The 288358-nt window shown below is 39.2% G+C and overlaps 4 protein-coding genes and 3 long non-coding RNA genes across 15 annotated transcripts in view; 4 read left to right on the top strand and 3 right to left on the bottom strand.

Annotated features, from left to right (window-relative positions):
• Positions 1–7237, top strand: part of LOC130917150 (Na(+)/H(+) exchange regulatory cofactor NHE-RF4-like) — a 23684-nt gene extending 16447 nt beyond the window's left edge. The window contains exons 10-11 of the mRNA XM_057838254.1: positions 13–102; positions 7085–7237. Of these exons, the coding sequence (XP_057694237.1) occupies positions 13–102; positions 7085–7114 (120 nt within the window). The 3' untranslated portion in view covers positions 7115–7237. The remainder of the gene's footprint in view (positions 1–12; positions 103–7084) is intronic.
• A 15913-nt stretch (positions 7238–23150) lies between these two features.
• Positions 23151–76900, bottom strand: nlk2 (nemo-like kinase, type 2). The gene is made up of 11 exons (XM_057838253.1): positions 75292–76900; positions 53997–54126; positions 53654–53709; positions 51593–51699; positions 51362–51447; positions 48080–48289; positions 45924–46025; positions 33246–33332; positions 28145–28343; positions 26631–26724; positions 23151–24376 (listed from the first exon to the last, which is right to left on the bottom strand). The coding sequence occupies exons 1-11, from the start codon at positions 75747–75749 to the stop codon at positions 24322–24324; spliced, it is 1584 nt and encodes a 527-aa protein (XP_057694236.1). The 5' UTR covers positions 75750–76900; the 3' UTR covers positions 23151–24321.
• Positions 33509–34723, top strand: LOC130917153 (uncharacterized). Its single transcript, XR_009063423.1, has 3 exons — positions 33509–33707; positions 33813–33848; positions 34380–34723. It is a non-coding gene; the product is annotated as an uncharacterized LOC130917153 (long non-coding RNA).
• Positions 76901–81781: 4881 nt separating the features above from the next.
• LOC130917151 (uncharacterized) lies at positions 81782–85083 on the top strand. Of its 5 annotated transcripts, XR_009063420.1 has the most exons (9): positions 81782–81842; positions 82362–82460; positions 82526–82632; positions 83857–83917; positions 83990–84040; positions 84241–84309; positions 84424–84532; positions 84616–84685; positions 84820–85083. It is a non-coding gene; the product is annotated as an uncharacterized LOC130917151 (long non-coding RNA). The 5 variants fall into 5 exon arrangements; XR_009063421.1 differs by lacking the exon at positions 81782–81842 and having other exon boundaries at positions 81901–82460; positions 83990–84044; XR_009063422.1 differs by lacking the exon at positions 81782–81842 and having other exon boundaries at positions 81902–82460; positions 83990–84044; positions 84430–84532.
• A 28525-nt stretch (positions 85084–113608) lies between these two features.
• nf1a (neurofibromin 1a) lies at positions 113609–286447 on the top strand. 4 transcript variants are annotated; one of them, XM_057839706.1, is made up of 57 exons: positions 113609–113874; positions 120653–120796; positions 123689–123772; positions 130752–130942; positions 131836–131942; positions 132041–132108; positions 133309–133384; positions 136995–137152; positions 137244–137417; positions 141291–141419; positions 143869–143943; positions 144023–144148; positions 144345–144482; positions 144562–144675; positions 147310–147389; positions 149103–149226; positions 152041–152287; positions 152424–152497; positions 153046–153129; positions 164700–165083; positions 168473–168612; positions 168719–168841; positions 169043–169126; positions 169206–169322; positions 172612–172793; positions 176346–176557; positions 176849–177010; positions 177178–177275; positions 188510–188645; positions 194187–194249; positions 205807–205965; positions 206463–206560; positions 211882–212028; positions 214624–214773; positions 219902–220012; positions 240456–240888; positions 241009–241349; positions 245779–245981; positions 247738–247931; positions 248023–248163; positions 255624–255903; positions 256013–256227; positions 259167–259228; positions 259305–259446; positions 260746–260847; positions 260999–261139; positions 261309–261435; positions 263766–263897; positions 263974–264109; positions 267841–268001; positions 268900–269022; positions 269098–269216; positions 273270–273370; positions 273500–273642; positions 273744–273790; positions 275190–275406; positions 284732–286447. In XM_057839706.1, exons 1-57 carry the CDS (start codon positions 113815–113817, stop codon positions 284872–284874), a joined length of 8322 nt encoding a protein of 2773 aa, XP_057695689.1. In that variant the 5' UTR covers positions 113609–113814; the 3' UTR covers positions 284875–286447. The 4 variants fall into 4 exon arrangements, with proteins under 4 accessions (XP_057695689.1, XP_057695688.1, XP_057695690.1 ...); XM_057839705.1 differs by having other exon boundaries at positions 164697–165083; XM_057839707.1 differs by lacking the exon at positions 194187–194249 and having other exon boundaries at positions 164697–165083.
• Positions 224787–233844, bottom strand: LOC130917925 (uncharacterized). 2 transcript variants are annotated; one of them, XR_009063534.1, is made up of 2 exons: positions 233788–233844; positions 224787–226203 (listed from the first exon to the last, which is right to left on the bottom strand). XR_009063534.1 is itself a non-coding variant. In XM_057839709.1 (2 exons), the coding sequence occupies exons 1-2, from the start codon at positions 231989–231991 to the stop codon at positions 225294–225296; spliced, it is 954 nt and encodes a 317-aa protein (XP_057695692.1). In that variant the 5' UTR covers positions 231992–232901; the 3' UTR covers positions 224787–225293. The 2 variants fall into 2 exon arrangements, 1 of the variants encoding a protein (XP_057695692.1); XM_057839709.1 differs by lacking the exon at positions 233788–233844 and adding an exon at positions 231948–232901.
• On the bottom strand, positions 234097–249305 carry LOC130917926 (uncharacterized). The gene is made up of 3 exons (XR_009063535.1): positions 249159–249305; positions 240230–240306; positions 234097–237315 (listed from the first exon to the last, which is right to left on the bottom strand). It is a non-coding gene; the product is annotated as an uncharacterized LOC130917926 (long non-coding RNA).
• Positions 286448–288358: the final 1911 nt, after the last annotated feature.

Raw genomic sequence — 288358 nt, 5'->3', positions numbered from 1 at the left:
TTTTTCCTGCAGATCGGCGTTTCTCCGCTGTTCTTTCACGACAAATTCATACACCAGGATGACCTGGATGTACTAAATCAGACTGCCATTCATACAGCACAGGTATTACAGGTATCAATTCTACTCTCAACCATCTGCGCAGCTTAACAATACAAAAGTCCCTGGCGAGAACGCTAAAGACCAATTGTTCTAATGACCAAATCTTCAACGGATGCTTGAGATGCCAATACGGCACATGACCCTCATTGTTATATATTATAGTTATAGTAAAATGGAGAACAACAGGCTACAAAGGCATCTGGCAGTGTGACATAACCAGTCATTCAAATACCTGTTGCTGAAATAACGTTTTTACAAAACACTACTAAATCCATTAGGCTTACTTCAGATGACGACGTCTTGAAGCACAGCTCTTGCACAATTTAAATTTTTGCTGTCTTTAGGGTCCCGATGAGGATACAATGGAAGCTACTAATTAAGTGAACAGTTTGTACACATTTAGTGATATTAAATCCTTCTTAAAGTGAATCCGTGATCATGAGTGTCACAGAACCAGTTTGTGGTGACCAGAATTATTGCCGGTTAGAAGGGAACCAATGCTTATGTTATATGATTAAATTAAAATACAGTATAAAACTATTAATTAAGAATATGAGTCGTATCTCGGTAAAAAATGACCAATTAAGAGGAAAGAAAAAGTTTATTGCTGCCTTCATGTGGTGTTGTACTTATGGTAAATTCCACTTTTCGGTTCGAAAATTGCATGTGAACGCCCCCTCAAGTCTTATTTTCTATTGGATTTTATTGTGATTCCAGACTTTCAGAGATAGGACTACCTTTTACTTAGAACCAGATGTTGCGAATGGTAAGAAACACTTAAAAAAAAAAAAAAAAAAAAAAAAAAGCTTTGCTAGCATAATAGCTAACATGACTTCGGGTACTTGATGAGAAATCTATAGACAAGTTTCCTGAGCGAAATATGGGCGGCACCATCTTTAATCATTTCTGCTCCGAACTTCCGGTTTAGACAGAACAACATGAAGTGCGGTTGAGGTAAGCAGTGTGTTGACAAAGTTAAAACTGCAAAATCAAACCAGAGGAACCCACGGAATCTCTAAAAATGGATTCAGCACGACGTAGATGAGACTCCAAGACTTTCTGTGCTGTGCGTGAACTCCTGGAAGTGCCTATATAGATGGTTGGAAGTGGAATGTTTTGATCAGCGACCAGCTAGTAGCTACAATGCACCAGTGTGGCTTTACCTCGCCATACGCCTTAAATCGAAACCAGCTGCAGACAATAAGTTAAGGATGTGCTTTAAAACTAAAGATCGAAATATGAGTGTTTGTTCATATCACTTAGATGATCATTTGTGGACAAAATTATAACAACCTGTCAGTCTGTTGACGTGAGGTGTAGATTGATACGCCGGCCGCTTGAGTGACCAAAATGAGGTGAAATTACAAATAATATTACAGTTGCCGAATGCAGAAGGGCTGGCACAGATTTTGTTGTTACAAGGAAATACTACAAGGTATGTACATACAGTGTATCATTAAAGTGAGTACACCCCTCGCATTTCTACAGATATTTATATCTTTTCATGGGATAACACTGACAAATGACACTTTGACACAATAAAAAGTAGTCTGTGTGCAGCTTATATAAAAGTTAATTTATTTTCCTCTCAAAATAACTCAAAATATAGCCATTAATATCCATACCCCTGGCAACAAAAGTGAGTACACCCCTTAGAAACTACATACGTCCCTAAATGTCCAAATTGAGTACTGCTTGTCATTTTCCCTGCAAAATATAACGTGGTTTGTTACAGGAGTGCTGTCAGCATTGCTCCAAATTGGTGTGCATGGCTGTTACCCCAGGAGGAAGCCTCTTCTGAAGACATGAAAGCCTGCCGGTCTCATCAGACCATCGGACATGGTTCCAGTAATCCATGTGCTTTCTTGACATGTCTTCAGCAAACTGTTTGCGAGTCACATGACATTTTGGATGGAAAATGACAAGCAGTACTCAATTTAGACATTTAGGGATGTATGTAGTTTCTAAGGGGTGTACTCACTTTTGTTGCCGGGGGTTTAGATATTTATGGCTATATTTTGAGGGGAAAATAAATGAACTCTATTATATAAGCTGCACACAGACTACTTTTCATTGTCAAAGTGTCATTTTTTCAGTGTTGTCCATGAAAAGATATATTTAAATATCTGTAGAAATGAGAGGGGTGTACTCACTTTTGTGATACAATGTATAAACAAAAATATGTTTTTTTATTGCAGACATTAATCTGAACGATTTGGACAACATGATTCCATTTCTTGTTATATAAAACGATTGGTGCATATGCAAAACAGGTCAATAAATCACAATTTATAAAAATTATTAGAAAAATATTGACGAAGGTGGAGCATAAGCATTATTTTAATCAAGTACAACACACGTAGACTCGATATATGTCGATTGACATGCAGTTAGTGTTTTTGTGAGGCACATCCATCCTACACGTACTGATTACCAACAGGCTAGCAGCAGATAGCTTGTGTTACAGCCACAGCGTTACAGTAGTTGTAGTAGATTAAATGGTAACACTTTATAATAACTATCCGCTTTACTATTTAAAAGATCATTAGTAAACTGTTGATAAATGATTAATTTTTTATTTGTGAAGTATTTGTTAACAGTTTCTTAAGCATTTACAGGGTGTTTTTAACCTGAAACACAGTTTGTGTAGAAACGTTTCAAGTTTTTGTGTGTAACGTTTGGCATTTCTATCTTTTCAGGTTAAGAAATGCCGTTCACTTCAAAAGAAAAGGCATTTTGATAAGGCATTTTGCAGGCAGTTCTCATGTTGCACATTTATGAAAATCTGCCATAGAACCAAAAAATATTTGTACTTTTCTTTGTATATTTAACCAATAAAAATTATGATCTTCAACATAAAGTGTATAAAGTTTTATTAAGATCCATCAACTAGCATGGGCATGTAGAATGGGGTCAACCATATTGGAAAACCCTGTAAATGCTTAATAAACTGTTAAATACTTTACAAATCAACAATAAATCATTTATCAACAGTTCACTAATGCTCTATTAACTAGTAAAACGGATAGTTATTATAAAGTTTTACCGATTAAACATCATCATAATTACAATATCAAAGACAACAAGTTGTTTCATGCTAAGATTTTAGTTTTAGTATTTTTTGACCACCAGACACATGAAAATGCAGGGATAGGAACAACATACCTTCCATAACATCAGCGGCAACATGCCTCATAATCACTTTGTGGTGGTCCGGGCTTGGTTCCACACTGCCTTCGTGAACATGTTGTACTCCCATGTCGAGATGATGGCAGATGGATACAGTATTTCCAAATTGTCTTTTTTTGAGGGATTTTGATGAGTAATGTTACTCCAGTTCCACTGTTGTTTTGGATGGAGATAGTGTAAACCTGAAGTCGCGAGCAGAAATTCGGAAGTACCTCGAAATTTTTTGAAAGAATTCAATTCATTTCATTGATATATATGAATGACATCAAAGAATGGTGTCATTAACAGATGAGGAATTTTCTTAAAGGGACACTAACGCAACACAGTGGAAAGTGATAATCAGGGCAAATAGAAAATCTTATTTTTTACATTAATTTAAAAACAACACATAATCAAAGACTTTACTTTATCCACGACAATAAAATCATAACAATTATTGTGGATTTTTCATCTACTCATACAATTTATTTTATGGACTGAATTTGAATGAAACACACTGGGGACATAGTAAATTTCCATAAAACATTTACCAGAAGTAAAATAAATACAATATAGTACCCTTCAATTTTTGATAGACGGCAATTTTTAAAAAACTTTTTCCATATGTAAGGCGCACCGCATTATAAGGCGCATAGAATAAACGCTACAGTAGAGGCTGGGGTTATTTTATGCATCCATTAGACGGTGCTGCTCTAAAGGGAACGTCAACAAAACAACAAGGTAAAACATGTAGTGCAACATTTATATCACATAGTGTAGGGGAATTTTTTTTCTTTTCCACAGTCACCCTTTTTGTGTTAGATGGTTTATCATTTTTCCACTGTTTTGCGATGTATGCACTGTATTTGACCAGAGCATGTATAAAGGCCAAAAACGCCTATGACTATACCTGCTGCTTATGTTGAATTATCAAATATAAAACTATTTGTGGTTTTCTTATTGTAATGGTGCAATTTTGTAAGCCCGTTGTGGCTCAATATTGATTCATATATATGGCGCACCGGATTATAAGGCGCATTGTCTGCTTTTGGGAAAATTTAAGGCTTTTAGGTGCGCCTTATAGTGCGGAAAATACGGTAATCGATAGGCTAAATGATCAATGCAAAGTAAATCTATACTGACTTATACTTTCATATATATTGGTTCAGGTGATACACCGTTGGATTCAAACTTTTTTTTTTTTTTAACTACTGAAGAAACATTTTGAAAACTTCCAGAAGATGTCTGGATTTTATTGGTACATTTAAATTGCAATATTTGAATGATGATCACATTAACATACAGCAAAAAATACAAACTTGTCAATGATAATCTTGCCGTGGCACAGTTTGTAGCTCGAATTGTCCCGGGACTGAAGGGTCAGCGGTTCAATTCCTGGCTATGACTGCTCACTGTCAAAGTGCCCTTGGGCAAGGCACTGAACCCTAATTTGCCCTCAATGGGCTAGCAGCACCATTGGTGCGTGAAAGGGTAAATGTGTGCTGATGTAAAGCACTTTGGGCATGGTAACCATGTAGTTTTATGCGCTATATAAATACTCTCCATTTACCATTTAACTATCCAGGAATGCAAAAAATGAACATGCCTTACTGCCAGTCAACAAGAGAAGAAAGAAATTAAATATAACTGAAAAAAACTTCTTAATTAGGGAATAACACAAATAAAAATGGAGCCTTCCTTCAAGCAAAACACAATTGCTTTTGTCAACAAGCACAGCCAAACTCAACAAAAAAAATGAATGCTCCTTTGGGCTGCTTAAGACCACATTGAAAAAATGAAAATAAAAAGGAAAATTGGGGAGAAGGGGGTAAACCTCGGTTCACTACATTTCTCACAGTTGAAATAACGTTAACAGTAGAGAACACATACAGGTGGACATCACTCTCTAAGCAGCTTCCTACTCGAGTTTTGCAGATTAGTAAATTCACACAGTTTAATGTTATGCTAACTCTGATGCAGGTCAGACTTTCAGTAACAAAATTTGTGGTGTGTTCTCCACCTCCAAAACATTTTTACATTACTTACAGTGGCTGCTGCTGGCCAATATAATATCCCTCCTTTTTGAAGGGGGCGGCATGTTGTCGACAAGTTGTATTTCTGTCAGGGCTGTGAGTGTGTGTGGGGGGGGGGGGGGGGGGGGGGACAAGTCATCAGCCAATCAAACGTGTGTTTGAGGGGAGGGGAAAATGGACTGGTACACTCATCAAGTGAAAAGAGGTAAATGTAAATCTGAACATAATGAAAATAATTCACTGCATATTGGTAGGGTCAATTCTACAATGGGAAAACAATCTAAATTGCCTATCATTATTTAATGCAAATAAGGTTGCTTAAAAGTCGGTGGGGACAATTTGAGCATCCTGAAAAATAAAAAGTCCCTATTCAAACCTACGCCCTTGGCATGTGTAGAGCATCCTTCTTGCAACTCTCATTGTTGCAAAAACAAAACAAAACAAAAAACAAATCGCACCTGTGTACAAGTCACAGACATAGCCAACATACGTGGAGTTTTACTTTTGGGGCAGGGGGGGCAAGACATGTTGATGACCCCCAAACGCAGTGTCAGCAATAAAATTAACTTACAAGAATATTTATAATAATAAATTGAAAATGAGCGTTTTTTTCTTTCCCATCATTCTTGAGGGGAATTCTAAATCCGGCTGTTTAGGGCAGCAATATTTTTCGCCAAGATAGCGAATATGGTACGCCTGCCAGGTGTCGTGCCAATGTAGTTACCCCTGTCAAAAATTGTATTCCCTGGGAGGAGCCACTGCGCTGCACTGATTTGCTTAATTTCCGTGTTTTGGTGATGTAGTTATCTACGAGGTTTTAAAACATTGCCCATCCATCAATTAAAAAAAAAAAAAAAAAATCTGTTGTATGACGTAAGGTACGTACCTGAGCGTTTAAAAAAGACAACGTTTTATTGTTTTACCCGTAGGATGAACGATAACTGTTACTACTGTAATTCAAGTCCTGTATGGAGTTTCTCCAGTTTAATAAACGTCGATGTTCAAAATATATAAATGTGGTTCTTTTCTGGCTTCAATTAATTGTTTTAAGTCGACGTAACTCATAACTAATGTGTGTGTGTGTGTGTGTGCGCGCTTTTGCGTCCAGGGGATACAATTTTTGACGAGGGCAACTACATTGGCAAGACACCAGTGGTGGCTCTGTTGTACAATTAGAGTATTTAGTGGGGCAAATTGAAACTCCGCTCATCATTTTGGCAGTGCTCCCTGGCGTTTCATGGTCCACATTTTCAATCCTTGGTCTGACTCAGTAGTTGCTGTCGCTTTTGAAAGCTTAGATTTGAAAAAAATTACATATATCCATCTTCAGTCCTCGGGTGGTTTTGGCAAAGCAAAGCAAATGACAGTCTACAGTGCTAGTCACGTGATCTGTTTGAAAAATAAATTTGACCCATTATAAAAATATTTTTCTGTTAATTTTTGTTTTATTGCTTTAGAACTTTTATAGACAATATTTTAACGAAAAACTCATTTTAAAATCATATATAGGAAAGTCAATTACATGCAATGACAGTTTTCATTCACCAGGGGGGCCCCCCCCCCCTTAAACTCCGCGTATGACAGCCAAAATACAAAGTGATTTATGGTGCAGAAAATACGATAAATGTCTTCATCGATATGATTTCTGTTCATTCATGTCACTGACCTTAACAGACATGAAGTTTGGATAATAAACAAATGAAAGTTTACAATTAAAATGAACTCTAACTCAGCCGAAGGCTTTTCATGATCAAAACTAATCTTGCTTTTACTGTTTTGTGTAGCCGCAAAGATTCGGTGACGCTCTTTTGTGACAACAGTGGAAATGAGGTCGGCCAACCATCCAAAGCACAAGCCGAAGGTTCAAGATTTCGTCTCCATATCGTTATCAAGCTAATTTAAGATCAAAGTGTGTGTGTACATAATGTGAATATGAAGTTGTGGATGAAAACATTCAGATAAAAATGAACTGAATAAAAATAACTTTCAGACAAGTAAGGAATTTCTTCAAATGTCACATTTAATTTTGTCAACATTTTCCTGATGAACCTACAGGGTAGATTTCACATCTCCAAAATGAAAATCATCCAGTGGATACCTAATCATAAGCCTTGATTTACAGTACAAGAGGGAATCGTGTCATAAATATATAAATGGATACATCGTCTATGTGTAGATTTACTCATTGTTACAATGCATCTGATTAAAAAATCAAACATACAAATATTTTTAAGATGGCAAATGAAACAAATCCAGTGGTTGCAATTGTGGTTAGTTTCACACAAAAAGCTATTTTTGTCAGTAAATACTCAACAAATAATTCTAATGAGTATAATTTGATTCAAGTACTTAATTCCAACACAAAATAAAGCAAAAGGCATGGTAGACACAATGTTGGTGATGGCGAGGAAGAGTAACAACTTGATAGCGGTGTTCATTGAAGAGAAATTTCTGTTAAATTTTCGTTCATTTCGATGACCTTTGAACGAGTTTTATTCATTCGAGCTTGTGTGCTTATTCTAAGATGAACTACTGGATTGTTTAAATATATTTTGTTGTGAAATGAATACTGTTTAAGATATCAAATATCGAAAAAGTATCCAATAACACTGTAATTCCATAGCAGTATATATATAAATAGAACAGGGGTTGGCAACCTGTTTTGAACCCTCAATGCGGCTTTTTTTAACTTCCCTTTAGTATGCAGATAAAATTAAGACTGTTTTGCATGTTAGTTAATAGAACAGTCATGAATTCACTATGTAAAGTCACGGTTGCCACTCGGAAGGTGTACCCACAGGCAAAAACAGCCGAAAACGACTTATTCTTAACAGGTTCTTTTAATGGGCAAAAGATCACGACACACAATTCCGGAGTAATAAAAATAATAAAGGCTGCAACAATAATCGATTAATAAATTATTGCCATGAGCAGTCTCTTTTGGGTCTTTCTTTGTGCGTAATGTGAGAAGAGGCTACACGTACGCGCCAGTGATTAGGGCAAGAGAGAGTTCACTGCTACACTCAGGTTGGGTTGCTGAATCAATAATACTATGAAGTGTCAAGAGTTAGATTGTCTTTGTGTTGTTAAGATCCAGTGTGTGTCCGTCAGAGGTGAGTAAATGAAGCCAATTGTATTGTTTGTATTCTTTGTTGATGAGACGTTACTACTTAGCATGGAGCGCTACGCTAATTAGCAATGCTAAAGTGTCCGTTTGTATTCTTTTGGAGAAGCGTATTAGCATTTGAGTAGTTAGATAGCCGTCTCCTTTCTTTTTATAAAGAAACCACTACTGGTGCACGATAATTATTGGTCCAATAATTATCGGTCCGATAATAGGAATTATGACGTCATCCCGACAAATCCAATAACATTTATAATAGGACCGATAATATGTACTGTTCTGGCTTTGCAGTTTACACAATAGTGTGGGAAATCAGTTGACCATTTGCGGAGCATTGCTCCTACCTGCTGGTCAGAGTAATTCAATGCACCTATTTTTTGTTACAGTAGTTTGGTTCAATCACTTACACATTGCGGTGTCTAGCGGTAGCATTGACAGTCGTGAATGCTTTCTGTTACGTTTCCGCCTCGGAAATATATGTAAGTATTCTATGTTTACTACTACATATGGATGTGCAAAATATGTTTACTTCTGTGGTGAAGGGTCATATGTACAGAACTTCATAAGTTGTGTTATAGAAGCCAGCCAATGCTTTAGTAGCTCAAGCTAGTGTGCTATGCTATACATATAATAGTTGTATATAAGTGTATTGTGCAGTTTGTTGTATATTGAGTATTGAATGTTGTACTTTCACAATATTAAGACGAGTGTCTTCCCATAAAAGCAAGAAAAGACCAAGGCTTGTGGTTTGTGGAAGTGCATTCATTCTTAGCTGGCTGTCGGGCGTGCAGAAGTGAAACGCACTGTTTTGTTCATGTCATTATGAAAAAGCTGATGAGATCAAAGGCAAATCTATGTTGAATCCACCACTATTTTCTAGTCTTTATTTTTTTAAACCTCCAGGTGTTCAAAAACTCAGGTTAAAATTTTTCTTTAAATTATATATTTATTTTCGGTTATCGGTATCGGCTTTGCGGAGCGGGAAGTTATCGATATCGGTTTCAAAAAATTGATATCGTGCACCCCTAGAAACCACACACATAAACCTATTCATTTAACAGCTCAGAGTCTGCTTTCAACACGAACTCCCGTTTAAACTAAGTTGTGCTTTGAAATTGTATTTATGAACAACTGTTTGATAGAGAAAATTCATTCAATATAGTGTCCCTCCTCCTTATTCAATTCTGCTGTTTAGTTTGTTTAAAGAAAATAAATGAGTCATTGACACAATGTATCTCAGTGCCTTGCGCTCAAGAAATAAAATGTCAATCAGCAGCACTTTTTTTTTTACTTTAATTAACAGGACTTTTGTGTATTTCGAATAGTGAGAAATAATTTTTATGTTTTATACTCAGAACCTTCATTTAAAAAGTACAGTTGTAGCCTACAGTCAAGCCAGGAAGCTGCAATAAAATATTTTTTAAGTAAATAGTCATCCATTTTTCTCTGAAACTGGCATTTAAACTATCGTCCGATTAATCAATTATTAAAACAATCGTTAGTTGCAGCCCTAAGCCTAAGCAAATACATTTATTACGAAAAGAATTAAAATGCAGTTCTTTAGTGACCCATGGTGCCTTCGAGAAGATGCGGTCTCAATCTTTCCGAATCATACAGTTTTCATTATTCCATGTACAAAGCCAGGCTGATGCCAAACTGTGGAAATTCCCTATGCGCTTGCATCAGGAAAGCAATAACTATCTGCCAACTATAGCCTTGCAACGGGAAAGAAGATGAAAGCTCCCAATCATGTTATCCAAACGGATTCACAGGTTAGCCACTCAAGTGATTAAGACAAACCATATGGAAATGGATGTGCCAAGTAAAATGAACAAATATGTGGGAATAAATAAAGATACAGTGATCCCTAGTATTTTGCGGTTAATGGGGACCAGAACCCGCCGCGAATAGGGAAAAACTGTGAAGTAGCAAAAAAAAATTGTTTTCAAGGTATTCATTCAGATTTAGCATTGGAAAGACACAACGTTTTTTTCACTTAAAAAAAAAAAAAAAGTTTATGTATATATATATATATATTTTTAAAATAATTTTGTAGCACTTCAAACGTAATAATTATAAGTTTTAAACATTACTATCCCGCCGAATTATTTATTATTTATTTATTTATTTATTTAACTGGAATAAAGTATTAAAATGCTTGTCTTTATTAAATGCTTCATTGAGTCCACTCAAATCCGCTCAAGCTGCTTACTTACACACTAAGTTGCCACAGCAACTGTTTAACAAGTTAAACGATGATTGACACATGCGGTGCTTTGAGGTTGCGGGTTTCAGGCATCTGTGGCAAGATCAAACATTAAACGTCTGTCAATCGTCGTTATTGAACTTTAATAAGCAACTCCAGTGCACTGCCTGAGCAACAAAGAGCAGAGGGAGGGAGGGAGAGTGAGACTAAGCGATCTGCTCGGGACAGGTGATCTGTATTTTTTTTTTTTTTTAATTGAAAAAAAAAAAAAAAAATCGCAAAGCGCAAAGTAGCGGGGGATCACTGTATCTACAGGGTAGACCTTTCGAGTTGCAACCATGACTTTACATAGTTGGTAAATTATCACCTGCGTGATTTTTCTGTGAATAAATGTGTGTACTTAATCTGCTTACTAAAAGGAGGGCAAACACCTTTGTCAAGTCAAATATGCACTATATATATAATAAAATCATACAGGGGTTGGAAAAAATAATGGAAACACCTTAAAAATCAACAAAAACTAATTAAATATGGTGTAGGTCCGCCTTTTGCGGCAATTACAGCCACAATTCTCCAAGGAATTGATTCATACATCTTGCGAATTGTTTCCAAAGGATTTTTAATCTGTTCTTCAGTTAGGATACCCTCAAACTCTTTTTAATACGATGGCGGTGGATAGCGACGTTTTAATTGAATCTCTAAAACTGACCATAAATGCTCAATAATGTTGAGGTTTGGGGAATGTGTCGGCCATACGAGATGCTCAACTTCATTAGAATGCTCCTCGTGCCATTCTTTAACACTTATGTTCAATGATTATGATGTGTTTCCATTATTTTGTCCAACCCCTGTATATACACAGTGGTACTTTTACTTACGAACATCTCTACAAATGGAATTTTTTTAGGTTAGGACACACCTCAACGGTAAAACATTGGCTCTTGTTACACAAGAAATTTCAGGATACGACAGACTCGACGTTTTGCCAAAATAGCACAAGTCTCCTCGCGTTTTTGTCTCACGAAGTTTTTTTGATGACACTTCTATGGATTAAGGAAAAGGAAATCGCCAAGATGGTAGTCTGCCACAAAGCCAACGCCATTTTCGATCTTGTGAAAGAATATAATATTAATAATATATAAATAATTATAAATAGAATAAATCAATAATAATGCTAAATGAAATACATTGAAAGCAATTACAACTTCAAAAAATGAAATTACAACAAATAGAGATAAATAGAAGATAAAATTGGAAAGAAAAAAAATAAGGAATTTTATTCATTTTTGTTTTGTGAGCTCACGTAGCTTAACTCTTTGTCTGCCATTGAAGGCAATAAACGTCCAATCCATTTTAACCGGAAGGGCTGAAAGCAATCAATTGTACGTCTATTGCTGTCAATATGTGTATTTAATATCAATTTCTCACAACGCACACTCAAACCTGAGCTGGTAGTGAATAAGTTAAGCCATTGATAATGTTTGAATGGATGTCCACTGTTGTTCATTTCGAATGTCACGGTTATCTTACATATTCATTTGCGTCCTTAACACCGAGCTTAGAACACAGAGCCATTTTGCCGTTAAGAAGTAACTCGTCCCCGCCAAAAATGAATGTACATCATTACAGGTGTGGAAACGAACTAACAGTCAGTAATCCTTGGCTAATGATGGGAAATGGCAAAAAAAATGCACCAAACCTTATGAAAAGAATCAAATTTGAAGTTGAATGCTTATAGTAGAACATGGGGCCATAGATTTCCATAAAAAAGCTTGAATGGACATTCAAGTGTTTTTGATTCGTCTCCATGAACACACGGAGGTAAACAAAACCAAGTTAGAGAGCTCAAGAGGTAGAAACCAACACGGTGAATCCTTTCTGTACATATTCACGCGGTGTTGCTGCAATGACACGAGTGAACGTGGATAACAAAACAAGGCTTCTCCTTATATTTATCTACAAATCTGCTGTACGCACAACATACAGCTGACATGACTGAGTATTCCACTGTTTGTCCTCTAGATTTTACTAGTTGCAGGGTAAAAAGAAAGAAAATATATACATTTGTATGCAAGTTTGAAAAATAAAATGAACTTCACAGCCTTAGAAATGTGCAGGCTAATACAATTTCTATACAGTGGTACATTTTAGGTTGGTGTGTATATTAGCTTCTCTATTTCACATATATACATAACCAGAATTTTGAGGTGTGAATAGAATGCATGCCTTAGGACGAGAACAGCAAAGAAAATAATTCTAAAAATATATTAAATAATTTACTTCAAAGCTATTTTTCGGGATACAGTGTACAAGAATGAAGACCTCAGAATCATTTTACCATTTTAAAACAAACATGTAAATATGCTACTTATTTCCTGTCTATGCACTTTAAAGATAACCCATGAATAGAGTGCTAGTTGATAGTATATGCTGATATATTCAAGTACGCTAATTACAACCTTGAGAGAATGCTATTGCTGGTTCCACCGGTTTCTAGCTTGATGCCTTTTCTCCATTTATCTGTCTTAAAGAGAACTCCAAGTAAATTGACATGCTGGTTCCGTTTTATTTTAATGTTAGTAAGTCATCCATCACATACAACCTTTGAATATAATTTGCAGTTTAATATAATATTAGAAACAATTTTTACCCAAGTCGCTGTTGTTGTTTACGTCACAGTATTTACGGTTCAAGTCAATGCAAACAGAAAAATGAAGAGCTCAAGACAGAAATAAATATCAAACTCAAAATGTGGACCACATGCAAGGATAATCTTAAATTGGTCACGTGCGAAGGTGTGTCTGTGGGAAATGTTGATCTACGCCAACGTCAGTGTTGCTTTTGTCAACGTTGACGATAACGAAAATATTTCTTCAACAAACAATGTTTTCATGACGACGACAAGCTGAAAACGTGTCTTGGGAAACTAAAACATAACGAGAAACGGAAGCCAGTTTTGATGTGACGAGACGAGAACAAGATGAAAATTCGCCACATTTCCTTATTGTATGTATAGTTAGCACGCATCATAGCAGTTTTTAGTTGTGTCAATCTTATACACCCACTCCAGGTTCCTTTTGTGAAACGTGTCAGGTGCTGCTTGGTAAGTTTTGTTTTCTTATCTCGGCTAGGTATGCCATGTTGCCTTAGCCTTTAAAGTTCTGTGTTTTAGCATAGCGTTCCCGTTAGCATTAGCATTTAGCGTGGTGTCGTCTCAATCTCTTGGAGAACTTTTTACATACAGTTCGTAGCGTCCAGGTGAGTTTGATTAATTGAAAATAATGTACTGTTTTCCTGCTGAGTGTGTATTATCCCCACCCCACAAAGATGGTGATGTCCTTGTACACTCTAGAGTTATGTGTTTGTCTGTCAATGCTCATTCGAAATTGTTGTAATGTTTTATTTGTTTAATTATTCCTGGACTGAAACTTATAAAGATTCCAGATGAAAACATTTTGAGTAATTGTCCACTAAAACTAGAAGAATTTTTAGTGTTCCTTGACTAAAACAAGACAAAGACGAACACAATTTGAAATGACTAAAATAGGACTAAGACTACCGTAATTTTCTGACTATAAAAGCGCACCTGACTATAAGTCGCCACCCACAAATTTGATACGAAAACGGCATTTGTTAATTGATAAGACGCAGGAGTCATCACTGTGCTATGGGACACTTACACCAAAAAATATTAACCGATAACACTATTTGACAGCGGCATCATGAAGCTTTGAACCAATTGGCTGTAAAACTTCATTGCTTCAAGAAGCTTCATTTGGCCATAACTGCTCCCTTGGGGAAGACAGTCAACCTCTGCTGTCAACACTGTTGTCGTCCAACATGCCTCCTTGCATGCATTGCCGTGCTGCAGATGTAAATAACAATGAAAATTCATGTTCTGTGCTAATTATTTCTGCAGTACTCTTCCAGTTGTTTAATTGCTAGTTATGGTATTTGGTAACACTTTATTTGACAGTGGCGCCATAAGACTGTCATAAGACCATCATAATCATGACATGACACTGCCATAAGCATCAGCGAATGCTTATGACAGATGTCATTTTGTGTCATCCGACAAATTATCTAACTTTTGAATGGATGTAAAAGATCCGAGTTGGACTTAAATGGAGTTAATGACATAATTTGCCGGATGACAATGACATCTGTCATGCGTACTCATTAATGCCCACGCCAGTGTGTGAAAGCCAGGCCAATATTTTTTCTTGAGTATCCTGGGAGCCTCCCTTTTTTTCCCCCCTTCTCGGACAAAACTTGTCTCTTTTGTTGCTCTGCCATCTGTGCAGAATTTGCGCGAAAGCATTCGTATCGATTTCAGTTTTAATAATGAATGGGGAAAGAGGGAAGTGACATATGCCATAAAGCAGTTAGCGCATTTGTAGTTTTTTGTGTTTGGCAGGGTTCCTGCCACAGTCTTCAAAGTTAATTAGTGCTGGTGAAAGCGATAAAGAACCCCTCAAGATATAAAACAGGTGTCATTCAACTAGTTGTCAGTCGACATATCATCACAAATGTTATGAAAATATTTTATAAAGGTTGAACAGTTACCTTGTGTTGCTTTAAGGCGAAATAATATTTTTAACATTATATTAAGCTGCAAATTATTTTCAAAGCGCGTATTTTATAAATGAGTTACTAACGCTGAATAAAGCATACAGAACCAACATGTCATTTTAAGCAGGGCTCCCTTTGAGAAGAACAAGCATTTAAAGATTTGTTTCTAGGCAATTTCCAAAGGAAGACTGGATCTCACCTGCCTGTTCTTCTGCACGACCTTCGTCTCAGCAAAAATGGTCACCTTATTGTAAGGTATGGACTTGGGAGGACAGGAAGCTTGAAAAATGAGAATTCAAAAGCAGAAGGGACTCCCACCCTGTTGTAAAAGTGTAATACAGTACTATAAAAAGGGTCTGCAGCATACAAAATAACTTACTCCCGCACCTGAAAGCAGTTCTGCATGACTGATTTGTCGTTTATAAAATTTCAAAAGGGTTTCAATGAATTTGTTCAACAGAAAACCTGCTACATCTCTTTTTGTCATTTGACTTTAAGGGAAGAAGATTCCACTGGCCTTCACTTGTTTTGATACAACGGAACATACTGTATTTTCATTATTCTCTCATATTTACAAACCGACAGACAGCAATGAGATGGACTGATAAGCAGTGAATTGCGGAATGCTGATCCGACACCTTCAAGGAAAAGTTCAGAGGGAATGCTGTTCTTTCTTTGAGCGACATTTTGGTAAAAAACTTTCGATTTAGAGATCATTTCTTGTGACGACACCTAAAAAGAATTCAGGTTAAGCAAGGATCTCAACCCTCCTCTTAATTTAAAAACCAGGAGCCTCAAAAAAGTGTAGTAGATTTTGACAATTGAAAATGTTACTTCAAATCAGGGGTGTCCAACCTTTTTTCTTTCCACTTTCATATATTAAACAGAGGATTGGAATCGGGTAAAATAGTTTTTAAAATGTATTTTATTTTTTTATTGTGAGCTCATTGGCTGCTATTGACAGCAATAGATGTCCAATTCACTATGACTAGATTGCAGCGATGATTCAATGCTAGCCTTCCCAGTTGAAATAGATTTGACATCTATAAATGTCAATGGCAGCGAATGAATGAATGAATAAAATCCTGAATCTAGAACAGGGGTGTCCAAACTTTTTGCAAAGGGGGCCAGATTTGGTGTGGTAAAAATGCGGGGGGCCGACGTCGGCTGACGTCCTTTACGTAGAACAATATATTTAAGCAAATTTTAGCAAGCCATTCTGTGGGTCACAATGTCTTTACTATTTTTTTTAATTAATAATTTCAACAATCTCAAAACTAGCCTTTGTGGCGTTCTCTTTCGACTCTCGGGGTCTTGTGAAATACTGCTGCAATGAAATTAAACTATCTTCAAGTTGCTTCAATTTCTCGCTACGTAGCTTCCCTGTAATCTTGTCCTACATGTCAGCATGTCTTGTTTGCTAATATCGCCTCACATTGAACTCTTTAAAAACAGCGACTGTCTCTTTGCAAATAAGGCAGACACAGTTGTTGCGTATTTTAGTGAAGAAATAGTCCAATTTCCACCTATCCTTGAATCGTCGGCCGTCGCAGTCAACTTTTTTTTGTTGATTGTCGCCATTTTAGAAAATTGGGAGTAAAGGGTCACATGAGGTAATGTTGCTTAGAGTGCTGCTGCCTTTTAGTGGGTAAATGAGGAGCAGCATTTAGTGTGTGAGCTACTTCATATGCCAGTAGCAATAGTGCTGACCAATTTATTAAATCTGTGTGCGGGCCAGACGTTATGGATTTTATGACAGAGGCTGGGGGCCGGATGAAATTTGACCACGGGCCGCATTTGGCCCCCGGGCCGGACTTTGGACACGTCTGATCTAGAAGGTATAAGGATTAGGGGTCAGACCATATATCAAAATGGTGATCTAGCGATACTTTGTAACCACAAAGGTTATCCATATGCTCCCACCAAGAATCGATATCCATCCATCCATCATCTTCCGCTTATTCCGGGGTCGGGTCGCGGGGGCAGCAGCTTCAGCAGGGAAGCCCAGACTTCCCTCTCCCCAGCCACTTCACCCAGCTCCTCCGGCGGCATTCCAAGGCGTTCCCAGGCCAGCCGAGCTACATAGTCTCTCCAGCGTGTCCTGGGTCGACCCCGGGGCCTCCCGCCGGTGGGACATGCCCGGAACACCTCTCCAGGGAGGCGTCCAGGAGGCATCCGAACCAGATGCCCGAGCCACCTCAACTGGCTCCTCTCAACGCGGAGGAGTAGCGGCTCGACACCAAGCCCCTCCCGGATGACCGAGCTTCTCACCCGATCTCTAAGGGAGAGCCCGGACACCCTAAGGAGGAAACCCATTTCGGCCGCTTGTATCCGTGATCTTGTTCTTTCGGTCACGACCCACAGCTCGTGACCATAGGTGAGGGTAGGAACGTAGATCGACCGGTAAATCGAGAGCTTCGCCTTTTGGCTCAGCTCCTTCTTCACCACAACGGACCGGTGCAGAGTCCGCATCACTGCAGACGCTGCACCGATCCGCCTATCAATCTCCCGCTCCCTCCTACCCTCACTCGTGAACAAGACCCCAAGATACTTGAACTCCTCCACTTGGGGCAGGATCTCATCCCCGACCCGGAGAGGGCATGCCACCCTTTTCCGGCTGAGGACCATGGTCTCGGATTTGGAGGTGCTGATCTTCATCCCAACCGCTTCACACTCAGCTGCAAACCGCCCCAGTGAGAGTTGGAGGTCACGGCTTGATGAAGCCAACAGCACCACATCGTCTGCAAAAAGCAGAGATGCAATGCTGAGGCCACCAAACCGCACACCCTCAACGCTTCGGCTGCGCCTAGAAATTCTGTCCATAAAAATTATGAACAGAATCGGTGACAAAGGGCAGCCTTGGCGGAGTCCAATCCTCACTGGGAACGACTTCGACTTACTGCCGGCAATGCGGACCAGACTCTGACACCGGTCGTACAGGGACCGAACAGCCCTTACCAAGGGGCTCGGTACCCCGTACTCCCGGAGCACCCTCCACAGGACTCCCCTAGGCACACGGTCGAACGCCTTCTCCAAATCCACAAAACACATGTAGACTGGTTGGGCGAACTCCCATGCACCCTCGAGGACCCTGCCGAGGGTGTAGAGCTGGTCCACTGTTCCACGGTCGGGACGAAAACCACACTGCTCCTCCTGAATCAGAGATTCGACTTCCCGACGGACCCTCCTCTCCAGCACCCCTGAATAGACTTTACCGGGGAGGCTGAGGAGTGTGATCCCTCTATAATTGGAACACACCCTCCGGTCCCCCTTTTTAAAAAGGGGGACCACCACCCCGGTCTGCCAATCCAGAGGCACTGTCCCCGATGTCCACGCGATGTTATAGAGGCGTGTCAGCCATGACAGCCCTACAACATCCAGAGCCTTTAGGAACTCCGGGCGGATCTCATCTACCCCCGGGGCCTTGCCACCGAGGAGCTTACCAACCGCCTCAGTGACTTCAACCCCAGAGATTGAAGAGCCCACCTCAGAGTCCCCAGACTCTGCTTCCTCAAAGGAAGGCGTGTCGGTGGAATTGAGGAGGGCTTCGAAGTATTCTCCCCACCGACTCACGACGTCCCGAGTCGAGGTCAGCAGTACACCATCTTCACTATACACAGTGTTAATGGTGCACTGCTTTCCTCTCCTCAGACGCCGGATGGTGGACCAGAATTTCCTCGAAGCCGTCCGGAAGTCGTTTTCCATGGCCTCGCCGAAGTCTTCCCATGTCCGAGTTTTTGCCTCGGCGACCGCCGAAGCCGCAGTCCGCTTGGCCAGCCGGTACCTGTCAGCTGCCTCCGGAGTCCCACAGGCCAAAAAGGCCCGATAGGCCTCCTTCTTCAGCTTGACGGCATCCCTTACCACTGGTGTCCACCAGCGGGTTCGGGGATTGCCGCCACAACAGGCACCAACCACCTTACGGCCACAGCTCCGATCGGCCGCCTCAACAATGGAGGTGCGGAACATGGTCCACTCGAACTCAATGTCCCCCACCTCCCCCGGGACAAGGGACAAGTTCTGCCGGGGGTGGGTGTTCTGCCAGACGTTCCCAGCAGACCCTCACAATACGTTTGGGCCTGCCAGGTCTGACCAGCATCTTCCCCCACCATCGGAGCCAACACACCACCAGATGGTGATCAGTTGACAGCTCCGCCCCTCTCTTCACCCGAGTGTCCAAAACATGCGGCCGCAAGTCCGATGACACGATCACAAAGTCGATCATCGAACTGCGGCCTAGGGTGTCCTGGTGCCAAGTGCACATATGGACACCCTTATGTTTGAACATGGTGTTTGTTATGGACAATCCGTGACGAGCACAGAAGTCCAATAACAGAAACCGCTCGGGTTCTGATCGGGGGGGCCGTTCCTCCCAATCACGCCCCTCCAGGTCTCACTGTCATTGCCCACATGAGCGTTGAAGTCCCCCAGCAGAACGAGGGAGTCCCCAGAGGGGGCACTCTCCAGCACACCCTCCAAGGACTCCAAAAAGGGTGGGTACTCTGAACTGCTGTTTGGTGCATAGGCACAAACAACAGTCAGGACCCGTCCCCCCACCCGAAGGCGGAGGGAGGCTACCCTCTTGTCTACTGGGGTAAACCCCAGCGTACAGGCACCAAGCCTGGGGGCAATAAGTATGCCCACACCTGCTCGGCGCCTCTCACCGTGGGCAACTCCAGAGTGGAAGAGGGTCCAACCCCTCTCGAGAGGACTGGTATCAGAACCCAAACTGTGTGTGGAGGAGAGTCCAACTATATCTAGTTGGGACTTCTCTGCCTCACACACCAGCTCGGGCTCCTTCCCCGCCAGAGAGGTGACATTCCATGTCCCAAGAGTTAGCTTCTGTAGCCGGGGGTCGGACCGCCAAGGCCCCCGCCTTTGGCTGCCGCCCAAATTGCCACGCACCCGACCCCTTTGGCCCTTCCCACAGGTGGTGAGCCCATGGGAAGAGAATCGATATATGATTTTAAAAAGGAAAAAATGTTTAAAAAGGAACCTACAGGTTGCTAGAAACATTTTCCACCAAAATAGTGTCTATGATAACTCATTGGCAGCCATTGACGGCCATCGGTGTCCAATTAATTTTGACTGGGAGGGGAGTGAATGAAGATACAGTGGTATGAAAAAGTATCAATCTTTTGGAATTTCTCACATTTCTGCATAAAATCACCATCAAATGTGATCTGATCTTTGTCAAAATCACACAGATGTAAAAACAGTGTCTGCTTTAACTGAAACCACCCCAACATTTATAGGTTTTCACATTTTAATAAGGATAGCATGCAAACAATGGCAGGAGGGGGTATAATTAAGTGAACCCTCTGCCTAAGGAGACTTAAAGAGCAATTGAAACCAATTTTTACCAAACAATTTAAGTCAGGTGTGCGTGTGCCCAATCACTGATGAGTGGTTTAAAGCTACCCTGCCCACTATAAAACACACACCTGTTAAGAATTGTCTCGAACGTGCAGTGAGCATCATGGCTCAGTCAAAAGAGCTGTCTGAAGACCTGCGATCAAGGATTGTTGATTTGTATATAGCTGGGAAATAATACAAAACCATCTCATCAATCGACAGTCAGAGAAGTTATCTACAAAGGGAGAGAGTTTGGTACTGTTGCTTCTCTCCCAAGGAGTGGCCGTCCACCAAAGATGACACCAAGAGTTCAGCACAGAACACTCAGAGAGGTAAAAAAGAACCGTAGTGTGTCTAATAAAGACTTACAGAAATCACTGGCACATTCCACTATCTCTGTGCACACATCAACTACATGTAAAACTATGGCCAAGAATGGTGTTCATGGGAGGACTCCACAGAGGAAGCCACTGCTGTCTAAAAAAATATTGTTTGCTCGTTTAATGTTTGCAAAAAGGCACTTGGACACTCTACAGAAGTTTTGGCAAAATATTTTGTGGACTGATAAAACCAAAGTTGAATTGTTTGGGAGTAACACACAATGTCATGTGTGGAGGAAAAATGGAACAGCTCACCAACATCAACACCACCGTGAAGCATGGCGGAGGGAGCATCATGATTTGGGGCTGTTTTGCTACCTCAGGGCCTGGACAACTTGCAGTCATTAATGGAAAAATGAATTCAAAAGTTTATCCGGATGTTTCGCAGGAAAACCTGAGGCCGTCCATCAGACGGTTGAAGCCAAAAAGAGGATGGATGCTGGAATGATCCAAAACACAGAAGTAAATCAACTTCAGAATGGTTTCTAAAGAACAAAATACACGTTCTGGAGTGGCCAAGTTAAAGTCCAGACTTGAACCCCATTGAGATGCTGTGGCATGACCTAAAGACAGCGATTCATGCCAGACATCCCAGAATCTGACTGTACTACAGCAGTTTTGTGAGAAGAATGGGCCAAGATTAGTCCTGATCGTTGTGCCAGACTGATCTGCAGCTACAGGAAACGCCTGGTTGAATTTATTGCTGCCGGGGTGCCACAAAATATTAAATGTGATGTTTCATTTACTTATTTTCCCCTCTTCTGTCATCGTTGCATACTATCCCCATTAAAATATGAAAACCTATAAATGTTTGAGTGGTTTTAGTTAAAGCAGACAATGTATTTTCATATTGTGTGATTTTGACAAAGATCAGATCACATTTGATGGTGATTTTATGCAAAAATGTGAGAAATTCCAAAAGGTTCAGATACTTTTTCATACCACTGTAGGTGACTTCTTGTTCATTTAAGGGCATTTATAGGTCACCTGAAGTTCATTTTGGGACATTCTTAGACCATTTTCTGTTCAGTAACTCCAAATCAACAATTGGAGACCTATAAATACACCAAGATCAACGGGAAGTGACCAAAAATCAACAGGAAATGACCTGAAATTGGTGTATTTCAGGTCATTCATTCATTCACCCCCTCCCAGTCAACCTGTTGATTCTGAGTCACTTTCTATTTATTTTGGGACTTCCTGTTCAGTAACCCAAAATCAACAGAAAGTGACCCAGAAATGCCGCAAAATCAACAGGAAGTGACCGAACATCTACAGGAAATGACGAACCTGAAATGCCCTAAAAATCATCTAATTGGCTGCCATTGATGGCCATAGACGTCCAATTCGTTTCAAGTTATAACGGATTGGACGTGTACTAGTGATAAACTCATTTCAATTCACAACAGAAAGATGAAAAGAGCTAGTTTCTGTGTTTTAGTTGTATTGTAGAATATAAATCATGTCCTGACCCATTTAATGATAACTGTGGTACTGCCATATTGTAAGCCTTATACTGTAAATTATATCTACCCAGAGGTTCCACCCCTAATAAGGACATTACAAAAAATATATATATCTAAATACAGGTGGTCCCCGGGTTACGATGAACAATGTAACCCGAATTTCTGCAGAAATCGAAATTAACCCTTTAAGCACCCCTAAATAGCCGCTAAATCTCAAAATAACGATCCAAAACCATGTATTTTTACATCATTCTTTCCTCGCGAAGACGGTTGCGCTAAGTCCTAGCTCGACAGCAAGCTAAGCTTTAATCTTTCTCCTCCATCTCTCTCACTGTACTTCACGACTTCTTCATGGGCGCAAATATATTATTCTTTGTGTGTACATGCACTCTCACATGTGTGCGGTAGTACTACCTGATCTATGCTTCCTACGCCAAAATAAAAGCAAGCATATCAAAACAAAAGTCAACATTACAATCAAATGCACATTCAGCCAAACGCAGAAGTCATATTAATAAAATAAAGTAAAAAATTTGATATTTTGAGGTACAACAAGGTACTGTTTACGCGAGATTAAAAAAAAAAAGACAACTGGAGACAAAATGGCGGATGAGACTCCAGCGTCGTTAAGTTGAAATCACTTAATACAGGTACATCGTAACTTGGGGACCACCTGTGTGTGTGTATATATATATATATATATATATATATATATATATATATATATATATATATATATATATTTTTTTTTTTTTTTTTTTTTTTTTTTTAAGGCCCGTGGGCCGTAGTTTGGACACCCCCGTTTTAAATATTTTTCTCATAGCCAAATGTTTTGCGTTAGGCCTGCTCAACTAAACATTATGTATGTGTAATTCAGCATAGCGGCATGCTAATAATATCAGCAATGCGAGCTAGTAAAAATTATTTTAGCCATTGGAGAACTTGTGCTAATATTTTCTGGTGCAACTCAATTCACATGAGCAATTTAAAAGAAAATATTGGTAAGTGGCTCTCACATAAAATTTGCATAAATAATCTCTTCGATTGCATGCGTAACACCATGCATACTGTTTATTTTAAGTGTAAAACCTCATACATTTGAAAATGATTACCATTTCTGCAATCTAATTCACATCTGAAATGTGATATTTCCAAATATTTTCTCTGAAAACAGATACAAATACTGCGTTTTATGGGTACAGTGAAAGATTTAACCCCAAAAACATATTCACCTTTGTCAAAAATGTCCATTTTAACAATGCTTCCTTTAAAATTGGCCTGATATCCAACAACACACCCATTTTGCACGTCATATTGCTGCAAAAGGTGTTTTCAACTCTTTGGTAAATAATAGTCACTACCCCCAAAATAATGTGTAGAGGGATACAGGATTTAAGAAACTCCTACTCTAACTATCAGAATATTCATCACTGCATCTAGAACACAGAAGAACTAACTTTAAATCTTATGACGCAGCTACAATCGATTGTCTGAAATCAGTTGTGTTTCATGCCAATTTGTTAACAGTGCAGAAGGAAAGACAGCTGTACTAGTACATACAAGCCTTGTCATGGGGGAAAGGTCATATTAAAAGCACATTTTTCAAATACAAATTGGTTTTCAAATATATACAGTACATAAAAACAAATGTACTTCACGATGGAGCGGTGTGATGTTAAAAGGTTATCTTTGTGGATGATACATTTGGCCTACAGAGCATTTGCAACCTTCTAGTTCACCCGCATAAAGCAGTAGTTAGTGGAATTTTTTTTCCTTTTCTGATATTTTAGTATGTGACCAACAAAACTTTGGGTTCAACTATCTATCCAGTGAAATGCTACCCAGATGACATTGAGATGCTTTTATGATTCCATTTGAGCATCTTCACAGTTGGCAAAGATGACCACACTCACTACAGCAGCTATTCCCACACCAGTGGAGAAGGAGGCATTTCAGACGGCTGAGCCACTGTGGAACTGTGAGAGCAAGCGAGAAGTGGGTGAAGTTAATATTAGCAACGCACGGGTGTTTTGCTTGAAGACATGCTGCATCTTTGCTATGGTCGTGGGCCAGCGAGGTTGCTTCGATTCCACAAATATCACAAGGGACTATTTAGACTGAGTTTTAGCCACGCATTGCCAAGGTATCAGATCTTGCCTCGTTAACGGCAAATACTCAAATTCAAACTTAGCATACATTATTAGGGATGTCCCGATTCGATCAGGTGATGGGAAATCAGGCCAATCGCGCATTTTTCAGAGCATAGACTTCATCATGTATTGACGGGACATGGGGTGCGGGGCCGATAAAAAGGAGGTCTGCATTGTTGGCGAGACAGTCAAAGCTGACCGAGTGGAATCACAGACAAAGTTTTTTTTTTGTTGAAAATTCTTGTGAATAAATGCTTAAATCCCTGAATTTTTGGTTAAAAACAAAAAAAAAAAAACGTGCAGTGAGCATTTACTTTACGTAAATATGTCGAAGTACAATGCTAGTCTGTTAGTGAATGTAGCTAGCGGCCGCCTGATGTAAATAGAGCTTTTCCGGTGAAAATTCTTGTGAATAAATGCTTAAATCCCTGAATGCTTTAAAGATATGGATGTAAAACAGCCTCAATTTTTGGTTAAAAAAAAAAAACCAAAAAAAACGTGCAGTTAGCATTTATTTTACGTAAATATGTCGAAGTACAATGCTAGTCTGTTAGTGAATGTAGCTAGCGGCAGCCTGATGTAAACAGCTTTTTTGGTGAAAATTCTTGTAAATAAATGTCTAAATCCCCCAAATTCTTTATAGATATGGATGTAAAACTGTCTCCATTCTTGGTTAAAAGCCAAAAAAAATGTGCAGTTAGCATTTATTCATTCATTTTCCATGCCGCTTTTATTTTATGCAAATACGTGGAAGTACAGTGCTAGTCTGTTAGTGAATGTTGCTAGCGGCCGCCTGATGTAAATAGAGCTTTTCCGGTGAAAATTCTTGAATTCTTAATAGATATGGACGTAAAACAGTCTCGCTTTTTGGTTAAAAGCAAAAAAAAAAAAAAAAGTGCAGTTAGCGTTTATTTTACTTAAATATGTCGAAGTACAATGTTAGTCTGTTAGTGAATGTAGTTGGTGGCTGCCTGATGTAAACAGAGCTTTTCCGGAGAAAATTCTTGTGAATATATAAATGCTTAAATCCCCGAATACTTTAAAGATATGGACGTAAAACAGTCTCCATTCTTGGTTAAAAGCAAAAAAAAAAAACATTCAGTTAGCATTCATTTTAAGTAAATATGTCAAAGTACAATGTGAGTCTGTACAGCATACAGTATGGACGTAAAAGTCTCGATTCTTGGTTAAAAGCAAAAACAACAACAACAAAAAACATGCAGTTAGCAATCATTTTACTGCAACTTTTTATTTTTTAAAATTTTATTTTACATTTTTTTAATTGCAACTATGATGCCAATGCAGTAGTGGCTAATTTATCCCCTTGATATTTTTTTCACACCGTTTCAAAATGCATGTATGGAACGAAAAATATAATAATTACCTTGAATCCTCAAACAAAACACTCCTGAGACAATCCTTCCTGTTTGTATGCGGTAGAGCTTTCGTACTTTTTCAACAGAAACCCGGCCCTGCGTGCGTATGTATGTTAATAGCTTGATGTGGGCGGACCCCTACTTGTATGGGAGGCGCAGTGCATGACCAATCTGAACCGTCAGTACAATATGAAGTCTAGATCTCGACCACTCCTTGATGTCTGCGACTTCTGCATTGTGACCCTTGTTATTTTACCGTGTTTCACCCATAAAATCCCCCCAAAAAAGTCCAGCTGTGGCCATTCAGAACTGTGTCTTCACACTCGGTGATACATGCTACATGGAATTTTTGGATCAAAAAGAGGCAAGTACACGATAATATCTCGTTAAAATCATGGCGTCTTTGATAATGCCCAGTTGGGGTTTTGCTGTTTAATTTTTTTTTTTAAATACCCTTCAGTTCAAAATTTTTCCTTCCCCAGAAAAATGAGATTTTAAGCTTTCCAATGATGTATCACACATGCATATAGGACAATATTGAAATTTGGCCAAAGTGGGGGTCTCAGAGCGGAACTTCACTCTGACTCGGGTGCAAAAATATGCAATCGGGACATCCCTATACAGTATATTTGAAATGATAAAACTAGAAGTGTGTATTGTTGGAAGCAATCGTTCTAGTGATGATGAATTAAAAAGAAGCCCACCTGATAAAGCTCTTGAATGCGGCTGACTGAGGGTTAATGCAGAGTGGTACTCGACTCCCCTTTTGCTGTTCCAAAATGAACTGATGGATGATCTCTGTGAGAACGAACCAGATACAAAGAGATTAAGAAACTGTGCAGCTCCTGGTGAAGCCGCCTGTTATGACACCAAAGTGTAGCAGAGATAGTATCTGACAAAGCAGTGTTGTTTTTGGCAGCCCTTTTAATTTTCGTATTTGTCTTTTGAACAAAAATACAAATTAGTCATATTTTAGACATTTCAAAATGTGCTCGTCCTCGTCTAGATTTAGTCGACGAATACTCAAAATGTTTTTGTCTGCAACATTAAAACATTTTAGGCCAAAAATAAAGTTTTCCAACAATTTCAAAGGAATATTGTAGTGCGAATCGATTAACTCGAGTACTTCGCTAAAAAAAAAAAAAAAAAAAAAAAAAAAAAGGTTACATTTTATAGCACTTAAGATAGCATACTTTTGTTAACTTTAGTTATTGAGTTAGCCAATTGTTCCTAGATCCGCATTTATTTTTTTTGTACCATCTGAGGCTAAACTCAGGTATAGTAATTCAGTTTTAAATGCATTTATTGCTCTTGTGAAAGTGCTATTATGCATACTTCGAAGAAATACTCCGGTATTTTATTTTGTATTCGCATTCAATGCTCTTTTAAAGGTGCAATCTTGGCAAGTCAAAATAAAGCAAAGCAAGCATAAAAAATGTTTGTCTCCAAAAATAAATGTATTCTGCAACACAAAAAATGTTTGCAATCCGATCACACAATTATTTGAACTAATGAATCAATTGATTCGTTAAATAATCGATAGCTGCTGCCCTAGAATATTGATATACGAGCACATATTGTAGCGTCTACAAGGACAACAACTTTTTGATGATAATAAACACTCAGCAGGAAAACAGTACTCTACATTATTTTCAATCAAGTATACCCAACAGGACCCCATGAACTTTATTTTACAAAGTTGTCTAAGAGGTTAAGACGATACCTGCCACACTGAAATTAATGCTAACGCGAACCTGAACGCTATTCTAACATTACAAGTTACTTTTAGTGTGTGATGATAATTCAGCACAGCCTTTAAAGGCTGAAGCAACATTGCATATTCTCTCTTGCCAAGATAAGAAAAATCTTACAATGTGTTTCAAAACAAGCATGCCCGGAGTACAGCCTAGCTTGAATAGCAGTGAGCCTAATGAGGGAGAGGCTCACTTCTACAATGCAGGCTGACGTACCACACGTGCAATAAGGAAATGTTACACATTGTGAACATATAAAAGAAACTACGTTGCTTTTTCGTTTCGTCAGGTGAAAACTGGAATTCATCTCGTAATGTTTTAGTTTCCCAAGACACGTTTTTAGCTTAACATCATGAAAAAAAAAATGTTCGTCGACGCAATATTTTCGTTATCGTCGTGGTTGACAAAAACAACAATGCTACAAAGCAGTGGACATTCCCCATCACCACCTCTTAGCAGCTTACCTTTGACTTGTCTCACAGAGCTTAGATTCTTCTCAAAGCCATCATCAAACTTGGGGTTGGTGACAGGCTCAAAGTCACTTGTGTAAACGCGGCCAGACGATGTCGTGTAGCAGCATTTGCACATGCACGTGTGGTAACGCAGACGGCCCTCGTCCAAGTAAGGATGTGCCAAGGCATCCTTTGCCGAAATCCGCTTCGACTGGGGACCAAAGGAAAAAGTTGCTTCATATAATGTATGATAATAACAATCTTAGGCCAGAACTGTTACTCAGGTCTTAGGTGACAGTTTTATTTTATGGTTTTTGTTGATCTTCTGCTTGTAAGAAACATTAAGACCATCAGGTCTAAGGATATAATGCCGTTAAATGTATTTTAGTCTATATATTATTTATTTAGCAAATGTTATACAAATTTTCTGGGAGAAAGGAGCTTTGTGATTTCTCATTAAAAATCTAAATTTACATTTCCATTCTGCCCGAAGCGTCACGATGACCACTTAGGCTAGTTTCAGACTGCAGGTCTAAATGCACAAATCAGTAATGTCCCCTTCAGATCACGCATTCTGAAATCGGGCCGACTGCGCCATTTTTCAGAAAATTAGAATCGCGTGGAACTCAAAATATGATCACCCTAGAACAGGGATAGTGAACCTTTTTGAAAGAGAGAGCTAAAACACCTAACATATTTGAAAATATGATTTCACGACAGCCATACAGTCTGTGTGTGTCTATATACTGCATGTATACACACACACACACACACACACACATGTACATATTCTATTGCCAGCTTGTCCGTGTCGGCTATGTGATCACAGTTTTTTTTTTCACGTTTTTTCATGAGTGCATTTGAACGCATCATGCGGGAGCAAGAGTGAGGGCACACTTTTATGGGTTTTAGCAGTCGCCAAGTTGTGATTAAAATAAATCTTTAGAAAACAACAACAAAAACCTGATATCATTACTTAGTATGTTACAATCGTTGCGCACTCACCACTTGGAAATCCGTGACGGGACGACCATCAATGGACACTGAACTGATGCATATTATTAGGGCTGTCCCAAACGATTCATTTTCTCCCGATTAGTCAGCCGACTATTTTTACGATTAGTCGACTAATCTAACAATTAAAAAAAAAAAAAATTGTTTTTGTTTTTGTTTACTAATTTAGCAATGAAATTTTTGTTGACGCTTATCAATTCACAAAAAACATATTGGAACACTTCAATTATTTATTAAAGTACAAATAAACACGTAAATAACAATAATAAATCACAAATAAACAATGAGTTCAAATGCTGATAGAATTAACTAGTGTAGCATCCCGATTGAAAAGGTGGTCTCTTAAACTGATGGTTTACAACTTTTATTCAATCCTTGATGTAATCACACCGTAAGAGCTATGGTGCACACAAATAAAACAACACAATTAGAAATTAACAAAAATTTTTCACCTTTTTCCTTTTAAACCTTATTTATATATCAATGAATTGCCTTTACCTTAATTTATTAGCTTATCATTGACAATCTCGCCCTTGAGTGCAATCACTGTATATACTGTATATATTTATGACTATTTAACCTTATGTAATTTTCTATACCATAAAATAAACCATAACATGAAACAAACCTTTCAGTTAGCATTAAGGACAATACTAATAGCACTTATGGGCCCATTGTCAATGAAACATTATTATTCAGTAAGGCGACAGCACCCTCTGGTGTACAAAAAATGAAAAAAAAAAAAAAAAATTTACAAACTGGGTGACGGCATTTGAGGTGTTTATTCACGGCCGACGTGCAGCCAAGCTTGGCATTGAAGAGACAGGACAGAAGAGTGTACCCTCCGTTGTTTCTTTGAAATAAGTCAATGTTTTGGACACTCTGGTGCGCTTTTTTTTGGCTTTGTTCCGCTTTCCCCGCTTGCATACAGAGCATCCGACATTCTGAACTTTCCACGCATATATTTTTTTTAACCCTTCATTAACCGTCGACGGGATGTTGTGCTCGTCGACGGATTTACGTCATCGATGACGTCGACTTTGTCGACTAGTCGGGACAGCTCTACATATTATTGCCATGTATTTTTGAAGGTCTAAGAAAAATGTGTGAATGGACCAGCTGGCCGGTTCAACATTTAAAATTAAGGGTTGGCGGACAGCCAGGTGCACTCATCAAAAGAGCCAGATGTGGCTCACGAGACATAGGTTCCCGACTTCTGCCCTAGAATGATGTAGAGCCAGCCAGAATGTTTTGATGCTTCTCCGCATGCGGGTCATTTTGCTCCGCGTGTGTCGGACTGCGAATGGGTTCGCATGTATATTATTTGAATGGGCTCAATGGAAAAAAGCAGTGCGAACTGGCATGCCAAAAAACGGATTTCACAAAAAATCGGAATTGTGCATGAAGACCCGAGAGATTCCATTATAACAACAGTGTCCTACAGACCTGGGCATGCTGCTAAAGCACATGGATCCGTTCGCGTCTCTACATCAATAAATACACTGAATTTAGTTGCTATTTTCACTTCTGGGAGATGATTGGATGAAACATTATCCATCAAAATCAAATGGTTTCGCTCGCCCTTTTTGCTATTTTTGGCTCTTTGAAAACAGCTGACACAAAACGCAATTTCAAAAACGCAAACTTAAGTGCTTATTTCCCATTAAAAACAATGTAACATTAAAAATACCCAATAAAATCATGTAATATCCCCGACCAAAATATTGCACTTTGTTCTGGTATTTGAGTAGAGTAAAAAATCGGCAATTTGGGCCAGCAGAAAAAATGCGGCTATGAAGGGTTTAAGTTCCTGTGTGTATCCGTGCACACTCGGAGAACACTCCCTCAGCTAGTGATACAGCCATAAGCTTTGTTTTTTGGGGGGGGAAACCTTTTCAGGTACATGCTGACATGTTGTCAAGAGAACACTTGGTGTCACTATTGAAGAGCAATTGAGGCTAACCGTGGATAGTTTGACATATTTGTACAAAATAGTTATCTAAATTTTATTATATTTAATGGGTGGTGAGATCCAAGCCTCGATGCTAGCACCAACATATGGCTATTATGTCTAGTTGATTTCATCGAGTGGTCAGAGCAATTTATTGCCGACGAAGGCTCAGTCTGATAGTAGCTACCATTACAGAAGAATAGTTGTAAAAGCCCATTTTATGGACTTTTACCCAATTTACCCTAAATGACGACATTGCCGACAAAGGGGAATCCGGTAGAGATTAAACCGTTAAACAGTTTCATATTTTCATAACTTTTCTACGTCACAAAGATTGACCTCCCACTTCAAGGTCCTGCATTCTCTCCCTCAAACAATTATCACACGCCCACCCCAACAAAGTTATAATCATGGCCAGCGGAAACCTACCATTAAACAAACAAACAAAAAAAACCCAGATGAAAATATAGGTAAATTGTTTGACTTTCTGTCATAAAAGCATTTTTTTCAGTTGGTTATATGATAATAGGTTGCCAAGTTGCTGTGGCGACGCTAAGCTAGCATGCAATTGGATAGCTTGCTAAGCCAGTCTTTTGCCTCATGAATTCGCAGCATACAAACTTTTGTGTCCTTAAAACAGGTGACAATATTTCACTTGGTTTCATACAAACAACTGAAATAATTCAAACACGAAACCAGAAAAACAAGGTTGGTGAGTCGTCTATTTTAATACACAACTGTATCAACAAACTATTTTGTAGTTCTAACTGCATCTAGTGAAGAAGTCTAAAGAGTTTATGTTAGGAATATTACAATAAATTATACCAAGAGGTGAACCAGGGCACAGATGGGACTAGGGGTGTGACAAAACCTTGAAATGATGATATATCGTGATACTTTGTATTCCAAAAGGTTATCGATATGCTACTGCCAAGAATCGAGATATTGTTTTAAAAAGGTGTCAATATTTAAAAAAAAAAAAAAAAAAAAACAAGTTGCTACCAAAACGTTCCACCATAATAGTGCCTCAGTTACCTCTAAGGCTGCTATTGACGGTGCTCGACGCCCAATCCATTTAGACTGGTAATTAGGGTTGCCACCTTTCAGAAATAAGAAATACGGGACGCCCCCTTGCACGCAAAGCTGTACAGGCAGAGAAAAAAAGTAACTTCCCCAAAACTCCTAAAATGCATAGAAATGTATCTATTCATATGTATTCCATATTAGTTCAATACAGAACGCAACATTTAATTTCCTATTTCGGATTGTTCGTTATTTCAAGGGACAGGTGGCAACACCACTGGTAATGTTAGTTCATTCAAAACCAGAGCATTCACAGTCATTCAATCCAATTTTTGGGGCATTTACAGGTCACTTGCTGTTCATTTTAGGGCAGGGGTTTTCAACCCAGTCCTCAAGGCACACTGTGGGTCCTGGTTTTTGTTCCAGCCGATCCAGCAGAGACAGTTGAACCAATGAGGCTTCTGCTAAAACAAGCCACACCTGACTGCAATCAACTGATTGCACTTGTAAAACACCAGATTGGGGAAAAAGTGTTGTCATCTTGTTTGGTAAGAATGAAATCCTGCACCCACAGTGTGCCTTAGTGGAATAGGTTGGGGACCCCTGTTTTAGGGCATTTACAGGTCATTTCCTGTTGAGTTTGAGTCACTGCATATTCATTTGGGTGATTCCCAGGTCCCTTCCTGTTCTGTAACTCAAAATAAACAGGAAGTGACCCATAAAATACCCCAAAATCAACAGGAAGTAACAGAAAATCAACAGGTAAATGATGATGGTAAATGGCCCAAAATTAACTCATTGCCTGGCATTGGCTGCCACTGACGGCCATAGACGTTCAATCCGTTTGAAGTGGGAGGGATGGCAGCGAATTTGCTGCCACCCTCCCAGTTCAAATGGATTGGACTTCTACAAGTGATAAACTCATTCCAATTCACAGCAGAAGCTTGTTTTTCTGTTTATTAGTTGTTTGTAGAATATCCTAGAATGATTTCCTGACCAATTATCCGATAACCGCTGTATAGCCATACCGTGAGATCATCGTTATCGTGAGCTTTGTATCACAAATCGTATCGTATCGTGAGGTACCAAGAGGTTTCCACTCCTAGATTGGACATAAGAACTCACCGGATCAAACACTAGCATCCTGCAGAGGAGGTGAACAGCTTCATGTGTTGCTTGACTGGACAGAGTGTAAAGAACAGGAAGGGATGGCTGTAAACCAAGAAAATAATCATTATATTAATAACTTTGCATGTCTTACAGTTGTATTATACAACAACAACAACACACAAAATCATAGCTACAGGCACTAGGCATTTTGAATGCTGGACTATGAATCGTGGCATTCAAAGCAATGTTCCTGTCCTTTATTCTTTGAGGATTATTGGGCAAGCAATCAGTCTGAAAATATTGATGGACAAGCGGCTTGTAAAATGAATGAATTTGTAGATATTTCTATTGAAATGGATCAATTATCTCCATTTAACATACATCTGTTTTTTTTTTTTTTTTAAAGAAAATGGTTGGCCTGGAGATACAGAATTATTAAAAAGTGTTGGGCAGTCGAAGGTTTGACACAGTTTACACGTAAGTCATCACTTAATTAGACCTTTTGTACACCGAAAACAACAAAAAAGAATTCAATGATTTAGGGAGATCAGAGAAGTTAAACGGGCTTTGTCTGTGTCTTAGATGGAGAAATGAGAACGACAGCGACAGTTTGAACAGGTATAGTAACTTTAAAGAGCATATGACACCAGAAAAAAAAGTCTTAAATGGCATTATTATGTGAATTAGAATCATATTTTGAGACGATTCGACTATATACAACAATTTAGCAAAGCGCAGATGACGAGAAATTAGTCTTATAATCTGCCCGTTAGCCACGCCTACCATTATAGGGCTTTAGCGTCCCCAACAGGTGGATGACGTCAGCGGTAGACTGGGCTCATCGGTTTTACTATTCAGCCCATTGAGGGGGAATTGTTCAGAACGAGGAAAACGCGACGAAGAGAGCCGCAAAATGTCATTGTTTCAGTCTCTCTACTCCAATATTTTTACAGGATATTCTTTTTATGCAAGTATTTTTCCCCAATAGCTATATAAATGGCTTGAGAAGGACCAGTCAGCCCGTCGAGGGGGAACTATTCACAATGAGGAAAACGCGACGAAGAGAGCGGCAAAATGTCATTGTTTCTGTCTCTTTACTTCCATATTTTTATAGGATATTCTTTTTATCCAAGTATTTTTCCCCAATAGCTACATAAATGGCTTGAGAAGGACCAGTCAGCCCGTCGAGGGGGAACTATTCACAATGAGGAAAACGCGACGAAGAGAGCGGCAAAATGTCATTGTTTCTGTCTCTTTACTTCCATATTTTTACAGGATATTCTTTTTATCCAAGTATTTTCCCCAATTGCTAAATAAATGGCATGGTCAAGACAAATAACAATCTTGTGCTAAATGGAATATGAAATAATAAAAATCCATTTATTCAAGACGACATGGCAAAATTACTACATAATGGTCAAAACTGTCGACTTCACCTTTACTGTCGCACCTCCCGAACGATATTTTATGACACCTAAATCGGACATATGTCATTTCCCCGGCTTCGGAGAATGTAAACAAACCAGAAGGAGTGACAGCTAGCCGACATGCTAACCCGAACCGAGTGATGTTTCAAAGTCTTCAAAGCGGAAAATCACACAAAGCTATCCTGGATTATTTGACATGACGACCCGGTTGTCGAATGTCTTAGCGGATCGGCAAACCGCCCGGCGGAGAGCAATTTACAGTTCGTTCCCCGGAGGAGGGTGGCTGGAGCTAACGCAGCTAACGTGCTGCTGCTAATGCATTAGGAGAGCTTTTTACATGCCTATCAATGATCAAACGTAAGTAGTCCTTCATTTAAAGGAAGTTTGTAGTGTTTACTTTGTAATCGCTGTATTCGTATTTGACATAATACAAAACAAGATGTTTACTCACTTCCTTGTAAGTCCAATGGTCCCACAGTAAATATCCACGGTGAATGGGAACCTTTTGAAACTCCAAAAAGGCGCATAGTGACACTGTTTGTGTTTATTAATAAAAGTCACGGTTTGTGTTTATTAAGAATAAAAATACATTTTATTTCGAAGAAAATTTCAAAACGCTCAAGGACACTGTACAAGAGATAAGATTAAAACAGAAAATTAAGAGGCCAAGACAAAACAGAGCTGAGGATTCAAGGCGGGTAAGCAAGATGTGTTTTGTGTTTTGAATATGGATTTGAAGAGTGAGAGAGAAGTTATTTTGCGAAAGTCAGGGGGAAGGGAGTTCCAGAGCCGAAAAAACACGCTCCTGAACTGAAGGTGGCAAGCGGGTACGGGCCACTGAAAGGTGGAGGGTAAAAGAAAAGCAAAGTGGACGGGGGGAGTGTTATTACAAAGGAGGTTACATACATAGGATGGGGACATGATGTGAGCGCTTTGAAGGGGATGAAGAGGATCTTGTAATTCTTTGTTTTAGTGGAAGCCAGTGGGAAATGACGGAGGATGGCGGTTATGTAGTGTGTGGTGCGGGTTTGCGTGATGAGGCGTGCTGCTGAGTTTTGGAGGTGCTGCAGTTTCTGGAGGGATTTATTTTGGGAGACAGAAGAGCAGGGAATTACAATAGTAAATCCGGGAGGTGACTAGACTGGAAACAAGAATGGTAGTGGTGTAGGTGGTGAGAGAAGAGCGCAGCTGAGAAATACCGTAATTTCCCGAATATAATGCGCACTTTTTTTCCCCAAAATCAACTTATAAAATCATAGTGCGCATTATAAACGGGTACAAGGATGAAGACAAAAATATAATTTATATATAAGACAGATTTTTTTTTTATTGACACGGCCATGTTGTGTTGAAGAAACGTATGCGGCGATTCGTCGCCGACCGTTACGGTACGTGACGTCACCATTTTGTTTGGGTCGTGGCAAGCTAGGGAAGGAGTCGGAGGCGGAGTATCAAACAACGGAGCTAATCCGCGTTGCTTTATTGACATTTAGGCTGCAACAAAATACAGTAGCAATGTCGGTCTCACATGCTACCCGCGGAATATAACTATCTTTCCGGCTGTTCCCTCAACAAAATATAATATATATATATATATATATATATATATATATAGTATATATAATATTGTATAGTTCCCCCGGGAACTATACAACGTGCCAACATAAGTTCTGCTGGTGAATTCTGCTATAACTCGCAACATGGTAATACTTCACTCTGATTGGTCGAATGATTTCGTCTGTGTTAAATTCTGCTTTTTTCACTTTTCAGAAAGCACAAAATTTAGCTTCTTGAACTCATTTGAGTCAACGTTTATTGCAGCTCCGCAACTTGGACCGTAACAAACGTAACACAACACAGACTTTCTGTGTCCGTCAACTATATCTGTCCCTCGGGAAACTCAAATCCAAATAACAATAGTTCCTATTGTTACATTCTAGTCAACAGCGATGCGCTCTTCTGATTTCCGACCTAAATCACCACTTATATTTTACCGTATCAATCCATGGAAGAAACATTTTTTCATCATGATGAAACGAGCAAGTTATACAGCAGCCTTTAAAAGAAAAGTCACATCTGTTTTGTTTTCTCCTGGATTCTGTTAAGTTGAAGAAGTTGTCAGATCATATTATTACCGTACATATTGTCAGTTTACCGTAATGTTTTAAACTACCAATGTGCTATGCTTGTGCTGTTTCACAAGTCAGTAAAATGACATTTCTGTATCTGTACACGAGCTCTGTTTTCTTGTATTCTTCTATTTATTGGTGCTAAAATTAGGGTGCGCGTTATACACGGGTACAATAATTTTGCCTAGATTTTACAAGTAAATTTGGGGTGCGCGTTATACATGGGTGCACCTTATAATCGGGAAATTACGGTATTACGTAGATGGAAGTGGGCTGATCTGGTGATGTTGTTAATATGGGAGCTAAAGGAGAGTGTGCTGTTGAGGATGACTACCACACTCTTAACTTGAGTAGGAAAGATGGATACGTAGTTGATGGTAATAGAGAAGTTATTGTCATTAGTGAACATGGCGGGGGGATATATAAGAAGGACTTCTGATTTTTGGGCTATTGAATACTAGGAAGTTTGAAGAGAGCCCTGAGTTAATGTCTTGTAAGCAGAGGGCCAGAGAGAGGAGGGAATTGAGAAGTTTAGTTTTGAGGAAATGTAAAGCTAGGTGTCATTCGCGTAGCAGAGGAAGTGGATGTTGCATTTACAGAAGATGGAACCCAGGAGGAGAATGTAGATGATCAAGAGCAGCGGCCCCAGGACAGAGCCCTGGGGCGCACCAGCAGAGACAAAGAGCGATTTGATTGGTGACTATCCGGATTTAAAAAATATTACGTAGTGAAACAGAGAGGAGGTGAACCAAGTATGGGGTGTATGGATGATACCAAAGGAGGAAAGTTGGTCAAGAAGGATAGTGTGATAAATAGTGTTAATGGAAGCTGTAAGACCAATGAGAACAAGAATAGAGAGTAAACCAGGAACAGAAGCTGCGAGGGGGATGTTAGTAATTTGAAGTAATGCTGTTTCAGTTCTATGAAGGGGGCGGAAATCTGATTGAAACTGCTCGTAGATGTTATTTGATGATAAGGTGGTTATGGAGTTTAGACGTGACAGATTATTCAAGAATTTTGGAGGTGAGAGGTAAATTGGAGATGGGGTGGAGGTTATTGAAAGTGGTTGGATCCAAGTCCGGTTTCTTAAGAATGGGTGTGGTGTGATGGTAGCAGTTTTAAGAGATGAGGGGACTTAAACAAATATGAGTGAGGAATGGACGATATTAGTGATTAGGGGGTAAAGGCAGGATTTGGCGAGAGCAGTTGGAAGAGGATCAAGATGACAGGTAGTAGGTTGAGACTGAATTATGATGTCACAAATGGCTGGGATAGAAGGGAGAGTAAAACTAAAGAGGGGGCTGATACGAGGAACATAGAGGGGAAAGAGTCTAACCCAGAAACTCCAGCTCCTCGGTTAGTCAGGAGTTGGCGAACGTTGGTAAATTTGGAGAAGAATTTCAGGATTGTGTCACAGAAATTGGCGTAAAGCATGAGACGGGGAGAGAATCGGGGGCTTCGTGATGTTGATGAGAAGTGAAAATTTTACAGTCGTGCTTATTGGCTGCAATGAGACTGGAATATTATGCTGACATGGCTGCGTTGATTTCATCTTTGTAGAGTGTGAGATGATTACTATACAGTACATTCCTTTGTGTATTGATAGTCCAGTTTTATTGTCAAGACATTCAAGCTGATGGTTTCGAGACTTAAGTAGGTAAAGGGGTGAACCAGGGCACAGAGCGGGTGGAGGAAATAGAACGGGTTTTTATAGGAGCGTGGTGGGTCAAGAGTAAGTGGAGTTGGGTATTGTAATGGGACACAAGGTCCCACGGGTGAACTACTTAAGGCTGTAAGAGGGAGGTTATCAATGTCAAGAGCTTTTCACTTGACATTGATAACCTGCTTATCTTGGGTATTAATCTAGGAAGGATGATTCTTGACAAGGAAATATGGAGAGTAAAAGCAACAACTGACTGGTCAGAGTATGTTAGTGGGTGGGGCTTAATATCGGAAGTAGTGGCACCAAAGCAGCTAAACAGTTTCAGAATATGTCCCTTGTGAGTGGGGAATTGGATGTATATATTAACCCTCGGGTGCATAGTGGTCACGACAGTGGACAGCTATCGAAACGTACCATTCTCTTTCATGCATTGGTTTAACTGCATAGCAACCTCCAGAGTGCTCTCTGCTGCAATACTCTATTGAGGTCAATTCAGTGGTCAGTTGGTATAACTGCAAGTAAAGATCCTCTGAATCCAACATAGCCGACAAGCTGCCACCCATGTCAACTACAACTGGCATATCCTGCAATACTTCCATGCCCGAAGAGCTACAGTGGCTAAAAAAATATACATATATAGGAATATGAAATATTTGTGTATAGTATATAGAAATTTATAATAACCATGTGTCCAATAAAGTGGACATCATGCATCCCCCAGTATATTTTTGAACACATTACATAATTGTGTCACTGTTTTAATGACAGTTTTAGTTATAAGTTAGTATGTACTTGTCATACTTATAAGCAGTTAACCCTTGAGAGTCGAAGGACGCGCCGGCGCGTCCTCAGCGCACGTCGTCTTTGAAGCGCCCTCACGTTTTAATTACGTCACCCACATGCCATTGGTTTGTCTTGTTTTAAAGTGCGGAAGTTGCGGTTTACTCTCATTATTATTTGAAGTCAATCGACCAACTAAAACGTGAGATATTGTCATTTAAGTTTTATAGTTTTATTGTCCTCTCAAAAAAACATTAAAACGCTGCATGGATCATTTGTTTATGTCTATATTTCCATCATTTCTTGTCCTTTTTCAAAACGGAAGCTCCATGAAAACAACACAAATCAAACGAACCCTTTCGAAGTCACAAAATGCGTTTTTTTTTTTAATAAATATAACTGCCGTGCGAGGTTCCACCAAACGAGAGGGAGGAGTGTTCTGAAGCAGCGAGGTGGCGAGCGACGGCCGTTTGGATCGAGCAGCGACTTTGTGTGACTTTGAGAATGAACGAAAAACTAAATTTAGCGCAAGCAATTGTGCTTTTTGATCAACTTGAGGAAGAGGATGGTCCAAATTCGTCATCATCGTCTTCTTCGGAAGAGTCCTCGAGTGAAGATAGTGACGGATTTGAACACGTGGGTGACGCCATCGACGAGCAGAGGTAAGCCAACTCACTTTTTTTTTTTTTATGCTAAAAAAGTTTCTTTTGAAAGTTTCTTTTGATATTGCAAGACAAAGTTAATTTTGATGCAATATAAGTGTGTGTTTGTGTATATAATAATAAAATGTGCATATCAGATCAAAGTCGTACGTGCACTGTCTGTGTGTATCCCAGGCAGGAATTTATCATTTGTGGTGTTCTTCTTTCTATATGAAGATTAGGGATGTAGCGCATATTCAGCTATGGTATTCTTTCTATTGTCATACATATAGATTTCCATTATTATTTATTGCTGTATATATTTTTATTTTATACTTTATTATTTTCATAAATACTGACTTTTTTCATGTACATTTATAGTGACAATGAAAGTAAAGTGAAATGAAAATGGAAGGGTGGAAAGAGGACCGACACCCCATGGAAGTGTGGGCTGTGTGATGTAGCCCTGTGTTCCAGGACGAAACTGCTTTTCGGAGTGGCATGCCTGAAAAAAATTTAACTTGTTTATTGTAAATATTTTTGAAAATACTTTTTTTTTTCCCAATGTTATATATATATTTTTTTTCCCCACAATCAATCTTCTCAATTTGTGTATATAAATGTGTGTTCAAGAAGCTTAATTGTGTGTACGTAGTTTTCATCAGGTGATGGGCCGCAATACCTAAACTCATAAAGAGATGGCCTCTAAACACTTTTTGTGTTAGATGGTATATATTTTTTCACTGTTCTTCACTGTTTGGTCTGCTGTATATAACCTGTTTTGACTAGAGCATGTATAAAGGCAAAAAACGCCTATGGCTATACCTGTTGTTTATGTTGAATTGTCAAATATAAGACTATTTATTCTATTTTTTTTTGGTTGAATGTTCATCCTAACATGTTGAATAAATATTACAAAGTTTCAAAACGGTTCGTTACGCATGTTTGGTTGTCAATTGGACATCAATATTAAAAATTTTGACAAAACGATTCTGGAATTTTTGGTCTTTTTGGGCCCAAAATGATGATTTATAATTGGTCAGTGAAGGAAACAACAGTTTGGACATAAAGTTCAAGGTGTCACGAAAAAAGGGACCAAACCAGGCCATCGTAAACAATTCTTTCTTTGAAATATAAAGGCAACTTCAAAGGCATGCAAAAATCAGACAAAATAGGCCCAGACCTTAAAGGGTTAATTTAAAATATACATTTTTGTGCAGATTAGCTGCAGTTTGCCTTATTATATGCATATTATTTTAGCTGTAGTTTGCGTTACTATATACATTTTATCTTATTTTGTAGACTTCAAAAGCAGCAAAGAATGAGGCAGTTTACAGAAATTCCATCCAGCTTGAGTGATAATGACTGTTGTAACAAGAGTGACGATGAGTGGCTGAAACCAGGTAGGGAAGATTGATTGAGTGAGCTAAAATCATTGGGTTGCTGCCACGTTTCAGTGAGACAGAGGATATGAAGTTTGTGATCAGAAATTAGGTCATGGATAAGGCTGTCCCTATTTGATAGCAAGCAAATTTTAAGCAAGCCAAGTTAATACTGGTGTTAATGTGCTTATAAGGTAGGGCACGGGGGATTAATTTTGTATAATATACACTGCTGGTCAAAAGTATTGGCAGCCCTGTAATTCTGTCGGATAATGCTCAATTTCTCCCAGAAAATGATTGCAATTACAAATGCTTTGGTAGTAATCTTCATTTATTTTGCTTGCAATGAAAAAACACAAAAGAGAAAACAATAGCTGGGATAGGCTCCAGCACCTCCACGACCCTCGTGAAGAAAAGCGACATGGAAAATGAATGAAAGAATGAAAATTTAAATCATTATCATTTTACACAAAACTCCAAAAATGGGCCAGACAAAAGTATTGGCACCCTCAGCCTAATACTTGGTAGCACAACCTTTAGACAAAATAACTGCGAACAACCGCTTCCGGTATCCATCAATGAGTTTCTTACAATGCTCTGCTGGAATCTTAGACCATTCTTCTTTGGCCAACTGCTCCGGGTCTCTTGAGATTTTAAGGGTGCCTTCTCCAAACTGCCATTTTCAGATCTCTCCACATGTGTTTATGGGATTCAGGTCTGGACTCACTTGCCACGTTTACATGGAGCCAAATATTCCAATTACAATCGGAATATTTGTTCAAACCGAATAAATGTGTTCCATATAAACACCTCATTCGGAATGAACAGGCCCAAACCGAATGGAATTTCATTCCGATTCACAGGGGTGGAATATTCCTTTTCCCAAACCGATTAGAAGTAAAATTATATCATGTAAACAGGGAAGCGGAATGGTGTCTGGTTGCGTTCTTTCTGCACATGCTCTGTACGGACGTGGTGACGTCACTTTGTGACGTAAGTAATGTCACTTGCAGCATGGCTTCCAAGCACAGCGCACCTAATTGGAGTCCGGCGGAAAGATTGTATTTAATTCAAACTTTAAAAGAATTGAATATAATTGCTCGCTTAGACGGGCGTAAAAAGAGGAACAGTGAACTATTTAAAAAAGTTCACGAGAGGTTACACGAAGCCGGAATAGACCGGAGCGTTGACCAGATTAGAAACCGGTGGAAAACCGGATCCTACAAGGCAAAAGAGCAAAACAGCAGAAGCGGATACGACCCCACAAACACAACAAGTGGGTTAAAGTTAAAACAGCAGCACTCCGACGATCGATCTCCATGTTTTGCAACGTGACGCTTTGTTTTGATTAATCTGCGCATGTCAGACGGCAGTTGTCAAACGTCCTTTCGGAATAAAGGCAGTCACATGTAAACGCTGGATCGGAATAGATGAAGTGACATGTAAACAGCTGATCTGAAATTTCCATTCGGAATGATTTGAATCGGTATGAATAAAAGTCAGCATGTAAACGTGGCTACTGCTGGCCACTTTAGAAGTCTCCAGTACTTTCTGAAGTGTGTTTTGGGTCATTGTCCTGCTGGAAGACCAATGACCTCTGAGGGAGATGATACAAAATTTGTTGGTAGTCTTCAGGCTTCATAATGCCATGCACACGGTCAAGCAGTCCAGTGCCAGAGGTAGCAAAGCAACCCCAAAACATCAGGGAACCTCCGCCATGTTTGATTGGGACTGTGTTCTTTTCTTTGAAGGCCTCGTTTTTTTCCTATAAACTCTTATGTTGATGCCTTTTCCCCAAAAGCTCTACTTTTGTTTCATCTGAGCAGAGGACATTCTTCCAAATTGTTTTTGTCTTTCTCAGGTAAGTTTTGGCAAACTCCAGCCTGGCTTTTTTATGTCTCCGGGTCAAAAGTCGGGTCTTCCCAGGTATCCTACCATAGAGTCCCTTTCCATTCAGACGCTGACAGATAGTACGGGTTGACACTGTTGTACCCTCGGACTCCAGGACAGCTTGAACTTGTTAGTCGAGGTTCTTTATCCACCATCTGCACACTTTTATTCAAATCTCACATCAGTTTTTCTTTTCCGTGCACATCTAGGGAGAATAGCCACAGTGCCATGGGCTTTACACATATTGATGACACTGCGCACGGTAGACACAGGAACATTGAGGTCTTTGGAGATGGACTGGTAGCCTTGAGATTGCCCATGCTTCCTCACAATTTTGCTTCTCAAGTCCTCAGATAGTTCTTTGGTCTTCTTCCTTTTCTCCATGCTCAATGTGGTACACACAAGGACACAGGACTTTAAATGGCTGCAAGTGTGATTTAGTTACTGCCACCAACTGTTATGTGCCTGAGGTAAGTAACAGGCACTGTTAATTACACAAATTAGAGAAGCATCACATGATTTTTCAAAGGTTGCCAATACTTTTGTCCGGCCAATTTGTTTTGTGTAAAAATGAAAATGATTTTTTTTTTTCATTCTCTTTTGTGTTTTTTCATTGCAAGCAAAATAAATGAAGATATTATTACCAACGCATTTGTAATTGCGGTCATTTTCTGGGAGAAATTGACCATTATCTGACAGAACTGCAGGGGTGCCAATACTATTGGCCAGCAGTGTAGGTTATTTATATTTACTGTTTTATGAGTGAAATGGGGACCGTTGGTTCTTCCACTAACAATACTTTGATTTGGAAGGCCAGCAATGTGGGGATGCAATGGCAACAAGGTCCTGGAGGGGGGACCAGGAGACAGCGGTATATTGTGAGGTTGCAGCGGAAGAGAGAGAGGAAGGAGGACAGCGAGAATGGGTGGGACGGAGGGACGCACAGTTGGCCAAAAGCCACGAGTGATCAGGATGATTCTTTTGATTTAACTTAATGTTTTCTCCATTATCAGAGGTCTGCGAAATGCGAAATTTGCATAATTACTTGAGCAACCGTATTGCCGTATGGTGTTGTTGCTCTCTTTAAGCAGTTTCTGCACTCAAAACTGAGTTTTAACAACTAAGACACGTACATCCTCATGGTGCTCCTCTATCTAATCTTAGGAAGGTCTGAGTTGGCATCCTCTGCATCATCCTCCACAAAAAAGTGCTTGCCATATGCCTCAAAGAGCTGATTGAACATTTACGGAAATCTCCACATCCTGCACTACATCACCCCAAGAGATACTGTTTACAGCCGGTTTGTTCCGGGGCTTTGTTGAAGACAACGCTCCCAAAATCGTACTCTTTATAGCACAGTCGTTACTTGCAAGACTGAGATATTAAGTAAAGCTTGCACATGTTTTTCTCCAAAACAGTCTATACAGAAACAAAGAAGCAGTGGGTGGCAGAGCTAGCTAAAACAAAAAAAAAACAAAAAAAAAAAAACATTGACAGTGCATTTGACACGATTAAAAAAAAAAAAAAAATCAAATAGCATTATTACAACAATTACAATTATATTTTGAGACGGTTTGCCTATATCTAACAATTTAGCAAAGCGCAGATGAAGAGAAATGAGTCTTTAAATCTGCAGTTTAGCTCCTCCTGTAATTATAGCGCTCTGGCACCTCGATCTTGGTGATGACGTCAGAGAAAGAGCGATTTCAGCAGATTTTGCATTAAACCCAATGGAGGAGGAAGTGTTTTCCAGTGATTCTGTTTTAAGTGTGGATTTTTCTGAGGCTGATGACTAGAGCAGACTGCAAATTGTTTTTATCTCTCTACTTCAATATTTTTACACGATCCAAGTATTTATTTATTGCTAAATAAATTGAATGGTCATGACAAATATTTGTACTAAATGGAATATGAAATCTTAAAAATGCATTTGTTCAGTACAACAGGGCTAAATTACTGCCTAAAGGTCAAAACTGCCAACCTCTTAAACCTCCCGAAAGGTATTTTATGCTACCAGAGTTAGTCCAGCTCTTGTCATTTCCCTGCGGGCATAAACAAAAGAGGATGGTAAGGGTTAGGCTACATGCTAACCCGAACCGAGCGGCTCTTCCAAGTCTCTTCCTTGCCTTTCAAACACGAAAAATCACACAAAACTACCCCGACTCATGTCATACATGGTGGCGGGAGTGATTGCCTTCACCGATCGGCCAGCCCCCCGATGGCAAGCAAGTTTCGGCTCATCGCTCCCCTGCTGCGGCTCCGGCAGGCAGTCAGTGCTCCTTGCCGGGGACACAGCAGGGGAATGAATGCCGTAAACTGTGCATTCTCGGTGAAAAAACTGTCCAACGTCAGAGCGCGTGTCTGCCCGAGCTCAAGCCGAGTGTAGCGCTTGCTAGGCGGGCATTGAAGAGGGCTGAGGAGGGTGGAAGTCTCGACACAGGCGAGAACCGGAGACGAGAGCGCATGGCTGCCCGAGCATCGACCGGCGATGCGCTATACAAGTACTGTTCATTTACCAAAAATATGACAAGACAGGATTCAACAACTCTAACAATCACGAATGCTTGTGAAAGGAATCATACCATACACTATACTATTCCCTATAGACAACAGTAGCACCCCAAATCTCTATTTCCCACACTGATCTGCGCCAATCTCATGATTGACCTCTAGTCCCCCCTGCTGATGGAGTTCCATCATTACGAGGGAGGACTTCAACCCTTGAACTCTGCATGTAAGACAGAAAAACAAATTTCTTACCAGAGCAGCCTAATTAATTACCTGTTTATTAGGTCCTCTGAGAATGTGAGCACGAGCTCCTTCACATGCTGTCCTCATCGCCTCCATAGAAGGAGTCCCCAACAAGTCTGTGATCAAATCCAGCTATTGAAAGGCAAAAGAAAACAAGCCCAAATATAAGTAGAAGATAACTACCTCAAAAGCTGGAAGAGTTTTCGATTACTCTCATCTTGTAATCACTAGTAAAGCACATTTGATTCACAGATAAATTTTCTTTGATATGACCTAACAACTCCTCAATGCATAAAAATCCTACCAGTGTACACCGTTGTTTTTGTCAAGTATTATGATAAGGAAAATATTTTGTCGACAAACAATTTTTTCATGATGACCACGAGCTGAAAACATTTCTTAGGAGACTAAAACATAACGAGACAAATAACAAATGCAACATAGTTCCGTCATACATTCAAATGCGTGACAATTTCATATTATACTACGTTGAAAAACATCAGCCTGCATCATAGCAGTGTGTGGTTGTGCGATGTGCTGCATCCCCTCCATTGGTGCTAGGTTGTGCTTCAAGCAAGGTTGCGCTCCATCTTGCTTGTTTTGAAACAAATAGTAAGATTTTGCTCTTATCTTGGCAGAAGAGTATATAAATTGTTGGTTTAGCTTTTAAAGGTCTGTGCCGAGTGATCATCACACACTGAAAGTAAGTCGTAGCATTAGCATAGCATTCGCGTTACCTTTATTATTTAGCGTGGTGACTTTCCTTAAACTCTTGGACAGTTTTGTTATGACGTTAACGAAAATATTTAATCGATGAACAATTTTTTCATAACAATGATGAGTTTAAAACGTAGCTTGGGAGACTGAACATAACGAGACGAATGGCAGTTTTCGTCTGATGAGACGACGAGGAGACGAAAATGCAACATCGTTTCTGTTATATGTTCACAATGTGTGACATTTTCATATTGTACATGAAGTATGTCAGTTTGCATTGTAGCAGTGTTTGGGTCGTGTCACTCATGTAAGATGATCTGCGCCTCTCCCTCCTCATCTCATTGGAGTTTTTAGGATACATCTAAAGCTAGGCTGCACTCCATTTTACTTGTTTGGTAACACGATGAGATTTGTTTTCTTATCTTTGCAGGCGAGAATATGCAATGCTGCTTTAGCTTTTAAAGATCTGTGCTGAGCAATCATTAGATGCTAAATGTAACTCCTAGCATTAGCGTAGCATTCACGTTCGCATTAGAAAATCCCAGACTTCCCAGTGTTAAACGCTTGGATGTTTTTTTTTTTTGTTTGTTTTTTTTTAACATACAGTTTGTGGCTTCCAAGTGGATTTAATTGAAAATGATGAACTGGTTTTCCTCATTAGTGTGTATTGCCATCACCAAGTTGGCGTTGCCCTTGTAGATGCTACAATATGTACTCGTATATGTTCATTTGAAATTGTTGGAAACATTTATTTTTGGACTAAAACTTTTGAAATTTACAGACGAAAAAATTTTGAGCAACTGTCGACTAAAACTCAACGAAATTTGTATGAGATTTGGTTGACTAAAACTAGAGAAGACGAACACATTTTGAAATGACGAAAATATGACTAAGACTAATTTAGTTTAGTAAACTAGTTTTTTCGTCCAAGAGACGAAGACTAAAAAAAAAAAATCAAAAGGGCTGCCGAAAACAACCGTGCAGCGGAGTGTATAAAATATTGGTTTAGCTTTTAAAGGTCTGTGCAGAGTGATCATCACAAACTCAATGTAACTCGCAGCATTAGCATTGCATTCGCGTTAGCTTTAGCATGGCGAGTGTCCTCTTAAACTCTCGGACAACTTTTTTTTTTTGGTTACAAACAGTACATGGCGTCCAGGTGGGTTTAATTAATTAAAAATAATGGACAGTTTTCCTACTGAGTGTGTATTATCATCATGAAGTTGTCCTTGTAGACACGACAATATATGCTCATCTATTAATTTTCATTCAAAATTGTTGGAAACCTTTATTTACCTTTGGACTAAGACTTTTGAATTTTACAGACGGAAACATTTTGAGTAGTCACCGACTAAAACTAGACGAAAACATTTTGGAATTACTAAAATAAGACTAACAAGTATACTTGTCAAAAAGAGAAATAAAAATTAAAAATGTTTTCAAATACAACATTGGGTTGCATTGTTCACCTGCTGAATGGGACTTTGGGCTTGGAAGAGAATTCTTCGCCCGAGTAGCTCCGCAAAAATGCAGCCCACAGACCAGATATCGATAGAGTTGGAGTAGTGTCGGCTCCCCATCAGGATCTCTGGGGCTCGGTAGTATTGTGTCACCACTTCCTGGGTCATGTGCCTGGACTCATCGGTCTCCTCTACTCGTGCCAATCCAAAATCACAAATCTGAAATAGAATCATTTAAACTTCACTTGTTTTGATGTTGACTAAAAATGCTTGGGTTCATTGCATTCAACTATTTATATAAATCGTTTTCATGGGTAGGCAAAAGTATTAAAACAGAAATAAAATGGAGTGAATGAATTACTACAGAGGATTAAAACCGATAAAACACATCATAAACTATGGTAAAAGTAGAAAGCTGACATTTTTACAGGGTTGGAAATGTATAATCTTTTGAATGATCTTTTCCAATATCTTTACTCACCTAAAATAATTGTTTGGTTCTATTGCTGGATCAAGGTTATGCTACCCATTCTTATTATAACATTAGAACATACTATAACAACATTACACATGGAAATAAAATCTGAATTGATGACACTCTGTAAGTGCATAAATAACGTTTGGATAATTATTTATGTTAATTTTAAATAATTTATTTGGTTCTATAAAATGAGTTGTTAATTGTTATTTGGTAATATAAAACAGGATTATTTTTTATTTGATTTTGTGGAACTAGTTCGTTACGTCACGTTTGACAAGGTACGATATACAAGGAAGTGGATCGCTGTGAAGCTCAGTTGGCATGAATGGAAGAAGTAGTAAGCTCATAGCCCAAACAGTTTTTGACGTGTCCTTTTCTCTCTCCCTGGTTGGATTGGTCTCTATATCTCTCAGTTGCTCCTTTGTTTAAATTGTGGATGACAAGTGTTTGGATTAATTCCTGTTGGATTAAACGAATGAACTGGAACGAGCAGCTTGAGAGTTTTTTTCATGCCCGCTACGAGGGTGACGGAGCGAGGAGATAGTCGAGCTGAAGGCTTTTCGTAGTGGAACCTACAACCTCTAAAAATCAACTTATTCCATTGCAAAAGCCAGTTCAAAAGTTGAAGGGTGACCACTTCTTCGAGTATCAGTTTGAGTTTAAAAAAAATAAAAAATTATACGTTTGTTTATTGTAAATATTTGTTACTTTATTACAATTTTACATTTATATTTTCATATTTGCACTCTATGGTCTCCTTCAAGTTCCAAAATCCTTTGTTGCGCGCGTTTTCACTTTTTATTGTCAAAAAATAGCATACAGTCCCTGACAAAAGTCTTGTCGCTTATCCATTTTGTAGAAACAATTGCTAATAACCTGACTTTTAATTACTCAATTGGCTTCAGAAATGGCTCATATGAAAGATAAGACCCTCCCAGATGATGTTGAATGTACAAAAATATATTTGTTTCACTGAAAAAAGATTTATCATTCAAATTTTGGCAAGACAAAAGTTTTGTCGCCTACAGAAAGTAGGCAATAAAATGTACTTCAAAAAAATGTACTTCAAATACAAAAATATGTTACGTAACAAGAGCGAATTAAGTAGTGGTGCTGTGGGATCCAAATTTAATATTTTGTATGACTTCCATGGGCTTAGGCAAGGATTCGTACAACATCAAAGAAAGCAGTCTTGCTTGCCTCCCAGAGTTCATCAACATTTTTGGGTTTCATCTTCCATGCTTCCTCTTTCATCCTACCCCAGACATGCTCAATGATGTTCCTGTCTGGTGACTGGGCTGGCCAGTCCTGGAGGATCTTGATCTTCTTTGCCTTGAGGAACTTTAAGGTTGAAGTATGCAATGGAGCACCATCCTGCTGCAGGATTTGTCCCTTTTTATGGTTAGGAATGTAAGAGGCAGCTAAGTTTTGTTGATATTTGAGACTATTTATGTTGCCTTCCACCCTGCAGATCTCTTGCACACCCCATATTGGATGTAACCCCAGACCATGATTTTGCCACCACCGAACTTAACGGTTTTCTGAGTGAATCTGGGATCCATGCGGGCTCCAGTAGGTCTCCCGCAACATTTGCGCCGACTGTGGTGTAATTCAATGTAAGATTCATCTGAAAAATCAACCTTTTGCCACTTTTCCAGCGTCCATCCTTTTGACAGGCTGTGGGCCTTGGCAAATGCCACACGTTTTTTTTTAATTGTCTGCACCCTGAGAGATAAATAGTTTGAGATATCAACAAATCTTAGCTGCCTCTTACATTCCTAACCATAAAAAGGAACAAATTCTGCAGCAGGATGGTGCTCCATCGCATACTTCAATCTCTACCTCAAAGTTCCTCAAGGCAAAGAAGAACAAGACCACTTTGCGAAGCAAACTCATTTCAGCCACTTGTGTCCGTGATCTTGTTCTTTCGGTCATTACCCATAGTTCATGGCCATAGTTGAGGGTAGAAATGTAGATCGACCGGTAAATCAAGAGCTTCGCCTTCCGGCTCAGCGCTCTCTTCACCACAACAGACTGGTTAAGCGCCCACAACACTGGGTACGCTGCACTAATCTGCCTGTTGATCTCACGCTCTGACCTATCCCCACTCGTGAACAAGATCCCGAGATACTCAAACTCCTCCACAAGGCCACTTTTATTGGTGGACTCGTCCGTCAATCATAATAGGGGAGGCTGAGATGGCGCACAGCCAATCAGCACACTGTGTAAAGCCACTCTTATTGTCAGTCTTATCGGTTGGAGAGGCTGCAATGGTGCTCATTGGTGCTCTAATGAGTCGATCTCACAGCAGCAACCAATCATACGGCTTGTAGGAGTGCCCGTGGGTATTTACCAAGTCCCTGAGTCATGTTTGCCTTGCTGCAAAACAATGTCTCTTGCGCCTCAAAATGAAACAACGCATATATTTTCATTTTTATTTTGTGATGAGTACTTTTGAAAATCCCGCGATGCACAGAATCCACAAAACGTGAACCGCGAAGTCACGAGGGATAACTGTAGTTTTTTCATACTATATTAATAATATAATTATAATTTGATGTATATTTAGACTTCAACGATGAAATCTGACTTACGCGGGAATTCGGGTTATATCGCCAGCGTAGTAACGGAACATGTTCTTAACTCGAAGACTCCCTGTATATGTATATTGTAGACACTTCCAAAGACATAAAAGTCTGACTGACATATTTTTGGCATTAAATGATGTGCTTCAGAAGACAAAAAAATTGAAGAAATTGGCCGTACTGGTTCTTGTCTTTTATAATTGTTATTGTCATATGTCCACACACCTTGAGCACACAGTTGCTGTTGACCAAGAGGTTGCCAGGTTTAATGTCACGGTGAAGAATGCCAGCAGAATGAAGGTACTTAAGTCCTAATGATGGTGGATGACAAGAATGGCATGTTAAATAAATTAACAGTTAAATATTTTTAAGCAGCGAACATGCTGTCTGGGAGACGCGTTCCCAAATGTTGATCAGTAACAACACGAATGAATAAAAATGATTGGAAAATCCTACCTCGTAGAATCTGATAGAGAAAGACTTTGGCGTGGTCTGAGCTCAGAGGTTGTGGTGACACGATGATTTTGTGGAGGTCACTTTGCATCAGTTCAGTCACAACATATCTGGCCAATGAGAGGTTAAGGCCAAAATAGGATAAGAAAGAAAGCAACACTTTATCCAACAAGAAGATACATTGTTAGGAAAATGTTACAAGTTACTACAAGCAGATTTTGAGTTATGTTTACTTAAAATCTTTAGTTTCCATTAAAATACAAAGTTCCATTTTTTACAATTTATGCAAGGGGAAAAATACAAAGGCATTCTCGAGAGATATGTGCTGTCTAGTGTCAGAAAGTGTAGTCACAGTCACAAATGTTCAAAGCAAAACATTGCACTAGTCTTCTACAAACCCTGATTACGAATTCATTTTTTCTATGTACTTCTGGCAACACAATCTGTGATTGGCTAGGATAGAGCTCCAGCACACCATTGACCTGATTAAGGAAGTGATTCAGAATATGGCTGGACGGGTGAATGGATGGTTAACTGACAACTGTTTGAATATAAATCAGGTCATGCAGCACATTTACCATGTAGTCACGAGCACATATTTACATGAATTATGACTATATTACTTGATATTAAAATTAATGTGTATTTTAATACGTGTGTCACAAAGGCCTTGTACAGACTGGCAGTCAAAATCTGATTTTTAGCCCATTCAGATTTAAACTGGATGGCTCTTTTTTTAATCTGAACAGTCACAAAACATAGAAATCAGATTTTTTCGAGACTGATTGAAACCACATTTGGGAGGTAGTTTCATATCAGATATGGACAAGATGCTTCTCAGTGTGACTAGCCTGCCTGTTTGATTTTGCCTGAGAAAATCCCAATTATTTTCTCTCAAACCCAATTTTCCAAAATCGATTACGATTTCTTGGCAAAATAAAAACAATGACAAAGTATTCGGAATGTCTTCTACTTAAACTTTTTTGTTATTAGAACTGAAGTACCAGTGAATTTAACTTTATTTATACAACAGACTCCAGCTCTGTTCTTAATTGAAGTGATAATGAAATAAGAGCGTGCATAAACCATTTGAAACAAAATCAAACATGAGAAAAGGTCAGTCGGTCTGTAAACCAAATTGCCTGTCAGCAAGTCAGTCTGCCAAACAGCTAGTTAGCCAGTCAGGTGAAGTAGGTAGGTGGGTAGGTAGGCAGCCAGGGTCAGGGTGATGTGCTGTCATATTTATCTCTGGTCTTACTTACATAAATAAATGATAAGTGCAACTCCGCCACTGTGTGATATGATCCGGGGTAGCTTTGTGTGATTTTTTTTTGCTTCGAAAGGCGAGAATAAGACTTTAAAACTCCGTTCAATTCGGGTTAGCATGTCGGCTAGCTGTCACGTCTCCTGGTATGTTTACGCTCTCCAAAGCCGGGGCAGGGAAATGACAAAAGCCGGACTAACTCCGGTGGCATAAAATGACGTTAGGGAGTCTTAAGAAGTCAGCAGTTTTGACCATTATGCAGTAATTTAGCCCTGTCGTACTGAATGAATGCATTTTTATTTTTTCATATTCCACTTAGCACAAGACTGTTATTTGTCATGACCATACACTCCGTTTAGCAATTGGGAAAAATACTTGGATAAAAATAATATCCTGTAAAAATATTGGAGTAGAGAGATTAAAAACAATGATGACATTTTGCTACTCTCTGTCGGGTTTTCCTTGTTCTGAATCTTCCCCATTGGGCTGAATTCTAAATCAGCGCAAATCCTTACTCTGCTGACGTCATCACCCAGGTGGAGGCGCTGGAGCACTATAATGGCTGGCAGGGCTAAATGGCAGATTAAAAGCCATTTCTCGTCATCGGCGCTTTGCCAAACTGTTGTATATAGTCGAATCATCTCAAAATATGGTTTTATTTCACATAATAATGCCATTTAAAAAAATGATCAGGTCACAGACACTTTAAACCAATTATGTTTGTTAACAATTCCTTTGCAAATATCCTTAAACTTTCAAACAGCAGACGAGAACCAAGCAGTTGCAAATGTGAAGGATACATTTCTTCAAAGTAGTCAATGTGTGGAGGTTGCAGAATGTCAAGAGCAGACAGCACCTGAGTAGAGGGTTAAAATAGGGTTAAGACAACATCTGCATCACTGTCTCAATGTAGCATGTGATTTATTTTTAACTGCATTAAAATGTGTAGTGTGTCATATTTAAAAGTTCACTAAGGTGGTAAAAATTGTGTGTCTATCATGCTTTCAATGAAATTCTGCTAACTCAGTAAAACGCAGTACAAGGACAGACAAAGGCAATTCATCAAATGTATATTGTTTTCATTCATGTTTTTTTTTTTTTTTTTTTTTTTTTTGTAATTATCAAATACAACAGCGTCCTTACATTTTCATGTTTGAAGAAGCATAGCATCTTTAGTTCTCGAAATACCCTCTTGCAAGAAACAAGGTTTTGGAAGACATTGGGCATCTTTTTGAGGGCAACTCGTTTTCCATCTCTGGGATCTGTGACTGACCTGGGAAAAGAACGCAAAGTTGTTGATTCAATGACTCTTCAACAGCCAGCATCTACAATTCATTATATATTCTAAGAATTAAGGTAGTAAATCTTGATTAGATCATATTCAATTCATATCTAGGAAGTCGTATCGACAACAAAATTGCATTACCCCTGTGGCGAGAATGAAATGTTAAGCTTCAAGGCTTCAAGGTAAATCAATATCAGTGATTCCTTAATAGATGAGTGTCAGAAAATTTATAGGAGGAGGTCTCACAAAAGGTATTTCAAAATGGAACCAAAAATTTTCCTCCTCAGTGCAACCAGCATGACTACAACAACACAAAAAATCTTTTGCATCATTTAGTATTCTATAGTGTAATATCATAGTGCTGTGCAAAATAAAACCTATTGCGATATGGGCCATTTTATATCATACGTATTCTATCATACATGTCTAATTCTTTGGTGAAAAAAGAATTTTGACACCCCCCACTCACTTTATTTTTAAATTGACCTCAAACTGACCGGCCACATACAGTATCTTAAATATGTAATGTAGTGCTTCAACCTAAAACTGTCCAGTGTAAACAGAAGCGGCATAGTAGCATACATACTTCACAAATGTAAAGCTATCTAATGATCTATTAATACTTGTTACTAGAGGTTTTGAGATTTAAAACTATATTAAGATAGCATAATATCGTTAAAAGTAAATTAACATTAATATTGGAACCAATTGTGTTGTCTGTGTGGATTATACGTGTTGCTATTTTTAATTGTCTTGCATGCATTACTCGCATACTCTTGGCAGGGGGGGGACCAATAGAGTGCAGATAGGGACATCTTGAGGTCGATTTGTGGTACTACAATGGCATTTGGAATCTCGTCGATGTAGCAAGTCAGCATAAATTAGTCACTAACTACTGGCCAAAATGTGCATTGCAGGAACAGGTCTACTTATGGATTATATGTGTTGCTATTTTTAATTGTCTTACATGCATTACTCGTATATGGTTGGCAGGGGGAACCAACTGAGCGCAGACAGTGACACCTTGAGGTCGATTTGTGGTGCTACTATGGCATTTGGAATCTCATCGATTTAGCAAGTCAGCATAAAATCGTCGCCAACTACTGGCCAAAACGTGCATTTCAGGAACAGGTCTATTTATGGCAGCGGTCTCAAACCGACTCCACAAAGGGCCGCAGTGGGTCCTGGTTTTTGTTCCAACAGATCCAGCACAAACAGTTCAACCAATGAGGTTTCTACTAACATAAGCAGCACCTGATTGCAATCAACTGATTACACTTGTAAGAAACCAGATTGGTGAAAAGGTATTTGTCTCGTTTGGTTGGAATGAAATCCAGTACCCCCTGCGGCCCTTTGAGGACCGGTTTGAGACCACTGATTTATGGAGTATATGTGTTGCTATTTTTAATTGTCCTACATGCATTACTCGTATACTGTTGGCAGGGGTAACCAATTGAGTGCAGCTAGTGACACCTTGAGGTCGATTTGTGGTACTACTATGGCATTTGGAATCTCATCGATTTAGCAAATCAGCATAAATTAGTCGTCAACTACTGGCCAAAACATTCACTGCAGGAACATGTATACTTATGGCAATAATTATGATCGACATATGAAATGTTGATAGAATATATATTTCATTATTAGTGACGGGAACCTCACGATACGAAACGATTGGCCAAACAAGGCTCGAAATAGCGATTATCTAATGATGCCGCAATACAACAATTATCAATACACTGGTTATAATATTATTCTACGATATTGTACGGTACAACTAAAAAAAAAAAAAAAAGCTCTTTGTTTACCACTAGTAGACGTCTAATCCATTTGAACTGGGATGGTGGCAGCGAATGAACGAACGTGCATTCACTGCCGCCATCTCTCCCACTTCAAACAGATTGGACGTCTATTGCCGTCAGTGGCAGACAATGAACTAATTTTGAGGCATTTCACATCATTTCCTGTCCCTAAATGATAGGAAATTACTCAAAATCAACAGGAAGTAACATGTAAATTTCTTAAAATGAACAGGAAGTGACCTGTAAATGCCCACAAAAGACTGGCTGTGAATGCTCTGGTGTCAGTTAACTGGGTTAGGCGTCCAAGCAAGTCAAAATGAAATGGATGTCTAGCGCCATCCATGGCATCCAGTGAGCTAACGTAGACACTATTCTGGAAGATTTTGGTAGCCACCTGTTCCTTTCTTTTCTTTTAAATAAACAATGACACCTTTTTAAAACGATATCTCGATTCTTGCTGGGACCGTATTGATAACCGTGTGGGCTACAAAGTATCGCGATATATCACCTTTTCAATATATTGTCACACCCCTAATGATCATATCGTCCAAGTATATAGTATAGTATATTGTGGCTGTGCTTAATGATCTCAAACCTATTTTGTTGGAGTCGAAGTTGCCAAGACACACATTTATCATTTATCAAACCCATAAATAAAATAAATAATAAATAAATAAAACAATAATTCAATGTTAAAAGATTAAAGACAAAATGACAAATGCAGCCCACTGAGGAACTAATGCGCCTTATACCCTCCAATGAGCCGTCCAATCGACCACCCAGCAAGAGTGACCCAATCTGCCTCGCTAAATTATTGTCCACACAAGCAAAACAATTAAAGTACTGGTAAAATACGCTGGTTCTTGCCACACGCTACCGTGACCCAAAATGAGAAACAATGACAAATCACAGAATTAACAAATTTTGGATTTCTCTTTCAAATTTGCAAGAAAATAAACCTTACACTGTTCACCTTAGCAACCCTTAACACTCAAAGAGTCATTTCAACCCGGTTTCCACAGAGAATACAACACTGAGAACAAAAAAAAAAAAAAAAACACTTTTTTGATATCTGAAATGATAATAGTTTGTAGCATTGATGAGATTTAACAAAGGAATTTAGCTTAGTAAGCAGAACACATTAGGCTCCATTTGATACACGTTTATTAACAGAAGGCAGTGCCCCTAGCTATAGCCTACACGTAGCGGTTAGGTGGGCTGTCTAGCATCACAAGAGGCACTGCCCGTCTCGCAGCATGCGTTACTGCAGTTCTTTTCAACCACTGTGGCGCGGCACACTACTGTGCAGTGTGCTACGGAAAATTATTCACTTTCACCTAATTGCGCTAAAACTATTTTTAGAAAATGAATCCACAAATGTGTTGTTGGTGACTGGTGAGTGTCTGCGCTGTCCAATGGTCGTTAATCATATAATACTATTTCTTATCAGTAGGCAGCAACAGGTAGCTAATTGCTTTGTTTAGTGAAGTGTCGTCAACTTGGTGACTTTCTCGCTAAATCTGGCAAATTTTGAAAGCCTCTTTTAAACCCTTTTTTTTGTCAAAAGCAACTAGCGACTTTTTCTGTTTTTTTTTTTTATTGACTTTTTGCTTCTCCCATGACGTTATTCCTCTCTCCTACAGCGTCCATTTCAATTACATGCAAATTGCAAGATATGCAAATTAGGTGAACACATCATCTAGCGACTTCTAGGACAGCCAATAGCTATTTTTCTTACTGGGGAGTTGGCAACTCGGGTTTAGTGTTGCGTCAGGAGGCGGTGACAGTAGCATTAGCTACTAGCAAAACTAGAGTAATGACAGCGATGGAAAACTGTTTTGAAAAGGACAGATGCCAACTCAGAACTGGATATTACACAAAATTCTGACCCAGATGAAGGCTCAAGTATGAATGGCTGTAATTAGAAAGCAAATTGTTTTACCTTACCGAACAATACTGCAAAAGGTATCTTGCGTTGGATTTACCAAAAGAACTGGACGTAGCAGGATTAACTTTCACCGGGCAAGCAATGATACCTACTTCACTACAACAGGCCCGGGTGTCACAGTGAGTGAGTAAAAGTATGATTATGAAATGTGTCTTTCTTTCTGTTAGTTTGATTCCTATTCAATACACGACTTTATATTGGTATTATAGGCTAAAGTAATTCACTTTTACAATTTTTTGCTGGTGGTATGCCTTGGGATTTTGATATGGTAAGCAGTGTGCGTTTGCTCAAAAATGGTTAAAAAACAATGCTTTACGGCATCAATATTGTAAATGGAAGAAAGACTTGGGGGTACACCCTACGAGTGGCACCGTGACTGTACATAGTTGGTGAATGAATGATCTGCTTGAGTGTTCTGTAAAAAGATATAAAAAGATGTTCTGTCCATCCATCCATCCATTATCTTCCGCTTAGTCCGGGTGTAAAATAAAAAAGCCAAACTTTCACCAGACATTAGGTAGACTCTTGGCGGCCTCCAGACGGGCTTTCACCCGCTCTCCTTCCCCTGTTCTCACGATTTCAGAAGAGGGTACTTTCAGTGCTTTCTACTGGTAGACAGGCCACAGGCTAACGCTAGCAGCTAACGCTACAAATGAACATGATGGAGTCTGATAGCGGCTCAAACCTTGTCGAACCAGCTGAACTTAATGAGTGGATAAGGCACGGACTGTATCTAGCAACCAGTCGCGTTTTCTTCTATCTTTGTGTGATTTCTCTGATAGCTTTTATGATGGCAAAGCATTCAGCATAAAGTATAATCCAACAATGGAGCCTATAATATGAGTGTTTAATAGCCACAGCTATTTTTCTGTATGTGCTTGCTTTATTCTGTGTAATTACTGCCATCATACTGTGTGTGTCTGTGTGTGTGTGTGTGTGTGGGGGGGGGGGGGGGTGTTCGTGCATGTATTTATAAAATGCTCTGGGGAAAAAAAAAAACTTGAAGTAAACACGTGTGTTGAATAATTATGTGGCAGCAGCCATTAACATTAAGTTGGCTGTTTGAAGTGTACTGTTCAAGCTGTAAGTAATTTGTGTTACAATGACATGTTTACACAATCGTCACATTGATTTTTATAATGTTGTACATTGTTCATGTCTTACAAGCTGTTATAAATGTTCATACTTGGAATTTTTATTTTTTTGCAAGATATTTTTGTATACTTAATGTTTGGATTGCATATACAATTGTTAAATATGAAATAAATCAACGAGAAAAGTTTATTTGAAAATCTGAATCAATGCATGAAATACAAATTATAGAACAGTCCGCTTGGGCGAATTTATCTTCATTTATCGTTACTGAGGTAAATCTTCTCAATTTACCGTGATACGTACTTAAGGCCATATCGCCCAGCCCTAGACCAGGGTCCGCCTGGAGAGCTACCTTGCAGCAACACTTGCAAATGACTTGCTGAAAAGGTTCAGCATTCACACTGCGCCAACCGAACTTTCCGAGTAGCATCATGTGGACGAAAGGCGCACCCATTGATTGGACAAATAGAAGAGGAAATACCTCCTTCCTGGGAGGGGAGGGAGCTACACTGCACGTAATGTAGCATACTCGTATACTGTGACCACTTGGCCAGCAACGGGGTCGCTCCCTCCTGATTCAATGCCGGGCGAACCGGAGTATATAAAAAATGCATAGGGGAAAATTAAACAACGAAAGGGAACCATGTGGTACCCCGAGTCACGCTTGGACTTTTTGGACTGTCACATTGTCGCCACTTGCAGGAGAGCAAGACTCACGAAACGGCCGTGCCGAGAGGCTCCGCCTGACTATGCCACTGTCACTCTCACACGGTACATTCAGCAACAGCATGCAAAACACAACCGCAACATTAAAACCAGATCCTGTGTATAAAATGCAACTACTTAGTGCAGCACAACATTTGGCCATTGTCAACTGTCTGTCAATTTGCCATTGTTGATTTTGAATAGCGTGCGCGCCATACTTCTGCTTCCAAGGATGCATCACAGCTCCACACTGTGACACTGCACATAAAGTGGCTAAAGCGCATCCTGCACCGGTTGCATTCACAAGCGAAGCAGTGTCCTCTTAAAGCATACCCACGATTTTCTACCGGACCAGAGTTCATTTGTTTGGTCCGAACTAGGGTTAAGATGTGCGTTCACGTTTACAAAACGAAGCGGACTGAGGAAAATAACTCTGGTCTGTTTAAAACTGACCAAAAAGGGCTAGTGTGAAAGCGCCCTTAAAGGCTAAAGCACCACTGCATATTCTCTCTTGCCAAGATAAACAAATCTTATTGTGTTTCCAAACAAGCAAGATGGAGCACAGCCAAGCTTGAAACACATCCTAAACTCCAGTGACTAGACTGAGGGAGAGGTGCAGCACATCTCACAAAAGTGACACGACCCAAACACTGCTACGATGCAATTGTGCCATTGTAAAGATATGTCAGAAACTATGTTGCATTTTCATCTCGTTGTCGTTTCGTCAGACAAAAACTGGCATTTGTCTCATTATGTTCCAGTCTCCAAAGTTTTTAGCTCGTCATCATAATGAAAAAAATCGTTCCGGCGACGAAATATTTTTATGATTGTCATTGTTGACAAAAACAACAATGCTGCGGATATACAGTGTATCACAAAAGTGAGTACGCCCCTCGCATTTCTGCAGACATTTAAGTATATCTTTTCATTGGACAACACTGACAAAATGACATGATGAAAAGTAGTCTGTGGGCAGCTTATATAATAGAGTTAATTTATTTTCCTCTCAAAATAACTCAAAATATATCCATTAATATCTAAACCCCTGGCAACAAAAGTGAGTACACCCCTTAGAAACTACGTACATCCCTAAATGTCCTAATTGAATACTGCTTGTCATTTTCCCTCCAAAATGTCATGTGACTCGTTACAGGGGTGCTGTCAGCATTGCTGCAGAGATTAAAGAAGTGGAGGGTCAGCCTGTAAGTGCTCAGACCATACATCAAATTGGTGTGCATGGCTGTCACCCCGGGAGGAAGCCTCTTCTGAAGACAGTACACAAGAAAGCCCGCAACAGTTTGCTGAAGACATGTCAACAAAGCACATGGATTACTGGAACCATGTTCTACGGTCTGATGAGACGGGTGGACTTTCTTGTGTACCTGCTTCCTCCTGGGGTGACAGCCATGCACACCAATTTGATGTAGAGTGCTGCGTATGGTCTGAGCACTCACAGGCCCATCCTCTTCAATCTCTGCAGCAATGCTGACAGCACTCCTGTAAAGAGTCTAGGGCTGCAGCTATCGAATATTTTAGTAATCGAGTAATCAACTGAAAATTCTATCGATTAATCGAGTAATCGGATAAAACAAATATATTTTTAGGTGAAGAGCAATTATACATATACATGAGAAAACAAGACATTTCATCTAATCTTGAACCATTTTCAGTCAATCAATGTCTTTATTTTCGATGTATATTGTTGAAAACAGCCAACAATTGCATCTCAGATGTAACTAGAATTTAAAAAAAAAAAAAAGACTAATTCACTGCTTTCACTCAAAAAAACTTTTAGATCTTATTAAAAAAAAATATATATATATATATATATATATATATATATATATATATTACCTAAAAATGCCGTTACACTTGATAACACACATCACTTAAAAGTTAGGATTTTATCCCACGTGTTTCAATTGAATTTCTCTTTGTGTCAAGCCATTTTTAAGTTCTAGTTAAGTTTTAAGTTAGTCTAAACTGTAAGTCCTGATAGGATTTTGAGTTTTTGCAGTGTTCAAAATAAATGTATGATACAGGCTGTATTGGAGCACATTAGGGACCAGTGCTACTTGGTGTTTTATCCAGCAATGACTACTGAGCTAAAATTGATAGTTAGCATAATTTAAGTTTTTATTTTACACCCTCATTACTCCACAATGCTATGTTATGTTAAAGCCTGTATGTAAGACACGTTAGCCACGCATCAACAGTGGTCATAATTAACTGAAACCTAGCCCTCCGCAGGGCTAAAGTTACGTGAGCTAGTAGCGACAGTAACATTAATCTTATTTATTAGCACTTAGCGCTCTTTATTAGCGCTTAGCGCTGTACTGCTTTAAGATGGCGGCTGTTTACAAACGCTGCCCAGACGCGGCCGAGTCTGTCATTTCGCATCTAGTTCAACATACATGTGATCTCTATGAGACGCAACAGATGCTACCTGTTACCAATGTGGCATTGTGCGGGCTAGTATTTAGCAACGTCGGCGTCGTTTGTGGCGGCTGTCGGCTGCGGTAAGTTTTGTTTTTTTTCCCTTCTTCCTCTCCGCACGTGAGAGCGCGTTGTCCCGCATTAAAAGTAGTCCTAGCAAAACGTGATGCTTAGAGCTGTCAAAATAAACGATTACTCGAGGTGAATAAAATTACTCGGATCAGTTTTTAAACTCGAGTTACTCGAGTTGCTCGAGTACTCGTTTCAGCTCTAAGAGTCACATGACATTTTGGAGGGAAAATGACAAGCATTCCATAATTATTGGCACCCCTAAAAAAGCTCAATCTTGGTCTCCTCTGACCAAAGCACACGGTCCCAGGCGTATTTTTGTGTGAGACCAAGATTGAGCTTTTATGCAACAAACACTCTAAGTGGGTCTGGCGTGCCACGAAAGATGCGCATGCTGAAAAGCACCTCATACCCACAGTGAAGTATGGGGGTGGGTCAGTTATGCTGTGGGACTGTTTCGCTTCCAATGGCCCTGGGAACCTTGTTATGCATGGCATCATGAATGCTTTGAAATACCAGGATATTATAAATCAAAATCTGTTGCCCTCTGCCCGAAAGCTGAAGATTGGTCGTGACTGGGTCTTTCAGCAAGACAATGATCCTAAACATATGGACAAATCTACACAGAAATGGTTCACCAGACACAAAATCAAGCTCCTCCAATGGCCATTTCAGTCCCCAGACCTTGTTTTGTTGGCAAAAGGGGGTTGTACAAAGTATTAACACCAGTGGTGCTAATAATTGTGACACACATTATTTGATGTCAAATAATTTTTTCTTTACGTGGGATTTTTTCCCCACTGAATGAATGCACTTGTATTGAAGGTTGGATTTTTCTTTTTCCATTAAGGTCCAATGTTATTTGAATTAAAAAAAAACAATTATTAGAAGCTAAAAAACACATCTTTTCCAGGGGTGCCAATAATTATGGAGGGCACTGTAGATGTTAATGGGTATATTTTGAGTTATTTTGAGGGGAGAATAAATTAAGTATTATATAAGCTGCACACAGACTACTTTTCATTGTGTGAAAGTGTCATTTTGTCAGTGTTGTCCCATGAAAAGATATACTTAAATATCTGCAGAAATGTGAGGGGTGTACTCACTTTTGTGATACACTGTATAAACAAATAAATAAAAAGAATAAACCCCATTTCATCTGAAGCAAGAGAAGTTGATCAATGGGGCCATACTTAAATAATATACTCCACTTAAAGCATTTTAATGGAGGAATGAGTTAGGGTGACTTTTTTGTTTGTTCCGGTGGGTGGAACAGGAGTCATATGTCCATAGTATAAAATACAGTAAGGCTTGACCACCTTTCCACTTATGAGTCAAAAAACATTTAAATCCAGGGATGCCGAGATTTAATGCCTCGTGAGAAGCCCAGCAGGTGTAAGTAAGAGCATTCACACTAGAGCCCTCTTCAAAGCACCCTTCAGTAAACCTTCTCAAATAGGATCAGTCAAGGAAAACAGATGGCAAAGGAATGAAAATCCCCGGCTACACCAAGACTGTCAGTCAAACATCTCGCAGAATGTGCTTCGACCAATCGAAGGATTCACAAAAACGTGGAAGTATCATGCAACCGAACTAGCACTAGGTACTATAAATATGATTCTTTTAATTTAGTTTGAAATGAATTTGTTTTCACTTTAATAGGTTCAATGGAGACTCGGGAATTTAGATACGGGCTATACTCAAAACAAATTCATTTCACAAAATATTTTGTCATGTTGTTGTTTTAAGAATAATATTCAAAGAAAAGTTTTAATCCCACTGGGCATCATCAAATCCTGTCAATGACAAAGATATTCATTAATGTGGGTAAATCAAAATCCATGAACCATCAACGTTTCACGTATTTACTATTTGACTGTTTGTATTACTCTAACACACCCAATATAAAATTCAGTAAATAGCACTTATACCACAGTTTAAGGAAAACAAGCAGAATATAGGGCATAAAAGCTACACGACGCCTTCTATCATGGAAGCCCAACGTGTGCGTCATGAGCAAGATTGACGCTTACAAGCCCAAATCTGCACCACCAACTCTCGCAATCAGTTCTCACGGACAGTCCAGAACAAATGGCGAGAGAGACCTGTCCCAACATAAGGAATACCTTAGAACGCCCGATATCCAATGGATAACACGACTGATAAGACTCCAAGAGCCCATTTGACGCTGCGGTGGCAAAATCCACAAACCTCGTTGCCCTGACAACAGTAACTCCCGAATCCTCCTGTCCAGAGCCTTCAAAAGACTGAATGTTTAATTAAGCGTTGTCATTTTTCTCAGAAAGCTTTTGTTGACTTCTGATATGGCGACCTTGAAACGAGTTGTCGCCTCGCCAGAGTGTGTCTTTTGTGTCTCTGTGTCTCTTTCGCCTTTCTGTTTGATCGCTGTCAACTCGAATAAATTGTCAACTTGTTCTCGGTGAGCTTTCTTTAAACCTTTCAAAATGGAGTCAGTACAAAGGGTTAAGACTAAGGTTAACGCGCCGAGTTCGGCCTTCTGGCCAGATGTGTTGGTGTCTCGCCGGCCAGGGTCGGCGGTTCGGCTGGTGCGATTCCTGGTTAAAAGGTCAGATTCCTGCAGTGGTGCAACCAGAGATTTGGGTCAGAATATTAAAATGCCGCAAATTGCGAATACTGTTTTTATAAGAACGGTAAAGCATCTTCCCCCTCCTCATCATCATATCCACTTTATTTAGAATACTAACATTTTAATTCTTGCTAAATCAAGAATAACATTCGATATGACGACGGGTGCAGTTGAGTTTGTGAACTGCAAAGCATATAGTACAGTGGGTAAGTACAAGTGTACATATAAGTACAGTGGGGCAAATAAATATTTAGTCATCCACCAATTGTGCAAGTTCTCCTACTTGAAAAGATTAGAGAGGCCTGTAAATGGGTAAACCTCAACCATGAGAGAAAGAATGTGGGGGGAAAAAAGAGAAAAATCAAATTTTTTGATTTTTAAATAATTTATTTCCATATTAGAGTGGAAAATAAGTATTTGGTCACCTACAAATAGGCAAGATTTCTGGCTGTCAAAGTTGTCCAACTTCATCTAACGAGGTCTAACAAGGCTCCACTCATTACCTGTAATTAATGGCACCTGTTTTAACTCATTACCGGTATAAAATACACCTGTCCACAACCTCAGTCAAGTCACACTCTAAACTCCACAAGACCAAAGAGCTGTCGAAGGACACCAGAGACAAAATTGTAGACCTGCACCAGGCTGGGAAGACTGAATCTGCAATAGGTAAAACGCTTTGTGTAAAGAAATTAACTGTGGGAGCAATTATTAGAAAATGGAAGACATACAAGACCACTGACAATCTCCCTCGATCTGGGGCTCCATGCAAGATCTCACCCCGTGGCGTCAAAATGACAACAAGAACGGTGAGCAAAAATCCCAGAACCACACGGGGGGACCTAGTGAATGACCTACAGAGAGCTGGGACCACAGTAACAAAGGCTACAATCAGTAACACAATGCGCCGCCAGGGGCTCAAATCCTGGACTGCCAGACGTGTCCCCCTGCTGAAGAAAGTACACGTCAGGGCCCGTCTGCAGTTCGCTAGAGAGCATTTGGATGATCCAGAAGAGGACTGGGAGAATGTGTTATGGTCAGATGAAACCATAATAGAACTTTTTAGTAGTAACACAGGTTCTCGTGTTTGGAGGAGAAGGAATACTGAATTGCATCCGAAGAACACCATACCCGCTGTGAAGCATAGGGGTGGAAACATCATGCTTTGGGGCTGTTTTTCTGCAAAGGAACAAGGACGACTGATCTGTGTAAAGGATAGAATGAATGGGGCCATGTATCGAGAGATTTTGAGTGAAAATCTCCTTCCATCAGCTAGGGCAGGGGTGGGCAAACCGGTCCTCAAGGGCCGTAGTGGGTCCTGGTCTTTCTTCTAACTGATCCAGCACAAACAGTTTAACCAATGAGGTTTCTGCTGTAACAAGAAGCACCTGACTGTGATCAACTGATTGAGCTTGCAAGACACCAGATTGGTGAAAACGTTTCCTCTTAATGGGTTGGAGGGGAAACCCGCAACCACTGCGGCCCTTTGTAGAATAGTTTGCCCACCCCTGAGCTAAGGCATTGAAGATGAGATGTGGCTGGGTCTTTCAGCATGACAATGATCCCAAACACACAGCCAGGGCAACAAAGGAGTGGCTTTGTAAGAAGCATTTCAAGGTCCTGGAGTGGCCTAGCCAGTCTCCAGATCTCAACCCCATAAAAAATCTGTGGAGGGAGTTGAAGGTCCGTGTTGCCCAACGACAGCCCCAAAACATCACTGCTCTAGAGGAGATCTGTATGGAGGAATGGGCCAAAATACCAGCAACTGTGTGTGAAAAGCTTGTGAAGAGTTACAGAAAACGTTTGGCCTCCGTTATTGCCAACAAAGGGTACCTAACAAAAGAACATTTACGTTCTCCTGAGGGGGGCGTCACAGAAAATAATTTAGAAGCAATGCTTCAAGCCAATAATACCTGACTGCAGCCCAGAGCCAAGCGACAGCCGCTACAAACCACGCATCGTACAAACCACGTCCCTACAAACTACGCCCACATGGTGCTATGGTGGTATCGTCTGATGCGTTTAATAGATATCACACGTTTATAGCACTAGATGTGAAATGACACTCGGCGGCGTTAGTAAACAGCCGCCATCTTAAAGCAGTAGACTTCTCAGCCAGGTTCTGTTGTAGCGAACCGAAATTTTTATCTAAAATACTCCTAAATCGGCAAAATCTTGATTTGAATCCATCTTTAAATGCTGAAACAGTTTTAACTAAAGATGCACCGATACCGATACTAGTATCGGCAGGGGGCGCCGATACCGCCATTTTGGGTCGGATTTGGGCCCAACAAAGACGGCGCCGATTCCATTTACCGGTCCATTATTATAACATTTGACCGCAGCCTTTTTTTTTTTCTCCTGGCGCTCACTACACTTTGTCTCTGTGTTGTGTGATGACACGTGAACACCAAACAGCTATCGCTATTGGCCTGCTCCAGACCAATGAGAACGGGCCAATAGCCACTTCTGACCAATGACATGGCCGATATGGCGGCAGTCGGGAAATATTTCAAAATAGAAATCCCGTCAATTAAAATCAATGGCTGCATGCAAGATTTGCGGCCTGAAAGTTTCGAGATGTGGAGTTAAATCGGCCAGTTTCAATACCTCGAACCTGATAAAACATTTGAAGACGAAACGCGAACGAACTCAACGAGTTTGAGCCTGCAAGAGCAGGACTGCTATCCAGAGTAAGCAGGGCGCTGGACCGGAGCAACTATCTCTGGTCAGTTCACTTCGTCTACTTTACTTTTACAGTCTTTTAATGAAAGAAATGCCACAGTAATTTGGGAAGTGTTTCCAAAGTAGGGTTGCCACCTTTCAGAAATAGAAATAAGGGACCCACCCCCTCCCGAAAAAACGAGGCTAATAGAGAGATGGGATGCTGTGGTCAATTATTATTACTTATAATTGTGAGCTTCCGCAAATGCGGAAACAAGGCTGGACCTCGAAGCGACAACAAGCGGGGGATAAGTACAAGGGTTTAATGATTGCAAACAAAAAATAACACGCGATCGCGGGATAGTAGAAATAACAAAAGGAGTCCGTGACAGCAGGTCGACGGAGTTCAGTACTAAAAACTCGAAGATTAACTAAGACGATAGGCAGCGAGCCAAAAAGCCAAAATAAAAACACTCAAATACCTGCACAGGGTAGAGGTTACAAACGAGTGCAGCACACTAACAGAAAAAAACCAATGCAGGGGCGTAACAAGCAAATGTAGCGAGACTATAGTGCGAGATGTCAAATGGCGATCAGCAAAGCAAATATCTCGGCAGCCTTCTCTGAGCTCACCCGTGCTTAAATGCTGCGTTGATGAGCCCGCATTGGATTCAGGTGCGACGTCAGGAACGCCCCCACTAACAGCCCAGCAACAAAACACAATCTAACCAGCAGCAGAATGTGACAATAATTTCATGAAAGTTGCACTGTTTAGCCTTTGAGAGGTTTAAAAAAAAGTTTACTCAGTTAATTCAGAGTTTATTATTATGAACTTATTTTTACTTTCTTACTGTTGGGCTAGTATTATACTTTGTACTAGTCTTTTTCCTATTTTGCAAAGGTAAGCAACAGCCTGACAAAGCCTTGATAAAAATGATTTCACATCCAATTATGTAGCTCTTTGGGGAAAAAAAAAAAAGAATTTATATATATATATATATATATATATATATATATATATATAAAATCGGGGTGGTATCGGTATGGTATCGGCCGATACTGCACAGCCAGGTATCGGTATCGGGGCCAAAAAATGGTATCGGTGCAACACTAGTAACACTTTCACATGTCGAAATTAGACAGAAGGGGACTAATGCAACGACAAGAGCAATTTTAACAAATTTAACGGTTGATTCCAAACATTAAATGACTTCCAAACAAAGGTTACAATCTAGTTCTGTTTACACACGCCCCTGTGTCTGCAATACTCCTGTGTCTAGTTGAGTTTAGGGTAAGGAATTGGGCTGGGCCTATTGTCCCAAAAACCCTTTGAACTTCACACAGTAAAAGAATTCTTCGCGCCACTGTACTAATAGTAAGGGGTGGTTTGCAGGGGGCATGGTTTGTACTTTATAGCGGCTGCCGCTTGGCTCTGGGCTGCATTTCAAGCTGCTGTGGGGTCCTTCCAGGATTCTACTGTCAGACAAAGTTGCCCACACAGATGCCTGATCAAAATCCTTTTTGGGGTCTATTTTTTGTCAATCAGCCAACTTTTTTTGTTGAACGGCTGACGTTGGAAAAAAGTCCATATATCGACCTTATATATCAGCCGGCCAATATATCGGGTGACCTCTATTTAATCTACAACCATAGACTTCATAATTGTATTGATGGGTCACATCCGTCAGCCACTGCACAAAGCCTTCAAGTAGCGGGCTGTCCTACAGTCCGCTTCAGTTATTCGCAGTCGGTTGCAGTTAGTCAACACATTCAGCGATCCAACGCCAGATTTAAGTTGAAAAAGTACAAAAGCTGTACTGCATACAAACAGGAAGGATTGTCTCAGGAGTGATTTGTCCGAGAATTCAAGGTAATTATTATATGTTTCGAACCATGAAGGCATTTTGAAACGTTGTGGAAAAAAAAAAATCAATGGGAAAAATTAGCCGCTACAGCATTGGCATTACACTTAGCAATATTTACATAAAATAAATGCTACCTGCACAATTTTTTTTTTTGCTTTTAACCAAGAATCGAGACTGTTTTACTTACATATCTATAAAGAATTCAGGGATTTAAGCATTTATTCACAAGAATTTTCAACGGAAAAAGCTCTTTGTTTACATACGGCGGCCGCTAATTTCCTTACTGACTAGCCTTATATACCCTACCCACCGACGTCACAAAACCACGTGCTCGCTGTGTGGTTCCGCCCACTTGTCCGTCATTTTGTCTCTGTATTAGCATTGTTTTCAATTGATCGAGGAATTTAAAATGCATTTCATGGAAGACCCGGTGCTTTCTGATGCCGTAAACTCACTGGATGTGTTGCATAAAAGGCGTTATGTGGAAAAGCTTCGTTCTATACAGTCGCCAGATCCATATTTGATGCCCAAATCGATGTTTTTCGACCCACTGTCTTCGCCCTGTCTGCCTGACATCTGCTACGCTGATATTTACAATTATCTTGTCCACACAAAATCAGCCTATTCTCACGAAAATTTGAAAAACTTCAAGAGCTTGGAGGCTTATAAATACTTCGTTGCTGGTTGGGTGAAACAGGTCCTCGTCCACGAAAATTCGGCAGGAATCTATCTTGTGCTTGGAAAGGTGAGTTACAAAATTTTCAATTCAAAATCTTTTGTTATTGCTAACATCCACTGTCAAGTCTAATGTATTTCATGTCGTTTGTCAATGGAGTTAAGGCTTTTAATGTTTATATGGTTTAGCGATAGCACTCTCGCTACATACATACGTGTATGTTGTCGGCGATTAGCCTAGCAATGATCTTAATTGTGGTTATTTGTCAGCCCCGTAGACGAGGCCAGTTTCTTTCACTTGGTACCAGCTAAATATTATTCAAAAAATAACGATGGTGGAAGAAAGGGAAGTCACAAACATCTTGAATTTGAAACTATGTCGTACTACGTCGTATGTTGTCGGCGATTAGCCTCGCAATGATCTGAATTGTGGTTATTTGTCAGCCCCGTAGACAAGGCCAGTTTCTTTCACTTGGTACCAGCTAAATATTATTCAAAAAATAACGATGGTGGAAGAAAGGGAAGTCACAAACATCTTGAATTTGAAACTATGTCGTACTACGTCATATGTTGTCGGCGATTAGCCTCGCAATGATCTTAATTGTGGTTATTTGTCAGCCCCGTAGACGAGGTCAGTTTCTTTCACTTGGTACCAGCTAAATATTATTCAAAAAATAACGATGGTGGAAGAAAGGGAAGTCACAAACATCTTGAATTTGAAACTATGTCGTACTACGTCGTATGTTGTCGGCGATTAGCCTCGCAATGATCTTAATTGTGGTTATTTGTCAGCCCAAAACCCTCTAAGTATATCTTAAATGCATCTTACCGGATATAAAATGACTACTACATAGTCTGTGGTGATTTTTTGGTGCCCAGTTTTCACGTCGAATTGCAGCCGTCCATTTCGCTCTCCTCTTTGGATCCCTCGGAATACGGTAAAACTTCAAGTCTCTCCTTCCATCTTCTCTGTTAGTGCAACCAACAGCCACACACGCCTTCACCATTTTGATTATTAATGTTAAGGAGCAGAAAAACACGCCGTAAATAGGAGAAATGTACGTAGCCGTAACAGGTTAACACTATGTTTTGACGGACAAGTGGGCGGTACCATTCAGGAGAGCGGAGTTGTGACGTCACGTGGGTAGGGTCTATAGTTCGCAATATTTACGTAAAATAAATGCTAACTGCAGTTTTGGTTTTTTTTGCCTTTAACCAAGAATCGAGACCGTTTTACCTCCATGTCTATGAAGAATTCAGAGATATCGCATTTATTCACAAGAACTTTAAACGGAAAAAGCTCTTTGTTTCCACCCGGTCAGCTTTGACACAGATAGGCCCCCTATTAATCGGCCCCGCGTCCCGTCAATACATTATGAAGTCATTGATACAACACTGTTCCCTACGCACCAACTGATGGCCCACCACCAGGAGCAACTGAGGGTTCAGTATCGCACATGGACACTCTAAAGTGGTGTTAGAGGAGGGGTGAGAAAACCGGTCCTCAAGGACCGTAGTGGGTCCGGGTCTTTGCTCCAACTGATCCAACACAGACAGTTTAACCAATGAGGTTGGTGTTTCTGCTGAAACAAGAAGCACCTGACTGCAATCAACTGATTACGCTTGCAAGACACCAGATTGGTGAAAAGGTTTCATCTTGATAGGTTTGAAGGGAAACCCGCACCCACTGCGGCCCTTTGAGGAATAGTTTTCCCACCCGTTTTAGAGTCTCTGGATCCCAGCCATTAACCTTTAGGTTCAGAAGATGATCACTCTACCAACCAAATCAACAGCGCCCCTACAACTCGACATACTTTATGTAACGTTTTAGTTTGCAGTCTATGTTGATAATGAGTGCCACTGTTGTTGTTTGACATGATTCATTCAGCTCACTCAAGTGGGTACATGATTTTGGTCACAGTCTGCAAACAGGAGTTTTCACTTTGAGTGGTACAACCCCTAGCAAAAAGTATGGAATCACCAGTCTCGGACGAGCAATATTACGTAGAACAAACTCAGATAAAACGCTTGAAAAAAATAATGAATTAGTTCCAAAGTGCAACTTCTTGGCATTCAGAAACACTAAAAGAGATTAATAAAAAACATTGCGGTGGTCAGTCAATGTTACTTTTATAGAGCAAGAGCAGGGAAATAAATATTGAACCACTCCGTTCTGAGGAAAATATATGGAATCACTCCATTTTCAGTAGAAAATACAGAAACACCCAGTCAATTTCCTTTCCTTAATTGGACACCTGCCTCATATTAGATCTGATTGTTAGTCAGCAGTTAAAAACAGTGCAGTTATCACACCTTGGAGGGCTGCTGGGCCAAGTGGATTCACAAGAATCATGCCTCAAACAAGAAAGGTGTCTCTTGAGACTAAGGAGAGGATTATCAAATTTCTTGAAGAAGGTAACGCTACACGTATGGTTGCCAAAGATGTGGGCTGTTCACAGTTAAACCTGTCGCAATATGCAATAATTCCATTTATCGCGCGATAAATAAAAATGACGGCGGTAATTTTTCCACTGCAATTTATCGCCTCGCGTGCACGTGCGTGCGCGGCTGCGCGCGTGCAGCAGACGTGCTGTTAAAAGTTGGGATTCCTCGTTACCAACTGCGCAAAATGCATCTACGTTCCAGGTCCGGCAAAAACTAGTGCCAGAGGCAATCGTTCCCATTATATCCTATTGTTCAACGTATACCAGCCGCGTCAGTGCTCCGGAGTGACTATGGACCATCTATGGCGCGCCGGTGTTGTTGACGTGTGGGCGCTCCCGTCAGCAGTGACATTTCATGCGGGGCGGCTATTTTTCGGCACAACGCCGGATATTTACAACGAAGTCCGCTAAAACATTGTTACCGACTTGGCTGCTACGAACAACCTCGCTTTGACAACAAACAGCCGAATGAAATTAAGAGCGCTGTGCTTCAAACTCGTCCTGTTTATGAAAGTCGATTGTCATATGCTGGTGTTGTGTAGTAATAAGCAGACGTGACTTCAGCGGCGCTTGCTAACTTTTTTAATGCGCGCACACACTAGATATCATGAAATGGCAAACTAGATGTGCTACGTTCCATGCCATTGGCTACGTGAGCCCAGAGTGATTATGGGACACGTAGTCCATATACTACATCGATGAATTCTAAACTGTCATGACTGAATGGAAGTTAAGAAGGCCAAATCAATCCATACCAGTGACTATAGATAATGTTGCAAATATTGTTAATTCAGTACGTGGCACAGATGGATTCGGACCACAAATAGGATGTCTTGCTCATGTACTAAACATAGCTGCTAAGAGAGCTGTAGCAATCAACAGTGTGCCCTGCCTCACTTTACAAACAGTAAAGATTGTTCTCAGCACTTTTATACAATTTTTTTTCAGATCAGTAAGAAGCACATAAATATTATGCACTAAAATGCATGTTTATACGATGGCTATTTGATTTTTGCTTGTTAGCAAATAAATAAATAAATAAATTTTTTAAACGAAACAAAAAATATAACTTTTTCTACAGAGCAATAAATGTATTGAATCGGATCGAAAATCGTGTCCCCCGTATCAAAAATCGTACCGAACCATGACTTAACTGTATCGTTGCATCCCTAAGGAACACCATTGCAGAAGCTATGACGGGAAAAGTTTTCATTTGCCTAAATGCTTAAGTTATTAAGTGCAACTTTAAAAAAAAAATTTTTTAAACACATTTTATTTATTCTGCGTTTCTGTGCGGCATCAATATTGTTGTTTTTTTTACTTAAAAGGCATGGTCTATTGTTTTTAGTTGTGATTTCTAAAAAAGTATTTTTGAATTTAAGAGTAAATATTTATCGCGTTTAAATGGGTGTACTTGATCTATTAATATATACTGTATTCTCACTGTGTTATTGTAAATTGGTTAAAAAAAAATTGGGGGTGGCGCAATAATATCGCATATCGCAATAATTCATGAGAATAAGTATCGCACACTAAAATTTGTTATCGTGACTGGCCTATTCACAGTCAGCTGTATCAAAAATCTAGACCAAGTACAAACAGCATGGCAAGGTTGTTAAAGTTAAGCGTACTGGTAGACCGAGGAAGACATCCTAACATCATGACAAACAACTAAAGGCCATATGTCTTGAAAACAGAAGACAACAAGACAAATGAAGATGAAATGGGAGGAAGCTGGAGTCAAAGTATGTGACAGAGCAGTGCAAAATTGCCTAAAGGAAATGGGATTTTCATACAGGAAAGCTAAAAGGAAACCATCATTCACACTTGGCAGAAAAGAACAAGACTGCAATGGGCTAAGGAGAGGCCATCATGGACTGTGAATGACTGGATGAAGGTTATTTTCAGTGATGAGTCAAGAATCTGCATTGGACATGGTGATGATGCTGGAACTTTTGTTCGGTGCCGTTCCAGTGAGATTTACAAAGATGACTGCCTGAAGAAAACATCAAAATTCCCTCAGTCCTTTATGATATGGGGCTGCAAGTCAGGCAAAGGCACTGGGGAGATGGCTGTGGTTAAATCTTCAATAAATGCACAAGTTTACATTGAAATTTTAGATAGCTTTCTTATCCCTTCAATTTATAATTATGTTTGGGGATAATGAAATCATATTCCAAGATGACAATGCATCATGCCACAGAGCTAAAACTGTAAAGCATTCCTTGGAGAAATACTCATCCAGTCAATGTCATGGCCTGCAAATAGCCCAGATCTCAACCCTATTGAAAACCTGTGGTGGAAATTGAAAGAAATGGTCCGCAGCAAGGCTCCGACCACCAAGGATGATCTGGCAACTGCATCAAAGAGAGTTGGCACCAAATTGATGAAGAACACTCATCTAGTCCATGCCTCAGAGACTGCAAGCTGTCATTAAAGCCAGAGGTGGTGCTACTAAATACTAGAGATGTGTTTTGATTGTTATTTATTTGTTTGTTTCTCATGATTCTATATATTTTTCCTTGGAGTGGAGTGATTCTATATTTATTTCCCTGCACTTGCTCGATAAAAGTAACATTTACTGACTACGACAATGTTTTTTATTCATTTCTTTTAGCGTTTCTGAAAGCCAAGAAGTTACACTTTTGATCAGTTCATTATTTTTCAAGTTTTTTATCGGAGTTTGTTCTACATAAAAATGTCTGAGTGAGTGCTCGTCCGAAACTGGTGATTCCATACTTTTTGCTAGGGGTTGTATTTGTAATTGAACAGACTATATACTTCATAGTGTGCAATGTGTAGGCCAGCCAATGAAATGAATTCAACATACAGGTGTACTTACCAGACAACCCCAAACGCACCATAGCCGATAGGCCTGTCAGGCTCTATATCAAGCTGTTGCTGCAGGTGGTGTGCGTGCTGCTGGTGATGGTGGTGATGATGGTGAGCTTTAACGGCGGCAGCTTGAACTTGGGCAGGAGCCACCGCTGCCGCAGGCCCGGGGGCCTGTCCGGGGGCCGGAGAAGGGAAGTAAGGTTGCTGCTGTCCCGGGTTAAGCATCACGGCGGCGGCGGCAGCAGCAGTGGAGGTGTGCTGTTGGATGGTGTGAACGGCAGCGGCGGAGCCCGGGTGCTGCAAGTGATGCTGGCCCACGTGGTGGTGGTGATGCATGTGTGGAGGCGGGAGATGCTGCAGCTGGTGGTGGTGATGAGGGTGATGGGCAGCCACGGCAGAAGAGCCACCATTGTATGCAGCCATCATTTTTGTAACATTTGAAGCTGTTGTACCGCAAAGAGTCATTCACTAAGATGAGAGGCGCCTATAGAACAATTAATAAAAGGAATAGTGAACATAAAACTAGCAGTGCTGGGGCTTTATATTCATCCACTGTCCTTTTATCTACAACCATTCTGCTTCAAAAAGGATCTGACTGAAATCCACTGAGTTACATCTGAAACTTCTAACCTACCTACAACCAACAATGACAAAACCAAAAGAAAGGAACTGAAAAATAACCCGCCCACCCCTCAATAAATAAAAACGGAGACCCTAATTGTCCCTCATGGTCGTGTTGGCACCCCCCTTCCCTGTTGATGTAAGTCTGCTTCCTTCTAGTTTGGCCTGACGCTTGTCACATGGGAAAACGAGCTGTCATCTTTTGGAAGTATCCAAGTTTGCCAGACGCTCTGGTCCAGCACGGTTGCCGTTCCCGCCACCTGGGCTCCAGGCTGCTTGGAAATCGCATCAATTATTCCGAAAGAAAGCGTGTGCGGGCCAATCAGCTACTCCGTAAACAGTGGTAATCTCCGAGCCCTAATTATCGCTGTTGATCCGGTACAGAGGACGTGTATCCTCCCTCCCTCCCTCACCCAGGCCCCACTACAACAAGCAGGCAGGCAGGCAGGCAGGCCCAGGCCTCGGTGACCCACCTCACTTACATATTACACAGAACTACAGAGCTGGACGCCTCCTCAGAAATCCTCATTTTGACACAGAAACAAGCATCGAGCATGCCTCGAAATAGCAGAAGCGAAATCCTCGCAGACGGACTGATTGGCAACTTATGACTTAACCCATCGACAGTTTTTGCCTTTTGGTCGTCCTCTTGGGCTTAACGGAGTTCAGACAAAGTCACAGGAAGGTGTTAAGAAAAAGTTCAATCACTGAAAACGTTTGCACGGAGACTCTTGTTACCGCGGGAGTGAAGCTGACAGCTCAGTCGGTGCTAGCTAATGGGCTTCACTGCCTTCAAATCAAAACAGTAATCCCTCCTTTCTCTCGAGAAAGTGTCGCGGAGTCCTGTTGTCATCGACAGCACCGTGAGAGAGCTCCACTTTTAGTCCACAACGGTTACTTGTCCCCGGCGTGATAGGCTGTTAAATAGACAGCGACATCATGATGAACATTTGATCCAACATGGTGAACCAAACCTCGATAACTGGACGGAGAGATTATGGTGGGCGGCCAACCAATCAGCGACGGAAGCGTCATGATGTTGCTGTAGTCTACTTGATTGACATTTGAGGCAGCCAATGGTTGCGCTGGCTGTCTGACAGCGACGTTACTGTGCACTCATGTCCCTTTGAAGAATAAAGAGTAGAGCAAAGACACTTTTACGATGGTGTTAGACATAGTGAATGTTAAATACGTGTCGCTGACTACATTTGAGTCATTCTTTGAAGACGTCAGTTAAATCTCTTTGATACTATGTTGTTGACAGATGACAGATTCTGTAGTAGGCTTCTACAATGGAGCAACATTGATTCCCAAATGTCCATACAACACCAGCCTTTTAGTTTAAGGCTTATGGGAAAAGTGCCCTTCTGCCTTTATTTGTCAATACGTGGAAAACACAGACCTAACTTACTTATAATGCAATTCCTCCAAAGGTGAACTGATGAGGCAGTTCTTTATACAACCCCTAGCAAAAAGTATGGAATCACACGTCTCGGACGAGTACTCACTCAGACATTTTATCATGTAGAACAAACTCAAATAAAAAGCTTGAAAAAATAATGAATTAGTTCAAAAGTGCAACTCTTTAGCATTCAGAAACACTAAAAGAAATTAACAAAAACATTGTGGTGGTCGGTTAATGTTACTTTTATAGAGCAAGTGCAGGAAAGTATGTATGGAATCACTCCATTCTGAGGAAAAACAATATGGAGTCATGAGAAACAAACAAAGAAATAACAATCAAAAGACATCTCTTGTATTTAGTAGCACCACCTCTGGCCTTTATGACAGCTTGCAGTCTTTGAGGCATGGACTTGATGAGTGTTCTTCATCAATTTGGTGCCAACTCTCTTTGATGCAGTTGCCAGATCATCCTTGCAGGCCGGAGCCTTGCTGTGGACCATTTGTTTCAATTTCAACACAGGTTTTCAATAGGGTTGAGATCTGGGCTATTTGCAGGTCATGACATTGACTGGATGAGTCTTTCTCCAAAGAATGCTTGAACAGTTTTAGCTCTGTGGCATGATGCATTGCCATCTTGAAAAATGACATATTTTCAATTGAAGGGATAAGAAAGCTGTCTAAAACTTCAAGGTAAACTTGTGCATTTATTGAAGACTTAACCACAGCCATCTCCTTTGTGCCTTTGCCTGACATGCAGCCCCATATCATCAAGGACTGAGGGAATTTTGATGTTTTCTTCAGGCAGTCATCTTTGTAAATCTCACTAGAAAATCACCAAACAAAAGGTCATCACCTTGTCCAATGCAGATTCTTGACTCTTGACACCTTGTCCAATGCAGATGACTCTTGACAATGTGATGATGCTGGAACTTTGGTTTGGTGCTTTTCCAGTGAGATTTACAAAGATGACTGCCTGAAGAAAACATGTTGTTCAGTGTTTCTGAATGCTAAAGAGTTGCACTTTTAAACCAATTCATTATTTTTTCAAGCTTTTTATCTGAGTTTGTTCTACATGATAAAATGTCTAAGTGAGTGCTCATCTGAGACTGGTGATTCCATTCTCTTTGCTAGGGGTTTTAGTTCCTGTGATAATCAATGGGCAAAAAAAACAATACAGTATAATTTATTGTAAATAAATACAAAACTGTTAAAAATGTTTTCCTTTGCCTTCAGACATTGTTGTGATGAGATGATGTGATCAGAGATAGATCGATTATCAGCCGGGCCGCTCATCTACACCAGGAGTAGGGAACTTATAGCTCGCGAGCCAAATCTGTCTCTTTTGACGGCTGCATCTGGCTCTTAAAAGTTTCGTTATACTCCTTTGCGTCTTGCGCGAAACGGCGACGGTCACCGGCGACTAGAAAGCCGGTTTGCAGTAATTTTAGAGGGAAAGTGGCGAATATACATGTTGTTGTGTCTATCTATTTATCCATCTATCAATCGCATAGGCAACGCAGATGAGGCAGAGACACTGTTCAAGTGGGGTTGCCGTATTTTGCTCTCAAAAATAGTGGCCGATGTGCGTATGTGCGTGAGATCAGAAAGTAAACTTCCCTCGTTTTCAGCTTCGTCTTCTGCATTGTCAGCTAATTTTAGAAACCCTTTACTTAGTTTTAAACATATTGTATGGCTCTCACGGAATTACAAATAAAAATATGTGGTGTTCTTGGCTCGCTCAGACAAAAAAGGTTCCCGAACCCTGATCTACACAGATATTTGGAAATTTGATGTCTATCGGTATCGGCCATTGTTTTTAATCTGACCAGCCGATGTGAAAAAATCAATTTAAAAGAGTGTTATTTCGGCTCAGATGCAGCCACACCGCTCTCTCCTGCATTAGCGTTCACCCGTCCTCTGATTGATTAAATGGTACAGTGGTATGAAAAAGTATCTGAACCTTTTGGAATTTCTCACATTTCTGCATAAAATCACCATCAAATGTGAACTGATCTTTGTCAAAATCAAACAGATGAAAACACAGCGTCTGCTTTAAATAAAAACACCCAAACATTTACTAGTGTATGTTTTCATATTTTAATGAGGATAGTATGCAAAGAAAGACAGAAGGGGGAAAAATAAGTAAGCGAATCATCACATTTATTATTTTGTGGTAATATTGGTAAAAATTGGTTCCAATTGCTCTTTATGTCTCGTAAGGCAGAGGGTTCACTTACTTATTTTTCCCCCTTCTATCATTGTTTGCATGCTATCCTCATTAAAATATGAAAACCTACAAATGTTTGGGTGGTTTTACTTAAATCAGACACTGTATTTTCATCTGTGTGAGTTTGACAAAGATCAGATCACATTTGATTGTGATTTTATGCAGAAATATGAGAAATTCCGGTAACACTTTACAATAAGGGTCCCTTAATTAACATTAGTTAATGCATTTTTAGAGAGTAACTCATGTTTAAGTAACATGACATGAATTCATTTAATCCCTTATCTAAAATTTATAAATATATAAATTAACATGATTTAATGCATTAGTTATTGCATTTTAAGACAATAACTAATGTTTAAGTAACGTTACAATAATTAATATAATTGCTTATCTAACATTTATTAATGTATTAATTAACATGACTTAATGCATTAGTTAATGCATTAATTAATACATAACCAGACAGTAATTAATAGTTTGGTAAAACTAAAAATATATAAAGGCCTATATAGGGTTAGGGATAGGGTTTAGGGTTTGTTAACTTAAGCATTTATAATTTCTTAGTTAAGGGACACATGTGCTACACTTTATAATAAGGGTCCAAAAAGCATTCAGTAATGGTTAATAAAGGTTAAGAGGGGGGAACTTAAGCATTTATAATTTCTTAGTTAAGGGATACGTGTGCTACACTTTACAATAAGGGTCCAAAAAACATTCAATAAGGGTTAATTAAGGTTACGTAATACTTAACGTACCTCATAAGTATTACTTAACCTTTATTAACCCACGTCTGTCCCTTAACTAAGAAATTATAAATGCTAAATTAACAAACCCTAACCCTAATCCCTAAACCCTAACCCTATATAGGCCTATATATATATATATATATATATATATATATATATATATATATATATATATATATATATATATATATTTAATTTTACCAAATCATCAGTGACTGTCTGGTTATGCATTAAGTAATGCATTAACTCATGTTAATTAATATATTAATAAATGTTAAATAAGCCATTACAGTGGTACCTCTACATACGAAGTTAATCCGTTCCAGGACCTTGTTTGTAAGTCGAAATGGTCGTATGTCGAGCAGGATTTTCCCATAGGAATACATTACAATTCCATTAATTCGTTCCACAGCCCAAAAACCTTCACTAAATCCTTAAAAAATACTGCTGGTACTATTACAAATGGCAATTACACATAGCAAAACAAATAAATTATAAATCAAAATCGGAATAATAATAATAATAATAATAATTCCTGTATTAATGTAACGAATCGGGTTCTAATGTGGCGGACGTTTTTTGCTGACCCTGAACGCACCGCGGGGCTGATGTGCCAGAGACAGACCGGTGAGCTTGAGTTTCACTTTCACTTTGAATGTTTTCTTGAGAACACCGTCAATTGCGGCAGACAGAAGGTGTTTTTGTTTTGAATAAGTTGTAAAATAAATGATAAAAACGTGGCGAAGTTGGCGATTTCTCTGGAGATGTTACCACAATAAGAATTGTCAGCTTAACTTATAAAGACTGGCGAACGATGGTCAGAGGAGGACCGTGGAGATGTATTGTTGAGCCATTTCACGGATGCCCACCCTACACTCATATTTTTCTGTCATTTGCATCTTCATTTAGAAGGTAAGCGTCAACTTTTTCCTTGTTTCACCACTTTTACCAACCTTTTCTGAAACCAGTGTTGATTTGTCACACAAGAAAATCCGCCGTGCATTCGTCTGCGGTGCTGCCATTGTCGTCGTATTTCGAGCATGTCGTCGGATGTAGAAACAAATGGCGAGTCAAATTTTACGTCGGATGTCGAAAAGTTCGTGTGTCGAAGCGATCGTATGTAGAGGTACCACTGTATATTAATTATTGTAATGTTACTTAAACATTAGTTATTGTCTAAAAATCCATTAACTAATGTTAATTAAGGGACCCTTATTGTAAAGTGTTACCGAAATTCCAAAAGGTTCAGATACTTTTTCATACCACTGTAAATGGAGTTACACTTGTATTGCACCTTTCCACCTTTTTAAGGCCCTCAACAGACTTCACACTATATCCTCATCTACCTACTGGTGACGCACAGGGCCGGCCCAGGCCATTTGAGAGGAGTCTGGCTGCAGCCCGCCTCTCTCAGTACCCTGCGCCGCTCCTCTCAGTACCCATCCCGCAGACAGGAAATGACGCAATACCGCCGCTCTCAGTCCCCTCAGACCGGAAATGTCGTCAACCCTTGCGACGAAAATAAGTTACGTTATTTCACCTCGCGAAGAAAACACGGTAAGTGGCCGCACTGAAAAAAAGTTTTTAAAAGCGTATGCATGTTTAAAAATGTTACTTAAACAACACTTGCGGTGAAAATATGAAGTGTTTATTCTGAGTTGAAAAGACCGTACTTATATCTAGTATTCTTAATGTAATTTAAATAATGTATTCCTTTACTAACTGCATGTGACTTTGCTCTACTTATATTGTTTAATACGTACTGATGAATTCAGCAGCGAATTGGCTAATGCTGCTAATGCTTTTTACATTTTTTTTTCACAATGAACAGTCTTCTTTGTGTAGTTTTCATTATATTGCACTCTTATTTTTCATTATGTACATGCCTGCAATTCGCAGCTCGCTGTTTTTGTTGTTGTATGGTGTTGTTGTTTTGCCTTCATTTGTTTTTTCTGGTCCTTTGTCGTTTGAATGTTGTCACATGATCCAAATAGGACAAGGTTGTAATTTTTTTTTCTTGATATTGTTACTCTGCTTAGCTATATATTTTTTCATTATTTTGTTTTTTTTTACTAGCTCCAAGATCACCACCCCATTGGGAAGAAACTAAATCACGACCCCCAAATGGTATTCTTCCCATGCAGATACAGGGATGTCACACAGATCCAAATGGAAGTAAGTAGCATAAGTAGTAATGTACTTTAGATTTTGGACTGTGCTTAACACTTTTTTTTTGATAGACATCGAACACAGTAAAACCCACGTGGCAGACAGGACCAATGGTGACAATATAAGACCATGCCGAGCTTCATGGACGGTTCAAACTCATCCTGCCCAGGAACGGCTGGTATGTTTTTATGTCTGAGACAAATGTTGTGCTCAGTGGAAATCTGGATAGGCTTATTATTCCTTATATTAGTTAACAATTGGACATAATTGATTATTTACTCTTTGTTTATTTAACCAATCAACATTCTCATTAGCTTATGCAAATCTTGAATATAAAGAGGCCAGAAATGGTGTTGATTGTCTAAAAAAAGAAAGTTTGATTGACACGTGCTGACTTTTGGAACGTTGGCCTGAACAATGAAATGGAATCAACTGTGAATTTTGAGGATTTAGTTTCTCTAAAGAACATAATGTCACTTGTACAATTAAGTAAAATGTAACTTTTTGTGTTTGTTTTTTGCAGATATGAAATGCATATTTATAACTTGTCTAACAAGTAGCTCATTCAAAGGTATAAAAAAGTATTTTTTGGCGTGTGTAGGGTATTTTAACTATGTAGCCTACAGAATGCTTGTATGGGCTCATGTAGGTGTCTGCGTACGTTTGTATTTATATAACATATGTCCGTGTGTATAGATTATGTTTTTTTCAGGGAAGGACCATATTTGTGGCTGACCCCTATGTTGTTGCAACATGGTGAAAGCCTACAGGATGTGACCCACACATGCATTTGCCTGTAAGGCTGATTAGTAACAACTACAACTTGGAGCATTGGTTCATTTTCAAAGAACAGTCAAATCATAACAAATTAAATGATCCAAATTCCAATTATTTGTGGGAAGAAAAACAGATCCAATCATGAGATCAGGGAACTATTGTTATCTCTAATGAAATTCAGTATCCATTCATATTGGCATGGCGTTTCCATGATGATCCAGAATAGCCTTGTTTGGTTTTGAAGGTATGTTCCAGTCGATCCTTTTATGTTGCCCCTTCAATTAAAGCAGAATTGCACTCCAGATGATTCATCCAATCATTTGAAGCAAATTTCTAAAATGCCACTCTAAAATTGCGAATGTTTTGTTTCAAGGGCGTTGGCCCGGTCTCAACATTGGTAGGGACGAATATAATGCAAGTAAGGTTGCTCAAAAGTTGGTGGGGACAACTTTAGCATCCTGAAAAGTTGGTCGTGTTATGTCCCTACCGTCCCTATGCAAACCTACGCCCTTGTTTTGTTTGCATGAATCATTTAAACCTGACTGGTTGGTGTTCTTATGCATGGAAACACGTTTGTAATTGTTTAACTACTGTATTTAATATGAACCTATATTTTCAATTGCAGAAAACGTTGACAGTCAATCAACAGGGGGACATGGAAAGAGAGGATTGGAAGTGAAATAGAGGTATTTGTAAAAGTGTGTATATTCATTGATTCAAAACTTGAAGGAAGTGACTCGGTTAAATTCTTACGTTAGGGTTTTCCGGGACAGCCATAGGGGAAGGACTGTGGCATCTTCATGTTGATGGTAGGTGAGTTTAACTGTCCAATTTTGTCCTCTGTGATATTTGTATTCATTTATCCATTTGTAGTATGCTCTTTGCACTGTTCTGGATGCTCTCTTTGAGTTTAACCATTGTAAAATGAAGTTCACCGAATCATTCAAATTGGGCTACAAAATATCCTTGTCGTTATTCTTTATTTACACTTGTTTTTAATTTTTGTTAGACTGATATGCCAACTCTGAGGAAGTGGTGGTGTATATTGCTAGCGGACAATTTCAAACTTGGGTGCATGGTAAGTCTTTGAAACTGTTGATATGGCATTCATAGGAAAGTAGGTGCACAGCACCTTAATTCTTTGTTGGAAAATGTGGAATACTTATTTTTGTATTTTTTCAACTTATGTGAGCCACAGGAAAGAGTTTGCCCATTGGACAGATGAGGCAAAAGCATTACTGCAGGGTGAAGTGCCACCAGTCTATCAGTTACAGAAGTGAAATTCGAATATAATTGCTGAGGTCAGCTTTTAAAGACTTTTTAGTGTCCATTACTCTGACGCACTTTTGAACATGCCCCCCTTTATTCACTGATTTATTTTTAGGAAGAGGTGCAACCACAGCTCCTTCAAGTTAGTGGTGGCCCACTCCAAAAAGATATGGCGGGAAAAAATGGTAAGATTGTTTATATACCTAGTTTAATGCAATGCCTAAAAAGAAAAATCAAGTATAAAATTAACAAAGCATCATTTTTATTTTACTTATGTAATATTCAAATAGCTCTTTTCTTTCTCTTTTCCAATGAACAGTTTTGGTAAAAGGATTGTGCAAGACAGCACAAAAGCCTCGGACAGGGCTAGGGGGGGGGAAAAAAAATCAATGCAGTAGGAGTTCCCAAGCATCCTGCAGATGGAAGAGGATGAGCACGAACTACAATGTCTTGGAGCCATTCAAGTTCTGTTTCAACCATCTGGAAGATGGATTTACCTTTTTTGAGGAGATTGTTGACTAAAGAAAATATCTATTCTCTCGATAATAATAAAAAATAATAAAACTAAAAAAAATAAAGTTTACCACATCAGAACTGGTTGTATTGAGTTCATTTTTCTACACTTATAAATTAGTTGTTGTTTTTTTCTTTTATCCCAGATGTTAGTTGTAGGTAGTTTTAATTACCTGTGATGAAGGCGGGAGTGCTTGCCGAAAAATGTCAGGTAATTAAAACAACCTACAACTATTGTCTGGGATAAAAGAAAAAACAACTAACACATGACAACTTTTGTCATTTCTGTTTGAAATAAAGGTGCCTTTCCTGGAGCAGAAAGTTTAATATAGTTTCTGAATTAGTTAATTAGGATCTTCACCCACATGAATGAATTTAAGTAGCAAAATGAAAGACAAAATTGGTTTGGTTGCAACATTGAGAGAATATTACGTTTTTGATACATTAAATTGTAATGAAGCTATATTAATGTGTCCGTTCATAAAAATGTAAGGATGACAGCAATTTTGTAATAATTCTCAATTGGAGTATATTTTACAATTGACAAACTAAAGTACACATTGTGATAGGTCACAGGCGATCTTTCAGTCACTAATTAAACCTTTATTGCAGTAGTGTGTATTTTAATTTTGATGTACTGTAACCGTGTTTTTCATTTTGGTAAAATCAGCAGGCTTTAACAAACTGACCGCGCTTAAAGAGTTAATCTCCCGATTACACCAAATCAATTTAAGGAGCATGTAAATAAATTATTATTTAAATAATAATGAGTGATGCTGAAACCGAAAATAAAAGACGTGCGAAAAGAAAAGTAAACTAGTATTTACGTTCGAATGGACGCAAACTATTACGATAAAACCGGAAGCTCGGAGCTCGAGCGCTGCTTCATGTTGTCATTTCCGGTCTGAGAGCTGCGATATTGCGTCACTTCCTGTCTGCGGGATGGGTACTGAGACGAGCGGCGCAGGGTACTGAGAGAGGCGGGCTGCAGCCAGACTCTCTTGGGCCATTTGGGGGCCCTATTTTTGGCCCACCATTTCGTCACAGTGTACTGTGAAACCCATACATGCAATCCAACCCATACGTCCACATTTTGTATCTTAATCAGATTTTGTTGCACTGCATACTTCAAACTTCTCACCCCAAATGATTGTCAGTACTTACAGTAGATAGTGCCAAACCTTTTTCTAAAAGAGGAAAGAAAGAAGTTAAGGAAGAATTTTTATTTTTTTAAGCTTGTAATCAAGTATCAAAACTCAAAAAAGTCAAATAAAGCAAACTGTAGTAAACAAAATAGAATAGAAATTAAACAATTGCCAAATTGGGGGCACCCCTTGTGGTCAGGGGCCCTAAGCAGCAGCATAGTCTGCGTATAGGCTGGGCCGGCCCTGGTGACGCAGCACCAGGAGCAACATGTGGTTTAGTGTCTTGCTCAAGGATACGTTAATTAAGTCATCAGGGCGGAGAATCGAACCATCAACCTCTGGGATGGGGAAAGACTACTCCACCACTGAACCACGCCTCCTCAGAAGTGTCAAAGGCATTCAATAAACATGCTTTAGGCATTTCAATGAAGTTCAGTTTTTGCATTATTCATTATTTTACGCCAATTTTTACACGTTTACTGCAAACGAAAATCGGTTATCTGCCCCTCTAACTACTAATAATCAGTATCGGTCCTGAAAAACTCATATCGGTCGATCTCTAGATGTGATTGTTGTGCGGTGTCAAGTAGAACTCTGAGACAGATGACTTCGTGCTGGTGTGAGATGTGTTGATGGGGGGCTGGCCCTAGATAAGTAGGTGCCCTAATTACCTTGGCTCTGGAGCCACATGCGGCTCTTTAGTGCTGCCCTAGTGGCTGCCTGGAGCTTTTTCAAAACTGTTTGAAAATAGAAAAAGACGGGGGAGGGAAATATATTTTTTGTTTTCATATGGTTTCTGTAGGAGGACAAACATGATTCTAATTCATTAATATTGTAATGAAGTGAAACTTGAGGCGGCATTGTACAACAGAGTAGTCACGTAGTGTGTCATTCTCTATAGGATGCACTGCAGGGAAAACAAATCGTGTTTTCTGCCCTATAAGGCGCACCCAAAAGCCTTAAATTTTCTGAAAAAGCCAACAATGCGCCTTATAATCTGGTGCACCTTATATGTGAATCAGTATTGAGCCACAAAAGGCCTCACAGCAACTCGGAGCACAGCTTCATCTAATAGATGCATAACGTAACCCCAGCCTCTACTGTAGTTTCTATTCAATGCGTCTTATAATGGGGTGCGCCTTATTTACAGAAAAAGTTTTAAAATGGGCCATTCATTGAAGGTGCGCCTTATAATGCAGTGTGCCATATAGTGATGAAAATACTGTAATCATTAAGGCTCATTTTGTATTCGTGGCCAACTTACCAGTAGTCATTTTGATCATAGGTTAATATAGCTAATACAGACACATACAGCATATGTTACCTTCATTATGAGGCTTATATAAGGCTTTTGATTTTTTGCGGCTCCAGACATTTTTTTTTTCTGATCCAATATGTCTCTTCCAACATTTTGGGTTGCTGACCCCAAGTCTGGGAAAATGATATGAATGTGTTTTTTACTATATAAACAAAATGCAACAAGTGCACTAAGGATCATTTTACTTTAGAAATAATAGCTTTCATAGCCCATTTTCGTACACTGACTAAATCTAGGCAACATGGTGTTAAAGACCAGGTTTTGGGCTGGTTTGCCCCCAATTTGCAGGCTTTATTCTTTTTTCCTTCAACTGCTAGTCCTCTATCTGGGAGGAGAAGCTGGTTTGCTCAGTGGAAGGTTAACTCTCACTTGGTATGAGGAATTACAACAGATCTACTTGTGGCGTGTTCTCCGTTGACAAAAAAAAAAATTAACATTCCATGAAAATTTATGTGATGCAAGGATGCGACAATGGAATAATGTAGTGAAAACAAAAATAGGAACAGTTTTCCAATGTGAAAAGAATATGCAAAAGGCAAGATTATTTTTAGTATATTCACCTTTGTATTGTTTTTGTAAGAGGATTCATGTTTTTTTTAACATACTGATTTTGTGTACAAATGTTGTCAATCATTTTGAGCACTGATAAAATACAGAATGTTTAATCAAATTTGATATCATTTGAGACGTAAACATGACATAAACTACATGATCAAGGCTAATGCAATTTAAGATGATTCATGTTGAACAACATAAGATTTAGTCCTCCAAATTTTAATGTAGAATTCAAAAGATATGCTCATTGGGCCAGTCTTGGCCAAGTTGGCCAAGTCTGATAATGCTTTAGGCATAAAAATAAAAACAACAAACATAAATGTTGACCTGTTTAAAATCACGCGGTCTAAATGAAAAGAAATTTAAACAGGAATTCGCTTAGACCAGCTTGCTTGCCTAGGTATATCAATTTTGGATTTAGAAAAAAAAAAAAAAAAAAAGATTCATTATCTAATTCCAAAGGGTTTGGTTTAGGGCTGCAGCTATGAATTATTTTAGTAGTAGATTAATCTGTCAATTTGAATAATCGAGTAATCAGATTAGGAACATTTAATGGCTTGCCGAATCAATTTTAGGACAAAACAAAAGCTTGCTAAAATGGCACTTTCAAAAGAGCATTAAATGCGAATACAAAATAAAATTCCCGAGTGTTTCTTTAAACTATGCAGATTTGCACTTTCATTTAAAAATAAATCAAAAGCTCAAATCTTAAAATTAATAAATGAGGATCTAAGTAAAAACAAAAGAACAATTGGCTAACTTGCATACCAAAAGCCCACTAGCGTAAATGCAATGAAATGCTTTTTTTTTTTTACACAATGATCTTAATAAATCTTTCAAACACATATTCCCCATTAAAAGCACCTAAATAATTATACCTATAAACTACATTACGAATGCATTAAAAAAAAAAAAAAAAAAAAAAAAAAAAAAAAACTTAAAACGAAAATTTAAATTATGTTGGTCTGAACAGTGAGCAGCTGGATCCAGCCATGTTAGATTAGTTATTTCATATTTACTGTTGCCACTATAGGGCAGTGTATCCACCAAATCAATAAAACTCAATGCAAACACTTTCAAAACAAACCAGTACAACACCACTCTAATTAAACAAATACTCGAAGCTGCAAAATTTGATTCAAAGCTTTTTTCTAATCGAATTACACAAGTTAATTAAGTAATCGTTGCAGCACTAGTTCAGTTAATACACATGTGAAACTCGTGGGTTTCTGTACGTTTAGAACTAGTGCTGCAACGATTAATTGATTAACTTGAGTATTCGATTAGAAAAACAATATTCAAATTAAATTAGGTTGCTTTGAGTATTCGTTTAATTAAATCGGCGTTGTAATGGTTTATTTTGAAAGTGTTTGCATTCAGTTTTATTGATTAGGGTGGATACACTGCCCTTTAGTTTGCCTTTTTTCAAATGGCTGAATCCAACTGCTCCCTGTTAAGACCAACGTAAGCTAAGTTTTGTTTGAGCTAATGTTTTTTTTTTTTTTTTTTTTAATGCATTCATTAATTAGTTTATAGGTATATTTAGCGTTTTTTTTTTTTGTGGGAATATGTGTCTGAACCATTTGTTAAGAGAATTGTAAAAAAAAAAACTTTAGCATTTTATACTATTTAAGCTAGCAGACTTTTTCTATGTAAGTTAGCCAATTGTTATTTTGTTGTACATAGATCCTCATTAAAAAAAAAAAAAAATATATATATATATATATATATATATATATATATATATATATATATATATATATATACTGTTTGAGGCTCAGGTATTTTAATTTTTCATGTTCCTTATCTGATTACTCGATTATTCGAACTAACTAGTCCATTGATTAATCGACTACTAAAATATTCGATAGCTGCAGCCCTATTTAGAACGGTTAAGAACCGTTGAGTTCAATACTATGAAAAAATAATCAACCTCAGACTGTTACTTTGGGCTGTAATCATGGTGTATTTATGTTTATACATTTAAACCTACACTAATGAGGTTTCAATTTTGGTCGACTTTAGCGGCGCAGGTGGCCAAAAGTGGTAGTGTTTTGTCTTAAGGAAGACTGCATTTCCCATGACCAGTGCACAATGTAGCAAAATCCTGATCTCCCAGCAGTTAGATTGAACGGCATTTCCATATCCAGTGGCGGTGCGAAGGATGATGAATAATGATGAGTTACTGAATCCAGTTGTGACTAAACATTATCATATGACGATAGAAGTGCCACCCTCCTCAAAGTTAATTAGTGCCGGTGAAAGTGATACAGACCCCCTAAAACCATAACAGAGGTGTCATTCAACTAGTTGTCAGTCAACATATCATCACAAATGTTATAAAAATATTTCATAAAGGTTGAAAAGTTCCTTAATATTGCTTTAAATTGTTCTAATTTAGTTTTTATTAACATGGTATTAGTTAATAATTCAATCCATGTATTTATAATTATAAAACAAGAATATATGATATAGTAATATAATGATGATTAAGTATGTCTCCTTGTGCCCTGCGACTGGCTGGCAACCAGTTCAGGGTGTCCCCTGCCTACTGCCCGTAGTTAGCTGGGATAGGCTCCAGCACCTCCGCGACCCTCGTGAGGAAAAGCGGCATGGAAAATGAATGAATGAATGAATGATGATTAACATATTTCTAAAATTAATATAGTAATATTTGCTAGTATTAAAGTTTTTTAATGAAACTTGCCTTATAATTATTATTATTTTTAATTACAAAAGATATAAAACGTTGAAGTTATTTGTTGAATAGCTCTCCGCTGTAATATGATGACCACTGTCCCTGCAGAGTGAAAGACAGTAATTTTTATCGTACTGCCATCTTGTGGATGGATTACCTCCAATGTAAAAAAAAAAAAAAAAAAAAAGAGTCACCATTTACCAACACAATCAAGGCTGTGACAAACGGAAAAAACGACTGTAAATAAATCACCTGGCCATCTTTAACCCCACTCTTCCCCCACTGTTTGTTGCGTGGTGTTTTATTTTGAAGAGCTGGAGAGGAAGTTCCGTGACATCCTCTCAACTTACTGTAAAAGTAGTTGCCTATGGTGCGTGACTGAATGCCACGTTGACGTCAAGATTTACTCAACTTTTCAACGTAACATACAGATTTTGTTCGTGTATAAAAGACGTTTCGCTCTCTGGAATAAGCCACGGAGAAGCTGACAAGGAGATTTCTTTAAACGTGGAACTACGACGCAGTCCTTACTTGTAAGATGACTCCTTTCAAACTACCATAACTCTTTGCTCAGTTCGTTCCCCACAGTCCTATTGCAAACAGATTGAAATTACTATCTGGTGCATAGTGTATCGGCATAAATGTGCATAAGGATGTTCGCTAACTGTTTAAGGGATTTCTAATTCCTGATAATAGGCATCGAAATCAATGTTTTGATGGCACTCACGCACTGCGTTTCGACGTAGTTGTTTAAAGTTGTTAACAATTGAATGACATAATATAAACACTGACTCAACCAGTGGTTCTCAAAATATGGGGTCCGTACCCAAAAGTTGGTCCCAGAGCTCTTTTACGTAGGTCATGGATAGTAGAGGTGTGACAAAATATCGAATTGGAGTTACATCGAGATACTCTGCATCCCAAAAGGTTATCGATACGCTCGTGCCATGAATCGAGATAACGTTTTAAAAAGATGTCAACGTTTAAAAAAAAAAATTGGAACCAACAAGTTTCTTGCAAAATCTTAGCATACCTGTCAACCCGAGGCCATTGGCAATCTTACAAATAGTTATGTATGCCCTTACAAATTGGTGACTAATCTTACAACATTGTATATAGCGTGCAATATGAAAAAAATTGTAATATGAAATGCAATATGAAAAAATAATATGAATATATTGGTAATATTGTCACATTTGAATTTAATTCTAATTATATGTAGCACTTTTGGCAATTTCTATCATGTGTTTTGATGGCTGCACTTCAGCTTGCATTTCAGTTTGAATTATAGGTAGTTCGTTATAGTGTGTTCAATTATAAATTAAAAAGGTCAATTGATAAAATTAACTTACCGATGCAATCTTTGAGTCAGGGAACATTTCTTTTGCTAATTCTGAGAGGTGATCAGCAATAATTGCAGGCAAACTGTGTTCGGCACCAAATTGGCAGAATAAAATCTCCGCTTTTCATTTTGCAGACTGCATCTTTATGACCAGAGTTGTTAATCTTACTCTAAAAAAGTAATTAATTACAGCTACAAATTGCTCCTCCCAAAAAGTAATTGAGTTAGTAACTCAGTTGCCTAATTGTAAGAGTAATTAGTTACTTAGCAAAGTAACTGGTGTTACCTTTCATGTTTTGTTTTTTTTTTTCATTTTTAAAAAACAAAAACAAAACAAACATAGTAACATTTGCTATGTTTGGAAGTCATTTAATGTTGTGATCAACCGTTAAAGTTGTTAAAATTGCTCCCGTTTTTGCATTAGTTCCCTTCTGTCTACTTTTGACATGTTAAGGTTTTAAAACGGTTTCATCATTTAAAGATAAATTCAACTCAAGATTTTGCCGATTTAGGAGTATTTTAGATAAAAAGTTACTTCGGTTCGCTAGCAAGGTTCACTACAACAGAGCCTTTCTGAGAAGTCTACTGCTTTAAAATGGCGCCTGTTTACTAACGTTTGTCATTTCGCATGTAGTTCTATACGCATGTGATATCTACTGTAGCATCAAGTGGGTGTAGATTGTAGGCTGTCGGCTACAGTCTGGAAATATTGGAGCCTCCTAGCCTAGCATCGCGTTTGCAAAAGCATCACAACACTCTTCCCTCCTTTCCACTCCCGCTCTTCTCTCTTCGTGTCTCTGATTTTTCTCGCGTCATTCAACGTACTAACGCATTGTAACCAGGGATGTCCCGATCCAGGTTTTTGCACTTCCGGTCAGATACCGATATTTTTTTGCACTTCCGATCAGATACTCTCTGAGCATGTATTAAAGTTTAAAGTTATTTAGCCTCCTTACTCAGTTGTCAGACTCATGTTGAAAAGGGTTTTAGTAAGTAGTCTTGATAACAACTTGCCAGCTGAATTAGTTGAGTTGGAATAACACATAATGGTTGGTAACAAGAAACTGACCTGTTTATTAAATGATAAACACAAAACATAAATAACAAACAGAAATGACATATTCATACAGTAAAACATGCTAATAATATTGTAAACTGTCTTAAAAATGCAAAACACACAAACAACCTCAAACTATTAACTATTACACACTCCCTTTGATTTGCTTGCCCAGCCCGAAAAAACCCCAAATTTTATGTTTTATTTGTAGGCACGAGCAGGTGGATAGTGGATTTGACATTTATTTTAATCTCCTCGAGTTGGCAGAAAAAAAACCCGCAAGTTTTCTCAATGTTTAAAGACTACATATTTTCATCATTACAAATGCATTTACACAGCGAAATAACGCTGGAAAAGTACATACATACATACATACGTAAATCGTTTTAGTATAAATATATGAATATATATTTTTTGAAAAAAGTCTGCCCGATGCGTCTAAATCCCACTTTACTCACGAGAGATAATGGCTCGTCATCCAGAATGATTCCTTCGCCAATGACTCTTCCCTGGGCTTTGGGACTGTCAAGTGCCAGTTTGTCACGCATAGCAAAAGTTTATGCCAGTGTTCGTAGAGTATGACCTTTCTTTCTGTCTTCGGTTTTCTCCTTATACTCCTCATATACTCCTCATACTCCTTGTATTGTTTGTGGTGGTATTTCGCTAAATGCTTGATTAGTTTGGTTGTATTAACACTTCTTACAGCTTTACCACCACGCTTGACTTTATTGTGGCATATGTTGCACTCTGCCTCTTCGTCTTTGTCGTCCTTTAAAGTGAAATAATCCCACACAGCTGACATTTTTACCGATAGTCTTTCAGTCAATTGGGAGACGGTAATGTGTGTTGAAGGTGTGCGTAAAATGCGGACCGGATTTTAGGAAAACCGAAGCAAAAACTGGAATGGATTATGTAAGTCGGTGCACTGGAAAACACGGACCGGATCGGACCGGAAAAACTGGATCGGAATTTTTCCGTGTCGGCCGATCCGATACCGATACGCATTTTTTTGCCCATATCGGCATCTGATCCGATCCAGATATCGGATCGGGACATCTCTAATTGTAACGTCTCGTTGCCGAAACGGTGACAAGAACTGAACAGAGAAAAAAAACACAATGCACGAAAAACGTACAGATTTTGAACGTACGGCGTACACATTTAAAAATCAATGCTGACTTGTACAAATTACGCTAAACCCGTACAACTTGACAGGTATGTATTAGTGTCTCAGTTAACTCGATGGCTGTCATTGAGGGCGCTTGTCGCCCAAGGGCGTAGGTTTGGTCTCAACATTGGTAGGGACAATATAACAGTATAACCTGCTTGTATACTTTTTACTGGGTACGGGAAATGAATAAGACCGAACAGACTGGATGAATGGGGTCAGGGCTACATTTCCCAAAAATATAAACCTAATTAATCGATAGGCTAAATGATCCATGCAAAATACATCTGTATTTACTTATACAACTTTCATAACTATTGGTTCAGGTGATACACCGTTTGATTCAAATCTTTGTTTTCAAAACTACAAAAGAAACAGTTTGAAAAATTCCAGAATAAATGTCTGGATTTAATTCGCAAATTTATATTTCAATATTTGAACATAACTCAAATTATTTTAAAATACATAATAAATACAAACTTGTTAATAATCTCTTAACTATCCAGGAATGCAAAACATAAACATTTGTCTTAAGACCGCGCAACATTGTTGAGAAATTAATATAGCATACTGTATATAATATAAATATACCTAAAAAAAAACAACCTCCAAGTCAGGGAATAAAATAAAACTTCAGCCTTCCTTCAGGTAAGACACTACTGCTTTTGTCCACGAGCACTCCAAACTCAACAAAAAATGAAAGCTCCTTTGGGCTCCTTTGAAACTACATAAATAAAATAAAATTGAAAATTGGGGAGAAAGGGATAAACCTCGGTTCACTACATTTCTCTGTTTAATTAACGTTAACAGTAGAAAATACATACAGGAGGACACCTCTCAAATCCGCTTCCTACTCAAGTTTTGCAGGTTAGCAAATTCACACAATTTAATGTTATGTTAACACTGATACAGGTCAGACTTTCAGTTGCAAAACTGGTGGTGTGTTTCCCACCTCCAAAACATTGACATCTTTTTACATTACTCACAGTAGCTGCAGCTGCTGCTGTCCAAAAAAAACCCTTCTAATATCCCTCCTCTTCCAATTGGGACGAGGAGGCGGCATGGGCGTGGGGCTGGGGCTGTGAGTGCGTGAGTGTGTGTGGGAAGGGGGTGTCAAGTCATCAGCCAATTAAACGTGCATTTGAGGGGAAAAATAGACTGGCACACTCATCAATGAAAAGGGGTAAATGTAAGTCTGAACATAATGAAAATAATTCACTCAATAATGGTAGGGTGAATTCTATCCTTACAACAAATTACCTATAAAGTGGGGCAAATAAGTATTTAGTCAACTACCAATTGTACAAGTTCTCCTGCTTGAAAAGATTAGAGAGGCCTGTAATTGTTAACATGGGTAAACCTCAACCATGAGAGACAGAATGTGGGGGAAAAAAAACAAAATCACATTGTTTGATTTTTAAAGAATTTATTTCCAAATTAGAGTGGAAAATAGGTATTTGTTCACCTACAAACAAGCAAGATTTCTGGTTGTCAAAAAATACAAATTTAATTCGTTCCAGGATCTGGGTTGCATATCGAAATGGGTGTATGTCGAGCAGGATTTTCCCCTAAGAATACATTATTTTTTGATTGATTCATTCCACAGCCCCAAAACCTACAAGATCATACGGGGGGGGGGGACGTACAGTATGGCTCATGACCCATTGCCTTCTAGTGCATCTGGCGCTTCACATAAGTAAACGAAATGCGACTCATGCTGTCGGTTGCAGTCAATTTGTAATTCTTCATTTAGTTCTTTAAGGAAAAATGTTACTGTCATTTTTGGAGTTTCCCAGAGGTCATGAAGCTTAAAAAAAAAGCGCATTTATCAAAGCTTCCTCGACTGTGCTTTGTGTGTATCCGTCCCCCAAAACAACCTTACACACAGTTCATACGGGTCCTTAAATCGTTGAAAATGCTTGGATTTTACTGTCATGTTTTTTCAAGGTTTGAAAAATGCTTGAATTTTGCATTAAGTCCATCAAAATGCTCGGACGTGTTAGGCACAAAATATTTTTCATCACCCTGTCTAAAAATATAAATTAATAAATGAAGGAAAATAAAATAAATTTGCTTCATCGCTGCTACACACTCGTTCTGAGTTTGCTTTCGCTTGATGTCCGGTCTCACAACGTCCAAGTGGCGCACGGATATGAGTAATTGAGGTGAAAGCCAGCCTGATAAAAAAAACATTTCACCACTCAGATCTCCCTGGCCAAATTAAATAGTCGTGCCTGTGACTTTTGCTTGTACTTCCTCAAACCAAGTACGCATACCAAGCGCGAGCCACGTCAACCCTCCACTGAACAAACCAGTTTCTCCTTCCATGATGAAGTTGGCAAGAGGTGCCATTAGTTCAATACCCAAAGAGACATGAGGAAGCCTTATAGGTGTGACTGAGTCGGCTGTGTTCACGCCTATGATTGGCACATTCCGACCTCTTTTCAAAGGCCTGTCCACAAAACTAGCAAAACCTAGACTAAATTGACCCTTGGTCTGGCACCGACCCATGCTGGTCATGATTAGGACAGAGTCCAGTTTCACTATGCAATTCAGTTAAACAAGACTGACGTTTCGCAAAAGCGCCGCCCACTTAGTAATGGTTGCTAAACCGACAAGCTTATTCATTCAAACGGCAAAAGCCATTGCAGGCAGATGTATACTGGGTGTTTTAAGTGATTTATTTTGGAGCAACACCAGTGCAACATCCTCTAGGCTCTACTTTTCTCTCATCTGACCAGAGAACATTCTTCCAAAATGTTTTTGGCTTTCTTACGTAAGTTTTGGCAAAGCCTGGCTTTATGTCTCTGGGTCAGAAGTGGGGTCTTCCTGGGTATCCTACCATAGACTCCCTCTTCATTCCGACGCTGACGGATAGTACGGGTTGACAGTGTTGTACCCTCAGACTGTGGGACAGCTTGAACTTGTTTGGATGTTAGTTGAGTTTCTTTATCCACCATCGGCACAATCTTTTGTTGAAATCTCTCGTCAATTTCTCTTTTCCGTCCACATCTCGGGAGGTTAGCCACAGTGCCATGGGCTTTACACTTGTTGATGACACTGCGCACGGTAGACACAAGAACATTCAGGTCTCTTGAGATGGACTTGTAGCCTTGAGATGGCACATTCTACCTCTTAATTTTGCTTCTCAAGTCCTCAGACAGTTCTATGGTCTTCTTTCTTTTCTCCGTGTACAATGTGGTACACACAAGGACACAGGACAGAGGTTGGGTCAACTTGAGTCCATTTTAACTGGCTGCAAGTGTGATTTAGCATATTAACTCATTCACTCCTAGTCCGCTGCACTGGTGGTCCCGGTCGTTCCGCTCGGTCGTCCAGCACCTGGCATCCCGGGCGTCCTCTCGGTTGTTTTGCTTGGTCGACCGCTGCCTGGCATCCTACCGCCAGCACCCCAGCCTTGCGGCCAGCCCGCTCGTTGCCGTTGAATCGGGTTGCGGGTCTTACCAAATGCGCTACTGTCCTCCAGTGGCCAGTTGTATTGTTTTAAAATGAATTTTCAGCTTTGTGCTTTGGATCTCAGTTGAATCAGAACCCAGAGATGTCTCTCATGAAAAAAAAACGTAAAAGACGTATAAATACGTCTTTGTGACACTGAAACAATTAAAAATAGAACGTATTTATACGTTTTTGGGAGCAATTGAGTTAAGCATATAGGTTTGGTACTTGCAGTTTGTAAAATGGACGCATATTTGTCAGTCCATTCCTCTTTGAAACGGTGATTTTCGCAGTCCACTTTTTTTCTCTTAGTCAACTTTAAGCATGCCATTTTGTTAGATTCTGTCTTCTACTGGTGGCAAACAGAAAACAGATTGCAAAGTTCCGGGTGCGACTCAAGTTTCATATTGCTGCGGTCCGTCCACTCAGCATGCACGCTCTCTCAGCCAATCAGCGCATCCATGCAGGCTCTCTCAGCCAATCAGCTTATCGTTGTCTTAGAGATGACAACAGAAGTGGGAACATGGAAGATATATGACTAAAAATAAAACTGAATTTAGCGATAGAATAGCGCATAGCAATATATTATGGAGGACCAGGAGTGCAAAAATTCAATAAATAAATACACAATTAAATAAATAATTAAAAGTGTCATTAAAATGCTTTTATTTCAATATTTATTTATTTATTTCAAATTTATTTCAATTTTTATTTATCTATTTCAATTTATATTTATTTATTTCAATTCATATTTATTTATTTCAATTTTTATTTATTTCAATTTTTATTTATTTATTTCATCATTTATTTATTTATTTCAACTTTTATTTATTTCACTTTTTATTTATTTCATTCTTGCACTCTTGTTCCTCTGGAGGTGCAACCATGAAATAATTTTATCTGTCACGTTTGCTCGTCAAAGTTTCTAACGTCTGATTGATTGCTCTGCAAAGCAAGTCTTAACTAGTCGATCTCAGATAATAGATTGACGCCTGAGGTGTAGAACATTTGGTTAAATGTTGTTTGACACTCATGAGCCGCCGTACCCTCGAAGTCATATGTAAGTTGCCAATCACGGGAGTAGCGCCAGAATTGATGAGACGAACACGGAAGTGTGCATGCGAGGCAATCGGTCGTCCCGAGTCTATTGTTTTGTTAATAAACAAGTGTTTTATTCAGCTCAAGTGTGATCCTTGACTCACACAGAAACAAGCAACATTCTACATGAGGCATTGGCCAATTTTTATGTACACCCAATACATAAGGTGGCAGTGTAGATCCGTATAATCTGAAAAATAATTGCTCCCTCAAAATCACAAAAAACGACGAAGATTAGTAGCGTGGTCAGTGTAGCGGTAGTAGGCTTTGACGCATTTCGCGTGTTGTCCAAGCAAAACATACATATGTCCAAAATGTGCCCAGAGCTGCTCAGAGGAGCAGCAAATTTAATCGAGGACACTCTGAGGAGAACTCCACCAGCAGCCCATAGTGGAGTCCAGTCTGTGGCTTCTACATCGCGCGGGCTAGCGCCTTTAAACGGGCTGATGTCTGCATACAGGAAACTAGTATAACTCAGAAGTGGAACGGTCCTTGGATATTTACCAGATTTTTTTTTTTTTTTTTTAATCAAGTTTTGAAATAAGGCTAAATGACAGAAATAACTAGCAGTTTTCTAAGTAGTTTTACTCTGAACTCCGACATCATTTTTACATGATAATGATTTAGTTTGGGTCTAGGGGTGCTCCAGTGTCTCTCGAAAGTGGACCCGTTATCGAATAGGTCACCGTTTTTTCCCCCATATATTTAATAAAGGGACTTGCGCTCTGAAGCCATGTCATTGCATTCTGAAGCCAGCGCATTGCATTACCGTAATGCACATAATGCAAACAATAATCCAAATGAGGGGCGGCTGGTTTGACTTCGTTTTTACGAGTGGAGGCTGGCTTGACCGCAGTTGTAAACTATCGAAAACTCTTCGATCAACATCTTGATCTGACAGAGCCGAGATGATGCCAATAACGTTAATTAATTGCTCTGTTTTGTAGGACACGTACTCAGGGTCCAAATGTCCTGCTTCAATTTGTTCTGAGAAATCTAACATGTCCCAAAAGAGCTCATGCAAAATCTCAGATAATACCGCCATGTTGGGAAGAAATAGGACGTAGCAATCGCTTATTACTCGATCAACTCAAACCCCGCCTAGTTCATGCCCGCCCACCGAGTTTGATGAGCCAATGACAGATAAAATTATTTCTTGCGGCCACACGGGGAACAAGAGTGCAAGAATGAAATAAATAAAAAGTGAAATAAATAAATGTTGAAATAAATAAATAAAAATTGAAATAAATAAATAAAAATTGAAATAAATGAATAAAAATTGAAACAAAAAAAAAATTTGAAATACATTTTGAAATAAATATAAAATGAAATAAATAAAAATTGAAATAAATAAATAAAAGTTGAAATAAAGGAATAAAAATTGAAATAAATAAATAAAATTCAAAATTAATTTTGAAATAAATAAATATAAAATGAAATAAATTAAAATTGAAATAAATAAATAAAAGTTGAAATAAAGGAATAAAAATTGAAATAAATAAATAAAATTCGAAATTAATTTTGAAATAAATAAATATAAATTGAAATAAATAATTAAAAATTGAAATAAATAAATATAAATCAAAATAAATAAATAACAATTGAAATAAATAAATATAAATTGAAATAAATAAATAAAAATTGAAATAAATAAATAAATATTGAAATAAAAGCATTTTAATGACATCTTTAATTATTTATTTAATTGTGTATTTATTTATTGAATTTTGGCACTCCTGGTCCTCCATAATATATTGGCGATTTCATACAAATAATGTATGTTAAAAGTTTTTTTTATTAAAAGTGCCGTTTGCTCTGGGTCCGCAGAGACGTGTGACGTGGTCCGGTCGTGGACCGCGGTCCGCTAATTGAGAACCCCGGTTCAAAATAATATTACTCAAGTAAAAGTAGTCATCCAAAAATTTACTCAAGTAAAGTATTTGTTTAAAAGAATACTAAAGTAATGAGGAACATTATGGGTGACTGCTTACAATGTCTGATTTTTAAAAAGAATGTTTTTTTTTTTCTCAGCACAACTTCGTCTATATGAATTTTTATTATACTGTACTATAGCCCATTGGTCCCCAATCTGCTCGCTTATAGCAACATGTTATGCAGAATGGACTTGTTTGTAGGCTCCTCTTCCGGCTCAACAGGTGCTTAAAAAAAAAAAAAACAGTGACACCCTTTTAAAACGATATAATCTATTCATGGTAGGAGCATATCGATAACCTTTTGGGCTACAAAGTATTGCGTTGTGTCACCTTTTTGATATATTGTCACACCCCTACTTAACAACGTTCTTTAGGACTTTATGACTGGTCGATAGCCGTTTATGAGGTGGCGTTTGCGAAAGGTCATTTTAAAATGAATAAAAATTCTGAAGTGTTGTCAGTGTTTGAATGTGATAATCAGCTACAGTGTATCACAAAAGTGAGTACACCCTTTGCATTTCTGCAGATATTTAAGTATATCTTTTCATGGCACAACACTAACAAAATGACACTGTGACACAATGAAATGTAATCTGTGTGCAGCTTATATAATCGAGTTCATTTATTTTCCTCTCAAAATAACTCAAAATATAGCCATTAATATGTAAACCCCTGGCAACAAAAATGAGTGCACCCCTTAGTAAAAGGTGTCAATATGAACGTACAGTACAACATGTCAACTGTCAATATTTTGTGTGGCCACCACTATTATCCAGAACTCCCTTTACTCTCCTGGGCATGGAGTTGACCAGAGCTTCACAGGTTGCCAATGGAATAATCTTCCACTCCTCCATGACGACGTTCTGGAGCTGCCGGATATTTGAGACTTTGCGCACCTCCACCTTCTGCTTGAGGATCCCCCAAAGTTCTATTGGGTTCAAGTCTGGAGACATGCTTGGCCAGTCATTCACCGTTACCCTCAGCCTCTTCAGTAAAGCAGAGGTCATCTTGGAGGTGTGTTTGGGTTCACTGTCATGCTGGAACACTGCCCTGCGACCCAGTTTCTGGAGGGAGGGGATCGTGCTCTGCTGCAGTATTTCACAGTACATGTTGGAGTTTATGTTTCCCCTCAATGGAATGTAACTCTCCAACACCTGCAGCACTCACGCAGCCCCAGACCATGACATTACCACCACCATGCTTGACTGTAGGCATGACACACTTATCTTGAGACCATCGGAACCAAACAAATTAATCTTCGTCTCATCAGACCATAGGACATGGTTCCAGTAATCCATGTGCTTTGTTGACCGATCTTCAGCAAACTGTTTGCGGGCTTTCTTGTGCACCGTCTTCAGAAGAGGCTTCCTCCTGGGGTGACAGCCATGCACACCAATTTGATGGAGAGTGTGGCGTGTTGTCTGAGCACTAACAGGCTGACCCCCCACCTCACCAATCTCTGCAGCAATGCTGACAGCACTCCTACGATGACCTTTCAAAGAAAGCATTTGGATGTGACGCTCAGCACGTGTGCTCAGCTTATTTGGACGACCAACCTGAGGCCTGTTCTGAGTGGACCCCGCTCTTTTAAAACGCGGGATGATCTTAGCCACTGTGCTGCAGCTCAGTTTCAGGGTGTTGGATACAGTGCCTTGCAAAAGTATTTGGCCCCCTTGAACCTTGCAACCTTTCGCCACATTTCAGGCTTCAAACATAAAGATATAAAATTTTAATTTTTTGTCAAGAATCAACAACAAGTGGAACACAATCGTGAAGTGGAACAAAATTTATTGGATAATTTAAACTTTTTTAACAAATAAAAAACTGAAAAGTGGGGCGTGCAATATTATTCGGCCCCCTTGCGTTAATACTTTGTAGCGCCACCTTTTGCTCCAATTACAGCTGCAAGTCGCTTGGGGTATGTTTCTATCAGTTTTGCACATCGAGAGACTGACATTCTTGCCCATTCTTCCTTGCAAAACAGCTCGAGCTCAGTGAGGTTGGATGGAGAGTGTTTGTGAACAGCAGTCTTCAGCTCTTTCCACAGATTCTCGATTGGATTCAGGTCTGGACTTTGACTTGGCCATTCTAACACCTGGATACATTTATTTTTGAACCATTCCATTGTAGATTTGGCTTTATGTTTTGGATCATTGTCCTGTTGGAAGATAAATCTCCGTCCCAGTCTCAGGTCTTGTGCAGATACCAACAGGTTTTCTTCCAGAATGTTCCTGTATTTGGCTGCATCCATCTTCCCGTCAATTTTAACCATCTTCCCTGTCCCTGCTGAAGAAAAGCAGGCCCAAACCATGATGCTGCCACCACCATGTTTGACAGTGGGGATGGTGTGTTCAGGGTGATGAGCTGTGTTGCTTTTACGCCAAACATATCGTTTTGCATTGTGGCCAAAAAGTTCAATTTTGGTTTCATCTAACCAGAGCACCTTCTTCCACATGTTTGGTGTGTCTCCCAGGTGGCTTGTGGCAAACTTTAAACGAGACTTTTTATGGATATCTTTGAGAAATGGCTTTCTTCTTGCCACTCTTCCATAAAGGCCAGATTTGTGCAGTGTACGACTGATTGTTGTCCTATGGACAGACTCTCCCACCTCAGCTGTAGATCTCTGCAGTTCATCCAGAGTGATCATGGGCCTCTTGGCTGCATCTCTGATCAGTTTTCTCCTTGTTTGAGAAGAAAGTTTGGAAGGACGGCCGGGTCTTGGTAGATTTGCAGTGGTCTGATGCTCCTTCCATTTCAATATGATGGCTTGCACAGTGCTCCTTGAGATGTTTAAAGCTTGGGAAATCTTTTTGTATCCAAATCCGGCTTTAAACTTCTCCACAACAGTATCTCGGACCTGCCTGGTGTGTTCCTTGGTTTTCATAATGCTCTCTGCACTTTAAACAGAACCCTGAGACTATCACAGAGCAAGTGCATTTATACGGAGACTTGATTACTCACAGGTGGATTCTATTTATCATCATCGGTCATTTAGGACAACATTGGATCATTCAGAGATCCTCACTGAACTTCTGGAGTGAGTTTGCTGCACTGAAAGTAAAGGAGCCGAATAATATTGCACGCCCCACTTTTCAGTTTTTTATTTGTTAAAAAAGTTTAAATTATCCAATAAATGTTGTTCCACTTCACGATTGTGTCCCACTTGTTGTTCATTCTTGACAAAAAAATTAAATTTCATATCTTTATGTTTGAAGCCTGAAATGTGGCGAAAGGTTGCAAGATTCAAGGGGGCCGAATACTTTTGCAAGGCACTGTATCTTCTTGTAGCCTTGGCCATCTTCATGTAGCACAACAATACCTCTTTTTAGATCCTCAGAGAGTTCTTTGCCATGTGGTGCCATGTTGGAACTTTCAGTGACCAGTATGGGAAAGTGTGAGATAGGGGTGTGACAAAATCTCGAAATGGTGATAAATCGTGATACTTTGTATCCCAAAACTTTATCGATATGCTCCTGCCAAGAATTGAGATATCGTTTTAAAAAGGTGTCAGTGTTTTAAAAAAAAAAAAAAAAAAAAAGTTGCTACCAAAATCTTCCACCATAATAGTGTCTCAGGTAAACTCTAAGGCTGCCATTGACTGTGCTCAACGCCCAATCCATTTAGACTGGGAACGTTCGTTCATTCGAAATAGGGCTGCAGCTATTGATTATTTTAGTAGCCGATTAATCGACGAACTATTTATTTCGAATAATCGAGTAATCGGATACGGAACATAAGTTAAAATACGTGAGGTGAGCTTCAGATGGTATATATAAAAAAAGAGGATCTATGTACAACAAAAGAACAATTGGCTAACTTACATAGCAAAAGTCCGCTAGCTTAAATGCTATAAAATGCTAACGCTTTTTTTACAATGCTCTTAACAAATGGCTCAGACACATATTCCCACAAAAAATGGCTAAATATACCTTTAAGCTATAATACGAATGCATTCAAAAAAATCATTAGCTCAAACTTAGCTTATGTTGGTCTTAACAGGGAGCAGATGGATTCAGCCATGTGAAATGAGGTAGACTAGAGGGCCGTGTATCCACCCAAATCAATGAAAATAAATGCAAACACTTTCAAAACAAACCATTACAACGCCACTTTAATTCAACGAATACTCGAAGCAGCATAATTTAATTTGAATCTTTTTTTCTAATCGAATACTCGGGTTAATCGATTAATCGTTGCAGCACTAATTCGACACCAGAGCATTCGCAGTCATTCTGTCCGATTTTTCGGGGCATTCATTGGTCACTTGCTGTTCATTTACAGGTCATTTCCTGTTGAGTTTGAGTCACTACCTAATCATTTGGGTGATTCCCAGTTCACTTCCTGTTCTGTAACTCAAAATAAACAGGACGTGACCCATAAAATACCCCCAAACAAACAGAAAGTAACTGAAAGGATTGTGAGGGGTGTACTCACTTTTGTGATACACTGTATCTGTAGAGTGACTTGACATCTAGCTTTTTTTGTTTCTTTCTTTCTAATGTAGGGTCCTGTGAACAAAGTGAATACGTGGAGACGGTAGTCAAGAGGGCATCATGAGGCAGCTGAAAGGAAAACCCAAAAAAGAAACTTCCAAGGACAAGAAGGAGCGCAAGCAGGCCATGCAGGAAGCACGGCAGCAAGTTAGCACGATTGTGCTACCGACGCTGGCTGTCGTCGTGCTACTCATCGTCGTCTTTGTCTACGTGGCCACCAGACCTGAGGCAATGGAGTAGACTTTAGTTGAGGCTAATGTGGTGGGAAAAATGTTGTTCATCTTTATGCTGCTGGAACGGATATTTAACAAAAAATCTGTTTATTTTTTTGCCGCAGCTAGATTCATGTTTCCATTATCCCCCAAAATGATGCAGTTTTCTGTGTTTCAAATGAGTTTATGCACAGGATACCACGTTTGAGCAGTCACCTCAATGACAAGGGGTGACACGTAGAACAATTTTGTTTCGTGACTTAAAGCTGTTCAACAGTCCGATACATTACCACTCATTGGACAACAATTCCACTTGATTGTTTAATGTATGAATGAAAAGCTATTTTGAGAGAAAGATTTTGTGCTGGACAAGAGTCCTATCACTAAAATATTGTATTGAATGTAAGGAAAAATGTGTTTAAATGTGCATTGCTGATGATGACTTTGCCAAAAGATGCTGCATCAATTCGTCCATCTGGAACATGAATGTTATCTGGTCTGGGTTCTTACAAGTAAATTATTACCTGTTGGTCAATATGGGCAAATGTATTAAAGTGCCTTACTATGTGTATTTTTTTCAGTTTAATAAATGAAAATATACCATTTCAGGTTGATTTTGTTGTAAAACAAAAGCGTTCCGACCAGTGTTGTTTTTGGCAGCCATTTTAATTTTCGTATTAGTTTTCGTCTTTTGGACGATAATACTTATTAGTCTTTGTCATATTTTAGTCATTTCAAAATAGGTTTTCGTCTAGTTTTTCTTGACAAAGACTCAATATCTTCCTCTGTAAAATTCTAAAAGTTTCACTACAAAAATAAGAAAAGGTTTCCAATGAGCAGTGACAGACGAGCACATATTGTAACATCTACAAATCTATCATGTGATAATACACACTTAGTAGGAAAACAGAAGGCGACATTGTTTTCAATTAGTTATACCCGCCTGAAAACCACAAACTGTACGTAAAAAAAGTGAGAATTTAGGAGGACGATCGCCGTTAGCAATAGCTTAATACTAACGTGAATACTATGCTAACGCTGCGAGTTACATTTAGCACTCAGCACAGACCTTTAAAGGCTAAAACAACATTGAATATTCTCTCTTGCTCAGATGAGTGGGCAAATTTTACCGTGTGTGTCTCCAAATAGGCAATGGGGAGACTGGAGAGGACACTAGACAAGTGGGTGAGTTGGGGGGTCGCAGCACGTCACATGAATTACACAACCAGGCAGGCTAATTACACATAAAATGTCACACATTGTGAACATGCGACGAAAACTATGGCGCATTTTCGCCTCGTTCTCGTCAGACGAAAACTGGCACTCGTGTAAGTTTTGGTCTCCTAAGATACGTTTTTAGCTCGTTATCGTCTCATCATCATGAAAAAAAAACAGCATATTTTCGTTATAGTCATCGTTGACGAAACCAACACTGGTTCCTACCATTTACGGGCAAAACGCTGATTCATTTTTATTATTGGAGGAATCATTTTAACTGTAGAAGGTAATATTTACTGTACATTTTGGACAATATGGCACACCTGATAAGTGGTGGATGAAGTACTCTTTTTAGTTAAGTAAAAGTACATATGCAATAAATTACTTAAGTAAAAGTACAAGCAGAGGCGCTGGAAATCACAGCAGGGGGTTCTGAAGTTGTTCTCATCCAAAAACAGCTATTTCAGTCAAAATTTGTAATGCTCGTGCGTTTTCTCTATACAAGGGGTACACAATAACCGTACATAGTACACGCATGCTGGATAGTTTACGTACTACGACTACAAGGACAGCGTTCTATTTTACCTTCAGTGTGTAATGGAGTTTTTGTATTGGAATCAAAAGCGCCAGACAGTGTATTATAAAAAATCCCCGCTGCTAGACAGCGCAATGATACACGAACACATTTGAAAACTAAAAGGTTTAACACCCCCGTTTCAAAACACTAAATTGCACACAAAGCGCACTGCATGGTGGCCACTCAACAGCAACAGCAAACAATAATATGGTAACTATGCAAGCATGTCTTACCTATTTGAAGACACCAAAGGAAGATTTCCTTTCTGGTGTGTTGGCGATGAACTTCATCAGTGGCTTAGGGTCCATTTTATCTAGGATAGCGCTATGGATATGCAGTAATGTCTACCGCTTCAGCTAGTGATTCACCAGAATCATCTACACGGTCTAAATCTGCAGCTAACATTTCCTTGCTATTATAGAACTTAAAAGCAAAAAAGACGTGCAGTTAGAATTTATTTTATGTAAATATGTCGAAGTACGATGCTAGTCTGTCAGTCAATGTGGCGGTGAAAATTCTTGTGAATAAAAGCTTCTATCCCTGAATTCTTTACAGATATGGACGTAAAACAGTCTCAATTCTTGGTCAAAAGCAAAAAAAAAAGGGCAGGTAGCATTTATTTTACGAAAATGTGTCGAGGTACGATGCTAGTCTGTCAGTCAATATGGCGGCCACCCTACATAAACAGAGCTTTTCCGGTGAAAATTCTTGTCAATAAATGCTTAAATCCCTGAATGAAGTAAAACAGTCTCGATTCTTGGTTAAAAGCAAAAAAGTCGTGCACTTAGCATTTATTTTATGTAAATATGTCGAAGTACGATGCTAGTCTGTCAGTCAATGTGGCGGCCGCAATATGTACACAGAGCTTTTCTGGTGAAAATTCTTGTGAATAAATGCTTCTATCCCTGAATTCTTTACAGATATGGACGTAAAACAGTCTCAATTCTTGGTTAAAAGCAAAAAAAAGCGTGCAGTTAGCATTTATTTTATGTAATTACAACCCCTAACAAAAAGTATGGAATCACCAGTCTCAGACGAGCACTCACTCTGACATTTCATCATGTAGAACAAACTCAGATAAAAAGCTTGAAAAAATAATTAATTAGTTCAAAAGTGCAACTCTTACCCCTAATTACACCTGAGAAAATCCTTCTTGTTTGTATGCGGTACAGCTTTCGTACGTTTTCCAACCTAAATCCGGCGTTAGATCGCTGCAGGTGTCGCTGCGACCGACTGCGAATAACTGAAGCGGATTGTGGGATGGCCCCCTACTTGAAGGCGTGGCACACTGAAAGTCGAATCTGACCCGTCAATATCATTTTGAAATCTATGTGTGGGTTTAATAAAAGCAAATAGTAATATTCATTTAATTTAAATGGAATAATCTGACGTGATAATCTGTTAACTAGTTCTTAACACTAAAAAAAAAAAAAAAAAAATCAGACTAAGATGCTAGAAAATTGCAGTGTGAAAGTTAGTGTAAGTCAATACAGATTTTTTTTGCATTGATCAGTTAGCCTATCAATTAATTACATTCATATTCATGAGAAATGTAACCCTGACCCCCCGTTCACCTAATCTGTTTGGTTTTATTAATGTCCCGTCCCCAGCAAAAAGTGTACATGCAGGTTATGCTGGTATATTATCCCTACCAAACCTACGCCCTATGTTTTCGAGCATGATAAGGCCTTCAAATTGTCCAGTTTCATTTGCCATCAAGAAATAATAATAATAATAAGGCCTGCAAGCAGGACTGAACGGGCCCTCACAGTTTGGCGCAACTCGGACGTCACGCAAACTTGGACGGTAGGCAGGTCGGGGTTGTGGCAGATTGTCCACCTGTAATCATCTAATGAGAACCTGACATGCTCGAAAATCACCTCTTTTTTAGGATTAGAAATACATTCACACACCTAGTAGAAAAAAAACCCGATCTGAGAGAGTACTATGAAAAAGGAGGCACTCCTGAGCTGTGCAGTCACGCCCTTACTCAAAACATAAATGAATCTTCTAATTGGGCCAATTCGACTGAGTGTGCCAAATTCTGTAGCTCTATAAGCTGCCTAAGTCCCTGAGAAAATATACTTCTTTTAATGACGAGCAAAGCGTCGTCATGGTAACGGACAGGGACATGAGCCTTACAATGTAGTATTACAAAAGGTCTTGAAACTACAATGACCAACCTGAAAATAACTGGACATGTATAATTAAAATGAGTGACTTCTCTGTTGCCACTAGTTGGTGCTGTTTCTCTGTTGCCACTAGTTGGCGCTGTAGCGTTGATGCGAATAAGCCGTACAGGACCCTTCAGGGTACTCGTGTTAGTCCAGACATTGGCACAAGTTGAGAAGAAAAGGCAGGGAAAGCAGCAAAGGCGATTTTTCGAAAGACAGCCACATAGCCAGTCTTTTCGGGTGTACCAGTCCGTTTGAAAAGCGCGAGTTATCTTCTGTCCCGTAGTTTGAAGCAAACCTTTTACCTCCGGTGTTGTTAATCGCGTCCGCTTTTGACGGAAAGTCCAGTTTCACGTACGCCCCCTTTCAGTGCGGCAGAGTACTATCTGCCGCAACCTGTGCCTTTTCACTGCGGTTTTATTTCCCATCAGCAAAACTAAATATGTCGCTAACAAACATTAAACTTTAAGGGTTAAAGACATTAGCCAGACTGTGGAAAATCAGGTCAAATAAACGTATCTGGAAACATTACAATGGCGACATGCAGATGTACGGCAACCAGCATGCTCCAATTCCAATTATCAACCCAGTTTGTTATGGATTGCGCATTCAGAGGTGAGGCTTTACTCGTTGCTGCCGCACCTCTCGTTTCATTCCGTTATTTGAACAGGAAATAGGCAAATTAAGCGATTTTGATTATAAAAAATGTTTGAAATGAGTCATACATAAAGAGCAATGGACAAATATTAATATAAATTTGATGCTATAATTATTTTTTTGTCATGCCTCCCCTGCCTCTCCTGCCTCCCCTGCCTCCCCTGACCGCACGTCACTGGTACAACTCTTACCAAGCACGGGATGTCTGGCGCAGATATGTTGTATGTCTGCTAAGTTATGACTGTTCAAAATTTGTCGCGAGACAAGACGTGGACTATCATTTTCACTTTCCTGTTTGGACCCCTCTGCTTCAAACAAACCTCAATATTTTTCATCAGGCAACTGAACACATGTTTTAAGGCTCCCCTGAGACAGGTTTGAGGAATAATTTTTTTTTCCCTTCCAGGAGGAGCCGGTCTCGTAAAAAAAGCCATTTCCTGTTGCCAGCAGGAGGCGCCAGGCCTAATGGGTAATATTTCAATGCAGTCGAGTTCAGGCTGGAATACATCACGTACACCAAATATGAAAAAGATTGAACGTTGTATCAGGGAGTTATGAGTCATTTTCTGAATTTGGTGTTTTGCCCAAAAAAGGCTGACTTTGGTAGCCCGACCAGGTCCGGCCGGTGAATGAAAACTCACCATTTTGATAACTGATCTCATAGGTCTCATGTGCAGTCTCAACAATTTTGAGGAAGATCCAACTAACTCCCAAGGCGCCAAGGTTTCAAATGTGTACCCTGTAAATCGATAAAAAAATTCATATCTGATCCAAAATACCCAATTTTCTGATGGGTTTGGAATATGGATGCAATAGACTTTTTGGAGCAGTTTTCCACAAGGTATCAGCTCCCCAAATTTCATCGCTTTACGCTGTAAAAACCTAATAGGAAAGGCCTTTTTGAAAAATCCTTTCTGTTGCAACTAGTTGGCACTGTAGGGTTGATGCAACTGACCCCTACAGGACCCTTCAGGGTATGACTCTCAACAAACACGGAACGTGTGGCGCAGATATATTGTATATCTGCCAAGTTATGACTGTTCATAATTTGTGGTGAGAAAAATGGCAACAGTCTTTTCACTTTCCTGTTTGGAACCTTCTGCTTCAATGAAACCTCAATATTTTTCATCTGGCACCTGAACACATGTCTTAAGGCTCCTCTGATGCAGGTTTGAGTTCAACTGATTTTTTTCCTTTGGAGGAGGAGCCTGTCTCGTACAAAATGGGTTTCTTGTTTCCACTAGGGGGTGCCAGGCCTAACGGGTAATATTTCAATATAGTCGTGTTCAGGCTGGGATACCTAACATACATGCCAGATATGAAAAAGATTGAACATTGTAATTGGGAGTTATTCATCATTTTCTGAATTTGATCTTCTGCCCAAAAAATGGCCGACTTTGGCACCCAGCCCAGGTCAGGCCCGTGAATGAAAGCTCACCATTTTTTGAACTTAAGATCTCATAGGTCTCATGAACAGTCTCAGCAATTTTGAGGAAGATCCAACTAACTCCCGAGGCGCCAAGGTTTCAAATGTGCACCCTGTAAATCGATAAAAAATTCAATCCAAAATACCCAATTTTCTGTTGGGTTTGGAATATGGATGCAAGAGACTTTTTGGAGCAGTTTTCCACTAGGTATCGATTCCCCATATTTCATCGCTTTACGCTGTAAAAACCTAATAGGAAAGGCCTTTTTGAAAAATCCTTTCTGTTACCACTAGTTGGCACCGTAGGGTTGATGCAAATGACCCCTACAGGACCCTTCAGGGCAGCGGTCCCCAAACTACGGCCCGCGGGCCGGATCCGGCCTGCCTCCACATTTGGTCCGGCCCATGAACCCCCCCAATAGTGTTATCTATTTCCTGGCTTTTTTTCTGTGAAGAACCCAAACAGGGTTATTTGGTTATTATCTATTTAATTAACAGTGTTATTATTATTCATTATTATATGATATTATATGATATTATATTATTATTTTTATTTTATTTTGTTGCGTGAAGAATCCAGAAAGGGTTATTTAATTGTGACTTTCTGGAAAAACAATACATTTTTACATTTAGGCACTCCTGCAATTGTCACACTGTTTCTGTTACAAACTGACCCGGCCCCTCATCAGAGAAGGGAAAAGTTATGTGGCCCTCACAGGAAAAAGTTTGGGGACCCCTGCTTCAGGGTATGACTCTCAACAAACACGGGATGTTTGGCGCAGATAAATTGTATATCTACCAAGTTATGACTGTTCAAAATTTGTGGTGAGAAAAATGGCAACAGTCTTTTCACATTCCTGTTTGGACCCTTCTGCTTCAACGAAACCTCAATATTTTTCATCCGGCACCTGAACACATGTCTTAAGGCTCCTCTGATCTGATGCAGGTTTGAGTTCAACTGATTTTTTTTCCTTTGGAGGAGGAGCCTGTCTCGTACAAAATGGCGTTTCTTGTTTCCACTAGGGGGTGCCAGGCCTAACGGGTAATATTTCAGTATAGTCGTGTTCAGGCTGGGATACCTAACATACATGCCAGATATGAAAAAGATTGAACATTGTAATTGGGAGTTATTCATCATTTTCTGAATTTGGTCTTCTGCCAAAAAAATGGCCGACTTTGGCACCCACCCCAGGTCAGGCCCGTGAATGAAAGCTCACCATTTTTTGAACTTAAGATCTCAAGTGCCTTATGAACATTCTCACCTATTTTGAGGAGGATCCAACTAACTCCCTAGGCACCAAGGTCTCAAATGTACACCCTGTAAATCGATACAAATTTCACATTCAATCAAAAATCCGATTTGCAGTTGGGTTTGGAATATGGGTGCAAGAGACTTTTTGGAGCAGTTTTGCACATGGTATCGACTCCCCAAATTTCATCGCTCTACGCTGTAAAAACCTAATACGGAAGGCCTTTTTGAAAAATCCTTTCTGTTGCCACTAGTTGGCACTGTAGGGTTGATGCAAATGACCCCTACAGGACCCTTCAGGGTATGACTCTGAACAAGCACGGGACGTTTGGCGCCGATATATTGTATATCTGCCAAGGTATGTCTGTTCAAAACTGTTTTGGAGCAGTTTTGCACAAGTTATCGACTCCCCAAATTTCATCTCTCTACGTTGAAAAAACCTAAATGGAGAGGCCTTTTTGAAAATTCAAGGGGGCGCCACTGAGCCATTTTGTTACATTTTTTGTTGCAAAATTATCGAAATTTACGCGAAGCTGCACGTTTGGCAGATTTTGGTGAGTTTTTAAGCATGTTCAGGCCTCCAAATCCAAATTGGCCGTTTTCATTTGCCGAGAAAAAAATAATAATCTAGTGCCAGAGCCCCTCATAATAATCCCTTGCATTTAATAGGGCTCTTGCACCACTTGGTGCCCAGACCCAAATAATATTGTTTAAAAGATATAGACTGGAATAAACAGTTTGGCGAGCCTATTATTTTGAAGAGGATGCACGGATGTGTTGATTTTCATTAACGTTAGCTTGATCCCGTTCTCCATCACCTCCTATCAGTTCCTCTGAAGAAGACTTCCGGTGGTGTTTTTAATGGCGGTGGCATGGTGAATTCTACAGAAATAGGAAAATACTTGCCCCTTTTATCCGCCATTATCGATTCAGGGCAGATTTTCATGCATTTTTTAGTTTGATAAACCCAGCCCCGTACCTTGGTTTTAGCAACATAAGGACTGCGGCGTCCCTCCGCCCGGCCATGGCGGCTCACAAACCAGTGGAATGGGTCCAGGCCGTGATTACTAGATTTGATGAGCAGGTAAGATGGACTTCTATAATTTAGTGGCCAGAATGAGCTATACAATCTCATTAGGCTGCACAACAGCAGAATGAGTCCATTTCTGAAGAAATGAATCGGCTATTTTACGTCAAAAAGGGTTTGACGGGTGAGATGTGTACTGACACTGTACTGCTTAAGTTGTAGCCACTGCCAAACATTGAGGCATTCGTAGCATTCCCACTTTATATTGTCACATATAGTATGCCCTTTGCTGTAGCTTTTCGCTGTCTTTGGGGGTCATGCGTAAAAAACAAAAAATTAACAAAAACAAACTAAAATCAACGCTGCACATCAGAATTTATCCAAAGACGCGTTAAGACCTGAAGCCGAACCAAGTCATAGACGTAGCTTTGTCAGGGAATGTTAGCAGGCCTAGATTTGGGTTGTAAACAAATAATCTGTGACATGACTGGGACTTTAGCACATTGTAGAAGACAAAATGCAACAAACTTAGTAATGCAGATCCCCAACTTAATTTGTTACATTCAAGGGCGTAGGTTTGGTCTCAACATTGGTAGGGACGATATCGCAGCATAACCTGCATGAACACTTTTTTGCTGGGGACGGGGCATTAATAAGACCAAAAAGGGGGTCAGGGCTACATTTCCTATGAATATGGACCTAATTCATTGACAGGATAAATGATCAATGCAAAACAAATCGGACTCCTACTAACTTTCATGTGTATTGGTTCAGGTGATACAACGTTTGATTTAAACCTTTATTTTCAAAAGTGTTAGTCCCTTTATTTAAAAACAAAAAAAACGAGGATCTATCCAAGAATGGGTCCACTTCTGGGCAACACTGGAGCACCCCTTGACTCAAACTAAAGTATTGTAATTAGGCTGTCAAACGATTGAAATTTTTAATTGAGTTAATCACAGCATAATAATTAATTCATTGTAATTAATCGCTGTTCAAACCATCTCTAAAATATGCCATATTTTTCTGTAAATTATTGTTGGAATGGAAAGATAATACACAAGACGGACATAAACTTTCAACATACTGTACATAATTACTGTATTTGTTGGCTGGCAACCAATTCAGGGTGTCCCCTGCCTACTGCCCGAAGTTAGCTGGGATAGGCTCCAGCACCTCCGCGACCCTCGTGAGGAATAAGCGGCATGGAAAATGAATGAATGAATGAATGTTTATCATTACAATAAATCCACAAGATGACATCAACATTATTAACATTCTTTCTGTCAAAGGGATCCAAGGATAGAAAGACTTGTAGTTCTTAAAAGATAAATTTGAGTACAAGTTATAGTAATTTTATATTAAAACCACTCTTAATGTTTTCGTTTTTCAATCAAAAAATAAACTAGTAGCTTGCCATTGTTGACGTCGCCGAGCGGTGACATCACATCGGGCTCCCTGCCGTTTTTCCACAGTGTCTTTAACTACGTAAGGTGAAATACACCAAAAGGTGTCAATGGCGAGTTTTGAATTGGAGATCTAGCCAAGGCAAAGTCTGAGTAAGTTTTATGTGTATTTTGCATAACTATTTTGATTGGGAATGCCAGTTCTGTTTGCATTGAGCGCTTTTCTTTTTGTGAACATTATTTTTTTGAGAGATAGGAATATTATTTTTGTAGTGCTTTCACTAAATGATACTGTAGAGACTTAACTGTTCTGCCCAAATGCATGATGGGAAGTTGGGCAACCATGACTGTCAGTGGTGGCTGCATATGGTATACAGTATGTTCTGCGTTGTGCTCAATTAGGCTTGTTGAGAAAAAGAATGTCTCCTGCTCTGCCCTAAAGCATGATGGGAAGTTAGGCAACTATGATTTTCAGTAGTTTCTGCAAATGGTATACAATATGTTCTGCATTATCTTCAATTAAGCGTGTTAAGAAAAAGATCGTCTCTTCCGCTGCCCAAATGCATGATGGGAAGTTGGGCAACCATGACTGTTAGTGTGAGTGGCTGCCAAAGCTTAAGCCAAAAAAGGCGCACATAATATAAAAATGATTTGGGGAAAAAATAATGGAAAAACAAATCTGAGATATTCAAGGACCGATCTACATCTGAAGCATACTAGCAGTGGTGTTAACAGGATGCCAGGTGTGGGTGGGCATTGGTCTACCTTGGGGGGGAGACAAACGTCACCCCAGGAGGAAGACTGTACACAAGAAAACCAGCAAACAGTTTGCTGAAGACATGTCAATAGAGCACATGGATTACTGAAACCATGTCCTATGGTCTGATGAGACGGGCGGGCTTTCTTGTGTGCAGTCTTCAGAAGACTCCTGGGGTTCTAGCCATGCACACCAATTTGATGTAGAGTGCGGCATATGGTCTGAGCACTAACAGGCTGACCCCCCCCCCCCCCCCCCCGACCTGTTCAATCCCTGCAGCAATGCTGACAGCACTCAGGGAACGAGTCACATGACATTTTGGAGGGAAATTGACAAGCAGTACTCAATTTGGACTTTTAGGGATGTACGTTTTTTCAAAGGGGTGTACTCACTTTTGTTGCCAGATTAGATTAATGGCTATTTTAGTTATTTTGAGGGGAAAATAAATTAACTCTATTATTTAAGCTGCACACAGACTACTTTTCATTGTGTCAAAGTGTCATTTTGTCAGTGTTGTCTCATGAAAAGATATACTTAAATATCTGCAGAAATGCGAAGGGGTATACTCACTTTTGTGATACACAAGTATCACATAAGTAAGTCTGAACATAATGAAAATAATTCACTTAATACTGGTAGGGTCTTTTGTATCCCACAATATAACAGAAGACAATGTAAATGACCTATATAACTGTACTCATTATGTAATGCAAATAAGGTTGCTTAAAAGTTGGTGGGGACTATTTGAGCATCCTGAAAAGTTGGTAGTGTTTTGTCCCTACTGTCCCTATGCAAACCTACGCCCTTGATATCATTCGTCCAGGAAATAAAACAGGATTTTTCCAAAGTAAGAATGCCGTTTTCTGTGTAAGTGATTGTGGCGAACAGAATACTTCGTTCCCCATGGTACCCATATCTGACAATTTATGTAGTAGCATTTCGTTAAAAACTCCAATCTACTTTGTTGAGACTTTAGCAGTCTACCTCCCGCGTTAGCTGCTACTTATTACGGATTGGCGTTGGTTTTAGACGGATTACTGTTGTGAGGATAAAGTGGCTTTGGAGTTACCACTACTTCTTGGTCATTGCTACCCTAATTATTCAGTAAATCCGTTCGTTTAAGTTTTTGTTATTCTTTTCTCTATTTTGTGAAAGTGTTTCTAGTATCAGAAGTGGGTAGTAAACAACTCACATTTACTCAATTACATTTACTTGAGTAACATTTTGAGAAAAATTTACAGTGGTACCTCTACTTACAAACGTCTCTACTCTGCTTGCTAAAAGTATTGGTACCCCTGCAATTCTGTCAGATAGTGCTCAATTTCTCCCAGAAAATGATTGCAATTACAAATGCTTTGGTAGTCATATCTTCATTTATTTTGCTTGCAATGAAAAAACACAAAAGAGAAAGAAAAAAAATCCTTATCATTTTACACAAAACTCCAAAAATGGGCCGGACAAAAGTATTGGCATCCTGAGCGTAATATTTGGTAGCACAACCTTAAGACCAAATAACTGCGAACAACCACTTCTGGTATCCATCAATGAGATTCTTACAATGCTCTGCTGGAATTTTAGATCATTCTTCTTTGGCCAACTGCTCCAGGTCTCAGAGATTTGCAGGGTGCGTTCCCCACACTACCAATTTCAGATCTCTCCACAGGTGTTCTATGGGATTCAGGTCTGGACTCATTGCTGGCCACTTTAGAAGTCTCCAGTGCTTTCTCTCAAACCATTTTCTAGTGCTTTTTGAAGTGTGTTTTGGGTCATTGTCCTGCTGGAAGACCCATGACCTCTGAGGGAAACCCAGCTTTCTCACACTGGGCCCTACATTATGCTACAAAATTTGTTGGTAGTCTGCAGACTTCATAATGCCATGCACATGGTCAAGCAGTCCAGTGCCAGAGGCAGAAAAGAAACCCCAAAACATCAGGCAACCTCCGCCACATTTGGCTGTTTGGACTGTGTTCTTTTTTTTGAAGGCCTAATTTTTGTCCCTGTAGACTGTGTTGATGCGTTTTTCCAAAAAGCTCTACTTTTGTCTCATCTGACCAGAGAACATTCTTTCAAAACGTTTTTGGCTTTCTCAGGTAAGTTTTGGCAAACTCCAGCCTGGCTTTTATATGTCTCTGGGTCAGAGGTAGGGTCTCCTGGGTATCCTACCACAGAGTCACTTTTCATTCAGATGCCGACGGATAGTATGGGTTGACACTGTTGTACCTGAGGACCGCTTGAACTCGTTTGGATGTTAGTCGAGGTTCTTTATCCACCATCCGCACAATCTTACTTTCCGTCCACACCTAGGGAGGTTAGCCACCGAGCCTTGGGCTATACACTTATTGATGACACTGCACACAGTAGACACAGGAACATTCAGGTCTTTGGAGATGGACTTGTAGCCTTGATCCTCCTCCTTGGTACACACAAGGACACAGGACAGAGGTTGAGTCAACGTTAATCCATTTTAACTGGCTGCAAGTGTGATTTAGTTTTCGCCACCATCTGTTATGTGCCAAAGGTAAGTAACAGGTGCTGTTAGTTACACAAATTATAGAAGCATCACATGATTTTTCAAAGGGTGCCAATACTTATGTCCGACCTATTTTTGGAGGTTTGTGTAAAATGATAATGATTTCATTTTTTTATTTTTCATTTCGTTTTGTGTTTTTTCATCGCAAGCAAAATAAATGAAGATATTACTACCAAAGCATTTGTAATTGCATCATTCTCTGGGAGAAATTGAGCATTATCAGAACTTCCAGGTTAAGACACACCTTAACGGGAAAATATTGCCTCTTGTTACGGAAGCAATTTCAGGATACGAACGGCAAAAATACAATATTGCTGGTATTCGCAGCTGTTTATTACTCTGGGCTAGTTTTGTGCGATACAGCTAAATGCTCGACGTAAACAATACATCTCTCAACCTTATTTTGTAAATGCTACATTCCACGATCATTGACATTGTATGAAGTAATACAAAATAAAATGTTGATATTTTGGGTTAGAATAGCTTGTAGGGCTGAACAATATTGGAAAAAATTGACATTGTGACTTTTTGGGGGTTTGCCTTATACAATACACGATATATTGAAACTAAAATAATCTTCACCAAATGACTTGAATAGCTCTGGTTTATTTACCATGACCACATTGTATTCATATAATACTGTTTAATCCAAGCTAAGGGGGTTCATTTTATAAATGAAAAAGATTGCTGTCTAGTGCTGCAATGATTAATCGATTAACTTGAGTAATTTGATTATAAAAAAGCTTCGAATCAAATTTTGCTGCTTTGAGGATTGGTTTAATTAGAGTGACGTTGTAATGGTTTGTTTGGAAAGTTGCAATTAGTTTTATTGATTTTGGTAGATACACTGCCCTCTAGTGACAGCAGTGAATATGTCATAACTCGTCTAACATGGCTGCTCCCTGTTAAAACCAACATAAGGATAAGTTATGTGTTTGTTTGAGCTAATATGTTTGTTCATGCATTCGTTATTTAGTTTAGAAGTATATTTAGCAGTTTTTTGTGGGAATATGTGTTTGAACAATTTAAGAGCTTTGTAAAAAACATGAGAATTGTATAGCATTTAAGCTAGTGGACTTTTGCTATGCACGTTAGCTAATTGTTCTTTTGTTGTACCTCGTTTATTTATATTTTTTATACAATTTGAGGCTATTTTAATTTAGTGTAAATGCATTCATTGTTCTTGTGAAATAAAAGTGCAATTCTGAATAGTTTGAAGTTTGAAGGAATTTTATTTTTCATTTGCATTTAATGCTGTTTTGAAAGTTTAATCTTAGCAAGCCAAAATAAATGTTTTTGCAGGCATAAACATTTTCTTTGTTTTACATCTAAAATTTATTCTGCAACGCATTAAATGTTCGTCATCCGATTACTCGATTATTTTAACTAATTGATAGATTAATTGATTACCTAAATAATCGATAGCTCCAGCCCTATTGCTGTCAATAAAAGGGATCCAGGAGGCCATGTCTCAACATTGATGATTTACTTTACACTGTATTATTTCACACTGCAACAGCAGCAAAAATAATAAACATATTTCAAAATAAAAATTAAAAGCAGGTGCTCCACACAGTCTATTACACACTAAGACACACTTTGACAATTTTATCATACCTTAAACCAGGGGTGGGCAAACTATTCCACAAAGGGCCGCAGTGGGTACGGGTTTTGGTTGCAACCCATTAAGAGGACACCTTTTCACCAATCTGCTGTTTTACAAGTGCAATCAGTCGATTGCAGTCAGGTGCTTCGCATTTCTGCTGAAACCGCATTGGTTAAACTATCTGTGCTGGGTCAGTTGGAACAAAGACCAGGACCCACTGCGGCCCTCGAGGACCGGTTTGCCCACCTCTGTCTTAAACGCACAGATGCCTTTTAAAATAATAAAAAATAAATCGCACACTTCCTGCGATTGGGCTATTGCACATGCGCACATCGCGATGGCGATGTTCAAACAATTATTGTGCCAGCCTAGAAGCTAGCTGTAATTTAAAACAATATTTGAACGGGACCAACATTCCTGACAGGAAAATATAAAAGCTGGTCACACAATGTTATGTAAACACATATTAGAAAATGTGACTATCAAACCTTATGATTGTATACTAATCCTCTATTGTCCATTTTTCACCCCCTCAGCTTCCGATCAAAGTTGGACACCAGAACACTCACACGAAAATCAGCACAGAGCACAACAAAGAATGCCTGATCAACATCTCAAAGTACAAATTTTCTCTCGTCATAAGTGGCCTCACGACTATCCTCAAAAATGTCAATAACATGGTAAGTTGTTGTCCTCAGTTTAAAGAGCTTATGTGTGCATATACTGTATGTATTTTTTATACATTCATGGAGGGACTGTTATTTATTTATTTTTTTTGCTCATTCATATTTTTCGTGCTGCTGATTCAAGCTCCATATAGTAAAATAACAAATAAAAGCTCTTCAGTGTAATGGCTAACTTATAGTAGGAGTAGTAGTTTTTATGATAGGAAAAATAAAATGGGGTATCAACAAGTAGCAATTCATACAACAGTAGCTTGCGTCGCTAATAATAGGTGCAAGTGGCGCTAACAGTTTAGCCCGAAAACACTAGCACCTAGCTTCTGTAGTATGAATGGCAACAGGTGGGTACAGTTTATTTGACCTTTTTCCAACTAATTGAGGAGTATTGTTCTGCTTATTGGCTAATCCGAGTAGAGATTTGTGTACGTCCTCCATTTATTATTCTTGAGAAATGAAAGTGCAATTCTGTCGAGTTTGAAGAAACACTCAGGTATTTTGTATTGTACAGTGGTACCTCGACATACGATCGCTTCGACACACGATCTTTTCGACATCCGACGTAAAATTTGACTCGCCATTTGTTTCTACATCCGACGACGTTCTCAAAATACAACGACATGACAGCAGCCCATACAGACGCATGGCTGACTTTCTTGTGACAAAAATCAACACAGGTTTTAAAAAGCTTTGTGCAGGTGGTGAAACAAGGAAAAAGGTGACGCTTACCTCCTAAATGAAGATGCAAATTATAGAGAAATAGCGTGGGGTGCGCATCTGTGAACTAGCTTAACAATACATCTCCACGGTCCTCCTCCAACCAGCGTTTGCCAGTCTTTATAAGTTAAGTTGACAATTATTATTGTGGTTACATCGTCAAAGAAATCGCCAGCTTTGTCAGGTTTTTATTAGGGCTGTCAAAATTATTGCGTTAACGGGCGGTAATTAATTTTTTAAATTAATCACGTTAAAATATTTGACGCAATTAACGCACATGCCCCGCTCAAACAGATTAAAATGACAGTACAGTGTGATGTCCACTTGTTACTTGTGTTTTTTTGTGTTTTGTTGCCCTCTGCTGGCGCTTGGGTGTGACTGATTTTATGGGTTTCAGCCCCATGAGAATTATGTAATTATTGACATCAACAATGGCGAGCTACTAGTTTATTTTTTGATTGAATATTTTACAAATTTTATTAAAACGAAAACATTAAGAGGGGTTTTAATATAAAATGTCTATAACTTGTACTAACATTTATCTTTTAAGAACTACAAGTCTTTCTATCCATGGATCGCTTTAACAGAATGTTAATTTTAATGCCATCTTGTCAATTTATTGTTATAATAAACAAATACAGTACTTATGTACAGTATGTTGAATGTATATATCTGTCTTGTGTATTATCTTTCCATTCCAACGATAATTTACAGAAAAATATGGCATATTTTATAGGTGGTTTGAATTGCGATTAATTACGATTAATTAATTTTTAAGCTGTGATTAACTCGATTAAAAATTTTGATCGTTTGACAGCCCTAGTTTAATCATTTATTTCAGAACCTATCCAACACAAAACGCCTGCTCTCCGCCGCAATTGACTGTGTACTCAGGAAAACATCGCAAGCGAAAGTAAACTCAACCGCACCGCTCCTCTCTCTTGTCACGTCAGTCACGCGATGCATTCAGGTACAGAAAAAAAAGTCCACCCCATTAAAACCAGCTTCGTTACATCATTACAGGGATTACTATCAGTATTATTATATTATTTGGATTTTTATTAATCATTAATGTGTTTTGCTATGTGTAATTGCCATTTGTAATAGTAACAGCAGTATTTATTAAAGATTTAGTGTATGTTTTTGGGCTGTGGAACGAATTAATGGAATTGTAATGTATTCTTATGGGAAAATCCTGCTCGACATACGACCATTTTGATTTACAAACAAGGTCCTGGAACGAATTAACTTTGTATGTAGAGGCACTACTGTATTTGCATTTAATGCGCTTTTGAAAGTGCACTCTTGGCGCTAATGGATGTGAAGGTCAAAATTAATATTATTGCAAGCATAAAACAGGTATTATATTTTATATTTGAGTTTATTGCTCTTTTAAAAGTGCAATTTCGGCACTAATGGATGTGTGGGTCAAAATAAATGTTATTGCGAGTATAAACACTTTTTTTTTTAAGTTTTACATCACTAAAAATCATTCTGCAATGCATTACGCTTATCGTATTTTTCTGCTGATCCAATCGAAAACGAGTTTTTTTTGACCTATCGCTCCCCTTGTAATCATTGTGTTAACACATTACTTTTGTTTGTTTTCTTTTTTTCTCATTGTAAATTGATAGTTTCGTTTTCATGCCTCTGGCGTAATTGAAAAGCCCTGTGCAACTATACCAGTATATTCATAACTGTCTATAGATTTCAAATTTCAAGCTATTTGCTTTTTACTCATTTTCTGCTTTATTTCAATTTCCAATTTCTATTATTATTATTGCAATTTTTAATTCGATTGATGATTTAATGTGATTTTTTTTTATATGTATGATTTTATTTCCTGTTTCAACTGTGTTTGTTTTAACTTGTGATTTTGACAAATTATTTAATGTCTGCTCGTGGGTCTTCATGTGATGTAAAGCAATTGAATTTCCTTGTGTTTAATTTTGCTATAAAAATAAATTTGCCTTGCCTATATTAAATAAAGAAAAGTATGTACATGTATATTAGATTTTTGCCATTTTTAAGCAAGTACTTTTGTACTTGAGTCAATTTTTTTTCACTTTGTAATTTTTTTGCACCTTTATCTGTACTTTTACTAAAACAAAGAGAGTACTTCATCCACCGCTGCTCATTACTGATTATTGATTGTGTTTTGTCTCCATACCTTAGCGAATATTTGGAGAAGCATCTGAGAAAAACCTCTACCTCTCACAGCTAATCATCCTAGATACATTGGAAAAGTGCCTGGCTGGGGTGAGTTCCTTCTCTCATCAAACCTTGTAGTCATCTTTTTGACAGTTGAGGTATGGACAATGTCCATCTGTCTGTCCACGCACATGTATGTACACATTAGGGATGTCCCGGTTGCATACTTTTGCATCCGAGTCAGTCACCTGATTTTGAAAATCTGCAGAGTCCCGATCCGAGACCGAAAAAAAGTATATATATCTATTTTATTAAATTTTTATCATTTCTATTTATGATTTTTATTTGAGCAAAAGTTCCAAACATATACCGTTATTTTTCGAACAGATCATGTACTGTTTACAGTACTCCCTCTTCCGCTTTTTCCGGGAGTGTTGTGGTGTATAAAACGTATATCCAGTGATCCCTCGCTACTTCGCGCCCTCAGTCATCGCGGATGTGTTTTCAATTAAAAAAAATAAAATAAATAAAATACAGATAAGCTGGATCCTCTGATGATCCTCCAGAAAAAAACAATATGGATTATTCATAATGCTCCCTACACTGACTTACACACGAGTTATTTATTAAATCCAAATTATTAAAGCTTTATGATTTAATAAATTTCAAAACTCTACAAATGATGTACAAAGCGTCTAGAAATTTGATTTGATTGTGTTGTTTTAGTGGGTGACTTTAACATTCATGTTGATAATCCTGAAGAAGGATGTGCTAGAGAGCTTTTAAATATTTTGGTTACATTTGGTTTAGGGCTGCAGCTATCGAATATTTTAGTAATCGAGTAATCGACTGAAAATTCTATCGATTAATCGAGTAATCGGATAAAACAAATATATTTTTAGGTGAAGAGCAATTATAGATATACATGAGAAAACAAGACATTTTATCATTTTCAGTCAATCAATGTCTTTATTTTTGATGTATATTGTTGAAAACAGCCAACAATTGCATCTCAGATGTAACTAGAATTTTAAAAAATGACTAATTCACTGCTTTCACTCAAAAAACCTTTAGATCTTATTTTTAAAAAGTATATATATATATATAAACACACCTAAAAATGCCTTTACGCTTGATAACACACATCACTTAAAAGTTAGGATTTTTTCCTACGTTTTTCAATTAAATTTCTATTTGTGTCAAGCCATTTTTAAGTTCTAGTTAAGTTTTAAGTTAGTCTAAACTGTAAGTCCTGATAGGATTTTGAGTTTTTGCACTGTTCAAAATAAATGTATGATACAGGCTGTATTGGAGCACATCAGGGACTAGTGCTACTTGGTGTTTTATCCAGCAATGATTACTGAGCTAAAATTGATAGTTAGCATTATTGAGTTTTTATTTGACACGCTCATCACTCCACAACGCTATGTTATGTTATAGCCTGTATGTAAGACACGTTAGCCACGCATCGAAAGCGGTCTTAATTAATTGAAACCTAGCCCTCCGCAGTGCTAACGTAAGGTGAGCTAGTAGTGACAGTAACGTTAATCTTATACAGCATATTAGCGTTTAGCGCTCTTTATTAGCGCTTAGCGCTCTACTGCTTTAAGATGCCGGCTGTTTGCTAACGCTGCCCAGACGCGGCCTAGTCTGTCATTGCGCATCTAGTTCAACATACATGTGATCTCTATGAGACTCACTGGACGCCACCTGCAACTAACGTAGCATGAGCGGGCTAGTATTTAGCAACGTCGGCGTCGTTTGTAGCGGTTGTCGGCTGCAGTAAGTTTTTTTTTTTTGCTTCTTCCTCTACGCACGTGACATCAGCGCGTTGTCCCGCATTAAAAGTATTCCGAGCAAAACGTGATGCTTAGAGCTGTCAAAATAAACGATTACTCGAGGTGAATAAAATTACTCGGATCAGTTTTTAAACTCGAGTTACTCGAGTTGCTCGAGTATTCGTTTCAGCTCTAATTTGGTTTATCTCAGCATGTCACAGTTCCAACACATAACAGAGGGTACATACTGGACTTAATAATATCCAAAGGTCTTAACATCTCTGAGGTCACAGTGAATGATGTTGCTCTGTCTGATCACTACTGCATTATGTTTAAAATGACCACCCCTGTCCATCCTCTGAAAAGGGAAACAGAGGTGGTTAGGAAGCGTTACATAAGTGATAACACATGTGCGTTATTCACACAGGCCTATGCCTCATCATTAACCCCTACAATAGCTCCAGTGGAAGAACTTGTAAATAGTTTCAGTTCCAGTGTGATGACTGTAATGGACACTATTGCCCCGATCAAGACAAAAACTTTGTCAAGAAAGAAGAGGGTCACCCTGGAGAAATGCCATACTAGCTATAAAACAAAAGCAAGTTTGTAGACGAGCAGAACGCAGATGGCGAAAAAACAAACTCCTAGTTTTTTATGATATCTACAAAGAGAGTCTTCGCAAATACAACCAGGAACTGAAAAATGCTAGACAATCATATTTTTCAGAGATCATTAGTAGAAACACCAACAATACTCGCACACTATTTTCTGTTGTTGACAAACTGACAAACCCACAAGCATCAATACCTCAGGAATTGGCATCTGAGGCGTCCTGTAATAATTTCGCAGCATTCTTTACACACAAAGTACTAAAGATTAGACAGACTGTGTGCAACTCCGGATTAACAAAAGTTACACTAAACGCCTCCCAAAATGTCCCCCACGTCAATCTTAGACAGTTTAGCCTCTTGGACTATGCCACTTTAACAGAAATTGTGTCGAAATTAAAGCCCACAACATGCTGCCTTGACATCCTTCCTTCAAACTTTTTCAAAACTGTTTTTCATTGCATAGCCCCAGACATACTTCAGATTATAAATACTTCCCTCCAAACAGGAGAGTTTCCTCAGACTTTAAAAACTGCAGTAATAAAACCTCTCCTAAAAAAAACTAATCTGGATGCCTGAACCATTAGTAATTACAGGCCAATATCAAATCTGACATTCCTGGGGAAAATTATCGAAAGGGTTGTGTTTGAACAGATCCAGACTTTTATGATGCAAAACAATCTTTTTAACTCATTTCAGTCTGGATTTCGGCCACAACACAGCACCGAGACCGTGCTTATCAAAGTCCTAAATGATATTCGTCGGAATACCGATGCAGGCAAATCATCTGTTCTGCTACTATTGGATCTCAGCGCCGCATTTGACACGGTTGATCACAACATACTACTCAGCAGATTGGAACAGTGGGTAGGGCTTACTGACACTATTCTTCAGTGGTTCACATCCTATTTACATGATAGGGATTTCTTTGTGTCAATTGGAAACTATCAGTCAGAACGAACCAAATTCACGTGTGGAGTCCCTCAAGGGTCAATTCTTGGACCACTCTTATTTAACATCTATATGCTTCCGTTAGCTCAGATAATGGAACAGTATGACATCTCCTATCACGCCTATGCAGATGACACACAACTGTACATTTCTGTGTCCCCACATGATTATAGTCCCTTAGTCTCCCTGAGTAAATGCATTCATCAAATCAATGAATGGATGTGCCAGAATTTTCTTCAGTTAAATGTGGAGAAGACAGAGGTGATCATTTTTGGGCCAAAAAAGGAAAGGTCAAAGATAAGCAGCCAACTTAGCACAATGTCACTTACAGCTACAAATCAAGTCAGAAACCGTGGCGTAATTATTGACTCAGACCTAAAATTTGATAGCCATCTAAAGTCCGTCACTAAATCCGCTTATTACCACCTAAAAAATATAACCAGAATTAAGGGACTTCTGACTCAACAAGACATGGAAAAACTTATGCATGCATTCATTTTCAGCAGATTGGACTACTGCAACGGTATATTTACAGGTCTTGATAAAAAATCAGTCAGGAAGCTGCAGCTAGTACAGAATGCTGCAGCCAGAGTCCTCACAAATACAAGGAAGCTGGACCACATTACACCGGTTTTGAAATCGCTACACTGGCTTCCAGTGAGTCAAAGGATCGACTATAAAATACTACTGCTCGTCTACAAAACACTTAATGGCCTTGGACCAAAATACATGCTTGACTTGTTAGATTCCTATGAGACATCTAGACCCCTAAGGTCGTCTGGAACGGGTCTTCTGCATGTTCCAAGAACAAGAACCAAGCAGGGTGAGGCAGCATTTAGTTATTATGCTCCTCACCTCTGGAACAAGTTACCCGAACGTCTGAAGTATGCTCAAACTGTTAGCTCCTTTAAATCAGGGCTAAAAACGCTTTTGTTTGGCACTGCATATCCATAACTGTCTATATATTTCAACCTACCTGCCTTCTATTCCTCTTGTGCTTATCTCCATTGCTGATTTCAATGATTATTATTAGTAGTAGTTTTTGCTTTATTTTTATTTTTGTTTTATTTTTATTTATTTATCTTTTGTCTTGGTTTTTACGTTGTGTTGATTTAAATGTGATTTTTATGGTCTTCATGTGATGTAAAGCACTTTGAATTGCCTTGTGTTGAATTGTGCTATATAAATAAATTTGCCTTGCCTTGCCTAGAAATATATAAATAGAAATATAACCTACAAAGTCCCTTCTAGGCTAGGGAATCGAAATACAATTTGAGAGGAGAACATGTATTTAACCTTAACTATGCCAGAAAAACACTAAAATTGTTTTCGATTCCCTACACTGGTGTTCAACTTTGGAATGACTTGGATTCTGGAGTGACGAGCTCAGGGTTGTTGGCTGTTTTTAAGAGAAAATACAAACAACTTATATTGCACAGTTACGGTATGCTGCTGAACCAATCTAACTTTTGGAAATGATAACTGTTGACAAGGGGAAAAGTCTGGGTGACAAGTCAAAACTGTAAACATACAGTGCCCTCCATAATTATTGGATTTATAATAATTGTGTTTTTTAGTTTCTAATATATTTTTTTCGAAATAATATGGGACCTTAATGGAAAAAAAAGAGAAAAATCCAACCTTCAATACAAGTTCATTTATTCACCGGGGAAAAAATCCCACATAAAGAAATAATTATTTGACATCAAATAATGTGTGTCACGATTATTAACACCCCTGGTGTTAATACTTTGTACAACCCCCTTTTGCCAACAAAACAGCACCTAATCTTCTCCTATTATGTTTCACAAGATGGGAAAAGACAGAAAGAAGGAAAGAGCTTCAGCCATTCCTCTTTGCAGAAACATAGCACAACAAAGATAATTCACTGTATGAGAAAAAAATACATGGTGTCTCAAATAAACTTGATTTACTTCATTATTGTGTTATCATTCAATATGTTTTCTTGAGCGCCATTTTGTCCAGTGACATCAGATTGAAACAACTTGGAAGTCGGGGTAGTTATTTTTTCTCCGACTTCGCGACTTGGACCTCCCAGTTCGAGTGGCGTTCCAATGATATTTTCCTAGTCGGAGGCCGGAAAAGTCCGACATCATCTTTGTTGTGCTATGATTTTATATTGACGATCAGCAAAGGATGTAACTAAAAAGAGGCAGTTTACAGTGTGGGCTATAACGCAGCCGTCATTTTTCCTCTTCTATTTGATCGCTTATAGGAAGGCAGGTGCGCTGGAGGTCAAAATGTCTTTGGATGGCCAAAATAAAAAAACACTTCGTCGCGATCAGCCATCATTGTTGTTTACATTTGCTTGGAACGCTTTGAGGTCGGAACTGGTACCATCTGAGTGGGATAAATCCGACTTCCCACTTCTCTGGAATGCAGCATAAACATCATGCTTGTCTAATAGATATCATATGTATATAGAACTGGATGCAAAATGACAGACTAGACGCCGTTATCAACACATGCATTGAAAACTACGTGCGTTAATAAACAGCCGCCTTCTTAAAGCAGGAGACTTCCCTTGTAGGCTGTTGTAGTGAACCTTCCAAGCGAACCTATTTAACTTTTTATCTAAAATACTCCTAAATCGGCAAAATCTTGACTTGAATCTATCTTCAAAACAGTTTTAAAACTTTCACATGTCAAAAGTAGACAGAAGGGAAATTATGGAATGACCGGAGCAATTTTAACAACTTAAACAGTTGATTCGCAAAATTAAATTAATTGAATGTAGTTTAAAGCTGCTGATACAGAATGGGGACTTGAGTATTTTATTTACTGTTTTAAAATGTTAACTTGATACTGAAATAGTCGTTTATTTAAATCTGAGAGGCTTTTTATACAATTTTTGTAACTAATGAATGAAACATTAAAAGCATCTAATAGCTTGGGAAGTTTGTGGGATTTTCCACTGACAGTTTACAATATTATTTGCACGTTTTACTGACTGACTATGCCATTTCTGTTTGTTATTTAGAATGTTTTGTGTTTGTCACTGAATGAACAGGTCAGTTTCTTGTTACCAACCAGTGTGTGTTATTCAAACTCACCTAATTCAGCTGGCTAGTTGTTATCAAGAGTACTAAAGCCCTTTTCAACATGAGTCTGACAACTAAGTAAGGAGGCTAAATGACTTTAAGCTTTAATACCTGCTCGGATAGGCCGGTATTGGCCAGTATCGGTATCGGATCGGAAGTGCAAAACAATATCGGTATCGGATCGGAAGTGCAAAAACCTGGATCGGGACATCCCTACATCAGACAATCAAGGGGAGGGAAAAAAAAATTGTAATCATCACACAATCTGAAATATCAAAATTGTTATTCGATAATTTGCGTTCTATGGTATACTGGGGGCGGGATTTAATAAGCTTTGGCCTCTCCCGTCAGCCCTTTTCGGGTTTTACTGAATATAAACGCAACTAAAAGCTGTATGTTTGGATCTGTCATGCCTGAAAATGAAATAAACAAACAAACAAAAGTATTTACGTTTTTTTTTAGTTGTATTTACTTTACATCATTGTTTACATTTGAATGTTCAGCAATCTATATAATTTTAATGCATAAAGACAACATGACTAAAACTTAATTTGTAATCAAACAATACATTTTTAGCATATAGTACTTTGAATTGGAAATTTGTTTCTTGTAGTATTTGTTTTTTTTTTTGGTGTGTGTGTTATAAAAAATATTTTGAACTTCACACGCATCTGTCCTCCAATAACAGCAATCCAAAGACTGCCTGCGCCTGGATGAGACTATGCTAGTCAAACAGCTTTTGCCAGAAATCTGCCATTTTATCCACACGTACCGGGAGGGCCATCAGCATGCTGCTGAACTTCGAGCTTCAGCCTCAGCTGTTCTCTTCTCTCTCAGCTGCAACAACTTCAACGCTGTTTTCAGCCGAATTTCCACCAGGTATTTAGCTCTGCTAGTTTTTGTGAGATTTTCTCTCGTTCCTCAGTAAAATTTGCTGTCCCAGACTAGAATGGTCATTTGAAAAGTAGCTCTTGAGTCAAAAAAGTGTGGGTTCTCCTTGTATAGCCTATCTGGGCTAGGTTCCAACTACTAGTTTTCACGACACAAGCATCGTCAAGAGAGAAAATGTGTCTCATTATGCAAGCAAATTTTCACTGTACGAGCAGTGCACCTCAAAAAGCTTCTCTCCCGCTAGGGGGCATTCAAGCTATCTCTCATCAACGGATGCAGCTCAGCCTCGTTGTCTAATTTTGTATCGAAGCGCATTAGAATAATGTGTGCTTACAAGTGAGCATTAACCATGTCCCCCAAGAAAATGGTGACCAAAGACAGTGGTGTGAAAAAGAAAAGTGCTCGGAATTGAAACAAAGCAAAAATTAATCAGAAAACATTAAAAGAGTGTGCGTGTTAGCGATCTTTACAAAGCGTTTAAGCGCGACCTGCTCGCACTTTTGTTTGAAGTGCTTGAAGACTCCAGCCCTCATGGTAAATGCTTGTATATAAATAACATTTTTTCTCATGCTTTCATTTGTTTTTTTTCGTATTATTTTGCCTTAAAAATGATTCCTTGAATTATTATTATTAGGTGGTAACATAGGGGCATCATGGAAAGTATTGCATGCATTAACCGGAAGTATTTCCTATGGAGAGAAATACATCAAGTATAAGAGCACATTCACGTTACAACCCTGGTTGTGGAACTCATTGTGCTCATACCACTACATCTTTTTTTTAATTTTATTTTTTTAACAATCTTCTAGAATGTGTTGACGACGTTGTGGTCCTCATTTTCTACACCTGCATTTGGTTTGTGTGTGTGCGTGTTTCCTCAGGCTACAGGAGCTAACGGTTTGCGTGGAGGACAATGTGGATGTTCATGACATAGAGCTGATGCAGTACATTAACGTGGACTGCTCCAAGCTGAAGAGGCTGCTACAAGGTTGTACTCTTGAGGAGTTGGAGTAAAGATTCCCTCTTGGTCTCTTGATGGTGTCTGTTTTTTGTTTTTATTAATTTTCTGTTTTTGTGTCTTTTCAGAAACTGTTCTAAAGTTTAGAGCTCTTAAAAAGCCTGCACAACTAGCAGTCATCAACAGTTTAGAAAAGGTAACCCACCTTCTTTTTATTAATACTTTTTGTGGCGTTGCTTCTTTTGTTTATTGACTTGAAATGCTCTTGTCAATTTTTCCTGTGTGACTCTGTAATATTTCCATTTTAATATTTGAATCATGCTTAATGCACGTGGCCATATTACGATAGGGCCATGCTACATACAGGTGTCAAAATAGCAGAGCCACAGTATGGTTTTTGACAGTGGTCTGTGCCTGTGGTGGGGATGTAACCCATATTCCTACATACTATCTTAGAATGTGCTGTAGTACTAACTATAGTTAAAAAAAAAAAAAAAAAATTGAGATTTTGGGGCCGATATTTCGATTCATGATTTTCTTCAAATCAAGATTTTGTGTGTACAAACACTGCAAAAATGACATCACACATAAAAATTTATTTTTTCATACTAGTGCAACAAAGCAATAATTGATGCTTGTCGTGGTACACACATATATATATCTAATTACAAACACTCAAGTATATGTGCTCAAACTGCTCATTATACCTACATTTAAAATTGGGGCTTGAAATATTAATTTCGAGTGATGACGTGACTCGCAGCCCCACATGCCATTCGTTTATGATAGTTTGCGCTAGTTTTTGGGACACTCCTCTGTTGTTGAGATTGGCACCATTTGGGGTCCATTTTGCAATGAATGGGGTGCTGGGTGACGTCAACACTCTAAATTAATATCACTATCTCAAAAACGATAGCAGCACAAACGAAAACTTTGCAGCACAAACCAGCACAAATGTAGCAAAAACAATTGACACAATTTTTAGCTACTTTTAATCAAAATGGGGTGTTGGTTGACCTCAGATTGACCTATAAAAGAATTGTTAATATCTCAAAAACAATAGCAGCACAAATGAAAAAAAAAGATTTTTGCACAAAATTGGCATAAACAAATATCTAATATTTTTTCTATAAATTTGCATCAGGCTTTTGATTTCTTTTAAGGCATAGATTATTGGATTCACAATGTTTGATAGAAATTTCATTTGAATTCCAGCGTTGTAATTGACTGAAAGGAGGAAAGAGTTGACATGTTCAGTACTGTACTTACTTTCCCCATTGTTTGATTTTGAACTGTCCAATAACAACAAATCTTATTTCCATGTCTCAAAAAATGTTAACTGGATGCTAGTTCATTACAATGCAGGTTCTCCTTTTACTGTGTTGTTTCCTGACAGGCATTTTGGAACTGGGTAGAAAACTATCCAGATGAATTCACCATGCTCTACCAACGACCTCAGGCAGATATGGCAGGTACAAAGACAACTGATATTTTTTCAATCTTGTACAGCACCCTCTATAAATTGGTACTTATTTAGTGCTTTTATCTACGTTTTACCACTTTCAAAGTGCTTTATACTGGCTTACGTTCACCTATTCATGGACACATTCATACACGAAAGCCCCTTTCACAAACACATCCAGGTAAATTCCCGTGTATGGTGGCGCAAGATTTACTCGCGTCATTGCTTTCACGTATGTAGAGATATTCCGGGAATGACGCTGGTTGGACAATTTCACAGACCTGTCCCGTGTTGCCTACTGGCTCTCTCTGTGCAGGGAGGGCCGCTGGCGCGATTTTTTAAACCCGACAAACATTACGTCATTTTTGGTCGGCATCTGCTGTCACAATGTTGGTCAAATCCACCAGAGAGCACTTATGCTCTTTGGACGAATGATGATTCATTTCTGTAAAAAAAAAAAAACAAAATCAAGCCAAAACTCAAGGATTTTTTTTTAGTATTTCTTTGGGTGGATGTGGTTATGTAATTGGTTACAGTACAATATAAAATGACATAACTTTGTGCTCAGAAAAGAACATTGTTTAAAAAAACAAACATTGTAAACAGTTACTCACAATGTTACTCATTACTTGAGTATTCTTTTTTACTTGTACTCAAGTAATTTTTGGGATAAAAACTTTTACATGAGTAATATTATTTTGTAAGTAACGCCACTCTTACGTGAGTCAAATTTTTGGCTACTCTACCCACCTCTGGCAAAGACTACCCACCTCTGCACTAGGCATGTGCTAGTATGAGATTCTGATGGTAATAAAACCTTAAGCAAAAATATCACGGTTTTACAGTATCACGGTGTTACAATTAAGCCTCTAAAAAGTGTTACTTTGAGATATCTGGGTTTTAACTTTTTTTTTTTTCCATTGAACTAATTTTCAAAACAGCATATTACATACCTGTCAACCCGAGGCCGTTGGCAATCTTAGAAATATGACAAATTGGTGACTAATCTTACAACGTATATAGCGTGCAGTTTGGGGGAAAAAAAAGTAACTCAATTTTTTAAAATAATATGAATTTATTGGTAATATTGTAACATATTACCTGGTGCAATGAAAGAATAATCAATATCTTCAGCTACATCATGATTCTAAAATTTAACAGTGACTTTTGTTATAATTGTATGTAGCACTTTTGGCAATTTCTATCATGTCTTGATGGCTGCACTTCATAGCATTTCAGCTCGCAATTCAGTTTGACTTGAAGGTAGTTTGTTAGTGTGTCCAATTATAAATTTAAAAGGATAAAATGAACTTACCGATGCAATGAGTCAGGGAACATTTCTTTTGCTAATTCTGAGAAGTGATCAGCAATAGTTGCGGGCAAATTGTGTTTGGTAACAAATTGGCAGAATAAAATATCCGCTTTCGTCACTTTTCATTCTGTAGACTTTATCTTTATGACCAGTGTTGTTAATCTTACTTTAAAAAAGTAATTAATTACAGTTACAAATTACTTCTCCCAAAAAGTAAATGAGTTGGTAACTGAAAGTAAGAGTAATTAGTTACTTGGCAAAGTAACTGGTGTTACCTTTCATGTTTTTTCTTTAATTTTTTTCAAAAAACATAGTAACCTTTGTTTTGTCATTTAATTAGGGCTGCAGCTATCGAATATTTTAGTAATTGACTGAAAATCCTATCGATTAATCGAGTAATCAGATAAAACATATTTTTTTTAGGTAAAGAACAATTATAAATATACATGACAAAACAAGACATTTCATCTAATATTGACCCATTTTCACTCAATCAATGTCTTTATTTTCAATGTACATTTTTGAAAACAGCCAACAATTGCCTCTCAGATGTGACTAGAATAAAAAGACCAGTTCACTGCTTTCACTCCAAAAACTTTTAGATCTTATAAAAAAAATATATATATATTTCTTATCTAAAAATGCCATTATGCTTGATAACACACATCACTTAAAAGTTAGGTGTTTTTTCCAAGTGTTTCAATTGAATTTCCATTTGTGTCAAGCCATTTTTAAGTTCTAGTTAAGATTTAAGTTAGTCTAAACTGTAGGTCCTGCTAGGATTTTGAGTTTTTTGCAGTGTTCAAAATAAATGTATTGTAACATATCAGGATATAATAAGGCGGGGATATTTGCATGCGTTCCTGAATGCACCGCATGACGTGCGGGGGTGAGGGAGAGCGAGAGACTTGCCTTCCTATTGTTGTTGTCGTTCCACAAGTTCCCAAAAAATAAATAATTGCAACCTAACGAAGCAGGTGACTCTTTGTCAACGTTACAGTATGATACCTGCTGTATTGGAGCACATTAGGGACCAGTCCTACTTGGAGTTTTATCCAGCAATGACTACTGAGCTAAAATTGACAGTTAGCTTTATCATATTTTCATTTTACACCCTCATCACTCTACAGCGCTATGTTTTCACAGATTAAATAAAGCCTGTATGTAAGACACGTTAGCCTCGCATCGACAGTGGTCATAATTAATAGAAACCTAGCCCTCCGCAGGGTTAACATTACGTGAGCGAGTGACAGTAACGTTAATTGTATTTATTAGCGCTGAGAAGTGTTCTGCTTTAAGATGGCGGCTGTTTACCAACACCGCTGACTCTGTCATTTCGCATGTAGTTCAACATAGATGTGATATCTATGAGACGCATCAGATGCTACCTGCTACCACCGTAGCATCATGCGGCTAGTTTTTAGCAACCTTGGCATACTAGTTTGTCGCGCCCTCGGCTGCTGAAAGTTTTTTTTATATTTTTTTATTGCTTCTTCCTCTACGCACGTGACTTCAGCGCATTGTCCCGCATTAAAAGTAGTCCGGGCAAAACGTGATGCTTAGATCTGGCAAAATTAAGCGATTCGTCGAGGTGAATAAAATTACTCAGATCAGTTTTTACTCGAGTTATTCGAGTTGCTCGAGTATTCGTTTCAGCTCTACATTTAATGTTGTGAATCAGCTGAAAGTTGTTAAAATTGCTCCCGTTTTTGTATTTGTTCCCTTCTGTCTACTTTGGACATGTGAAAGTTTTTAAACTTTCATCATTTAAAGATAGATTGAAGTCAAGATTTTGCCTATTTAGGAGTATTTTGGACAAAAAGTTACTTGGGTTCGCTATGAAGTATGGCTGTCCCCAAACGACTAATTTTCTCCCGATTAGTCAGCCGACTATTTTTACGATTTTGCATGTAGTTCTATATGCTCCGTGCTCACTTGTACAAATTATGCCGAAACTGTACACTTTGACAGGTATGATATTAGCAGATTGGAACATAAGTAACATGAAATATTCAAAATAAAATTGACTGACTCACTGAGCAACAAACGGAGGGCTAGAGGTAAGCCCAGCAGTGAGGGATTTCTACCTTTGGGACATAAAAAACATACTAATACCATAGGAACGGTATGACAGAAAATTTTAGTGGTTTTGAAACCGTGACGTTTTCATACCACGGTATACCTTGAAACCAGTAACAGGCACATGTCTACTCTGTACCAAGTCCTATCGCATGATATTGCCTATTTTGTAATGTCACTTTTTTGCCGGAGATATGGTGTGTATTCATTGTTTGTGTGGTGTTCGCAGAAGCAGCTGAGAAGTTGTTTGACCTGGTGGATAGCTTTGCAGAGAGCCCCAAAAGAAAGGCTGCTGTGTGGCCACTTCAGATCATTCTCCTGATCCTCTGCCCGGAGATCACGCACACAATCTCCAAAGACACTGTGGAAGATAGTAAGGCCAACAAGGTGAGCGGGTGAAGGCAACTCAGAAGTAGAAGTAATCTACTTAAGTCACGGTCAATTATTGGCTCCTGTGTGTTTCTTGTTATGCTTGCAGAAACTGTTTCTGGACAGTTTACGGAAAGCTTTAGCCGGTCAGGGTGGCAGCAAACAGCTGATGGAGAGCGCTGCTATTGCCTGTGTAAAACTGTGTAAAGCTTCCACATATATTAACTGGGAGGATCATTCAACAATTTTCCTTCTTGTCCAGTCCATTGTCATGGATCTCAAGGTTTGAATGTTTGCTTAAGTTTTCTCCTTTTCCTTGTGTATTTGCTGAGAGCGGAAAAAGTTGTTTACTCCTGCGAGAAAGACAACAATTTGAATTTAAATTTGAATACACCTACTGCACTCTGTTCAAAATAATTTTGTTTATTTGAGACAACAGGCATATGGGTATTTTCTTTCTTCTGCTGTGAATTTAAATGACCTATTTTCACAATCATAGGGTGCACTGTATTATTACAAGGCACAGGCTGGTTTTTCGGTGACGTTTGGATGACGCAAGGCGCACCGCATTATTGGGCGCATGAAAAACATAGACTAGTATGCACGCTAGCTAGCATACACGCTATCATGTGTGCTAGCATTTTTTTTTTTTTTTTAAAGGCAACGGGAGCAAAACTGAGTTCAAGAATTTACCAAAGTACTCACATCAATCTTAATCAATTCACAAATCCAACAAAGTCCTTCAAAATCTCTGTATCTGAATCAAACAGCTGGGCTGGGTCTCCGTCAAACACAGCAGCAGAGTCAGTCTCCTTGCCGTGCCTCTCCTCCTCCTCAGAAATGATGCCGTTTTTGGCGAAAGTACGTCATTTGTCATCCATTGCTCCCACATCGATTGCATACCTGTCAACCCGAGGCCGTTGGCAATATTTCAAATAGTGATGTATGCTCTGACAAATTGGAGACTAATCTTACAACAATTTATTTAGCGTGAAATTTGAAACAAGAATAAAACTCAATTTTTAAAATAATATGAATTTATTGGTCATATTGTCACATATAACCTGGTGCAATCAAAGAACAATATCTTCAGCTACATCATGATTACTGAAATGTAACAGTGACTTTTGTTATAATTGTATGTAGCACTTTTGGCAATTTCTATCACGTCTTTTGATGGCTGCACTTCAGCGCGCAATTCAGTTTGACTTGAAGGTAGTTTGTTAGTGTGTCCAATTATAAATTAAAAAGGTCAATTGATAAAATTAACTTACCGGTGCAATCATTGAGTAAGGGAACATTTCTTTTGCCAATTCCGAGAAGTGATCAGCAATAGTTGCAGGCAAATTGTGTTCGGCAACAAATTGGCAGAATAAAATCTCCGCTTTTATCACTTTTAATTCTGCAGACTGCATCTTTATGACCAGTGTTGTTAATCTTACTTTAAAAAAGTAATTAATTTCAGTTACAAATTACTTCTCCCAAAAAGTAATTGAGTTAGTAACTCAGTTACCTGAATATAAGAGTAATTAGTTACTTGGCAAACTAACTGGTGTTACCTTTCATGTTTTTTTTCCATTAAAAAAATAAAATAAAAATAAAATACAAAAAAAACATAGTAACCTTTGCTTTGTTTGGAAGTCATTTAACTCATTCACTCCCAGCCATTTTCACCGGAGCAACCCCCTTCGCTCCCGACCGTTTTACTGGATTTTGACCGATTTTGCAAGGCCCACAGAAATTCTGTTCTATTGCTATATAAAAATGGAACCCACCAAAAGAAAGATTAGACTGTCTCCTTTCAGCAGGAACAAAAAGTTCATCTTTTTCCATTCTTAACAAATCAGTATTAGAAAATAGCTTAGTTTGAGCAATTTTCCATTTTTTGATGAAAAAAAACTGAAATTGAGCTTTTTGTAAAAGCATACATTTCAAACATAACTTTGACTTCAACACAGCTATTTTTTGCTTTTGCGACATCCCAAACATCTGAATAATGTTTTCATTCTACAAAATAACATAAACAACAAGACAAATAGAGCTTTTGATATCAAAGTTCCAATTTATTTACACATAACTAAACTATTGAACTGAGAGATGACGCTGTTGTAACCGCGGCTCTCACCCGGCCGTGCAACCCGACCATTCTGTTTCATTAAATCTGGTTACGCCTGGCGTCCTGTGTGGGTTAATTCTGGGGGGACCTGTGTAGTGAACACAACCTCATAACAGAATTCACCTAGGGAACTTGTGTGGGGCATGTGCCCTGTGTTTGACATCGTTCTTCACATTTTTCTCACGCTTCTTACTTCTTCCAACTTCCTTGTCCTGACTATTTCTCTTCTTTCACTTCTTTTCATGGTCCGATATGAGTTCCAATTGGTATGAGTACCAAATGCGCTACCTACCTCCAGTGGCCAGTTTTATTGCTTTAAAATGGATTTTCAGCATTGTGCTTTGGAGTGAAGTGGCATCAGAACCTAGAGATGTGTCTTGTGAAAAAAAACAAACAAACGTATAAGTACTGTACGTCTTTGGGACACCGAAACAATTAAAAATAGAACGTATGTATACGTTTTGGGGAGCAAATGAGTTAATGTTGTGAATCAACTGTTAAAGTTCCCATTTTTGCATTAGTTCCCTTCTGTCTACTTTCGACATATGAAAGTTTTAAAACTGTTTCGCCATTTAAAGATGCATTCAAGTCAAGATTTTGCCCATTTAGGAATATTTTAGATAAAAAGTTACTTAGATCGCTAGGAAGGTTTACTACAAGAGAGCCTTTCTGAGAAGTCTACTGCTTTAAAATGGCGGCTGTTTACTAATGCCGCCGAGTCTGTCATTTGGCATGTAGTTCTATATGCATGTGATATCTAGTGCAGCATCAAGTGGGCGTCAACCAATGTAACACATAGTAACGCACATTGTGTCGTTGCCAAAACGGTAACAAAATCCGAACGGAAAAAAAAAACGTAATGCACGAAAAACGTACAGATTTTAAAAGTACGGTATACACATTTAAAAATCAGTGCTCACTTGTACAAATTACGCGGACACCATACATCTTGACAGGTATGCGATTGCAACTTGACTTTGAACGCCCGGTTTACACCGATGTCCAGCGGTTGGAGTTCCATCGTCAAGCCTCCCGGAACGATGGCAAGCTCCGGGTGCATTAGATGCACTTGGTTTTTCACAGCGGGTGTGAGATGGGTGTGCATGAGTCACGGATCAGCAGGGAGGCTAATGCGTGGAAAAAAACATCCGGTTGCTTGACGTACATTTCCCTCAGCCTCTCTCTCATCTTGTCCTCGTCCATCCAGCCCTTTTGATTGGCCTTCAAGATGACACCGGCGGGAAACTTTTCTGTAGGCAGCGTCTTCCTCTTAAAAATTACCATAGATGTCCATTTCTTTTTGATTCGCGTAAGTTATAGCTTTGATTTTGAAATGGGCTTCATAAGCGTCTCTTTGCAGTAGATGCCATTTTCGAGGGTCCTTCGCCAAACCAATGTTGTTTAGCCTAACGCGCACACTCGAATGTTACAGCTACTGGGGGCATGACCCCTATCACACGTTATCTTCTCCCTTTAAGGTTCTAATGCAGATCTCACTTTTCAAAAATTGCTCAGACAGACACATTTTGGTACCAGGCGCACCACATTATTAGGCGCAATGTCCTTTATGACGAAAATCTTTGACGTTTAGGTGGGCCTAATGGTCGTGAAAATAGTAATAGTAGTTTGTCACGTCTGTTGCCGTCAATGGCAGCCATTGAGTTAAGTCCACTGACTCTAAATCTTTTTTTCTGTTCTTGAATAATCCACAGTTAAACATTTGTTTTGTGATGTTACATTTCCCCAGTTTACATTGCTATCAGTCATAGAAAATGTAGTGGACTTTCAACTCATTGTTTGTCAATATCAATAACAATGCTGCACCTTACCTAAGTAGTAACTCTTTGGAACTGATGATGGTTTGGATTATAGGTATTTACGTAATTTACCTTAAATTTGTTTTCAAATAAATAACCAATACTTTATTGCTTAAATCCATCTATTATACATTTTGTCTTAAATAACCACTGCTTTAATGTGAACCTAGAATAAAGTTATCCCCATTTGATGTCTTATGATCTCATCCTCTTGTCCCACAAGGCATTGCTGTTCAATCCAGCAAAACCCTTCTGGAGGGGAGCTGGCAGCCAAAATGCTGATGTTGAGCTCATGATGGACTGCTTTGTTTCCTGTTTCCGCATCAATCCTCACAACAACCAGCACTTTAAGGTGAATGCATTTATTTATTTATTATATAAGGACAGTACACAATAACGAACATCTATTTAGACACATCTAAAAGACGTAAATATGCCAGATTATAGCAAAATTGCTAACTTACATCTGCGGTTCTTAGGCAGGTAACGAACAGAAACCACAACAAGACATAAGAGAGAACAAGAGGTCTCGAGCAGAGGTCGACCAATATGGGATTTTCAAATGTCTACTTTCGACATGTGAAAATTTTAACTGTTTCATCCTTTAAAGATAGCCTCAAGTCAAGATTTTGCCGATTTAAGAGTATTTTAGATAAAAAGTTACTTAGTTTCGCTAGGAAGGTTCACAACAACAGAGCCTTTCTGAGAAGTTTACTGCTCTAAAATGGTGGCTGTTTACGAACGCTACCAAGTCTGTCATTTCGCATGTAGTTCTATATTCATGAGATATTTAGGCGTACTGTAGATTGTAAGCTGTCGGCTACAGTCAGGAAATATTGGAGCCACCTAACCTAGCATCGCGTTTGCTACAGCGTCACAACAAACACTCTTCCCTCTCCGTGTCTCTGACTTTTTTAATGTCATTCAACCAACGTATTAACGCACATTGTCTCGTTGCCGAAACGGTAACAAAATCCGAACGGAGAAAAAAAACATAATGCACGAAAAATGTACAGATTTTGAACGTAACGTACGGCGTACACATTTAAAAATCAGTGCTCACTTGTACAAATTATGCCGAGATCGTACGACTTGACAGGTATGAATTATAGTGGACCGTCACAGTTAGGTAGTAGCACTCTGTAGCACGGGACATCCAACTATCAGTGGTCAGGGCGAAGCTATGTGCTTAAGCGAAATCATCTTCGATGGCTTTGCGTGCCATTTCATAAATGTGGGGGATTACTTTGTTGGAGAAATATGTCCGCGAGAGAACAATGTAATGCGGGTCAAGCGTTGCAAATAAAATAACAAAGCCCGCCGTATATTTTCACTGGTGTCATCTTCGGGGTTGTCCTGCTCTGAGAAAGTGATCTGTGGGGGATGCCGGCTGAGGTGCGAGAGTCATGTTATAAATGTTGCCATTAGCATAGGGAACAAGCGCTGAACAATGCTTGCATATTGTTTTATTTATTTTTTTCCTCTCTATTTTCTCTCCCGCCACATTGTAGTCCATGGGGAAACCGAAATATTGCCACACCGCAGATTTGAAAGAAGCCAGTGCTTCCTCAAAATTCGGTCTCTCCACTCCTCCGCTCGCCATAGCTTTTTGTTTTCTGTCTTGATTCACTCTCACTGCACTCGTAAGCGAGAGACGGCGTTACTCGACTTCTATTACACAAGTGCTCGACAGCGATCGGACATTTACTTGCGGGGCGGGAATTTCTCCACAGCTGTGCTTCACGTCACACACAGGCACACAGAGCTCGACCAATTCATTCCACAAGTGTTCGAAATAAATTAATTGCAAAACTGAAAAAGCGCGATTCATAAAGGCGTATTGAACCATACAGGGCGAACCGTGTGGTTCGGCTTTGAACCGCGAACCGTTGCACTGCTCGTGTCATCACACAACGAAGAGTGTAGTGAGCGTCAGGAGAAAAAAAAAAAGGCTGCAGTCAAGTGTTATAATACTGGACCGGTAAATGGTATCTGCGCCCTTTTTGTTGGTACCTACCGATACCGATACCACCATTTCGGGCTAGATCGCCCCCACCCTGCCGATACTGGTAACGGTGCATCTTTAGTAAATACTATTAAAAATAATCATAATTACAATCATCGTAATAACAATATCAAAGGAAACAAGTCCTTTCATGCGCAAAATTTTAGCTTTTCGAGCACCGGACACATGAAAATGCAGAGATAGGAAGAACTTACCTTCCATAACACAGCGGGAACATGGCTACAAAAACACCCGGTCTCTGTGGTGGCACAAGCTTGGTTCCACATCTGCCTTCATGAACATGTTGTCCTTCCTTGTTGTGATGATAGTAGATGGAAGCGGTATTTCTAAATTGTGTTTTTTAAGGGATTTTGGTGAGTGATGTTACTCAGCTCCAGTGTTGTTTTGGATGGAGAAATTATTAAACGGAAGTTGCTAGCAGACATCTGGAAGTAAAATGGAAGTACCTCGGAAACTTGTCTATAGTCAAGTCCGGAAGTTGTAATAAAATATGTTTAAGGAAATAGTCATCCATTTCGTCTGTACTGTTACTTACGACATGCTTAAACAACTTCAAGTTAAATCGTGAAGGTAGTTGAAAAGAGTGACCTTTATTCAATTAAGTGATTGATCGTCTGGTTAATCGATTATTAAAAAAATCGTTAGTTGGAGCCCTACTGGTGCTTAATTACAAGACTACAAGACAGGACTTACTGTTGCTTTAATGCACATCTTAAAAAAATGTATTTTAGCCAATGAATTCAAATTTCTGATGACCATTGTTTTTTATTCAAAGGTCTGTTTGGCTTCCACGTCTCCTTCTACCTTCCACTTTGTCCTTGTCAACTCTTTGCACAGAATAATCACCAATGTAAGTCTCCAGTGGGCCATTTGACTTGAGGGAGTTTTTTAAATTGACATTATCACTTATTCTATGTGTTTTCATGCAGTCTCATCTGGACTGGTGGCCTAAGATCGATGCTGTGTATTGCTACTCTGGAGAGCTTCGCTTCATGTTCTCAGATACCCTCAGTAGAGTTTCCCAAAGCACCCACGCTCCTCTACGTATGACACCGGTGAGTACAAAATTACGGAAGGTAGAGAGTAACTAAGACAGTTTTGTTTTTCTCCTCGAATTTCTGAAGATTTGTTGACATCTCTGAGACTGGTATTTAGTGTTATAACACGAGCTTAAGCATTTTTGTGAATGTTACTGGGGCGTTATTATGGTGTTTAATTATTCTTATTATTTTTTTACGGTATCTCTCACAGAGTTTGACTTTCAAGGGGAAGGTGACAACTAGCCTTAAGTTCAAAGAGAAAACCACAGAACTGGATACGAGAAGTTACAAGTGCCTCCTTCTTGCTCTGGTCAAACTAATTCACGCTGACCCTAAACTCATGTTGCATGTGAGTAATAATACACTTTGGGTATTTTCAAGACTTTTCTTTCTTAAAATGACCCCTTTTTTCATATTGTTTTCTGTAGAACCCTGTGAAGCAAGCTCCAGAAATGCAGAGCAGCACAGCTGAGCTCATCATTGGTTTGGTGCAGCTAGTGCCTCTCACTAACACAACTCAACTCTCACAAGAAGCCATGGAGGTTTGAGGCAGATTTTTTTATTTTCTAATTTCTTTTCCAAATCAACTTTTACCTTTATGCTTTAAAATAAAGGTGTGGCTAGATTCTCATCAGCACACAGGCTTCTTAAAATCCCCATAGTCGTTGATGAACTCGAGGCCAATGGTTCTCAGCACACGCCCTAGAATAGCAATGCCGTCGTAGCACACCTAACTGCGTCACTGTAAAACGTACGTCTATCACTACATGCTTGGGTTCCCGCGTGTCTGTAAAAAATCTTAAAATGTCTTAAATTTAAAATCCGGATAATCAAGGTCTCAAGTTGTCAAACTATTTAATGGAAAAATGCAGTGGGTATTGAATTTCCAGATGATGCCTTGAATGCCAGGGAAATCACTGTAGTCTTGCCGTAAAACTTCTAATGCTGTATATTAGTTTTATTAACTCATTCGCTCCCAGCCATTTTCACCGGTGCAACCCCCTTCGCTCCCGGCCGTTTTACTGGATTTTGACTGATTTTGCAAGGCCCACAGAAAACTCTGTTCTATTGCTATATAAAAATGAACCCACCAAAAGAAAGATTAGACTGTCTTCTTTCAGCAGGAACAAAAAGTTCATCTTTTTCCATTCTTTACAAATCAGTATTAGAAAATAGCTTAGTTTGAGCAATTTTCCATTTTTTGATGAAAAAAAACAGAAATTGAGCTTTTTGTAAAAGCATACATTTCAAACATAACTTTGACTTTAACACAGCTATTTTTTGCTTTTGCGACATCCCAAACATCTGAATAATGTTTTCCTCAATGCAGGAAGTCACCTCTTTTTAATGGCGTTGGATTAAAAAAAAAAAAAAAATCAATCAATCGCTTCCACACACATCCAAGTGGTCCATTTCATTCAGGAGCATAAAATACCGCGGGAAATATGAAATAAACATGCTTTTTGCTGTCACAGGCACTTTAAAGCAACACTAGGTACATTTTCATCCTTTATAAAATGTTTTCATAACATATGTCATGATACTTCGACTGATAACTGGTTGAATGACATTTCTTTTATATCTGTATCGCTTTCACCGGCATTAATGTGCTGACTGCTTCACGGCATACGTCACTTTCCCCATTCATTATAAAGACGGAGGTCGATGTGAACGGTTTCGCGCAAGTTCTGTAAATATGGCAGGGCAACAAAAGATATACAAACTTTTGTGTTGAGGAGGGAAAAAAAAGGCTACCAGGATAAAAGGAAACTCAAGACTAAACATTGGCTTGGCTTTCACTTGATGGCGTGATGTCCCCCCCAACCGAACTTATCAGCGATGACGAGTCGGGTGGGGTGGGAGGTTTAGCCACACACCATGGTCACTTCCACCCTATCGGCCGGTCTGTCTGGCGGTCACTCTTCGGTCGCATCCCCGGCAATGAGCACTCCTGCCCGCAGCAGGGGAACGACGAGCCGAAACTTGCTGTCCGCCGGGGGCTGGGCGATCGGTGAAGGCTGTCACCCTCGCCGCCGTGTGTGACATGAGTCGGGGTAGCTTTGTTTGATTTTTCGTTTTCGAAAGGCGAAAAAGATTGGAACAGCCACCCGGCGGTCATTCTCCAGCTGCTTTCCCGGCAACGAGCACTCCTGCCCGCAGCAGGTGACTGACGAGCCGAAACTTGCTCGCCGCCCTGGGCTGGCCAATCCGTGAAGACAATCAAACCCGCCGCCGTGTGTGACATGAGTCGGAGTAGTTTTGTGTGATTTTTCGAAAGAAGAGAAAAAGACTTGGAAAAGCCACTCGGTTCTGGTTAGCACGTCGGCTAGCTGTCACGCCTCCTGTTTTGCTTAAGCTCTTTCCTCCGTCTCCGACAAAAATGACAAAAGCCGGACTTACTCCGGTGGCATAAAATACCATTCTGGATGTTAAGAAGTCGGCAATTTTGACCATTATGCAGTAATTTTCACCTGTTGTATTGAATAAATGTATTTTTAATATTTCATATTCCATTTAGCACAAGACTGTCATTTGTCATGACCATGCCATTTAGAGAGATTGAAACAATGTTGACATTTTGCTGCTGTCTGTTGCATTTTCCTCGTTCTGAATCTTCCCTCTCGATGGGCTGAATACTAAATCAGCTGAAATCGTTACCCTGCTGACGTCATCATCCAGCTGGGGAAGCTAGAGTGCAATAATGACAGGCGAAGCTAAACGGCAGATTAAAAGACTAGTTTCTCGTCAATTGCGCTTTGCCAAATTGTTGTATGTAGTCGAATTGTCTCAAACATTATTATGATATTTAAGATTTTTTTTTATGCTGTAACAGGCCCTTTAACGCAAAACACTTCGGCTTTTGTCCACCATCGTCGCTAAAATCGACCAAAACTGAAAAGTTACCTAGTGTTGCTTTCAGTGGTGGTTGGCTCCTGGTGAAGATAACAGCATCGCCTGGTGCAAAGTATGGATGTGACAGTATATCGAAAAAGTGATATATTGCGTTACTTCGTAGCCCAAAAGGTTATCGATATGCGTCATTTCATCACTTTGGACGTGTGCTTGTTGAGCCTTTTCGTCGGCTTTATGGCGGTTGACGATCTCAAAATTTTATTTCAAAACCTTTCCTTTCTCATTCTGGTTTTGTCACTTTTCCTATTATCCCTTCTTTTCAGGCTCTTCTAGTACTGCACCAGCCAGAGTCCATTGAACAGTGGAATCCTGACGCTCCGATAGAGACTTTCTGGGATATCAGGTACTCCAAATTGTATATTTGGGTAGATGCAATTGGAATCACTCAGCTCTGATATACATATAGTACCATAATATGTGGGCGATAAGCTGCTTTTTTACCCCCACTTGGAAATCTGCGGCTTATAGTCCAGTGTGGCTGGTTTCTGGATTTTTACAGGGTAATGAGCTGTCTTTTTGTGTAATTATCAATTTTGTGTATACAATGTGGAAACCTGTGACTAATTACCCATTTTTTTGGGGTCAAATTTGGTAGCTGTGGCTCATAGTCCAAAATTAATAGTATTTACTGTGTAACAAGGTTAATTTAACATAATATAAAAATATCTCAAGCAGGATAAAGGGGGACAGGATTCTCCTCGGAATAATTTCCAAGCGGCATACTTTAATGAAGGAAGATGTCTAAAGAACAAAACTCTCTTTTAATTTTAAGCAAGCAAGGAAATTATCCATTGCTGCATGGATGCGATGGTTCTATTGTTTGTACTAAGATCTTCGTTTAAAGGCAAACTACTGTATTAATCCTTTTAACCCCGCTTATGTTTCTTTTATTTAAACTTTTAAAGTCGCTATGTCCAACTGAATATATTTTTCAAACCTTAAGGATTTACAAATAGATGCACCTTATATTATATTTTTACTGATCCCTTCTCCAAATGCCTCCTTTTCTGAAGCTCATTCAATATGGAATGATTGACATCCCAGTAAACCCAACCATGTGATTAGTTTGGCGTTGAATTAATTCGTGAATGATTGATATCCTGGCGAACCAATCATATGATTAGTTTGATGTGGCCTAAGCAGCTTGCTCTTATTACATTCAAACTTTTTAGCTCCCATCACAACCAATTGTACAAGTATTATTAATATTTTTTAGCATAGCCTACCAACGCTGCCTGATTCTGGAACTTTGCTGTCTTAAAAAAATGCATCCAACTCTCATGAAAAGGCAGCAGTTGCGTGTAAAGTTGCTCATCTGCGCACCCAAGAACGAAACAGTGCATCCATGTTGCTCCTGAACGGACAGTGTTAGAGTGACAGTGGCTGAGACAGGCGGAGCCTCTTGGGGCGTCAGTCTCGTGAGTCTCGCTCTCCTGGAAGTGGCGACAATTTGATAGTCTAAAAAGTCACAAAAGTGAGAGCGAAGCGCGCCTGTGTGACTTGTGGTACCACGTGGTTCCCTTTCGTGGTTGAATTTTCCCCTATGCATTTTTTATATACTCCAGTTCGCTCGGCACAGTCTGGACGGAGATGCATTTACAGAACTCTTCAGAATTTTATAACAAAACCATTTTTGTTACGAATTCAAAACCTAGCAAGCTAAAATCTAAGTGAATTCCTGTTCAAGTTTCTTACAGATTTCAAATTTACTCCCAATAATTCTGCCTTTTGCTGTTGATTTTCATGTTGGAAAATGAAATGACACTCATTTAATTTCACACTGTTCCTTTTTTGTTTTCATGTCTACATTCTACTGTCTAAAACCTGGTCTAAAACGCAACTTTGCCTAGATGTAGTCAGCGTACAAAATAGAGTTCTGTGTTTTTTAACCTTTACTGAACCGCTGAGACTTACTGACTGAACCCCTAGGGTTTGATTGAACCGCATTTAAGAACCACAGATACAGTTATAGTTGGGCGTTAATGATGGCACTAAATCAGGGCTTATTTTAATCTGATTCATTCTCACATTTATGATACAAATTCTTATCCATTAGTTCACAGGTTTTGTTCCTCATCTGCCGGAAACTTATTGGCCAACAGATGGTTAATGGCACTGAAGTTCTCAAGTGGTTGCGAGAGATCCTCATCTGCAGGAATAAGTTTCTACTTAAGAACAAGGTAATGTCTGCTCTACTACACCCCAAATTGCTTCCATGAACCTGTAACTGAATAGTCTATGTTGGAAGTACCTGTACTATTGTGAACTGATGCAGGATTTCCCCTAAGATTTTTTTAAGCTGTGGCGGTGGTGGGGTGCAGCGGAGTCGGACCAGGTTGTGCTGCAGCAAAATTGTTTCACATCATTACAAATGAGAATTGTTTTTGGACAACATTTATTATTTCCAATAATAATAATTATAATCACTAGAAGAATTTATACTGATGCTTCGTCGTAGCTCACAGCTAAGGTACATGTATGGAAAGTGCGTAGCTGCTTACGGCTACATTACCCTTACGCAACAATACTTTTTTCTCGTGGCAATAGTACGATTTTAATCTTGGAAGTTGTTTTTTTTCTTTTCTTTATTTGGCCCTAATACTCAGTCATACCACATCACCACCACAATAATAGTCCTTCTGTTCATGGACAACTTTTATCTTTCCAAAATGCTCATCAGAAATTACAACCAGTGATTTCAGCAACAAATGCTATGCTAAGACGCAACGATTCGGGTCAAAGACACGCAAAGAACTTAAACGTTACGTCAAGTCCATATCAAGATCGTTTCCACAGGCTTAAACCAGAATTACAGCACATTCATTAAGTTGAAGTACCACACCTGTCAACCCGAGGCAGTTAGCAATCTTACAAATAGTGATGCATCCCCTTACAAGTTGGTGACTTATCTTACAACGTTGTATATAGCGTGCAATATGAAACAAAAATAAAACTCAATTTTTTAAATACTATGGATTTATGGGTAATATTGTCACATATAACCCCTGGTGCAATCAAAGAACAATATCTTCAGCTACATCATGATTACTAAAATTTAACAGTGACTTTTGTTATAATTGTATGTAGCACTTTTTAGCAATTTCTATCACCCCTTTTGATGGCTGCACTTCACGGCACTTCAGCTCGCAATTCAGGTTGACTTGAAGGTAGTTCGTTAGTGTGTCCAATTATAAATAAAAAGGTCAAGTCATAAAATGAACTTACCGATGCAATCTTTGAGTCAGGTAACATTTCTTTTGCTAATTCTGAGCAATAGTTGCAGGCAAATTGTGTTCGGCAACAAATTGGCAAATAAAATCTCCGCTTTTGTCAGTTTTCATCCTGCAGACTGCATCTTTATGACCAGAGTTGTTAATCTTACTTTTAAAAAGTAACTAAGTACAGTTACAAATTACTTCTCCCAAAAAGTAATTCAGTTAATAACTCAGTTACCTGAATGTAAGAGTAATTAGTTACTTAGCAAAGAAACTGGTGTTAACTTTCATGTTTTCTTTTTTTTTCATTAAAAACAAACAAACAAACAAACAAAAAAACAATAACATAGTAACCTTTGCTATGTTTGGAAGTCATTTAATGTTGTGAATCAACCGTTAAAGTTGTTAAAATTGCTCCAGTGTTTACTAACACTGCCGAATCTGTCATTTCGCATCTTGTTGTATATGCATGTGATATGTAGTGTAGCATCAAGTGCTCGTAGATTGTAGGCTGTCAGCTTCAGTTAAGAAAAATTGGAGCCGCCTAGCATCACGTTTGCAACAGCGTCTCAACACTTTTCCCTCCTTCCTACTCCCGCTCTTCTCTCTCCCTGTCTGAGTTTTCTCGCGTCATTCAACCAGCGTAGTAACACATAGTAACGCACATTATCTCGTTGCCGAAACGGTGACAAAATCCGAACTGAGGGGGGAAAAAAAGCAATGCACGAAAAACGTACAGATTTTGAACGTAAGGCGTACACATTTAAAAATCAGTGCTCACTTGTACAAATTACGCCGAAACCGTACAACTTCACAAGTATGAAGTACCTTCCTGTGGATTTTTGTCCTGATTTCCAACTCCGCGCCGACGTAGTAAGGCACAAGCTTGTAGCAGGAAAACCAGTGTGATTTTTTTGAAAAAGCGTGTAAAGTAACAATCATATTTGACGTTATTTCAGCCGACTTCAGAATAGTGCGTAAATAATGACTTATATATATTCATTTAAACGTCATGTTAAGTCATACAAATTATAAATTAGAACGTAGCTTTAAAAAAAAAAAAAAAATTGGTGTGGCGGTGCGCCACAATCTAAATCTTAATCTTAATGTAGGGGAAACCCTGTTATGTACAACTACATACATATAAGCAGTATTTAAAAGCAGGGTTCGTAGTGGAAATTTGAAAATGCCTGGATTTTACTGTCGTGTTTTCAAGGTTTGAAAAATGCTTGAATTTTGTGTAAAGTCTTTGAATATGCTTGGAAGTGTTAGACACACAGTATTTATCAACACCCTATCCGAGAGCCACTTTGCTCGGCTTTGTCGCCGCTAATCCTACTCAACTTCATAACTTGATCGACTCTGTGGTACAATACGGCGCTTTAAAGACGCCACGTAATTAAAGAGGCTTGCGTGATTATAGGACTTCTGAATGCAAGCTCATGTGGAGTCATGTGACTGCATTGTTATGTCTGATTGGTGAAACAGGTAGAGCAACTGTAAGCATCTCTGGCAAAAAATAAAGTGAAATTAATGTAGGATGAAGAAGAGAAAATGTAACGACTCTAATGTAGCCCAAAGTAGCAGAGTAACAGTAGTGTTTCTACTTCGAAAATCTCGTAAAGTAAAAGTAGATTTAGTAAAATTTTGGCATGGTAAAACTATTCTTACAAGTATTTTTTTTTTTCTCTAAAAGTTACTCAAGTAAATGTAACAGAGTAAATGTAACTCATTACTACCCACATCTATGTGTAAAACTTTTTTTTTTGCCTAAAACAGGAGTGTGCCACTGCTGGTGGAGGTATTCCAATCTGCAGGCAAGCTCAGACCAAGCTTGAAGTGTGTCTCTACATGTTCCTGTGGAGCCCAGACACAGAGGCCGTGTTAGTCGCCATGTCATGTTTCCGTCACCTTTGCGAAGAGGCTGACATTCGTAGTGCTGCTGACGAAGTGTCCGTCCAGGCCATCCTTCCCAACTACGCCACTTTTAGTGAATTGGCCTCAATCAGCAACATGATGGGAACAGGTTAGTCGAACGTAACTGATTCTTGTGAGCAAAACCAGTAGTTAAACAAACCTGATTCTCATGCTCAAAGTCAGGGTACTGAATCCAGGCCTAAAAAGTTCCAGAGTGTGTTTAAAAGTTCAGTTTTTCATCTTAGGTCGCTCAACATTGCAAAAGAGAGTCATGGCCTTGCTCAGGAGGATTGAGCATCCCACACCAGGAAACACAGAGGTAAGGTTATTGTAATCTTTCTGAGTGAAGTTGCAAAATGTTTTAGAGGCATGAATGTTGATGTTAACTTCATGATAATGTTTACTTGTGCAAAAATAATGAAATGCATTGTAAATAATTGACTTGAAGGGGATTTTTTGTTTATGAACCTAATTCGTTCTCTGTCTACTTTTAGGATCTGAAGCATTGCAAAGCCTAACAATGTTCCCTATTAAAATGGGAATAAATCAGTTTCAGCCAAAGATTGAAGTTATGTTTACCTTGTTTTATCGGTGTGGTTAAAATAGACACAGATATAATAGAAATCATACGCTATGAAGAAATGAAATTGTGTGTTTGCTACCAAAACACATGAACTTTGAGCTATTAATGTTTTTGCCTCTAGAAAAGCCACAACTGAGCTTTCTGGGTTCATGCGTGAACTGAGTTTAGCATTTATTTCTGGATTTTGTTTGTGAACCAGGTTATGCGCTTCTTTTAAAAATCTAAGAATGTCATCATGTATGTCCATCTCTGTTAACTTTTCTGTGTGTTTATTCTGCATAAAGGCTTGGGAAGACACATATGCTAAATGGGACCATGCAACAAAACAAATACTTAATTTTCCCAAAAACAAGGCCGATGATGGGCAGGTAGGTAAACTAAAGAGGGACCGGTTTCCTATTTCTATTTTTATGTGATTTTTATTACCGGTATACCATATTTGCAGGCATGAAAATCTCTCACCTTTCGGCGAAATTCGCCGTTTTGAAGTCAAAAAGGATGACCTACGTGAATCGTGTAGATCCGAGGAGAAAAAATTTTTAAGGGGGGGGGTCGTTTGTAGGCATGTGCCAGTTACCTTCACGGATTACCATGCTATGAAAACGTCGCGGTTACAAAACCACTAAAATTTTCCGTCATACAGTAGTACGTATTCGTTATTTTTCATGTGTCGAAAATGCAGCCAGAATTAGCTTGGCGCGGCAGCGCTTACCCCTTCCCCTGTTTGATGCTGCGTGTGTCAGGGACGCTATTCCAGCAAACCCAAAAACAAGCACTCCAAACGCAAGGCGTAAATTCTTCAATTTATTGATCTCTCAAATCGTGGTAACTGAAATATACCAAATGAATACATTTAAAACGTTGTACACTCGTATTTTTCCACATGTGAGTAGCTTCAACAGTTTAGCTTCATGAAAAAGTTCGTCAAAAACAAAACACACATTTTCAAATTCAATACACAAAGTTACTAAAAACTTACAAAGACGAATGATAGGCAAGGCTTAGCTAGGACAGCAACTTCATTGAGGTTAATCACAGCCGCTGAGAGAGAAACAAGTTTGTATGCGGGGAGGAAAAAAAAAAAAAACGTCAAAGATCGCTAATTGCGACAGATGATCTTGTACTAAGCACAAATTCACATTCGCTGGAGGAGGTAAAGTATCACTCCCAATTGTTTTTAGATGAATGCATTTGCCAGCATATTGAATTTAGTGAGTAATGGTTTTCGTTTTCATATTTTGTGGTATGACAAAGTTACTGCCATTCGTTGCAGCTTGCGTTGAACACTGCCGGAGCGTCCGGTGAAAAAATAGCTCCCGTTAAGGTAGCGTCAAGCTTGTGTATTTAACGGTAATATAAAAGCAGTGTTGTCAATAACGCGGTATCGTAATGCGTAACTAATCTGATTACTTTCTTTCAGTAAAGAACAATCTAACGCGTTCATTTTTCTAAATCAGTAATCTGAGTAAAATTACTTTCCTTGATGCCTGTGCGTTACTATTTTGTTATTGCCCCATAATGTGTGTAGAATGAAGAATACTGTAGTCATGGGAGTGACATCACATGTCACATTTTTTAATCGGGGATGGAACAAAAAGGGTCTCGTGTATTACCATGATGCGTGAGCGCTGGGAGTTTGCGGCCAAAACAACATAGCCTTGCTACCTCGCCAGGATGCAATGAAATAGGCAGGAGATATACTACAAACGGCTGCATTTGCACACTGGAAACACAGCCATTACTTCACATTTTTGTCCAGTAAAGATAACAAAAATATCCCCGTGCGCTGCAAACTTTGCGCTGGCTCAAAAAGACTGTCCACCGCTATAAGCATCCAATTCAAGCACCACTTGGAATTACAGCACAACAGGTAACACGACAGCCAGGACTTTTTGATACTGCTCGTGCTCAATCCTCGGTTCAAGCTCAGTTGTTGTTGAGGGTTTTGAAAGCTTAGGTTTAAAGAAATTCTAAATATCCATCTTGCCTCCTCAGCTGTAGTTTTGGCTAAGCAATGCAAACGGCTGTCTCTAAGGTTCTATAGTCACATGATCTGTTCGAAAAATAATTTGGACCTATTATGAAATACTTTGAATGATTCCTGTTCATTTTATTCATTTGTGTTGTTTGTTTTATTGCTCTAAAACTTTTATAGACAACATTTTAAGGGCCATATTCAATGGTCTTTATTTTAAAGGGGAAGTTCAGAATTTTTTACATTAGGCTTAATCTTTGAGTTAGCCGGGGTTTAATTAGTCGTTGGAAATGATTTGAACAAATTCTGTGCAGTTTGACAGTTATTTGTTAGTTTCAGGGCTCCGGAGTGGCTAAGCTAGCGCGAGTCAATGGTGGATGAAATCAACTCCTTCAACTAATTAAACCCCCGTTAACTCGAATATTAAGCCTTATGTGAAAAATTAAAATGGTCAAATTCGCCACATGTAGGACGTTTTGCCGACGGCGGACATTTTGGCAGAACGCCGGAACATATTTCCTCCACACCTTTCTCACCTTTTTAACCCCTGACCCATTTTCATGCCTGTATTTGTCATATTTAAAAGAAAACTACTTTGAGATGGTAATGGGGACATGTTTGTTCTTTCAAAGACACAAGCTCTTTATTTTATAAAGGAACCAGTATTATGCTGCTTTCACACTTGCCACATATTTTTTTCATCATCGCACAATGGGTCCCCAATCATACAAAGTCAATGTCATCGCGCGTGGAAAGGTATCCACACGTCTTCCACGTCGCGTGGTTGCCAATTTGACCAAATCGGCCACGCCCTGCGATGTCACATGATAAATTTTTGCGCCGTGGAGTTGATTGCTTGAAAAATAAATTGGACTGCCATATTACGAGAATTGGAGTTCGACCGAAATGGGTTTTTCAGGACTGATACCTGTACCGAATATTAGTTGTTAGAGGGGCTGATAATACATCATAATGATTTTGACAGGACACTGGACGCGGGGACAATCTATTAGGGGCCTATCTCCGTCAAAGCTGACCGTGTGGAAACACAAACAAAGAGCTTTTTGCGTTGAAAACTTTTGTGAATAAATGCTTAAATCCCTGAATTCTTTATAGATATGGACGTAAAACAGTCTCGATTCTTGGTTAAAAGCAAATAAAACGGGGAGTTAGCATTTATTTTACGGAAATATGTCGAATGTGGTGCTAGTCTTTAAGTCATTGTGGCGCCGCCTTGTCACCACAAAGAGCTTTTTACATTGAAATTCTTGTGAATAAATGCTTAAATCCCTGAATTCGTTATACATATGGACGTAAAACTGTCTTGATTCTTGGTTAAAAGCAAAAAAAAAAAAAACAGGCCTTTAGCATTTATTTTACGTAAATATGTCAGATGCGATGCTAGTCTGTTAGCCAATTTGTCGGCCTCTTAGTACAACAAAGAGCTTTTTGCGTTGAAAATTCTTGTGAATAAATGCTTAAATCCTTGAATTCTTCATCGAAATGGGGGTAAAAAACTCGATTCTTGGTTAAAAGCCAATAAAACGGGCAATTAGCATTTATTTTACGTAAATATGTCGAATGTGCTGCTAGTCTTCAAGCCACTGTAGCGCCGCCTTATCGCCACAAAGAGCTTTTTACGTTGAAATTCTTGTGAATAAATGCTTAAATACCTCAATTCTTTATAGATATGGACATAAAACTGTCTCGATTCTTGGTTAAAAGAAAATAAAACAGGCAGGTAACATTGATTTTACGTAAAAATGTTGTATGTGGTGCTAGTCTTTAAGTCATTGTGGCGCCGCCTTGTCACCACAAAGAGCTTTTTACATTGAAATACTTGTAAATAAATGCTTAAATTCCTGAATTCTTTATAAAAATGGATGTAAAACGGTCTCGATTCTTGGTTAAAAGCAAATAAAACGGGCAGTTAGCATTTATTTTACGGAAATATGTCGAATGTGGTGCTAGTCTTTAAGTCATTGTGGCGCCGCCTTGTCACCACAAAGAGCTTTTTACATTGAAATTCTTGTGAATAAATGCTTAAATCCCTGAATTCGTTATACATATGGACGTAAAACTGTCTTGATCCTTGGTTAAAAGCAAAAAAAAAAAAAAAAAAAAAAAACGGGCCTTTAGCATTTATTTTACGTAAATATGTCAGATGCGATGCTAGTCTGTTAGCCAATTTGTCGGCCTCTTAGTACAACAAAGAGCTTTTTGCGTTGAAAATTCTTGTGAATAAATGCTTAAATCCTTGAATTCTTCATCGAAATGGGGGTAAAAAACTCGATTCTTGGTTAAAAGCAAATAAAACGGGCAATTAGCATTTATTTTACGTAAATATGTCGAATGTGCTGCTAGTCTTCAAGCCACTGTAGCGCCGCCGTATCGCCACAAAGAGCTTTTTACGTTGAAATTCTTGTGAATAAATGCTTAAATACCTCAATTCTTTATAGATATGGACATAAAACTGTCTCGATTCTTGGTTAAAAGAAAATAAAACAGGCAGGTAACATTGATTTTACGTAAAAATGTTGTATGTGGTGCTAGTCTTTAAGTCATTGTGGCGCCGCCTTGTCACCACAAAGAGCTTTTTACATTGAAATTCTTGTAAAGAAATGCTTAAATCCCTGAATAGATATGGATGGAAAACAGTTTTGATTCTTGGTTAAAAGCAAAAAAAAAAAAAAAAAAAAAAAAACGGGCCTGTAGCATTTATTTTACGTAAATATGTCAGATGCGATGCTGGTCTGTTAGCCAATTTGGTGGCCTCTTAGTACAACAAAGAGCTTTTTGCGTTGAAAATTCTTGTGAATAAATGCTGAAATCCTTGAATTCTTTATAGATATGGGGGTAAAAAACTCGATTCTTGGTTAAAAGCAAATAAAACGGGCAATTAGCATTTATTTTACGTAAATATGTCGAATGTGCTGCTAGTCTTCAAGCCACTGTAGCGCCGCCTTATCACCACAAAGAGCTTTTTACGTTGAAATTCTTGTGAATAAATGCTTAAATACCTCAATTCTTTATAGATATGGACATAAAACTGTCTCGATTCTTGGTTAAAAGAAAATAAAACAGGCAGGTAACATTAATTTTACGTAAAAATGTCGTATGTGGTGCTAGTCTTTAAGTCATTGTGGCGCCGCCTTGTCACCACAAAGAGCTTTTTACGTTGAAATTCTTGTAAATAAATGCTTAAATCCCTAAATTCTTTCTAGATATGGACGGAAAACAGTTTTGATTCTTAGTTAAAAGCAAAACGCCGGGCAGTTAGCAGTTATTTTACGTAAATATTGCTAACTATGACACCAATGCTGTAGCGCATGGGTGTCAAACAAATTCCACAAAGGGCCAAGAGGGTCCTGGATTTCATTTCAACCAAGAAGATTAACGAGAGTTACTTCTGTAACTAAGGTTCTATGAATTCCGGATGACCGCCAGAGGGCGGTGCTTAGCACCTGGATATCTACGTGTGCGCAGCACAAAGGTCGAGAATAAAATACCAACAAAGTCACGCCATTGGACGTGACCTGGGTGACGTCAGAGGTCGATAAGAGCCCCGCTCACCCAGCACTAGTTCCTTTTCGGAATGTACTCGCAGGGAGTCTGAGTGACAGGCAGCTCTGGCGGTCATCCGGAATTCATAGAACCTTAGTTACAGAAGTAACTCTCGTTCTATTTCATTCCTTCTGACCGCCAGAGGGCGGTGCTTAGCACCTGGATGACTTTATACCAACAATGTCACGAAGACACCACACATACCGAGGATCAGTCTCGGTGAGAGGAAGCCGACAGCACTACTGAAGCTACCGGGTGAGGAGCTGCCACATTCACTCTGTAGAAGCGGGCAAACGTACAAGACGATGCCCACGTTGCTGCGGAACAGATGTCATTCAGAGGAACACCTCTCAGTGCCGCCCAGGAAGTTGCCATCTTCCTTGTGGAATGGCACGTGACTTTAGGAGGCTGAAGACCTTTGGATTCATAGGCCTGAAGAATAGCTTCGACAACCCAATGTGACAAGCGTTGCTTCGAGACTGTGCAGCCTTTATTTTTGTCACCAAAACATACAAAAAGAGCATCTGTTTTACGAGTGCTTGCAGTCACGCTAATATAGTGCTTCAGCATACGAACAGGACATAGCAAACTTTGCAAATGTCCGTCAGGTTCACTCACATCGTTAAACACAGCCAGGGTAACTGGCTGGTTAATGTGAAAGGCTGAAAGTCTCTTCGGTAGAAAACTCGGATTGGGCCATAATGTAACCCCAGAACAGTCAGGATTCCACCTTAAACAGTTCGGAGAAATCGATAAAGCATGTAATTCACTCACTCGCTTCGCTGAAGTAATTGCGAGGAGGAACGCAGTTTTTATTGTGACCCACTTAAGGTCAGCCCCAGTCAAAGGCTCAAAAGGGGTTGAACACAAACCCTCCAGGACTAACGGAAGGTCCCACGTGGGGACGCGTGGTAATCTTGGAGGCCGTCGACGAAGGGCACCCTTCAAAAACCGACACACCAGGGAATGAGAGCCCACTGATCGGCCATCCACCAAAACATGGTGGGTGGCTATCGCAGCCACGTACACTTTTAAGGTTGATACAGAAAGTCCCTTATCAAGACGTTCTTGTGAATAGCTAAGTAATATTGGCACAGAGCAGCGCACAGGATCCACATCGTGATCCTTACACCATTTATTGAACAGTCTCCGCCTGTTACTGTAAAGCGCCCTCGTGGACGTAGCACGAGCATCAAGTACAGTTTGTACAACCGCCTCTGTACAGGACTCTAACAGAGAGTCCGGCCCTTCAGAGGCCACAGGTACAGGTGAAGACGCTCCGGGTGGGGGTGCCAGATGCTCCCCTCCAACTGGGACAACAGGTCCATTCTCTGGGGCAGAGGCCAAGGATCCCCATTGAGATGTTTGAGAATCAACGGAAACCACATTCTTCCTGGCCAGAACGGAGCGACCAACAACACCCTGTGATTGCTCTGACTGATTCTGTGCAGAGTCACCATTAAGAGAGGAAGAGGCTGAAACGCATACAGGAGAGAGTCTGGCCATGAGTGTGCTAGGGCATCCTGACCTAGTGGACTGTTCGGTTCCGCAAGGGAAAACCACAGTTGACAATGAGTGGTTGCTTCTGAAGCGAAGAGGTCCACCTCTGCAACACCGAACCTCCCCCATATCTCCTGAACCACAGCAGGGTTCAACCTCCACTCCCCAGGCGGTGGTTTCTGCCTGGAGAGTAAGTCTGCTGCACAGTTCCGCACCCCCGGAAGATGGACTGCCCTGAGACTCAGAAGGTGTGGAAAAGCCCACAGGAGAAGTTTTTGAGCCTCCACCAGTGAGAGAGGAGATCTGGTCCCCCCTTGGTGGTTTATATGGTAGACAGTGGACGTATTGTCCGACCGAACCAGAACATGCTTTCCACTCAGCGCAGGGAGAAAATGCTTGAGACCAAGTCGAACAGCACGAAGCTCCAATACATTTATGTGACAAAGGACCAAACACCCCCTGATCGTCCTGTGGTTCCACACTGCACCCCAGCCTGAAAGCGACGCATCCGTTACAACCACTTCTCGGCGTGAGGGAAGAGAACCTAACGTGACCCCTTTGCATATGAACTGCCTGTCCATCCAGGGCCTTAGAAGTCGATGACAACGCCCTGAGAGAGTCACAAGTCTGCGTTGATGTCGGGTGGGATCCAATCCCAAACCGTTCATCCAAATCTGTAACGGGCGCAAAAACAAAAGCCCCAATGGCACCACAACTGATAGTGCAGTCAGTTTCCCCAACAACTGGAGGACGGTCCCTTATGACAGACTCGCACTGTGTCTGACACGCGTGACCGTTCGGAGAACGTCGTCCACCCTTTGTGGCGACGGAGAGGCGGTCATAGTTAAGGAGCTTAAGCTCATGCCGATGAAAATCACATGTTGGCTGGGAATCAAATGACTTTTTGAAAGGTTTACCTTGAGACCTAGTTGCTTCACATGGTCCAACAGCAGCGTGGTGTGGCTGAGAGCTTGTTCCCGAGTCTGTGAACACACAAGCCAATCGTCCAAGTAAGGAAGAATTCTGAGGCCGCGGCTCTGCAGGGGGGCCAGCGCCGCAGCCATGCATCTTGTAAATGTCCGGGGAGCAAGAGAGAGGCCGAATGGCAGCACTCTGTATTGGTATGCTTTTCCTTCGAAGGCAAAGCGAAGGAAAGGCCTGTGGTGTGGTACCACTGGCACGTGAAAATAGGCGTCCTTTAAATCCACACTTGTAAACCAGTCTCCCTGAGTGATTGATTGGAGAACGTCCGTCGTGCGAAGCATGTGAAATTTTAGACGCTTGAGGTAACAATTTAGTGATCTCAGGTCGAGGATAGGGCGAAATCCGCCGTCCTTCTTCGGAACAAGAAAATAAATTGAATAAAACCCTTTCAACAGGTTTGAACTGGGAACCAACTCTATAGCATCCTTCTGTAAGAGTTCTACGATCTCTTTTCTGAGGGCCATACGTTTCCCTGGATCTGACACAACTGTTGTCTTCACCCCATTGAACTTTGGGGGACGACGCTTGAACTGAATAGTGTAACCTCTGAACAGAGTTGAAATGACCCATGGGTCTGGAACAAGGGCGACCCAGCGTCTGAGATGGTGTTCGGTAAAATGGCTGAGGCCCTGGCAATGGTAGTCAAACTCTACCGTTCCTGCCCCTACTAGCGGTAGAGTGCTTGGAGGGGCGAGTGTGTTGAAGTCTGTGAAATCGGTCGGCTCTTGGAGGTCTTCCTGTCGGCTCCCGAAAAACAGGCCGTAGAGAGGAATGTCCATCCGCAGAAACTGGACGTGCAGTTCTCGGCGCAGGTGGAGCCCTGGTAGCAGAGTGATAGGTAGGAGCACGTCTGTGGGGGGGCCTGGAAGCTCGTTGCAGGTCAACAAACTGTTGCCGGGACCTGTTGGCTTCCACAGCTCTCTCAAGGGTTTGTTGGGCTGCTGGGCCAAACACTTGACCCGGAACAACAGGTAGAGTGCGAAGCGCACCCCTACACGACTCAGTCAGAGGAGACTGTGCCAACCATACTTGGCGTCTGGTCACAGTAAGTGTCGATATGAGTCTGCCAAGTTCTCTGGACATATATGCAAATGTCTGGAGGGAAGCATCGCTCAGGTTCTGTAAACTTTCATTGACACCTGCAACCCTCAATGACTGTGAAAGGGCCAGGGCAAGGTGGGAAAATGTATTACCCAAGCGGCCAATCCGAGCCGCAACATCATAGGCCTTGGTAAGGAGATCATCAGTCACCCGGCACTGTGGGCGCGGGCATCGTGCCTCTGCGCGGGCAGCATCTGCTGGGTCCACTATCAGGCTCGCGACAATGCTGTCCACCGACGGCATCTTGTTTAACCCATATTGAGCAGCATCATGCATAGAGCTGAGTGCCCTACAGTCTTGGGACAAGTGGGTGGACGACTTAGGATCCGTCCAGCAAAGCTGAAGCTCTTTGATATAGGGTTGTGATGCTGGCACACAGAATTGTGGTTTTTGAGCGGTCTTCAAGAAGGCATTAGAAACCGAATTCTCAGCTGGTAATGTCTCAATACCCAGTTGTGAAAGGGCTAATTGGACAGTTTGCTTTATGAAAGACAAACCAGGACTAGAGTCTGGGGGTAGGGACTCGGAAGTGTCAGAGTCCGCTACCGAGGGGCATGGAGAAGGCCCGATGTCAAGGTCACCACCATAGGTAACATCTCCGGTCCTAAACAGCGAGTCACTTGCTGCTATGGACACAACGTCCTCTTCCAGGTGGCCAACTACACTGCAGTGCTCCTGCTCAGGCACGCTATCAATGACACCTGTGTTTGCACACATATCCCCCCCTGGCTGTAAATTCAGGAGTAATGATTTAATCTGAGCGAACTCAGAGGCCAAAGTGTCAACCTTAGCAGATAGCATGTGGTCGGTATCACAAGCCTTCTTTGATGAGGTGGCCCCAACATGCTGCTTCTTATGGCGCTTGGTTGTCTTTTTTGGGCTCGACGCCAACGCGCCGTGAGAAATTTCATTTTCCACCAAAGCCAGTCTAGCGGACCTTTCCGACAACGGGATGCAGACACAATGAAGACACGCTTCCTCGGTGAGCGCCTTTCTTAAATGCCCAACACCTAAACACGACGGGCATAAAGTGTGTCCGTCTTCTGGGCTCAGGTGGGCTAAACAGCGAGCACACGCGTTCACGAGCGGTCCCGACATGCCTACACACAGTGCGAGCCCTACTCACGAACTCCGGAGTGAGTCAGCAAAGTACGAGGCTCCCCGAGCGAATAACACTCGAGGACCAGTCCACAGTATTGAGGCTCGAAGCAAACAAGCCACTCGGTTACAGCTGGAGGAGGCGCGGAGCGAAAATACACTCACACACTCCCGTTGTAGAAATGCAAAGAGTGAGTAAAAACACTCCCGTTGTATAAATGCAAAGAGCGAGGAAACACTCACGGCACACCAAACAAAAATGGCGCGGAGCGGGAAACACTCACAGCCTAATCAATAACCCGGTTCGGAAAAAACCGCCGCGGCGACACATTAGCCAGTGCGGGCCCGCATGATTGGTGGAAATAGCCGCGGTGCTACATTAGCGTATCAGAGCGAAATATACTCACAACAATACAATCAATAGAGTCCGGAGCGGAAAACACTCACAGAAAATATGCAACTGAAGATAATCCAGAACGTGAAGAAATCGATAGTCCAGCCGCAGCTCGCAGCCTCTGGAGGACGTAATCCACGTAGCTCCAACCAAGCCGGTTTCGAGGCTTCCGGCGAGCGCGGTAATACGACCTTCGCCGATGCGAGAATGTAGAAAAGGAACTAGTGCTGGGTGAGCGGGGCTCTTATCGACCTCTGACGTCACCCAGGTCACGTCCAATGGCGTGACTTTGTTGGTATTTTATTCTCGACCTTTGTGCTGCGCACACGTAGATATCCAGGTGCTAAGCACCGCCCTCTGGCGGTCAGAAGGAATGAAATAGAACCAAACAGATTGACCAATGAATTTTCTGCCGAAACAAGCAGCACCTGACTGCAATCAACTGATTACACTTGTAGGAGATCAGATTGGTGAAAAAATGACCTCTTCACTGGTTGGAATGAAATCCAGGACCCTCTTGGCCCTTGTCGGAATTGGTTTGACACCCCTGCATAGCAACAAATTTCTCTCATTGATTTATTCACAACGTTTCAAAATGCATGCATGGTATGGAAAATATAATAATTACCTTGAATCCTCGAACAAATCACTCCTGAGACAATCCTCACTATTTGTATGCGGTACAGCTTTTGTACTTTTTCAACCTAAATGCGGCATTGGATGGCTGCGTGCGTGTATTTGAGAATAACTCTTCTTGATGTGGGCAGGCCACCTGCTTGAAGATGAGGCGCAGTGTATGAATGATGTGACCCGTCAATATATCATTATGAGGTCAATGGATAATCGATTTTTGGAACCGATATTCATTTGCAGTAAAAGTGTAAAAATTGGTGTAAAAAAATGAATAATGCAAACACTGAACTTCATTGAAATGACTAAAGTATGTTTATTGAATCACACAAATAGAAAATAACAGCTCCAGAAGTGCCTGAATTTCCAATCTCAATATCTCAAAAATGATAGCAGCACAAACATAAATTTTTACAGCATTAAACAAGGCATTAACGATTGACACAATTTTTAGCTATTTTTAATCAAAATGGGGCCTGGTTGACTTCAGATTGGCCTATAAAAGAATTGTAAATATCTTCAAAACAATAGCAGCACAAACGAGACTTTTTACAGCACACACGTATACCAAAAGATTGATATCTTTTTCATTTAAATTTGCGTTTGATGGGGGGACAACTTCATGGAGATCTGTCATCAAGGTGTGGGAGACCCTGGTGCTATCTGCTGACTGTGTCTTCTCCCAACAGCAGGAGTGGATCAATATGACGGGCTTCCTCTGTGCCCTGGGCGGTGTCTGTCTCCAGCAACGCAGCACGCCTGGCCCTGCAACCTATAGCCCACCTATGGGCTCCATGAATGAGCGCAAGCATTCTATGATATCCATGGGCCCATGTGAGATCCCCAACCCCATGGCCTCAGTCTCCTGCTCCTCATCTGCTTCCAGCGAGACACCAGTCAGCCGCTTTGTCGATCGCTTGCTGGCTTTGTTGGTGTGTGGCCATGACAGAGTTGGTCTCCATGTCCGTACTAATGTCAAAGACTTGCTGGGCCTGGAGCTTAGCCCAGCTCTTTACCCTATGCTCTTTAACAAGTTGAGGAACAGCATTGGGAAATTCTTTGAAACACAGGGTCCGGTGAGTAGAGAGTTTAAACATCTCATTTTTAGCCTTGGCTGAAATGTTCGACAAATAAAATTTTAAGAATCTGTAACTAAGAACAGCCCTCGCAAGCTGTCCAACTAGGGGACAGTGGTGGCGGAGCTCGGAGGGACCGCTGACATGCTTCGTGTGCATGTTTCAGTTTCATGTCACGTTATTAGTAACAATCTTAAACAAATGTTAATTCGAGGTGTGACAATATATCAAAAAGATCATCATGATGCTTTGTAGCCCATCAGGTTACCGATATGCTCCCACCAAGAATTGATATATCATTTCAAAAAAGTGTCACAGTTTAAACCAGTGGTACTCAAACTACGGCCTGCGGGCCGGATACGGCCCGCCTCCACATTTGGTCCGGCCCCCTGAACAATAAAAAAAAAAAAAAGTTTTTTTACTTGTGTTATTTATTTCCTGGCTTTTTCTGTGAAGAACCCAGAGAGGGTTATTTGGTTATTATCTGTTTAATTAATAGTGTTTATATTATATTATATTATATTATATTATATTATATTATATTATATTATATTCAGCGGTGCACATAAGTGGTCTGCATGCGCGCTGGCCCTCAACGGCTTCCATACGCTTTTGCGTACCGATGGCTGACCACTGTATTTGCGGCGGACACGAGAAAATAACTTCTCAAAATGTCGAAGAGGCAGGCCACACTGAGTAATTACTTCCGTGTTCCCCCACCCCCGTCAAAAGACAGACAGACGACAGAGACGTCACCGGAGCTACCGAAAAAAAGGACTTTTGCTGAAAAGTGGCTACAGGAGGTACCATGGCTAGAAGCAAATGATGCTCGCACGGAAATGCGGTACAAAATGTGCCATGAGAATCCCAATGTCGCCGATAAGAGCAGCGTATTTTATGTAGGGTCAAAGAATTTCAGCCATCCAAACTTTGAAAAGCACGAAAAAAACAGCATGTGGAAATTAAGCAAACTATCGATGTCAGACATGACCCCACTCGCCCTATGGACAAGTCGTGGAATACAGGTAATAAACAGCGACATGCACTGACAAACGTGTTTTTGCTCGCATTTTACAAAGCTAAACATGCACGTTCAATGAGGTCTTATGAGGAGGACATTCCACTTTTAAAAAGGCTTGGAGTTAATGTGGGAGCCGCATAATGCCCTTTATTTTGAATTGGTGCTTTTATGTTTATTTCTTTACATTTCACTTCAAAGTAATGGGAGTTTTGTTGTGCCAGTTGATGTTAATCAAGCATTAATTGTTAATATAATTAATTAAAGTTAATTGGCTCTAAGTAAAGCTTGTCATAAATTTATCGCATCAGGCGGGTCGGCTCTCAAGCTCAATGAGGACCAAGTCACATCTCCAGGTCCTCCTGTGAGAACCTGGGCGAAAAAATTATGTGCACCCCTGATTATATTATATTATATTATATTATATTATATTATATTATATTATATTATATTTACTTTTGTTCCGTGAAGAATCCAGAAAGGGTTATTTGATTGTGGCTTTCTGAAAAACAATAAATTTTTACATTTAGGCACTCCTGCAATCGTCACAGTTTTTCTGTTACAAACTGACCCCGGCCCCTCATCAGAGAAGGGAAGAGATATGTGGCCCTCACAGGAAAAAGTTTGGGGACCCCTGGTTTAAACAAAAAAAAGGAACCAACAGGTTGCTTCCAAAATCTTCCATTAGAATAGTGTCTATGTTAGCTCACTGGCTGCCATTGACGGCACTAGACATCCAATTCATTTTGCCTGGATTGGACGTCTCGTGCCGTCAATGGCACTGAAACCATAGCATTCACAGCCAGTCTTGTGGGCATTTACTGGTTAAGTCCTTTTAATTTTGAGTCATTTCTATTCATTTGGGGGACTTTCTTGAATCTTGAGTCACTTCCTTTTCAGTAGCCCACATCAACTGTAAGTGACCTGTAAATTGGGTAAAGTTTTCAACTAGCAATAGCCCCAAAAGGAAAAGGATGTTACAAAAATCAACAGGAAATGACATGAAATGCCCCAAAATTAACTGATTAACTAGCTTTGGCTGCCACTGACTGCCATAGCCGTCCAATCTGTATGAAGTGGAAGGGATAGTAGCAACAGTTTAAGTGGATTGAACGTCAACTAGTGATGAACTCATTCCAATTCACAGCAGAAAGCTTAAATTAGCTTGTTTTTCTGTTATTTGTTTGTTTTGTAGAATGTCCTACAATGATTTCCTCACCTGTGTATCGATAATTGTTGTATCGTCATACCGTGAGATCGTTATCGTGACCCTTGTATCACAACTTGTATCCTTTCGTGAGGTACCCAGAGGTTCCCACCCCTAATGCTGATGATCTAAAACACTTCACTTTGCCTTTGTGAGTTCCTGTTCCGATCTTGATTTTAGGGCTGCAGCTATCGATTATTTTAGTAGATGATTAATAATGAACTAATTAGTTCGAATAATCGAGTAATCGGATAAGGAACATAAAAAATTAAAATACCTGAGCTGAGCCTCAAACGGTAAAAAAAAAAAAAAAAAAATCAGGATCTAAGTACAACAAAAGCTATCTTACATAGCAAAGGTCTTTTTTTATTTTTACATTGCTCTTGACATATGGTTCTAACACATATTCCTACAAAAAAAAGGCTAAATTTACCTTTAAACTCAAAAACATTAGCTCAAACAAAAACTTAGCTAATGTTGGTCTTAACAGGGAGCCGCTGCATTCAGCCATGTGAAAAGAGTTATGTCATATTCACTGCTGCCACGAGAGGAAAGTCCACTCAAATCAATAAAACTAAATGCAAACACTTTCAAAACAAACCATTACAACGCCACTTTTAATTAAACAAATACTTGAAGCAGCAAAATTTAGTCTTTTTTTCTAATCAAATTACTCAAGTTTAATCGATTAATAGTTGCAGCACTACTTGATTGTATCATAAACATCTGTCCCCACTATCCTAAAATGGAGAAATGTACATACAGCACCTCGTTGCTCTATTTTTGTACAGCTGAGATCCTTTTTTTGCCCGAGTAGTTCAGCCACCTCAAAACCAAGGCACGTGAAGCCGAGCCTAGCTGTTAGTGTGCAATAAAAAAGGGACAAAGGTCTATATTGACTAATCCGAGCAAAAGGACCAGAACTACCTCATCCACTATTGCTGATCCAGCTAATGTTACTATTTACATTGAGTAACGCTGGGCTGCTACTGAGATGTATAAACACCACAGTATTGGCGGCAATTACTAGAGGCTACCACTACTTGTATTAGTCAATACAGCTCAGGAAAAAAAATTAGCATAAGGATGTAACAAGTGCTTCTATGTACTCTTAAAGCATTGTTTGTATCTAAAATGTATTCTTGCTGTGTTTTTTTTTTTCAGGTTCTTATTAATGACACGAACACCCAATTTGTGGAGCAGACTATCGCGATCATGAAAAACCTACTCGATAATCACACAGATGGAAGTTCTGAACACTTAGGGCAGGCTAGCATTGAGACCATGATGCTTAACCTTGTCAGGTCAGAAATGATCTGAAATTGATTTTCAGTGGTGTCTTTGCAACTTTGTTTAATGAAATGAAAAGCCGATTATCTTGACATTTGTTATTTTTTGGCTGTATGTTAGGTACGTTCGCATTCTTGGCAACATGGTACACGCTATCCAGATCAAAACCAAGTTGTGTCAGCTCGTGGAGGTGATGATGGAGAGACGAGATGACCTGTCCTTCTGCCAGGAGATGAAGTTTAGGTAAGCTAATTTTTCCGCATTGGTTCATTCAATGTATACGAAGGATCCCAAGTTTCCACTTTTTGGTAGAATTCTGCAATTTTTAAAGCTCAAAAATGTCTTGTTAAGTAAAAAGATATAATATTCCATGGTCAGTGGTCTTACAGTTACAATTGCCTATTTCCACTATTAGTTCTCATTATTCCTTCTCCTTTGTATTAGGAACAAAATGGTGGAATACCTGACTGACTGGGTGATGGGAACTTCCAATCAAGCAGCTGATGATGACATTAAGTGTTTGACAAGGTATATATTCGTTATGAGTACAGTGTCTTAACATTCATTGATTACATGATTCTTACCTGCCTGTGACTGTGGTGAACAGGGATCTTGACCAGGCCAGCATGGAGGCTGTCGTGTCTTTGCTTGCTGGTCTTCCTCTGCAACCTGAGGAGGGAGATGGAGTGGAGCTAATGGAGGCCAAATCACAACTCTTTCTCAAGTTAGAATGCACTTCAGTTTTACACATTTATCATTGGTCTGCCTTTAAAGGGCAACTGAAGAGCTTTCCGGATTTTGGTGTAATTTTACAAATATAAACTTTTGACGAGTTTGTCAAAACAACCATGACATTATCAATGCGTAATTGCAAGGATAATTTGCGTTTTTTTAGTTTTTTTGCACTCTGTTAAATGTCCCTTCCCAAACCCGGAAGTGTGACATAAATTCCCCAACACAACAGAAGACTAGTATCCACAGCTTGCATCGCAGCAACAACGATATCAGTGATATTTCCGCCAAAGGTAACCATTCAGGATCGCTCTTTCGTGACGCTATCGATGGCAAAGGCTCCCAGGAAAGATGATCTACAATTAATCCCTACATGTTTGAACCTGAGGCGTCGGATGACGACGATTTACTTGACACAGCAGACGTCGTCATGACGCCAATTGACAGCTCGACACGTCACGAACTGGAGAGTGAGTGGTAACCCTAAGTCCAGCATCGTGATTTTTCTATTTGAGAGAATGCGATTACATGGTTATATATATTTTCCATGCTCTCCACATAGCTAAAACTGGATATTAGATTATGGGACAGCTCCTACCCATCTAAATATGGTAAAGCTAGCCCAAATGTGGCTGAATAAATGATTTATGTTATTAATTTTTCAAAATAAATGACAAAACGATTTTATTTTCCAGGTGTTGCTGTAAACCTTCAAGTAATTACCCTTCCAAGAGAATGCCTGTGTCATCAGGAGATCCCAGACGTGAGAGCCAAACTTGAGGAGGCTGAAGCACTGACAGGGGCATGAATTACATAAAAAAAAATAAAACCATAAATTGTAAACAACATTGACATATTTTGTTGACTGATTGATGTATTCTATTGGTATATAATATATTGTAATTATATTACATTCTGAAACAATATTCAATAGGCCACAATAATAACAGTGATCCCAGATTTATGTTGAATCAGCATCAGCATTCGCTGTCAGATTGTGACACAACATAGAAAGCTAAGTTATACCAAGCAAACAATGGCACACATCAAAGAACATAAATCTAGTAAGCAACATAAAATTAGGATAGCAGTGGACTAGCGTAACATTGAAAAATGATAATGGCAAAAGACTGAGAAACAGTTGAGATTGGGAAATATGTAGTCACTCTTTTCTGTAGCATTGTGTTCTCTATACAAAGATAAATCATTATTATTCAAATATGAAGGTAACTAGATTTTTCTTTTAAAAATGTCTACTGTATATATGACTAGTTTATGATTTCATTTCATCAAATTTGCGACATTTATTTCTCCTAAGTCATCGTCATCTGATGTCGCAGACGGAAGAAATTCAGTATCTGGCAGGCTTCAGGATCTCTTCCGTCGTCATCGCTGGACACTGCATCACTTGGGTCATCATAAGACTCGACCCACTCTCTTTTGATTTCTGGAAACTGGGTGGCGACTGACTTGCAATGCTCTTTTTCTTCGTGTTGAGGGTTTCCGCCGCTTAATTTTTTATGTTTGGCTTCCTTTAAAAAAAAAAAAAAATCAGCAGCATGAAAATATAGGATGAATCCTAATTTTAATTAATAATTTTTAATAATAATTTCTTGGTGATCAAATAATAATGCCCCAGTCAAAGCAGCATCTATTTGATGCTAGTGTTCCCTCTTCAAATAGGCAGACCTTGATGTTGATGCTGTAGTACAATAGTCATTGTTTTATTGAGATGTATTTGGTACATTAGGGCCGGGCAGGTGGATTGTTTTATATATAGGCTTTATATGTACCCTGTGACAGGCCAAAAAACAACGAGCCAAGGACCTATTTGGTGCTGGGGACATTTGAATTTACATAATACCTATTGATATAGTAATAAAATCACATGAGTAGACGACCTGTCAGCAAACCTATCTACTTATGACAGGCCAACAGCAACAAAAAAAGTGTCGCATTTCAACAAACAGGTAGTAGGATTCCCCCTTGTTTATCAACAGAAGTGCGTCAAATTTTAAAATCAGAAAAGCCAGTAAGGGTCTACTTACGTCTTTGTAAAACCAAGGTTGCATTGTTGTAGGTTTTCAAAGCTGTCGTCGCTGAAATGATGAAAACAATGAGCTGATTGTGGACCTCCATGCATGCTCACAAAAACGGTCCAAACCTTTGCAGGAGAAGTTTTTTTGGACCACTCATAGAGTCTCGAGTCTTCCTGTGAGCAGTTCATTGCTACACATCAAGATGGCATGACGAATCTCGCAAGTAAAACCCAGAAAATGTTTGCAACATATGGTCAGGATAGCGTGGTGCTATATTTCCGTGTTCAGAGAGGTGGCGAGGCTCCCTGGAAGTTACGTCATCAGGTAGCGGTCGGCAGGGCAGCGCATCCGTCGTTGCTAAGGTGTTGCTATGGCCATAACTCAAAAACTATGCGGTCAATTATTATTATTTTTTTTTAATGTGACTTTTTGAGACAGCGAATGATGCATTTAATACAATTCAACCGAGTAAAACACTCAAGAACAAAATCCGAAAAGCTCTTCAGTTGCCCTTTAAACAGTGTCCCTCAGTATCACTGACATCCCAGCTGAAGGCAGACATCTGCATTTCTCCATGTTGAATTAGTGCTTGATTCTTGATAAAGTTGATGTGTATTGTACAGTGTTGTCAATTTTACTTTAAAAAAGTAATTAGTTACAATTAGAAATTACTTCTCCCAAAAAGTAATTGAGTTAGTAACTCAGTTACCTCATTGTAAGATTTATTAGTTACTCGGCAAATAATGTGACATTATTTTTTGTGTTCTACAAGTTATTACATTATATATTCTATAACATCTTTCACATATAAGATTTATATTAACTGATTGAATTGAACTGTTTTTTTTTTATTCCCCAGGGGAAAAAAAAAACAGGTCACACTTTAGACTTTAAAAAAAATTTTTTTTTTTTAAGTTTCACCTATATAAGCGTGCACTGAGTACTGAGAGTATTGACGATTTACCTTACATGCACAGCACCTGTTACGTTCACTTAGTGAAACCTTCGATGCCGATCCCGGTCTAGTCACCAATGTAACCCAGTCTTGCTGACGGTGACATCACTGCCACCTATTTGGCATGAATACGGAGACTCCACAGTTGAAAAATGATAACTGGAGAAACCTTTAAGATTAATGGCTTGACCTTTTTCAGCAAATATAGAGATAGTAGTTAACATTGCTCAGAAACAATGTACACTTGTGGTGGGGAAAAACATTCCGAGTTTTTTTTTTCCCTGCAGGTACTTCACCCTTTTCATGAATCTGTTAAATGACTGCAGTGAGGTAGAGGACGAGGGTCAGGCAGTGGGCGGATGCAAGAGGGGGATGTCACGACGCTTAGCCTCCCTTCGCCACTGTACTGTCCAGGCTATGTCCAACCTCCTCAATGCTAATGTTGACAGCGGCCTCATGCACTCAATTGGTAAGTTTGACTTTGTTGTTACACTTTCAACTAATGCTGTGCGATATGGAAAAAATCTATCACCATATGTGCCGTTTTATATCATGATATTGATATGCCACGACATGATACATGATTTACTAATTTGTATAAAAAATTATACAACAATTATGACAACTTCACCCATCAACTTTATTTTTAATTGATATTAAACTGACCTGGTATGAGTGGTCGTGGAGAGAACTACTCTCCTGCAGGACAACACCAGACACCCGTTCCACTAGTGGTGTGTATTGCCTCGTTCCTGGTGACACGATTCGTATCACGATTCACAGGTCACAATTCGATTTAATCGTGATACTACACTAAAAGATGATTATTGCAATATTTGTGCATCTCTTTAGAAAAACCAAATCAAAATGGACTTAAGTACATTTATATCAATTTATTCCTGAAACCTCATCTAGCACTCTTGTAAAAATGTTTTTGTTTTATGTTTGAACAACTAATGGCTTTCGTTTTAATATTTTCTCTTGTTTGAGTGGAAAAAAAAAAATGCAAATAAATGGTTAAATACATGATTCTAAATACTCCGTGACTCGCAGTCAAAGCTAGAATGAGCCCAAATTTCAGACTTGGGCTTAAGATCTTACCTCTAAAATAAAGGTAACGCCGTGGACTAGATATGCTCAGTCTGCATGGCTCTCTCATATGTAAGCGCTGAAATGCTCGACAAATCAGAGCGCAGCATCACCTGCTGCTAGCCCCACCCTGTTAAACACACAGCATCTACCGAGCCAGTCAAGCCACCAGTGTTCGTTTGAATCGTCTATGGTTTGAATGTGTCCAGTCTAAAATGCCGTTTAAGCCAAAGGTAGTGAATAACTACCTAAATAAATTGTACAATGACTTAGATAAGAAGTTCTTTCATATTCAACAGTTCATCAGGCCAATAATTAGAAATAAAATTTAAAAATGGCTTGCTGCTTTAGAAAAAATGCTTTGTGTATTGGCAAAATGTTCATGGTTATCCCAGTTAGCTTAAAAGTAGTGGCTGTGGCTGTGACTGGCTGGATTGTTATGGATGTAATTAATATTTATGCAATATATATAAAACCTTATCTAAGTGTTTATTTAAAATATATGGCAAAAATGAAGTCTTGTTCCACTCACCTGTGTGTTTATATAGGTTTGGTTTTCACCTTTGCACAATTGTAAAGATATCCTAATTGTATACTAACATGTGTGATCACCCGTATTTTTCGGACTGTAAGTCGCACCTGAGTATAAGTTGCACCAGCCCAAAAATGGGTAATGAAGAAGGGGGAAAAAAAACATATAAGCCGCACCAGAGTATAAGTCGCATTTTTGGGGGCAATTTACTTGATAAAATCCAACACATATAACAGATATGTAATCCTGAAAGGCAATTTCAAATAAAAATACAATCGAGAACAACATGCTGAATGAATGAAAGTGTACAGTATGATAATGTTAAATGATGCATGAACAATGAAATGCGAACGTGGCCGGTATGTTAACTCATTCACTCCCAGCCATTTTCACCGGTGCGACCCCCTTCCCTCCCGGCCGTTTTACTGGATTTTGACTGATTTTGCAAGACCCACAGAAAATTTTGTTCTTTTGCTATATAAACATGGAACCCACTAAAAGAAAATTTACTTTCTTCTTTCAGCAGGAAAAAAAATTAAGTTCATATCTTTTTCCATTCTTTAGAAATCAGCATTAGAAAATAGCTTAGTTTGAGCAATTTTCCAATTTCTGATGAAAAAACAGAAAAACGGAGCTTTTTGTGAAAGCATACATTTCAAACATAACTTTGACTTTAACACAGCTATTTTTGGCTTTAGTTACATCCCAAACATCTGAATAATGTTTTCCTTTTACAAAATAACAAAAACAACTAGACAAATAGAGCTTTTGATAGCAAAGTAACAATTCATTTACATATAACTAGCTGAGAGATAACGCTGTTACGCCGGGCGTCCTCTAGGTTGTTCTCCATTCGGTTGTCTTCCGCTGGCGCCCCGGTTGTGCGGCCCCGGCCATTCGTTGCCATTGAATCGGGTTGCTGGTCTTACCAAATGCGCTACTGCCATCCAGTGGCCAGTTTTATTGCTTTAAAATGGATTTTCAGCTTTGTGCTTTGGAGCTAAATTGAATCAGAACCTAGAGATGTCTATTCTAAAAATAAAACTTAAGACGTATTTGGGACACTGAAACAATTAAAATAAGAATGTATTTATACGTTTTTGGGAGCAAATGAATAAACTTAACATAGCTATTTAGAATTATTCAGATAACTATAGCATAAAGAACATTCTAACAAGTTTACCAAACCATCAGTGTCACCCCAAAACACCAAAATAACATGTGAAATGATATAATAATGGGTTAATAAATTTACACATAAGTCGCTCCAGAGCATAAGTTGCACCCCCAGCCAAACTATAAAAGAAAAAAAACTGCAATTTATAGTCCAAAAAATTCGGGTAGTTTAAAATTTTAAGGTGATATTAACCCTTAAAGCCCTGAGCCTATTTTGGCCCCTTTATAATACTTTTTGTTTTAGGGTCATCTATATGAACTGTTATATGATATGATATGATATGATACTGTTCTATAACCTATTACATGACCATATTAGGCCAAAAAATGAACAAAAATAATCAGATTCAAACTAGAAAATTAAACATTACCATATCATATTACCATATCCAAAGAGCAAGTGTTCCCTCTAGTGGAGAAAAAAACATTTCCGACCATGAAGTGAAAACTAATCCATCAGTGTCAAATAAATCGCTGCTAAATAACAATTGGAGAAAGTTTCAAACAAATTTGCGCTTTCAAGTAATGTTGACTCCAAGTCAAATAGTTTAATTTTTACGGCGTTTTAAAGACTCCACGTGATTGACAGGCTGATGTGATTGTATGACTTCTGACCTCAAACATGCGTCTGGTCATACGACTGTATTATTATTGGTATAATGGAGTCATGTGATTATTGTTGCGACATCTCATTGGTGAAACTGGTCGAGCCACTGTCGATATCAACTTTCTTTTTTTGCTTTTGGCTTTTCCCTTCAGAGGTTGGCACATTTCAGGCAATAATAAAGTAGATGTGTAGAATATAGTTGAAAAATGTAACGACTCTCGTATAGCCCAAAGTAGCTGAGTAAGAGTGGCGTTTCAACTTCACAAGTCTACTCAAGTAAAAAGTATGGTGTGGTAAAACTACTCTTAAAAGTACATTCTTCTTAAATACTAAGTAACTCAAGTAACTGTAACGGAGTAAATGTAACTCGTTACTACCCACCACTGCATATAGAGGCTGCTTGGTGCTACTACTTTTGAGTAACATCAATGTAGACCGCAAGTCAGCACAGAATGGTCTTGTTTATAGTAAATGGCGATAAAAGGTAAAATGCTGAGAAAAAGGTTTATTATCATTTCGTCGATGTGTACGGTCAGATCGTACAACACTACTTTAAACATTGAAATAAATTTGCTTGATCATTTTTTGTTATTTTTTTCCCTAATCTGAATGGTTAGGTCTGGGTTACCATAAAGATCTGCAAACTCGTGCCACGTTCATGGAAGTGTTGACCAAGATCTTACAGCAGGGAACAGAGTTTGACACACTAGCTGAGACTGTGCTGGCTGACCGCTTCGAGAGGCTAGTTGAGCTGGTCACTATGATGGGAGACCAGGGAGAGCTACCTATTGCCATGGCATTGGCTAATGTTGTTCCAGGATCCCAGTGGGTGAGAATCTTCTTGTCTTTCATGCTGTCGGGTCAGGTGGCACTTTCATGCCTTCAAAAACATGGGGAAATCGTGTCCGTGCTATTGTAGGAAATACTGTAAGATCCAAGAACTCTTACCTTTCAGGATGCAAACAATACAACATTCTCTCAGATATCCACAACTGTGTTTTTTTTCTTTCTGTTTTGCTAATGCAATTAAAAGCAAAACCTATCATAGGTCATCACAATATACATATTTCTATCAAATGGTTTTCCAGCAATACTGTAATTAATGGATTTATTTTTCAAGGATGAGCTTGCTCGAGTCCTGGTGACGCTGTTCGACTCCCGTCACCTGCTCTACCAGCTGCTGTGGAATATGTTCTCCAAAGAGGTGGAGCTTGCAGATTCCATGCAGACCCTTTTTCGGGGAAACAGCCTGGCCAGCAAAATTATGACCTTTTGTTTTAAGGTAGGAAATCTCCCAATTCCAAGCTATTTTCTTTGTTGATTTTGTTCTTCTTCTCTGTTGTCATACTGTACTGTTATGAAATTATTAATTAGATTATATTGGAATTAGTTACCAATAGTTAAGGAGTGAACTCAAATCATTATTAATGTGTTGTGGTCATGAATTAGGTCTATGGAGCAGCATACCTGCAGAAGTTGCTGGAACCATTGTTAAAAGGAGTCATCACAACCCCTGAGCACATCAGTTTTGAAGTGGACCCCACACGGTATGACTATAAACAATTCAAAAATTTATTTTGTGCTGCATGACGCACAATAAAAAGTGCTTTTCCCCAAACCCAGTGCCTTTATTCAGAGCAATCGCGGGGTTTTAAAAAGTCTTAAGAAAAGTCTTAGGCTACGTTCATACTACAGGTCTTAATGCACGAATCCGATTTTTTCGTGTTTTTCCGACTCGAGTGAGGCATTAACTTGACGGTCTGAACGTGACAAGTCGCATAGAACTGGACCATTTCAAATCCAATCTGGGTCACTTTCGTATGTGGTTCAAATCCGATCTGGGCCACATTTTTCCAGACTGTCGCGGCGGTCTGTACTGTCCAGTCTCTCAAATCGGAATTCATGCAGCAATTACGTCATCAAAAAGCGAGAGAGACGACACGGTAGCGGTGCAGCTGTGAGTTATTAGCGTCTAGCTTGCCTTGAACACGGCTTTTTAGGAAGAGTCGGACTTGACAACAGTCATAGTGACAACAGTCAATAAAAATGGGTTGAGGATAAGCCTGAGAATGATCGGTTTTCTGTCTGCTCCATATAAGCAATATTTCAACATTGCTCACACGGCCGACAGTCAGGGCAAACTGCGCGTATGTGTGTGTGACATGCACAGACAGTGCGTGCATGCTATCAATCCATATACTTTGAATATAAGCCTAAACTGGGATTATTTATGTCTGTTATTTGTGTCCTCTTTTTAAAAAGCAAAATATGATATCCCTGGAATGACGGATGACAGCCAGCATGTGTGGTCATTTGTTTTGATGCTTCTGCGCATGCGGGTCGTCTTGCTCAGCGCTTGTCGGACTGCGAATGAGTGCGCATGCGTAATACTTGAATGGTCTCAATGGACAAAGGCAGTCTGAACGGGCACGCCAAAAAAACAGATATGACACAAAATCGGATTCGTGCTTTAAGACCTGTAGTATGAACGCAGCCTTAGTTCCAATGATTTAAATTTTAGGCTTTAAAATGTCTAAAATTCTCCTAATATCTCATAAAAGGTCTTAAATACAATTTGGTAAGGTCTTAAAGGGAACCATGGATAGAAAGAGTTGTATGAGATAAAATAATTTAATACAGGGTAGGGTACCCGCGGGTTATTAAAAGTATTAAAAAAGCATTGAATTTAGTTTTCAATTATTAAAGGTATTAAAAGTATTAGATTAGCTGTTGTAAGTCTGGAATTTTTCACTGTGGTTTTAATTTTCAAGAACATCTCCGTGCAACCTAAATTATATCCGTGACAAAGCTTTTTTTTTTTTTTTTTTTTTTAAATCCATAACGAAGATGATGCATAGATTTTTTACGATGCACTGCACTACAAATCAAAATGCAACTCGTGCGTGCCAAACCACCACAACCGGCAAAACGGAGAATCCATCCACCTATGCATCAGGAATGCGTCTGTTTGTCGGTGGAACGGAAACCCTGCAGGCAGAAGTATTGTGGATTCTGGACACCAAAACAGACCACCATTCATATACTTCAAATGAGTCCATTGGTGATCTGTTTCGGATATTACGTCATTTTTGGTCGGCATCGGCTGTCACAATGTTGGTCAGATTGCGTTTTGTTTCAAAAGGGAGCGTTCCCGATGTCTTAACTGTGTTTTGTAACGAATTTTCAGTTGGCAGAAAAAAAACGCACATTTTCTTAATGTTTAAATAGTCTACATATTTTCATGACCTTTATAAATGCATTTACACAATGAAATAACGCTGGAAAAGTTTGTTAAACATAATGTTGGTCAAATCGTGTCTTTTTTTTTTCCGGAGGGAGCATTCCCGACTTCGTAACTGCAGCCAATTTAAGCTCATCAAGACTTTAAGATAGAGGTAAAATCGGGCCTAAAAAGTCCAGCCCGACCCGAACTGGTCAGCGGGTATTAAAGCCCGACCCTCGTTTTGTGTGATAACATTTGTGACGATGTCTGCATAAAAGCCTGTCTTTTATAACGAATTCTCAGTTGGCAGAAAAAAACGCACATTTTCTTAATGTTTAAATAGACTACATATTTTTATAATCATTATAAATTTATTTACACAACGAAATAACGCTGGAAAAGTTTGTTAAATATAAATAAACAGCTGCGGTTTTGCGGACTCGCAGAGGGGAAGATTAAAAAGGGCGTATAAGCACGTTCTGGCTCTGCAATGACCATACAGTGCCTTCTTTTTTTTAATCCAAATTATTTATTTTATAACAAGTATTCCTTAGTTTATCATTCATACATCGTTAATATAGAGTTATTTCAAAAAGTTAGCGAGAAAGAACCCTGGCCCGGCCCGACATAATAATTGACATTTTAATTTTGGTCATGTTTTCAGTTTAATTTAGCTGTTTCCAGCTTGCTATGTTTATAATTGCGATGTTTGTTTACCGCTTTTCCTCTTACTGCGAAGAGGGAGGAGCCGCCACTATGATATTTAGGTCATCAGCCATCTGCTGTGACCCGGGAATTTAACGCCTGGTTTCACGCACACTGCTTCCCATGTCAGTCGACACGGGAAATTGTTTTCACACACAACTGCTGCACGGTTAAGTCCCGCGATATTCCTGTTGCTTTGGAGTATGTGATAGGGGCTCAAGTTACATCCAGATACTTTAGGTTGCAGTTTATGGGTCATGCGAAGGCAGTGGACCTGCTTAAACATTTCGGTTTGCCTTTCGAATGAATGTGAATTTTGCCGTTTTAACTCGAGAGTTAGCCATGTTCACTGGGGTCTTGGCAGGTGCACTAACGGCTAGCCTGTTACAGAAGATGGCTGGTCTGAGTCTTGTTCTCCTCCTCTTTTTGTCCATAATTATAGTGTGCGTGTGTTTAAAAAAATTCTGACAGACTTTATAATGTTACTTTAAATGTGTTTTAATTGTATCTTCAATGTATGTGCATTCTTTTGTCAAGCACAATTAGTAATTGAGGTTAAATTTGATGTTCAGTGCTTTATTTATTTAATATGATTCAATATCATCTAAATAATGGGTGCCAGAAAAGTATTAATTTTCAGTTGAAATGGCATTAAAAAAGGTCTTAAAAGTCTTGAATTTAGATTTATCAATCCTGGGGGGACCTTGTAATAATAAAACCCCTCTTGATGTTTTCGTTTTTATAAAATTTGTTTAACTAGTAGGTCGCCATTGTTGTTGACGCTGCAATGCACTGTGGGCGGTGATGTCAACGGGCGGTGCTGCCGGGCTTTCAGAGTATGACTATAGTGACATAAACATATCATCTGTTTCAGGTCTTTACATTTGAACTTGTGAGGAACATTAATGAGCAGGACAGCACTGTCGACATTTTACAAAAAGAGCAGCAAACTCACAAAATGAACAGGAAAGACAGGATGAGATGATAGTAGGACAAAACTGGTGTTCTGCCAAAATGTCTGCACCGGCGAAACGTGCTCCAAGAAGCGAATTTGACACCCAAAATACTACCACTTGCTTTCAGCTTGTTTTGTTTAGATGCATACAGGTAGAATGTACTAAAAATAACTTGAGACAATACTTAAACGTATTCATATCAAAAAACGGTGATTTAAAAATGCTATGTGACTAATAGATCACCAAGCTACTTTAAAGTTACCACAAGAAAACAATGCTTAAAAGTATGAGAGGGAAACACATGCAAAAAGTATTTTGAGGTAATGAAAAGGAATTAAGAGACTCAATTAAAACACAAATGGTAAGTACTTGCCACTTTTAAACGATGTGCGCATGTGTAGGAAGTCTTGCCGTGTAGAAGGAATTGCAGAACACCGGTAGAGTTCATGTGGCAAGTTCGTCTAGTGTCAGTGACAGCTGCGGACTCCCCATGGTCGCTGCATGCAGGTAGCGTTCAAGACCACACTGTTTAGCAACATTAACTAATACCACAAAGACCATGGTATTTTTTCTACATCGAAAGTATGTGTATTGTTTATCGATCTATTAGCTGCAATCAGTAACAAGTCCTCAGATGAAAACCAACAAATCTGTTATGGTCCGCGAATGCGGAAGACAAGCAGACAACAATAACTGATGGATTGCGTAAAAGGGTTTATTGAACACACAAAAAGCACACGATTGCAAAAAGGGAGACAAGCAACTATCTGTGACATTTGGTCAGAATCAGTTACCAAAAAAAAAAAAAACAAAAAAAAAAAAAGGGAAAACGGCAGTAAGAGGCAGAAGAACGAAAAACCAAGGCAAGCATGCAACCACATACTCTCAAATGGCAGAAAGTCAATATCTTGGCAACCTGCCAAGGATCGGTTTAAAGACACTGCTGATGAGTTGGAATTGGATGCAGGTACGACGTTGGAAACTCATCCCACAGCTCTGTAAAAAAAAAAAAAAAAAAAAAAAAAAACAGCAGCAGAATGTGACAAAACCATGCCAGTCGTCATGCGAGCTTCCCTGGTATAGACCACAGCTATTCTCCCAGTAAAACCCAACCGCGTCATCAACCCCAGCGTGCATTGCGCGTGTAAACATGGCGCTCTCTGTATGTCAAAACATGTACTAAATATTATAGATTTTTAAATCAATGGCAAAATGTTTTGTGTTTCTAATAACATATTTTAGTAAAAAACAATTGTGGCTTATTAGAGCCTACAAGTCTTTTAAGTCTGTGTTTTCCCTTTAAGAATATATTGACATTACTTTCAGTTAGCCCTTGCTTAAATTTCAGTCTCGCTTTTAAATGTTTCGATTTTTGAGGACGCCAACTACGCAGCAGAACTACTGGTGCAGCTCGGTCAAAATTGATCAAACACATGCAGGTTTTACTATGCGTGCTGTTGCGTGTTGACATGTTCGTTAGCATAGTCATAGTGGAGAAAACTTAGCAGAAATGATTTACAGTAGTTGCATGCATAAATTTAATGATTTGTGGCTTGAGAACGTACAATTCAGCGCGTGGTTGAAGCCAGTGGACGGAAACCCGTGTGAAGCACATTGCATTTTGTGCAAAAAAATGTCTAAAACTTGGAACATTGGGTATCGAGGCATTGGAATCTCATTACAAATCTAAAAAGCACAAGGCGGTCATAAAATGCCAGTAGCAAACACCGTTTGTGGTTCACATGTTGGTTCACAAAAGAGAAAGTTCTAGTGTTTTTGGTTCACTGAAGCACTTTGTATCATAGTGTGAAAGAGCTGGAAATAAATCCATATACTTTGCAAGTAATTCTGGGCCTCCAATTTTCCTTTGAAGGGAACCACGGAGAGAAGGCATGTAGTTCTTAAAAGCGAAATCTTAGTACGAGTTATAATAATTTGATATTAAAACCCCTCTTAATGTTTTCGTTTCAATAAAATTGGAAAAAGATTTTAACTAGCAGGTCACCATTGTTGTTGACGTGACACATGGCCTCGCTGCCGGAGTTCCACGTGCCACTTTAAAAAAAAAAAAAAAAAAAACGTGTCACTCTTTAATTATCTAAGTAGTGATTTAAATACGCCACAAGGTGCCAGTGGTGAGTTCCGAATTAATTAATTAAGCCAATGAGTGCGTTTTGTCTCTTGACTGACACCGTAGTTTTCCTTTTAGTCCACAGTGGGGTGTAAGGCAGAGAGAAAGGAGAGTGGACACAGGCACATGCATGTATATGCTCTCAATAAATAATGTTCACAAAAAGAAAAGTGCTTCAATCTGTTTTAATGAGGCCCTATTCACACACAGTTAAACAACAATGCAAAGAGAACTACCATTCACAATCAAAATAGATATGTAAAATACACATAGAACTTACTCAGACTTTGGTCAAACTCTATTGAAACATTTTAGCAACTCATTTAGCTCAACAAATACACTGGATGGTAATATTTAGTCACAATATACAAACTATGATGCTGGGAGCCATTATCAGGAGTCTTGTCCGTTGTGAATACAACACTCAAATGAACGTAAGGCACAAAGGACCTGCACTAAAGAGGAAACTACGGCGTCAGTCGAGGGACAAAACGCACTCATTGGTTTGATCTGTAATTTGTTTAAAACTCGCCATTGACACCTTGTCGTGTATTTAAATCACTACCTTACATCGTTAAAGAGTGACAACGTGAAGTACGGCAGCGTGCCCATGTGACATCACTGCCTTGCAATGTCAACAACAATGGTGAGCTACTAGTTCATGTTTTTAATTTAAAATTTTAAAAGTTTTTTTAAAACAAAAACATTGAGAGGGGTTTTAATATCAAATTATTATAACTCGTACTAACATTAAGAACTACATGTTTTTCTATCCGTGGTACCCTATAAATGTTTAGTAGGTTTAATGCCAGTATCGATGTGAAATGGGTCTTAAATTTTATTCAATATGGTCTTTAAAAAAGTCTTAAATTTGACTTGTAGAACCCTGCAGAGACCCTGTTATTAAGTGTAAATGACACAACAGTGTTAAAATGCTGCTAGTAGCCTTGGGCAAACGTAAGTGTGTACATTTTGCAATCAAAAGTTTTGAAACGCTTTCTTATCCTACTGAATGATTAACGGTGTCAAAAGCTTTCTCCACGGGTGTAGAAAAGAAGCTGCCACTGCCAGCTCAACACCAAGCTAATGTGACGCCATCCCGAAGTCTGTGTGTGGGGCGGGGGTTTTGGGCAGCACGTCACATGAGTGACACGACCAAACACTGCTAAATGCGTTCTAACTACACATACAATAAGAAAATATAATGCATTGTGAAATTATGACGGAAACTATGGCGCCTTTTCATCTCGTTCTCGTGTTGTCAGACGACAACACGAGACGTCATGAAAAAAATTTTCGTTGACGAAAACAACACTGGTGTACAGTGTGCTGAGGAAATATTGGGAATTGGGCCATTCTTACTATCATTTGAAGATTTCATCTGCTATACCTTTGCCTGTACAGCAGATGTCGGTAGAAAACTCATTTGAATGAAACATCTAGCCACAAACCTTTGGCTGACACAATGTAAGGGGCCGTTTGCATTGGTATGCTTCGACACCAAGTCGCAATGATTGTGTTGCGGAATGGCCTCGCCTTTACATTGTGACTGCTAAAACGGAAAGCGAAGACTCAAACGTTTGATTCCGGTGTCCAAAGCGAACGATTCAAATGCGGGGAATGGTCTTGCTCTGATGACGTCATCACTCGCAGACGTCACTTTGGGCATGCGCAGTCGCTGCTATTAAATATTAAAAACAGCAAACATTGCGGAATGTCTTCTTTAATATACTGTTTTTACAATATTTTTAATTTAAATCATAGACTTCATAATTGAATTGACGGGACACGGGGCCTAAATCCATAATTATTGGATTTATAATAATTATGTGTTTTTAGCTTCTAATATTTTTTTTCTAAATAATATGGGACCTTAATGGAAAAAAAGAGAAAAATCCAACCTTCAATACAAGTGCATTGATTCAGTGGGGAAAACAATCCCACATAAAGAAATAATTATTTGACATCAAATAATATGTGTCACAATTATTAGCACCCCTGGTGTTAATACTTTGTACAATCCCCTTTTGCCAACAAAACAGCACCTAATCTTCTCCTATAATGTTTCACAAGATGGGATAGAAATGACAGAAAGAGGGGTCTTCAGCCATTCCTCTTTGCAGAATCGCTTTAAATCATCCAGAGACCTGGGTCCTCTCCTCTGTACTCTCCTCTTCAGCTCACCCCACAGGTTTCAATGGGGTTGAGGTCTGGGGACTGAGATGGCCATGGGATGAGCTTGATTTTGTGTCTGGTGAACCATTTTTTCCCCCATTAAGGTCCCATTTTATTTAGAAAAAAAATTATTAGAAGCTAAAAAACACATAATTATTATAAACCCAATAATTATGGAGGGCTCTGTAGATGGGCCTGCATTGTTGGTGAGGCCGTCAAAGCTGACCGAGTGAAATCACAGACAGAGCTTTTTTCATAGAAAATCTTGTGAGTAAATGCCCAAATTCCTGAATTCTTTATTGATATGGACGTAAAACAGTCTCTATTCTTGGTTAAAAACAAAACAAACAAATAAAACCGCGCAGTTAGCATTTTATTTACGTAAATATGTCGAAGAACAATGCTAGTCTGTTAGTGAATGTAGCTAGCGGCCACCTGATGTAAACAGAGCTTTTCCGGTGAAAATTCTTGTGAATAAATGCTTAAACCCCCGAATTCTTTATAGATATGGACGTAAAACAGTCCGATTCTTGGTTTAAAGCAACAACAACAAAAAACGTGCAGTTAGCATTTATTTTACGAAAATATGTCAAAGTACAGTGCTAGTCTGTTAGTGAATGTAGCTAGCGGCCACCTGATGTAAACAGAGCTTTTCCGGTAAAAAAAGTCTTGTGAATAAATGCTTAAACCCCCGAATTCTTTATAGATATGGACGTAAAACAGTCCGATTCTTGGTTAAAAGCAACAACAAAATAAACGTGCAGTTAGCATTTATTTTACGAAAATATGTCAAAGTACAGTGCTAGTCTGTTAGTGAATGTAGCTTGCGGCCACCTGATGTAAACAGAGCTTTTCTGGTAAAAAAAATTCTTGTGAATAAATGCTTGAATCCCCGAATTCTTTATAGACCCTACTCACCAACGTCACAGAATGACGTGTCGCTGTATCCGGCCGCCATATTGTCCGTCATTGTTTATCCGTATCCTTAATGGTTTCAATTTGTCGTGCAATTTATATTCATGGAAGCCCCGGTGCTTTCAGACGCAGTACACTCATTGGATGCGTTGCATAAAAGGCGTTATGTGGAAAAGCTTCAGTCTATCCATTCGCCAGATCCATATTTGATGCCTAAACCGATATTTTTCGACCCGCTGTCTTCGCCCTCTCTGCCTGACATCTGCTACCCTGATATCTGCAACTATCTTGTCCACACAAAATCAGCCTATTCTCACGAAAGTTTGAAAAACTTTAAGAGCAGCACTCTAAGCAACATTACCCCGTGTGACTCTTTACTTCCAATTTTCTAAAATGGCGAAAATCAATAAAAAAAAAAGTTGACTGCGATGGCCGACACTTCAAGGATCGGTGGATATTGGACTATTTCTTCAATAAAACACGCAACAACTGTGTCTGCCTCATTTGCAAAGAGACAGTCGCTGTTTTCAAAGAGTTCGATGTGACGCGATAATAATATTACCGAACAAGACACGCTGACATGTACAACAACATTACAGGGAAGATGCGCAGCGACAAATCATAGCAACTTGAAGCTAATTTAATTTCACAGCAGTAGTATTTCGCAAGAGCCTGAGTGTCGAAAGAGAACGCCACAAAGACGAGACTGTTGAAAATATGAATTAAAAAAAATAATAAAGCAAATGTGACACACAGAAGGGCTTGCTAAAATTTGTTTAAATATATTGTTCTATGTAAATCAGCCAAGGTAGCCCCCCGCATTTTTACCACACCAAATCTGGCCCCCTTTGCAAAAGGTTTGGACACACCTGTTTAACTGATGATCCGTAGACGAGGCCAGCTTCTTTCACTTGGTACCAGCTAAATATTATTCAAAATGTAATGATGGTGGAAGAAATAAGCATCTTGAATTTGAAACTGTATGTTGTCGGCGATTAGCCTCGCAATGATCTTAATTGTGGTTGTCAGCTCAAAACCCTCTAAATATATATTAAATGCATCTTACCAGATATAAAATGACTACTACATAATCTGTGGTAATCGTTTGGAGCCCAGTTTTCTCGTCGAATTGCAGCAGTCCATCTCGCTCTCCTCTCCGGGTCTCTCGGAATACGGTCGAACTTCAAGTCTCTCCGTCTATCTTCTCTGTTATTGCGACCAACCACCACACACGCCTTCACCATTTTGATTATTAATGTTAATGAGCAGAAAAACACGCCATAATAGGAGGAATTTACGTAGCGGTAATGCGTCAACTCGTCGACAATATGGCGCGGAGGCGTGGTTGTGACGTCATGTGAGTAGGGTCTATAGATATGGACGTAAAACTTGTTGGTAAACCTTATTAAACCTTCTTGGTTTAAAGCAAAAAACCCCCACTGCATTTAGCATTTATTTTACGTAAATATTGTGAACTATGATGCCAATGCAGTAGCGGCTAATTTCTCCCATCGATTTTTTTCACAACGTTTCAAAATGCATGTATGGTACGAAAAATATAATAATTACCTTGAATCCTCGAACAAATCACTCCTGAGAATATCCGGTGCAGCTTTCGTACTTTTTCAACAGAAATCCGGCGTAAGATTGCTGCATGTGCAGCACCATGTAAAGGGCCCCAAAGATGATATCTCATTGGTTACGTTGTCAGCGTAGGAGCGGAACTTGTTCATAAGTGGAAGACTCCCTGTATCCAAAGCAATTTGGACATTTTTGTTGCTAAAACATTCTTTTTAACAAAACAGCATAGCTAAAAGATTAATCGATCAGATAGATGTGCTATAACACTCTCACTTCTTAGAGCAGGGGTGTCCAAACCTTTTGCAAAGGGGGCCAGATTTGGTGTGGTAAAAATGTGGGGAGCCTACCTCTGCTGACGTCCTTCACGTAGAACAATATATTTAGACAAATTTTAGCAAGCCATTTTGTTTGTCACATTTGCTTTATTATTTTTTAAAATAATTTCAACAATCTTGCAACTAGCCTGTGTGGCGTTCTCTTTCGACTCTCGGGCTCTTGCGAGCTAACTTCAAGTTGCTTCAATTTCTCGCTGCGTATCTTCCCTGTAATCTTGTTGTACATTTCAGTGTGTCATGTTCGGTAATATTGCCTCACATTGAACTCTTTACAAACGGCGACTGTCTCTTTGCAAATGAGGCAGACACAGTTGTTGCGTATTTTAGTGAAGAAATAGTCAAATTTCCACCTATCCTTGAAGCGTCGACCAACGCAGTCAACTTTTTTGTTGTTGTTGTTGTTGATTATCGCCATTTTAGAAAATTGTAAGTAAAGGGTCACACGGGGTAATGTTGGTTAGACTGCTGCTGCCTTTAAGTGGGTAAATGAGTAGTAGCATTTAGTGTGTAAGCTACTTCATATGCTGGTAGCAGTGGTGCTGACCAATTCATTAAGTCTGTGTGCGGGCCAGACGTTATTGAATTCTTGACTGAGGCTGGGGGCCGGATGAAATTTGACCACGGGCCGCATTTGGCCCCCGGGCCGGACTTTGGACATGTCTGTCTTAGAGGATATGATTCTTAGGTTTGACACTTTAATCTGTCTCTAAGCATTAAATATAGTGATCATTTTAAATCTGATTTTTCTTCCTCTTGTCAGACTGGAACAAGGTGAGATCTTGGAAGATAATCAAAGAAACCTGTTGCAGATCACTGAACGCTTCTTCCATGCCATCATCGGCTCATCCAGCGAGTTCCCCCCTCAGCTTCGCAGCGTCTGCCACTGTCTCTACCAGGTAGACACCCCAAGCTCAACACCTTCACGTGCCATAGCGCCTAACCTCGCTCTGACCCATGTATTTATACATTTCAAGCTTCTGCATTTCAATTCACTCTAGTTTCTCTGATGCTGCTGAACTCACTGCTTTCAACATCTCTCACATCCCCGCACAGCTGTTCATACTTTGTAGATCTGTAATCTCTTTTCTCCATGGGGATTTTATCATGCAACGTTCCAAAATTCAATTTATACGTTAGTTTTGTTATTTATCTTCTGAAAGATGGGTAACCAAAGCATCCCATCACTATTGATGCCCTCATTTTTCTTGATCTTATTTGATTAATACAAAGCAACCAAATATTGTCATATTTTAATTCCTTGTTCAGCAGAGGGACAGAACTGAAATAATGCCTCAGTTCATTCAGGAGAGGGGTTCTCAAACGTTTTCCATTCAAGGATGCATTTTCCTCAGGACACCATAATTCAAGCAATGTTTTGATATCAAGTTTGTACCGATAAGTATATGGGAAATGAAAATTAACATTTAGCGCCATGATACTGTCTCGTGGTGTGAAAAGGAAGGATGGAGACGTCAACCTTTAAAAGCAGTTCAAATCAATTATTCGCATCTCAGGGTAACTCATTACTTACTAATGACCATGTTTTCGCGGACAAAATTTTCGAAAGCCGTTCAGTTTTTCGATTAAAATCATTGGATGCACTGTTTTCATGGACACTTACAGTATAATATTGATCTCATGAGGACTTGAGTCTTGAGCAAACACACCTTCGATCAGAGCGAAGCCTGTCGCGATATGCAATAAGTCAATGTATAGCATGGTAAATAAAATTGCAATGCGGGATTTTTCCCGGCTGCCATTTATCGTCGCCTGCATGCATACATTTTTGCGTGCACTCCGCACACGTGCGTGTTGATTTTATATGAGACTCCAGTTCCTTTCACGGATGTTTATTGGTCATCAACACGCCGTAGAATTAAAGTTCAGACATACAAAATAAGGAAACACATCTATTTTAAACATTGTTAAACGTTAGCATTGCTACAGTGAGGCTAATGGAAAAAAGGCAATGCACTAACAATTTTAGCCTGCTATAAAACATTAGTCTTCTCCAAAACACAAAATTTGGGTTAAAAGGTGACACTTCAAACATGAAAACTCGCTGGTTTACAGCATTTGCAAAGGATGTGGGGGGGGGGGGGGGGGGGAGATAAAAAAAGTATTACTGACCTGCATATTATTTTGAAAATTGACCGGATGACCGTATTTTTACATAACTGACTTCCGGTCTGTCCAATCCTACCTCGTTTAATTGCAGTTTGTTTCGGGTGCGACGTGTTTAACTGCTCCTGGGACATGTTTGAAACGCAGCCGCTCTGCAACTGGTGTGCACTCGCTGCTTAACTTTTCTGGCCGCGTTTTCACTGTGTGACGTGTCGGCAACGCGCCTGGTGTATTACCGGGCTAAGCTGTTATATGAATGGGTTAATGTGGGGGGTTTCTTATATAAAAAGAAACCAGATAACTTTGTTATCTAACAATAACGCAAGTGCTAATATGCTTCTCCAAAACACAAAACAAATGGACACTTAAGAAACTGATTAGCAGAATTACTTATTAGCTTAGCACTCTTCGCTAAGTAGTAACGTCTCATCAAAAAAGAATATAAACAATACAATTGGCTTCATTTATTCATTAACAGTTACATTTAGATCCAGTGTGCCTTTGACAGATATAACAACACAAAAGCCAATCTAACCCTCGACACTTCGTAAAGTTATTGATTAAGCAATCCAACCTGAGTGTAGCAGACGAGCAGTGAACTCACTCACTCTAATCACTGTCACCCGCGCAGCCTCGATGACACACAAAGACTCAAACAGGACAGCTAATAGTCGCTGACAAAAATCAATTATTAAATTTGTTGGTAACTAATTTATAAAGCGATTTAATTGATTAGCTGTTGCAGCCTTATCTGTCGCACTTTCGTCTCGTTATGTTACAGTCATCCAAAACACGTTCTTAGCTCGATAAAACTGATCATTAAAAAACATTTTTGTGAACGAAATATTTTCGTAATCATTCTTACCGAACTTAGAGGCAGTCGAAACCAAAGCAATTAGTGTGCCAGCAAAATGCATCTGTGCAGCAGTGCTTGAGACAAAAGCAGTGTTTGAAATGGTTTACACACTCTCCGTTGTTCAGTCTTGCCTCTCAGTGGTATGTTTCACAGGTGGTCCCCAGGTTACGAACGAGTTCTGATCCTAGGCTGGCGATGTAACCTGAATTTCCCCATAAGACAGAATTAACCGTTTAAGTACCCCAAAATACCCCTTTAACCTCAAAATAACTATCCAAAAACATGTATTATACAGTGGTATGAAAAAGTATCTGAACCTTTCGGAATTTCTCACATTTCTGCATAAAATCACCATCAAATTGATGTGATCTTTGTCAAAATCACGCCGATCTAAAAACGGTGTCTGCTTTAACACTACCCAAACATTTATAGGTTTTTATGTTTTAATGAGGATAGCATGCAAACAGTGACAGAAGGGGGAAAATAAGGAAACCCTATGCCTAAGTAGACTTAAAGAGCAATTGAAACCAATTTTTACCAAACAATTTAAGTCAGGTGTGTGCCCAATCACTGATGAGCGGTTTAAACCTGCCCTGTCACTATAAAACACACGCCTGGTAAGAATTGTCTTGATGAGAAGCGTTGTCTGATGTGTCAAAAGAGCAGTCTGAAGACCTGCGATCAAGGATTGTTGATTTGTATAAAGCAGGGAAAGGGTACAAAACCATCTCTAAAAGTCTGGATGTTTTTTTTTTTTTTTTTTAAACCTGTTTAGCTGTTTGACACGGAGAATGGAAGTCTAAGTGTAAGTCTGAACAGTTTTAATGTTTCACATTGAGAGTCTGACATACTCCCATCGTGATCACCTCAACATACCTAGTTTATTATGACAAAGCATCGAACAGGAAGGGGTTATGGGGTAACAGAAGAAAAGGAACACGAGAGAAGAAAGAAAAACAAACTACAACAAGAACATTGAACATCTAGACCAATTACTAATATGGTGGTGCTATCGTCAGCTAGATGTATTTCCGGTTGACACCATGTGGGGGGCCTGTTGACCAGGGAAAGAGGGGGACAGGGCTGGGGGAGTCAATAAGCTAAATGATTGAAAGGGGTAGAGTGTACACAAATCAGCTCTGTGAACCAGAACCCAGTAATCGTGTGAATCCCTTGTGAGTGTAAGCCCGTTGACGACCAACCCTACGCCGCCCCATCGCCAATCCCGGCACCGGGACCCCCCACCCGAGCGCGCCCTATCACATCCAGCCACACGCGAGCCCCACCAGGCGCGCGACAGCCACGCAGACGAGCGGAGACGCCACGCAGGCGCCAACCCAGGGCCACGGCCCCCACCCAGCCAGCCTGGGGAGGGAGGGAGGGCGGTCAGGGGCTGGCCAGGGTGGTTCCCCGGGCCACCCACGCACCCCTCAACCGGCCTTCAGGGATGGCAAGAGGGGACGCACCACCAACCCCACGCCTACTACCACCCCCGGTCGCCCACCCGGTCCACGAGCCACAGCCGCGGCCCCCCAACCGGCACGGCACACCACGCCACGCCACGGGACCCCCAGCAGCCCATCAACTTCAGAATGGTTTAAGAACAAAAGACACGTTTGGTGTGGCCAATTCAAAGTACAGACTTGAACCCCATTTGAGATGCTGTGGCATGACCTAAAGACAGCGATTCATGCCAGATTTCCCTTGAATCTGACTGAACTACAGCAGTTTTGTTGAGAAGAATGGGCCAAGATTAGTCCTGATCGATGTTCCAGACTGATCTGCAGCTACAGGAGGCGTCTGGTTGAAGTGGGGGGCACAAAATATTAAATGTGATGGTTCACTTACTTATTTTTCCCCCTTCTGTCATTGTTTGCATGCTATCCTCATTAAAATATGAAAACCTATAAATGTTTGGGTGGTTTTAGTTAAAGCAGACACTGTGATTTTGACAAAGATCAGATCCCATTTGATGGTGACTTTACACAAAAATGTGAGAAATTCCAAAAGTTTCAGATACTTTTTCATACCACTGTATGTCATATTAATAAGATAAGGTAAAATCTAAGATACTGTGAGGTACGTTGTGTTAAATGCCATTATATTCAACGACTGTTCGGCCTTTAAAAAAACAACAAAAAAACACTATTCGACCTTTACTCGCGACTGAGTCGCCTTGCTGAGAGAACAGGGTGCTCAGGTCGCCAGCGTCACCTCACTTAATCCAAAAAAACAGATTGAGACTCGTAAGAGGAGTTGCCGCCGGGAGAGAAGCAGCAGCAGCATGAGAACAAGGAAGTGGGACCTTACGCCGTCAGGAACTGCAGGACGGCGGCGACGCTGCTGGGGGAGTAGGGGACCCTGACATGGCAAGAACTGTTTACGCGACTTTAAAAAAAAAAAGGCTGGATACAGAATGACGAACGAGTAAAGTCGAAATCACTTATGTCGGGTATGTCGTAACCTGGCGACTACCTGTATTGGTCAAGAGACCATCCATGACACCACTGGAGCAACTGGAAGTTTGAACAATAAAGCAGCAATTCACCTCCATCTAAAGAGTTTTCTTTGTAGGGGTCACAGTTTGAGAACCCTTGCTCTTGGACGTGGGTGTTCAGCATATAAAATTTGATCAAAAGCGTCATTTAGCACTTGGGTAGATCCGTCATTTACAGAACCATGTTTTTATTGTTTTTGTAATGGCAGAAACTGTCAGGTGGGCCTTAAAAAGTTCAATTCTTCAGAAAATAGGTTACTGCTTTTGTATGTATTATCAATTTCATAAACGAGGACCCCCCTCTGCTATGTATTGACTCTTGATTTGTCAGGAGTAAAATCATAAACATTTACCACTGAATGCTTCGATCACATCTAAAGCATGAGCGCATGTCAGACTGTTGTTCCACTATGGAGGAGACTGTCCGATGACAATGTTCACCTAAAATGGAAAATATGTTCATATTCTTTCGGCATGAATTTCAAATAAAATAATTTTATCGTTGATGTAGTAGGTGTGATCGATCACAGCATTGATTAGCGAAACATCCTTTTATGTAGCAACGATAACGCTAATCTCTCCTAAAACCTGGACAGCCTCATACTACTGCTACTAATACGCTTAGCTGCTGCACTTCATGTTGTCCCATGCTAAAATTAACACCCAAACAATGCTATTGTCCTCATATTCACTGATTTTTAAATTCTTTTTTTAACGTTTTGATTTTCCATTCTTTATTTTAGTTTCCTTTTACAGCTTATAAGGCACTCGAAAAGTGCTTTGAATTCCAGCTATGAGTGTGTGCATGGCATGCTTCCTTGCCAATTAACTTTGTGATATATTTTCTGTGATTGATAAGAACTTTACAGTCAACAGCTTTGTACCTTTAATTGGTAGGGTTGTGTGCGTGTGTGTGTAGCTGGTGCTGTGACCATGATTGTACTCGTCTCTGTTCTGTAGGCTACTTGCCACTCTCTACTGAATAAGGCAACTGTAAAAGAAAAAAAGGAAAACAAAAAAGCAGTAAGTTTGGAGACTCTATTTTCCCTCAGATATTCCCCCCTAAAGTAAAAAAAAAGGCTTTTTTTTTTCCATTTTCCTCACTTGGTTTACTGTCTTCATTTGTTAAAAACTGAGTGTTCCTCCAGAAATGTTTTATTCTTTTCTGCATTTTCAACTTTGTGTACAATAGGGATGCATCGATTTGCTTGTGTAGTGTCAGCTCGACTAGCCTTTATCAATGATCAAAACCAATCTCGTGCTTATTACATTGTTTCTTCTCTATGCATTTATACAAAGAAAGCAAAGCTTGCCTTTAAAAAAAAAAAAGTAAAACGCTTTAAATTGTGCGCTGCAATGCTCTGATACAACCTCCAAAGGTAAACTATTGCCAGAAAAAATTAGATACTGGACAAACACTTCAGTTTCATGGTTCATCATAGTTTCAGTCAAATGCAATTTGGTCGGTGAGTTGACAATTTAAAGATGAGGGCTAACATTGGGTTCCGTCAACTGAAACGTACAGTGGGGCAAAAAAGTATTTAGTCAACCACCAATGGTGCAAGTTCTCCTACTTGTAAAGATTAGAGAGGCCTGTAATTGTCAACATGGGTAAACCTCAACCATGAGAGACCGAATGTGTGAAAAAAAAAACCAACAGAAAATCACATTGTTTGATTTTTAAAGAATTTTTTTTCAAATTAGAGTGGAAAATAAGTATTTGATCATCTACAAACAAGCAAGCCTTCTGGCTGTCAAAGAGGTCTAACAAGGTCTAACGAGGCTCCACTCGTTACCTGTATTAATGGCACCTGTTTAAACTCATCATCGGTATAAAAGACACCTGTCCACAATCTCAGTCAGTCACACTCCAAACTCCACTATGGTTAAGACCAAAGAGCTGTCGAAGCACACCAGAGACAAAATTGTAGACCTGCACCAGGCTGGGAAGACTGAATCTGCAATGGGTAGAACGCTTGGTGTAAAGAAATCAAATGTGGGAGCAATTATTAGAAAATGGAAGACAAGACCACTGATAATCTCCCTCCATCTGGGGCTCCATGCAAGATCTCACCCCGTGGCGTCAAAATGATAACAAGAATGGTGAACAAAAATTCCAGAACCACGTGGGGGGGACCTAGTGAATGACCTACAGAGAGCTGGGACCACAGTAACAAAGGCTACTATCAGTAACACAATGCGCCGACAGGGACTCAAATCCTCCACTGCCAGACTTGTCCCCCTGCTGAAGAAAGTACACGTCCAGGCCCGTCTGTGGTTCGCTAGAGAGCATTTGGATGATCCATAGGAGGACTGGGAGAATGTGTTATGGTCAGATGAAACCAAAATAGAACTTTTTGGTAGAAAAACAGGTTCTTGTGTTTGGAGGAGAAAGAATACTGAATTGCATCCAAAGAACACCATACCCACTGTGAAGCATGGGGGTGGAAACGTCATGCTTTGGGGCTGTTTTTCTGCAAAGGGACCAGGACGACTGATCTGTGTAAAGGAAAGAATGAATGGGGCCATGTATCGAGAGATTCTGAGTGAAAATCTCCTTCCATCAGCAAGGGCATTGAAGATTAGACGTGGCTGGGTCTTTCGGCATGACAATGATCTCAAACACACAGCCAGGGCAACAAAGGAGTGGCTTCGTAAGAAGCATTTCAAGGTCCTGGAGTGGCCTAGCCAGTCTCCAGATCTCAACCCCATAGAAAATCTGTGGAGGGAGTTGAAGGTCCGTGTTGCCCAACGACAGCCCCAAAACATCACTGCTCTAGAGGAGATCTGCATGGAGGAATGGGCCAAAATACCAGCAACAGTGTGTGAAAAGCTTGTGACGAGATACAGAAAACGTTTGGCCTCCTTTATTGCCAACAAAGGGTACATAAAAAAGTATTAAGATGAACTTTTGGTATTAACCAAATACTTATTTTCCACAATGATTTGCAAGTAAATTCTTTAAAAAACAAACAATGTGATTTTCTGTTTTTTTTCCCACATTCTGTCTCTCATGGTTGAGGTTTACCCATGTTGACAATTACAGGCCTCGCTAATATTTTCAAGTGGGAGAAGTTGCAACATATAGTGGTTGACTAAGTTCTTAGTTGCCCCACTGTAGGTTATTTAAAAAACTATACATATCTATATATATTTCACATAAAAAGAGAGTAGCACAAATAAGAACAGGGTTCTCCAACAAGGCTAAACAACCAAAGGCATCATGATACTTATTCGAGGATAAAATAAATACAACTCCAGAAATAACTATGGAATCACCAGTCCCGGTTGATGTTCACCCAGTTGTTTTATTGTGTAGAAATAAACAAATTATAGACATGACACAAAACTAAAACCATTTCAGGCCTGTACACTAGGCCTTTTCATCAAGAGCACAGGTGCCTGCTAATTAAAAAAAATAGCAGAGCATTTTTTTGGGTAGCTAATAGTGCACTTTTATTATGAACACTAATAATGTACACACACACTTACTATATTGGTATCTAAAGACAAAAACCAATGTAGTCCCTTTTCTTGTAGTCATGTCACCAAGCACGGTTTGCTGAATTCATCCAGTTGATTTAATGAGTAAATGAGTAATCTAGTTACTTTACTTATTCCCTTATTATCAAAGTAACTACGTTGCTTTAACAGTGATTTATCAGTTTTTACCAATTTTTCTCCCTTTGCTGCCTCAACATAAGAATGATAACCGAAAAATTTCATCACGATTTATCGATAATTGAATTTAAAGGGGAAGATCAGAATTTTTCACATAAGGTTTTATCTTTGGGTTAGCGAAGGTTTAATTACCGTAATTTCCGGACTATTGAGCGCCCCTGATTACAAGCCTCACCCAGTACATTTTTAAAGGAAAAACCATTGTGTACATACAAAAGCCTCTCCTGTTTATAAGCCGCTGGTGCCCACATAGTAACATGAGATATTTATGAAGAAATACACAGAGCTTTCTGACTTTTAATAACATACTTTAACGAATCGGGTTATAAATATAGCGCATGACTTACGGGAGTAAGGGAGGTGCGGAAGAGCAAGAGACGTGCCTTCCTGTTGTTGTGGGGGGGGGGGTGCGGGTCGGCTGCTGCAGACAGCAGTCGTGTGTTGTTCCACGAGTTTCCAAAATAAAGAATTGCAACCTAACTAAGCGGGTGACTCTTTGTCAACGTTACACTACCTTAACTCTTCTTTCTAGTGGGGTGGCGTGGCTCAGTGGTAGAGTAGTTGACGTTGTCCCCCAACCCATAGGTTGTGGGTTCGATTCTTTGCCCTGATGAACTCGTCTAAGTGTCCTTGAGCAAGATACTGAACCCCACGTTGCTCCTGGTGCTGCGTCACCAGTAGGTGGATAGCGAGATAGTGTAGAGCGCCTTGAAAGGTGGAAAAGCGCTATATAACACCATTTACCATTTCCAAAGAGCGCCAGCATAACGGCACTTAACTGACTCCTCAAGCTCACTCCTAACCGTGTGTCGTCTTCTTCGTCACGCAGCAGACCGGCTTTTCGAAACCTGTTGGTGATGGTGGATTTTTTTTTACACTGCGCCACGCTGTCAGACTTGTGCAAAAGTTGCTCTTTGCGTGCGGCCAGTTTTGGTAAACGATCTCTCATCCAAGCCTTCTATTCAACTTGGCACGTCATATCCATTTCTTCTAGCATTTTCCATGATGCGGGTCTGCTAATTTTACTAATGCACAAAGATGAGGGTCTGCTATGCACAAAGGTAAAATACGGGTAAGAGTGAAAACTAGCTTGTTCCTCGACACATATATTCCACGTGTTTTACGCTTACATTTTATGCTCCAGCGCTCCTGGCGGTCGTTAGAAAAATTGTTAAAATGGCCGCATCATTGCATACGCCGCAGGATTCAAAATGAGGGAAAAAAGTAGCGGCTTGTAGTCCGGAAATTATGGTAGTCTATGGAGTTTATTTCAACCACCATTGACTCGCACTAGTTTAGCCACTCCGGAGCCCTGAAACTAACAAATAACTGACAAACTGAATGGAATTTGTTGAAATGAACTCCACCGGCTAATTAAACCCCGCTAACTCGAAGAACTGAATTTGGAGTTAGGGTTAAGAGCATATCAGTGCCAATATAAAACAATGCAAATTGACGGCACAATAATCAACAACACACAAATGAATTGCACAGTGCAATAAACACAAAGGTGGGGGCGCACAACCCGAAAGTACACTGTACACACACGAGGTCAATTTGGCCACAAAACGTGGCAGCAATTAAGCCCTTTACTCTCAATTGGACTGATACCACATCCCAAAGATGCTTAACGAACACGTCATCTCACGGCATAAATGTGCAGCACGAATATGATGTAAACAATGCTTGCCAACTTGTAGCGATGACTGCCCGTCGTTGCAATGAAAGCTACGAAATGGCCGCGCATGTAGGGGGTCCAAACTATCTCTGATACCCTCTAGAATGAAGGAAAAATACCCACGTTCATTCATGGAAGTACACAGATCTACATTCCCTCGCACATCTCAACAGGTAGCTACACTTGGCTCGAATGTGCACCCGCACTGGAAGCCTGGGCCACGCCTTTCTCAGTCCCAAAACACTTAAAGTGTGTGACTCAAGATCAAAACAGGAAGTAGCTGTGAGTGGTTACCATGGAAATGCGTACCTTTCTAGCATTTTCTATGCAAAATGCTCTTCTTACATGACCACAATATTCTTCATTCTACATACATCATGAGGCAATAACAAAATAGTAACGCACAGACACTGAGGAAACTAACTTTAATCAGATTACTGGTTTGGAAAAATGAATGCGTTAGATTACTGGTTACTGAAAGAAAATAATCAGATAGTAACGCGTTACTGATAACACTGTCAGTCATAGATACTGCCATGCTGCTGCTTTTGGAGCTATTCACCAACTTTTGCCAGCACTTATTCAGAATTGTGGATTTACAGTGCCACAAAAAGTAGAACTGTAACCTACCATCTACTAAAACGACACGTTGCTCAGAGGAATCACATAATATTGTACTAACGTGACAGTGCATGTAACGCACATGAAAATGGACCAGTTTAAAAATGAAGCGACTTTCATTTTTTAAATGGTGACAATGGTGGCGTTATGTATTTTAGAGTGTTTTTAAGAGTGCGTGCACACTGAAGTCAATTGCCTTGCCTTGCCTAATTTTAAGGTCCGCTCATTTGACCTCGGGAAAACGAACGTACGCTGGTTTGACAGCAATTTGCTTGTTCCCTTTGCAAAATTTATAAAACATAAGATTGTATTCTAGCGTTATTGTTTTCTAGCGTTAGCCAAGGCCAAGAGTTTGAGCCACTCTGATCGGAATTCGTAAATATTTCTAGCAGTGTAACGGCTAACACTGGCTGTTGGCATATCTTCGGACTAGACACTGTTATATACGTGCTACCTGTTAGATACGTTATCAGTTCTTTACCGAGCAACTTGGTATGCCACCTTATCTGATGCTAACAGTGCTTGCTGGTTTACTCATGTAACACAAAGTGACAAAATGGTTGTTGGCAGTATTTGGCACGTTTTTGCAGGGAAAAAAAATCTAGTGGCTTATCAATGTGATTTGCTATCTAATGTCTTAAGGCAACGTCTTAATTTTTCTTGATTCTTAATAATTCTTAATTCTTTTTAATTGTGATTGGGGAAAGCGTGGCTAAGTGTTAGTGTAGTCACACTCTCTGAAAATGAGAGCGCCGCTGCCACCCACTTAGTCGATGTGCAATCACATTTTATTCTAGTACGGCAAAATAGTATGTTTCCCGAGGTCACATTCCCAATCCAGAGACTGCAAGCTGTAATAAAAACTAAAGTGATTCCATGTTTCTCCCCATAGTGTGATCAGAAAAAGAAACCTTTACTGTCTACTTCAATTTTTATTGTTGTTATTTTTAGTGTTTCCTAAAGCCAGAAAGTTGCCATTTGAAATGAATTAAATTTGGTTTCATATGTAAAAAAATGATCCTACACAATAGAAGAGCTGAATGAATGTCCACTGGGACTGGTGATTCCATAATTTTTGGTAGAGATTGTATCACATGGCAGACTTAAATTGCCATAGAGCATAGTGATTCACTTGCCTGCTTAGCCTCAATGGACTCTTAACAGTAGAAAGTACAAATTAACTCATTTTTTTGCGATTTTTGTTTAATCTATCCTAACAACTGTCTATCATGTTTTGTTGAAGATTATAATGAAATTCAAACCAGGGTGTTCAAATTAAACCTCTTTTTGTTTAGGTCTGCTAGAAATTGTAAAAAGAGAAACAGTCGGGATTATCTGTAAATATAGCTAAATGAGTTGAATAATAATCAGATGATATCAGAGCATCTCTATTGTACAAATCTCAGCTACAATCACGATACTAATACTGCCACCGATTTATACATTGTCAATTAACTGTCTTCAAAAAGCTGTTGCATTCATTACTCTCACTCTCAGGACTTCGTGTTTTCGCTTACTTATTTTTAGAGCATTTCTATTGCTGTCATATTTACCCTAATTGGATTGAACACATTTGCATGCTGCGCCTCCCTCGGTTTGCTTGGCTAATATATAACTTGAACAATTGATGAAATATCCCTTTAAAAAAATTGTGTCTTTCTTTCCTTTCATTCAAATAAGAATGGGAGTAGTTTATGTCCAAAGGTCAACTCTCCAGGGTACAGATTTTATATCATGTCGTATCATTTTAATCATTCATCTTTGAACATTGATCAACTATATGTACCTTTATGATGATATAGAGAGTTGCAAACAGTGCGATGAACTCCAAATGATCACTCGATGGTGGTGTTGAAAGCACTGAATGATTCTTTTGCACATGCGCAGTTCGAGTATGGTTACCGAAAAGTCACCTGTGACCCCTTTTCTACCCCCCTCCCCACGAGAAAGGTATGAGTTCTATTGTCACAAGGTCTAGTTCTTACAGAATCTTCTATAGTGAGTACTATAATTCTGAGTGACACAACGGGATTCATTGCACCGTAGTCACATTTTTAACTCTCGTTCTATTTCATCCCAGCTGACTGCCAGATGGCTGTGTTGAAAGCACTGAATGACTAATTTCATCGTAGGTCAAGGGGAATCCCAGACACAAACCTTATGGACTACTCCTAGTCGTTGTTTTTTTCAAAGGGTTTCACAGGCCCACTGTTCACAAAAAAACAAACAAACAAACAAACAAACAAACAAACACAAACAAACAAACAAAAATGATAATCCCTAATCTAAACTTCTAAAAGGGCAAGAAAACTCAAGAACTCAAAACGCCATGATAACAAGGCTACTCTGGATGCCCACAGTGGATGCTATACAATGGTATCAAAAACAGCAGAGTGCATCCACACGTAATGAAGCGCCACATGTCAATTCTCCGGAGTCCTTTTCTCAAGAAGTGATGCTTGACTCCCCCAGCATTGCCTCCAGGGAAGTCTGAGTCCATTAATTCAAAAAAAGCAACTCTCCCCGGAGATCAGTACTCATAAGATAGCCAAATGCTGTTGTAGATTTTAGGGCTAAGAAACCAGAAGCAGACATGATACAAAAAATAAATAAATGAAAAAATGTTTAAAAAAAAAAAGTGCTTCGACGATCGTTAGATACTAGCCCATGCTACACAATTACCAAGTTTCAAGACAGTCGATTCACGATTGCTGGAGGAGTAGTACTTCAAAGTTTCTGTACACAAGAACAACAACAGCGACTTCATTCAAGCATTCCGTGTTTTTTGAAATGGTCATTCAACACGCCTATAACTCCAATTAGCCAAGTTTTGTATTTCAGGCCAGTGGTCCCCAACCTTTTTTTTTCCGGCCATGGACCTGTTTGTATAGTGCAGACATATTTTAATGTATGGTACCTGCTGTTTTGTTTCTTTGTTTTTTTTTTTGTAGGCAATGCGCTGATATAAATTGTGTCAATCACTCATTTATTTTCTATAGACAAACAAAATCGGATAAGGAGGAGGCAGATGAATGAATCAGTTTTCTTTATCGAACAGTTGTTCATAAGCACACACTCTTGTATGACGTTTGTGCTGAAAGGAGATTCCTAAGCTCTTATATGAATGGGTTTATGTGTCTTTCATTCATTTGTTCGTGGTTTGTTTATAAAAAGAATTGAGACAATTTTACTATCTAACAATAACTCAAGTGTTATTATGCTTCTCCAAACACAATACAAACGGCACTTAAGAAACTGATTAGCATAATTGCTTCCTAACTGAGCTCACACGCTCCGTGCTAAGTAGTAACGTCTCATCAACAAAGAATACAGATAATACAATTGGATCTAACAACACAAAAGACAATCTAACTCTTGACCAGGGGTCGCGTTAACCGAATATTTTCTGTCGTTGACCGGTTTTTTAAAACGGTGACGGAAAAAACTGAAGTCCATCCGTCATTTTGACAGGTTGCAATTCACACCCCAGACCACAGGGTGGCGAGTGAGCATATTAATTAGCTATTGTCTCTCTTGATGCATGACGTCGTTGGCCTTACTCGGAAAAGGGTTAAGGTTAGGGTTAGGGTTAGGGCAACTGAGTGTTTGCCTGGCACGGCCAGACTGTTCCCCCTGTATTTTTCAAACACTGAGAGAAAAGTCTGGGACACAGCCTCTCGAGTAGGTACAAAATCAATCGACAAATCAGATTTGTTTATTTGCGTGACGTGTTCTTCCGAGAATATGCTCCAATCCGCGGTAAATTCAGTTTTAAATGAGCTAAAACACATCGACACGAGACATTGACAACAGTCTGTCTCGCGCTAGCCATGTTGAATAAACTCCGTTCTCCTCGTATGTTTACTTCCGCGCGCAAGTCCCTCGTCCTGCCCTCGTCGCTTTGCTAACGGCACGTCTGCCCGTCGCTGATTGGTGCACTCCGCTGTCTGTTTGCCTCTTGTTAAGCTTGTTCGGACAGAATATTAATTAAAAATGAATGAAAACTAAATACTATTGAATATGTCATTATTATCATTTTAAAAATGTGACGGGTAAAAATAGATTATGACCGGATTTTTATGACACTGTCAGTCAAAATGACAGACAACGAAAAAGTCTAGCGCAACCTCTGCTCTTGACACAATTTTTTTTTTTTGATTCAGCAACCCAACAACAGCAGCAGCAGCAGTTACAGTAGTGAACTCTCTCTCCTGCTTGCTCTAATCGATGGTGCGCGCGCAGACTAATTTATTAATCAAATTAATCGATTACTTGTTGCAGCCTTAGTAAAATTTTTTATCAAATGTTAAAATAAAGGATGTCCCTAATCCGATCAGATGGTCGGAAATCTGGCCTGATCATGTATTTTCATATGATCGGTATCAGATGTAAAACAACAGGTTTCTAAAATGTAGTGAAGTTTCTTAAGTGGAGTAAAATGTAGGGATTTACGTTGAAGTATTAACTAATTGGCTGCCATTGACGGTGATAGACATCCAATCTATTTAGACTATAAGGGCCGGCAGCGATCGTTAGCGTTCGTGTAGTACAAGTAGGCATGTGCCGGTACGATACTCTGACGGTGTGATAATCTTAAACCAAAATATCACGGTTTCACGGTATCACGATATTGCAATTACAGCTCTAAAATGTGTTACTTTGAGATATCTGGGTTAAAAAAAAAAACTTTTTAATTTTGAAAACATATTGGCAAAGTGGAACGTAAGTATAAAGTTAAAATAAATATAAAACATAAATTTAATAAATGCAGTCCTTTAGGTGAGCCTTAACCCACAGCTCGACATTATTACTATCAGAACCAAAATAATTGAATTATTTTCCATAAAAAGCATGTGTGTATGACTTGTATCATGTTCACATTATATACGCACGCACGCACGCACGCACACACACACACACACACACACACACACACACACACACACACACACACACACACACACACACACACACACACACACACACACACACACACTCTTTCTCAACACATACAGTTGCCAGAGAGAAAAAAACACCACGTTTTACCACCGCTAGACACACTAAACTCGCTGGAATTAACTATCGTAGCTGGTGGGAAACGTTTTTTAATTTTGTGTAAATGCGAAATCATATTGGAGGTTTAGGTTTATCAGTACCTTATGTAAACAGAGCTTTTCCGATGAAAATTTTTGTGTATAAATGCTTAAGTCCCAGAATTCTTTCAAGATATGGATGTAAAACAGTCTCGATTCCTGGTTAAAAGCAAAAAAAAAAAAACGTGCAGTTAGCATTTATTTTACGTAAATATATCGAATGTGATGCTAGTCTGTCAGTCAATGTGGCGGCTGCCATATGTAAACAGAGCTATTCCGGTGAAAAATCTTGTGAATAAATGCATAAATCCCTGAATTCTTTATAGATATGGACGTAAAACGGGCTTGATTCTTGGTTGAAAGCAACAACAAAAAAAAAAAAAACTTGCAGTTAGCATTTATTTTACGTAAATATGTCGAAGTACTATGCTAGTCTGCTAGTCAAAGTGGCGGCCGCCATAAGTAAACAGAGCTATTCCGGTAAAAATTCTTGTGAATAAATGCTTAAATCCCTGAATTATTTATTGGTTAAAAGCAAAAAAAAAAATGTGCAGTTCGCATTTATTTTACGTAAATATGCCGAAGAATGATGCAAGTCTGTTAGACAATGTGGCGGCAGCCTTACAACAAAGAGCTTTTTACGTTGAAAATTCAACTTCAATCAACTTCAATTCCTTTGTTGTCATTGCAATTGTGACAAAAACGAAAAATATAATAAATACCCTGAATTCTCGAACAAATCACTCCTGAGACAATCCTTCCTGTTTGAATGCGGTACAGCTTTCGTCCTATTTCAACATAAATCCGGCTTTGGATCGCTGCATGTGTCGCTGCGACCGACTGCGAATAACTGAAGCGGATTGTGGGGTGGCCCCCTACTTGAAGGAGTGGCGCAGTGAAAGTCGAATCTGACCCGTCAATATCATTAAGAAGTCTATGGGGCAATCAATGCTGAATTCCATTTCAGTTCTAGTTTTGCTAAAAACCTGCAAATGATTAAAACGTACGATTCGTCGCATTCTGTAATGTCTTGCTTTTAAGGTGATAGTCACCAATTTGGCTTCCCCACTTTGTGGCATCACAGCTTATTGTTCAACTGGTTGAATATCAATCTATGTTCTTCAACACATTGTCTTTTCAACGTGGTTGAATACATTATCATTTTAATCTAGGTCACAGTCCCGATTTCAACTTTATTATGAGTGAGATTCACTGTCGCTCTTATTGGAGCTTGCATGAATTCAGTGTGTCTTTACTCACTTTTCCTTCTCCTGATACCAGCATTTTGTTGCAATGGCGCATCTTATTAACTCTAATCATCTGCAGATATTGATATCGGATAATCACGTTTCAAATCATTGCTTCATTGTACCCTTCATCAAAATTCATGGTTTGGTCCTTCTCTTTGCCCAATCCTTGTCCCCTCTCCTACTTTATTTTTGTTTGACATCTCTTTTGTTATTCCTTTTTTCAACTGCCCCTGCTTTTTTCGTGCTCCTTCACACAGGTGGTGAGTCAGAGATTCCCACAGAACAGTATCGGTGCAGTGGGCAGTGCCATGTTTCTGCGATTTGTTAATCCGGCTATTGTATCCCCGTACGAGGCTGGCATCTTGGAGAAAAAGCCTCTTCCTAGGATCGAACGGGGTCTCAAACTCATGTCTAAGGTAAGCAGATAGGTGGGTAGAATAGCCAAAATTTTGACTTCAAAATTTTACTACTCAAGTAAAAGTAAGAATCCGAAAAATTTACAAATGAAAAAGTATTCAGTGAGAGGAATACTACCGTAAATAAGTAACGGCTAACAATGTCAGAATTTTTATTTTTTTAGTTTTTTTAGACAATGGTATATATTTTTTCCACAGCACAGTTTCAGCAAAAAAAAAAATCATGTTGAATTTATACTGGATGAAAAACTTTAATGCCAGTGGTCCACAAAAATGTTTAATTTTGAGGCTGTTCCTCCACTGATTATGTAAAGACTCACATTAAACTGAATCCTAATCTAAATATATACCACCTAGCAGTAAGGGGCGAATGTTTTTCATTATCAGACCACACAAGTTTAACTAGGGAGGTGCTTATAAGATGCATCAAGGCTTTACAATACTGGAGGGCAACATTTAATGGTTGTTATAATTGTCAATCTTGTCTTTTCCTCTAGATTTTGCAGAGCATTGCCAACCATGTTTTGTTTACAAAAGAAGAGCACATGAGGCCTTTCAACGATTTTGTGAAGACCAACTTTGATTCAGCCCGAAGGTAAGACGCACATTAAAAGCAGTGACCAAGTAATCAACTTTGGTTCCACCCTCTGTCCAAAATTGCTAAATGTATAAATGTCAAAAAGTGTCAAATTGTCAGCCGAGTCATTTTTATATGTAAAAACTAAACTTGTTTATTACAAGTTTGGAACACAATGCATGTATGTGATTGTTATCTGAAATATATATTTTTTAAATTCATAAATGTTTGATTGATTAAACATAAACACATTACAAGATATAAAAATTCAAAGAAAAACAAAGGATCATCAACTGATGTCATAGTTCAGTGCAGTTGACATGTTCAAAGGAAATGGAAAGGAGAACTTATCTCGTCCTACCACATATTACTCATACTATGTAAAGACTAGTAGGTTATTTATATTCTACGACGGAGTATTCGAGCAAGAAAAAGAAAAAAAATAGGACTACTAGATTAAAGTCGTACTATTAGTATGAGTGAAAAAGTAGCACTAATACTATGACGAAAAATGTCGTACTATTAGTATGAGAGAAAAAGTCTCAAACTATTTGTGTGAGAATAAAGTCGTATAATTACGTACGAGAAAACAAGTCATATTATTTGTCCGAGAATAAAGTCGTACAATTACATATAGCTAGTGTAGCTGAATTAGCTGCTATGTACTTAACGAATGTTAGCTTAATTTAGCAGGAGCTACGACATAGTATTAGGATAAATCCTTCTATTCATTATAATTTGATGTAGATGAGTCAAAAGATAAAAGATTTCCTTATTTCAGAAACATATTCTGAAATATAGCCTCACGAGGTACTCATTATTGTTCCAGTTCACTATTACTTTACGTACACTGTATTATGTGAATTAGTTTAATTGGGAGCTATGACAAAGTATTAATATATATCCTTGATTGTGATTTGATGTAGATGAGCCAAAGGATTAAGGATTTCCTTATTTGTGAAGCCGATTCTGAAACACAGCCTCACGAAATGCTCTCAAATTGTTGATTTTAACAAAGGCGGCAAAGCGTTACGTAAAGAATGTAGCAACTAATTCGGCTACTTTAGCTGTGTTTAATATTATGACTTTATTCTCATACTAATAGTAAGATTTTAATCCCGTAGTCCTGTTTTTTTCTTTCGTTGGCCGTCATATTCCTTTGTAATATTTACTAATTAAAGAAAAAATCAAAACATATTCCTCTTAAAATCTTCACAAGTGTTAACTAGTATACTAATATACACTTACCTGTATATACTGTAGATAAAATAAAAGGCATATGCAGACAAACTATTATAGTATAATAACAGTTTGATGTATATCATTTAACGCAGACATACACACATTTTTTGTAACTATATTTTTAAACATACTAACTTACGACTAAACCCTAGCACAGTGAGTGAGTCAGAATTTTTATGTAATTAATAATAATTGTTATGTAAATAAATACCTTTCATGGAAACACACATTTGATTTATATTAGTTCATAACTTGGATTTTTAAAAGCCACTTGTGCCCCTTAACTTGCATTTTAAAGGTGGGTGATTTTAAACAACTTTTGAATAAGGCGGTAAAGTTGTTTATTTCATGCTTTGTTTTTTATTCTAATTTGTACTGCTTTGAATTTGACTGCGTGGTGGAAGTTGTGTTTAGTTTGACCAATAATAAAGTGGTGATTCAGTAAAATTGTTACTATTAATAACTCTTAGCACACAGTGAGATAACTATGGCAGGTAAAATGAACACTATAATGTGTATATACTAATAGATTTCTTATTCAGAAGGTCTTAGATTTCATAAAAGATACCTATCGGTTTTTTATATTATACATATATAATTTAAAAAAAATCTATGTAAGATTTTCAGCATAGATTTGCATCAATTAGAACACCAATACATTTTATTTCATCAACTCTTTGAATTTCAATTGAGTGGACCATGCTTTTGAATTGGTGTTTAGTTTGTCCAGTGACAATTATGATAAACTTCGATGGTCTAGATTCAAAGATTGTTTGTTTGTGTCAGTTTTCTTTTTAAATACATTTATTTTTCCACAATAGTCATAAACTGTGTGAGATTTCCTCCAGAACGAGTTTTTCATCAGAAAATATAATTTTTTGTACTATTACAAACACAGTATTTGACCAAACACAGACCCTTTGGGGGCCCATGTGTTCTCATTTGGTTTGGTTTTAAATTGGTAATTGCACGTATTGACCTCTATTATCTTGTAAACTTTGTATCCATTGATACGCCAAACCTCTTATGTAGGGATGGGAATCGAAATCCGATTCCAATTCGGAACCGGTTTTAGTGTTTCGAGGCCTCGACATCACAATGAAAAAGCCTTAACGATCCCTGTAACGAGTCCTGAAGACGCATATTGCGTCGTGACTGTCTTGTTGTCCAAACACATCAAACTAGCATGGCGCCAAGACCCACCCGCTCCAAAGTTTGGCTACACTTCACCAGGAAAGAGGGTGAAAATGAAAGGTTACGATGGTTTAGCACGAGCATTGCAGCTGTAAACATAACAATGACAGCACGTAGGTTCAAACGCTCGAAAGTGTGTCTTCACTTCACGAGGAAAAATTACAACAAAACGACTTACAATCATTGCAAGGTGGAGATAACTGCATCTGGAGGGAAGGTGGAGATAACTGCATCGGGAGGGAATAGACTGCACTGTCCTCACAGAGACAGCTATACAGGTAGCTAAACTCCGAAATGACGATACAGAAGACGTTGGTATAATTTGCTGACTTTATTCAACCATCACTTGAAGAGTGAAACTAAAAATAGAAATGAAACAAATCAATTCCGTCCCCAATAACAAACAGGTTTGCATCAACGTAAATCAGCGATGATTAGCGGCTAATTCAGTAATAACAAAGCAGTTAGCATGCGTTCGCTAGCATTAGCACATCGTTCAAACCACTACACAACTGGATTTAAGTGTCCGATCGTGAGTGGAAACACACAAAGACAACACAAAAGATGATACATACAGGCGTTGTCTCTGTAGATATTTTACAAGCATTAACAAAGAACGTAGGGTCGCAGCAGTGCTTCCCTCTCTCACTAACTCGCTCACTTGCTTGGAGGCGGCATTTCTTCTTCATCACGTGAGCGTGTTCTTCTTCGCGTGAGGAAGCGCAAGGGCGCCCCCACTTGAGCTTGAAAGCACCATAAAAACTAAAAGGCATGCATTTCAATATACTGGTAAATACTACTTTAACAGGGGGCCCCAAACTACGGCCCGCGGGCCGAATACGGTCCGGCCCCCTGAACAATACCAGAGAGCATTTTGAATTTTTTTTTTTTTTTTTTTTCTCAATAGTGTTAATTATTTTCTGGCCTTTTTCTGTGAAGAACTCAGAGAGGGTTATTTGGTTATTATCTATTTGATTAATAGTGTTATTTTTATTAATTATTATTATATTATTATTTTTATTTTATTTACTTTTGTTCCGTGAAATATCCAGAAAGGGTTATTTGATTGTGGCATTCTGAAAAACAATAATTTTTTACATTTAGGCACTCCTGCAATCATCACACTTTTTCTGTTACAAACTGACCCCGCCCCCTCATCAGAGAAGGGAAAAGTTATGCGGCCCTCATTGGAAAAAGTTTGGGGACCCCTGCAAGTTTAACACATATTGCTAACGGCAGACCAACGACCTATATGCCAATATATACCAATATTTTTTATTTCTGTTACAAAAATGTTTCAGTAAAATGTTACATTCTTGTGCATTTGCCACTTATTGCCACAGTTAATATTAGAGCTGGGAATCTTTGGGCACGTAACGATTCGATTACGATTACGATTCAGAGGCTCCGATTCGATTATAAAACGATTATTGATGCACCCCACTCCTTTTTTTTTTTTTTTTTTTTTTTAATTTTTTTTTTTTAATTTTTTTATTTGTTTTGTACATTAGTTCCAAAATTGTTCAAAAATCCTCTCAGGCTAAACCAAACTACTATTTCAGTATCAAGTTAACATATAGCAGTAAACAAATATACAAAAATAACAGTAAATAAAAAAACTCCAGTCCCCATTCTATATCAGCAGCTTTAAAATACTTTCAATTAATTTAATGTTGTGAATCAACCGTTAAAGTTGTTAAAATTGCTCCTGTTATTCCATAATTTCTCTTTTGTCTACTTTCAACATGTAAAAGTTTTTAAACTATTTTAAAGATAGATTCAAGTCAATATTTTACCGATTTAGGAGTATTTTAGATAAAAAGTTAATTAGGTTCGCTTGGAAGGTTCGCAACAACAGCCTTGCAGGGAAGTGTACTGCTTTAAGATGGCGGCCGTTACTAAAGCCCGCATCTAGTTTTTTGTAGATGTGCTTGTAACGATACCAAAGCTATAATGCATCTAGTCCTATATAAATGATATCTACCGTAACATAATGTGGCTTGTAGCAGCTTTTCGGCAGCAGTCAGGTATGTTTTTTTTTTTTTTTTTTAATCTCGTGGCATGAGTTGAGCTAGAGCCGTGAGTTGAGCATTGGCGTTACCCGAGGGGCCGGGTAATGAGAAGCATGATGTTTAGCTACTCTCGCTCCGTCCCTAATTGCGTACTGAAGACCGCGCGGCGCGCTGAGTGTGTCGTACTTCTGCTTTACTTGGCATATTTCAATAATCGGAATTTGGATGTTTGTGAATCATTCTCGAATCTTCCACGGCCGAATCGTGAATAATCTTAAGAATCGGAAATTTTGCACACCTCTAGTTAATATTGAGGCTTTGGGCCTCTTTTGACCTTGTTGTGAGTTTTTAAGGTTGTGACTTCTGATTAAACAAACTCAATGCCAATCAAAACGTTTGTTCTTCTTTTTCCCCAAATTAGAATCGGTAAGAGAATCGATAAAGAATCGAATCGTTAAGCAATATCGATAATGGAATCGGAATCGTAAAAATCCTATCAATTCCCATCCCTACTCTTATGCCATACCTCTCTATTTTTTCATTGTTATTTTATGATTTATAGTATCAAAAGATTTTAAGATTTTAAGATATTATTTTCTTATCCATACTAGGTGTGATTTCTTCTTCGAGTCCCTTTACTGCAATAGAGGTGGATCATTTTACTCTGAAACTGTATTGACTTAAAAGATTTGTTAATCAACAAAATTGCAAAGTCTGCGTTATGCAACATTATGTTGGAGAACAAAAGCAGCACCATATCTTGGTCTGGTGGTATTGCCACACCTGTTCTATTGCAGAAACGTCACTGATTTATTTGATTAAGATTTTTATCTCTGTAAGTGGAAAAAAACACTTTTCAGTCTAATTTGTGTCTTCATTCTTGGTTGCCAGTTTTTTCTTGGACATAGCATCCGACTCTCCACCGAGTGACTCTGTGAACCACAGTCTGTCTTTTATCAGTGATGGTAATGTGCTTGCCCTCCACCGACTATTATGGAACAACCAGGAGAGGATTGGCCAGTACCTCTCCAGCAACAGGTCAGCACATTTTTTGATGAATTGATTAATAAATCAGGAGTTGATTATTGTAGGTCCATTGAAAAATTTATCGAATTAGTTAATGAAATGAATTATTTTGTTCCAGTATAACTGTGCTTCATTGCAAAAACATATACAGCCAACATGCTAAACCTGAACCATCAAACACCTTTGGGGTGAACTAAAAAATGGCCTTACACTACACAAGAATCCAGCTATTCAAATCAGACTATTTAATGAATGTTGATAAATGGCTATATTTTTTTTCATTTTAATACCTTCTTTGAGGGGATCAATGCCATTGTTTATCAACTCCTTTTCCTTCCTCTTCGAATCCATGTCCCCTCTTTCTAGAGACTATTCATCAGACTCTGCATAATTTACTGCTTGTACTCGCCTCCTATGGACTGGGTGGTCTTCTCCTGATGTTCCACACCTTTTTCCTACCCCTGCTTTGTTGTTGTGATTCCATATTTCCAATATAATGGTGATCAAAATGGATTATTCCAGAAGAGAGAGGATATAACATTTCGCAGACGCAAGATGGCTCCATTGACGTGAACTTCGACTGGATTTTTTTCAGTCAACTCAGAAAACTTTAGTTACGATGCGACAGTGCTGCCATCTGGTGTTCAATGAAAGAGCTACTATACATTGATATACTGCCCAAAAATGACTTGATGACTAGTACAACAGACGTTATGGCCCACAGAAACACTCCAGCGCGGAATATGTAGGATTAAAAGAGGAGCAAAGAACATCCTTAAAAGCGTTTTCGATGGGAAACGATGTTTTTGCAAGTGTGATGAGAAGAACCATCGTTCAATCAGCAGCCGTATGTTTTTTTAAGGTTTCTCCTCGAAAACTGGTCTTAATCGGTTCTTGCCCAGTAAATACATCCGGAGCAGATATATGGAACAATCTGGCGTGCCAAGTCAGAGCTGATCAGAACCCAGCCTAAAATGACTTTTCTCTTGAAGGAATCTGACCTTTTAGCCAGATTGCCCAAATCACGGCAGCTGAATTGCCAGACCCGCGCTGGTGCAGCGCCAACAACCCGGGCCAGCGGAACCCTGGCCAAAAGGGCAAACTCTGCGCGTTCACCTTAGTCTTAACCACTTGTACTGAATCCATTTTGAAAGCTGGAAAATGGCTTTGAAACACAAGTTGACAATTTATTCGGGTCGACAGTGATCAAACGGCAAGGCAAAACAGCAACAGACCTAGGCGAGGAGGCACCAAATTACAAGTCAACAAAAGGTTCCCAAGAAAAATTACAACCATTAGTTAAGCATTCAGTCTTTTAAAGGCTCCGGTGAGGTGGGCCTTGATCCGGAAGAAGGGTGTGTTTGGCCGTTGTTTAGGATAATCTTCTATCGCACTTTGGGCTGTTTAGTTCGTGCATCACAGTTGCTGAGTCACCGTTACTGGGGCTACCGCGGTGGGGCGCTTGGAGTCTTATCAGTCGTGTTATCAGTTGGATATCGGGTGTTCTCCGGTGTTCCTTGTGTTGGAACAGGACGTCCCGCCATTTGTTCTGGACTGTCCTGAAGAGCTGATTGTGGGATTTGATGTTGCAGACGTGGGCTTGTAGATATCTTGCCTATCACCTGGTAATCAGTGTCAATCTTGCTCAGTCAGCTTTATGACGCACGTGTTGAGTTTCCGTGGTCAGAACTTCAGAATGCGTCTTTATCTGCACGTTGCCTTGGCGCTGCAAGTGCTAATCATTCCAAGGGCCACTGTTCATAATATCAAATATATTCTGCTTGTTTTTTCTTAAACCATTATATAAATGCTATTTATTTTATATTGGGTGTGTTAGAGGAATACAAACAGTTGAACAGTAAATACGAGAAAAGATACCATTCTCTTTATTCTGCAGAGTGTCCAGGCTCTCCCTTAGAGATCCTCCTAGCTATCTCGATAGAAACCCCCTTACCCTCTAGCAGAACATGAAAACATGGAAAACCAAAGGCAAGGATGGTCCCAGTAGTCAACAGAGTTTCTCAGTCATCTGGGATTGCTCGGAGTAGAGCCACTGTTTCTCTGCATCCAGAGGAGCCAGATTAGTTGGCTTGGTCATGAAGTGTCCCTGGCAAATCCCATTGGGAGGAGGCCTCTGAGTCAACTCAGGACACGGTGGGGAGACTTTTCAGGCTTGCCTTTGAATCTCTCTGGATCCCTCTGGAAGAGCTGGATGAAGTTGGAACTGAGAGGAATGTCTGGGCCGTTGTGGTATCAGTTTTAAGGTGCTATAACAAGGAAGTGTGCAAAAGTAAGAATCTTAGTGTTGTGACAGCAATATCTTGTAGTCTGTAATGCTACCAGATTTCAATTCTCATATAATCTTGTCGTGTATGGCCACCTTAAAACAGAAATGTTGAAGTTAATGCACTCATTAACTTCTCAAATGTTCTTCCGGATGAATGGGGAAAAAATAAGGATCTGACAGACACATTATATCATCTAATTGAGAAAGTAAGAGTCTTAAGAGAGAGTGATGTGCAGTATTTATATATATATATTTTTTTTTTTTTTTTTTTGAAACAGTGACTGTTGGCTAATCTAAACAATCCTAATCAATCTCCCTAGAGACCACAAGGCAGTGGGCAGGCGTCCTTTTGACAAAATGGCAACCTTGCTGGCATATTTGGGGCCGCCTGAACACAAGCCTGTGGCTGACAATCACTGGTCCAGCCACAATATGATGACAAGCTCCAAATTTGAAGACTTCATGACCAGGTAAGATTCAACCTTTTGAAAAGAATCCTCAAGTACTGAGCAAATGTGTATAATGTCTGGAGGCAGATAAAAGATAAAATGTGAAAATTCTGCAATCTCTTCAGAATAAACGAATGAACACATTAAAGAAAAACAAATTTACTACCCTCTTTCGTACTGTGTGCTGGCGAAACATGCTTTGTACATGAGGCTAATGGTGTTTATTATGTTTGGTGCCAAAATCGGTCAGATGTCGCTGCTATTTTCTAAATGCTTTTTAACCCTTTCTGGAGTCGTTTTTGGCAGTTTTTTTGTCTAACAAACTTTATTTTGTTTCTATTTACTGTGGTACCTCAAGATATAGCGATAATAAGAAGAGAAATAATAAATAATTTGTTAACGACCTCAATCTAGTCTGTGCCTCTTGACTAATCAGAATACAGATTTGTGCATGTTGCCCTCTCGTGGTTGAACGCCATTACTGGGGTGTTTGCACACCTTTAGCAGCCCAGCGTCAGTCAGTGTAAACAGTAAGGTTAGCTGCTATGTGCTGTGGGCAGAGATGTCTTTGGACAGTTTTTTATGAAAAGGCCACCTGCTGAGCCAGAAGATGAGCCTACAACCAAATCCGTTCTGTATAATATGTGGCTAAACGCTAGCAAACGAGGCAACAAAAGCAAATGCACTGAGAGCATCATACCTCGTGGCGAACCGTATTGCTAAAGCCAAGAAATGATTGTAGAAGAGCTCATTATGCTTGCGACCAACGATATTTTCCGTCAAGTTTTAGGAGAGACTGTTGTTAAATGAGGTTGAGTCAGCGTCTGGTGAGTTACATTGTCCCTGCACTTAAGGTTAGTTTTTTGCCCTGTCGTGTTATTTTATATTTAATAAGGATGTAACGGTACATGTATTTGTATTGAACTGTTTCGGTACGTGGTGTTTGGTTCGGAATGGAGGCGTACCGAACGAGTTTCTGACGTAATGTAACCCTTGCTTTTCGAGGCTGTGAGTCGACCGGGTTACAGTTTCTTTGTGTAGATTATATTTACTCAGTCTTCTCTACTATAATGAGGACCAACACGGAAGGACAGTATAACCCAGAAATTTCAATGGCACGACAACGTGGCCATCGCAAGAACACAATGAAACGCAGGCGTTAAAGTCAATTAGCCAATGCACACCAGTCGCAGTCCGGCCGCGTGTTAGACGCGTCCCAGAAGCGGCTCAACACGACGCACGCAAAAAGAACGGCAGAGTTTATTCTTTTACACGAGACGCGACCCTCCTGCGCCAATACTACTACCGGTAGCTAGGATCGGGCAGACCGGAAGTCACTCGTGTAAAAATACGGTGGATCCGGTCGATTTTCAAACTAATATGCAATCGTAACCCACTTTTTTAGTTCATCAGATCTCTGGAGTGGTAGATCGGGGCACAGTTGACTTGTCTTTGTTGATTTACTGCTGTCTTCTCTGCTATAACAATAACCAACACAGCCCCGTGTTCAATACAAAACCCTCCTACCACAACAAAACAAGTAGGAACTAATATTCACATAGGAACTAAAGTTATACAACATAAAATATACAATATAAATGAATACTACATCACATTTGTAAAATATAAACACACAATAAAATAAGTAATAGCTCATTTAAATAAAATAAATTGAAATGAGCTAAAACACCTGTAATTAAATAATAAGAATAATACACAGACCCTGCTTACACAATTAAATTTATTAATTTCTGTGTGGCGCTTTAACTTGAGAAAATCCACCAATAAAGCTTTTGAAAACCGTTCATAAGGGAAAAAAATGATTCATTGAGGCATTTCATTTGCAAAATACATGTTAAAATCTATGTCATTGGGATTGCTTTTCTCTTTAGCACAGGTCTTCTTTTTTCTTCTTTCTTTCAGAAAGAAAGCTGACCAATACGAGGGGTCTGAAAAGCAAATTGTTGTTGGATTATCTTTAAATACCCGCTACTTTTTGAGCAGAATTCTAGCTTTGTATAGGCTAATGTTCCTATTGTTGAAAGGTGTGTAATAAACAACTAGCACATTTATATTTTGCATTTTGTTTTCTTAATGTACCGAAAATGAACTGAACCGTGACCTCAAAACCGAGGTACGTAGCGAACCGAGATTTTTATGTACCGTTACACCCCTAATATTTAATGCAATTTTTGCCATTGCGTGACAAACGGACCCACATCATACCGGTACGTGGTGCAAAAAAGGTTGGGGTGTGTGTAATACATTGTTCCACTCGCATCAATACAATAATGTAACAACGTTTGACCTTAAATGTAAACAAACGAAATAGACACACCACAATGCACATTTATATGAAACAAAAGAAGACTATAACTTACAAGCGATGCTTTTTCAAGGCACAAGAACTGCAATGGCTGCCTAAGTTAACCTGTCTTTTAGCACTCCGTGTTTGCTATGAGCTCGAGTAGTCATGTCAAAACGCCTGTAAAATGAGCTGGAACCTAACAAACTAGTTATAGTTAAGCGCCACTAGGAGGCGACAAAAAAATACACGTAAACACAGGCAATCGGAGGACATGACTGCACATTTAGTATGGTGTTTCAGTGGAGCTTGGAACGAATTAGGCCATTTACATGTAAAACGCGATTCATTGTACAAAAATAAAAATGCATGAGGTACCACTGAGCCATATAAAAATATTTAACATGTCTTAGGGATCTTGCTTGGTATATTTTTCTCAGCACAACGTCATCTATATCAGCGGGCTCCAACCCGGTCCTCAAAGGCCCGCTGTGGGTCATGGTTTTTGTTCCTGCCGATCCAGCACAGATAGTTGAACCAATTAGGTTTCTGCTAAAACAAGCTGCACCTGACTGCAATCCACTGATTACACTTGTAAAACACCAGGTTGGTGAAAAAGTGTTGTCATTTGTCTGCTTGGAATGAAATCCTGCACCCACAGTGGGCCTTTGAGGACCGGGTTGGAGACCACTAATCTATATGAAATGTTATTATTACCCTATAACCTATTGCAGCTTCAGATGAGCCAAGAAATACACCAAAATCTTTCAATTATGACTGGCAAAATATACAAAAATGACAGCGCGGGGCCGATTCATAGGAGGCCTATCTCCTTCAAAGCTGACCGAGTGGAAACACAAAGAGCTTTTTCCGTTGAAAATTCTTGTGAATAAAGCTTAAATTCATGAATTCTTTATAGATATGGACGTAAAACAGTCTCGATTCTTGGTTAAAAGCAATAAAAACATGCAGTTAGCATTTATTTTATGTAAATATTGCGAGCTATGATGCTAGTCAGTAAGCAAATTAGCGGCCGCCATATGTGAACAAAGAGCTTTTTCCGTTGAAAATTCTTGTGAATAAATGCGTAAATCCCCAAATTCTCAAAACAGTCTCGATTCTTGGTTAAAAGCAACAACAACAAAAAAACGGGCAATTAGCATTTCTTTTACATAAATATGTCAAATGTGCTGCGGTTAAGTCATTGTGGCGGCCCCCTTCGTTCAACAAAGAGCTTTTTGCGTAGCAAATTCTTGTGAATAAAGCTTAAATACCTGAATTCTTTATAGATTTGGCCATAAAACAGATGAGATTCTTGGTTAAAAGCAAAAGAAACGTGCAGTTAGCATTTATTTTACTTAAATATTGCAAAACAATGATGCTAGTCAAGTAAGCAAATTAGTGGCCATCATATGTAAACAAAGAGCTTTTTCCGTTGAAAATTCTTGTGAATAAAAGCTTAAATCCCTGAATTTTTATAAATATGGATGTAAAACAGTCTCGATTCTTGGTTAAAAGCAAAAACAAAAACAAAAAAAAACCCACGTGGGATAGCATTTATTTTATGTAAATATGTCGATTGTGCTGCTAGTTAAGTCACTGTGGCGGCCCCCTTAGTACAGCAAAGAGCTTTTTGCGTTGAATATTCTTGTGAATAAATGCTTAATTCCCTGAATTCTTTACAGATATGGACGTAAAACAGTCTTGGTTCTTGGTTAAAAGCAAATTATTAAAAAAAAAAAAAAAAAAAAAAACGGGAAGTTAACATTTATTTTACATAGATATGTCAAATATGTTGCTAGGCTTTGTCACTGTGGCGGCCCCCTTAGTACAACAAAGAGCTTTTTGCGTTGAAAATTACTGTGAATAAATGCTCAAATCCCTTAATTCTTTATAGATATGGACGTAAAACAGTCTCGATTCTTGGTTAAAAGCATAAAACAGGCAGTTAGCAGTTATTTTACGTAAATATTGCGAAGTACAATGCCAGTGCTGTAGCGGCTAATTTGTCCCATTGATTTTTCTCACAACGTTTCAAGATGCATGCATGGTACAAAAAAAATCTAATAATTACCTTGAATCCTCGAACAAATCACTCCTGAGACAATCCTTCCTGTTTGTATGCGGTACAGCTTTCGTACTTTTTCAACCTAAATCCAGCGTTAGATCGCTGCATGTGACCGACTGCTAATCAATAAAGCGGAGTGCCTTCTGGGAAAGCGTGACACAGTGAATGGCGAATGTGTCAATACAATATGAAGTCTATGAACAGTATTAGCTACCGTCCCAAGAGCGTGAGTGTCCCACTCTGGTGCGCACTCATGCACTGTTATGAGACCACAGGTATACACCATGTACAATTTTTGCATTTTTAAAATTTGTTTCTTTGAAAACTGGTGTTTTTCTTCCACTATCAGATTTTTGTACTTTTGTACAAAGATGAGATGGTGCCGTAAATAGAGTATACCAATTGTGTATATTTCCAGTGGTTGCTTTTAGTTGGTTTCGCATACTGCTCATTTCTTTGAATTTTGACACAGGAAATGTCATAATCGGATTGCAGCAAAGATCTAAGGCAGGCGGATGGATGGCTCCCAACCATCTGCTAAACGTTAGAAAACATGTAGGACTAGTTTCAAAATTTTGACAATGTTTTTTTTTTAAAGCTCGTTTTCGAAAACAAACTAATGAAGACAGAAGTTGATCAGATAAACACTAAGCACTTTTCTAGAGCTCAGACCAGTCGGTTCCTCAAATCTAAAACCCCTTCCATTATACTGTAAAATGCTGCTTTACAAATTCTTATTTGACAGTGGTGACTTAGAGGTTTGTTTTGTCTTACAGACACCAGGTAAATGAAAAGGAAGAATTCAAAGCACTGAAGACCCTCAACATCTTCTACCAGGCAGGGACTTCAAAGAATGGCAATCCAGTGTTCTACTATGTTGCTCGCAGGTAAAACCTTACCAACAGTTTTCCTTGGAAATTGAATAAATTTCTTCTGCCATATCAGATTTTTTCCCCCGTCTTTGAGTTTTAAAAGTTGTTGAACCCAATCGCAAGAAAGCAGGGAAACAAGGCAGATATCCACTGCAAGCTAAATCAATTTATTCAACATAAACTTGTTGTACTTTACAAATGAACATAGGCAAAACAAAAACTAAGTATTAAATAGGCAAGCACATTGTATCATTTGAAAATCGTAATGCGCGCGTGCACAATAGTCCTATGGCACGATGTGCAGTTTTTTGTTGTTGTTGTTGTTTTTTTTTTTTTTAATTTTTATTTATTTTTATTGCTTCATATAAGCAGCAAATGTGCAGAGACATGGCCTCCTGGATCCCTTATATCAGAGCAGGGTAGAGTAGCCAAAAATTGTGCTCAAGTAAGAGTAGCGTTACTTGAAAACCAATATCACTCAATTAAAGGTAATCATCATCCAAAAATTGTACTTAAGTGAAAGGAAAAAGTATTTGGTGAAAAGAATACTCCAGTAATGAGTAACATTGTGAGTAACTGCTTACGATGTTTGATTAAAAAAACTGAATATGGTATTTTTTTCTCAGCACATACAGCAAATACTTAATGTTTTATGGTGTTTTAAAGACGACATGATTGAACAGAGCGGCACGGTGGCTGAGTGGTTAGCACGCCTGCCTCACAGTTCTGAGATCAAGGGCTCAATCCCGGGCTCTGGGCTTCCTGTGTGGAGTTTGCATGTTCTCCTTGTGCCCGTGACCCTCGTGAGGAAAAGCAGCATGGAAAATGAATGAATGAATGATTGAACAGGCTGGTGTGATAGAATGATTGTGTGATGTCTGATTGCTATTATAGATTCACGTGAATATTGTTACAACATCTCATTGGTGAAACTGGTGGACCCAATATCGTTCAGCCCGAGTAGTAAAGCACACCAACTTACTGGGACGGGGACAGAGCACAGTGAAATATGACGCAACATAAATGACAATATGACAAGGACTAACCAACAAGAGCTTATTTAGGCCGTGTCCACATATAAGCAAGGTATTTTGCAAGAATAACTTATTCATTGGTTTCGCCTATCATCTACACACATTTTTTGGGCATTGAAAACGAGGGTTTTTAAAAACTCCTACCAAAGTGAAGATGTGCGAATTATGCGTTTGTAGCGCCATCATATGAAAACTGATAACCAAAGATTTAACTGGAGAAACATAACTGTGCGCGACAAACTTTGTTCCTACGTCACACATGAGACCAATGTTTACATTTAGAGTCAACATGGATCCCTTTGTAGTGGGTTCAGATCTAATGGGTTTTTCGATCTAATTATTAGATAGCTTTGTGCTTCCATTTATTTACCCATTGCCCATATTGAGGAACACGTGTGAATGACGAGATTATGGACAATTATTTTTCGCGCATTGTCATGTATGTACTTAGACGCGAATGAATGTCGACAAACGTGGTGGTGTAGACTTATTTTTTCAGGACGTATGAGGATATGATTCTCGGTTTTCAAAAACCCTGCTCGGTGTAGACATGGGCTGCGTTTCAATAACAATTTGAGTCGCCCTCACTAACTTGCCCTAGACACTTGCTATGACGTCACACGGAGGCCCCCTTGGAGGGCGGAGGTAAAATGAGCGGAATTTTCTGGCAAATTAGTTCGGCAAAAGGCTTCATTACGCGAAGCTTCATTTACACACAAAGCCCCCTACTGGCCAAAACCTTTATTTGCTTTGTAACGGTCATCTCTGTTAATGGGGTTCCTTGTGACATCCACCACGCGGTGGTGCCGCATTATTTATAATGTATGTCTTTCTTCTTCTGTCACTGCTCACTTTTTGTTGGAGTTCATCTGTGACCACGCGTGTGCCGATCGTTGTGCTCCCGAGTAACGAGTGGTCGAGGAGGATTTTTTTTGTTTTGTTTAATAAAAGTGCGTGAGAGGAAGCCTGCTCCCTTTTTTTGTTACTTTTATGCACACATCCTACCTGTCACGCGTCGCAGCATGTGTGGTGACAGTCAACATATAATCAATGTTTTTTTTTAATAACTAATGTGGGAGTAAGGCTCATCAAAGTATTAATGTGAAACAACAACAAAAGTCAATGTTTCAATAAACTTGATACATTGTTTTCAAATCTGCTTGTGAATACTGTGATGAAAATGGTACAACTCATATTGGGACAATAGTGACGTTAATTTTGTACACTCAGACTTATTCCACAACTATAGATTATAAATACTTTGTTGGGACACGCCAAATCAAAATGTTTTCTGCACATCCGCCGTGCTTGTATACACCCGCGGTCAAATGTTCTGAGACACCTTATCATTCTACTGAATATTGAAGTGTTTCATAGCTTTTTACAGTGGGTGTTTATGTTCCAAAAGCCCAGGCAAAACTCTAACTACTTAGCGAACATTTTGGCACAGTATGTCCCATTCAGGGCTCCAGACTAACATTTTTTGCTTCTCGCTCTCCTGGAAGTAGCAACAATTTGTCAGTCACAAAATTGAAAGCGATTGCACGCCTATATGACTTGGGGTACTACGTGGTTCCCTTTCGTGGTTTAATTTTCCACTATGCATATTTTATATACTCCAATTCGCTCGGCATCGAGTCAGGTGGTGACCGCTTCACACATGGCCCATCTCCACCTAATTTTTCTCTGTTGTATTTTCCCATGGCAAAGCAGCTTGTTACACACACACACACAAAAAAAACAATGTTATTGGTCATGCATGTGCAAGTAGATAAGAATACTCGCACTGGCTCTAATTTTAGTGGCAAAATGCAAACATATGGTCGCCGTCTGGAGCAAACAAACTGCTACCGTGTTTTTCGGACGATACCTTTTTTCATAGTTTATCTGGTCCTAATACATGCACTCAGGTACCACTTTCTCAAAGTTGAAATATTAAGTTTAAAAGTACTATGAAATGGTGGCTTTGTCAAAAAATAAAAATGGCTGCAATAATGTAATTGATTTGGCACTCAAATCTGCCCCCAACCATTTCATAGTGATTCTACCCAAACACACTATTTTGTTGATGATCATATTTAGTGCCTTTTTAGTGCTGTGCCAGCTAGTAAATGTTGACAGAATGACAGAACTGTCACATTTCAACAAGAGAATAGAAAGCCAATGGATAGTATGCTAGCACACTGGATAAATCTGTCGATCATTCTGGGTCTGACATCATAATCTGTTTGGAGATTTTTAGTGGGTGTAGCCAAGGCAGTTGGGGAAGGATTGTTTTCCCCTTTATGATCTACAGTCATGTAAAAAAAAATTAGGACACCCCATTAAATATTCATTTCTTTGTTAAGAAATGTTCACATATCATTGTCTGATCTGTTTTTCTTTATCTCTGGAAAAGAGAGTAATTTAATTGGGAGTAAACAACAAAAATTAACATTGTTTTACTCATTAAACCAATTATTTCAACAAAAAAATGCATATTCTAACTGAGGAAAAAAGTAGGACACCCTACCACCTAATAGCTAGTGTTACCCTCTTTGGCTGAAATAACTTCAGTGAGACGCTTTTTTCAGTCTTTGACATCGGTCTAAAAAAAGTTTGCCCTCCTCCTCAACGCAGAATACTTTTAACAGTGAGATGCTTCAGGGGTTTCTTGCATGTATAGCCAATTTCAAGTCACCGTACAGCATCTCACTGGGATTAAGATCTGGGCTTTGACTCGGCCATTCCACGACTCTCCAGTTCTTCCTTTTCAGATCCTTTTTGGATTTACTGGTTTGTTTTGGGTCATTGTCATGTTGCAGGGTCCAGTTTCGCTTCAGCTTTAATTTTTTTTACAAATGATCTCACAGTTTCCTCAAGCACCCTCTGATAGACAATAGAATTCATGGTGGATTCTTGATGGTGAGTTGGCCAGGTCCTGCTTAAGCAAAGCATCCCCAAACCATGACAGTTCCACCTCCATGCTTCATAGTTGGTACGTTCTTTTCCTGGAATGCTTTTTTGGGTTTACACCAAACATGTCCTCTGTTTTGGTGTCCAAATAATTCAATTTTAGTCATCTGTCCGAAAAACATTATTCCAGAAGTCCTGGTCTTTGTTTGCATGCAAACTTCTGTCTGGCCTTCATGTTCTTCTTGGAGAGCAAAGGTTTCCTCCTTGCACACCTCCCATGAATGTTAAATTTGTGAATTCTCTTTCTGATTCTGGAGGCATGCACTTTCACATCAATAGTAGCAAGAGCCTGCTTTAGGTCCCGTGATGACATTTTAGGGTTTTTGGAGACTTCTTTTAGTATCTTGCAGTCTGCTCTTGGGGTGAACTTGCTTGGACGGCCAGACCTGGGCATGTTAGCAGTTGTTTTGAATGTCCTCCACTTTTTTAGACTATTTTTCAGATAGTGGAATGGCTGATTTTCTATTCCTTTGAGATCTTTTGAAATCACTTACCAGACTCATAAGCGTCTACAATCTTCTCTCTGAAGGCCTCAGACAGCTCCTTTGATCTCACAATGGTGTTTTCTCTCACTTCAACAGTCACTCACTGTTGAAAGTATTCTGCGAAAGACTGGTAGATGGCTACAAAAAGCATCTCACTGAAGTTATTTCAGCCAAAAGGGGTAACAGGGGTACTAGGTGGTAGGGTGTCTGAACTTTTTCCTCAATTTGAATATGCATTTTTGTTGATATATTTGGCTTAATGAGTAAAACAATGTTAATTTTTGTTGTTTACTCCCAATTAAATAACTTTCTTTTCCAGAGATAAAGAAAAACAAGATCAGACATTAATATGTGAACATTTTTGATAAAGAACTGAATATATCATGGGGTGTCCTGGAAATTAGAAACATCCATTCCATTTACTTTATGAACTTGTATGTGCAAATAGTGTGCGGACCGGTAAGCAGGGACAGTTTACGACCTGCTCTGCTCACACATTCTTACGTTTATTCCTAACCATAACAGCTGCAAACATCTCTTTGAATGTTGGCATTTATTTTGAATGGGTATAAAAGGAAGCTGGAGTTGTAGCCATCATACATGTTTTTGGCAACCCTTCAGAAGAGAGTTCAAGCAGTGAGTTAGACACAGAAGAGAGAAGGGAGTCATATATGAATGTGTACCAGCAGGTCGAAGAACCTGGACACATTTCAAAATAAAATTCAATAGCCTAAGCAATTAGTAGCTTGATCACCCACTTCATTAAAGTAGTCACAATAGCAGAATTAGCTTTCCAATGCACTTTTGGTAGCAAGCTCTTGTTCAGATTGACTCAGCTTGTTTCGTACTTCCGAAGGTAGAAGCTGTTGTTGTGGAATCTGATTCCTCTTTTATTTCTGGGAGAAAAGACAACCTTTTGGAAATTCTCTGAGAGAGGAAGCTGACAAGAGGTATCTGGCTAGATGACCTCAGTGGTACTTGTCCATTGTCATCTCCATGGCTGAGAAATGGTGAAGGACCTGCCCAGTCATTTGTTGTTATCTGCTGTTTTTGAAGTTTGCGTTTCTTCACAAAGATGATGACGATTCCAACGATCATCACCAAGAGAGCCGCGCCGATTAATCCCGCCACGACTTTACTGTGAATTGGTACATTATTGGATTGTTCTTTTGAGGTTTCTGGGATTTTATTTGGTTTGGTGATGTCTGTGCCTACTGAAGGTTTTAATGAGCCAGTAAGCTGTGTCGTAATCCCATCTGTATTTGTAGGTATATTTTTAACATATGAGGTGGAATATATTGTTGTCGTAGAAAGAAGGTTTGAGTCTGTAGATGAATGGATCATTTTAGTAGTAGAGGACAAGACGGTATGTTCTGTGTCCTGGCTTTGGGTGGATCTCTCTGGAGGTTCGGTGCGTGTCATTACTCTCGTGGTGTTTAGCATTGCTACAGCTAAATTACCATTTAGAAATGTTGTGAAGCTGGTTGTTGTTTCTTGAGGCACCTTGGTTTCTTCTGTGATATCGAGAGGAGACGTCTGGTCGTAATTGACAGTCTGTAGCTGGACACGAGTGATACTTTCTTTGATTTCGCCAGTTGTCACTTCAATTATTCTGTCCCCAGGGCCAACTGTGACTGCACAGCTTGTATTTAATTGCAATGTGAAAACCAGGATTATTATGAGGAAGATCATAGTTCCTGTTTGTCTTGTGCCTCTTGATGTGTCTTCGTAGCTGTAAATTACAGAAGACTATTAAATTTACATAACCTTATCATGTCATGAATAGGGGTGTGACAAAATATAGAAATGGTGATATATCGTGACACCTTGCATCCCAAAAGGTTATCGATATGCTCGTGCCAAGTATCGAGATATCATTTTAAAAAGGTGTCAAGTTGTTACCAAAATCTTCAACTATAATAGTGTCTCAGTTAACTCTATGGCTGCCATTAACGGAGCTAGACACACAATCAGTTAAGACCAGGAAGGGCGAATGAACGTTCGTTCATCAAAAACTCAAGCATTCACAGTGACTTTACGATTTTTGAGGCATTTACAGGTCACTACCTGTTGATGTTGAGGTTGAGTCTGCCTATTTATTCCCTGTTGATTTTGGGTTACATAACAGGAAGTGACCCATTAAATGCCCCCAAATCAAGAGGAGCTGACCCTGAAATGCCCCAAAGTCAGCAGGAAGTGACTGAAAATCAACAGGTAATGACCTGAAATGGCCCAAAATTACCTTACTGCCTGGCATTGGCTGCCCCTGATGGCCATATAAGTGGGAAGGGCCTGTTTGAAATGGGAGGGGTTTATTCGCTGTCACCCTCCCAGCTCAAATGGATTGGACTAGTCTACAAGTGATAAACTTACAGCAACAGGATGAAGATACAGTGGTATGAAAAAGTATCTGAACCTTTTGTGGTTTCTCACATTACTGCATAAAATCACCATCAAATGTGATCGGATCTTTGTCAAAATCACACAGATGTGAAAACAGTGCTTTAACTAAAACCACCCAAACATTTATAGATTTTCATATTTTAATGAGGCTAGCATGCAAACAATGACATAAGGGGGGAAATAAGTAAGTGAACCCTTTGCCTAAGGAGACTTTAAGAGCAATTGAAACAAATTTTTACCCAACAATTTAAGTCAGGTGTGTGCCCAATAACTGATGAGTGGTTTAAAGCTGCCCTGATCACTTTAAAACACACACCTGGTAAGAAATTCTCTTGATGTCTGAAGACCTGTGATCAAGGATTGTTGATCTGTATAAAGCTGGGAAAGGATACAAAACCATCTCTAAAAGTCTGGAGGTTCATCAATCGACAGTCAGAGAAGTTGTCTACAAATGGAGAGAGTTTAGCACTGTTGCTTCTCTCCCAAGTAGTGGCTGTCCACCAAAGATGACACCAAGAGTTCAGCACAGAATACTCAGAGAGGTACAAAAGAACCCTAGAGTGTCTGCTAAAGACTTACAGAAATCCCTGGCACAGTTCAATGTCTCTGTGCACACATCAACTATATGTAAAACTATGGCCAAGAATGGTGTTCATGGGAGGACTCCATAGAGGAAGCCACTGGCGTCTAAAAATAACTTTCTTTTGCACGTTTAATGTTCGCAAAAAGGCACTTGGACACTCCACAAGTTTTGGCAAAATATTTCGTGGACTGATGAAACCAAAATTGAATTGTTAAGGAGTATCGCACAACGTCATGTGTGGAGGGAAAATGGAACAGCTCACCAACATCAACACCTCATATCCACCGTGACGCATGGTGGAGGGAGCATCGTGATTTGGGGCTGATCTGCTTCCTCGGAGCCTGGACATCTTGCAATCATTAATGGAAAAATAAATTCTAAAGTTTATCAGGATGTTTTGCAGGAAAACCTGAGGCAGTCTGTCAGACAGTTAAAGCTAAAAAGAGGATGGATGCTGCAGCAAGACAATGATCCAAAACACAGAAGTGAAACAACTTCAGAATGATTTCAGAAGAACAAAATACACGTTTTGGATTGGCCAAGTCAAAGTCCAGACTTGAACCCCATTGAGATGCTGTGGCATGACCTAAAGACACTGATTCATGCCAGACATCCCAGGAATCTGACTGAACTACAGCAGTTATGTAGAGAACAATGGGCCAAGATTAGTCCGGTGGCCTATACTACGAACTGAGTTCAACCTCCCCAGAAGTAATCCAGTTTACCAGCGGGTAACCGGAGTTGACAAAACCTTTTTGTCTAGTTTGTGGTCAGTCGGTGCTACGACGCTGATTATGAGGTTGATTAGTCGAACCTGTGTCAACCCAGTCAGAGTTACTGCGCATTCACATAAAAGGGGGCGGAGACCAGAGTCAAACACTACTTGTGACGATGGCACGGGCACCTTACTTCACGGAGGAGGAATGCGCGATGATCATGCGGAGTTATGAGGAATTAAAATCCACCCTCACCGCGAAATCGAACATCGTTTCAGCGAGTAGAGCGCGACGGGTCTGTTGACAGCGAATTTACAGATCATGTGATTTGTGAATGCGTCAATATGCCAGTTTACTTATGTCCATGCAAGAAATAAAGCCTGCTGTCAGGACAATAAAATAAGATTTGGTACATTAACAGTAAAAAAAATATTTTATCGCGCATCACCACATGAAGCAGGATAATTGTATGTTTAGTCCCAGTGACTGTATGAATACGTATGTCCTTTTTTTTTTCCCCCTTAGTTTGGGCCTAAAAAATCAAGCCCGACCCGAGCCCGATCAATTAACTTGATTTGCAGGCCCGAGCCCGACCCGACCACCCCCCCCCCCCCTCCATAATTTTATGTTATCTTTGTGAGGACTCAGGAGAAGAAGGAAATGCGGGGATGCCATGCGTTGTTGCGTGAATTAAAGCCCGTCTTTTGTAACAAATTTTCACAGTTAAACAAGACTGTAAGATGAGTATTCAATAAACATTTATATCTTTTATATTTGTGCGTCTGTCCTATCAGTGGATTTGACATTTAATTTAATCTCTTCGAGTTGGCAGAAAAAAACGCAAGTTTTCTCAATGTTTACATAGTCTACATATTTCTATGATTATTATTAACTCATTTACCCAACGAAATAACGCTGGAAAAGTCCGTTAAATATATTTCTTGTATATGAGAGCAAAGCTCCGCATTCGTTTACATTCAGCAATTTCAACGATCAATTTGAAGCGTTTCCATACCCCACTTCGAATCGCACGGCATACAGTGTTCTTACGCAGATATTCAGCATCACCATTGGAATGCATATATTGTCCCTGGCGAAAGAGCGCACGGACAGGCACACAATCTGCCCGTTTGTGAGGGCCTGACTTCGGCGGGTTACATTATAGTGACGTCCGCCTCGATCAGTTGGCACAGGTAAAGAATTCCCTCAGCTGAAAATCTATATCTTTCATGGAGAACATCTTCCGGGTACGCCAGCGGATTCTGGCGGTCTCCAAAAACCCGTGCCCTCCGAAGAGAGCCCCGCGCGCCAATGTCGTATGGGTCGTCCAGGTACGCTGTCATTGTCAGGAGGACACGTCTGCAGAGGAGTGCTGTTTAAATATAGCGTGGTTAATTAGAATTCTGGGGTTAAGCAAGATCTAACTCTGAGACGACCAGGTTTGTCGTGTGGCGTGTGTTGCCATGGCAACACTTCTCGGTTCCAACATATCCACCTTTCGTAGTCTCGCTTAGCTGCGAACTTAGGTCGCACGTGATGAAGTTACTCTCGAAGTTACCCTGCTAAGCCAGAAAACTGGCTTCGTAGTATAGGCCACTGATCGATGTGCCAGACTGATCTGCTGCTAAAGGAATTGTCTTGTCAAAGTTATTGCTGCCAAAGGGGGTGGGCACAAAATATTAAATGTGATGGTTCACTTACTTAATTTTCCCCATTTCTGTTATTGTTTGCATACCACCCTCATTAAACTATGAAAACCTATAAATGTTTGGGTGGTTTTAGTTAAAGCAGACAATGTTTTTTAATCTGTGCGATTTTGACAAATCATTTGATGGTGATTTTATGCAGAAATGTGAGAAATTCCAAAAGGTTAAGATACTTTTTCATACAGTGATCCCTCGTTTTTCGCGGTTAATGGGGAGTTCAGATATAAGTCATTTAGATTGTCTTCCCATATGGTGTAAGAATTTAATTGACCCTACCAATATTAAGTGAATTCCCGGTCCATTTTTTCCCCTCAAACGCAGGTTTGATTGGCTGATGACTTACATTTATTTAAAATGTATTTTCTCCACTATTTATTTTAAAACATTTTTATTTGCAGCATATACAGACATTTTTTTTTCCTCAGATCATCATACGTCAATCATAATCGAGGTAAAAAGTTTTCGTTTTTTGTTGTCTGGCTGTGCTTGTGGACAAAAGCAGCAGCGTTTTACCTGAAGGAAGGCTCCATTTTTATTTATTTTGTTATACCCTTGACTAAGAAGTTTTTTTCAGATATATTTATTTAGACAAATTTGAATGGTCTTAAGACAAATGTTAATTTTTTGCATTCCTGGATAGTTAAGAGATTATAAACAAGTTTGTATTTATTTTGTATGTTAATATACAGGTAGTCCCCGGGTTACGACGTACTCGACTTATGCGATTTCGACTTAACGACGTCGGAGTCTCATCCGCCATTTTGTCTCCAGTTGTTTTTTTTTTTTTTTTTTTAAAGTCGAATAAACACTACCTTATTGTACCTCACAGTATCTTATTTTTTTACCTTTCTTTATTAATATGACACCTGTGTCCAGTCCCCATTAAACGTGAAGTTGTCTACAGACAGCAAACGAGGTAATAGTGCTTTTTGAAGCTTTTTACTTCCTTCACTTTTGACAATTGTAAAGCTGTAACACACCTATGTACACTTTTGTTCAAAACGACACGCATTTTAACAATAAAACTAGGGCTGTCAAAATTATCACGTTAACGCGCGGTAATTAATTTTTTAAATTAATCACGTTAAAATATTTGACGCAATTAACGCACATGTCCCGCTCAGAAAGTATTCTGCCTTTGGTAAGTTTTACAGCAAGACTTTTTGGGCTGTCCAACAGCGAACTCTTGTGGTCGCTTTGCGACATGGTTTATTGTTTTCTTTTCAGTTCATTATGGCTGCACGACGTCTCGGGCTGATAATGTTGTGCTTATATGATCCTTGGACAAGATTTGTCCGTAAGTATGGTTGTTGTAAAGAATGTACATATAATGTTAGTAAGTGAAATGTTATATTTTTTGTATGAGACGCTTTTTGTTTATGTTTAGTGAACCTGTATAGTGTGCTAAGCTAACGTTGCTAATGCAATGCTTGTGTACTTTTTTTTTGTAGTTTTACGACGGTCTAAAGAGGACAATGGTTTGAGGCCATTTTATTAATAAATCAGATGAAAAAGGAAGTCTAATTATTAAGGCGTCGTTCACTAGCTGTCTAGCTTTGGAAAAAGTAGACGCTTCGGAGTGAGGACAGCATAGACAGATATAAATGACAGTAGAGTGAAATGCCCACTACAGTCCTTTTGTACCGTATGTTGAATGTATATATCCATCTTGTGTCTTATCTTTCCATTCCAACAATTTATTTTACAGAATATATATATAATTTACAGAAAAATATGGCATATTTTATAGATGGTTTGAATTGCGATTAATTACGATTAATTAATTTTTAAGCTGTAATTAACTCGATTAAAAATTTTAATCGTTTGACAGCCCTAAATAAAACACTTGACACAAAACAATTGTTCAAATGTCCATCTAGTCTGATGAATATGTAAATTTAGTAGATCAAGTTAGCCTAATTTGCCTAACAAAAGTATGCTAGTTCAAACTTTATGAATGCTAACCTATTTAAAATTCTCATAGCAAATCGTTCACACATAACGCCAAAAACTGTAGCTTTGAACATAATTACAAAGTCATACATTAAAATTAGCTGAGGCAACTTACAGCCTGATGTGGGCCAAACCATAGCGCAGCTGTTTTTTATCCATGTCAAACGAGTCTGCTCCTCAATCATACAAGGTGGTAGTCCAGCCAGACCCAACGCTGCCACCTGACGGCAGTGTATCCTCCATCATTAACCAAAATACAATACCTTTGGGCTTTTTGGATCATTATTTTGAGATTTAAGGATACTTAAACGATTAATTCCGACTTACACGTAAATTCAGGTTACGTTGCCAGCGTAGGAATGGAACTTGTTCGTAACCCGGGGAATACCTGTAATTTCTTTTGTTCAAATATTGCAATTTAAATTTGCAAATAAAATCCACACATTTATTCTGAAAAATTTACAAAATGTTCCCTTAGTAGTTTTTGAAAACAAAGATTTGAATCGAACTGTGTATCACCTGAACCAGTACAGATGAAAGTTAGTAAAGGTAGTCCCTGGGTTATGATGGACCTGACTTATGTCATGTCAACTTTACGACCCCTAAGTCCTCTTTTTTTTTTTTTTGACTTTTGTTTTGTGATGCATGCTTTTATTTTGGCGCAGAAAGCGTAGTGCATAGAGTGCATGTAGACGCACCCACCCCACACACGCACACACAGAGCAGCTGAGTGACAGAGGTGACAACCTATGCTCACATTTGCTGCTTGTGAAGCATCCAGAGGCGAAGGCTGTATATAACCACTTTTGTTACTGTTTATTGTGCGTTTTCAATTGTGGTCGAATACTTGGGGCGAGTTTATGTGATTCTTTTTTATGACGTGCGGACGCTAACTGATACATGCTAATCGTTTCTTATTGCTGTATCAGCAGCTACTTATAAACACAAATTTGAATTGCTGTTATTGAAGATGAGACTGATTTGATTTAATTGTATTTTAGTTTCATTCTGCTAGTGTTGATATCATGAGCAGCTGAATAAAGTAGGCAAACCACACGGACGTCTGACATCGTCATTTCGGCCCTTAGCTCACTGTGTCTAGCTAGGACCTAGCTCCAACATGTTGGTGTGGACAGTACAATGACATATAATACATGTTTTTGGATATTTTTTTTTAATTTAGAGGTTGTTTAGAGGTATTTAAAGGGCTAATTCCGACTTGTGCGGATATTCGGGTTACATAGTCAGCACAGGGACGGAACTCGTTCGTACGCCAGGAACTACCTGTATACGTCAATACAGATTTGTTTTGCATTGATCATTTAACCTCTCAATTGTTTAGGTTCATATTCCTGAGAAATGTAGGTATGGCCCCTCGTTCACCCAATCTGTTTGGTCTTGTCCCCAGCAAAAAGTTTACATGCAGATTATGCTGTTATATCGTCCCTACCAGTGTTGAGACCCTTGTTTACTATTGAAACCTAATGCTTGTAAAATGACATTATATTTTGTTGGCGTTTGAGGTGCTCAGACTCTGTTTGAATATTGTCCTACAGGGGTAAAGCATTGACACACTACATTTGACTGATCATTTGATCTTGCACTTCCTAAGCACAGAATTGTTTAAAAGCCGAGGTGCAAAAGGAGGATGCATTGAGAATAATAAGTTTATATTAAATGTCTAAATATCATATAGCAAAACAATCATATTGCCAAACAACACAAATAATCTAGAAAAGCTTTTAGGTTTATTGGTTGGGAGTATGTATACTTTAAATTTAATCAAACACATACTCTTCACTACAGTAGAGTTTCTCCCAATAAGCAAATTGAGCAAAAAGTTGACAAATCATGCCTTTTCAGATAACTTCTCAAACATTCAGATTTCTAAAGCACACTAACCTTATCAGGAAGCAAGTACAGTCAGATAATATTTAAAGTGTTTCATTTCTTACCAATAAATGCAGATCGTCTTAAGAAAAGCAAGCTATTAACTGATGTCTTGAATTTCGAAAGACTGACTGATGCCCGTTTGACTTTCAGGAAGTGTTGTGAAACTAGTGTCAACGCAATACATTCCCAATGCATTTGTAAAATATAAAGGTTCATGTTTTACACCAAAACCTATTTATTTTAAATTATTAGAAATGCTGACCTTTAAGGACATAGGTCTGAATTTTAACTCTTAATAGACAACTGATTTTTACTATGTTGTTTAAAAAAAAAGAAAAAGAAAAAAAAAGCAGAACTTGACATTTCAATTTTAGGTCTGTAATTTTCCCAGATGCAAGTGTGTTAAAACTTTGCCCATTGATTGCATGTGAGACTCCAGTTCCTTTCAAATATGTTTATTGGTCATCAATACACTGTAAAACTAAAGTTCAAACAAAGATACAGAATAAGAAAATACATTTGCATTAGCAATGCTACATTGAGGCTAATGGCAAAAGACAATGTCTACTTGTACCAATTACTTTAGCCTGCTCATAAACCAATGACAGTCTTCTCCAAAACACAATCTTCACGGTTAAAAGGTGACACTTCAAACATTGGAATTAGCTGTTTTACAGCATTTATGGATGATGCTAAAAATGGGGAGAAAAAAAACGCATGGCATGCTTGAGGAAAATACATAGCACTTTTTTTGTAATACCGCGTGCATTTCTGGTGAACATTTATGTTCAACAAATGCATACGTGCAGTAATTCTCATATGTTTCAAATTAAGATTTCTAAAGGTTTTTCAAATGATACCCTATATGGAATATCTGATTGAAAAAAATTCAATCGGTGGGCTTCAAATTTGCTGTCATGCACAATTTGCAGGCCAAGAGGACAGTCATTCAGGATCAAATCAACATTTTTGGTGGGCTTAAATTGGCCAGAGAACATTTCCCACCTACTTCATATTCTACACTAGGCCAGCTTTCAAATGACACATTCATTGTGGGGGGAAAAAAATAGTAATATTGTTAATCTGTCCTCATACAGCACCCATTCATATTAAATAAATGTTTATTCTTAAATAAAACACCCATCTATATATATTTTTGACTATAATATCTTGTATCGGCAATAGTTCATGAGACAATATATTGCACACTAAAATTTGTTATCGTTACGGGTCTATTTCATGTCAACCTATTTCACTTGCAAGTGGAAAACTTAAAAGTTTAAGTTACATGAACTTATGCTAATAAAAGAATCTGAACTTTTAGCCAGATTGGCGGAATCACGCCAGCCGAACCGCCAAACTCGCGCTGGCGCAGCTCCAACGACCCAGGCTGGCGAGACTCCGACATACCGGCCAAAAGGTCAAACTCAGCGCATTCACCTTAGTATTAACCCCTTATACTGACTTTGAAAAGGCTTTGAAACAGAAGTTGACAATTTATTCAGGTCAATAGCGATCAAACGGCAAGGCAAAACAGCAACAGACCCAGGCGAGGTAACAGAATAGTTCCAGGGTCATTATATGGCAAGTCAACAAAAGGTTCCCTTGAAAACATGACAACGATTAGTGAAACGTTCAGTCTTTTTGAAGGCTCTCGTGGGGCGGGCCATGAGCAGGAAGAGGGGTGTGTTTGGGTCTTCTTCTGTTGCAGATTTGCGCGGTCAAGTTTGTGTGTCACCGTTGTTAGGTCATGGTTAATGAGGCAACAGATGTGGGAGGTTCAGCGTGCCTCACCATCTGTGAGGCACTGAGCTATCAAACTTGGAGTTCTTTTTGTTATCGGGTGTTGTGGTAGTACAGGACGTCCCGTTATTTGTTCTGGACTGTCCTGAAGAGCTGATTGCGGGATTTGGTGTTGTAGGCATGGGCTTATCGATGTCTCGCCTATCACCTAGTAGTCAGCGTCAATCTTGCTTAGTCAGCTGCATGGCACACGTTGGGCTTCCGTGGTCAGAAGGCGTCATGTATCTCTTATGCCCTATGTCAAATATAATCTGCTTGTTTCCCTAAACTATGATATAAATGCTATTTATTTTATATTGGGTACGTTAGAGTAGAGCAGGGCGGTAAACCGAAAATTTACCGTTACCGAAATTCTTCACGATGACCGACGTAATTTTGACCATGTCGGTAAATTCGGTAATTTAATAAAAGAAGAAAATATAGTGTTTTCATCCCGCTTTGACTCTGTGTTGTTCGGCTATGTTCATTCCCCTTTAAGAAAGCAGACAGTGCGCTTACGTTTGGAGTCACATGGTTTTCAGGAAGCCAATCAAACAGAAGCCCGGTAGGCTAACGCTAGCAGCTAACGCTAGCGGCTAATGCTACAAGTAAACGGGATGAAGTCGGGCTTAAGTTAGCTTCGCCAAACTTTCACCCGACATTAGGTAAACTCTTGACGGGTTCCAGATGGGGATGGAAAAACCGAGGCTTTCTGAAACAATGAACCACTTTTAAGACAATTGCCCTAAATTGAATCACTGTTTGACACACTGCAAGAGCCCCATCTACTGGATAAACAGTGCACGTTTCTTTTTAAAAGTAAAGTTGACAAATTGCCTCAGCATTACATATCTTCAATAGAACTAAGTGGATGTCGTCTATTTCAACTAGGAGATCGTGTCGTTATTAAGTGTGATTTACACAATTAAAGTTGACCTCTTTAAGCCTGTGTCATCGCTTTTGTCTCTGAAGATGTGTTCAAAGCAGTATTTGTAATACACGACAGTGCTAGTCTTGTCTTTTCTGTCTCTTTTTTTGATTTGATTTTCATGCAAAATATGGTCTGCTATCATTTTTAAACTCCCTTGCTGTCGTATTTCATCGCACTTTTAAGGCCCCCATTGTAGGTCACATGTGACAATTGTATTTCTTTTTGCCAGCCCTTGTTCAAGGTACTAAACACACCTTGTTAAATTTCTGCTGAACTGGACAGACGTGAAAGTGACCTGAACAGTTTAGAAATATCACTTGAAATTTCCAGTCACTTCTTTCGGGCTTGAGCTTAGCAACTGATAATCACTCGCCTCAGTGTTGCCAGCTTTTACCCCTTGTTCAGTTTCTGCGCAAGTCACCAGCTCTTCCCTGGGCATTTCAAATTGAGTCTCCTCCTGTATTATGTTGTCTGTGCTCACCTCCTCCAGCATGACGCTGGTTTCGCACGGCCCAACCAGTCCGAACTCATGTGGGTTTGTGTCCCAGTAATCTGTACTACTCATTAAGTACATATTGGAATGGGAAGCTTGCGGAGCATAGAACTGGCGCCGAATGTGGTAGACTTGGCACGCCAATACCACAGTGGCAACCAACAGGCAAACGATGAGACCTCCTGCTGTACCTGAAGCAATTAGACCATTCTTGGTGTCAACAAAACAGTCCGCTGATGTACCATTGTTGTCTTTATCAGAAGGGTAGGTGGGTTCATCAGTAGTTTGATTGGGTGCCGTCGTCGCCGTAAAAAGGTCTGCGTTGATGTGACCGAGTAACAGCGTGGCAAACAGCCAGAAAGCAATCATTCTTGCCATTCTTTTCTGCAATTCGGAAATATGAATTAAATTGAATCTCAAAATTTCTTTCTAAATACAGTGGAACCTCAACATTTGAATTTAATTCGTTACAGGACCTGGTTTGTAAATTGAAATGGTCATATGTCAAGCGGGATTTTCCCATAAGAATAGAATATATACCGTAATTTTCGGACTATAAGCCGCAACTTTTTTTCCCCTCATTTTGAACCCTGCGGTTAACAATCCAGTGCTGCTTATTTGTGGATTCATTTGGATTAATAGGTAACATTTTATTTTTGGCCACTGCGCCATAAGACTGCTATAAATCCGTCACAATTATGACATGACACTATCATGGGCATTAATGAAGGCTTATGACTAGAGATGTCCCGATCACGTCATTTTCAAAGTATCGGAATCGGCAAAAAAATATCGGACATGCCTTTTTTAAATATATTTATATATATTTTAATTAAATCGTTTTCTAATTGTATTTAACATTACAGACATAATATGTTACACTCATGCAGAGTCTTTAGTTTAGGCTTAAGGTAGGGTTATCAAGTCTATCCCGATAGCGGCGGTAATTAATTTAAAAAAAAAAAAAAAAATCACGTTGAAATATTTAACGCAATTAATGAATGCCCTGGATGACCCACTCACACGTTGTCGTGCTCAATCTGTCATGGCGCCCTTCTACCTATAAAGAGAGCTAAAAGGCAGCGTAAAATGAGTAGAGTGAATTTTGGCAGCCTTTGGAGCCTTTCTTTATTTGGCTATAGCCTTACAATCCCTCACCCTACGATTAGAAATATCGTGAGAAGCTATGTGGGGAAGCAAGGTAATAACTGATCTTTTTCTTAACACCCTATTTTATTTCCCAACGCAGAGAAGATATATCAATTGGTAGCACTACGCACAGTCATGGTTCCACTTCTCATCATGCATTTGGGCAGAAGTTAAATGCCTGAATTATCATTTACTGAAAGCTCATAAAAATCCACTAGAGTGCAATATTTAGTCACAATCCTTTAAGAATTACAAGTTTTTCTATCCGTGGATCCCTCTCACAGAAAGAATGTTAATAAAGTAAATGCCATCTTGAGGATTTATTGTCATAATAAACAAATACAGTCCTTATGTACTGTATGTTGAATGTATATATTCGTCTGAGTTTTATTCATTTTTTTCTTAAAGCATTGCCAAAAATGCATATGATTAGGAAAAATTATCGGGAATGATTGGAATTGAATCGGGAGCAAAAAAAAGCAATTGGATCGGGAAATATCGGGATCGGCAGATACTCAAACTAAAACGATCGGGATCGGATCGGGAGCAAAAAAACATGATGGGAACAACCCTACCTATGACAGATGTCATCTGGCAAATTATGTCACTGACTCCATTTATGTCCAGCTTGGATCTTTTACTTCCATTCAAAAGTGAGATCATTTGCCAGATAACACTAAATGACATCCGTTATAAGGATTTATTAATGCTCATGACAGTGTCATGTCATAATTATGATTGTCTAATGACTGTTATGGTGCCACTGTCAAATAGTGTACCAAATACCATACCTAGCAATAAATCAAAACAACTGCAAAGTAACTGAATAAATAAATAGCACATAACATTAATTTTGATTGTTTTTTACATCTGTAATGCTGCAATGCATGCTAGAAGGCATGTTGCATGACAACAGTGTTGACAGCAGGTGGCAGCAGAAGTTGACTGTCTCTTCCAAGGGAGCAGTGTTGGCCAAATGAAGCTTCTTGAAGCAATGAAGCTTTGAACCAATTGGCTGCAAAGCTTCATGCTGGTTAATTTGGTCTTATGACAGTTTTATGATACCTCTGTCAAATAGTGTTACCAGTTAATATATTTTGGTGTAAATATCCCATAATACAGTGAGGACAGGTGTGGTTTATCGTCCAGTGCGGCTTATCTATGAACAAATGCTGTTTTCGTGTCAAATTAGGTGGGTGGCGGCTTTAGTCAGGTGTGCCTTATAGTCTGAAAATTACGGTATTTAAATACTTTGGACTACTGCAATGCATTTTATGTTGGTCTTTCCAGGTCCTCTGTTTTTTCTCAGATGTGAACATATCATCCTCATGCTATCAGTGCTCCACTGCCTTCCAGTTCATTTTAGAATTGATTTGAAACATTTACTGTTTGTTTTTAATTCTATTAATGTCCAGGCTCCTTCTTATTTGCTGGGGATTTTAACCCTCCGTAGCTGTGGCTCTTCGTTCTACCGGCCAGCTGCTGCTTCTTTTAATTTCTCTTTTCACGTTATGTTGTTGTTGGCGTCGACTACAGCGCACAGTAGCCTTGTCGTTGCATAAGTTTTGAAATAAACGATTAAAAACCTGACGATGCTGTCGACTTCCTTGCCGGTGTTACAATAATAATATGAACTAGCCCTGGAAGCAGGACTGAACGGGCCCTCGCACAATGTATCAACTCCCTTAATTTCATTGCTCTCTGTATGTATGTGCAAATTTTGGTGAGTTTTGGAGCATATTCAGGCCTTCAAATTGGCCATTTTCATTTGCCACAAAGAAGCCCTAACCCTAAACCCAAAAAAATGCTAGACTTTTGTACCCCGCCCAGGTCAGGCCCATGAATGACAACTCACCATTTTAATGACTTAACATCTCATATGTCTCATGAACAGTCTGACCAATTTTGAGGAGGATCCAACTAACTGCCTAGGCGCCATGGTCTGAAACGTGCACGCTGTTTTTCGACTAAAACTGCATGTTTAAATGCTCTCATAAATTCATATTTTGAGCATGCCGTCATATGTCGAGACAAATGATTAGTGAAATTTTTACGTCAGATGTCGAAAGGATCACATGTCGAGGTACCACTGTACAGTGTTTCCGAAACAGTTTTACAACTGTTGCGTCATATTGTGTCAAAAACCTACCGTAATTCCTGTGGGAGAGGACGAATGCACTTGAAGCAGTCGTGTTATGTTGAACACCTTGCTTTTGTAAGACAAATCTACCAACAAAAGACAGGAAAATATTTTGGTATTTCAACAATGTTTTTGTCAAATTTATATTGGTTCTACACACATTGTTCATTCACCACCCCAAAATACTGTGAAATCTAACAAAGTTTTTTTTTTTTTTTTTTTTTACGTTTTTTAGATTCAAAACTGGACAGATAAACGGAGACCTGCTCATCTACCATGTACTCCTGACCCTGAAACCTTATTATTCCAAACCCTATGAGATTGTGGTGGACCTAACCCACGTAGGCCCGAGCAACCGCTTCAAGACAGATTTTTTATCCAAGTGGTTTGTGGTCTTTCCCGGTTTTGCTTATGAAAACGTAGCCGCCGTCTATGTCTACAACTGCAATACTTGGGTGAGAGAGTACACTAAATACCATGAGCGGCTGCTGACTGGCTTAAAGGGCAGCAAACGGCTCCAGTTCATCGACTCTCCAGCTAAGCTAGCTGAGCACATTGAACCTGACCAACAGAAGCTACCTGCTGCCACACTATCTCTGGAGGAAGATCTCAAAGTGTTCCATAATGCACTGAAACTGGCTCACAAAGATACCAAAGTCTCAATAAAGGTCAGGGCTTTATCAGTAGTTATTTTGGATGTGCTGCAAACGCACAAAATCTACTCTTAACTACATTTGAAGGTTTATACTATACATTTTGTCAAACTAGTGTCTTTTCTTCTTTAACAGGTCGGCACAACAGCAGTGCAGGTGACCTCTGCTGAACGAACGCGTGTTCTCGGACAGCCCGTCTTCCTCAACGATGTCTACTATGCTTCGGAAATTGAAGAGATATGTCTTGTAGATGAGAGCCAGTTCACGCTCACGATGGCGAACCAGGGCACACCGCTTACTTTCATGCATCAGGAGTGTGATGCAATTGTTCAGTCAATTATTCATATTCGAACACGATGGGAGCTTTCGCAGCCTGACTCCATCCCTCAGCATACCAAGATACGACCCAAAGATGTTCCTGGCACACTGTTAAATATTGCTCTTCTCAACCTGGGAAGTTCTGACCCCAGTCTCAGGTAGGTTGTACAGACCAGTGTTGTTTTTGCCAGCCCTTTTAATTTTTGGGATGAAAACTTCTTAGTCTTGGTCATACTTTAGTCATTTCAAAATGTTTTCGTCTTTGTCTAGTTTTAGTTGACGAAATCTTATAAAAAATTTCGTCTAGTTTAAGGCAATGTCTACACTAGCACGAATAATGGCCTTAAACGTTTAATTAGTTGGACTATACGGAATGATGGCTACACTAGTATGCCTATTAATCTAGAGCTGGGAATCTTTGGGCACCTAACGATTCGATTACGATTCAGAGGCTCCGATTCGATTATAAAACGATTATTGATGCACCCCCTCCTTTTAATGTTTTGTACATTAGTTCCAAAATAGTTCATAAATCCTCTCAGGCAAAACCAAACTACTATTTCAGTATCAAGTTAACATATAACAGTAAACAAATATACAAAAATAACAGTAAATAAAATACTCCAGTCCCCATTCTGTATCAGCAGCTTTAAACTACATTCAATTAATTTAATGTTGTGAATCAACCGTTACAGTTGTTAAAATTGCTCCTGTTATTCCATAATTTCCCTTCTACTTTTGACATGTCAAAGTTTTAAAACTGTTTCATCATTTAAAGATAGATTCAAGACAAGATTTTGCCAATTTAGGAGTATTTTAGATAAAAAGTTAATTAGGTTCGCTACAAAAGAGCCTTCTAGAGAAATCTACTGCTTTAAGATGGCGGCTGTTTACTAACGCCGGCAAGTCTGTCATTTCGCTTCTCTGTTCAATAATACATGTTCCAACACCGCCGTCGTCTGTCATTTTGCATCTAGTTCTACATATGTATGATATCTACTGTAGCCGTATGTTTGTAGCAACTACTAACTGGGCGTTGTTTGTAGCGGCTGTTGGCCGCATTCAGGTATGATTGTTTTTTTTATCTAGCGGCATGAGTTGAACATGATATTTACTCTCGGTCCATTCCTCATTGCGTCCCAAAGACCGCGCCTACTGTGTTTTACTTTCGCTTTACCTGGTATAATTCAATAATCGGAATTTGGATGTTTGTGAATCGTTCTCGAATCTTCCACGGCCGAATCGCGAATAATCAAAGAATCGGAAATTTCGCACGCCTCTACTATTATCCAGATTACTTGTTACACGGATAATGTAGGCAGGTAATATTACCTGTCGCTTAATATGGACTCCTGTCACAATCTGATAGTAAGGAAGTGACGTCACTGCGTCGCCATTTTTAGTGCGGCATGACGGCTTCGTAAACATTGGAAGCAGACGATCACGACCTGGCATTCCTGCTCGTCTTTTCTTTTCCACACATTTTTCTTTTCTTGTCTCCCGCGTTGTCTCCTGGCTCCTCCCAACTCAATGCTGATCGAACGTGAGTATCTAAAAATGCGTAGAGGAAAATTAAACCCCGAAAAGTGACCTGCATGGTATCCCTAGTCAAAGAGGTACACAATCAGTTTTTTTCCCCTGCCTGTCAAAACTGTCACCACTTCCAGGATCGCCACTGTGATGCAAAAGCACTCCCGGTTGCGGCTTCCAGGAAATATACGCGGCGCCACACCATATGCTTCTATTTGTTATTTACCAAGTGGTGAGAGCGAAACTGAGTATCGATTCTAACATCCCAAGTAATGATGTCAGGCTTTCGTTGTTTTCTAAAGATTTATTTCAATCACAACTCTGTGACTGCTCGTAAAAACCTCTCCCTTCACTCTCGCTCCTGCGTGATGCGTTCAATTGCGTTCCCGAAAAAAACTGTGATCACAAAATAATGACAGGCTGGAAGGTGTAGTAATTTCTAAATTTGCCAACGGCAAGTAATGAGTTTCCAGTTCAGAGGTAAACTACGCGGGCGATGACTTAACTTATGAGGCTGTTCCTTTCTACTCATGCGTGGTTTGCGCAAATGCAGACATACCTTGCAGAAGCGGGGGGCCTTAAACGCACCTTAAACGTAACAGTGGACAGGTATAAAAAATATTTGGCAAAATACCCTGGAGAAAATTATCTGTCCTAGTGTAGACATAGTCTTAATCGACAGTTACTCAAAATAATTTCGTCTGTAAATTTTACATTCAAAGTTTTTGTCCAAAAAGGAAAAGCAGTGGGCCAACATTTTTTTCAGTTAAACCTATCTATAAGCCCCGAACTGTTTGTTAAAAAAATAATTTGTCCGGGCGTTTAACATCCTTTAGACTTACTGACCAGAAAAGCCAAGTGGCTCTGCTTTAGACTGGCCAGTTTTTTAAGAGGACACTCGCCATTCTGAAGCTAACGCCAATGCTATGCTAACACGTGGATTACATCAGAGCTGCCAACTTTTAGAGTGAACCTTGGAGAGAGATTTTGTTGGGGGTGACCAAAATTTTGCCCCGTACGCAGGCACACAAGTTGGTGGCTCAAATATCAGGGAATGAGAATTAATTTGGCGTTGTACCCATGTTGTGCCCTGCTTTCTGGTTTGTGGGGCCCAAAGCCATTGATGGGGCGGCTTGCTGAAGATCATGGGCAACATTGGTTACATTCTATGAAGCAAAGACATAGCTGATGGTCCACCGCCAGGACATTTTGGATTAATTTAATGTGATTTCCTTCCGTTTTTAAGCAATTTCCATTCAAGTGGATTGATTGACATTTTGATTGCAATGGTATTAATTGTTTTCTTAAGAGCACTTAATGATTTATGTTTAGGGAAAAATGACAAGATAAGTTAAGGAGAAATATTTTTCATTTTTCAAAGCCTCCCACCATACATTTCAGCTAACAAAGCAGCGGAACAAATAAAGTGCTTTACATTAGCCTTTTTAAGCAATACAAAAGATGAACAGATGATAAAAATAACTAAAAATTAGGTATGCAGATCAGCTGGTTAGTCTTTTTTTTTTCTATGACTTAGTCGGGCGTCACTGAACAATAGGCTTCACTGATTGGTGGACAATGCTATTCTCCGATTAGTTACTCGCAAGCTGGACGAAAAGACCGCTACTTCATGGATGCGCTCGTCAATCTTAGCACTCACTTGACAGATGCGCTTTTGAGTTTGCGCCCTAGCATCATGGATGGCCCGTTCTCGACACTCATCTTGCCATAGGAAAGCCACAAACACAAACAAAAGCACAAAGAATTGCGATAACTCACCCCGGTCCTCCATCTTTGTTTTGGTCGTTTCTTTCTTCTTCTACTTCTACTATGGCTGTGTTTAGGCCACTACATTTCACACTATTGTTTTGTTTGGTATTCCCCGCCCACCGAAACCCCGGCCCGCTTCAAGGGCCCTTGTCATGGAAAGAAATGAAGGAGTCTCGGCCCAAAATCAGATTGTTTTTTTTGTGTGAGAAATTGGATGTGTGGCGTGTGTGCGTGACAAAACAGGCAATTGCGTGTTTCTCACGCTCAAAGCGTGAGAGTTGGCAGCTATGATTACATTTAGCGTCTGATGATCACTCAGCACAAAACTGTAAAAGCTAAAGCAACATTGCATAGTCTTTCTTGCCAAGATAGGAAAACAAATCTTACCGTGTTTCCAAACAAGCAAGATGGAGTGACGAGTGTGAGGGAGATGCACAGCACATTTCACATAAGTGGCACAACCCAAACACTGCCACAATACAAGCTGACGTCGTGTATGAAAATTTCACGCTTGGTGAACATATTACCGAAACAATGTCGCATTTTCGTCTGTCTCGTCAGACAATACTGTCGTTTGTCTCGTTATGTTGTAGTCTCCCAAGCCACGTTTTTAGCTTGTCATCGTCATAAAAAAATTGCTCGGCGACAAAATGTTTCTGTTATCGTCATTGTTGACGAAAACAACACTGGTACAGACCAATTAGAATTCACAGCCATTTGTGTTCATTTTAGGGCGTTTACAGATTACTTTATGTTGATTTTGAGTCACTTCTTATTCATTTGGGGACATTCTTGAGTCAAATTACCTGTAAATGCCCCAAAATCAACAGGAAGTGTCCTGTAAATGCCCCAAAAGGAAAAGGAAAGACGGAAAATCAACAGGAAATGACATAAAATCCCTCAAAATTAACTCATTGCCTGGCATTGGCTGCCACTGACGCCCATATACATCCAGTCCGTCTGAAGTTCATTCATTCGCTGCCACACTCCCAGTTTAAATGGATTGGACTTCTACTAGGAAAAAACTCATTCTAATTCACAGCAAAAGAATGAAATTTGCTTGTTTTTTGGTTTATTAGTTGTTTTGTAAAATATCCTAGAATGATTTCCTTACCCGTGTATCGATAAATGTTGTATCGTCATATTCTAAGATCATCGTAATCGTGAGCGTTGTATCGTATTGTGCGGCACCCAGAGCTTCCCACCCCTATTGTGAAGGGCATTCCTGTCTAAATAAGATCATTGTAAATTGTTTTTAACACACATCACATGTCCATTCTTTTTCAGATCTGCAGCTTACAATCTTTTGTGCGCATTGACTTGCACCTTCAACCTAAAGATCGAAGGCCAGTTGTTGGAGACGTCGGGCCTATGCATTCCAGCCAACAACACTCTTTTCATAGTGTCTATTAGCAAGACCCTAGCCGCCAATGAACCCCATCTCACACTTGAATTTTTGGAAGAGTGTATCTCTGGCTTCAGCAAATCAAGTAAGTCGCCCAAAGGCGGCTATATCATGTCTTGTATGCAGAGGTGGGTAGAGTCGTCAAAAATGTTACTCAAATAAGAGTAGCGATACTTCAAAACAATGTTACGCAAGTACGACCAAAAAAAGTTTGTGAAAAGAATAATCAAGTAATGAGTAAGTGCTTCCAATGTCAGATTTTTTTTTAAACAATGTCATATTTTTGTCCTCAGCACAATATCATCTATACAAACTGTTATTATACCGTACAGTAACCTATTACTTGACTGTATTAAGTCAAAAATACACAAAAATAATCAGATTCCAACTAGAAAAATCCAGAGAAATGAAACATCCCTTGTTTTAAGAGCATGAGTGCCCTCTAGTGGAGAAAACTTTTCCTACCATGAAGTTAAAACGATCATATCTCCTGTTTTCCATGATCTTTGAGCGCCTTGAAAGGTGGAAAAGCGCTATATAAGTATAACACCATAACCATCTATCGGTGCCAAATAAAAACTGTGAGAGAGGTTGAAATTCGCGCTTTTGAGTAATGTTGATCACAGCTCTCTACGTCAAATAGTGCTTTAAAGCCACATGATTGAACAGGCCAGCGTGATCATAGGACTTCTGACTGCCAGCTTGTGTGTGGTCATATGATTGACTATATTGTTACGTCTGATTGGTATAATGGAGTGATATATTATTGTTGTGATGTCTCATTGGTGCATCTGGTAGAACCAGTGTGAGCATATCTGGCAAAATGCAGTATAATCTAATATGTAGTATGAAGAGGAAAAATGTAACAATTAGTGCTGCAATGATTAATTGATTAATTCGAGTAATTCAATTAGAAAAATTTTGAGTCCAATTTTGCTGCTTCGAACATTCGTTTAATTAAAGTGGCTTTGTAACAGTTTGTTTTGAAAATGTTGCATTTAGTTTTATTGATTTGGGTGGATAAACTTCCCACTAGGGGCAAAAGTGAATATGACATGTCTAAATGCCTGAATCCAACTGCTCCATGTTCAGACCAACACAAGGTTGTTGTTTTAGCTTAATATGGTTGTATATTCGTCATTCAATTTAAATGTATATTTAGTAGCCTTCTGTGGGAATACGTGTTTAAACAATTTATGAAAAGCATTGTGTAAAAAAAAAAAAAGAAAAAAAATGTTAGAATTCTGTAGTCTTAAAGCTAGCGGACTTTTGTTATGCAAGTTAGCCAGTTGTTCTTTGTTAGAGCATTTATTATTGTTTCAGGCTAAGCTCAGGTGTATTAATTTATTTTTAAATGCCTTCATTGCACTTGTGAAATGAAAGTACAATTTTGCATAGTTTGAAGACACACCCAGGTGTTTTATTTTGTATTCGCAATTAATGCTCTTTTGAAAGTGTAATCTTAGCAATCCAAAATAAATATTATTGCAAGCACAAACGCTTGTTTATTTGTTTAACGTCTCCTAAAAAATTTTCAGCAACGTATTAAATGGTCATAATCCAATTACTCGAATATTCAAACCAGCTGATTACGGAAAATAATCAATAGCTGCAGCCCTAGTAACGACTCTAGCGTAGCTCAACATAGCGGCGTAAGACTAGCGTTTCATCTTCAGAAATGTACTCAAGTAAAAGTAAAAAGTCTGGTGTAGTAAAACTACTCTTGAGGTTATATTTTTTCTGAAATGGTAAATTTAACGCTTTACTACCCACCTCTGAAAACAAGACCCAAAAATGCTCTTATGTAAGGAAGTTATGTTAACATGTTTATTGTTCTACAGGTATTGAGCTAAAGCATCTTTGTCTGGAATATATGACACCCTGGCTGCTAAATCTTGTCCGCTTTTGTAAACACAATGACGATGCTAAGCGGCAACGTGTCACTGCCATTTTAGACAAGCTCATCACCATGACAATCAATGAAAAGCAAATGTATCCATCTATTCAAGCTAAAATCTGGGGAAGCTTGGGCCAGGTGAGACAAGTGTACAGATGAACTGTGGAAATAATGGCATGTTTAAATGTCAACTTTGGGGATTTGATCTTAAATGGTCTTGTGTCCTTAGATTACAGATTTGTTGGACGTAGTGTTGGACAGCTTTATTAAGACCAGTGCCACAGGAGGCCTGGGTTCGATCAAGGCTGAAGTCATGGCTGATACTGCAGTTGCTTTGGCATCAGGAAATGTCAAATTGGTGTCCAGTAAGGTAAGGCTATCCGCCTTTAGCCTAAAATTACTTTTTTCAATTACTTTTTTCAATTACTCAATACTTTGTTACCGTACTTAAGTACATTTTTTTGTATCTGTACTAGTGTACAGATATGAAGTGGTACTTTTAACTGCACTACATTTTACAGCAGGTATCTGTACTTTTTACTCCTACTTTTCAAATTGTCGCCTGCATTACACATTACTTTTGTTTGTTGTCTTTTTTTCTCATTGTGAATTCATAGTTTCGTTTTCATGCCTCCGGCGCAATCAATAAGCCCCGTGCAACTATACCGTAACTGCTCACTAGAGGTAGCAACACTAGTACATGCAAGATTAGGCAGGTGAACAAGATATTGACCAATAGTAACCACCACACTCTTGTACAGTAGGTGGCAGTATGCACCTGATAGTTGCTTGCAATCCGCCACTAAGCTAAGTTTCAGAGTTTCTGAACTTGTTAAGCTTTTGTTTACAGTGCAGTCAATGCATTTTTTTGGTTATTTCTTTGAATATTGACTCGGATTTCTGTATGTATTTACTGTATATATAGTATATTCGTATATTACATTTTTGCATAGGGAGAAAATACGTTCACTTTTTACTTGTACCACTTTTAATTGAGTCATTCTGTCTTAGATACTTGTACTTGCACCTGTATCTGCACTTTTACTAAGTGTAAAAAAAAAAAAAAGTGAGTGCTTCTTCCATCACTGGTCATTGGAAGATTACGTCATCAATTTCAACCCCCCCCCCCCCCCCCCCCCCCCCAAAAAAAAAAAAATCCTGGCAAATGTTAATTGAATATTCACAAACATTAATCACAGGAAACTTGACTACGACTACAATTTTTCAGTCAACTGAAGTTGCCCATTGGATTATAGATGAAGCATTTTCAAAAACTAAGAACTCTTGTTACTTTTAGGAATGGAAGTTATGAATAAATTGTTGTATTAAGAATTGTTCTGTAAATGGTAAAAAAAAAATACTTACAACTTGAGGAAATAAATCCATGACATTCATAGCTGTAGCATTAGAGAAACAATCTCAACTTGCACGCTTCTGCATGTGATGCATCTCAATCAGGCCTGCGCCTCATAAACAAAAACAACACAAAGACCAAAACAATCGTAAAACCAAGCCCCGGCTCCTATTATTGTAAACACCAGCACTACCCTGAAAGAGGGCCATTGTTTCCACCATTTCATCAGAACATTCAGTGTTACACTTGGAGTCCTGATAATCTTGATTTTAAAAAAATACATACATTTCAGGCTGTTCAACCTACCCTTTATAGACTTTATGGCAATATTACTTTAGGTCGCCTTTTTTTTTTTTTTTTAACCGAACAGTTGAGTCTTTAAACTTATAAACCCCAGCTTTTGTCTGTCTTTTGGATGAAAACACTTATTAGTCTTAGTCATATTTTAGTTATTTCAAAATGTTTTTGTCGTCATCTAGTTTTAGTTGACGAAGTCTCAATACAAATTTCATCTTGATTTATTCCACAGTTACTTTGTCTGGAAAATTCAAAAGTCTTAGTCCAGAAATAAATAAAGCTTTCCAACTATTTCGAATGAGAATAGAACGATGAGCAAATATTGTTTTTTGTTATTATTATTATTATTACTCTTCTGAAGACGATACACAAGAAAGCCCGCCCGGCTCATATCATCAGACCATAGCACATGGTTCCAGTAATCCATGTGCTTCGTTGACATGTCTTCAGCAAACTGTTTGCGGGCTTTCTTGTGTACCGTCTTCAGAAGAGGCTTCCTTCTGGGGTGACAGCCATACACACCAATTTGATGTAGAGTGCGTCGTATGGTCGAAGGACTAACTGGCTGACCCCCCCCCCACCACCACCACCACCTACCTCTTCAATCTCTGCAGCAATGCTGACAGCACTCCTATAACGAGTCACTTGACATTTTGGAGGGAAAGTGAGAAGCAGTACTCAATTTGTACATTTAGGGGTGTAGTTTCTAAGGGCTCACTTTTGTTGCCAGGGGTTTAGATAGTAATGGTTATGTTTTTAGTTATTTTGAGGGGAAAATAAATTAACTCTATTATATAAGCTGCAAACAGACTACTTTTCATCGTGTCAAAGTGTCATTTTGTGAAGTGTTGTCCCATGAAAAGATGTACTTGAATATCTGCAGAAATGTGAGGGGTAGACTCACTTTTGTTATACACTGTAAATCAACTTTTTTTGGTCAATTTATTTAGTTTTCGGTATACTGCGTTTTCAAGTTGTAACGTGCCCAAGAACAAATCTTATTTTGAAACTGGGTTCTGCAAAAATATGCTACACCGCGAAACGTCCTACCAATGCCCGGTGCGCTTGCGCACGCATGCGCAGATCAGTTGCAAGCTGCTAGTACTTATTATTTTCGTTTTTATTGAGTCTTTTTATACCTTTCCATTGCCTCAAAATTCATTTGGTGTGTGTTTTCCTCTGATAGCTTTTAAGCATTGTGTTTTCTTGTGGTAGCTTTAAAGCAGAGGCTTTATCTCGACCACATTAGTCACATAGTGTATTTAAACCACCCTTATTTTATATTATAAGTATTTTCATAAGGCATTTTAGTATGTACTTCCTGTATGCATCTAAACAAAAAAGCTGAAAGCGCACAGAAGTGCTTCAGCAGGGGTCGCATTAACCGAATATTTTCCGTCGTTGACCGGTTTTTTAAAACGGTGACTGAAAAAACTGAAGTCCATCCGTCATTTTGACAGGTTACAATTCACACCCCAGACCACAGGGTGGCAAGTGAGCATATTAATTAGCTATTGTCTCTCTTGATGCATGACGTCGTTGGCCTTACTCGGAAAAATGTCAAGGCAACTGAGTGTTTGCCTGCCACGGCCAGACTGTTCCCCCTGTATTTTTCTAACACTGAGAGAAAAGTCTGGGACACAGAGTGGGTACAAAATCAATCGACAAATCAGATTTGTTTATTTGCGTGACGTGTTCTTCACGAGCAACGTCACTCTTGCGCGCCGAAAGTCGTCTCTACAACAACACGGATGGCGGGAGAGCCGAGAATATGTTCCAATCCGCGGTAAATTCAGTTTTAAATGAGCTAAAACACATCGACACGAGACATTGACAACGGTCTGTCTCGCGCTAGCCATGTTGAATAAACTCCGTTTTCCTCGTATGTTTGCTTCCGCGCGCAAGTCCCTCGTCCTGCCCTCGTCGCTTTGCTAACGGAACGTCTGCCCGTCGCTGATTGGTGCACTCCGCTGTCTGTTTGCCTCTTGTTAAGCTTGTTCGGACAGACTATTAATTAAAAATGAATGAAAACTAAATACAATTGAATATGTCATTATTATCATTTTAAAAATGTAAGTGACGGGTAAAAATAGATTATGACCGGATTTTTAAGACACTGTCAGTCAAAATGACAGACAACGAAAAAGTCTAGCGCAACCTCTGTGCTTAAGGTGTCAAATTCGCTATTGATAGACGTTTCGCCTCTGTAGATATTTTGCCAGAACAACGGTATTAACAAGGAACATTTGTAGCAGACAAAATTCTTAAGAGCAAGATTTGTTTGTGTAAAAACAATGTGAGCATTGAACTGCTCAAAAGAAGTGAACCCTTTATAAGAGGAACAATTTTATTAAGTTCTTTACAAAGCTGCTCACGCCCACGTCACACCGGCAAAGCATGCAGAAACCGTGGAACGAGTCTCGACTGCTTTTGGCGAGGAAATCGTGCTCTTTCGTCCATTCAATGTTAAAAGAAGTCCACCATTTTAGCATGTTAGCTGGCACGGTTGTAAAATGTCGGCGAGGCAAATATGTCGTCAGATAGCTACACGTGAAGCTTTGTTTACATTTTATTGTATTTGATATAGGATGTCTATAACTGAAGCCACTCTTGGCCAACCACAGACCAGTTGTGACAACTTTGGGGCTGAGGTGCGTCACATAAACTGAGCCGTGGCTCATTTTCTTTAAAATTGGTTGTGCCGAACACATCGCTATAAAGTTTAGGTAGTGCCCGTCCTTAAACCAGACAGGTGGTCACTTGTCACCCTACTTACTGACCAGAAAAGCTAAGTGACTCTGCTTTAGACCAGCCAGTGTTTTAAGAGGACGTTCGCAATTTTTAAGCTAATGCTAACGTGAATGCTACTTAAATGGTAGCAGTTACATTTAGCGTCTGATGATCACTCAGCAGAGACCTTTAGAGGCTAAAGAAACATTGCATATTCTTTCTTGCCAAGATAATAAAACAAATCTTACCGTGTTTGCAAATAAGCAAGATGGCACGCAGCCTAGCTTGTGACATCCTAAACTACGGTCAGGAGGGAGAGGCGCAGCACATCTCACATGAGTGACACGACCCAAACACTGCCATGATGCAAGCTGACGGACTCCGAATACAATGTGAAAATGTCACGCATTCTGAACCGATGACAGAAACCATGTTGCATTTTCGTCTCGTAGTAGTCTCGTCAGACGAAAACTGGCCATCATCTAGTCTCGCAAGCCACGTTTTTAGCGCGTCATCGTCATGAAAAGATTGTTTGCCGACAAAATATTTTCGTTATCGTCATTGTTGACGAAAACAACACTGGCTCCAATCCTTTTGAATTGGGAGGTCTGGCGCCCAAATTATTTTGCATATTACATTTATGTTAGATAATTATGTGAGATCTCATTATTACAGACAGTAGGTTCTCACTGCTGTCTTATTTTGATTCTTGATCACAGGTGGAAAAAAAAGACTGATTTGATGATTAGTTTTCCAGGTGACCAAGTTCGATAAAAAGGACTTGAGATGGCTATTGTACATTATCAAGCAAGACCAGCAAGGTCTTTGAAGGTCTTTCTGCTTTTGAAACACATTAAATACTTGCGCTTTTCTCAAGGAATGAAGACACCTAAGTGCAAACTTATCAAAAGATTTACTTTTACATTTTTAGTGTACAAGTAGTTTTGTTTCTGGTAGTTCTGCAACAATGAATCGATTATATCAAGTAATTGGATTAGAAAAAAATCTTCAAATTCAATTTCCAATCTTCAATGATTTGTTTCATCAGAGTGGCGTTGTGGAGGTTTATTTTGAAAGTGTTTGATTTAGTTTTATTGATTTGGGAGGATATACTGCCTTCTAGTGGCAACAGTGATTATTACATGTTTTTTTGTGGAGCTACTATGTTTAAGCATTTGTAATTTAATGTAGAGATATATGTTTGAATGATTTGTTAGGACAATTGTGGAATATAACATTAGCATTTTATAGCATTTAAGCTAGCAGACTTTTGCTATGCAAGCTAAAGCCTGCAAACCGTTTGCTGAAGACATGTCAACAAAGCACATGGATTACTGGAACCATGTCCTATGGTCTGATGAGACGGCCGAGCTTTCTTGTGTACCATCTTCAGAAGAGGCTTCCTGCTGGGGTGACAGCCATGCACACCAATTTGATGTAGAGTGTGGCGTATGGTCTGAGCACTAACAGGCTGACCCCCCACCTCTTCAATCTCTGCAGCAATGTTGACAGCACTCCTGTAACGAGTCACATGACATTTTGGAGGGAAAATGACAAGCAGTACTCAATTTGGACATTAATGGATGTACGTAGTTTCTAAGGGGTGTACTCACTTTTGTTGCCAGGGGTTTAGATATTAATGGCTATATTTTGGGTTATTTTGAGGGGAAAATAAATTAACTCTATTATATACGCTGCACACAGACTACCTATCTGCAGAAATGCGAGGGGTGTACTCACTTTTGTGATACACTGTAACGCCACAAACTGTAGCTCTAATCTTGATTACAAATGCATACATAGGGTTTCCCTTAGGGTTTTTTGAAGCTGTGGTGGTGGGCTGCATCGGAGCCGGACAGCCTCACCATGTCGTGCCACGCCGAAATTGCGTCATATCATGACAAATGACTTTTTTTTCATATTTTTTCCCCAAGAAGAACCATGACAAAGATCTACTTGAAATATTTCATTAGCCAGCCTAAGGTCGTAGCTCTCAGCTACGGTACATGTACGTAAAATGCATAGTTGATTACAGCTACATTACCCTACGTAATAATATTTTTTTTCTCGTAGCAATAGTATGACTTACATCTCGTAGTCCTTCTTTTTCCTTTTATTTGGCCCTAATACGTACTACATTACCACAACAACAATAGTCCTTCTGTTAACGGACCCAATTCAAGGAGTAGGGGGAAATTCTGATAGACTTGTAGAGTTTTACTAGTTTCGGTAAGAAGGTGAATAGTTTTTTATTGGTGTTCGTGAATTACATATCACACAAAGGCACATCGAGGTACCATTAACTTAACAATGAGAGGTATGAGAGTCATTTTGAAAAAAAAGGGGCGTTTATCAAAGTTTAGTCAACCGTGATTGCTTATATCCGTCTGCCGAAACAGCCTGAGAGCACAGATATAAGTACACCTGCCCCTCTGCTATTGGATGCATTGTTGACGTTAGCGCGGCGGCGTTCTGTAAATAGAGCAAGGCTCTATTTTGGGCCCAGCCTCTCGGCGCAAATTCATTCAAACTTGGCCTTCTGTCCAAGACTCACTTTCGTTGAAAAGTCTGATCCAAACTACTGTAATTCCCCGGGTATGGGGAAGACGGAGAGGAGTTGGTATTTTCTTACCCACTTTATTGTGGCAAAATTAATAAAGAAAAACAAAAACAAAATAACAGCGGGCTGCCACGACATTCGACCGCTAACTCTCCCTATCTCGCCCGTTCTCCCATTCTTCCTACTCGCTTCCCTCCTACGTATCAGCTCCCCAGATCGATTGTCTTTTAAGGGGGCCGCGGCAGTGACAGACATTACAATACACAATGAATAGATTGCTGCTGAACCCTTCACACTAGGCTGCCGCTAGTTTGAAACTGCTTAAAAATTCTTTTTTTTTTTTTTTTTTTTAAATAAAAAAAAGTCATTTGCAAGGCATGGCGGCTTTTATTTTGGTGTGGCGGTGAGCCAAAATCTTGTATACGTGGTGGAAACCCTGCATACACAAACATATATTAGATGAATCAATTTACAGCCTAATGTGGGCCAAACCAGAGCGTAGCTGTCCTTATAGCCATGTCACCCAAGTCTGCTCCTCAGGCAATACAAGGTGAGAGTCCAGCCAGACCCAACGTTGCCACCAGAGGGCAGTGTATCCTCCACTAATATATAAAATACAATACCTTTGGGCTTTTTGGACAGTTATAATGAGATTTAGGGGTACTTAAAGGGATTATTCTGATTGACGTGGAAATTCAGGTTACGTTGCCAGCATAGGAACGGAACTCGTTCATAACCCGGGGACTAGCTGTCGGTAAATCATCGATGGCTGCAACTATAATTTCTGGAATGCTTCTTTTACAATCTATTTACAATTCATTCATTGTCCAAGAAGCAACAAATTATTTTGATGAAGGGGTGTTTGTATGATTTTTTTTTTCTGTGACAGGTCATTGGTCGAATGTGCAAGATCATCGACAAAACCTGCTTGTCACCAACACCGACTCTGGAGCAGCACCTGATGTGGGATGACATCGCCATTCTGGCCCGCTATATGCTAATGCTTTCTTTCAACAACTCTTTGGACGTCGCTGCCCATCTGCCGTACCTGTTTCATGTTGTCACGCTCCTGGTGGCCACGGGGCCGCTGTCACTCAGGGCTTCCACCCACGGATTAGTTATCAACATCATTCATTCCCTGTGCACTTGTTCTCAGCTTAACTTCAGAGGTGAGGACTAAATGTGATTGGTTTGTCCTAGACAATGTCATTTGAATGATATACATGGACCTAGAATTACATTTTTGAAATTAATTTCCTTGTTTTTGAATGATTTCAGAGGAGACAAAACAGGTATTGCGGTTAAGTCTGACAGAGTTCTCCTTGCCCAAGTTTTACTTGCTCTTTGGGATCAGCAAAGTCAAGTCAGCAGCTGTCATTGCCTTCCGGTCCAGCTACAGAGACCGCTCCTTCTCCCCGGGCTCTTACGAAAGGGAGACTTTTGCTCTTTCTTCCCTGGAGACGGTCACCGAAGCTTTACTAGAAATCATGGAGGTCGGTCATTTTACCACAACAGTGATCGTATTTTAGAATTGTTCACCTTATGCAGTGCAGTGAAAAAGTACCTGCTCCCTCCCTTTAATTATTTTGTGGGTTTTTTTTTGTTTTGTTTTGCAGTTTCCCTTATATTAATGTTTAGGATCATCTATTGATCCCGTACCTTTCAAGTTTATTATTTAATATTTGATGATTGACAGTATGAAATGCTTTCTTAATATCTACAAATATTCCAACTGAATGTAGTTTGAGATCACTAACATTAGTAATATCCTCAGCTGATTCTATTAAGGCTAGTGATGTAGAACTGTTTGACCTAAATCTATCCTTACTGTCAAAGAGTAAGTTATATTTACTGTATTTATGAACTAATCTGTTGATTAGGGCTGCAACTAACAATTTTTTAAATTATCGATTAATCGGACGGTTAATTAAACAATCGTTTAATCGGATAAATGTCACTTTTTTCAATTACCTCAACAATTTCTCTTTCACAGCATTCTTTTTTATCACGATAGCAATATGCCACGATATACCGTATTTTCCACACTATGAGGTGCACCTAAAAGCCTTCAATTTTCTCTAAAGCCAACAGTGTGCCTTATTATCCAATGCGCCTTATATATGGATTAATATTGGGTAATCATGACAGGACATTCTCTTTAGGGTCTTTTCATCAAGTGGATGCATAACACAACCTCAACTACTACTACTACTACTACTGCTACTACTGGTACTGTGCCTTATAAAGCGGTGCGCCCTATACAGGTATATGAAAACAGTTTTAAAATAGGTCATTCATTGAAGGTGCGCGTTATACTCTGTTGCGCCTTATAGTGCAGAAACAGTCATGTATTTTTTAATCATTTGAAAAAAAAAAAACATATAACATACTCAGAGGTTGCGCTGGACATTTTCGTTGTCTGTCATTTTGACTGACAGGGTCATAAAAATCCCGTCATAATCTATTTTTACCCGTCACTTAATTTTTTAAAATGATAATGATGACATATTCAATAGTATTTAGTTTTCATTCATTTTTAATTAATATTGTAACGCTTGCTTGGCGGCGAAAAATTACACGGAAGTCGTGGTATTTTTCTCCCTCTTTTTACTCTGCTTACCGCCAACAACACCAAAAAAAACAACAACTCCGCCCCCAAAGAAAAAGGGGCAACTATATAGACCCCAATCACCAACGTCACACAATGATCTTAATTGTGGTTGTCAGCCCAAAATCTTCTAAATATATATTAAATGCATCTTACCAGATATAAAATGACTACTACATAGTCTGTGGTGATCGTTTGGTGCCCAGATTTCTTGTCGAATTACAGCAGTCCATCTCGCTCTCCTCTTCGGGTCTCTCAGAATACGGTAGAACTTCAAGTCTCTCCGTCTATCTTCTCTGTTACTGCAACCAACCGCCACACACGCCTTCACCATTTTGATTATTAATGTTAACGAGCAGAAAAACACACCGTAATAGGAGGCATGTACGTAGCGGTAATGTGTAAACACGACGAGCTGACACACAATATGGCGGCTCCAGTCAGGGGGGCGGAGTTGTGACGTCATGTGATTGGGGTGTATACACAGGCGGCAATCTAGTCCACCAATTGGATGACGCGCTGGCACACCGGGTGCACCAATAACAACCTCGCGTTGATGTGTCAATCATGGTGCCGCCGCCAGACCCCGGTGACGCTACAATATTCTGACAGAATAGCCAACGACGTCATGCATTAAGAGAGACAATAGCTAATTAATATGCTCACTCGCCACCTTTGGTCTAGGGTGTGAATTGCAACCTGTCAAAATGACGGACGGACTTCAGTTTTTTCCGTCACCATTTTAAAAAACCGGTCAACGACGGAAAATATTCGGTTAACGCGACCCCTGAACATACTATTACAGCTTTCCACCCTCAATTTTTCTCATTCTTATTTGCCACACAGATAAATGCATGGAGACAATATTATGCAAGTATTATCGTAGTGAGTTTCAACTTTTTTTTTTTTTTAACAATGCGCTTAACAAATTATTCAAACACATATTCCCACCAATGCGTACGAATGCGTACAAAAAAAAATATTAGCTCAAACAAAGACTTACCTTATGTTGGTCTTGACAGGAAGAAGCTGGATTCAGCCATGTTAAATGAGTTTTGTCATATTCACTGTTGCCACTAGAGGACAAGTGTATCCACCCAAACAATAAAACTAAACGCAAACACTTTCAATACAAAAAATTGCAATGTCACTCTAATTAAACAAAACCTCGAAGCAGCAAAATCTGATTCAAAGCTTTTTTCTCATCGAATTACTCATGTTAATCGATTAATCGTTGCAGCACTATTCAAGACCACTTGAAGGCGCTATACAGCAAATTAACCAACATAGAACGTTGACCAAATTGGCTGCAGAGCAAAATATGTCAATAATATTGTAAAATGAAATGTTCAAAGTTCATGTTGTGTGATAAAAGTTTCTTCAGTTACTGTTCATATGTTGCATTACTTGCTTGTTATGCTATTTAGTTTGCTTGTATGTGATCATTTTAGTTTTGTTGTAAAACCATGAATTGGATTGACATTTGGTTTAATGACATGCTATTATTTCTGTCGGTCTGTTGTGAGGTGAATGTTATATTTGAAGGAATCTAGGGGTCGTAGGGGCTGCAGCCTTGTACATTTACTTTCTGCCTAACACATCACGATATTCTCGATAAGAGTAAGTTAAGATAATGACAATATGTCATTTTATATCATTTTGATAATGTATATTGTACGTCACTTTTTGTCATATATGATCTTAAACATTCCGATGGGAAGAGGATGAAAATAATACCCCTAGGAATTGGAGAATACTTTTTCATGGCTCTGTATATTTCTCAACATTCTTGTTTTGAGATTTTTAATTAAATCCTTTTTCCAGGCTTGTATGAGGGACATCCCAGCCTGTAAGTGGTTGGACCAGTGGACAGAGCTTGCACAGAAGTATGGGAAGCTTGTTCAAATTACATTGTAAGCATGATTGCTTGAATGTCTGATGCAAAATGTACTTGCTTACTAGGTTTGCCTTCCAGTACAACCCGTCTCTCCAGCCCAGAGCCCTTGTGGTGTTTGGTTGCATCAGTAAGAGAGTCAGCCACGGGCAGATCAAGCAGATTATTCGAATCCTCAGCAAGGCCAGCCCTCTTCTCAGCATCGACCGGGTAAGAAGGAACACCAACTTGCCATTAGGGGGTGGGAAGCTCTGGGTAGCTCACAGTACGGTACGATTTGCGATACAATTCAATACAATTATCAAATTACATCTAATCAACAGCAGTGAAATGTAACTACTTTTTACGTTTTAGTAGACGTCCAAACCATTTGAAGTGGCAGGGTGGCAGTGAATAAAAATAGCAGGGCCGAGAACCAAAGTGGTATTTGCCATGTGGCAAAATGGATTTTGCCATGTGGCATTTTTTTTTTGCTATGTGGCAAAATGGATTTTGGTTTGTCGCATTTTTGGGGGGTATATGGCAGTTTTGAAGGCCATGCACGTCCAAATTTTCCATTCATATGAAATGGCAGAAAAACGTGTGGCTGTGATTTTTGACCATACGCTTAGCATTACAGCGCATTGACATTCAACTGGCAACCAAGTCAGGCTATGCCATTGACCGCTATGCACGTCCAAATTTTCCAAAATCCAAATCCATATTGCCACATACCAAAAAAAAAAGATGCCACATGTCAAAATCCATTTTGCCATATGGCAAAAAAATGCTACATGGCAAAATTAATTTTGCCACATGGTTAAAAAAAATGCCACATGGCAAAATCCATTTTGCCACATGGCAAATACCACTTTTGGTTCTCACTGTCCCTCAAAATATGCTCGCTCACTTTCATCTCTCCCACGGATTGGGCATCTATGGCCCAATGGTGCCCAGTGACTTAATTTTGAGTTATTTCAGGTCATTTCTTGTTGATTTTCAGTCACCTTATGTTTATTTTTTGGGCATTTACATGCCACTTCGTGTTGATTTTGGGTACTGAACAGGAAGTGACCCGGGAATGTCCCAAAATAAATAGGAAGTGACTCAAAATCAACCAGCAAATGCCCTAAAATGAACAAGAAGTGGCCTGTAAATGCCCCTCAATGCCCCTCTGGTTTCAGTGCCATTGACGGCGCAAGTTATCCAATTCATTTGAATTGGGGGAGGGAGGGTGTGAATGAACGAATAAATGGCACTATTCTAGTTAACAGGCACTATTCTAGTGGAATGTTTTGCTAGCAACCTTTCTGTTCCTTCTGTTCCTTTTTTTTTTTTTTTGCACAAACACAGTAGCACTTTTTAAAACGACATCGATTCTTGGCAGGACCATATTGATGAACTTATGGGATCGCGATACATTACCATTTCGATATATTCACACACCCCAACTTTTCATAACATTTAATTAGTTGGCTTTTCGCTCTGCAAAAGGGACCTTTTTTCATTCTGTATTTTTCACATTCATAGGGTCTTGAGAGCTGTCTAAAGGGGCCTGACAATTACAACAGCCAAGTATTGATAGAGGCTACGGTCATTGCGCTGACCAAGCTGCAGCCTCTACTCAGCAAGGTACATCTTTTGTGATGTTTGATGTTCCACTTTAAAATCTTGTTGGGTGACCGCTGCTTTAAAGTGACTTTTCCCCAAAGCAAATATGGATTATTTGAAAGAGTTTATTTCCAGTGGTTCAGTTAGTAATTTATTTTGCGTCTGACCACAGGAGTCTCCCATGCATAAAGCACTGTTTTGGGTGGCCGTTGCTGTTCTACAATTGGATGAAGTAAACCTTTACTCTGCTGGGACTGCTTTGCTGGAGCAGAACCTCCACACGCTAGACACAATGTGTGTCTTTAATGACAAGGTAAAAAAATTTTTTTTTTTTAATGTGAGCCACAAGGAAAGACTAGGAGGGACCATCTGGTCGCTGCCAACCCGTCCCAGTCAAAATGGATTTGATGTTTATCGTCTTCACTGGCAGTCGATGCTTTAGTTGGAAGCACCGTATGTTTTTGTTTTTTCCCCCGCTTCAGAGTCCGGAAGAGGTGTTCATGGAGGTCAGGCGTCCTTTGGAATGGCACTGTAAACAGATGGATCACTTTGTGGGCCTCAACTTTAGTGCCAACTTCAACTTTGCACTTGTGGGCCACTTACTCAAAGGTAATGACTCTCACAGATGTGGTCAAAAATGGTGTTTGTGGCCAGGTGTATCCCATAATTAGGCTCAGAGTTAAGGGTATTTAATTTTTAAAAAACTTTTTAAAAATTTAAGCAGTCGTTCTCAATGGGTTTACTCCAATTCCTATGTTCAAAAATAATGTGGCTTTCCAATAGGGCTGTACGATTTTGCCTAACAAGAAAATCCTGATTATTTTCTCTCAAACACGATTTTCTTAGATCGATTACGATCATGGCAACATAAAAATAACAACAAATTAAGTATACGAAATGTATTCAATTTAAACTTATTTTTTCTTTATTTGAACTGAAAGTGCCAGTGAATTTAACTCTGGTAATACTAGGATTGGGCATCGAGCATCGATGGGATCCGGGACTAACACTCTGATGCTCCCGGAACCGTTTAAATTTTAAAATTTCGATTCCATGTTTCAGTGTTCTGACTGGCCTTTTTTTGTTTGTTTTGCTACACTAGGATTTGTTCCATCCCATTAGTTGGAGCTCAATAACATGTAAAAATGTCTGCAGCATAAGACACTCTGAAACATAGGCAAAAGAATATGTGTAAATGTTTTCTCCGTGAGCTTCTGAGAAAAAAAACATCTTTGTGAAAGTGGACTCCTGTGGAAAGAAACTTCATCCTATTCAAGTTCAAAGACTGATATTTATATGGCGGAAAACACTCAGGTGACTTGAAGTTCCGCTCTGAGACCCCCAATTTGACCAAATTTTAAAATTGTCCTATATGCATATGTGATACATCATTGGAAAGCTTAAAAGCTCTATTTTTCTTGGGGAGGAAGAATTTTGAACAGGAGGGCATTTAAAAAAAAAAAAAAAATTCTGAACGGCAAAACCCTAACAGGAGGCGAGAGCACGCGAGAGCAGAATAAAAGACGCCATGATTTTAACGAGATATCATCGCGTACTTACCTTGTTTCGATCCAAAAACTCCATGTAGCATGTATCACCGAGTGTCGAGACACAGCTGTGAAAGGCCACAGCCGGATTTTTGGGGGATTTCATTGGTGAAACTTGGTCATATAACAAGGGTCGCGATGCAGAAATCGCAGACATCAAGGAGCGGTCGAGATGTTCTTTTTCATATATTTACCCTTTTAAATGTTTTTTTTTTTTTCTTCTTCTTTGTTTGGATCGATTATTTATCATCTAACATATTGGGGAAAAAGCGACAGTAACAAAAATACAATTAATCGATAGTTATGAGGTAGATATCCGTGACTTTTTTACAAACACCATTTTTTTCATTGTGATGAAATTTGTTTAAAAGTTTAGAATATGCGACTGAATAATTTTTATAAAGTCGTTTTTTTTTTAACGAAATATTAGCCATCAATTAATGATTCTAAGCTAAAAATGACAGACATTGTGATTAATAAATATAATTAATTACCTTCGTTTTATGGCTGGGTTGAAACAAAAGCAGTTGCGCGTCGTCTGTCAAAGGGGGTTTCGAGGGTCAAAGGGACAAATTAAAAATAGTTCGGGGGCTTAATGCCCATGAATCTGCTATGGCAGCATATAGACATATTGTTCTATCAAACACAACTGTTCTCTCGGCTTAAAATACAGCAGTTTATTTTAAAGAGGAGTGCAAGAGCAGAAACTGCTTTTTCACTCGTCTGTGTTTTCCGCCATATACAAGTTTCGTGCATGTTTCGTCCATGGTAGCAGTTGGATAATGACTGACCTTGGGGTGCACAGATGACACTAAAGAGCTCAAATGGATTGTGGGTGGGTTACTCATGAGGTAAAGGTAACTTTTTTAAAGGTAGACTGGCAACTCTTTGAATGTTATAGTTATTGCTGATTCTCAGGGGTACAAATACTTATGCACTCTGTAAATTACAAAGAAATTATTATTAAAAAATCATACAATGTGATTTCTGATTTTTTTTTTCCGATTATCTCTATGAGTGGAAATGCATCTATGATTGAAATTTCAGACCTCCAGTTATTTTCTAAGTGGGTGAACTTGCAAAATCACAAAGGGTGCAAATACTTCTGCTCTATACTGTGTTTGCATTTCACTGATGCAGTCTGCATGAGCTGTACACACATTGGAAATAGCAAACGTTAAGTGTATATTACGTGCATGAGACTGACAGCGGGTTGATTACTCTTGCTACAGAAGTTCACACACCGTACATTTTAGCGACAACAATTTTAGTCAAGCACGCTAGAAAATTCCCTGCATCTGAAAATTCAGTGTACCTCTAATTTAAACAGTGTTTTTCTGTTGTAACAGAATTAATGCTTAATCGTGCGTGTTTTTGTCAACACGTCACCAGGTTACAGACATCCGTCGGCCACCACAGTAGCAAGAACAGTGAGAATCCTGCACACGCTGCTGGCTCTCATCAGCAAGCACTTAAAATGTGATAAGTTTGAAGTCAACACACAGAGCGTGGCTTATTTGGCAGGTGCGTGACAACCGGGCAGGTTTTCAATTTGCCTTGTTTTTATTGGTCAAAAGTCTAGTTTGTTTGTCCTTTGTAGCACTGCTTACTGTTTCTGAGGAGGTCCGAAGTCGATGCAGCCTCAAACACCGGAAGTCGCTCCTGATGTCAGACCTCTCGATGGACCCCGTACCTATGGATACGTACTCCAGTCTTATTAGTGATCCCAGCTGCAGGTGAGCTGGTGCACTTACTGTGATTTTTGAATATCCGATTCTCATGGTATGATAAACTGGAGCAAAAATATCACAGTATCAAATTGAAAGCTCTAAAATGTACTATTTTTCAAAATTGGGGTTATGAAAATTTTATTTTTAAACAATACTTAAATAAGAATAGAATACTTAAATAGTCCCAGGGTTATGACATACGTGACCTATGCGATTTCGACTTTACGACGACGGAGTCTCGTCCGCCATGTTGTCTCCAGTCGGGTTTTTTAAGAAAATTTTATTTTAGTCACATAACCAGTACCTTAATGCACCTCACAGTACAGTGGGATAAAAAAGTATCTGAACCTTTTGGAACTTCTCACAATTCTGCACAAAATCAACATCAAATGTGATCTGATCACACAAAATCACACAGATGAAAAAACTGTCTGCTTTAACTAAAACCACCCAAACATTTATAGGTTTTCATACTTTAATGTGGATAGCATGCAAATGACAGAAGGAGAAAAATAGGTAAGTGAACCCTTTGCCTAAGGAGACTTAGATTGAAACCAATCTGTACCAAACAATTGAAATCAGGTTTGTGCCCAATCACTAATGAGTAGGGGTGTAAAGGTACACAAAAATCTCTGTTCGGTACAGACCTCGGTTTTGAGGTCACAGTTCGGTTCATTTTCGGTACAGTAAGAAAACAAAATGCAAAATATAAATGTTCTAGTTGTTTATTACACACCTTTCAACAATAGGAACATTAGCCAATAGAAAGCTAGAATTCTGCTCAAAAAGTAGCGGGTATTTAAAGATAATCCAACAACAATTTGCCTTTCAGACCCCGCGTTTTGGTCAGCTTTCTTTCTGAAAGAAAGAAGAAAAAAAAGTCCCGTGCTAAAGAGAAAAGCAATCTCAATGACAATGATTTTAACATGTATTTTACAAATGAAATGCCTCAATGAATCATTTTTTTCTTATGAACGGTTTGCAAAAGCTTTATTGGTGGATTTTCTCAAGTTAAAGCACCACACAGAAATTAATCAATTTAATTGTGGAAGCAGGATCTGTGTATTATTCTTATTATTTAGGTACAGCTGTTTTAGCTCATTTCAATTTATTTTATTTAAATGGGCTATTATTTTATAACTTTAGTTCCTATGTGAATATTAGTTCCTACTTGTTTTGTTGTGGTAGGAAGGTTTTTTTATTGAACACAGGGCTGTGTTGGTTATTATTATAGCAGAGAATACAGCTGTAAATCAACAAAGACAAGTCAACTGTGCCCCGATCTACCAAACAAGAGATCTGATGGGCTCAAAAAGTGGGTTACGATTGCATATTAGTTTGAAAATTGACCGGATCCACCTTATTTTTACACGAGTGACTTCCGGTCTGCCCTAGCTACCGGTAGTAGTATTGACGCAGGAGGGTCGTGTCTCGCGCCAAATAATAAACTCTGCCGTTCTTTTCGCGTGCGTCGTGTTGAGCCGCTTCTGGGACGCGTCTAACAAGCGGCCTCACTGCGACTGGTGTGCATTGGCTGATTGACTTTAACGCCTGCATTTCACTGCGTTCTCGCGGCGTCGACGTTTCTGGTTATACTGTCCTTCCGTGTTGGTCCTCATTATAGTAGAGAAGACTGAGTAAATATAATCTACACAAAGAAACTGTAACCCGATCGAATCACAGCCTCGAAAAGTAAGGGTTACATTACGTCAGAAACTCGTTCGGTACGCCTCCGTTCCGAACCGAGCACCACGTACCGAAACGGTTCAATACAAATACATGTACCGTTACACCCTTACTAATGAGTGGTATAAAGCTGCCCTGCGCACTATAAAACACACCTGGTAAGAATTGTCTTGATGAGAGGCATTGTCTGATGTGCATCATGGCTCGGTCAAAAGAGCTGTCTGAACACCTGTGATCAAGCATTGTTGATTTGTATAAAGCTGGGAAAAGATACAAAACCATCTCTAAAAGTCTGGATGTTGTCTACAAATGGAGAGAGTTTGGCACTGTTGCTTCTCTCCCAAGGAGTAGCCGTCCACCAAAGATGAAGCCAAATGTTCAGTGCAGAATATTCAGAGAGGTAAAAAAAGAACCCTAGAGTGTCTGCTAAAGACTGACAGAAATCAATGGCACAGTCCAGTATCTCTGTGCACACATCAACTATATGTAAAACTATGGCCAAGAATGGTGTTCATGGGAGGACTCTACAGAAGAAGCCACTGCTGTTTGAAAAAAACATTGTTGCTCGTTTAATGTTTGCAAAAAGGCACTTGGAAACTCCACAGAAGTTTTGGCAAAATATTTTGTGGACTGATGAAACCCAAAATTGAATTGTTTGGGAGTAACACACAACGTCATGTGTGGAGGAAAAATGGATTAGCTCACCAATATCAACACCTCATCCCCACTGTAAAGCATGGTGGAGGGAGCATCATGATTTGGGGCTGTTTCCTGCCTTGGGGCCTGGACAATTTGCAGTCATTAATGGAAGAAGAAATTCAAAAGTTTATCAGGATGTTTTGCAGGAAAACCTGAGGCCATCGGTCATACATACATCTGGTATTTAAGCTTAAAAGAGGATGGATGCTGCAACAACACAATGATCCAAAAGACAGAAGTAAATCAACTTCGGAATGGTTTCAGAAGAACAAAATAAGCGTGCTGGAGCGGCCAAGTCAAAGTCCAGACTTTAACCCCATTGAGATGCTGTGGCATGACCTAAAGACAGCGATTCTTAGCAGACATCCCAGGAATCTAACTGAACTACAGCAGTTTTGTAGAGAAGAATGGGCCAAGATTAGTCCTGATCGATGTGTCAGACTGATCTGCAGCTACAGGAAGCGTCAGGTTGAAGTTATTGCTGCCAAAAAATATTAAATGTGATGGTTCACTTACTTATATTCCCCCCGTTCTGTCATTTGTTGCATACCAACCTCATTAAAATATGAAAACCTATAAATGTTTGGGTGGTTTTAGTTAAAACAGACACTGTTTTTTCAATCTATGTGATTTTGACAAAGACCAGATCACATGAGATGGTGATTTTATGCAGAAATGTGAGAAATTCCAAGAGGTTCACATACTTTTTCATACCACTGTATATCACTGTTGAGCACTTTTAAAATATAAGTGGGTAACTTGTGTGATCTTTGGAATCTGCTTGATGACAGAGGTTGGTCGAGTAGCCAAAGATTTTACTATTTCACTAGTTATTTGACTACATTACACTTAGTAATTTCGATCACAGCATTTTATGTCATACAGTTGATCTTTTATGCCACATGATTGAACAGGGCAGCATGACCTCGTTGAGAATCTTTGGGATGTTATGTAGAAGCCTTGCACAGCTCTCCGACTCTACCATCCATGATCAATGCAAGATCTTGGTGAAAAATAAATGCAACACTGGATGGAAATTAATCTTGTGACATTGCAGAAGTTTCTCGAAACGATGCCACAGCAAACGCGTGCCGTAATCAACGCTATAGGCCGTCCAACAAAATTTTAGACTGCTAAAAGAGCAAATGTTGGTTAAAACATGCACAATTCAAGGGAAAACAACAGCATCCACTTTGCTGTCTGCACTCTGTGACTGCTCATTTACGTAAATGGCCTCGGCGAACCGCTCGTTAATTCCAGTTGGCAGGTGGCCGAAAATATTAGCTCGTTACCGGTATAGCCGGTGGATGCGGTGATCATATCTGCCTTTTAACCCCCCCTTTTCCTCACAGAACGCTGCGAGAAACTCAACCATGGACATCCCCTCAGGTCTCCGAGCGCTACCTTTCAGCTCATCATTACCCGACCGTGGGTCAAATCAGCCCACGTACACGCAAGTCCATGAGTCTTGACATGGGTCAGCCTTCACAAGCTACTACCAAGAAGCTTTTAGGTACTACTTCACTCTAAGCACACCACACTCTAAGCACACCATGTTCATTATGGAGGACCAGGAGTGCAAAAATTCAATAAATAAATACACAATTAAATAAATGATCAAATGTGTCATTAAAATGCTTCTATTTCGAATTTTTATTGATGTAAAACTTTATTTTTATATTTCGCTTTTAATTTATTTTAAATCTCAATTTTGAATTTTTTTTTAAATTCAATTATTATGTTTTTATTATTATTACCCTTAAATAATAACAATTTAAATAAATATATAAATGTTTAAATAAATCAATGTTGAAATATAGGAATAAATAAATGTTAAAAATAATGAAATAAAATGAATGTTTAAAAAAATATAATTTTATTATTTAATTTTTAATTGTTATTACTATAAATTAAAAAAAGTTATAGATAACTAATGTTGGAATAAATAAATGTTGAAATAATTAAATTTAAAAAATTACTTTTTTAAAATAAATAAAAAATATATATTGAATTTTTTATTTCATTATTTTTCAGTTATTACCCATAAATAAATAAAAACTTTAAATAAATGTTGAAATAAATCAATCAATCTAACCCTAACCCTTGAAATAAATAAATGAATGTTGATATTCTAGTAAATAAATAAAAATAGAGATAAATGTTCAAATAATTATATTAAAAAAAATACAAATATAAATATAAGCTGAAATAAATAAAAATCAAAATATATAAATAAAAATGTAAATGAATAGATATAAATTGAAATAATTATTGAAATCTTGAAATAGAAGCATTTTAATGACACATTTGATAATTGATTTAATTGTGTGTTAATTTATTTCATTTTTGCACTCCTGGGCCTCCATAGCTCCAAAGCTCAATCCAGTTTCCTGCGCTCGCATGTGTTGTAGGCACCAGGAAGAGCTTCGATCATCTCATATCAGACTCCAAAGCACCAAAGAGATCTGAGATGGAAACGGGCATGACAACACCGCCTAAAATGAGGCGGGTTGCAGAAAACGATTACGAAATGGGTAGGTCCGATCAAGGAGCGCTTCCGTGATGTCGCACTGGCTCGCTGACGTAATTCATGCCATTCACAAATTCAGAGACTCAAAGAATTGGAAACTCGCACCTACGCAAAGTGTCCGTCTCAGAGTCCAATGTTCTGCTGGACGAGGAGGTCCTCACAGACCCCAAGATCCAGGCTCTCCTTCTCACTGTGCTGGTGAGAAAGCACTCTTTGTTCTATGAGTCAGACCGTGTATGTTACTTTTGTAACTAGGAGGGGAACCTCTGGGTAGCTCACGATCCGATACGATTTGTGATACAAGGCTCACGATATGGCGGTACAACAATTATCAATACACAGGTCAGGAAATCATTTTACAATAGCTTACAAGACAACTAATAAACAAACAAACAAACAATATATATATATATATATATATATATTTGTATATAAATAAATAAAAAACCAAGCTCTTTTAGTCCTTTAGTTAGTTTTGTTTGATGTTAGTGTATACGTCCAATCCATTTGGACCGAGAGGGTCCTTTCAACCTCAAACGGACTGGACTTCTGTTGCCGTCAATGGTAGCTACAACTTTGGGCCATATTAGTTTAGAGTCAGAGTCCACGTTTCGATTCCGGTTCCAAACGATTCTGGATTCCGATTCTTTTAATAGGCATGGGGGGAAAAAATTGCGTAGTTCATATTAATTTCTTCTCGATTGTTTTTTAAATTATATGAACTTTTCACAGGGCTATTTTTAACTTGCATGTAAATATCTGTCTTTGAACTTGAATATGATGAAGTTTCTTACTACAGGAGGGCACTTTCACAAAGATGTTTATTTTTCAAAAGCTCACGGAGAAAACATTTACACATATTCGTTTGCCTATGTTTTAGAGTGTCTTATGCTGCAGGCATTTTTACATGTTATTGAGTAATGAGCTCCCCCTAATGATCTAATTACAGAATATCAAACAAACAAACAAAAACTTGTAAAACCAAGTCCAGAGTAGCAGCGTGTACAGTACAAAATCAGAAACAGTTTTTGCTGAGGAAAATGATCATATCTGCCTTCTCAGGCAGTAAACGTGAACATTCTGGACAGATAGTGTCTCCTGGAGTGGAGAACACACGCTCACTGGGTGTAGATGAAGCTTGAATGCATAACAGCTGGTGGCTGGTGCTCACAGCAGAGTAGATGAATAAGTGTCACGTATCACTGTAGTGCGTGAAAAAAATCCTTAATGATGCACGTAGATACGACCGAGTATTGGGGCCAGATTAATAAATTTTAAAAAAGGACTAATAGATTAGTCGTACTATTGCTATGAGAAAGTCGCAAATATTACGTAGGGGTAAGGTAGCTGTGAGCCTTTATGCACATTATATGCTGTACATGTACCTTAGCTGGGAGCTACGACGAAGCATTAGTATAAATTATTCTATTGATTATAATTTGATGATCTTTTAATACTGTTGATTTTAACGGAGACTGCAGCACGCTACGTAAAGTACGTAGCTGCTTATATACAGTAGCTACATTAGCCCAACGTAATAATACGACTTATTCTCGTACCAATCATCCATCCATCATCTCGCGCTTAATCCGGGGTCGGGTCGCGGGGGCAGCAGAAAACAGAAGTAATTTTATGTTTTGCTTAGCTAGTTCTGACTTGTTAGAGGTCCGGCGCAGCGCGTCAAATTCGCGGCACTCAGCTCAGCAGTACTCAGCACTTGTATTCCATGAAGCCGGAGGTGTTTAATCATATTGGTCGTGCAGCCACCTTTGCAGGATATACAGTGTATCACAAAAGTGAGTACACCCCTGGCCTTTCTGCAGATATTTAAGTATATCTTTTCATGGGACAACACTGACCAAATGACACTTTGACACAATGAAAAGTAGTCTGTGTGCAGCTTATATAATAGAGTTAATTTACAGTATTTTCCCCTCAAAATATATCCATTGATATCTAAACCCCTGGCAACAAAAGTGAGTACACCCCTTAGTAAATACGTTCATCCATAAATGTCCAAATTGAGTACTGCTTGTCATTTTCCCTCCAAAATGTCATCTGACTCGTTACAGGAGTGCTGTCAGCATTGCTGCAGAGATTGAAGAGGTGGGGGGTCATTCCCACCACCATGCTTGACTGTAGGCATGACACACTTATCTTTGTACTCCTCACCTGGTCGCCGCTACACATGCTTGAGACCATTGGAACCAAACAAATTAATCTTCGTCTCATCAGACCATAGAACATGATTCCAGTAATCCATGTGCTTTGTTGACATGTCTTCAGCAAACTGTTTGCGGGCTTTCTTGTCTACCGTCTTCACAAGAGGCTTCCTCCTGGGGTGACAGCCATGCACACCAATTTGATGTAGAGACATGGTCTGAGCACTAACAGGCTGAGCCCCCACCTCTTCAATCTAAGCAGCAATGCTGACAGCACTCCTGTAACGAGTCACATGAGATTTTGGAGGGAAAATGACAAGCAGTACTCATTTGGGACATTTAGGGATGTACGTAGTTTGTAAGGGGTATACTCACTTTTGTTGCCAGGGGTTTAGATATTAATGGCTATATTTTGAGTTATTTTGAGGGGAAAATAAATGAACTCTATTGTATAAGCTGCACACAGACTACTTTTCATTGTGTCAAAGTGTCGTTTTGTCAGTGTTGTCCCATGAAAAGATATACTTAAATATCTGCAGAAATGCGAGGGGTGCACTCCCTTTTGTGATACACTGCAGCTGTCTTGCAAATGTTGCACTAAGCTGACTGGTCACTGTTCTTTGTGAAGTTGAGCCAAACCTTTGAGCGCCGCTGCCACACAGTGACTATGATTGAAATCAAGTTGCAATGCACAAATTCACACTTCATGTGACTTCCTCTTCGTGGTGTTGGGCAGCTATTTTTTCCGGTCAGCGGTAAGGGCATCGAAACTTGGAATCGAGATAAAAAAAATTGAGTGTTAGTCCCGAATCCCATTGATGCTTGATGCCCAATCCTACCCGTAAATGCCCCCAAAAAATCAACAGGGAAAGACCCAGATTTGCCCCAAAAGGTCATTTCCTGTGGATTTTGGGTTAATGAACAGGAAGTGACCTGGGAATGACTCAAAGTTAGCACAAAGTGACCTGTAAATGTCCTAAAATGAACAGGAAGTGACCTGTAAATGTCCTAAAATGAACAGGAAGCGACCTGTAAATGCCCCCAAAACCGGGAAGACTGACTGTGAATCCTTTGGTTGCAGTGCCAATGACAGCGCAATTCAGTAAATTGGATGTATAGCGCCATCAGTGATGGCCAATGCGTAAACAGACACTATTCTAGTGGGAAAGGTTTGGTAGCAACCTGTTGGTTCTTTTTTCTTTTAAACAATGACACCTTTTTAAACCAATAATATCGATTCTTATCGGTAGAATAATGATAACCTTTTGGGATACAAAGTATTGCGATACATCAACATTTCAATACAGGTAGTCTCTGGGTTTCGATGTACCCGACTTGCGTGATTTTGACTTTACGACGCCGGAGTCTCATCCGCCATTTTTTCTCCAGTCGTTTATTTATTTTTGAATAATAATGACTTTTGTTTTGTGATGCATGCTTTTATGTTGGCGCAGGAAGCATAGAGCAGCTTGTACTTCCACACACGAGTGAGAGCGCATGTACACATGAAGAACATATTTGCACTCACGAGGAAGACCACATTTTCTTCCACGAAGATCTCTTTGTACTGTTTATTGTGCGTTTTTAATTGTGTTCAAATACTTGGGGCGGGTTTCTGTGATTGTTTTTGATGATGTGCGGATGCTAATGGATACATGCTACTCGTTTGTTATTGCTATAGTAGCAGCTAGTTATAAATTCAAATTTGAATTGCTGTTATTGAAGATGCAAGCGATTTACTTTCATTTTTATTTTAGTTCCACTCTGCAAGTGTTGATGTCGTGAGCAGCCGAAAAAAGTCGGCAAACCACACGGACATCTGACATCGCTTGACAATTTGTCTAGCTAGGACTTGGCTCCAACGTCTTGGCAAGAACAGCACAATGACATATAATACATGTCTTTGGATAGTTATTAACTTATTTTGAGATTTGGAGGGTATTTAGGAATACTTAAAGGGTTAATTCCGACTTATGCGGAAATTCTGGTTACGTCACCAGTGTAGGAACGGAACTCGTTTGGAACCTTGGGGCTACCTGTATATTGTCACGCCCCCATTTGTAACACCTACAATTCTCTACCTTACCAGGCCACGCAGGTCAAATACACCACGGATGACTTTGATCAGCGAATTCTTTATGAATACTTGGCTGAAGCTAGCGTTGTCTTCCCAAAAGTTTTTCCAGTTGTGTAAGTAGCCACTCACCGCTCTTTCATCTGCATGAAGAAAATGACAACTCTTAGTGACTTAAGGGTCTGCACATTGTCGAGTATCCAGCAAATGATGATGTTCATGCATTTTGTGTTTGTCCTCTACAGGCACAACTTGCTGGACTCCAAGATCAACACTGTGCTGTCCATGTGCCAGGACACCAACCTCCTCAACCCTGTGCACGGCATCGTCCAGAGTGTCGTATATCACGAGGAGTCGCCGCCACAGTATCAACCCTCTTATTTACAAAGTAAGAGTTACTCCCAGCTTTTGGTATCTTGACATTTTCATCCCGTTATATGTTCAAACTGTGTTAAACTAAACCATTACTGATGTCTTTTCCCTGAACAGGCTTTGGCTTTAATGGACTTTGGAGGTTTGCTGGTCCTTTCTCAAAGGTGAGAAGCAGTGCTTAATTTGTAAATCATAAGGTTCCGGAACGCAAAGTGCATATGACAGCGCAGGGATGACGAGACGGGCACAGGAACATACGCAGAAAATGGTGCTGAAAACAACACGCAAATTCCCACTTGCCATGCTTTGGGACTTAAAAGCCTCAATTTCAGATAATATCCATGGTAAAAATGTTGTGACAAATTTACAATTATTTAGGCTATACTCTGCACAGCAGAGAAAATTGCCCACATAACCACAGGTGGGACTTACAGTACACAGTCAGCAATTAGTTTCTCAACAGGTCTAAGTTATAAAACATAAAAAACATCAGAGATTACAATAAATAACACAAACCCATTCTTTTGCGAGTATCATTTCTTCATCTTCTCTGGCCCCAAAGTTCCCACCGCCTTACAAAATGTGCAGCCCAAACCCGAATTTCCCACAAGGCTGTTTCTCCGGCTGTTGGTGGTCCACCTGGCTGACTGCTGCCGCTGTAGCTGTCCCCCACTGTGGGTGGCGCTAAACCTGACCAGCTACAGTAATATACAGTCTAACTTGTAAAACAGAGGTCACGGAACTGCGGACCTCGGTCCAGGGCCGGACCCCCAAGCTGTCTGGACCGGACCTCAAGCTGTCCAGACTAATACATGTTGCAACAACAAAAATCATTTTTTTCTGCGGGTTTGCAGAGCGGAGGTGGGCAACAAACAAAAACCTTAGCGGTGTTGCGTGTGAGCCAACCAATGGGAGTGAAGCATTTGGAAGTTATTTTTAGAACAGCATGTCTCACACTCGCTTTCCAGACTCCGTGGAGTGACAGCCAAAAACTGTGCCGAATGAAGTTGGAGGAAGAGGCGAAAAGGCACTATGAGACGAAGCATGCAGCTTTTTCGCAGTTTCCCTATGAACTTTGCCATCCGTTCTCAAAAAATAGCGGAATTAAGGGCTCAATATGATCGCACCTCAAGGCTCATAGTTCATTCATTCACTGCACAGCAACGCGCAAATGAATGCTCCCTCAGAATAGCGTGGATATTGGGTCAAAACAAAAAGTCTTTGAGTGACGCACGGATTGTCAAAGATTGTATGAGTGCAGTTGCTGAAACTTTGCTTGATGGTAAGCAAAAAGAAGGGGTCTGTCAAAAAAATAAAGCAAATCCCCCGTCAGCATCCATAACCCAAATAAACCCAAATACCCAAATAAATCAACAAATAAGCTGCACTGGGCTATAGGCCGCAGGATTCAAAATGAAGGAAAAAAGTAGCGGCCTATAGTCCGAAAAGTAAGATATATAAGTTATAATAATAAAATGGTGAGTTTTTTTTCTTCTCTCTCTGCATTGAATTTGGCTGTCCACATAGTAATGGCATTAACAAAGTTTGTCCCTCACCCCGCAGCAAACCCAAATTCCAGACTATGCCGAGCTGATCGTGAAGTTCCTGGAGGCGCTGATTGACAGCTACCTTCCGGCAGCTGAGGAAGAGCGAGGGGAGGAGCAGTTACGGACACCCACTTCCCCTTATCCTCCTACCAGCCAGAGCCAGCTGAGCATCACTGCCAACCTCAACCTGTCCAACTCCATGACCTCACTGGCCACCTCGCAGCACTCACCAGGTTACAACACCATACAAACCGTTGCTAACGTTTTCTATTATGATGGATCAGATGTGCCTACACTATTAGGGCTTCTGCGGGTCCTTAAAAAGTCTTAAATTCAAAATCCGGTTAATCAAGTTCTTAAACTGTCTAAAATTTATTGTAAAATTGCAGTAGGTACAGTGGTATAAAACATATCTGAACCTTTTTGAATTTCTCACATTTCTGCATAAAAACACCATCAAATGTGATCTTATCTCTGTCAAAATCACACAGATAAAAAAAGTGTCTGCTTTAACTAAAACCACCCAAAAATTTATAGTTTTTCATATATTAATGAGGATAGTATGCAAACAATGATAGAAGTGGGAAAAATACGTAAGTGAACCCTCTGCCTAAGGAGACTTAGGCCATGTCCACACGTAGCAGGATATTTGGCAAAAAGAAGAAATTTTTCTATGGTTTGACCTATCATCCACACACACACACACACACACACACACACACACGCACATTTAAACTAGGGGTGCTCTATATCAATTTTTTGAAACCGATACCAATAACTTCCTGCTCCTCAAAGCCGATATTGATACCCGATAATAAAATTATAATTTTTTAAATGTATAACCTGAGTTTTTGAACACCTGGAGGTTTAAAAAAAAAAAAAAAAAAAACTAGTGGTGGATTCAACATAGATTTGCCTTTAATCTCACCAGATTTTTCATAATGAGATGAACAAAACAGTGTGTTTCACTTCTGCACTGCCCGACAGCCAGCTAAGAATGAATGCACTTCCATAAACCACAAGGCTTGGTCTTTTTTTGCTTTTATGGGAAGACACTTGTCTTAATATTGTGACTGTACAACAGAAAAATACACATATTCAAATCTCAATATACAACTGCACAATACACTTATATACACAACTATTATATGTATAGCATAGCACACTAGCTTGAGCTACTAAAGCATTGGCTGGCTTCTATAACACAACTTATGAAGTTCTGTACATATGACCCTTCACCACAGGAGTAAACATATGTTGCACATTCATATGTTATAGTAAACATAAAATACTTACATATATTTCCGAGGCGGAAAGGTCACAGAAAGCTTTCACGACTGTCAATGCTACCAGTAGACACCGCAATGTGTAAGTGATTGAACCAAACTACTGTAACAAAAAATTGATGGAGTGAATTATTCTGACCAGCAGGTGGGAGCAATGCCCCGCAAATGGTCAACTGATTTCCCATACAAGTGTGTAAACTGTAAAGCCAGAACAGTCCATATTATCGGTCCTATTATAAATGTTATTGGATTTATCGGGATGACGTCATAATTCCCATTATGGGACCGATAATTATCGGACCAATAACCACCAGTACTAACCAGTAAGCACCAGTAATTTGAACCAGGGTTCTTAAGAACGACGGGTGAAAGTAAAGAAGTACGAATTCTGCGTTTGTGGCCCCATCATGTCGACACTGATAACTGAAGATTTAACTGAAAACGTCACTGACGGCGACAAACTTTGTCCTCACGTCACGTTTTTTTTAATTTTTTTTTTTTATAACAAACTCTTGCTGTGCCTTTTATTGAAGAATGGTATTATGGACTAGGGCTGCAGCTATCGAATATTTTAGTAATCGAGTAATTGACTGAAAATTCTATCGATTAATCGAGTAATCGGATATATATATATATATATATATATATTTTTTTTTTTTTTTTAGGTAAAGAGCAATTATATACATGAGAAAAAAGACATTTAATCCAATATTGAACCATTTTCAGTCAATGTCTTTATTTTCGATGTACATTTTTGAAAACAGCCAACAATTGCATGTAAGATGTGACTAGAAAAAAAAATTCACTGCTTTCACTCAAAAAACTTCTAGATCTTATAAAAAAACAACAACATATTTCTTACCTAAATATGTTATTACCAGGGGTGCACATAATTTTTTTGCCCAGGTTCTCAGAAGAGGACCTGGAGATGTGACTTGGTCCTCATTGAGCTTGAGAGCTGACCCGCCTGATGCGATAAATTTATGACAAGCTTTACTTAGAGCCAATTAACTTTAATTAATTATATTAACAATTAATGCTTGATTAACATCAACTGGCACAACAAAATTGCCATTACTTTGAAGTGAAATGTAAAGAAATAAAAAGCACCAATTCAAAATAAAGGGCATTATGCGGCTCCCACATTAACTCCAAGCCTTTTTAAAAGTGGGATCTCCTCCTCATAAGACCTCATTGAACGTGCATGTTTAGCTTTGTAAAATGCGAGCAAAAACACGTTTGTCAGTGCATGTCGCGTTTCATTACCTTTATTCCGCCCTATTCCGCCACTTGTCCATAGGGCGAGTGGGTTCCTGTTTGACATCGATAGCTTGTTTAATTGCCACATGCTTTCTGTTTTTTTTCGTGCTTTTCAAAGTTTGGATGGCTGAAATTCTTTGACCCTACATAAAATGCGCTGCTCTTATCGGCGACATTGGGATTCTCACGGCACATTTTGTACCGCATTTCCGTGCGAGCATCATTTGCTTCTAGCCATGGTACCTCCTGGAGCCACTTTTCAGCAAAAGTCATTTTTTTCGGTAGCTTCGGTGACGTCTCTGTCGTCTGTCTGTCTTTTGACGGGGGTGGGGGAACATGGAAGTAATTACTCAGTGTGGCCTGCCTGTTCGACATTTTGAGAAGTTATTTTCTCGTGTCCGCCGCAAATACAGTGGTCAGCCATCGGTACGCAAAAGCGTATGGAAGCCGTTGAGGGCCAGCGCGTTTGTCTACGTCCAGTACGCATGCGCGCATGCGGACCACTTATGTGCACCCCTGGTTATTACGCTTGATAACACACATCACTTGAAAGCTACATGTTTTTCCCACGTGTTTCAATTTAATTTCCATTTGTGTCAAGCTATTTTTAAGTTCTAGTTTTAAGTTAGTCTAAACTGTAAGTACTGATAGGATTTTGAGTTTTTGCAATGTTCAAAATAAATATGATACCTGCTGTATTGGAGCACATTAGGGACCAGTGCTACTTGGTGTTTTATTCAGCAATGACTACTGAGCTAAAACTGACAGTTAGCTTTATTATGTTTTAATTTTACACCCTCATCACTTTACAGCGCTATGTTTTTAGATTAAATAAAGCTTGTATGTAAGACACGTTAGCCACGCATCGACAGTGGTCATAATCAATAGAAACCTAGCCCTCAAAAGGGCTAACGTTACGTGAGCGAGTGACAGTAACGTTATATTTATTAGCGATGAGAAGTCTACTGCTTAAAGATGGCGGCTGTTTACTAACGCTGCCCAGACGCGGCCCAGTCTGTCATTTCGCATCTAGTCCTACATGCATGCGATATCTATGAGACGCATCGGACACTACCACACTAGCATCATGCGGGCTTAGTTTTTAGCAACGTCTACGTTAAGAGTGTGACAATATCTCGATACAGCGATATATCGCGATATTTTGTAACCCGATGGGTTATCGATATGCTCCCGCCAAGAATCGATACTTTTATTTAACATACTGGCCATACTATGGAGTATGGATGCTGTAAACTGCTCAATGTTTGTTGAGCAATTCCTTGGCGGTCCACTAGGGGCGCTCGGGAGTGGCGGTGAGGGTAAAGTGCGCACAAGTTGTCTAGAGAAGAAGAGAGGAAGCTCAAGTGGGTTGAAAAAATAAAAAAGCTCCGTGAGAACGGTGGAGGTAAAAAATGAGAAAAATATTGCTACAAATCACACATGGGGACACACTTTAGATTTTACACCAACAAGAAAGGAAGTAAGGTGAATAAGGACTTTGCTGTATGCAAGAATTGTCTAAGAAAAATAAGTTTCACTGGGAGCTGGTGACGTAGTGGATACCGGAGTTTGTGAGCTTCGCTTTCATCACTTGAGGTAAGAAAGTTATGCAATGAAATTGACTTTTTAATTTACATGTATTATTTCGATGACATTTGGTGTTGAATGATATACAATAAACCAGGACCCTAAACTGGATGAAAATGAATATCGAACAAGCCCACATGAATTTACCGATTTATTTGATATTATTTGAGAACCAATTTCCATCTAGTTTACTACACAAACTGTTATGACTGTCATTTTGATACAATAAGCTATAAAATGGTTTGAATAGGTTCCAAGATATATAAAGTGATGTGCATGATAATTAATGTAGCCTACATATTAAAAATAGGTGATTATTGATGTAGCCTACATATTAAAAATAGGTAATTATTGAATTTTTAATTTCTATACATTCAATTCATATTTTTTTTAATTCAATACTTCCAACACAAAAAAAATCAGGATTTCAACTCAAACGCTATGAAGTAGCTAATATTTTTTGTTTTATTTTGTTGTTTTTAAGGTGAGGAAGACTGTGACTGAGCAAGTCTGACATCTTAAATGCTGAAGCAGATAGCGGAAGTGCTCAAACCAAGCAACAAAGGTCATATACGAAGAAAAGACCCACCAATTTTATCATTGCCCCACTCCAAGCTCAACTGCTGACACCTACGGCACTTTTTATTTATTTATTTTTTTAAAGATTTAAAACTTTAAAGAAATTAAGGGTGCCATTCATCATGATCTCTCCAAGCGATATCAGTGGTCGTGGTTGGTTTCCTCTATATGTGCAGGGGCACAATTTGCAGTAGATTTATATTTTACAGCAATGTTGCACAGAAAAGGTGTCACTGCTTAATAAATGACTTAAACAGTATTTTTTCTATTTTTAAATATCTTTTTTTTTTTTTTTTCCCGTTTCAACAGTTGTATCGTAGAATGTCATGTATCCAATTTCTGACCAATATATCGATAATCGCTGTATCGTGATATAATCATTATCGTGAGCCTTGTATCGCAAATCGTATCGTATCGTGAGGTGCCCTGAGGTTCCCACTCCTAGTCTGCGTAGTTTGTAGCGGCTGTCAGCTGCGGTAAGTTTTTTTTTTTTTTTTTATTGCTTCTTCCTCTACGCACGAGACGTCAGCGCGTTGTCCCGCATTAAAAGTAGTCCGGGCAAAACGTGATGCTTAGAGCTGGCAAAATTAAACGATTCCTCGAGGTGAATAAAATTACTCGGATCAGTTTTTAAACTCGAGTTACTCGAGTTGCTCGAGTATTCGTTTCAGCTCTATTATGGACAATTATTTTATTGTTATAAATATACTTATAAATGAATGAAAGCGGTTGGCTGTGGAAGTTTTTTTTTATTTATTTTTTATTACAAACGTGCAGGTGTGGACGCAGTTATTTTTTCCCAATGTATTAGGGCAGGATCCTCGGCTTTAAAAAACCCTGCTAGGTGTGGACATGGCCTTAAAAGTTGTCTACAAATAGAGTTTGGCACTGTTGCTTCTTTCCCAAGGAGTGGCCGTCCACCAAAGATGACGCCAAGGGTTCAGCGCAGAATACTCAGAGAGGTAAAAAAGGACCCTAGAGTGTCTGCTCAAGGCTTACAGAAATCAGTGACACAGTCCAATATCTATGTGCACACATCAACTATATGTAAAACTATGGCAAAGAATGGTGTTCATGGGAGGACTTCACGGAGGAAGCCACTGTTGTCTAAAAAAACATTGTTGCTCGTTTAATGTTCTCAAAAAGGCACTTGAGGATATTTGTCAAAATATATTGTTCAGTTCAGTTTGGACTGATGAAACCAAAGTTGAATTGTTTGGGAGTAACACACAACGTCATGTGTGCAGGAAAAATGGAACAGCTTACCAATATCAACACCTCATCCCCACTAGGGGCACCCCATGATTCGGTTCGATTACAATTCAGGGTGCCACGATTCGATTATTGAACGATAATCACGGTATTGACGAAGATCACGATTATCAATGCATCGTACATTACTAATTAATAAAGAAGCCAAACAAATTTATGTCCATTATTTATTTAAAATATCCTAACGATTCAACAGGAACGATGGAAACATGCCCATACAACAAAAAGCTGCCCTCAAGCTGCTTTTTTAGTTATTTATTTTTACAAGAAAGTGCAAAAACATTAACCATTTTAAAGGGAGTACTTACTTGTATTTCGCTCAACAATACAATAAAATTTACACAGGTCGAATGAATTCCACATTTTCTGCTAACAAAGTGTCTTTACAAATAAGACCTCTTTTAACCAATATACTTTGTTTTCACAGATTTCTGTACTATTTCGCATATTTGTAGTGTTACCGCTGTACTTAATCATGGTTTTACACGTTCTGCATATAGAAATGCATGTTAGGGAATTAGCTAATTAGCTTAGTGCTCGGCGCTAACTATTAACATCTCAAAAACAACAACAACAATAAAGGCGAAACAGTACAAGAGGGTTGGTACTCACCTCTTACTGACGCACACGGGTCTTTGCAACACACTCAGGACATTTTTCAATTGACATGAATTGAAACTACTACTGGACAACTGAAAGACAAGGAGCAATGAACTATATCTCGCTCTAAAAACTAACTTGTGTATAGAAGCGCGACCGCCAGGTCTCTGCCTGTCTCATACACAAATTTATTTTCCAGTCTTTTGAAAAGGAGTAAATCTCTCGCTCAGTAACCGGCGGCATCCATCATAACATTGTGCGTGCTTCCGTTAAAGGTGTCCGGGAGGCAGACGTGTCTTGAATTTCGTTCCGCTACGAGAGGCTGTCATAAAGTTATAAGGGAAAATCATCTTTTTTAAACCTTTATGAATCGTAATCGAACCGTCACATGTCGAATCACGATGCATGTAATAACCGATTTTTTGGAACTCCCTTAATCCCCACCGTGAAGCATGGTGAAGGGAGCATCATGCTTTTGGGCTTTTTTGCTACCTCAAGGCCTGGACAACTTGCAATCAATAATGGAAGAATTAATTTAAAAGTTTATCAGGATGTTTTGCAAGAAAACCTGAGGTCGTCTGTCAGACAGTTGAAGCTAAAAAGATAACGAAGAAGATAACAACAAGATAATGATCCAAAACACTGAAGTAAATCAAATTCAGAATGGTTTCAGAAGAACAATATACACGTTCTGGAGTCCAGACTTGAACCCCATTGGGATGCATAACTTAAAGACAGCAATTCATGCCAGACATCCCAGGAATATGACTGAACTACAGCAGTTTCGGAGAGAGGATTTGGGCCAAGATTAGTCCTGATCGATGTGCCATCTGATCTGCAGCTACAGGAAGCGTCTGGTTGAAGTTATTGCTGCCAAAGGGGGGCCACAAAATATTCAATGTGATGGTTTACTTACTTTTTCCTCCCTTCTATCATTGTTTGCATACTATCGTCATTAAAATATGAATCATCTGTGTGATTTTGACAAGGTTCAGATCACATTTGATGGTGAGTTTATGCAGAAATGTGAGAAATTCCAGAAGTTTCATATTATTTCTCATACCACTGTATTAAATTTCTAGATGCTGAGGAAATCACTATTGTGCGATGTAAAGCTTCTGATGATGTATATTTGTTTGATTCATGGCTGTGCACTAAATATGACAGTTTGGGATTAATATGTTTTATAGTACCTTGTTCACAACTTCAGCGTACGTCAGCGACATACTTTATCGACCTACATGAAGTTGGCCCCCCATCAGACGCAAATTTATAGAAAAATGATGTAATTCGTTTGTGCTGCTATCATTTTTGAGATATAAACAATTATTTTATAGGTCAATATGAGGTCAACCAGCCCCCCATTTAAATTCAAAATGGTTAAAAATAGTGTCAACTGTTTGTGCTACGTTTGTGCTGTAAAAATTTGTTTGTGCTGCTATTATACCCACAACCGTAGTGGGAGATTTTGCCCGCCTCAGCATCAAAGGGGCTCTTGGAGTCTTATCAGTCCTGTTATCAGTTGGATATCGGGCGTTCTCCGGTGTTCTTTGTGTTGGGACAGGGCATCCCCCCATTTGTTCTGGACTGTCCGGGAGAACTGATTGGGAGAGTTGGCGGTGCAGACGTGGGCTTGTAGATGTCCTTCCTCGTCAGCGTTAATCTTGCTCAGTCAATTGCATGACGCACATGTTCGGCTTCCGAGATAAGAAGGCGTCATGTATCTCTTATACCCTATATTCTGCTTGTTTTCCTTAAACTGTGATATAAGTGCTATTTATTTTATATTGGGTGTGTTAGTCATACAAACAGTCAAACTGTAAATATGAGAAACGATACTATTCCCTGATTGATTATATTAAGTGTGTTAGAGTAACACAAACAGTCGATTGGTAAATACGAGAAAAGTAACTAGGTTACTTTTTGAGGCTTAATCAGTAATTACAGTGCTGCTCGAAAGTTTGTGAACCCCACAGCGATGGTCAGATTTTTTGTAAAAAAAACTAAAATAACCTTATTAAATGTTAAGTTATACCCAAATCCACAATACTGACATTCCAAATAATGGACTGAAACAAAAGAAATAGTTATATTGTCATTCTTTATTTAACAAAAGTGGTTGATTTAAGAAAAACTCAGATATCATGTGTGCAAAAGTATGTGAACCCCTTCAGTTAATAGGATATTGCGCCTCCTTTTGCAGAGATTACCTCAACCAAACGGTTTCTGTAGTGACTAATCAGCCTCTCACATCTACTTTGGGGGATTTTTGCCCATTCTTCCTTGCAGAACGCAGTCAGTTGAGAGAGGTTTGATGGGCGTCTGGCATGAACTGCTCGCTTCAGGTCCCGCCACAGCATTTCAATGGGATTTAGGTCAGGACTTTGACTGGGCCAGTCCAGAACACGAATCTTCTTCTTTTTCAGCCATTCCTTGGTTGTATTGCTGGAATGCTTTGGATCATTATCATGTTGCATGATCCACCTTCTGCCAAGCTTTAACTTCAAAACAGATGGCGTCAGGTTATGTTCTAGGATTTGACAATATTCCTCAGAATTCATGATTCCCTGGACTATGTGGAGTTGTCCAGGTCCTGAGGATGAAAAGCAAGCCCAGATCTTGACATTCCCACCTCCATGCTTCACTGTTGGGAGAAGGTTCTTTTGGTGGTATGCAGTGTTGACTTTTCGCCAGACATGGCGGTTTTGGTTGTGACCAAACAGTTCAATTTTGCACCTACATCAGTTGATGAAAACTCTTTTTAATTTAGTCTCGACAACACAACTGTTAAAAAAACAAAAAAAAACGACTGAATTGATTGATTAGGAAATCAGGTTGAAATAATAGAAAATTCCAAAATGTTGAGGGGGTTCACAAACTTTTGAGCAGCACTGTATATGACTTTTTCAAGTAATCTGTGACAACACTGCACATTAGGAACTAGCAAGCATAATCCGTCTCTGTCTGATTCTAGGTGTGGATAAGGAGAATGTCCAGTTGTCCCCCAGCTCAGCTCTGTCCAGTGGGGGTCGCACTCGCCACGGTTCCGCCAGCCAGGTCCAGAAGCAACGCAGCTCCGGCAGCTTCAAAAGAACCAGCATCAAAAAGATAGTGTGATCCGTCTATGAATCCCCCACCCCGTGGACCCCCGTCATGCTGCATTGAACTTTTTATGCCACCATTTGTATCCTTCCTCCATCAAAGTTGCTTTTCCAGGACAGGTGAAGTCATAACAGCTTAGCTATTGTGATGCTTGAGGTTATTTTCTAACATTCAAGACGGAATGCAGTGAAGAAGCTCAGTTCGGGGTGGGGGGGTGCTTCCCCACGGTCAACAATAACGCAAATTAAGGCGGGACTCTCAAAGGACGTGTGTCCTTCAATGAAAAGGCGAAAGGGACTATACGTATTGTGTAATAAAGGTCCTTCGCCAAAGTCACTTCCATGTTCGGCAGAGACGGACAAAAACAACAAGTCCTGATATTGAGGAAGATGTTGACGTTTTTTTTCCATGCTGTGCCTTGTCGGGATTTTCAGTGTGTACAATTTGTAAATGTCAAACCTCGGCGGGGGCAAAGAACAGGTACTAATTACGGAGGCGCGATGTCGGCCTCCAGTGATCGTCAGATATACAATCATCCATATACCCTATTGCCTGAAAGTATTTAATCCTGTACAGCTAGATAGTGCTACACAAATACTGTTCACAACTTTGTAAATAGCTCTGAGCTGAGTGTTTATCTGGCCTAATCTTGTTATATTTTTAGCGTAAACCGTTTTTTTTTTCCCCTCCAGCAATGTACACTTTTTAATTTGTTTACACGGTGACACTGAAAAAAAAGTTTGGTAGGCAATAATCCACAACTTTTGTCGATTCTAGGGTTACGATTGGCCGACCACAAAATCAGTCGTGAAGCAAAAAGAAATGAGTAATCATGTTTTTTAATTGCAAAAGTAGAATTTTAAATGACTTTATATTACAAATTCGTCAAATCAAACTCGCATGTGATAGTAATGTTCAGGCACAGCAATCAGTCCTCTTTTTTTTTATTTTAATTTTAGAAATAAAAGCTGCATCTCATTCTGAGTGAACAATTGGGAATAGTGGGTAAATTAAAATGAGATGTTTTATTATTATTCGGTGGGCCAAATGGATACGATCTCACAAAATGTGTGAAAGTCAGTCATCTCTACACTCTTCACTGTGACATATTGAGCTCATTTGCTTGCTGTGCTTCTCAAAAAGTTGTCAAATAATCCATTGCCTTTTGATTTAGTTAAAAAAAAGTTTTAAAAACCTGTTTTCTCCCTGTGCCACACAACCAGACAGTTTTCAGTTGTTTTTTTTTTTTCTAAGGATGATGTGTCCGTAACATCTTAACCAAGTGGTTGACTTGCACTAATTTAAAAACGGTCATCAGTAAAGAAAACCTAAAAATGTGGCATGTTTTATTTGATGTTATGCAAAATTAATGTCCGTAGTGTGCTAGTCAGACTTCAGTTTTTAATTCAGTATGTGTGACAGCTGTAAATACTTTGTGTACAATTTGAGATGGTATATTTACTACACTGTATATACATGTGATATTGTATCATTTTGTTTTTGTAAAGCAGTTAGGTTCTGTATAATAATATACAAATTGAGCTACTCCAGTGTTGGTAATAAAATGTTTTGCTCTCCATAGACTGAGCTTTTGAGTTTCTAGCTGTGTTCATTCATTACCAATTGGTAAGAAACGTTTCCATCTTTTGGTTTGCCTTTGCATTAAACATTAAGAATTTACATCACAGGTATTTTAGATCAATTAAAAAAAACTGCAAATGAAAATGAAGAAAAATTTTGCACAGCTCTGCACATTCCTGCTGTACATAGACTTCACTATCAATTGACAGGACACAGGGCCGATCCGTAGGGGGACTATTTGTTATTTTAAATATTTTCCAAATCCAAAGCCGCTAGCGACCAAAAACTAAAACAGTCACCTCCCTTAGGCATATATGAATCTCCATGAGCAGCAACATAAAAAAAAAAAAAAAAATCAGTCATTCCGTAATGAAATCCTGATTATTTTTCTATACAAGTATAACAAAACTTAAAATGGCTATAAAATTCTCAAATTTAATCCTACATGCACAAAAATCACCAAATGTAGGGATCATCCCTTTTATTTTCAGGATCAATAGCAATATTTAACATATGTTTTTGCCAAAAATAGCTTTTTTTTTAAAATATATATATATATGGAGTGCAAGTTTTCAACAGATCACAGAAAAAATTCTTGAAAGTATTCAGAATTATCTTAATTTTACGCAACAAAAGCAAAATTTGCATTTTTCTATATACAATCACAACCCATTGTGGTTGAATTCCGTTATTGTGTGGAGATACAAAATCCAAGACGGTGGTCGTCACAAAACAGCTTTTTAAGTTGAAAATTTTTGTAAATAAATGCTTAAATCATGGAATTTCTATAGATATAAACGTAAAACAGTCTAGATTCTTGGTTAAAAGCAAAAAAAACGCAGTTATCGTTCATTTAACGTAGATATTTCAAGCCAAACTTATGGTATTGTGTAATCCAACATGGCACCATTCACGAAACAAAGAGCTTTTTACATACCTCTCAAGTTTTACGGTTTCCGCGTAATTTGTACAAGCGAGCACTGATTTTTAAATGTGTAAGCCTTACGTTCAAAATCTGTATCTTTTTCATGCATTGTTTTTTTTCCGATGTTCGGATTTTGTCACCGTTTTGGCAAAGAGACAATGTGCGTTACAATGCGTTGCGTTGGTTGAATGACGCGAGAATAGTCAGCGACACGGAGAAAGAGTGTTTGTTGTGACGCTGTAGCAAACGCGATGCTAGGCTAGGTGGCTCCAATATTTAGTGACTGTAGCCGACAGCCTACAATCTACGCCTAGATATCACATGCATATAGAACTACATGCAAAATGACAGGCTCGGTGGCGTTGATAAACAGCCACCATTTTAAAGCAGTAGACTTCTCAGAAAGGCTCTGTTGTAGTGAACCTTCCTTGTGAACCTAAGTAACTTTTTATCTAAAATACTCCTAAATCGGCAAAATCTTGACTTGAATCTATCTTCTAACGGTTGATTCACAACATTAAATGACTTCCAAACATAGCAAATGTTGGTATGTTTTTGTTTTTTTTTTTAATGGAAAAAAAAAAACATGAAAGGTAACACCAGTTACTTTGCCAAGTAACTAATTACTCTTACATTCAGGTAACTGCGTTACTAACTCAATAACTTTTTGGGAGAAGTCATTTGTAAGTGTAATTAATCACTTTTTAAAAGTAAGATCAACAACACTGGTTGTAACGATGAAGTCTGCAGCTATTGCTGATCACTTCTCAGAATTAGCAAAAGAAATGTTCCCTGACTCAAAAATTGCATCGGTAAGTTAATTTTATCAATTGGCCTTTTTGATTTATAATTGGACACACTAACAAACTACCTTCAAGTCAAACTGAATTGCGAGCTGAAGTGCAGCCATCAAAAAACATGATACAGACTGCCAAAAGTGCTCCATACAATTATGACAAAAGTCACAGTTAAATTTTAGTAATCATGATGCAG

This window comes from Corythoichthys intestinalis, chromosome 6 (assembly GCF_030265065.1).
Source record: "Corythoichthys intestinalis isolate RoL2023-P3 chromosome 6, ASM3026506v1, whole genome shotgun sequence".
NCBI lineage: Eukaryota > Metazoa > Chordata > Actinopteri > Syngnathiformes > Syngnathidae > Corythoichthys > Corythoichthys intestinalis.
The sequence above is the reverse complement of the archived record's forward strand: the minus strand, read 5'-3'. Positions and strand labels throughout refer to the sequence as shown.

Coding starts and splice junctions, on each gene's coding strand:
- LOC130917925 (XM_057839709.1), bottom strand. CDS start 231,991: ATGGATAAAAAACAGCTGCGCTATGGTTTGGCCCACATCAGGCT. Junction 226,204..231,947: donor GGTTTGGCCCACATCAGGCT/GTAAGTTGCCTC, acceptor TGTAATTTACAG/CTACGAAGACACATCAAGAG.
- nlk2 (XM_057838253.1), bottom strand. CDS start 75,749: ATGACTCTTTGCGGTACAACAGCTTCAAATGTTACAAAAATGATGGCT. Junction 53,710..53,996: donor GCTTCTTCAAACATGAAAAT/GTAAGGACGCTG, acceptor CCCTCTACTCAG/GTGCTGTCTGCTCTTGACAT. Junction 28,344..33,245: donor GGATGCTAGTGTTTGATCCG/GTGAGTTCTTAT, acceptor TTTGGTCCCCAG/TCGAAGCGGATTTCGGCAAA.
- nf1a (XM_057839705.1), top strand. CDS start 113,815: ATGGCGGCTCACAAACCAGTGGAATGGGTCCAGGCCGTGATTACTAGA. Junction 141,420..143,868: donor ACAACAACCAGCACTTTAAG/GTGAATGCATTT, acceptor TTTTATTCAAAG/GTCTGTTTGGCTTCCACGTC. Junction 269,023..269,097: donor AGAAAACGATTACGAAATGG/GTAGGTCCGATC, acceptor TCACAAATTCAG/AGACTCAAAGAATTGGAAAC.